Below are 265,602 nucleotides of genomic sequence, written 5' to 3'. Positions count from 1 at the left end.
TTAAAGGTTTCTTTTTTTTACCATAATCCATTCTCTGTATTAAGGTAAAACCCTTTTATTTGCAGACCCCCCCCCCCACATACTTTACAAAAATGTGGCAACCACCCTAACCTATAACTGGCCTTTGCAGCAAGGTGCACTTAGAAGTACAATGCACATCACAAACAAACAAAAGTTTTCCCAGCACACTTACCTGCCAGCCCGCAAAGCAACCAAATTGGCCCTGTCTAACAGTTTTCGTTAAAAATAGAGGGTTTGCTTTGCACACGTTTGCAAATATATGTGTAAGCTGCAGTTTCCACACCAGGGAATCTCTGTATACACTGCAGTCCAAACTCTAAATTTCCAGAGCCTTCATAACAGGAGCACATATAAAAATGGATAGATTAAGGGCAGGTATGCCTGGAGGGAGCCCACCCCTCCTTAAAGGCACAGGGACGCACGTGAAACCCAGTGCCCATGTACAGTTGGATGAATTGGGTACACACTGGATGCCTTCTCCTCCATTGTGCTCTTGCTGGGTGTTATGTGTGTGTAAGGAGCAGGGGCAGACTGGCAACTTTCGGCCCAGGGGGGAAGTACAAACCAGAGACCCAGGGTGCAGCGACTCAGGCCCCCTCCCACTTTCCCACTCCTCCTCCTGACCCCCATTGCAAGCTAAAGCTCTGCTCCAGATACTCTCGACATACCGGCTGAATCTGGATTCCTGACCAGGCCAGCAGGGGGAAGTGGGGGGGGGGCGCTGGGACAGACCAGTTAGGGCTGGCCGGGGCAGAAGAGTCTTGAATGGAGCATGGAACTGGCCTCTGCTCAGACACAGTTTACAGGGGGGGGGAGTCTTGCGCTTTGCCCTTGTCTTCCACCCCCACTCAGTAGGTCAGCGGCAGGGGCTTTTTACTTCTATTCACCAGGAATCCTTTAGACATGTCTGTGGCAGAAGCGGTGCAGCCTTTTTACAGGGCATCAGAGCGGCCCAGGGGGCAATTTCCCCCCTGCCCCCTGGCCCAGTCCTCCCCTGGTAAGAAGGGAGGAGGGGTGGGCCCCTTAAATACTTACCTGAACCTGATTTGGACCCAGTGCTGTGTCTGAGAGCAGCGGTGTTTCTCTCACTCTCTACCTCCTCACTGGACTCAGTTAGAGCAGTGGGAGCCATTGGCTCCTGTTAATGTCAATCAAATCTAGTTACGAGGGAGCAGGGGGCAGGGCCAAGCCACAGTGCGTTTATTAATAGATGCACACAGCCCGGCTCAAGAGCGAACCTGCACATGTGCCACCATAGGAAGGTGCTTCCTATGGTTGTACATGGAAAAAAGAAGGAGTGCTGGCAATCGGGGTTGCTCTGTGCAAAAAACATTGCACAATGCAGGTAAGTATAAAATGTTTGCTATTTAAACAAACAAAAAAAAGAATGTTTACAATCACTTTAAAGTAACACAAAATCTGGAGTTAAGCTTTTAAGGCTAACTAATTATAAGTTACTGCCTGAAACAATTATGCTATTATTGAAGTATGAAGTGTCAGTTCCTCCGCCCTCCACAGATCCTGGACTTACTAGGCAGTGATACAACCTGCACCTATAACAACCACGTCCGCAATGACAGTTCCCATATTTCAGGTCTCACAGGTGACTTTTAAGAGTTGGTCTCATAGTAACTGTGAATACTTTTTACTAACAGATTTATTTATATTTTTAAAAAAATATGTATAATAGTAGCATGTGTTGTAAGATAATATTTAGTTTGTTATAACTGGTAAAAAAATGTATGTCTTGTTGTCATGTTAAAAATCATATAAATATTTTTGCTTTGAGTTTCAAGTTATTTTATAGTTACAAAACTTTTTTTTTTTTTTTTTTTTCAATCAAAGGGTTGATTTAAAGGGTATGTAAAACTTAACATCAATTCTCCCTTATTTTCTCCCTTTAGGACTGCCAAATATACAACTGAAAGTTTTTATTGTTAGAGCTCAGTGGTTCTCAACCAGGGTTCATCCAGAGGTTGCTAGGGGTTCCTTGAGCAATGAGCAATTTCTGCCTCTCAGATAAGTTCCCCCCTGACACCATTGATCTTTTTATCTATCTGGAAGAAGGTAATTCTTCCCAATGTCCACAAGTGTAAGGAGCATTCATCCAACTGACCATCACACTAATGTATCATGAGTTGTATATATAGTCATTTCTAGCAGAGGTTCCCTGAGACCTGAAAATTATTTCAAGGGTTCCTCAGTGTTGAAAAGGTTGAGAAAGGCTGTTCACTTGCCGACCGCGGCACAACTATTTACTGCGGCAGTCAGCCCCATACAGGCAAAGTGACGTAGTACTACGTCGCTAGCCTGAGAGCCTCTAGGGGGCGAGCGCGCACCGCCAGAGGCGCGCTCCCGCCCCCACTCGTTTCCTAACGATGTCCGCCGGCCACTCGCGATCTCCCGGTGGAGAGGGAGAAAGGCAGGCGGCTAATGTAAACAAAGCCGCCTGTCATTCTCCCTGATGTAACTGCAGAGATCATACGATCCTGCTATGTAGGATCGTATGTCTCTGTGGTTACATCACTAGCCACACCCCTTTAGAGTTAGAAGCACGCCCCTAGGGACACATTTAACCCCTGCATCTCTAATAAGGTTAACCCCTTCCCTACCAGTGTAATTTTTACAGTAACAGTGCATATTTATAGCACTGATTACTGTAGTAATGTCACTGGTACCCCCAAAAGTGTCAAAAATGTCAGTCAAGGGTCCGATCTGTCCGCCGCAATGTCGAAGTCCCGCAAAAAAATTGCAGATCGCCGCCATTACTCGTTAAAAAATAAAACAATAAACATGACAAAAATCTTTCCCTTAGTTAGTAAACGCAATAACTTTTGCGCAAACCAATCAAAATACGCTTATTGCGATTTTTTTCACCAAACATATGTAGCAGAAAACAAATTGGTCTAAAATGTTAAAAAATTTTGATTTTTACATATTTTTTGGGGGGGAATTTCATATAAAAAAAATGTGAAAAATACTGTTATTTTTTCAAAATTGTCGCTCTTTTTTTGTTTATAGCGCAAAAAGTAAAAATCGCACAGGTGATCAAATACCACCAAAAAAAAAGCTCTATTTGTGGGAAAAAAGGACGTCAATTTCATTTCGGTACAGCGTCGCACGACCGCGCAATTGTCCGTTAAAGTCACGCAGTGCCGAATCGCAAGATAGGGCCTGGTCAGGAAGGGGGTAAAATCTTCCGGGGCTTAAGTGGTTATAGCTGTTCAATAAATGCAAAAATCCCTTGTTGATCTTATCAGAAATCTTGAACGGTGATAACTTTCTGTGTTCTGCCTGTTCAGAAGGAGGATTTATGGGGATGAGGAGAGGCAGAGATGATAACAGGTCCATGTTCTTTGTAATGTATTAGAAGTTAAGTAGGCAGGGCTGACACCAGGTGCTTTGGAGTTTACAGCCAAATATACATGTTAAAGCTTCCTCTGTAACTTGTACTTATAGGTGAGCCTATGATAAGGCTTAACTAGAGGTACTGTAAATATCTCCTAAATATGCACCGTTTAGGAGATATTTATAATGCATGCAGCCAGTGACAACACTGGCGCCTGCACTCTGAAGGAAGGGCCGCCTGTGCCATTCCTTCAGAGCCCTGTGCCATGAATGGCGCTCCCGTCCGCATGCACGGGAGTGACATCATCGCAGCTCCGGCCAATCAGATGGCCGGAGGAAGGCAACCCGGAAGGAAGACGGGTTAACACATCGGCCGTGTAAGTGCACTGCGGGAACTTCGTTGTAAGGTAAGTATTTCATAATGAGTTACTATGAGATGCATACTAGCTCAATATGCCTTTGCCTGTCAGGTTTTTATTTATTTATTTTTTTTTGGGGGAGGTTACAACCAATTTAAAAGGTAGCTCCACTTTCGTATGGAAAAAAAATCATCAAATAAAGAAAAAACAATTTAGCATATACAATTGCAACATAAATCATATTGTAATTGAATGTTATTAAAAATTACTTTTCAATCTGTAGCTGTGTTATAATTTTCTGAAAATGCAATATGGCTACCTGGAGGTGTTCTATACACAGAATGTGTACTGACCACACCCCAGAAACATCATTTCCTGCTTGTGTGATTGGCTCACCAATTTTCCCAGAAGTCTGCCTAAGATACAAGTCAGATTCTAGCATCCCCTGCACCATAAATGTCATTTTTGGTGAGATACTCCCAATAGGAATATGTCTAAAGGGATGCAGGCCCTGCAGCTTTCCTCATTAGATCTCTGCAGCTGCCACAGCTGATTGATAATTATGAAACCACTCCCATTTGAGGCACAGAGGAAAAAACAATGATTTTTGCAGAATAACAAAAGGTAGAAATCTGCAACAAAGTTTGTTAAAATCCTTGTAATGTACAGAGATCACCCAGAGAGGAATGTTTTTTTCTCAACAAAAGTGGAGTTACGCTTTAAGGAGGAAGTTAGGAGCACACTATATTCCTGGAACATCAACAATTAGTTTTCTGCACATGCAGCATGTTTAAAGGGATAAAACTGGAGGAAATGTGCATGAATTACAGCGATATTCAATATATATATATATATATATATATATATATATATATATATATATATATATATATATATATATATATATATATATGTGTGTATATGTATATATATATATTATGTTGACATAAGCTGTAAATACACTGGACCAAAAATAGTATTGTTGCTCACAATAAAACAATAGAATTTCATCTGTCAAAAAAAGTCAGGGATTTGACTAGTTGCTGTGAGCAGCCACTTTCATTCCAGATTTTATGCCATGGTTCTGTTTCCTGAGCAGTCATCAGCCAATCAGGTTATGGTAATGTGGGCCAAGAAAAACCAAACAGCCCTCCATTAAAGAACTGTCAACAGAAGGACAGGTTCCTTAACCACTTGCCCTCTGGAAAGTTTACCCCCTTCATGACCAGAGCATTTTTTGCTATGCAGCACTGTTCTACTTTAACTGGTGATTGCTTAGTCATACAACATTGTATACAAATGAAATGTATACTGTATAACTTTTTTTATTCATAAATATAGCTTTCTTTTGGTGGTATTTAATCACTTTTATTATTTTCTATATATACTAAAAAAAAAAAACTAAAAGTTTGAAAGAAAACATGTTTTTCTTATTTTCTGTAAAATTTTGCAGACAATTTATCTTCATAAACTCAGGCCAAAATTTATTCTACTACATTTCTTTGGTAAAAATAACTCAAATCAGTGTATATTATTTAGTCTGTGTGAAAGTTATAGAGCCCACAAACTATTGTATATACAGTATCTCACAAAAGTGAGTACACCCTCACATTTTTGTAAATATTTTATTATATCATTTTATGTGACAACACTGAAGAAATGACACTTTGCTACAATGTAAAGTAGTGAGTGTACAGCTTGTATAACAGTGTACATTTGCTGTCCCCTCAAAATAACTCAACATACAACCATTAATGTCTAAACCGCTGGCAAAAAAAAGTGAGTACACCCTTAAGTGAAAATGTCCAAATTGGGTCTAAAGTGTCAATATTTTGTGTGGCCACCATTATTTTCCAGCACTGCCTTAACTCTCTTGGGCTTGGAGTTTACCAGAGCTTCACAGGTTGCCACTGGAGTCCTCTTCCACTCCTCCATGACGACATCACAGAGCTGGTGGATGTTAGAGACCTCGCGCTCCTCCACCTTCCGTTTGAGGATGCCCCACAGATGCTCAATAGGGTTTAGGTCTGGAGACATGCTTGGCCAGTCCATCATCTCTACCTTCAGCTACTTTGTGTGTTTGGGGTCACTATCATGTTGGAATACTGCCCTGTGACCCAGTCTCTGAAGGGAGGGGATCATGCTCTGCTTCAGTATGTCACAGTACAAACTGGCATTCATGGTTCCCTCAAAGAACTGTAGCTCCCCAGTGCCGGCAGCACTTAATCAGCCCCAGACCATGACACTCCTACCACCATGCTTGACTGTAGGCAAGACACACTTGTCTTTGTACTCCTCACCTGGTTGCCCCCACATACGCTTGACACAATCTGAACCAAATAGCTTTATCTTGGTCTCATCAGACCACAGGACATGGCTCCAGTAATCCATGTTCTTAGCTTGCTTGTCTTCAGCAAACTGTTTGTGGGCTTTCTTGTGCATCAACTTTAGAAGAGGCTTCCTTCTGTGTGTAGCGCATGGTCTGAGCACTGACAGGCTGACCCCCCCCCCCCCCCTGCCACTTCAACCTCTGCAGCAATGCTGGCAGCACTCATATGTCTATTTCCCAAAGATAATGAATATGACGCTGAGCACGTGCACTCAGTTTCTTTGGTTGACCATGGCGAGGCCTGTTCTGAGTTGAACCTGTCCTGTTAAACAGCTGCATGGTCTTGCCCACTGTGCTGCAGCTCAGTTTCAGGGTCTTGGCAATCTTCTTATAGCCTAGGCCATCTTTATGTAGAGCAACAATTCTTTTTTTCAGATCCTCAGAGAGTTCTTTGCCATGAGGTGCCATGTTGAACTTCCAGTGACCAGTATGAGAGTGAGAGCGATAACACCAAATTTAACACACCTGCTTCCCATTCACACCTGAAATCTTCTAACACTAACAAGTCACATGACATCGGGGAGGGAAAATGGCTAATTGTGCCCAATTTGGACATTGTTACTTGGGAGTGTACTCACTTTTGTTGCCAGCGGTTTAGACATTAATGGCTTTGGGTTGAGTTATTTTGAGGGGACAGCAAATTTACACTGTTATACAAGTTCTACACTCACTACTTTACATTGTAGCAATGTGTAATTTCTTTAGTGTTGTCATATGAAAAGATATAATAAAATATTTACAAAAATGGGAGGGGTGCACTCACTTTTGTGAGATGCTGTAAATGTGAAAATTGATCAATCCTGATGTACTAACCGCCAATCTCATTTCTTGAGACCCTAAAATGCCAGAACAGCACAAATATCCCCCAAATGACCCCTTTTTGGAAAGTAGACAGTCCAAGGTATTTAGTAAGAGGCATGGCAGTTTTTTTGAAGTTGTAAATTTGTCACAATTTTTTGGAAAATAAAGAAATTACATTTTTTTTCACAATTGTTTGTACATACTGTCAAGCATCATTGTATGACTTGTGGGGTGGTGATCAGAGATACCGAATGACAGTATGTAAAGAAAAAATAAAAATAAAATAAAAAAAAAAATTGTATTCAATTTTTTTCCTTTTTTACAAAAAGTCACCGCTGTGATTGCTTGTTATAGTGACGATCACTGTAACAGCAATCGTTTGAACTGTCATGAATTGTTTACCATTGTGATGCTGTGATTGGCCCACAGCTATCACATGGTACAGGGTGCTGTGATTTGCCCAGGTACATTCCATTCATGACTATTGTTTACAATATGACATGTGATCCCACAGCGATCATGTGGTATCTGGGCTACATATGGGTAGCATGTTGTGGTGCCTGGGGGAGCAAGTGGTTTAAGCAGAAGTTGTTTACATGTCATCCCATCCTTCTTTGAGCCCAACTGAACTCTGTTTAAAGTAGCTACATACAATCCAGGTGCATCAAAACAAAATGTGTGCAACTTCCTATTTATTTATGACAGGTATTTATACAGTGACAACAACTTACACAGCGCTTTACATATATATTATACATTCACATCAACATCAATCCCTGTCCTCAAAGAATTCACATTCATACATACACATATTAGGGCCAATTTAGACAGGAGCCCATTAACCTACCAGCATGTCTTTGGAGTGTGGGAGGAAACCCATGCAGAGCAAAAGAATGTCACCAGTACACCAAGGATTTCCTAGAGTGGGCCGCCCGGCCAAACTGAGTGATCGGGGGGAGAAGGGTCTTAGTTAGGAAGTTGACCAAGAACCCCATGGTCACTTTGACAGAGCTCCAGCATTTCTCTGTGGAGAGAGGAAAACCTTCCTGAAGAACAACCATCTCTGTAGCACTCCACCATTTAGGCCTGTGTGGTAAAGTGGCCAGATGGAAGACACTCATCAGTAAAATGCATACGACAGCCCGCCTGGAGTTTACCAAAAGGCACCTGAAGGACTCTTAGACCATGAGAAACAAAATTCTCAGGTCTGATGAAACAAAGATTGAACTCTTTGGCCTGAATGGCAAGTGTTATGTCTGCAGGAAACCAAGCACCGCTCATCACCTGGCCAATATCATCCCTTCAGTGAAGCATGATAGTGGCAATCATGCTGTGGGGATGTTTTTCAGGGGCAGGAACTGGGAGACTAGTCAGGATCGAGGGAAAGATGAATGCAGCAATTTACAGAGACATCCCTAACCTTCTTAGCGGAATTCCCGAGTGTGGCTTGGGGTTAAATTTCAGAGCCAAAAGCGGTAACCCCGAACCACACTCGGGGTACCGCCAGAAGCATCGCTGGATCCTGTAAAAGAGGTTACTTACCTTGTCACCGGGATCCAGCGATGTATGCGGCGGCGGATCTTCCTCCCGATCCTCTCCGTGCCGCGGCTTCCGTCTCCTGCGACGTGACGTTCGCAGGGGGGTGGAACCAGCGGCAAATTCAAATGTAAAACACACCAAACACACTGATACCATTCAAAATAAAATAAATTCACATTACATTGCCCACCCAGAGCCCTTTCCTGCAGTTTTACTGTACTTTTTATGTATATATATATATATATATATATATATATATACGTGTATATATATATATATATATATATATATATATATATATATATATGTATACACGTATATGTGTATATATATATATATATATATATATATATATATATATATGTATAATATATATATATGTATACATATATAATATATATATATAATATATATGTATATATATATATACATAGTATATATATATATATATATATATATATATATATATATATATGTATACATACATACATACATACTTTAACTTATTTATAGTTTTTTATTATATTATAATTTATGATTTTGTGTTTCAAACTTTATCATACCCAAGATGTTATAAAGAAGAACGCACAGTAAAGAAAAAAAAATGTAAATAGTTGGTTTGGGCTGCTCATTCTCAAGAATTACATGCAAAATAATGGTACCGCTTTCAGCACCTAAAATCCGAAAGAATCATACCGCCAGGGAGGTTAATGAAAACCTGCTCCAGAGTACTCTGGATCTCAGACTGGGGCAAAGTTTCATCTTCCAACAGAACAAGGACCCTAAGCACACAGCCAAGATAACAAAGGAGTGGATACAGAACAATTCTCTAAATGTCTTTGAGTGGCCCAGCCAGAGCCCAGACTTGAACCCGATTGAACATCTCTGGAGAGATCTGAAAATGGATGTGCACCGACGCTCCCCATCCAAGCTGATGAAGAATGAGAGAAACTGCCCAAAAATAGGTGTGCCAAGCTTGTAGCATCATACTCAAAGGCTGTGAATACTTATGTACATGGGATTTTTTTTTGTTTTTTCTTTTTTTAATAAATTTGCAAAGATTTCAAACAAATTTCTTTCACCTTGTCATTATGGGGTATTGTTTTGTAGAATTTGGAGAAAAATAATGATTTGAATCCATTTAAGAATAAGGCTGTAACATAAAATGTGGAAAAAGTGCTGTGAATTCTTTCTGGATGCACTGTATATGCACAGCCATTTCTACAGGACCGTTCACGTTGGAATTAGTACAAACGAAACCCAAGCTGGTCCAAACAAACAATTTATTTATTTTTTTCGTTTTAAGCACTGTATTAACTGTATGTATCATCAACTACATACAGTATATAATACTGTTTTCTGGAAGTAGTACAAGGACCATCCCACTCCCAGGATCAAATGGAGTCGGGCTGAGGGCTGCTAAGGCATTCACTAGAATCTGTTTGTAAAGGTAATCGTTCTTTTAGACCATCTTGGTTCAAACTAACTAATTAAAGTAAAGTTGGAGTTAGGCGTAAAGGTAAATTGAGAACATTTCTTGAAAGATGTTTGCTGGTTAGCAATAACAGCTCACAGATTGCTTTTACGTGTTGCCTGAAATTGCTCTTTAAGGTCCATATACGAATCCCTCAAGTCTTTTTTGTTTGTTAGGGGCATGACCCCGTTGTTGACAGAACAGTAGCCAGCTAGTGATGGACAGATCAACACACAGTAGGAGAGGGATCAGTGTGCTTGTTCTAAGGCAGCTGGAGATACCAGGATAATCATTAAATTAGTGATCCCGGTGCTTTTCTTCATTTATACTGTTTGTATAACAGATTTTAGCTCAATCCTGAAAGTTCGAGATTGTTTAAATAATGTGAAGATTAAATTGAATATTTATTCTGTATTTATTCACAAGGTGGGAGGCTTCCTCAGGAGGTTGATTTACTAAAGGGCAAAAATACTGCGTAATTTTACGACCTTCACTAAGCTATGGGGAAAATTCACTTGGAAAGTGAAACTTCCCTTGCAAAGTGAACTATTTAGTAAATGAACCCCAATGTGTCAAACATGTGAGCACATCTATAAAATGTCCAAGCATCAGGATTTACATAATTGTGTCAATGAGTAAATATGGACACATAACACCATGCCAATTATGGGAATTTTTTCATTGCTCATTAAGCAGTGAGGAAGAGCGGACCTCCCTCATCTAAGACTGAACTATGAATGCTGCATGTATGCTGTTGGACACCTTCAGACATTGCTGTACCCTGAAAGCTAAATAGTAGTTCAAAGTAGACTTTAAAAAATATTTTTTAATTTGGTATGGGTGTTAATTATCTAACTTACCACCATATGTTGTGAACTGGTCAGGGGTTCCAGGTAGTAAGCTAAAATAAGCTGTCCGCTTGCAGGCAACCCCTTGTGAGCCCTGGGCTTGCCAAAGTGACCAATGCTTTTCGAAATCAGTCATCAGTGGTTTGAAAGGGGGACCATGTGCCAAAGGACATGTGGGCTGGCAGCAACATAGCAAGTGATGGGCACTCCCTTGCACTAGGGATACCAGCCCACACACTTGGTATACCAGGCTGGTTAGTTCTGGAGAGGGCACACATTTTATTATTAAAATAAATATACAGTATGTGCCAGGTGAAATGCTGAATCTGCACTAAAAACAATGTTCTCCATAGACAATAACCATTTTCAGTAAAAAATAAAATTATTGGCAGCTCAAACCAGACAAGTTTTATAACAAATTGGTTAAAAGAATATCCAGGGAATCCGTAGCATGTTACAGTAAATATATGTTTTTTTTTAAATAACTCATGCTCAGGGAGTGTCATTTTCACTGTATGAATCTTTGGGGAATCTTGGGCAACTTTGCACTAATTTGGCTTAACATAGGATGATGAACATAAGATGTTCAGCAAAGGATTTAGTGGGGAAATTGCCCACTTATGATAAATATACCCCTATTTTAACACGTTAAAAGCTCAGCAAAATTCAGGCAATACCACAGTACTGTTACAACCCTGTAGAGCAGTGGTTCTCAACTCCGGTCCCCAGGACCCACTAATAGGCCAGGTTTGCAAGATAACTGAAATACATCACAGGTAATATAATTTGCTGCTCAGTGATTGCAGTACTTTAGTCTGCATCTCCCCAAGGTAATACTTAAACTCTGGTCTGTTAGTGGGCCCTGAGGACTTGAGTTGGGAACCACTGCTGTAAAGTAAATTCAATATAAGGAAATGCCTCCCTATATCTAAAAGGGTTTTGTAGCCCTCGATTGGGGGGGGTTATAGGAAATTGCCTTTCCCAAACAGGATAATGCTCTAAACCTTTGGGTAAATAAGGGAATCAGAAACTTTGCTAAGTGCAAGAGCAGATTTGATAGTAAAGTTGGTAGTGCTTCAACCCTGGACAGAGCCTCTGTGTACAGAGTGGATTCCCTTCCTGGGAAATTTATCAGTAATGTAAACAAAGTAATTGAGAGCAGAGGAACTACTGCAACCAGTATATAACATTAACCATGAGCATATAGATGCATACCAGTATAGAAACAATACAAGTTTTATATATGTAGCACCCTACAGGTAGGTGCTAGGTAAATGCATAGTGGGCCTTGTTTGCCTAACAGCAGGGCAATGATTTCTTTTTGGTCCGGCTGTCATGGCTCTCAGGTGTGTCTGCTGAGAGGGGAGTCTCCCCACTGGCTCTGTGAGAGGTTTCTCATAGGGCAGTGGAGGAAACCCAATCAGGGACATATTCAGGCTTGTAACTACCCCAGAAGGCAGATTCTGCCACAGAGGATTCTGGGAGTGGGTATAAGTTTGAGGGGAGTGCATGACTCAGCGTCTTTGGCTGGAATCAGAGTCCCAGGAGGGAGAGTACGGCTGTCTCTCCTCCTGTCAGAGGAAGTGGATGTCTGAGTGCTGCCTGAGAATCCAGAGGGTGCTGAGTTGAGCTGAAGGGGATCCAGTGTGCTGCATCCAGTGAGAGAGGGGTCCAGTCCCAGGAAAGCCTACAAAGTCGTGAGTACTGTGGATTGCCCCTGGGGTCTAGCTAGTGTCAGAGGGGACCACTCCGGAGAAGGTTCTGGGATCCAAGAGTCAGCTAGCAGTAAAGGGGGTGCCTGGTCGGAGGACCCTGAAGTAGTAGAGGGAGTACCTAGGTTGAGGTCCCTGAAGTAGAGAGGGGGTACCTGCAGTTTTCGGCCCTGAAGAGTCATTGTACAGTGTGGAGTGTACCAGTTGAGAGTTTAGAGTTGCAGCAGCACAGGAATTTACAAAGAGCTACCTCAAGCCAGTGCAGAGGGGGCTATTCAGTGACTTTTGAGCAAAGCAGTGTCAGGAGTCAAGTGTTCTACAGTCCTGGATCTTCTGGATTAAGGTCGAGGTTCCAGCACATTTTTCAGTGTTACAGAGAATATCCAAGCATCAGGAAGCATTGGCTAGCGTTGGCTGGTGTCAAGACAGCGCTGACAGGCATTTTCTTCTAGAAAAGTCCAGAAATTGTACCTAGTTGAGCCAGAGGAGCATCCCACTCATTCCCTTCTCCTATCCCCAAAACATAATAAAACACACAAACCAAAAATGCCGGAATTGTCATTGTTCTCACACCTGGAGTTACAGCTTAAATGTGCTGGGAGTGTTACCGGTAACAATGCAGACCCACTTAAGGCCCTATGCCTGGAAAACCTGCTACATATAGGAAGAAATTAATAACAGTACATTCATCCAATGTACAAACAGGTATTATCAGAAAAGGACCTGATAGGAGTCCTGGTGGAATTGTGCACATATACCCAAAGTTCAATTGCAAGGACTGAAAAATAAATGTAAAGCATGCACTGTTAGGTAGTGACTAATTCAAGTGTAAAATAAAATAAATATCATCCAAATCTGCCAATCAAGTGAACACAAATGAAACAATCAACTATTGCTGCATGACCAACATCAAAAATATTAATAATAAATATGAAAAGTAACAGTCCACATACAGAAGAAAAAATAGGTTAGATGAAATGGTGCTCTATAGATACTGCCACCCACACTGTGCCTTCTTATTTTCATTCAAGTGCTCCACCTCGTGATATAGCTCATAGATCTGCTCACCAAAAGCCCCAGGTCCAAGGGCCCCTGAGGATAATGAGATATTAGTCTTTGTGTCAGAGACCTGAAGACTAGATCAGCAGTCATGGGGGTATCCTCCAACTGTGTCCGACCAGCCTGGAATAGGACTTCCCATAGGCAGAAACTGTGGTGTGGCACTGGAAAACAGAGTCAGCCTATCTATATGCTTTAGTTCATCCCTAGTAGTGTCTAAAATAACAAGAGCAGTATATAAACTCTATTGAAAAAAAAAACAGGTTCACCTACTAATATACAGCAAGACCACTAGATACATACAGTAGCCCAGATCTAGCTATATGAACAGGACACATGGCTGAGACTTTCTCTCTCTCCCCACTTCTTCTTTCCAGTGTTTCAAAGCCAACAACTCAGGGGCAAAAAGTGCAAACAAAATATATTTACAAGCATTTACAAATTCAGACTTTAGAGAGCAGTAGAACCCTGTAGTTTAATATATAAAAAAAACATCCAGAAAACTGTTTGTCAAGGGGTTGACAAATCATATTCAGCAGAGATATATATTTTACCAGGTATATGTGCAATGCTTTTTGAAATCATTTACAAACATGAACTGCATAATACAAAGCAAAAAGCGAGTGATATAATAGATGCAAATACTAATAGTGATGAGTATAGGTATGTTTCTGCAGTTGTGCTGACTGAAATTACTCCAAAAACCTTTGCTCTGATTGGTAATGACAGGTTCTGTCACTAGTAAATGAGCATCTTTCATTTCAGGACAGATTGCCTACTGATCTACTTGTTGATCTATGGTGTCCCTTGCAAGCAGGTTCATGCTGACCACCCATAAGCATTGACTTGGCTCATATTATCTCAGCTGTCACTTAGACTTAATTTGAGTTTGCTGTATATCTAATTCATCAAATGTTTGTCTTTCATTTCAAATATATTTACTTGCATTACTTTTACTGACTGACAAAGCAGATTGAAACAACTGATTTCTAAGCTGACCTAGCCCTGTTTGTGTGGCATGGAATGCTAGAAAACAGCTCAGATGAAAAAATGGCTAGCACAGATGATCCATGTCGGATAAGAAAAGACCACAGGATAACCTGCTGGGGTGGTACATATGTTGATACAGTTACCACATTTATTCCTATGTGCAATCACTGTAAAATTACTTCTTTTGCCTCCAATGCTGCACTTTCATTAGGTTTGAACAAATGGCCTAATTGAATGGTCTCTGAACATGTTTTGGGGGTAGTAAAGTAGCGTTGACCTTTCAAATCCTACCAGAGGTACTGTGTTGCTTCCAGGAATTATGTGGGCAATGCAATTGTATTTGGGTATACTTCCAATGCCTTCTACTATGTTATTTATTTGTTGTTTTGCTGCCACCTTATGGTCACTGTTCTAACTGCATTTCTTTTTCTTTTTGTCATTTCCTTTGTATGAACAACTTCCTCTTTCTCCATTGTAAGTACCTGTTCTCTTTCCTACAAGATTTACACTGAGGCTAGGAAAGTAATATTTATTTTAACTTTCAAATACCAACATCTACTGCATCATATTGTTTGCCTGAACCTTCTGCATGCAATAAACATATTTTATCAATGCAATTTGTTTGGTAAGTTCAGCTATCTGATGAAGATTGTCTACTATTACACTTATTGTCTCTGCTCCATTCAGGCCAGGCATAGAGGTCTCAGAAAGGGATAAGTCACTATAACACCAACTGGAGTCAGAATAGGCACTTTCGGCATGACGTTTATATAGTCTCCTACTATGGGGTTCCTCCAGGTGCTCTAATTTCATTCCACAAGCCTGCTGTCACAGTTTGGACTACAAACACATCTTCCTCCCTTTATTGTGAATACATTAGGGACAGGGTAATTATCTTTTACAGAAAACTTGGAAGAAAGATACAATTTTTTGGGCTTTCAGTTCAATATACAGAAACTTTCAAAAACATTGCATTTCTGACAAGATGGTTCTGTACTTCAAGATGGTTCTGTGTTCAACAGTTTCTCTCCTTAAAAAAACTGAAAATGTTTTTTATCCTGAGACTGGGTTCACACTGATGAGAATTGGATGTGGGTTTTCCCCGCATCCAATTCGCATTACAGTAGAGTGTGCCGGGCTCTCAATGGAGCCGGTTCACACATCTCCGGGGTGGCTGCGGAGCGCACTGAAAAAGGGTCCTGTGCGTCTTTGGCTCTGTTTCAGGAGCAAATTCAGGCAGAAATTCAGACTTGATTTGCACCTAAAACGGTGAACAGACACGCACTGCACCCCAGGCATGAACCCACGGCCGCATCAGTGTGAACCTGGCTTTAAAAATAAAACCTAATGCGGCCATTGTTTGCAAACAACTGAATAGCCATAGCTTCTCTTCCCATCGATTTAGATTCAGCTTGGATCACATTTCAAACTACGATTGTCCACTACGGAATAAAACTAATTATTTTGCAGCAATCAGCAGCACTTAGATACTTTGTTCATAAATACAATTATATTTTGATTGATCAGATTATGAATTTATAGGATGGGGGAAACAGTGACGCAATCAATAACTTCCGATTGTAAGTGAATATTGTTTTTTTAACTATTGATTGAAATTCAGTTCCCAATATGTGGCATATTGATCAAATGGGGTTTTGAGTATAGATCGATTGTTTCTTCAGAGAAGATTAATTGAAAATAAATGTATTCTTATATTAAAGCATGTATGTCCACCAGAAGACTGCATTCTTATCTCTAATCTCTTGGAGATTTTGAAGCATTTCTTTCAGGTGGTAGACCTGTGTTTTACAAGCTTTTTACATTCATTTTTGCACATGTATCAAGCTTTGGGCGTTTGTTTTCTGGGCTGGGTAAGGGGAGGAGAGCAGTTCTAGAGTAGGACAGGAGTTGCTCAGATGCAAAAATAGACCTATCTCATGTATACAGATGTACCCACCAATATGGAAGAAAAATATATTTCCAATATATTTAGGGAAAGAAAATTTTGAAATATATTGAATATGGCCAAAATTGTAGAATTTCAAATATATTTCCAATATATTTTGGAAAAATAAATTAAGAATGTGTTTTTAAAATATATTTAAAATATATTTTTCTTCCATGTGGGCATATCTGTAACAAGCCTTTAGGCCAAAAAACACCTAAACCTGCACATAAAAAAACCCATGTACTTTTTTTTGAGTGTGGTTTGCAGGACAACAGAACATACAGTACAAGCAAGAACAAGGACAATTAGAAAGAATGGCATTCTGCATGTTAAGTGAAGTTAGGTGTACGGAAACAAGCTGAAAATAATAACTGGTGGCACTTTCTGTTATGGAGTGACAATGCTTGGTCTGCTAAATTCTACTTGGTTACTTCATTTCATTAAGATATTACTTTATTCCAGCAACTCTTATTTTAACTTAAATAGTTGTAGCGGGGTCTTCCATTATACAAGTTCTAAAAGATTGCTGCTTGACATTTGAGAGGAACTCGGCTCCATCTAGTGGCCAAAAGGACACATTGCAGCGGCTATGGAATGTCTTTTGATGTTATTTTCCTTTCAGGAAGTTGAGCAGTCTTCATCGCCCATAGTGCTTTGAGAATACCAGGGTGCACTGCTGCACCGCACAGCCTTCTGGGGGAAGCTTTATAAAGGAAGGGAGGAGCCAGGCTCACTCTCTTGGGAAAGACACAGTGAGACAAGCAGGATGCGAGTGCTGTGGGCTGATGCTGTATGCTAGGCCGAAACTCCTGGGCCTTAAGTGACTAAGTTGCAGTGTTTCATCTCCAGTAGAGGATCCCTCCTGGAGGTCCCATCGATGTTCTACAGAGACCAGACTCATCCACCCCAAATACCTAGCGCGGCTGGTGACAGAGGCCAGAGACTGAGACAGCAGCGGAGGCTTCCTGGGAGACAGTCCTGTTGGTGAGAGGGCACCTGCCCAAAAACTGACTCTATCTATCAAAGAAGTAACTTTAGTCAGGATTAGCCTTAGAGTAGTAGAAGGCAATATACCAGGTGGCCCAGTACATCTCTCACAGAAGTTTTACCGGCAATCCTGCACAGACACCCCGCGGTGATTACTAACTGTTTGCTGCCATTCTCTCTATTGATCACCCATCCTCAATGTGGATTACAAATTGCGAGTGCACCAACGTTGCTAGCGAAGATATAGAGAAGAAACAGCGGACTCAGATAGGTCTGACATTCTGATACTGTGTCTAACTGAATGCTGAGCCTTATCTCCAAAAGTATAATAGTGATTAAGATGGCGGTCCTATAGGCTCTGAGACATTTCCTGAAACAATTAATGTGCCCTTGAGGAGTGATATCACAGTATTTATCTTATCTTTGATTAATTAATTAGTATACCCTTTTACAAAGTCATATTTTACTGTATCGAAACTGTTTATTTGATTCACAGTAAATAACTTTCCTGTTTAAAAGCAAGCTTGTGTGTGGTCACCTTGTATTACCCAGAAGGACTGCAGCTGGAGAGAGGTAACAGGTCATTATTATTTATTGAAGTGTTATATTCCAATCTGTGTAGCCATTTGGTATTCCAGTCCTATTCTGGGTCAGTTGTGCCTAGGGAGGGTTCGAGCCAATTCTGTGGGTTGTTAGGCAGGACGTAGACCCAATAATCTAATCAGCAGCTCCTGCGGGGGTGGTGCTACATAGTATTAGAAGTGTGTCCTGAGCACTCTATCTGTGTCAGATTCTTCATGTCCTGAAGGCCCATTACAGGGTAAGAAAGGTTAACCCTGGGGTCATCTGATCACGGCTTCTGTTATAATCAGGACTTGAAGGAAAGCTGTCATCATGAAGGTCCTGTGATCAGTTCCCAAATGGCATCCAGAATCTTTGAAATACGATCATCGGGTCTGTCACCAAGATACACAAATGCTCACATCCGATTTGAAGCTCTTTTATTGGGAGTCAAAAACATTTTATCTAATTTTGGATTAGAGCGAGGAAGGATTAGAACTGCTTGTTTTTCTTTTTTGCATAGCCTATCCGAGGCTATACAAAAGAGACAGACTTCAGTGGACTTCTCTTAATTTTCCCAGTATAGAATGTGCATCAACAGGAAAAACAGGAATTATAATTGTACATATTCTTAAAAATAGACTATGACTAAATAAAAAAAAAAACTATCAACCCCTACTAAGCATTTTATACTGCTGCTGTAAAGCGAGATGCGATCATGTATAGTGTGGTGTGATAAAATGCAGAATGTCTGCATTTTAGCACAGCCCCAGGCTACATTGCAGTGTAAACAGGACACAAAACTATTTCTTTCTGTTTTCTTGTGGTGACCAGCATTTTTTCAATGCAATAAAACGCCGATCACCGCACATAGGGTGAATTCAGCCCTAAACTGCATTCCCATGATCTTCCGCTTGCCCACTCTGGTTCACCAAAGCAACTTCATGTGTGTCCAGTGCCATCTTAAGAGCAATTAAAGGGCCCCGGGCAATGCAGTGCACTGGGGCCCCGCCTACACAATCACCCACGGGAATAAAAATGCAAATTATCAATAAGGCGATATTTATTGGTACAGCAGTTACATAGTAGCTGAGGTTGAATAAAGACAATAGTCCATCCAGTTCAACCTGTGTAGGTGTGTGTGGCTGTAATCATCTCTCATACCCCTGAATGTTCTGATCCTTGAGATGTACGTCTAAGAGTCTTTTGAAAGTAGCCATACTTCCCGCAGAAACCACCTCTTGTGGTAGAGAATTGCACAATCTTGTAGCCCTAACAGTAAAGAATCCCCTGCGTTGCCTGAGGTTAAAACGCTTCTCCTCTATTCGCATTGTATGGCCTCGTTTCCTCATGCAATCCTTGCGACTGAATAGCTTTTTTTCTATGCTGAGATCACCATTGAGGTATTTGTAAATTGCTATCATGTCCCCTCTCAGGTGTCTCTTCTCCAGGGAGAATAAATCAAGCGATTGTAAACGCTCTTTATAATTAAGGTCCTCCAATCCCCTAATAAGTTTAGTTGCCCTTCTCTGGACTCTCTCCAGCTCCAACACATCCCTTCTGAGGACTGGCGACCAGAACTGGACAGAATACTCCAGATGCGGTCGGACCAGTGTTTTATAAAGTGGTAGGATTATAGTTTTATCTCTGGAATACATCCCCTTCCTTATGCATGCCAATATCCTGCCGGCCTCCGCAGCTGCAGCTTGACATTGCATGCTATTGCCAAGTCTATCCTCTACTAAGACTCCCAGATCTTTCTCCATTTTTGATTCCCCTAAAGTTTCCCCCCTAAAGTGTATTGTGCTTTTATGTTTTTTAGTCCTCAAGTGCAAAACCTTACACTTCTCCACATTAAACTTAATTTTCCATGTAGTTGCCCACTTTGTTATTTTGTTCAGGTCATTCTGTGAGATATCTGCCTCATGTTGTGAAGTTATTGCCCTGCCCAATTTTGTGTCATCTGCAAAAACTGAAATCGAGCTACTGATCCCGTCCTCAATCCTATTTATGAATAAATTGAACAAGGTTGGTCCCAGGACTGAGCCTTGTGGAGCCCCACTTACCACCCCAGACCAGTCTGGATAAGCGTTATTTATTACCACCCTTTGGACATGCCCTTTTAACCAGTTCCATATCCAAGAGCAAACATTGTGGTCGATGCCTGCAGACCTAATGACAATGCCAGGCTAATGACAGTTTCCAAGTTAGGCGGCTGGGTCCGGTGTACACACACACACGGGCGGGAGTCAGACTCGACTGTTCTGTGTGTGCCTGTTCCTGTGGAGATGGACAGGCATTCCTGCAGTTGTGGGCTCCCCCTCCATGGCCCAAGTGGCCTGACAGCTGCGCAGGGCCAACAGGCACTTGTCACTTGCTAAGTTCAGGGGCGGGATGCACACCAGAATCGGGAATGATTAGGGGTTTTAACCCTTCCCTACTGTATCCAAAATTAAAAAAAATAGGTTTTGGCTATGCATTCAGTTTAAGTGGCTGTTACAACCTTTTATAAGAAAACAAAGAGGTATAGGTTATTTGGGATTGGGTAAGGGAGACCAATATTGATTTATTTACATTAAAAGCTTTAAAAGCTTAACTTCAGCCCAAATGTTTGATTAAAGGGTTATAGTCAGTGGTGGAACTACCAGAGTCACAAAGGTCGCACTTGCAACCAGGCCCTGGTGTTTAACCACTGTGGGGGTGCCTGAAGGTTTTTCTGTAGTTGCACTTAGGTTGGGACTCAGGAGATAGTACACTTACTGCCATAGTAACCGCACAGTGAACCGCCCACCCAGCCAAGGGGGAAGAACTGGAAGAGGTCTCCACTGTGTAAGGAGGCCCCATCTTGGGATAGCTGTTACTGGAGACACGTGCAGGGGACACTGAGCCTGCAGGGGGAAATGAAATGAGCGGACACTGATGGCATGTGCGTGTCACTGATCCCATCCCCACCCAGCACTGCCACTGATCACTTCTGCCCAGCAATGCCCCTCTTCTCATCCCCCCAGCACTGTCACTGATCCCATTCCCCTCCCCCCACCACCACTGATCCCATTACCCTCCACCATCACTGATTCCATCAACCCCCTTAGCATTGCCACTGATCACACCCTTCTCCCACCTCCACCATCACCACTGATCAAGCTGTTTTGAAGGGGGGTTCCCTTTATGGTTTCTTGCACTGGGGGCCATGAAGGATCTAGTTACACCTCTTTTTATAGTCATTTTCAGATTCATATTGAGTCTATTGACATCTGTGTCCCCATTAGGGAGTTTCCCCTTAATTTTCTGTCAGGGCAAGACTTGATGTAATTTCTCTGCAATGGCAACACGGACCAAAGCAAAATCACAGCATAAAGAAGGAGAGTTACAGATGCATCTCATAAAATTAGAATATCATCAAAAAGTTCATTTATTTCAGTAACTAATTTCAAAAAGTGAAACTCAAATATTTTATATAGATGCATTACACAGAGTGGTATATTTCAATCATTTCTTTCTTTTAATTTTGAGGATTATGGCTTACAGCCAGTGAAAATCCCAAAATTCAGTATCTCAGAAAATCAGAATATTACATAAGACCAATAAAAAAAAAAAGGATTTTTAATACAGAAATGTTCGGTTACTGAAAAGTATGTCCATATACAGTATAGTATGCACTGAATACTTGGTCGGGGCTCCTTTTGCATGAATTACTGCTCAATGCAGCTTGGTATGGAGGGGATCAGCCTTTTGCACTGCTGAGGTGGTATGAAAGCCCGGATTGCTTTGATAGCGGCCTTCAGCTCATCTGCATTGTTGGGTTTGGTGTCTTTCATCTTCCTCTTGACAACACCCGCACATTCTATATGGGGTTTAAGTCGAGTTTGCTGGCCAATCAAGCATAGTGATAACCATGATCAATAAACCAGGTATTGGTACTTTTGGCAGTGTGGGCAAGTGCCAAGTCCTGCTTGAAAATGAAATCAGCATCTCCATAAAGCTGGTCAGCAAAGGGAAGCCTGAAGTGCTCTAGAATTTCTTGGTAGAAGGCTGCGCTGACTTTGGACTTGATAAAACACAGTGGACCAACACCAGCAGGTGACATGGTTCCCAAATAATCACTGACTGCTGAAAATTCACACTGGACCTCATGAAACTTGGATTCTGTGTCTTTCTACTCTTCCTCCAGACTATGGGACCTTGATCTCCAACTGAAATGCAACATTTCCCACAGTCCGTGATGATTTGGGGAGCCCTGTCATCTGGTGTTGGTCCATTGTGTTTTATCAAGTCCAAAGTCAGTGCAGCCCATTGCCAGGAAGTTCTAGACAGAGGCGGCTCTTTAATTAGGCAAATTAGGCGGTCGCCTAAGGCCTCGCACTCACACGGGCCTCGCCGCCGCCTAATTTGCCGAGGTAAAGAGCCACCTCTGAGGCTGGCAGCAGGGATCTCCCTGCAATCAGCATAGTCCCGAGTCCCAGCCGGTCTGTAAGCGGTAAAATCCGCTATGATTCGGGGCTGAGATCAGGAGCAGCTCACCGAGGATAGGAGCTCACTGACACTCCGGATCACAGCCAGATACTAGAGCCGTGGTGCTGACATCTCCGCCTCCACCACAGACCACAGACGGGGAGGAGAGAGAGCTGTTTCTGCTCCTCCTCCCGCCCTCTCCACCTGTGCTGTCCCCACCCACACTCCCCAACATTTTTCTCATCAGAGAAGATGAGGTGTGGGCGGGAAGATTGCAGACCAGGAACAAGAAGAGGAAAAATGGCACCTGATCCCTCCATCCTATCCATCCACTCCCTTCTCCTTCTAGTGAGTACTCTGTTGTAAGGGGCACCCTTCCTCCATCCCTCTCATTCCTTTCTTTCTCCCTCCCCTCTTTCTTTTTTCATTCTCCCCCTCCCTCTTTCTTTCTTTCTCCCCCCCCTCTTTCTTTCTTTCTTTCTTTCTTTCTTTCTTTCTTTCTTTCTTCCTTGTTCCCTCCCCCTTCTTTCTCTCATGAGAGCACAAATCCTTCTCCTTTTTGTATTGCTATACAGACCAGGATCCCCCAGTTTCACCCCAGTTCTTCTCTACCCATCCCTCATCATCTACCCACTCCCCCCTTTTTACCTCCTCCTCCTTCTCCCCTATCCCATGGTTCCCAGTCCCATCCCTCTCCTATTTATCCCATGTGATTGCCACAGTACACATCCCACCCACACAAGCAGCAGTAATTCGATGCTCGGCCTCTGGGTTCTTCCTTAACCCCTACAAAGGAGGTGAGTGGGGCCTCACGTCTAAATTCTGCCTAAGGCCTCACAAAACCTAGAGCCGCCTCTGGTTCTAGAGCTCTTCATGCTTCCCTCTGCTGACCAGCTTTATGGAGAGGCTGATTTAATTTTCCAGCAGGATTTGGGAAATTTGGTTTAATCATGGTATCACTGTTAGTTGGCCACCAAACTTACCTGACCTAAACCAAATAGAGAATCTCTGGGGTATTGCCAAGAGGAAGGTGATAGACACCAGACCCAACAATGCAGAGGAGCTGAAAGCCACTATCAAAGCAACCTGGGCTTCTATAACACCTCAGCCGTGCCACAGGCTGATCACCTCCATGCCACGCCGTATTGATGCAGTAATACATGCAAAAGGACCAAGTATTGAGTGCATACTATACTGCACATGGACATACTTTTCAGAAAGCCAACATTTCTGTATTAAAAATTCTTTTTTTTATTGGTCTTATGTAATCTAATTTTCTGAGATACTGAATTTGGGGTTTTCATTAGCTGTAAGCCATAATCATCAAAATTAAAAGAAAGAAATGTTTGAAATATATCACCCACTCTGTGTAACGCATCTATATAAAATATTTGAGTTTCACTTTTTGAAATGAGTTACTGAAATAAATTAACTTTTTGATGATATTCTAATTTTATGAGATGCACCTGTAACTCTCCTTCTTTATGCTGTGAGTTTCACTTTTTTCACTTTTTGAATTTAGTTACTGAAATAAATTAAAGTGGTTGTAAACCCACTTTTATGACTTTTACCTATAGGTAAGCCTTTAATAAGTCTTAACCTATAGGTACTGTAAATATCTCCTAAACCTGCACCATTTAGGAGATATTTATATTGCATGCAGCCGATGACGTCATCGGAGCATACGATCTGAAGAAACGGCCACCTGTGCAGTTTCTTCAGAGCCCTGTGCCGTGACCGGCGGCTCCCACGCGCATGCGCGTGAGTGACATCATGAGCCTTTGGCCAGTAATACAGCCAGAGTCCGCAGACCCAGAAGGAAGATGGGTGAAGATGGATGCGGCTGGAAGTGGGGACAACGAGGGCTTCATTGCAGGTAAGTGTCACATAATGTGCTAGTATATGATGCATACTAGCATATTGTGCATTTACTTTGCAGGGAAAAAAAAGAAAAAAAAAGGAAGAGTTTACTTCCTCTTTAACCCACCTGTATATCTTCTGACAGGGATTTTATTGCTTTCGTGCATTATTGGTTTTGAAGTAGATTTATACTGAATGATTATGAAAGAGTTGATGTAAATGCAAGGAATTAAAAATCCTTTGTTTTCGGTATCTTGTTAACATCTCCTATATTGGAAGGAAACAGCTTCATATATACAGTAGATGGCTTACTGACGTCTGTGGAAATTATGTTTACTGTTGTTATCCTATACCCCCAGCAAAGAAACATCCTCAGAACATGTCTGACATGACTCATATCCTCATGAGTAAGCATTAGTTGATCTAAACGGCATATTGTTAGAAATGGTAACACAGTAGTTTGTAATACAAATGTGTGAGGGACACAAGAATGTTCTACAGTACACTGAAGTCACAACAAAAAAATAATGTTTCAGTATATTAGTGTTGAAATCAAATCAGGCTTTCTCATTTAAGCAAGGTCGATTTATTTTTTTTTACAGTACAAAACGGATCTATGGAATCTTTTATACAGGCATTATATGCATTTTTTTTACAGTACAAAACGGATCTATGGAATCTTTTATACAGGCATTATATGCATTTTTTTTACAGTACAAAACGGATCTATGGAATCTTTTATACAGGCATTATATGCATTTTTTTTACAGTACAAAACGGATCTATGGAATCTTTTATACAGGCATTATATGCATTTTGTGTCCCTTGTTATTTTGTCAGTTTATTATAAATATACTATATTACATGAGGCAATATATACAAGGTGTGGAATGTTTGTTGCCACTAGCTTGCCATCCACAGAGCGAATGTGATGAAGAGACTGGGGAGGGTGGTGGAAGGCTCCATTCCCAGACACAGTATTAGCACAAGGCCTAAGGCAGCGGAAAGAAACACGCTTCTCTGGTCTCTGATTATCCTCTTGACAGTCTCACAAAACTAGAAAACAATGCAAATATTTGTTAGAGTGATTATATATATATATATATATATATATATATATATATATACACAAGTAGTATCAAAGAAGTAACAATTTTAATGATTTTCCCACAGTTATCAAATCTATACATGAACCAGAATTTGGGACATTTTAAATATCACGTTTCATAAATGAAAATCCTTTTTACCAAGGAATATAAAACCTACAAAGGAGCACATCTTTATAGGCTTACTCCACCATACCATTGCTGGCCCAATACACATGGATAATAAGGGTCTTAAAATCTTTCTTCCTATTGTTGCAGAAATATCATAGCAAAGGAATAAAGGAAACTAGGCTTTTAGGACATGGCTCCCGGAGATCTGGCAACAAGGAGACATCAGCCCATCTGTGCTTAAAGCTGTATCAAACCCAAAACCAAAAATGTACTATAAGGCAGCTTACCAATCATTAGATGTGGTGGCTGTGACAAACTCACTCAGGATAGTGGCTTTTAGAGGGGACTGCAGGCTAGCCTCTTGCCTACTGACTTGTGAGGGAACACTGCTCTTTGTGGGGTGTATGCTAGGGGGACCCTTGGAGTAATGTTACTTTGCATTAAAGTCCACATCTCCCCAAGACACACAGACTCTGAGACTACAGGCTTTGGATCCACTGAGCTCTGCCCAACACCAACAGCAGCTCCAGCCTCCCTGAGAGAAGAGGCAGTTGGCCTTTCTGCTACACCACTGACAGGGACATGGGATTTCCTGCCAGCAGCATCTGTGGAGTTACAAGAAAACTTCTCCAGCTGAAGCTCTGATAACTGGACAGAGGGTCCAAGACCTCTGCCCTACACCTGCGGCAGTTCCCTAGGCGCAGGGTGAGAAGGTAACGGTCACTCCCCAGCAGCAGATCAGGATCCAGGGGGAGAATGGGGAGGAGGTTGGCGTCCTCTCTCCCTAACAGTCAGTCAGAGCAGAGGAAACTGCCTCTCCTCCCCAGCCAGGATCTGTGCACCTGGGAGACGGTACCAGAGAAAGGTTGTCCCAACAGCCAGATGAGGGTAAGGAAGATGGAGCAGTCAACTCCCCTTTCCAGCAGCAGAAGGCACCCCAGAATGATAACACCAACAAAGCAGAAGAGCTGGCAACAGAGCAGAGTGCATCTGGCCTCTGCCCTCAACTAACAAAAAATGGCTTCCTGAGAAAGTTGATGGGACTACAGTCTCCACTGTATACCCTATGGATGCTGTCGGCCAAAATCCCCAACAGCATGACGAAGTGAGCCCAGCCACCCTGTCTTCTCTCCAGCGTCTGGAAGAACTCCAGGGAGAAGGCCCAGTCCACGCTTCTCCCCAGCGGTGGGTATTTTCTACGAGAGAGGCAGAGGTTGACTGGGTAAGTAATGCTATGTTTGGGACAATTTTTTGGGATACTGTGTGGGTACGGGCATTGGGGGACTGGAACTACAGACTAACTTTGAAGTCAACCCATCTGGGGTCTCTTCCTGTGTTAGTCTCCTTCCGAAAGGGGAGAAATGTGACAAACTCACTCAGGACAGGGGCTTCTGGAGGGGACTGCAGGCAAGCCTATTGCCTATGGGCCCGGGCTTGTGAGGGAACACTGTTCTTTGTGTGGTGTATGCTGGGGGGACCCTTGGAGTAATGTTACTTTGGATTCAAGTTCACATTTCCCCAAGACACACAGACTCTGGGACTCTAGGCCTAGGATCCATGTTAAAGGCCTAGCTGCCTATTGCCAATAGGGGACTTCTCCACACAGTCAGATTCATGACAGATGCTAATGTCATCAGCTCAACCACTAGTTTTGTATGGGGGGTGGCTGTAATACCTGATACCTATGTTCAAAACTGAAGGAAGCGGTATTCTGATGGAAGCACACAAGCACATTGTGGGGTCGCATTTCCGTTACAGTGGCTACATTCATTTTCTTTTTTTTATGCTTTTTTCTCTCTATTTTCACCTGGTGATCTGGCCAGTAACAAACCTCCAGTATTAGAGTGCCCCAAGGGAGCACAAGGGGCACATTTGGACACCAGCATTGTCAGTCTGGGGGGGAAGGGGGTGTTAGATGTACCAGTGGATTTAGATACACTAATAAATTGAAGCCAAACTTCAGCTCACAGTTTATAAGCAGTTATAGCAGCTTTTCCCCTTTTGGGAAACAAATACAAATTGATCATTGTAAACACCCTGTCAGTGGTAAATAGTTTTTCCCAACCCTCAAACTGCTACAATTGCAGAACAGCTTGTTCTGTTGAAAAACAACAGACTTAATGGCTGGATTACCAGGAGAAAATATAAGAAAGAAAGTAAAAAATACTCATAAAAGAAACTAAAGTCTGTCAATCAAATCCTGTGAGCGGGGGCCGGGCTGAGGGAGCCTACAGGTGCAGCACCATAGGAACTGGCTTCTCATGTGAATGTACAGAAAACAGGAGCCTAGAGTGCTAGTGGGGGACCCCAAAAGAGGAGGCTCAGGGCCGCTTTTTGCAATACTATTACACAGAGCAGGTATTACTTGTTGTTTTTTTAATTTTAAGCTTTACAATCACTTTTAAGTATAAGTAGAAACATTTTTTATCTTTGGATATAGTGAATACGGATTAGAACAACTGTCGGGTTTTTGTTGCTCTCCGTGTTCCTGTTAGGGAGATTCATCCTCTCCATCTCTCTTGTTTACTATTATTACTGAGAGTGAATGTGAAAGAAAATCCAACATTTTGGGTTGTTCCAATAACAGTAATAGAGGGAAACCCTTCATAATGGGACACTAGTTCTGTTGACCCCGGTGACAGCCAGGGATCTCCCTAAGAGAAATTTCTTCTCACTTTCTGTTTTGGAAACAGATGGCAAAAAACCTGACAGGGGTTATAACCCTTCCTTACTCTATCCAAAATGGAAAAGAAAAGTTTATTTAAGTGATACAAAAGGCACAGCTTTTTTAAATAAAAAAAAGATGTTATACTTACCTGTTCTGTGCAACGATATTGCATTGTAAGGTCACATCCCACCTTTTCTGGCAGCCCCTGCTAGTGCTGTCAACTCTTCCCTCCTTTGGGTGCCTCCTGTAGCCAGGGCCGGATTAACATAGGGGCTATTGGAACTGCAGCACCAGGCCCCCTCCCTTGAGATAGGCCCACCCAGCCAGCAGCATGAGCCTGATTTCTCCTGTCCATAAGCATCTATGGGACAGGAGAAGCGATTGGTAAATGTAGGGGTGGCTGGCTGCACCTGTGTTGGTTCAGTGTGAATATTACAGTGTCACAGAGCACAGTTCCCCCTGCACAAATGGAAGAGGAGAGAGGCTGGATTGGCTCTGCCTTCTCCCGTCCCTCTCCCTCTGTGCCCGCACACACCAGTCGGTACAGTGAAGTGAAGGAGCCGTGTGGGGGCGGGAATTTATACACAGAGCAGCCGACAGATACAACATGAACATGATATGTGAGAGTGATAAGCCTCCAGGAATCATCCATATGTAAGCTCAGTGACTGGACTCTTCCTCCAGCCTCATTTCTTCTCTCCCTCCCCCTCTTTTTAAACTTTTTCTCCAGTTTTAGCTGTTAAAACTGCAGCCAAAGTATTTAGAATTGTGTCATCAGCCTATGGTAGTACTTAGTCCTTTGTGCTTTTAAGTGGGTTCACACTGGTTTGCTATGGTTTGTCCCATTGCATGTGTATCTGCAGTTTTCCTGCGTTTAAGCCACAGACTTATTAAAGCTGAGTTCCACCCTGGAATTTTTTTTTTTTTTTTTTAAAAATACCCCCGGGACAGTCAGGGCTAGTACATTCCACAATGGCTAGCCTCTGATCTGTCCCGGGTTGCACTTACCTGTTAGGACAAATACTTACCTTGAAAAAGTCTTGTCCAGCGCTGCCATCTCAGATGTGGGCAAGCTTGAAGCCAGTGCGATCCTCTTCTGTGTCCTCTTCCGCCTTCTTCGGTCCCACGATGCCCTGCGCCGGCCCCGCCGTCACTTCCGAGCGCGCGCGTCATCCCTCCACAGCTTCTGGGCATGCCCAGAAGCTGTTTAGAAGGGGATGACGCGCGCGCCCCGGAACTGACGTCGGGGCCGGTGCAGGCGCAATGATTCCTGGGAGCGATGACGTTCAGCTCCCAGGAATCATTGCAGAGCCAGGAAGTGATGACGGGCCGCGGCCGAGGAAGGAGGAAGTAAGGTAAGTATATTTTCTTCGCTACGAGGTAAGTAAAAAAAAATGCGATTAGCCATTTGTTTTTCAGGTGACCCGGAGCGAGAAGATGGAGGTAAGTATAAAATTAGGGTGGAACTCCACTTTAATTCCTATTAGGTTGCATGTTTTTTCTGTATTTTCTGAAAGCACAACAAAATGCCTGCATGCTGCATCTTTGGTACACTTTCAGAAAATTCAGCAAAAACTTGCAACCTAATAGAAATCAATAGGATTGCAGCTAAAACTGCAGGTAAAACACAGGAAACTGCGGATACACAAACAATGCGGCCAAACTGCAGCACACTAGTGTGGACCCAAAGGCTTGTACACACTTGCAGCAGGCACTGTCACTAAACTGAAAAGTGACAGGCAGTGAGAAGGTGATATCATACCTCTTCACTGCATGTTTTTACCCCCCAAATGCCAATTCATGCAGGTAATAGTATGGTTCACTTTGAACCCCACCTTATTTCTGTCGCTCTCTTTAGGTATTCGATCTGCTCTCATCTTATTTTCAATACTTGCAATACCTTTAAAAAAAGGAATTGAAATAAGGTGCAAAGTGAATTTCTACACTTAAGCGGAGCACTTCACATAACATTTTAAGACATTGTTAAAGTATAACTAAATGCATTTTTTTTCTAGTTTGTTGATAGAGTGGAGAGGGATTAGATCCTCTGTCAGGTTTCCATCACTGCCTATGTCCCTGTTAGGGAGATTTACCCTCTCTGTTTGTCTCTATTAGTCCTGTTTACTGTTATCATCAAATGTGGAAGTAAATGAAAACCCTACATTTTGGGTGTCCCCAGAACAGGAATAGAGAAGAAATAATCCAATGGTGACATTAGTTCTGGTGACAACCAGGGATTCCCTTACTTTGAAGGGATTTTCTCTCACTTCCTGTTTGGCTATGGGACAGGAAGTGAAGAGAAATCTCCTCAATGGGGCACAGATTGGAAAAAAAAAAAAGCTGACAGAGGTATGAGCCTTGTTTCAGACTATTGCAAACACAGACATCGCATGCGATTTTTTATCATATTGCTATGCAGATCACATGGGATGTCTGTGCAATGCGAATTCAGCCATACATTTTGTATGTCTAAACTCCCAATGCATTCCCAAGAAAATGCTGCAGGAACCTTTTTTTTCCCCACACTGTAATCGGATCCCATGCGATGCAATTCCTGTCCAAATTCCCAGTTTGCACTGCGATCTGCAAACCAATCTGGGGGTGTCATTACCTTTGTTTTGACACCGGCAGCTGTTTGCAGAGTGGAGTGTGAACTGCCTGCAGGGAGATGCGACGCGGGAACCCGCACAGGAATGGCGGTGGCTCCCGTATCGCAGTAGTGTGAACCCAGGCTAACCCCTCCTTACTCTATCCAAAATAAATAAAAGCTTTCTCTTTGGTTACACTTTAAACCCAGAGACTGGTGGCCTTTTAATATTAGTAGGAATAGTATTGCACATAATATCAGAGATATACAGAACGTCAGTTTTGGGTGGAGTAATATTTTCTTTTTGGTGCCACACTATATTGCATTATTGTTTGATACACAGGATTTAAAATGTCCTTTTGTTAGGGTTTACATCTCCCCCACCCCCCTCCCTTCCTCCTCCCTGTCTCTCCCATCTTCTCCCTTATGGCACAATAATAATGAGTATTATGTGGGTACAATGACGTTGGCATGAGTGTGCAGTGTATATAGTGACTAAGATTCTGTTTAAAGTGGAGTTCCACCCAAAAGTGGAACTTCTGCTTTAAGGCCTCCTGACCCCCTGATATCCCACATTTGGCATGTCCTTTTTTTGGAGGAAGCGGGTACCTAGATTTGACAGGTACCCACTCTCACTTCCTTAGCAAAAAATTGTTTGCTTTTTTATTTTATTTATTTCCATAAAAAGGCCCACCAAAATCTTCAGTACCAGGCCCATGATGCTCTTAATCCGACCCTGCCTGTAGCAAGCCAGGTGCTAAGGTGGCACCCGTAGTGGAGTCAGAGACAACACTGGAGTGGTTACATGAAGCCAGGTAAGTTTTTATTAACAGAGGGGGGTAAGACTGTTAGCAGGGCCTTTTGTGAATGTATTAGGGTAAAAAACATTAGGGGAGAATGTATTAGGGTAAAAAACATGCTATACAGTGCAAGTAACTACCTGCTTGGATATGAACTGAATGAATTATTTAAGCAATCCCCACACTAAATAGATTGTGCAATCGGACAGTAACATTTGTGATAGCTTTAGAGGTAGGTGTATATGAGATTTTAAAAGCCCATCTACATTTGGGTGTGCTTGGCACAGTCTGAACTGGAGTCAGTGTGACCATACTACCTGCAACGTTTAGCTGAATGCTTAAAGCTTCTCTTCATGATGTGCTAAGCATAGCCAGGTGCAGGTGTAGTTAGACCAGCCTTTCTCAACCTTTTATACACAGAGGAACCCTTGAAATATCTTTCAGGTCTCAGGAAAACCCTACTAAAAATTACTTTATCTGCAACTCATGATATATTAAGGGTGATGGTCAGTGAGAAGAATGCTCCTTACAGATAGCTAAAAAGATCAATGGTGTCAATAGGAACTTATCTGAGAGGCAAATAATGCTTAAGGAACCCCTAGCAATCTCTGGAGGAACCCTAGTTGAGAACCCCTTAGTTAGACAGTCACTGACAGCCCACATAAAGCTAGCCTTAGTAGGAGAGCTGTCCACGTCTGAAACCAACTTGTATTTAAGAAAAATGCAAACCAAAGTTTCTACGGGGACAATACCCCATCTACGGACTCACATTGCTATCAACTTTAATCTTGTACTGTGCTTTTGTGCTCTCTCTCAAATGACATGGACTATACATACATACAGACCTTTGAGTCAGTCTTTAATAAGCATTCGGGTCTCTCTAAAATGCCCTTAGGGCAGCCTTGGAGGTTAAATCCAGTCTTGTGGTTCAAGCATGCTTTATCTATTGTCTGTACACAAGGCATGTCCTTAACATAGATGCTGAGCCCTACCATGTGCCCTCTGCGATGCAGATGTGTTTTGCCAATAGTACGGGTCTCACATTTTGACAAACATTGATATAAAAAATACATACTGTATACAGATTTCCATTTTTACACCCAACTAGCTGTCACTCTGGGTTGCAAAATCTGGTGCAGGTCTGCATAGTAACCAATCAGCTTCCAGGTTCTTTTGTCAAAGCTTAATTGAACAAGCTGAAGTTAGAAGATGATTAGCTACTATGCAGAGCTGCACCAAATTTTGTACTCTACAGTTTTAGTAAATCAACCCCAATATCCTCTCGTATTCTAAAGGCTTAGGGTACATTTATTAATTTTAAACATTTATTTATTGGATAGCTAATAGGAAGTTTGTCATTGTGCTTAGCTTACAGCCAAACCCAGCAGTCCTGCATTGTACAAGAGAATGGTAAGGGTTCGCTAACATTAGTGTTAGACAGTAGAGAAGAGTGCCAGCTTCCAGAGGAGCAAGGTAAAAGGTATATCACTGTATTCATCATTTCCTAGGAAAACTGAGGAGTTCACCCTTGCAGTGGGGAGGGAAACCTACTGCAAGAGTAAATGATTTTTCTCTGGAGTTCAGCTATAAAAACAGTACTACAATGTATTGCTTTATCTGCAGAACTTCAATACAGGTTATAAAATAAAATTACATTTTGGCTGTTATGACAACATATATATATATATATTCCTTTGCTCCAGATTTTATAAATGATCCCCTCTGTTTAGATCATAGTTACTTTCATCACTATACTACTCTTCGCTGGAAAATGTTGGCTTCAGTTTCTGAAATAAAGCTGGTGAGCTGGGAAAGTGCCTATTAAAAGGCAATGCTTTATGAGCAAAACAGAGTGAGAGAAGGAAGAAAGCTTATAATGTGGTGTGTGTATTGAAACCCAGTGAGAATAAGAATCCTGCTTTACAATTTTGGAAGCAAAACAAATCCTGCCTCAGGAACAGGTTTGTCTGCCAACTTTAGAGCGGTCCACTCTTTACTTGGCACCTGTGATTTCTACCTAAGAACATAAAGATGGAGAGACGTGCCATAACACAAGGGAGGAGACAGGAGACAGAAAAATGGAGAGGTGTGCCATAATACAAGGGTGGTGACAGGAGACAGAAAAATGGAGACGTGTCATGACTCAAGAGAGGTGTCTACAGACAGAAATATGGAGAAAATGATCATAACACAAGAGAATAACAGGAGAAAGAAAGATTAAGATATGTATTAACACAAAGAAGGTTACAGGAGATGAAAAAATGGAGTTGGGGAGAAGTGTCTTCTGTTACAAGGGGGCAGACATCAGATATAAAAATGGAAAGGCATGTCATAACACAAGAGTGAAGGGGGTCTCCATTTTTCTTTCTTCTATTATTAGGGGGCAGAAATCAGATAGAAAAATGGAGAGACAGGTCATAACGCTTAGAGGTATCAGGAGACAAAAAGATGGAGAGACAAGTCATACCACAAGGGGGTATCAGGAGACAAGGATGCAGAGACATGTCATAAAACAAGGGGGTATCAGGAGACAAAAAATGGAGAGACGTGTCATCATAACACATGGGCGTATGAGGGGAGAAAAAGATGGAGAGACAAGTCATACCACAAGGGGGTATCAGGAGACAAGGATGCAGAGACATGTCATAACACAAGGGGGTATCAGGAGACAAAAAAATGTAGATACATGTCATAACACAAGGGGGTATCAGGAGACCAAAAAAATGTAGATATATGTCATAACACAAGGGGGTATGAGGAGACAAGAAAATGGAGAGACATGTCATAACACAAGGGGGTATCAGGAGACAAAGATGGAGAGACATGTCATGACTCATAACAATAGGGGATATGTAGGAGACAAAGATGGAGAGACAGTACATAACACAAGGGGGTATCAGGAGACAAAGATGGAGAGACATGTCATAACACAAGAGGGTATCAGGAGACAAAAACAATGGAGAAATATGTCATAACACAAGGAGGTGACAGGAGACAATGATGGATAGACATGTCATAACTCAAGGGGGTAAGGAGAAGACAAAAATATGAAGAGACAGGTCATAACACAAGGTGGTATCAAAAGACAAAGATGGAGAGACAGGTCATAACACTAGGGCATATTAGGAGACAAAAAGATGGAGAGACATGTCATAACTCAAGAGGGTATCGGGAGACAAACAAAATGGAGAGACATGTCATAACACAAGGGGATATGGAGAAGACAAAAAATGGAGAGATGTCATAACACTAGGGGATATGAGGAGACAAAAATGATGGAGAGACAGGTCATAACACAAGGGGGTACCAGGAGACAAGGATGGAGAGAAAGGTCATAACGAAAGAGGGTATCAGAAGACAAAGATGGAGAGACATGTCATAACACAAGGTGGTATGGAGGAGACGAAAATGGAGAGACATGTCATAACACAAGGGGGTATCAGGAGACAAAAAATAAAAAAATAAAGAGACATGTCATCACACAAGGGCGTATGAAGAGACAAAAAATGTAGAGACATGTCATTACACGAGGAGGTGAGAGGAGACAAAGATGGAGAGACATTTCATAACACAAAGGGGGTATGGAGGAGACAAAAAGATCGAGAGACATGTCATAACACAAGGGAATATCAGAAGACAAAAAATTCAGAGACATATCATAACACAAGGAGATGACAGGAGACAAAGATGGAGAGACATGTCATAACACAAGGGGGTGACAGCAGACAAAGATGGAGAGATGTATCATAACACAAGGGGGTGACAGGAGACAAAGATGGAGAGGCATGTCATTACACAAAGGGGTATCAGGGGACGAGAAGATGAAGAGACATTTCATGATACATTTAGGCAACAGGAGACAAAGCTGGAGAGACATTTCATAATACAAGGTAGGTGAAAGGAGACAAAGATGGAGAGACATGTCATAACACAAGGAGTTGACAGGAGACAAAGATGGAGAGATATGTCATAACGCAAGGATGAGACAAAGATAGCGAGACAAGGCATTAGACAAAGGGGGTATCAGGAGACAAAAAGATGGAGAAAGGTGTCATAGCAGAAGGAGGTAACAGCAGACAAAGATGGAGAGACATGTCATTACACAAGGGGGTTTCAGGAGTCAAAAAGATGAGGAGACATTTCATAATACAAGGTAGGTGGCAGGTGACAAAGATGTAGAGACATTTTGTAATACAAGGGGTAGGTGACAGGAGACAAAGATGGAGAGGTGTCATAACACAAGGAGGTGACAGGAGACAAATATGGAGAGACATGTCATAACACAAGCAGGTGACAGGAGACAGAGATGGAGAGACATTTTCTGATACAAGGTAGGTGACAGAAGACAGAAAATTGGGAAATGTGCCATAACATAAAGGGGTATCAGGAGACAAAGATGGAGAAACGCGTCTCAACACAAGGGAATAACCGAAGACAGAATGATGGGACAGATGTGTCATAACATAATGAGTATCAGCCGACAGGAATGCAAAGTACTCCAATACTGTTATATACTGAATTTGCTTTAATTTGGAGATTCTGTGAAAAAATACCAAAATGTGATAGTAATCAATTTGATTTATAGTGAAAACGTAGAATTTGTGTTTCTTATTCCATTGTTAGACAAATAACTAAAACCCTGAGAATTATAGTAGGTATTAATGGTGTGGTATTATTCAGGATCTTTAAGTACAGACAGTTAACAGTTTGTACCTGGCATAAATGAGAGTTCTGTTCTCATTGCTATTTAATACATTTTACTGCTACTGAGTGAAACAGCTTTTTTTCAAGCAAGAACAGACTATGATTTCATAGCATGATTTCCTGTATGAATAACTGTTTTTGCTGGGTAAAATATTAAGGTTGTTTTCAAGAAAGCACTACTCAACTTAAGTATCCCACCCGACTGTGTACTGTACAGACAACATACAGGGAATTCAGAATGACGCTAATGCCACTTTTCTGGTGGAACCTTCCTTAAGAAGTTCCTGCACCTAAGGCTGCTTTCAGACTGATACAATGTAGTTTGACCACACTGCGGGAGCAGCGCAGTGTACCCCCAGGTTTGTTGTAAGTCAGTTGCTCCTTCTTATAGAGTTCTATTGGGTCCTGCAGTTTTGGTGCACTTATTGAAAAAATTGCACCAAAACTCCCGCATGTTGCATCTTTGGTGTGCTTTCAGAAAGTGTACCAAATCACAGGACCTAACAGAACTCTATGGGAAAGCGCAGCTAACTCGCATCAAACCCGTGGGCACACTGCACTGCTCCCGTAGTGTGGTCAAACCGCACCACATCAGTCTGAAAGCGGCCATAGGCGCAGGAACTTCTTAAGGAAGCTACCACCAGAAAAGTGGCATTAAAGCCATTTTGAATTCCCTGTATGTCATCTGTACAGTACACAGTCGGGAGGGATACTTGAGTTGAGTAGTACTTTCTTGAAAACAACCTAAATATTTTACTAAGCAAAAACAGTTATTCGTACAGGAAGTACTACAGCCCAATTCAGGCAAGCATTTTTGCCAGTGTCAATAACATTACGGACACCTGGGGTAAATTCAGCAAACTGCCACTTTAGGAGTCTATGTTTATGGCAGGGACTAATTCTTAAAAAAAAATTACCACCAGTTCTCCATTTAGGAACCTGTCAGCAATTAGGCCCAACTCTGATCTGGCATAGAGAAGTATGTCAATACTCAGAGCATAGGGCTGTCACTGTCCCCTGGCCCCATTTAGCTGTCACAGAGAGACTCTCCTGCCGAAAGCTAAATGCAAACAGGGGTACAGGTGATGTCATTACCCAAATTTGGGTAAATGGGAGCAAACATCAATACTTCTGGTGCTGTGCCCAAAATAAAATTCTAAAGGATGTCTAGAAAACCCTTAATGAACTCCCCTTATAGTGTGCTGTTGATCATACAATTGAAGGTTGGTTCCACTGGCACTTTTCTTAGCTGCAGGTGGATGACTCAACTTGGAACAGATCTAGCAATGCACATTGATGGGCCCTTCAGAATCTTACAGATAATCAGCATGGGATCCAAAAGGCTAATATTTTGGGAGAAAAGGTGTGGTATAACCACATTAGCCATCCTGGCTGTTTAAAGCTGAAGTTTAAATATGGCTTTTTTTGCACAGTTACATTGGTACATATTGGACCAATACAAGTATGCATGTTCCTTTCCTGTGTAATATGAATATCACTGTAGCAGGCACAACTACTACAGCGATCACTGCTAGCTTCTGCCGTGCTGCAGAGTGGGCGCTTGCTCAGCAAGGGCCCCATTCAGAGAACACTTTTCATTTTTTCAATGAATACAAGCATTTTCTGATTGGACAAGGTGAAAATTGCCTGCCTCCCCAACTCATCTAATCAGAGAAGGCTTTGCATTCATTGAGAAAAATGCAAAGTGCTCTCCGAATGGCATTCGTGCTGAGCAAGTGACCCCCTGTATTTACTATGCAGCAGGGAAAACACTTGGCATGGGACCCGGAAGCTATTAGCGATCGTTGTAGTAGCGGTACCTACCACAGGTATTTTTATCTTTCATGGGGAGCAGCTAGGTATGGCACATTCATCATTAGAATGGTCAAAACTGCCATTAGCAAAAAATGATACATAAACTTCAGCATTAAATCCCAATTCCATTAAAATCTTATTTTAGTTTTGTTGGGACTTGGGAAGAGTTCAAATGTTTAGCTTGTGACCCTGTTGAAAAGTTTTCACCTCACTTGCTGACAGCAGGACAAGAAAAAAAGGGAGCAGTTGTCACTGGGACAATAAGACACAGACAAAAATAATAATAACTTGACGGAGAGTCTAACCTGTCCCTATTTTTGGAGTTCTACTGGAGTGTTTATTCGACTAGAGAGAATTCACATTACCTCCTGTGCCAGACCAGAATAAAAACCTGCCAAGAGTTCTATCCCTTTCTTACTCTGTCCAAAAGAAAAAAGAAGACATTAACCAAAAAGTTATAGCTGGAATTACACATTAACCCCTTGCCACCAGCAAGAGCCAGCCCTTTATGTGGTCCTGTGATTGGCTGCAAAGTTTTGACATAACCGTAATCCCATCCTTCCAGATGATGATTGTTGGTAGTTGACCGTAAGCTGTTGGGGAAGGCTCTATCACAGTTTGGGGGGTGCCAATTGAGTGCACCCCTGAACAAACAGCTACGCATAAATGCAGCAGCTGGGCGTTAAGACCAACCCACTGTGCTGTTGCATATATGCTTAATGCTTTCATAAATGGGTTAATATCCAGCAGCCATAAACATCAAAGGCAGCCCATACATGGATCAATTATCAACAGGTATGTCTTAAAGGGTTAGCTCACCTTTACCAAAAAAACTACCTATGCAGGTAAGGGGCGCCTGTACATAAAAACAAACTGTGCAGCTTTGACAAAAGTTGAATATTGCTCTTGCAAGATGGCAAAACAGGATGATACCATCTCTGGTAGTTTTTCAAATAGGCTTCGGGAGGTACACAAATGGCCTACACCTATAGCAAAGTTATTTCCAACTTTAGTCAAAGACTGAACAGTTTCTTTTTATTTACAGACGCCCCTTATCTGCATATGCAGTTTTTTGGTAAAGGTGAATTAACCCTTTAATCACTTGCCAACTGTGCTATAGCCGAATGATGGCTACAGTGCGGCTGGCTAGTTCTTGGAGGCCGTCATATGGCCTCCCATAATCGCACCGGCTGCTGGGCTTGGGCAGCACGCTCTGTGATTGCAGTGTCACTGCTGATCACAGATTGAGGTACAGAGCCAATCAGGAATGAGGAATGAGAGACCCGGGAGAAGCTCAGCTCTCACGAACATCGCTGGATCGCTCAGGTGAGTATTAGGGGTCCTGCTGCTCATAGAAGGTTTTTTATCTGCATGCATTGAATGCGCGAAGGTAAAAAAAAACCTTGAGCCTTTAAAACCACTTTAAGAATTATTGGGTTGATTTACTAAAACTGTAGAGTGCAAAATCTGGTGCATCTGTACATGGTAGTCAATCAGCTTCTAACTTCAACTTGTTCAATTAGGCTTTGACAAAAGAAAAACCTGGAAGATGATTGGTTTCCATGCAGAGCTGCACCACATTTTGCACTCTTCAGTTTTAGTAAATCAACCCCTGAGTATAATATCTGCACTTTCTCTCTTCTTTATCCAGAGTGTTACAAACAATAACAGAGATGTTAACCACAATATGATCATAACTGATGAAATGGACGTTTGGATAGTTTTCATATTTTCCTACTATTTTAGTAAACAGCTACTATGGCATTTCACATTGGTGTCTTTAATAGGCAGATATACTGTAGCTTTTCTTTGTTGAGCTGGTCAGGGATGTTTATTATTACACCACTGTGAGCAGATTACATTTTCACCAAGGTGGAATAGCTTGGCTGTTATCTTCATAGTAAAAGTTAGCTGTTTGTTTTTGTGCAGAGTGGATGAGAAGGGGAGTGATTTTATAATCACACAAGCAGGACATAACATTTCTTGGAGGCATTTTGTACACAGAACGCCTCTGGGTTGCCATATTGCATTGCATTTTTTACGGAAAATAAGAGCACTGCAAATTGAAAAGGCAATTTTAAATAACATTTAATTAGAATGTGGCTTGTGTTGCAATTGTATGTGCTATATTATTTTTTTTTAATTTGTTATTTTTTTTTCCCCCATGAAAGTGGAGTTACCAGTTAAAGATAGATGCGTGCAATGAACAGTATGTATGCAGCTATGCATAAAACTGCATTAGGCCAATAAGTTCAATATGTATGCCATATCTCCAAATAATACTATCCTACAAAAGCGGAGTAGAATCTTTTGAATGTGTAGTAAAATTCAAAAACAATGTATTTAGTAAATAAATGTGCTAGAAGAAGAGACATATTGTCGATGTTTTCTGTATGACATAAAGATTCAGAACAGATTTGTTCCTATTTTATGTTCATGCCATAAGTTGAATTGTATTTATTTCCTTTTTTTTCTTGCAAACTTGAATAAAAAAAAAAAAAAAAAATGTTCATGCCATTAGTCAATGCAAGAAGAACATCTTATAAATCCAAAAAGAGTGATGCACACTAACGTAATTTACCTTATCGGTCTGAAAGCTCACAGGCAATCCATATCTGCAATAGGTCACAAAGTGCTCGCAGTTATCCCACAGTAGGCTGTATGGCGTGGCCCCCAGTAACTTTTCAGCCCTTTGGGCCACTTCCTCATTACAGAGGGGTTTTGTCTTGAAGCTGCTGTCCATGTGATTAACTATTATGGTTCCACCATAGGCAAAGTCCTGCACCGTGTCCACCCTGATACTGGCCACCTTAGCCAGGACACCCAGGATCAGCCTTTTGTTAGTCACCACCTTGTCAATCAGACACTTGTCATCTGTCAGGGTAGGAAGGATATCTGGCATCAGATGGGCAACCTTGTTATTCCCCAAATAAATCCCAAAGTGTACAAACAGCGTCCTGGGAACTTCTAATAAGTCTCCCCGCTTAAAATAGGAAATGTCCTGATAATGGTGATCCTCCTCACTTTCATCTGACATGCTAAAGAGTTTGAAGCTGGCCACCACTGATATCTTATCCAGGAAAAAGATCAACCAATCTGCCAGGGAGTTCTTCATCTTTGTTTTCTGTCTGCTGAGACCAGAATTAGTGCTGAGTGAGGGATGCTGCCTGGTTCTTGGTTTGGAGAAAATTTATAAGGTTTGGGTGTTATAGAATGACATCACTGGTTACGATTGGCTAGAGGGAATTTGGCAGTGGCTGGAGTGATTTGTTTATGTATCACTGGAATAAAGCCTGCAGACATAAACACTGAGCCCGCAGTAGCACTTCTCCCCGAAGCTTTAAATTGCAATGTGTGCATAGAACAGGCACTCCCTATTACAGACCAGAGATTTTCCACACTACATAACTGAGTGATTCATGAATGAGGCTTCTCAGAGCTTCACAGAAACAAACCTGGAGGGCCTACTACTTATTTCCACTTGCTTTTTACATTTCGTCTTCTGTTAACTCATAGGCACTGCAGATGAGTAAATTGCAATCCATCTTATATTTTACTTTTTCAGACAATTCTCATGTTGCAGAAGATGCAGCTGACTGTCAGGTACGTTTCACATAATACAATTTAAGGAGAATAAACTACTTGAAGACCAGGCATTTTCTGGCACATTTCACACACAGTATCTCACAAAAGTGATTACATCCCTCACATTTTTATAAATATTTTATTATATCTTTTCATGTGACAATACTGAAGAAATGACACTTTGCTACAATGTAAAGTAGTGAGTGTACAGCTTGTATAACAGTGTAAATTTGCTGTCCCCTCAAAATAACTCAAAACACAGCCCTTAATGTCTAAACCGCTGGCAAAAAAAGTGAGTACACCACTAAGTTAAAATGTCCAAATTGGGTCCAAAGTGTCAATATTTTGTGTGGCCACCATTATTTTCCAGCACTGCCTTAACCCTCTTGGGCATGGAGTTTACCAGAACTTCACAGGTTGCCGCTGGAGTCCTCTTCCACTCCTGCATGATGACATCACAGAGCTGGTGGATGTTAGAGACATAGAGCTTCTCCATCTTCTGTTTGAGGATACCCCACAGATGCTCAATAGGGTCTAGGTCTGGAGACATGCTTGGCCAGTCCATCACCTTTACCCTCAGCTTCTTTAACAAGGCAGTGGTTGTCCCCTAAGTGAAAATGTCCAAACTGGGCCCAATTAGCCATTTTACCTCCCCGGTGTCATGTAATTTGTTAGTGTTGCAAGGTCTCAGGTGTGAATGGGGAGCAGGTGTGTTAAATTTGTTGTTATCGCTCTCACTTTCTCATACTGGTCACTGGAAGGTCAACATGGCACCTCGTGGCAAAGAACTCTCTGAGGATTTGAAAAAAAGAATTGTTGCTCTACATAAAGATGGCCTAGGCTATAAGAAGATTGCCAAGACCCTGACACTGAGCTGCAGCACAGTGGCCAAGACCATAAAGTGGTTTAACAGGACAGGGTCCACTCAGAATATGCCTCGCCATGGCCGACCAAAGAAGTTGAGTGCACGTGCTCAGCATCATATCCAGAGGTTGTCTTTTGGAAATAGACGTAAGAGTGCTGCCAGCATTGCTGCAGAGGTTGAAGGGGGGGCAGCCTGTCAGTGCTCAGACCATATGCAGCACACTGCATCCAATTGGTCTGCATGGCTGTGGTCCCAGAAGGAAGACTCTTCTAAAGATGATGCACAAGAAAGCCCACAAACAGTTTAGACAAGCAGACTAAGCACATGGATTACTGGAACCATGTCCTGTGGTCTCATGAGACTAAGATCAACTTATTTGGTTCAGATGGTGTCAAGCGTGTGTGGCGGCAACCAGGTGAGGAGTACAAAGACAAGTGTGTCTTGCCTGCAGTCAAGCATGGTGGTGGGAGTGTCATGGTCTGGGGCTGCCGGCACTGGGGAGCTACAGTTCATTGAGGGAACCATGAATGGCAACATGTACTGTGACATACTAAAGCAAAGCATGATCCCCCTCCCTTCGGAGACTGGGCTGCAGGGCAGTATTAAAACATGATAATGACCCCAAACACACCTCCAAGATGATCACTGCTTTGCTAAAGAAGCTGAGGGTAAAGGTGATGGACTGGCCAAGCATGTCTCCAGACCTAAACCCTGAGCATCTGTGGGGCATCCTCAAACTGAAGGTGGAGGAGCGCAAGGTCTCTAACATCCACCAGCTCTGTGATGTCATCATGGAGGAGTGGAAGAGGACTCCAGTGGCAACCTGTGAAGCTCTGGGGAACTCCATGCCCAAGAAGGTTAAGGAAGTGCCGGAAAATAATGGTGACCACAAAAAATATTTACACTTTGGGCCCATTTTTGACATTTTCACTTAGGCGTGTACTCACTTTTGTTGCAGCAGTTTAGACATTAATGGCTATGTGTTGAGTTATTTTGAGGGGACAGCAAATTTACACTGTTATACAAGCTGCACGCTCACTACTTTACATTGTAGCAAAGTGTCATTCCTTCAGTGTTGTCACATGAAAAGATACAATAAAATATTTACAAAAATGTTAGGGGTGTACTCACTTTTGTGAGATACTGTATGTTAATTTTGTTTTGCTAGAAAATTACTTAGAACCCCCAAACATTATATATATATTTTTTTTATAGCAAAGGTACTAGAGAAAAAATTAGTGGGTTTTGCAATTTTTTCAGTCACAAGGTATTTGCGCAGTGGTTTTTGAAACAAAATTTTGGGGAAAAAATACACTTTTTAAAATTTTAATGCAAAAAACACAATACATAACCCAATTTTATGTAAAATACAAAAGATGATGTCACGCCGAGTAAATAGACACCAAACATATCATACAAAAATTGCGTATGCACACGCAGCGGCAACAAACGATGTACATTTTACTATCCGTAGGCGACATTTTAAAAGCCTTTACAGTTTACCACTTTAAATCTACATAAAGAGGAGGTCTAGTGCTAGAATTACTGCCCATTAACTGATGTTTGTGGCGATACCTCACATGTGTGGGACAATCACTCTTTGCATGCCTGCAGGACCAACGCACGCATTCGCCTTTGAGCGCTTGCACGGAGGGACGGGGGCACTTTAAATTTTTTTCTTTTTTCTTTAAATTATTTATTTATTTAATTTTGTTTATTATTACACTGTTGCTTCAAATGTTTTTCTTATTGCTGTCACAAGGAATGTAAACATCCTTGTAACAGCAATAGGCAGATGACAGGTACTCTTTATGGAGGGATCTTGGGTCAATAAGACCCACAATACCTCCTTTGCACTTGAAAGCATTCAAAACACCAAGATTGACATTTTGGAATACGTTTGATTTTCCAAAAATGGCACAGTTGACAGCCAGGTAAACCGGAAGTGAAGTCACATCATTGCTTCCGGGTTGCCATAGTGGAAACCCGATCAAAGCCAGCTTTGTATGGGTCTCTGGTGGACATGCCGGCTGGTAGCTTGGTTCTCCCGGTGGGACGGGAAAGCCAGAGAGAGCCACGGAAGGCAACAGGCATCATCCCGCTACAACCACTTGAAGTCAAAAGATGTACCACGTATGTGATTTGGTGGCAAGTGGTTAAAGTAGTTGCAAACCCAAACTGGCTTACCTATTTTTCACACTTTCCTTATCATCATGTTTTGCATCTTGGTGCTGCTGATCTCCTCCAGCCTTATTTACCCATTTTCTGTCTACATGCACATAATTGCTCTGGATCAGTTTACTGATGGCGACAATAGTCGATCATGCCCATGCAATGTGTGTCAGCATAGCCACTTGTTGACCTTTATGGCAAGATCACCAGGCTTTTTAAAGATTGAAAATAACTCTTAAGAATTAGGCCTCATGCATACAGGGCATTTTTACAGCTACTTTTAGAAGCGTTTGGCGTTTTTTTTTTTGCAGCTTAAAAATGCCTCTCTATGTTATTCTATGACCTCATTAACACACAGGCGTTTTGAAGCTGTAAATGGCATAGGCGTTTTCAAGCTGCAAAAAAACCCCAGGACCAGCGCAATCTGAGGACTGGCGTTACAGTTGTAAAAACATCTGACGCTGCTAAACGTGGCTTAATATCGCATACAGCATTAAGCCACGTCAAGTGTTTTTTTTTTTTTTACATGTCAAAATCAATGGTTCCCTATGAGAGCCCATTTATTTGAACTGAAGTTGCATCCAAGTTGGATCATGATGATCTGACTTGTGGTGCGACTTGTGCTCTGAGGATCTTAAAGGTAAACTCCACGCCAAAATGACAAAAAAAAAAAACGGCGTGGAGTTACATAGTTAGTCAGGTTGAAAAAAGACACAAGTCCATCTGGCTCAACCAATAAAAAACAAAAAACAGCAAAGAAAACCCAACCATACAATCCCATATACACAATCCTATACCCGCAGTTGATCCAGAGGAAGGCGAAAAAAACCCCAGCAAAGCATGATCCAATTTGCTACAGCAGGGGGAAAAAATTACTTCCTGATAACTTTACCTATAAATATTAGTACCCATTTATATTATGTACACCCAGGAAAGAATCCAGGCCTTTTTTAAAGCAATCTAGTGAGCTAGCCAGAACCACCTCTGGAGGGAGTCTATTTCACATTTTCACAGCTCTTACGGTGAAGAAACCTTTCTGTATTTGGAGACGAAATCTGTTTTCCTCTAGACGTAAAGAGTGCCCCCTTGTCCTCTGTGTTGACCTTAAAGTGAATAACTCAACACTAAGTTCTCTATATGCACCCCTTATGTATTTATACATGTTGATCATATCCCCCCTTAATCTCCTCTTCTTAAGAGAGAATAAATTCAGTCCCTCTAATCTTTCCTCATAGCTGAGCTCCTCCATGCCTCTTATCAGTTTGGTTGCCCTTCTCTGCACTTTCTCCATTTCCCTGATATCCTTTTTAAGAACTGGTGCCCAAAGCTGAACTGCATATTCCAGATGAGGTCTTACTAATGATTTGTACAGGGGCAAAATTATATATCTCTCTCTGGAGTCCATGCCTGTTAATACAAGAACGTTGCTTGCTTTGGAAACCGCAGCTTGGCATTGCATGCTATTATTAAGCTTAGGATCTACCAGAACACCCATATGCTTCTCCACTATTGATTTTCCCAGTTATACTCCCCCTAGTATGTATAATGCATGCATATTTTCAGCCCCCAAGAGCATAACTTTACATTTATCATCATTAAACCTAATTTGCCACATATTTGCCCAATGAAACGGTACATTGAGGTCGGATTGTAAGTTAGAGACATCCTGTAAGGAAGTTTTTCCACTGCAAAGCTTGGTGTCATCTGCAAAGACTGAAATGGTACCTTAGAATCATTAACCACTACTCTCTGAATTCTATCTTTTAGCCAATTTTCTATCCATTTACAAACTGATTTTTCCAAGCCTGTAGGATTTCCCTTACACATTAGTCATGTGTGGGGAACTGTGTCAAACGCTTTTGCAAAATCCAAGTATACTATGTCCACAGCCACCCCTCTGTCCAAGGTTTTCCTTACCTCATAAAAAGAAATCAGGTTTGTTTGACAAATTCTGTCTTTCATGAATACATGCTGTCTGTTACTTAAAATATTTTTTTCCAGCAAGAACTCATTTATGTGGTCTTTTATTAAACTCTCCAGTACCTAACCGACTATAGAAGATAAACTAACAGGTCTATAGTTACTTGGCAAAGACCTTGATCCCTTTTTAAATATAGGCACCACATTGGCCCTACGCCAATCCAGTGGTACTATTCCAGTTCTTAACAAGTCCCTAAAAACGAGAAACAAAGGCTTTGAAATAACAGCCGTCAATTCTTTTAGGATGCATGGGTGGATGCCATCTGGTCCAGGCGCTTTATCCACCCTTATTCTGTCTTAATATTTCTGTACCATATCACTTTTAAGCCATTGTGGGTCATTTGGGGTTGTGTCAATACCGTCCTCATTGTGGTCATGAGCTCATTTGCATACACAGAGCTGAAGAAAGTATTTATTAAATCTGCCTTTCTTTGTCCCCAGTCACCCACTTCAGATTATTTTGTAAAGGGCCTACATGCTCAGACCTAACCTTTCTACTATTAATATATTTGAAGAATTTTTTGGGTTTTGTCCTATCTTTGGCAATCTGTCGTTAATTTTGAATTTTTGCGTCCTTGAATTCCTTTTTTCATATTCTGTTATATTCTTTATAACAATTAAACAATGATAGTTTTCCTTCATTTTTATATTTTTTAAAAGCTCTTTTCTTATTAGTTATAGCTTTTTTTTTTAACTTTGGCCGTGAGCCACATAGGTTTTATTTTTATTGCCCATGGGAATATACAGTGGGTACGGAAAGTATTCAGACCCCCTTAAATTTTTCACTCTTTGTTATATTGCAGCCATTTGCTAAAATCATTTAAGTTCATTCTTCTTCCTCATGAATGTACACATAGCACCCCATACTGACAGAAAAACACAGAATTGTTGACATTGTTGCAGATTTATTAAAAAAGAAAAACTAAAATATCACATGGTCCTAAGTATTCAGACCCTTTGCTCAGTATTTAGTAGAAGCCCCCTTTTGATCTAATACAGCCAGGAGTCTTTTTGGGAAAGATGCAACAAGTCTTTCACACCTGGATTTGGGGATCCTCTGCCATTCCTCCTTGCAGATCCTCTCCAGTTCTGTCAGGTTGGATGGTAAACGTTGGTGGACAGCCATTTTTAGGTCTCTCCAGAGATGCTCAATTGGGTTTAAGTCAGGGCTCTGGCTGGGCCATTCAAGAACAGTCACGGAGTTGTTGTGAAGCCACTCCTTTGTTATTTTAGCTGTGTGCTTAGGGTCATTGTCTTGTTGGAAGGTAAACCTTCGGCCCAGTCTGAGGTCCAGAGCACTCTGGAGAAGGTTTTTGTCCAGGATATCCCTGTACTTGGCCGCATTCATCTTTTCCTCGATTGCAACCAGTCGTCCTGTCCCTGCAGCTGAAAAACACCCCCACAGCATGATGCTGCCACCACAATGCTTCACTGTTGGGACTGTATTGGACAGGTGATGAGCAGTGCCTGGTTTTCTCCATACATACCGCTTAGAATTAAGGCCAAAAAGTTCTATTTTGGTCTCATCAGACCAGAGAATCTTATTTCTCACCATCTTGGAGTCCTTCAGGTGTTTTTTAGCAAACTCCTGCGGGCTTTCATGTGTCTTACACTGAGGAGAGGCTTCCGTCGGGCCACTCTGCCATAAAGCCCCGACTGGTGGAGGGCTGCAGTGATGGTTGACTTTCTGCAACTTTCTCCCATCTCCTGACTGCATCTCTGGAGCTCAGCCACAGTGATCTTTGGGTTCTTCTTTACCTCTCTCACCAAGGCTCTTCTCCCCCGATAGCTCAGTTTGGCCGGAGGGCCAGCTCTAGGAAGGGTTCTGGTCATCCCAAACGTCTTCCATTTGAGGATTATGGAGGCCACTGTGCTCTTAGGAACCTTAAGTGCAGCAGAAATCTTTTTGTAACCTTGGCCAGATCTGTGCCATGCCACAATTCTGTCTCTGAGCTCTTCAGGCAGTTCCTTTGACCTCATGATTCTCATTTGCTCTGACATGCATTGTGATCTGGAAGGTCTTATATAGACAGGTGTGTGGCTTTCCTAATCAAGTCCAATCAGTATAATCAAACACAGCTGGACTCAAATGAAGGTGTAGAACCATCTCAAGGATGATCAGAAGAAGTGGAAAGCACCTGAGTTAAATATATGAGTGTCACAGCAAAGGGTCTGAATACTTAGGACCATGTGATATTTCAGTTTTTCTTTTTTAATAAATCTGCAACAATGTCAACAATTCTGTGTTTTTCTGTCAGTATGGGGTGCTATGTGTACATTCATGAGGAAGAAGAATGAACTTAAATGATTTTAGCAAATGGCTGCAATATAACAAAGAGTGAAAAATTTAAGGGGGTCTGAATACTTTCCGTACCCACTGTACCTTGCAGTGAGTTTGCATAGAGTCTTTTTGAAAACTTCCCATTTTTATTCTGTGCTCATCAATGCCAATATTCCCTCCCAGTCTAAATCCTGGAGAGCAGCCCTCATCCTTGAAAAATTTGCTCTCTTAACCACTTGCCGACCAGTCACGTTGACTGTACTGCGGCAAAGCGGCTCGTTATCGTCTGGCAACGTAGACCTACGTCACCAGACATTCCCCTCTCTCGGCGGCGCGCGTGCGCCGCCGGAGGCTCGCTCCGGCTGTATTCCGTTACAGCGGGAGACGGGCCAGGGGAGGAGCGGCGGTGATCACCGCCGCTCTTCCCCGATCGTCGGGGATCTAGTGTGGAAATTCGCCCGCTTGTGTAAACAAAGCGGGCGGATCTCCTAAGTGACAGGCAGGGTCAGATTGCAGGGTTCAGCATAGCTGAACCTGCGATCTGTCCCTGTGTCACTCAGTCACCTCCCCCCACACACGTCAGTAAGCACCAGGCAAACATTAACCCCTCCCTCTCCAATAAAAATTAACCCCTTCCCTACCAGTGTCATTTTTACAGTAACAGTGCATATGTATAGCACTGATTACTGTAGTAATGTCACTGGCACCCCCAAAAGTGTCAAAAATGTCAGTCAAGGGTCCGATCTGTCCGCCGCAATGTCGCAGTCCCGCAAAAAAAAAAAACGCAGATCGCCGCCATTACTAAATGACAGAAATCTTTCCCGTAGTTAGTAAACGCAATAACTTTTGCGCAAACCAATCAAAATACGCTTATTGCGATTTTTTTTACCAAAAATATGTAGCAGCAAACATATTTTGATTTTTACATTTTTTGGGGGGGGGGGGGGATTTCATATAAAAAAATTTGATAAATATTGTTATTTTTTCAAAATTCTCGCATTTTTTTGTTTATAGCGCGAAAAGTAAAAATCGCACAGGTGATCAAATACCACCAAAAGAAAGCTCTATTTGTGGGGAAAAAAATGACATAAACTTAATTTGGGTACAGCATTGCACGACCGCGCAATTGTCCGTTAAAGTAACGCAGTGCCGAATGGCAAAATATGGCCTGGTCAGGAATGGAGTAAAACCTTTCCGGTCATAAAGCGGTTAAAAAAATGCTCATTGAGAATTTTTTTGTCAAAGACATGTAGCTAAATACATTTTGGCCTAAATATATGACAAAAAATGAATATATTGGATATTTTCTAACTGTCAAAGTAGAAAAATATTGTTATTTTTTCAAAATTGTCGCATTTTTTAATTAATATCGCAAAAAATGAAAATCGCACAGGTGATCAAATACCACCAAAAGAAAGCTCTATTTGTGGGAAAAAAGGACTTAAATTTTGTTTGGTTATGGCGTTGCATGACCGCGCAATTGTCAGTTAAAGTTGCACAGTGCCGAATCGCAAAAAGTGGCCTGGACATAAGACAGCAAAATTCTCCGTTGGTAAAGTGGTTAAAGTTAAGTGTTTTTGTATTTCCTGTATGATATTTTGCTTATAGCTAACATTAAATGAAATTATATTATGGTCACTGCTTCCCAGATGTACGTATAGATGTACATTATTAATAAGCTCTGCATGGTTTGAGATTACCAGGTCCAAAAGAGCATCATTTCTAGTGGGGGCCTCAATAAATTGTATCATAAAACTGTCTTGTAATAGGTTTAAAAATCGTGTCCTTTAACTGTTCCAGCAGTGCCATTACTCCAGTCAATGTCTGGGTAGTTAAAATCCCCCATTATTAACACTGTTCCAGCCCTTGCAGCCCTTTCTATCTGTGCCAGGAGTGGAGTCTCCACCTCCTCAATAATACTGGGAGGTCTATAACAAACTCCAATGATAATCTTTGTATTACGCACATCCATGTACATTTCACACACAGATGTGTGTGTTCAGATCCTAAAAAGCTTCCATATATAAAACACATAAGATACACTTATCAATCCCTTTCATAGTAAACTCTTCCAACTGGCCATTTGCATCCAAGTGATGCCTCTTATTTACTAATATAGCATACTCTTAGGCTGGCCATACATTTTGCAATTTTCTTACTTTCAGTGTTGATAGGGGAATCCCTCCCACTGTGCTACTGTATTCTGACAACGGGAGTTTTCTCCACAGTCAGAATAGAAGGATTTCTGCTGCTGGAGGCAATAACCATATAAGAAAAAAACATGTTGTACTAAAGATGAGCAATAGATCAACTACAGTACAACCAGCCTGTCCATAAATGGATAAACATTTGGCCAGTCTATGGCTAGCTTTAAGGGAATGGATATTTAATGCCGACATGGAGAAAACAGACACACCTGGAGATGAAATGAGCTACTGACCAAAATCCAGTGAAGCATGTCCACAATGAGACAATACACAAAATCTAGAAGGGTGGAGAGCACCAGTAACCAGGTGTGTTCCCAAATAAAACACACGGAAAAAAAAAAATATAAGGGGGTGCCTTCAATGATTCCTAATCTGCACTATGCAGTGGAAATGGAGATGTGTGTTCAGGTCCTAAATAGCTTTCATATATACAACACATGAGATACTAAAGAGGTGTAACCACTTAATAATCCATTCATAGCAATTGCATAGGTTGACATTCTGCAAGGGGTAGAGTATTGACTGTCTAGGGAGGGATAATTTTGATGCAGTTGACCAGCTGGAATATTTATTGCAATATATGCAAATATTTACTCGGTTCGCGGGTGGTGCCATTTCTTAAAAGGGAAATCGGCAGTGAAGTCTTGCGGCTTAACAGCCGGTTCCCTATTGCGCATGCGTGAAGCGTGCTGCACTTTGTAAAATGGCCTGGCAGCAGGAGATGGAGGAGGGGGGCCAAACTTCTGAGTGACTTTGCCACTGCAAAGTCACCCAGAAATGGGAGCGGGTACCCCCATGAAAGGTGCCAAATGTGGCAGCAGAGGGGGGGGGGGGGAAGCAAACAAGTAGAGCTTCCTCTTTGGGTGGGGCTCTGCTTTAATAATGCCTTCCCCTCTTTAATATCTCATGCATTTTATATATGGAAGCTATTTTTAGGATCTGAACACACATTTACATTTCCGCTAAATAGTGCAGGTTAGTAATCAAAAAGGGTAGGGAGTTCTGAAGTAATTGTATTCTTCGATTTAAAATATGCTGACTGTGCTGTAACTCCCTTGAATTTTATTTATTTGGGTGTTTTGTTTGGGAACACGCCTGCTTGCACACATAGATGGTTGCTGGTGCTGTCCACCCTCTTAGGCTTTGTGTGTGTGTGTGTATATACAGTGCCTTGCGAAAGTATTCGGCCCCCTTGAACTTTGCGAACTTTTGCCACATTTCAGGCTTCAAACATAAAGATATAAAACTGTAATTTTTTGTGAAGAATCAACAAGTGGGACACAATCATGAAGTGGAACGAAATTTATTGTATATTTCAAACTTTGTTAACAAATAAAAAACTGAAAAATTGGGCGTGCAAAATTATTTAGCCCCTTTACTTTCAGTGCAGCAAACTCTCTCCAGAAGTTCAGTGAGGATCTCTGAATGATCCACTGTTGACCTAAATGACTAATGATGATAAATAGAATCCACCTGTGTGTAATCAAGTCTCCGTATAAATGCACCTGCACTGTGATAGTCTCAGAGGTCCCTTTAAAGCGCAGAGAGCATCATGAAGAACAAGGAACACACCAGGCAGGTCCGAGATACTGTTGTGGAGAAGTTTAAAGCCAGATTCACAGATCTACAGCTGAGGTGGGAGACTCTGTCCATAGGACAACAATCAGTCGTATACTGCACAAATCTGGCCTTTATGGAAGAGTGGCAAGAAGAAAGCCATTTCTTAAAGATATCCATAAAAAGTGTCGTTTAAAGTTTGCCACAAGCCAACTGGGAGACACACCAAACATGTGGAAGAAGGTGCTCTGGTCAGATGAAATCAAAATCAAACTTTTTGGCAACAATGCAAAACGTTATGTTTGGTGTAAAAGCACCACAGCTCATCACCCTGAACACACCATCCCCACTGTCAAACATGGTGGTGGCAGCATCATGGTTTGGGCCTGCTTTTCTTCAGCAGGGACAGGGAAGATGGTTAAAATTGATGGGAAGATGGATGGAGCCAAATACAGGACCATTCTGGAAGAAAACCTGATGGAGTCTGCAAAAGACCTGAGACTGGGACGGAGATTTGTCTTCCAACAAGACAATGATCCAAAACATAAAGCAAAATCTACAATGGAATGGTTCACAAATAAACATATCCAGGTGTTAGAATGGCCAAGTCAAAGTCCAGACCTGAATCCATTCGAGAATCTGTGGAAAGAACTGAAAACTGCGGTTCACAAACGCTCTCCATCCAACCTCACTGAGCTTGAGCGGTTTTGCAATGAGGAATGGGCAAAAATCTCAGTCTCTCGATGTGCAAAACTGATAGAGACATACCCCAAGCTACTAACAGCTGTAATCGCAGCAAAAGGTGGCGCAACAAAGTATTAACTTAAGGGGGCTAAATCATTTTGCACGCCCAATTTTTCCATTTTTTATTTGTTAAAAAAGTTTGAAATATTCAATAAATTTCGTTCCACTTCATGATTGTGTCCCACTTGTTGATTCTTCACAAAAAATTACAGTTTTATACTTTATGTTTGAAGCCTGAAATGTGGCAAAAGGTCGCAAACTTCAAGGAGGCCGAATACTTTCGAAAGGCACTGTATATATATATATATATATATATATACAGTATATATATATTTATTACCAAAAGTATTGTGATGCCTGTCTTTACACACACATGAACTTTAATGACATCCCAGTCTTAGTCTGTAGGGTTTAATATTGAGTTGGCCCACCCTTTGCACCTATAACAGCTTCAACTCTTCGGGGGAAGGCTGTACACAAGATTTAGGAGTATGTCAATTGAAATATTTTACTATTCTTCAAGAAGTGCATTCGTGAGGTCAGGCACTGATGTTTGAGAGAAGGCCTGGCTCACAGTCTCTGCTCTAATTCACCCCAAAGGTGTTCTATAAGGGTTGAGGTCAGGCCAGTCAAGTTCCTCCACCCCAAACTCACTCACCCATGTCTTTATGGACCTTGCTGTGGGATTGTTTTCAGGGGTTGGGCTTGGCCCCTTAGCTCCAGTGAAGGGAACTCTTAAGGCATCAGCATACCAAAACATTTTGGACAATTTAATGCTCCCAACTTTGTGAAACAGTTTGGAGATGGCCCCTTCCTGTTCCTACATGACTGCACACCAGTGCACAAAGCAAGGTCCATAAATACATGGATATATAACCAGTTGTGCTCATAAATATGTAATACACTCACAACTAGGTTCCAAATGGAGCTATATTACAACCATCAATGATAAATTGTTTAAAGGTTTGGGCCCGTTTGCTGAACTGTCACCTTGGTTCTTTCATAGCAATATTTATTGTGTATGTATACCCAATCAATAAAATCCCATATAAGTTTTAACATAATAAAATGCTTGTTTTTTCTTTTTTTAATCTGCAAGTTGAATAAAAAAAATACCTGTGATTCTGCAATGAAGGTCCTTGTCCAGGCACTTCCTGCTATAGAGTGCCAATCCTGTCTCCCAATTGTGCATCTGCATTGTCACCCTGTCATATTCTCCCAATGTGGACTACAAATAGCCATGCACATTACACAGGCACAGTTACACTGTTGTCACCATCAGGAAACACATCCTGAGAAATGCCACGCAGTCATCACTAAAATGCATACAGTATATCTAGACAGGATGGGGCTGCAAAAAAGTCTGCAGAAGTCAGAAATGCTGATATACAACAAAAAATGACAACAAGGAGAAAACATAGAAATTGTTTAGGGTTTACTTTATTCAGTGCACATAGGGCACTGTAGCTCTCTTGTTGATAATTGTTTCTAGTAATTGTTAGATTTGAGTAAAACCTTTAAATAAAAAAAAAAAAAAAAAAAACAAACAAAACAATGCAGCGATGAATATGCTGAAAATGTTTAAAGTGATATTAAAGCTGATTTATTGTTTTTTAATAACAAACATGTTATACTTACCTGCTCTGTGCAGTAGTTTTGCACAGAGCAGCTCTGATCCTCTTCTTTTCGGGTCCTGCACCGCTCCTGGCTCCTCCCCCTCGTGCAGTGCACCCAGAGAAAGCCACTTGCCCCGGTGGCACCACTGTGTGCTCACTCCTAAGCCGCTGCTCTATGTGTCCATAAGACACATAGAGCCACAGCTTGCCCTCCCTCCTTTTTGGCTCAATGGCTGTGATCGTCTCAGCCAAGGTTATCGTGAACATCGTTCTGGATCGGAGGGGACACAGGTAAGGATTGGGGGGCACTGCACACAGAAGGTGTTTTACCTTCATGCATAGAATGCATGAAGTTAAGAAACCTTCAGCCTTTAGAACCACTTTATCCTCTTGCTGACCAGCCGCCCTACTTATACTGCGGCAGGTTGGCTCTGATCCGTGGAATGGTGTACCTGTACCGCTACAGGGAGAGCCAGTCAGCAGGTCCGTTTGCCATGATGTATGCTGGGCACTTGCGATCGATCCCCGTGAAGACAGAACGGCGGTCCTGTCAGCAATGAACAGAGGGATCCTGTGTTCCTCCTATTTAAGAACATAGGTCTCTGTGTTCATTCAAGAGGGAAGACAGCGCAGCGCCTTCTAAGTGCAGCAAGACATTTATTGAAGTATGTGCAGCAGTATTACACTCACATTTAGTCGGTGAATAAGATGCAGTTAGTCAAGTAACTACTTGACTAACTGCATCTTATTCACCGACTAAATGTGAGTGTAATACTGCTGCACATACTTCAATAAATGTCTTGCTGCACTTAGAAGGCGCTGCGCTGTCTTCCCTCTTGTCTCCCCCCAGAAATCTCTTCTGTCTCTTCCGCTGGCAGCCGCTACAGTGGACAGCTACCCCCTGAACTGTTTGGGGGTCCCCCCACCCCTGGTGTTTCCCTTCTCCCCCTCCCCCGGGTCCCCAGGACCAGACTTTTTTTTTTTTTGAGACCTCTTCTTGCGCCAATTCACCAACAAACCATTGTCTCTGTGTTCATTCAGCAGACCCATCCCCCCACACAGTTAGAAATCACCCCCTGGGGTCACATTTAACCCTTTGATCGCCCCTGGTGTTAACACCATCCCTGTCAGTGTCATTAGTACAGTAACAGTGCATATTTTTAGCACTGATTACTGTAGTAATGTCACTGGTCTCCCAAAAGTGTCAAAAATGTCAGTTAGGTGTCCCATCTGTCCGCCGTATTGTTGCAGTCCCGCTAAAAATTGCTGATCGCTGCCATTATTAGTAAAATAAATAAATAAAAATGACATAAATCTTTCCCCTAGTTTGTAGACGCGATAACTTTTGCACAAACCAATCAGTATACACTTATTGGGATTTTTTTTTAATCAAAAATATGTAGCAGAATAGTTATTGGCCTAAAATGATGAAAACATTAGATTTTTTTTTTCATTTTTTTTTGAGGAATGTTTTATAGCAGAAAGTAAAAAATATTGTTTTTTTTTTTCAGAATTGTCGCTCTTTTTTTGTTTATAAAAATTGCTCAGGTGATCGAATACCACCAAAAAAAAGTTCTATTTGCGAGGAAAAAAAGAACATCAACTTTTTTTTGGGTACAGCGTCGCACGACCGCGCAATTGTCAGTTAAAGTAACGCAGTGGCGTATCGCAAAAAATGGCCTGGACATTAAGGGGGTAAAACCTTCCAGGCCACAAGTGGTTAAGGTAAATAAAATGAATTTAGAATTGCGTTTGTTACAGTTAAATTCACCTTCCACTAAACACTGTCTTATTGAGGGTAGCCTGGAGACACAACACAACAACTCTCTTCATTAACTGGCCAGCAAATAAAGAATATTCAGAGCAAGAAGCACAAACTTGAATAGCATTCTGTCTTAAGTTATGCAACTGCATTGCTAGCCTTTTCAAGCAGATTCAAATAGAGATGTTCAGCCTTATCCTTTCTTTCAAGAATATGTGAAGAAGGCATTGTTAATGAGGGTACGTCAGTGATTACACATGCCTGATATGCTGTTACCTAAAGGAAGCTACCAAAAAAAAAGCTATTGTATCATAGTGCAGTATTATATACATTAGCAGGGAATGTTTCATTTATCTGTGGTTAGCAAATAGACTATAGATTTGTGTGGACATGCTCTATAATGCAAACACCAATGCCATTCAGTAACCAATGCAACTGGTCAAAATGTGACCCTTTGCTGTTAAGCTGGAAAAAGTAAATTTTCAATGGTCAACTGCACTGTTTTTAAATGAGCTATTTTTAGAATTTTTCACATTAATATAGGTTGTTATTAAAGGCAGTTTTCTAAAAATAATAAATGTTACACTCACCTGCTCTGTGCAACAGTACTGCACAGAGCGTCCCCAAACCTCCTCTTCTGGGGTCCCCCACTGGCGCTCTTGGCTTTTTCTCTTCTGTGTCTGCCCCCAAGGCAAGCACTTGCAATGGTGGCAGACGTGCAGGATCGAAACGCGGGCTGGGCTAGGTGTGTTCATAGATACACACAGGGTAGCTCAGCCCCACCCTGTACCCTCCTCCCAGGATTAGACTGACAGCAGCAGGAGCAAGAATGCAGTTATGCTGATCCTGGGCAATGCACTGGATTGAAAGAAGAGCTGGGGGTAGCTAATACTGGAAGGTTTTTACCTTAATGCATTAGAATGCATTAAGGTGAAAAACCTTAAGCCTTTAAAAACACTTTAAGCTCTTTATTGCACATTAATACCTATAGCAAATTTTCTTTGCTTTACTTATCTCTTAGTTAACATTTAATTGCTTTACTTTGCCCAGGTGTTTTACTTGTCCCTCTGCCCCCTGCCCATTTTTTCTTCCCCCCCGCCCCCTTTAGTCTGCCCTTATTTGAATGTATAGATCCCATCTATGACAGTTTGCCGGCTTCAGCCCAATGATTAGGCAATTGCACTTGCTATACAGAGTGAAGGAGCAAAAATAAAATCATAATTTAAATCAGTAATCCCCTTTTTTATTAGCTGCACTAACCAGAGCAACTTTAGAGCCCAAATCCATCCTATATTTTTTAAAGGGTCCCCCAACACTTGGGAAAAACAAAAAAAGCATCAACTCTGTATGTTATACTCACTTCCTTGCTGGTGCAGTTCCATGCAGTACCTCTTCTCCACCACAAGATGTCCATAGGCGAAGGATGCCCAACTAAAACTGCCCGCCATTCATAGAACACTTTGTATTTTTTTCAAAGACTTCAGAGCATTTTCTGATTGGACAAGATGGAGATCTTGACGTCACCACTGTTGTTGGCTTAAGAGTGACTGCATCTTATCAAATACTGAGATTGATTTACTAAAGCTGGAGAGTGCAAAATCTGGTGCAGCTGTGCATAGAAACCAATCAGCTTCTAACTTCAGCTTGTTCAGTTAAGCTTTGACAATAAAACTTGGAAGAGGATTGGCTATCATGCACAACTACACCAGATTTTGAACTCCCATTTTAGTAAATCAACCCCACTGTTTGAGTATTCAAGCAGCAGTGGGTGCTTTGGCTGACTAAATACATACACTAGATGGCAACGCAGGTTCCTCCATCCACACGTTTTAGCTTGGATGGAGGAATTATTGATTTATGAACCTAAGAAATCGAGCCGTGCATTGCTAGCTTTAGACTACTGTATATAAGTGTAACTTGATAACTTATGAACATATATCAAATACAATGTAAGCAGTAAAGATTTGCGCACAGTAATTATTTGCAGACCAGAAGAAATTGAGCCTTTATACAAGTCTTTTGAAGAACAACATAAAAAAATCGCTTTTAGATTTACAATTTTATTATAACAATTAAAAGTGTTTTTTAAAAGTGCTAATGAAAGGTAGTAATAAAACATGCAAATATTGTAAAAAAAAAAAAAAAAGATTTATGAATTTGAATTAAATGATTACAATTTCAACATGATAAACTGTTCACGACAAAATATAAAAGGTAAAGGCAATACAGAAACACAGTTACATATGTATATGCTAAAAGCATGCTTACCACATTGTCCGAACCCAGTAAAATAGTAAATATCTGCTTAGTAAACGCCAAAAAGGAAGAACACAGGATATATAAATTTAATACATATGGAATTTGAAGGGTCTAGTCATAATGTATTACTTTCACCCAAGAAACACATATTTTCTTAATAAATGCAATTGTTAAATTATGAAATACTGTGTGTCAACTTGTGTGAATCAGGTTTGAAAACATTAAGAAACAGAATCTTTAGGGCCCATTCAAAATACGCTGCGTGTTTCTGTGCGATTCACATGCAGTTCTGTGCAGTGCAACTTCAGCCTATTCATTTTGAATGGGCTTAAATCGCACTTCACCACACCAAAAGTATTGCATGCATTACTTTTGAAAATGCACTGCAACCAGATTGTATGGTACATCTGTACTGTGCAATCTGCTGCGGGCAAGTGCTCTGTGTTTGTGACCTGCATTTGGGATGTCGTTAATTTTGCACTGACACCCGCTGCACATCGCAAGGGCAGTGATATTTAAATGCGATACGCGAAACAGAATGCGGGTTTCCCGCACAGCAGTCTAGTGTAAACAGGCTTTAGAGTGTACCTCTACAATTCAAGTGTAGATATTTTATTCAGAAATAAAAGGAGCTATCCAGGTGAAAGTTTGACAATTGCTAATAGTTCTATACAATCAGTTCCCTTTATTGCAATCTTCCTGTGTTCGCTTGCAACCAGGAGCAATATATTCATTTTTTTTCTCTGTAGTGCCACTGGTAGGAGAAGTGGTATTTCATCTGAAATACAGTGATATCTTATAAGGGTAGTTGGAATTAAAGAGGTTGTAAAGGCATATATTTGTTTTAACAAACATGTAATGCTTAACTGCTCTGTGCATTGGTATTGCACAGAGCGGCCCCAAATCTTTTTTTTGTTGGGGTCCCCGGCCAGCACTCTCTACTGTGCCCCCACAGAAAGCCGTTTCCTAGGGGGTCACACCTGCGGGCTTGCCCCCAAACTGGGCTACTGACACACACAGGGCGGCTTAGCCTCATCTCTGCTCCCTCCTCACAGCATTTGATTGGCAGCAGCACGAGCCTGTGAGAGGGGAGAGAGCGACCAAATGCTGTTGCAAACAGGCACAATGCTGGATTGATACAGAACTCAGGTAAGTTCTAGAGAGGAGGCTGGGGGACAACCAGTGGAAGGTTTTTTACCCTAGTGCAGACAACACATCAAGGTAAAAAAAAATGTATACATTTATAAACTAGTATTTTATATGTGTTTTATTATATATTAAATCTTTGTTTTACAAATAATTATCAAACCCATGGGTTTCTCAAAGCATTATGGATTTTCTAAAGAGAGAACACAGCAAAAAATATTCAAAATCTCTTCTTTGGATGTAAGCTTGGTGTGGAGAATTCTGAAAAGCCAGCAGGATGAGTGGGGGGGTGGGTTATTTGTTCTCTTTGTAAACTTCAGTTTGAGCTATTAAGCCCTGTTAAACAGGCATTTTTTTTAACAGAGGAACTGAGTCTGCAAAACATACGAAAAGGAGCTAAGACCTCCACCTGCTGGCTGTATATGAAAATATAAACGTCACATGTAATCTTTCATATTTGCCTGAATGAAAAAAAAAAAAGTAGATCTATTAAAATATTATTTATTAGTTTTGACTGTATTAAATCACGGAAGAAAATTAATACAAAGCCACTGCATTCCCTTTAAACAAAAAACATAGGTCCGTTAACTCATGTTAATCGGGGGTGAGGGGAAGTTGTGGGAAGGGTCAGCAGTAGTGGTCAAGTTTCAATATAGACTGGAAAGCCAGCATATATTTTAGGTTTGGTGAGCTGACTTTACCTTTTAAGTACTATTATTTTTGTATAATGACTTTTTTATTATACAGTGAATTTTTACTTTAAAGTTTTTTTTCTAAACAATGGCATGGCACACAAAAAACATTAAAAGTTGGTACATCTCAAAAGTATACCACGGCCATTCTCATTTTATTGTGCAATATTATGTACAAAGTAAATTTCATCTTCAATTAAAAAAACATCTGCCTTTTTGCTTTCTTGTGTCTTATTTTTTGGTATCTATTATGAATGAGTTTCCAAGAAAAATGGAAATCCATTATACGCATGGAACTCTTTCATATAGTAGGGTCAGGGCATATTTTTGCCAGTAAGACCCTTTCTGAAATACTCAGTGAGCTGACGTTCAGCAATTGACCTAAAGGAGGCGTCCACCAACAATGGTATTTTATGGTTACATGGGAATAAAAACAGGTGGTGATGCAGGTGAAATATGGAAGTTATACCTTAGAGTTTAAAGGGAAACTCAGTTTTGTTATACACATATGCACAACTACTACACAAGATATTTCAGAATTTAGACTTGAACCCCAGACTGATATAAAGTACACAAATTAATTGAACTAAGTATTGCATAATACATAATTAAATGTACCTGAATTTGTGAATTTGACCTGGTATTAGCCTATTACAGTCCCCGTACAGCAGAGATCAGACTGGGAGAGACAGCACAATGCATCGCACTGTGGCAGCTGAAGCATTTCATACACTGTTCAGCTTATGTGGATAGCTGTTTTTCCTAGAAGCCTGTGCAGAGACTGAAATTGATTGACATGCATCCCTTGAAACAAGATTTTCATTTATTATGACACATTTTGTAACATTCCAATCATAAATATCCCAGTCAGAACCAAGAAAGGCAAGTAAAAAAGGATGTGTACAGTGGGGAAAATATTTGATCCCCTGCAGATTTTGTAAGTTTGCCCACTTACAAAGAAAAGAAGGGTCTATAATTTTTTATCATAGTTGTATTTTAAATAAGGACAGAATATCAACCAAAAATCCAGGAAAAACACATAGTACAAATATTATAAATTGAGTTGCAGTTCAGTGAGTAAAATAAGTATTTGAGCCCCAATCAAACAACAATAATTCTGGCTCCCACAGACTGGCTACAGTATGTGCTCATGTGGTACACAGATTGGTCCTGTCAGTTTAGGAAAGTACTCATTATGTGTATAAAAGACACCTGTCCACAGAATCTCTTTCTTCCATTCAAACCTCACTATTATGGACAAGAGCTGTCAAAGGATGTCAGGGACAAGATTGGAGACCTGCAAAAGGCTGGAATGGGCTACAAGACCATCAGCAAGAAGCTTGGCGAGAAGGGATAAGGACGGTCATGAGCAAAGTGAGGACTTAGCCCAGAACTACATGGGAGGGGCTTGAGAATGATCTCAAGGCAGTTGGGACCACAGTCACCAAAAAAACGATTGGTAACACAATACGCCACCATTGATTAACATCCTGCAGCACCTGCAAGGTCCCCCTCATCAAGAAGGCATATGTATAGGCCCTTGTAAAGTTTGCCAATGTACATCTATACGGTTCAGAGAAGGATTGAGAGAAAGTGCTGTGGTCAGATAAGACCAAAATTGAGCTCTTTGGCTTTAACTTGACCATGTTTGGAGGAAGACAAATGCTGACTATGACCCAAAGAACACCATCTCTACAGTCAAGCACAGGAGTGGAAACATTATGCTTTGGGGCTGTTTCTCTGCTAAAGAAAGCGGCAGACTTTGCCGCATTGAGAGGCCAATGGACGGGCCCATGTATTGCGAAATCTTGGATAAGAACCTTCTACCCTGGGTGAGAACACTGAAGATGGGTCGTGGATAGGTCTTCCAGCATGACAATGACCCAAAACATACTGTGAAGGCAACAAAGGAGTGGTTCAAGAAGATGCACGTTAAGGTCATGGAGTGGCCTAGCCAGTCTCCAGACCTTAATCCTACAGACAATTTATGGAGGAAGCTGAAACTTCGAGTTGCCAAGTGACAGCCAAGAAACCTTAAGGAATGAGAGAAGATTTGTTCAGAAGAGTGGACCAAAATCCCTCCTGAGATGTGTGCAAACCTGGTAACCAACTACAAGAAGCCTCTTACCTCTGTGCTTGTTTTTGGTTTTTATTTCATTTACATTTTTGGTTGATATTCTGTCTCTATAATTTAAAATACACCTATGAAAACAATTTTAGGCCCTTAATTTCTATATAAGTGGGCAAACCTACAAAATCTGCAGGGGATCAAAAATGTTTTTTCCCCACTGTATGTGAGGGTGAATTAATAATTATCTGCACTCTTGAACAGGAGTAAATGTACAGACACATCATTTCTTTCAACATAGTCTCCTTGTTTTTTTTATCAATGCACTTGTTCCAGCATCCACATGCCTGTATTCACCCTCGGAAAAATAGTTCTTGGATTGTCGCAGCCATGTATGCACTGCTTCTTGCACAAGTTTTTCTGTGGGAAATTGACGACATCTTAAGGCATCTTTAAGTGGACCAAACAGATGGTAATCTGAGGAAGCGAGATCTGGACTATATGCATTATGCTCCAATACCTCGAAACCCAGTTTCCAAAGTGTTTGAACAGTGTGGACGGCAGTACGTGGGCGTACATTGTCATGCAAGTACAAAACGCCTTTCCATAATAAGCCTAAACGTTTGGATGGAATTGTCGGCTTTAGCTTGTTGCATGACATCCCACTGTAACATGCACTGTTTACTGTTGTGCTCTTCTCCAAGTTCCAAAAAACTGTGCGCATCAGTTTTTCTGGGGAGGGCTGAGTTTTATATTTCTTCTTGACTGTTGATTCCAGGTATTTCCATTCCATATTCTGGCATTTGCTTTCCAGTTCAAAGTCCATGTTTTATCTCCACTCCAGTGACTATTCTTTATAAAATAGCTTCACCTTTTTTTTAGGAAGCAGTTCAGAGTTGACAGTTGACCAGACGATTGCATTTGTGCACTTCAGTGAGCTGTTTCAGGGACCCATCTAACACAAACTTTTTGAAAGCCAAGTTTCTTATGGATATTCTCATATGCAGAACCATGACTATTTTGCGAATGATTTGCCACTTCGATAGTCACTTGTCTGTTTGTCAGAACCATAGCACAGACTTGCTCAATGTTGTCGTCAGTAGTGGATGTGAATAGGCGCCACACTCTTTTTTGCATGTTTAACACTTGTCTGACAATTTTTGAACTTCTCAATCCATTCATATACACTTTGCCATGGTAAAACACTATCCACATATTGGCATGAAAGCCTTTGATGGATTTCTGCTTCTGGTATACCTTCAACCAAAAAAAAAAACAACTGATCACTCTTTTCTGTTGTTCGATGCAAACAGAGAGTGGCACAGCAATGGGTGATAAAGGTCGAAGACTCGATAAAGAAACGACAAAGGCGCCATCTTTCAACATGGATGTGCAGAAATCAGTAAAGCCAACCTAAAGATTATTATAGCAAAAGTGCAGATAATTAATGACCCACCCTCATAGTTTAGCAGGAGGATACTGTTTCTTTTGTTATTAAGGAGAAGCATGACATTAAAGGATCATAAGATGGGGGATTTCCAGTTTTACAGGAATGCTACTATGACCTTATCTCCAGCTATTTTAAGAGCACAAAAGTGATACATGTCCCTTTACAAAATCAGTCACAATTACAAAGGTACAAGGGTAGTTCTTAAGAGAGTAGGTTCACACCAGGATTGCACAGGAACATACTGGTTCCCACATGCATCTTCATACAATTCGCACATGGTGCGTTTTGACAGCCCATTTATTGGCAAAACACACCACACAAAAAGTACTGCACCAAACCACATTGTACTGTGGAACTATGCAATATAATGTCCACAAATAATTATAACAATTGTACAGCGCAACATATAAAAATTAAAAAATTGTCCACAAACATGTCCATTTTTCTATGCTCCAATAACCAAAATAAGAGTGTGCACCGGGATATTCAGGAAGAGGGTCACATTGATTTAGCACACTGGTTATTGGAGCACAGAGAAACGGACAGGTTTATGGACAATTTTTGAGTTGTGATATGTTGTGCTACACCATTTATAATATTGTTTGTTTATTGACACGAGGTGAAATCACTGTTTAGGTGCCACAGCAAGCAACGGTTTTTGGATCATCATTTCTATTATTGTTAGTATTTTCATTGGTTATTTCACTTTATATGTATAGTGATTGCGAAGATTGCACTCACTAATATATACTGCCCACAAACGCACTGCATATGCTATCTGCCTTTGGGGATAATAATATATTGGTACCTGCATGCATATCGTATGGACAGTGCTTTTGAACATGGTGTAGGAAAGGAGCGGGGAATGTGTCTTTCCCCCCACCGCGTTCTGGTGTGATCTGGTCCTGAAACTAACCTTTTTCATGAAATCTCTCCATCCTATTTGGAAAAAAAATGTGCATTATCTGTAAATACGTGTCCCCTTTGCTTTTTTCTCCAGTAAAAAAATCTGCTTTGAGGATGCTGGAGGACTCCGTTAACTCTATGACCGATGACTTGAGCTGCACTTGCTGGAAATCGACTTTTCCTTACTGATTCCTGAGTGTGTCAGAGTCTTCTTACATGTTAAAAAGGAGCAGTATAGTCTGCTCCACAGCTTTTCCTGTTCCTGATGGCACTTTCTATACACATGCATAAGGGGCATCTGTCTGTGGCTGCCCTGCCTATACAGCTGTAGGATGAACATGATCAGAGTTCATAAACTTTATTTCAGCCCAGTGCTGTAAATGAAAGGCATGTATACCATTGTGGTGGACAGAAACCGCTTTACACCAATGCTATATATAAATCAGAACACTATATAGAAACACTCGTTGTATGCCTTTTCTGCAATTTCCAATGTTAGCTTTTCATTCTATGCAGGTAATAAAATTAAAGGCAAACCTCTATCCACAATAATTATTTAGTAATTTCCTTGACAAAATATACACCCATAGCACCTCCACACCCATGTACTCTAGATATACTGCCTGTATTTTTGATGTAAGTCTGCAGAGATATATTAAAAAAAAAAAAAAAAAAAATACATCAAATATATAAAATTGGCATCCTTTTTGAAATTCAGCTAGTTAAATTTCCTACAAAAAGCTGTCAGTATACTGTACAGTTGTTCCTGCAGTGGGAGTGGCTGGTCTAAAGACTTAGGGTACAGAAAGTTGAGGCACTTTGGTGGCTTTTAGGAGGGATAGGGATAAGGATGGCCATCACAAGTCATGTCTTTGAGTATCACAAAAACTGACAGCTCAGGAGGAGCCGCTGTACTGACAATCTGATGTTGGTACAATGATCTACCCTGCTGTTCTTTTGTGTTCTGACAGGGGGGAAGCCTTCCCTCGCTAGAACACTCCAGGAGATGGTTGGCAGACCTTTTTCGGTCATGACCCTACGACTGCACGCCCAGATTCTGTCGGACCGACTGCCTCATACACTGGCCAAATGTCAAAAAGTTTCTTTTGAACCAGATAATGCTGCCCATCATTCAGCCTGTGTGTACTATACTTTAATCTTTAAAGTCATATTATGTAGTAGAGCTGTTCTGTTATTGACACTGCCCTCTGTATTTAGTTGGCTGCCCCTTGCATTTACTGGCAGAAAATCCTAATATCGATGCTCTCATTCTATCAACTCTATCAATTTTGGTGAACCTAAGTTTTTTTTTTTTTTTTTCAATTAAATAGGGCACCAGTACCATCTAGAAATGGAGGCCTAGTGTATAAAACATGCCTGAAAGGGACATGGTTATTTTACTCATAACACCTCCCAGATTATTTGTTTTAGATCCTAGCTTGCACTAAATACAATGACTGCTGGGTATTATACAAGGAAATTCATTTTGGAATGTTGGTACCAGTATTCCTAACGTCGTTCAAAGCTCTCTAATGAATCAATGACTGCTGGGTATCTGGGCACCCTCCCTGCTCAGCACTTTAATTTGTCATCTAGTCATAAATGTGGTGCACTAGCCTATACTACTCATTAAAGTGAGCCTGTCAACCATTTTAAAATTAGACATTTTAAACACTCATCATCTGCTAATATTTTTATTAGCTAAAAACCCTACTCCAACTGAGGCACTCTCATTGTGATGACAAGTGGGCAGGGCCTAGTCTCAATATCAGGGAAGTTGATCCTAAAGTAATAAAATAGAACTAAAGTAAAAGACCCACAGAAGCAGCTTTTCTGGAAAACAAGGTAAGAGCAGGCACCTTGTAGAAATTGATCTTGGGCAGGGCTTTCATTTTTAAAATCACTGACATCAATCCTCCCATAAGATTATATATGTGTTAAATGTAAAAGCCTCTCTTGTGCAGACATCCAAAAGGACTGACACTGCTCTTTGGAAGCACACATATGGTAGTATACCTGCCCCAACTACAAACAGGACCAGTATTAGCTATATAAGTGTAAGTCGGGTAAACTGAAGTTATCGGTGGACTTCATGGGCAAAGCAGCCATTGGCATGACACAGGATTTGGTAAGAGCAATGTTTCACACTGTCAAAGCCAAATGGGCACTATAGCTGAAACCCTGGGTGGCTAATCTCATGTCCAAACGGTCATGATGTAAGATACCATTCAAAGGCAAATCCTTGTTTGGTCCCAAAATGCAATCAGTGATTTTCAGGGTAACTGGTGGAGATTGGGGACTGTTTCCTAAAGATGATGAGATACCAGAAGTTTCCCTAGCAGTTTCTAGCAACCACATTCACACCAGGAGCTGCATATCATCCAGGTAGAGAATTCAATAGGAATTAGTGAAGCACGCAAGCTATGTTCTTGACTTTATCGACTCTGCAAACTCATTTGGACTTCTTGCCCATTCAGACAGGTGCATCGGATGCCAGATTACAACGTTATGCACAGGTCTGGATAGACAAGTGTCAGGACCCACTAAATCAGGTCAACCAACCAACAAGGCCATTTCTGGATGTACAGGAGAACTCCAACAAAACTCTCAATGCCAATTTATTTTCCAAGTTCCCCCACAAACTCTACAGGATCTTTTCTCCCAAAGAAAAAAAAGGAAGATGTAGACCTATTATCGATATGAATAGGCTCAACTGGTAAATGTTTTTAGAAATTGCAATATGAAATCCCCCAAACAATAATTATGTCTATCCAACTAGGAAATTTGATGTTGTTTGTGGATTTGAAGGATGAAAACTTTCACATTCCAAATCCATCTGTCCTTCCAAAAGTTCTTGTGATTTGTGGTAGCAGATACCCATTTATAATTTACATGTCTATCTTTCAAACTGTCAATGTCACCCTGATTTCTGTCTTAGACCTCCTCAGAGAGCAGGTCCTTCATGTTTACTATTACCTGAATGATGTCTTCTAACTAACTGGCTACAAAGGGGTCCTTCAGGCCCAGACAGATATTCTGCTGTGGACTGTCCACTAATACCCACTTCGGACCTGATTCACTTCTAAGCCTCGTTCAGTGTGGCCATGGGCACCATCCCTCTCCCAAATAACAAGATCATTTCTATTTGGTCCAGTAGAAATGGTGATCATTGTCTCAACTGATTCTTCTGTATCCAGAGATGAAACAGAGCCTTAGGTGGTGGACCAGACTTTCATGGTGTCATCATCTAGAAGCCATCTTCTGGATTCCAATGACATTGGAAATGAGTGGAGAAGGAATGGGGAGCTTACCCAGGAGGTAAAATGCTCCAGTGAAGATTGGCCTATCTGACACAGAATTTGGTATTGCACATCCTGGAGATGTTGGCAGTTCTGAATACAATCAAGCCCTTTTCATAGAAGATTCAGAATCCAACTTGTGCTTCTACAGTTAGACGACAGAGCAGTAGGGGCCTACATGTGCAGGCATGTTAATACAAATAGCCAGTCCCTTTTCAAGGATTTGGCTCTGATCTTTTATTGTACAGTAGAGAAATAACCTGATCAGACTATGGTTTATATTCCAGTGTTCCAGAACCACCAGGCCAAAAATTTTTTCAGATTGTTCCACGGCAACAGTGACTGAAGCCTCCAGATGGAGGCACTCGATTAGAACTATGCCCAGTGGGATGTCCCAAAATTCAGGAGATTGTGTTTGCCAGAAGTACAGGAGATTCCAACCAAGTTATCTGGCTCAGGGGTGGGTGTTATTTTGTTTCCCTGGAAATTCCAAGTCAGTTATGCCTTTCCCTGTTCCCATGAATATTCAAAATTCCCAAGGAGACAACCTGCAGAGGAAGTAACAGTAATTGCAGTGTTGCTATACACCCTCAGAAGGCTGCGATTCCTGCAGCTTCTTTAGTTAGGCTTTTCCTTATACCATAAACACTCCTGTAGCAGGGGATATTATTTCACCACCATCCAAATCCCCTATTTGGGCTTGACAGATCAGAGAGGGATGCTCTCCCAAAATTGTCAGCATTTGCTTAAAGCCAGGAAAAAATCCACCAACTGAACAAATCATCAGATCTGGCTCAAGCTTATGGAACAGCAATCATTTGATCCTCTACAGCAGCACATCTTGCAAGTTCTCCACCAGACAGATCTGGATATCAGCCTTGGTGTCAATTCCACCTCAAGATGCAAGTTTTTATGATCTCAGGCTTAAAAGACTAAAGGTTGGGATCAGAGCCATTAATCATACACGTCCTGAAAGCAGTATTGAAGATTCAACATTGAAGACAAAATATATTTCTCTAAAGGGATCTGTCCTCAGTAGGGATAGACCGATATGGTTTTTCCATGGCTAATACCGATATTTTGGTCACCACGTATCGGTATCGGCTGATAAGGGCCGATATTCTGCACATTCAATCTGATGTCAGACAATCCTGCAGCCTCCACCTGCCAACAGCAAGCACAGCGAGAACAGGGTTGAATCCTTGCCTGAATCCTGCTTACCCCTGAGTCTCCATTGGTTGGCGCCCGAGGTCCGGTCCTCTGCAATGATCCATCACATTACCAATCCATGCATGAATTCATTGCCATCTGGTAAGGAGATTTAATATAGATGGTGGTGTCACAGGTTTATCATCTATCAGAAATTCTTTTGGATTATTTATCACAAGTCCTCTTGTCATTATTATCTGGTAAGGAGTATTTATATCGGTGGAGGTGTTTTCTTCTTCCTGCATGTTCACAGATCAACCTTTTACTATTTATATTCGGTAAGGAGTATTTAATCAATTCTGTTTGATGGTGGAAGTTTCAGTTATACTAGTGACTGTGGAATTTGGGAAGACAGCAGTACCATCCCGTTACGGCTAGTTATTTACTATATATATATATTTATGCTGCCATGGAAGCACAAGGAAAATAGAAAGCGGATTGCCATACTTTCCATAATTTTTCCTTCTGGTGCTGGTATATATTAGCATGCATGCCCATCCATGTCATTCTAATCTATTTAAGGAAATGTTTGGAACTTGGATTAAAAACAGATATCATTGGTCCCGTTGTTAGTTAAGGGTGGGGCTCGTAACATATGTATGCTTCCTTGGGTAGGCACTAAGAAAAGAAAAATGATTTTAAGTATGGTGAAAATTTTCTGTTAAGTAGAGAGGTGAGGGGCAGAGGAGCTGGGTCACCAAAGACAGTTTTTACATACTTTCAGAAGAGGAGAGGGGAATAGCATGGGAATGGGGAACTGTAGTTGTACTAGAGAATTCACGCTTCCTGGAGTGGTCTAATTCCCTAGCAAGTTCAAAGGCACATTGTAAATAAATAATAACAATGTTTATAAAAAGGAAAGATGCTGCAAGTAAGCATTTAATATACTTAATTTTTTGTGCTTTTACCTGCATGTTTTTTATGCATATCACCTCTCAGGAGCCTGTGAACCGCTCTCTCAAAGCGATCCACGGCTAAAGGCTTTTCAAAAGGAAGGCAAGGGCTACCCTCTGTGTGAATGAGGCCTAAAACAGTGCAAAATCTAACATGAAAGAACTTAAACATATGTGGCCTGTACATTTGCTGGCTCAAAACTGGTGTTGCCAGCGACAGAGTGATTGGCTTGCATTAAATTGATGCCTATGGCATGCACAGTGAAGCATACATACCACTGCAATCTTACAAACAGATTTAACTATAAAAGGACAGCAATCTATTAAAACATACAAGTACAGGAATTGAATAAAACCGTTACCAAATGATTACCAAATATTTTAGTTATAGCTGCATAATTGTAGTTTAGGTAGCTTTTTATATTTACCCGTTAATGATTACTAAAAAATGTTTCTCTGAAAATAAATTCTACTAATACTGTTTACTGTTTTTGCCACAGGCATGTATAAAATATATGAATATTTATTCAATCAATGATTTTAGATCAGGGACATTTTTGATCTCGAGGTCTAGTAGCATTTGTCCAAATGCCTTCCCCTGAAATAAAGAAATATGAAAAAAGGATTAACTACAGAAACAGGGAATTAAATCACACATTGAAGTGTTTCTAAAGGCAAAATTTGATTTAATTAACATAAGAAACATGTTATACTATCCTGCTTAATGCAATGGTATTATACAGAGCGGCCCCAAGCCTGTCAGCTCCTCTTCTTCTCTGTCTGCCCCCATAGCACGCCACTTGCTATGGGAGCAGGCGTACAGGTTCGATCACAAGCAGGGGTATGCGATTCTATTGACACACACAGTGGAATTGATTTACTAAAACTGCAGAGTGCAAAATCTGTGTGCATGGTAGCCAATCAGCTTCTAACTTCAGCTTGTTCAATTAAGCTTTGACAAAAAAAAAAAAAAATGGAAGCTGGTTTCTGTGCAGGGCTGCACCAGATTTAGCACTCTTCAGTTTTAGTAAATAAACCCCAGTGTCTTCGACTTCACCTAAATGCACATATTTTTGCAGGTACATTTATTAGTATTATTATTTTTTACTGGAGCCTGCAGAGCACGATCAGCAGATAGTCTTGGAAAAAAGAACAGGTTCTCACCGGTGACCTGTCACATGACCACCCCAACCAAAGACCAGGAGCCCTTGCAAAGAATATGCTTCCACACAGCTTCCAGGGCTGTGTATGGATGTTTCAAGTGTACGGAGAAGCACACCGGTTACCGTGGGCAGTGCAGCAGATAATGTTACACAAGACAGATACGTGCACAGGGGGTGGAAGCCCAGGCGCTAGGACGCAATTTCTAGTCGCCATGGCAACCTGGCACCTAGGATTTGTCGACCCCCGGTTTAGACACACTGTTTACATTTACTAAAACTATCACTATCTCTCTTTTTGTTTGAAGATAACATTCTGTCTAATTTCATCTCATTTATTGAAGAGGACAGAGTTATCTTTCCTATTTGTATCAGGTTAATGTATACTGTTACTATGGCATTATATGTTAAGTTTTTTCATGCACACAAACGTTTATATGATCTTGATTCTTGTAGCATAACGATTCTGGTGCTTTCCTGTTCACGGGGAGTCGGGGTGCCACATACAGACACCCACACAAGCAAATGGCTGTACGCAGCCAGCTTTTTGTACACACCAACTTTTGCATTGATGTTCTCCTGTGTAAACATCCATGTGCATGAGGCCTAGTAGTTACTCTTGCGACATTTACTGTACACTGCAACAGAAGATTATTCAAATTAATGGTAACAATAATGATATGCAAAAATGCATGACTGGCTGTAGAACAATAGGTAACTATACTCTATTTCTAATTAGCTCTTTTTCCATAGATTTTTGAATGACTATAATAGAATTTTAACACCAGTTCATAGTGGGGTAGGTGTATGAGAATGCTAGGCTAACAGTCAGTACTTTCACTACAGTAATCTCCCTTTGGTATACAGGTACTCAAGTGATACTAAAATCTGATTTAAAAAAACAATCTTTTCAAGCATGTATTCTTAACTCAAAAAGTACCTTCTATTGCTCCCAGTCTCCTCCAAATTCCTTATTTTTGTGATCCAACTTCCTGCCAGAAGGTCGCTACATTCTTTCTCCATAGCTACACTTTCTTGTTTGGTTCCAAGATGAACTATGGGATTTGTAGTGTGTATACAGCAATGCATATGACCACAACTAACATGCACTGCTAAACACATTTTACAAAAAAACAATAAAGCCCAATTAAACTCTCTGTTTAAATCAACTAAATACTTTCCAGGCCATTCATTGCAGAACGTTTACATTTGGAATTCACAGAAGACAAGTTGTTAAAGAAGGATTTAATGCCTAACCTAACTCTCCGATTGATCAGCTAAAAAAAATTATAGGTGCATCAAAACAAAAGGAGTTCAATGTCTTACAGTACATTTTTATTCTAAAACAGCCACAGTCAGAGAAGGAATTCCTGCCTCCTGCCAGCAGCTGCAGAGTGGGGCCCTTGTTCTCTGTGTGGAAACAGTGGTCTCTCTACAGAGGTTCGATGCACCCCCTACTGAGTCAAACCTATAGGTCTACATACAGTAAAATTCAAATAAGTCTGCACAGAGTAAAATTTAAACTATTAGGTGTAGCATGCTGACAGGGAACAGCCTTTTTGTTTCAGGTTTTAGCTGCTTTAGAAGCTAAATAAACTGTAAGATCTCAAATATTTTTTTTTTTGATAAACCTAAAATGAATTTAGCTGATTTGATAGGATTTAATTAAATCTTTCTTTTTAGCAACCGGTTTTCTATAAAATCCAAATTCTACTTGTATAATAATGACCAGTATTCATAAATCACTTGCAACAACATTTGACCAAATTGGTGTCCACATGACTTTGCACTAATCACATACGTATAATTTTCCTTACAGACCACTAGAACGGAGTTTCACAGTTATGTAGCTTCATCCTATATCCCTAGAGGTCAGAGGATGGTGGACTGCAGAACTCAGCTAAGTAAGGTTAAAATAGAGTTTCCATCAAGCCAAAAATGGCCACTAACATAGTAATGGGTTGCACTGCAAAGTTACACAATTGTGATTTATTTTTTTATTTTTTAATTTTTAATGGGTGTTTCTAGATATTTGTAAACCCTTTGACTTGCTTTTCATATGATGTAACTTGTTTACGTTAGGTTTAATGGGCACACTGTGACTATACAATCACTACTCATTACATTTAATAAGCAGTCATTAGGCTCCACATTTAATTCATACAACAATGCATCCTTCACCTTATAGCTAGGAATAGAATACATTGGAGTGAGTGGTTCAACCTAACAGCAGCCATCAAATGTCACTATTAGGTAGTTATATGTCAGAAGATTATAGATGCCATTTACCTGAGGGTCGCTTCTCAATGATGCAATACCTCCACCTCCCAGGGAATTCTTCAGGACAAAGTTTAAGGCGTTTGTACCTGGTAACTCATACCTGTTAGACAAGGAAATTATAGGATTTTTATTTTTTTTTACTCACAGTAAAAATCATTGTCTCTAAATTTTTAGGAGGACACAGTTCTGATTTTCAATTATCATCTACTGGGAAAAGCTGGGGCTGATCTTACCAACCAGGCCAAGGTGTTCATCCAGGCAGAAAAACTAATGAAAACTACAAATTCAAGTTCACTTACTGCATGCTTGCAGGTGGTTGTCTATTTACCACTACATGAAAGTTTTAAGTCTTTCTGGTAGCAGCTTTCAAAACAATTTTTTATGTGCAACACCCTACCAGGAAGTTGCAACATGAGAACCTGTCCCAGTGGAACAAGTTTCCTATGTCTCTGGAAGGGAAGATTAAGGTAAGTTGGCAGACAAAGTTATCTTTAGTTTGGAAGCTTTGTTCCCCTCTGGTGCTAGCCAGAAAGTTGTTTCTTTTTTATCTGGAAAATAGTAAGGAAAGACTTGCATCAGCTTGTGTGGCTGGGGAGGAGTACTGGAAACTATCCACTCAGGGTTCTTGGAGCTCTGAGCAGTCCCTACTTCCCATCAATGTGCTGGACCTTTAGGTGATTAGATGGGGTCTGCTTCATTGGATGCACATCTTGGAGAGCATGCAGTAAACAAACCTAAAGTTGCAGTTTCCATAGTGTTTCTGAGAGAAGGAACACCTTGGCCTGGTTGGTATCCAAGACCAGCCCCATGTATTCTCAGTAGGTGATGATCTAAAGCAGGGCTGCATCCTCCAGTGAATAAAAGAGGAAAAAAAAAAACAACTACAAAGTGTTTCAAGTAAGCCTCAGGCACATTGCTTGAGAAGTTAAAGCGGAGTTCCGGCCGCAAAATCGTTACATTCGATTTTGTGCCATCCGCTTCCTTATTGTCACCTGAAAAAGAATTGGATATTCCCAAATTTATTATTTTTTTACTTACCTTGTTTCAGAAGAAAATATACTCACCTTTCCTTCCACTTCCTCCCTCTGTGGCCACGGCCCGCGCCATCACTTCTTGTCCTGCAATGCATCCTGGGAGCTCTTACTCATCACTCCCAGGAGGCAATGGGCAGTGATGTAGGCGGCCGGGCTCCTCTCACAGCTTGCACAATGAGCTAGAATCAGGAAGCAGGGCATACATTTGCATACTGCGGCTTCGGGTGACCAGGACAAAGATGGCGGCACTCAGCAAACTTTTTATAAAGTAAGATTTTATGATTGCCAATCAATTATTAAACTGTCTAAAACCGGATTAGCGGATGTATGAAGAGCGAGGATCACTGTTTGGGCAGTATTTATAAAAAAAAAAACGATTCTGTGGCCAGAACTCCGCTTTAAAGCAGAACTAAACCTACAGAAATACTCACCTCCTCATTCCAACAATGCGGCAGTTAAATCCCTCCCTGGCTGCTGACATCTTCTCAATATCTACTTCTGGGTGCACGGTTTTTGGCCTCTTGATTGGCAGATGTTTGTTATTGCAAAAAAGACATTGTATGTCTCTTCTTCAATAAAGAGCTACCAAATCGTAGTTTTTAGTAGTACAGTTAAGTTCCACTTTAATTTCATAAAACCCTAACGCTGCTCAATTTTCAGACATCTGCAATTAAATAGTAAATATACATAGCTGAGTTATATTATCAACTGTGCTTCTTTTTTTACTTGTGCTTTTTTTTTTTTTTTTTAACTTATACCACACTAATACCATCCACTAAACACTTCTGTGGTCTCTGATAAATAGCTGGAAAACATTAATTTATCATTTGAAATCACCCTAAACACCAAGACACCAGAAGATGGGTATAAAATATAATCAAGTCAACGTGTAGTCTGAGGTGAATAGGACAAATGACTGTGCTATTCGTTAAGAAACAATGGAGGATGACCTAAAAATTCACTGATTAGATGTTTTTACTACAATCGTGTCCTAGGGATGCCATCTATGTGTCAAAAACATTTCACATCCCAACCTTTTAAATTGCAGGTTTTCCACCATACCACTAATGTATAGTACATATGCACCTTAAAGGGCAATCTGTATTTTTTGTCCATACTAAGCAAAGTAACAGGTTTATTTTACAAGAAAGGCTTTAAGCAATTTTTGTACCAGTATTTCCCTTCCCTGTGTTACCCCGGCCTCCCTAATCTGTTTCTAAACCACCCAAGATTCCTGTAAATTTCAACTTACAAGTCAATACAAAGATAGCGCTATGCACGTTACGTTCCCCCTGTCCCTTATAAAACAGTGCAGATGCTTAGGCACTCAAGCTCTGAAAGCTTAACTGTAAGGAGTGCCACACATTTTTTTTAGGCAGCATGCTTATGGATCAGAGCAGCTAAGGAATGCAAGAACTAGCTGTTTAAAGCAAACAAGTATTTTGGCCATGCAGGGTAAACCAACAGGTTTACTTTATTGCCCCCCTTCCCCAGCACCACACATTCATCTTTCCTGCAAGTGGTTCTAATGGCTGAGCGTTTTTTTTTACCTTAAAGCGGGGCTCCACCAAAAAGGGGAAGTTTCACTTTAAAGTCTCCTACCCCGTTCCTGTTTGTAAAATATAGCTTTTTGTGGAGGGGGGGAGCAGTTACCTGATTTTGACAGGTACCCATTCCCACTTCCACTCCAGCCGCCTAGGCCATCGGAAGCAAAAGTTTTCCTTCCCCCCTCCCTCCCAAAGTCTTCTGGGACACATGACTGGCCCCAAAAGACTGCGGAACCATTCACATGGCACAACTCTGCTCGCCCATGCACAGTGGGCACCCGGCTGTGAAGTTGCAAGCTGTCACAGCTGGGTGCCCATAGTAAAGATGCCGGTTCCGGCAAGAGAGAAAACAGGGAGAAAACAGCTGTGGTGAGCACACCGCTGGATAGAGGGATAGGTGAGTGGCTGTTTATTAATTAATTGACTTTTAATTTTCACTTACGAGACTGGAGCTCCTCTTTAATGCACTCTCTGCATTAGGGGAAAAAAACTTCTAAATGCAGCTCCCCCACCTCCAGCCTCCCCTTATACTTACCCGAGCCTGATCTCTATCCAGCGTTGTGCACAAGAGCAGCGGTTCTCTCCCTCCTCATTGGCTCTTAGACAGCAAGAGAAGCTATTGGCTCCCACTACTGTCAGCCATAGCCGGTGAGGTAGGAGCGGGGGGTGGGGCTGAGACATGCTCTGTGTGTCAATGGACACACAGAGCCAGCTCAGGAGCAAGCCTACACAAGTGCCCAATAACAAGCGGCCTGCTATGGTGGGCACTCGGTGGGGGGAAGGAGCTAGGAGCACCAGCGGGGGACCTGAAAAAAAGGAGGATTGAGGCTGCTCTGTGCAAAACCATAGCAGGTAAGTATAACATGTTTGTTATTTAAAAGAAAACAAGGGTTTACAATCAATTTCACTCTCTTACTGCTGTGTCAATAACTGGATCGAAGGAAAGGCAGCCTTGAATAAGCTTACTCTTCACTTTAGCTGAACAGAACAGAGAGGACGGGAAACATGAGGTAATGAGTACATGCTTCTGGGGAAAGGGGCATTAAAAAAACATGTTGCTATGGTCTGTATGTTCAAAGCACAGATTTGCTTTTAAAGTGTTACTAAACCCACAACAATAAAATCAGTCTGCATATGCAGTAAAGCATGCTTGTTATATTCACTGTGGAGTGAGTAATCCTGGCATTGTGGCATTGTGTATAAAGGTTGGTTGATCATGATCCTCCTCTTCTTTCACTGTCTCCAAAAAATAACCTGATATTTACAGAGCCAGGGGACATGCTGCACATACTCAGTTTGGTGTGTATTGCTAGAGAGCTTTTTTTTTTTTTTTTTTTGGGAGAGTGCATGTGATCAGCACAGGGTTCAATCAGCACTGTCCAGACATGTTCAGACAGAGGATCAGGGGAGAATGAAAACTCCTCCCAAAAGTTTTACTAGGAACTGATAGTTGTTACAAGGCTGCTGCTATATACTGCTGATGAGAAAAGGTATTTATCCATTTATATGTATTAAAATAATAGTATTTCCATGTTCTGTGTACTGTGGGAGACCAGATATAGTGAATGCAGGTTCTGGGTTTAGTAACACTTTAAGTCTCTCCTATAAAGTGTACCTGTTACTTTGCCCAGTATGCCTTATATTTTATCCAACATGTGCACAGTAGAAGTTCACTTTAAGATCTAAACATAGCAGGGAGTGAGTACTGCCGGCAAAACTAATGTCTTTCAAAGGCTAAATATCTAGAGTTTAACCTCCTCCCGCCCGCGCTATAGCCGAAAGACGGCTACAGCGCGGGCTCTAATTTCCGGGAGGCCGTCTTTAAACGGCCTCCCAGTAACAGGCTCCCCGCGCGCTCGCATCAGGGAAAGTCTGTGTTGGCCGTGTCCCTTGGACACAGCCATTCACAGATCATGGTGAATGGCCAATCACAGCGGCCATTTGCCACTCGATCGGAGCATCCAATGAGAGATGATCTCAAATGTAAACATATGAGATCATCTCTCATTGCCAGCTCTCCTTCCTCACACAGAGACTGCAGTTTGAGGAAGGAGAGATCTGTGAGTTTTTTGAGAGTTTACAGTGTGTGATCTGAGTGCCAGTGTGCCCACAGTGTCAATCAGTGTGCCCACAGTGCCAATCAGTGTGCCCACAGTGCCAGTGTGCCCATCAGAGAGCCAATCAGTGTGCCCATCACTGTCACAGTTCCCATCAGTGTCACAGTGCCCATCAGTGTGCCAATCAGTGTCACCGTGTCCATCAGTGTCACCGTGCCCATCAGTCATCAGTGCCACCAGTGTCACGTCTCAGTTTCACCGTGTCAAAAGGGCCTACAGTTCAATCAGTGTCATCGGTGCTATCAGTGTCATCAGTGCCATTAGTGTCACCGTGCCAGTGCCTACAGTGCCATTGTCAGTGTCATAAGTGCCATCAGCATCACCGCTACAGTGTCATCAGTGCCTACAGTGTCACCGTTCCTTGCTGTGCCATCAGTGTCACCGTGCCTCATTGTCAGTGCCCATAGTGTCAACGTGCCATTAGTGTCACACAGTGCTGCATATCAGTGCCACCTACCAGTGGAACCTCATTAGCATCCATCAGTGTAGGATCAACATCACCAACGATGGCAAAGAGATTTTTTTCAGCTGAGGAGGACTACAATATCCTTTGTGTTGCCGACGAGATCAACAGGGAGCTCTCTGCTTCGGATTCTTCTTCGGATTCAGAGTCTGACTCCGAAGTAAATTACGAGCCGGTCATAAGCAGTGGGACGCAGACAGACTCCGACGAAGAAGAATATCGCGTGCCTACCAAACGAAGGCATTCTGGTGAGGAGGAGGCAGTGGCATCCACCAGCTCTGCAGTGCCATCCACCAGCACCACCGTGCCATCCACCAGTACCACAGTGCCTCGGCAAGAAAGGCCAAGTACAAGTGGGGTGTCACCTCACCCCCAAAGGGTTAGGACCCATGCCAGCCTTCCCTATGCCCTTCAGAACCCCTTGTGGCTTCCTCCTAACTCAGGAGAAGCCATCATCCACCCTTTCACTGCCCAGCCAGGAGTCCAGGTTAACACTGAGAACTTTGCCCCGATAGACTTCTTCAATTTAATTTTTACAGAGGACCTGCTGATGTCAATTGTGGCCCAGTGCAACCTGTACGCACAGCAACTTATTCAGAGTAACCCCACGTCTTATTATTCACGTCCCTATGAGTGGAGAGACCTAATGGTGGAGGAGTTTAAGATTTTTTTAGGCCTCACCTTCAATATGGGACTAATAGCAAAAATGACCAACCAAACCCATCTACCATATGCCAATCTACTCCGCAGTAATGCCCAGGACCAGATATTTAATGATAATGAGGTTCCTACATTATAATGACAATACCCAGTGCCCTCCCCGAAATTCCCCAACATTTGACAAGCTTTATAAAATTCGGCCACTTCTAAATTATTTTTCAGAAATATTCCCTCAATTATTTACCCCAGACCAACATATATGTGTGGATGAGTCCCTTGTTAAATTTACCGGCAGGCTGGGCATCAAACAATTTAACCCCAGCAAACGGGCCTGCTATGGGGTGAAGGTGTATAAATTATGTGACCGAGCCACAGGGTACACATATGCCTTAATGGTGTACGAAGGGAAGGACACCCAGCTGCATTCCCCTGAATGTCCAGACTACTTGGGATCAAGCAGGAAAGTTGTTTGGGACCTCATATACCTCTCCTAGAAAAAGGCTACCACCTTTACGTAGATAACTTCTACACAAGTTTGCCCCTGTTCCGCAACCTTCACAGGAAGAAGACTCTGGCATGTGGCACGGTCAGAAAAAACAGGAAAGGCTTTCCTCAAAAGCTCGTAAACACGAAGCTAAGAAGAGGGGAGGTGGCTAGTCTGCGAAATCTGGCTGGGAAGTGGAGGGACAGAAGAGATGTGTACATGCTGTCTTCAATCCACAACGACAACTATGTGGAAGCCCGAAGAAGGAATGGCCCAATCCGAAAGCCAATATGTGTCCATGAGTACAACTTGTTCATGGGGGGAGTGGACTTCAATGACCAAATGATGGAACCCTATCTACCCACAATACGAACATACCATTGGTACAAAAAAGTCTCAATTTATCTTTTTCATTTGGCCACATACAATTCCTACATAATGTACCGCAAGTCCACCAAAAGCCCCCAACCTTTCCTTTATCACCTGGAGGAAATCTTCGCTGCCCTTATATTCCCAAACAGCCCACCAGAAAACATTTGATACAATGTTATAAGTAGACTTTCTGAACGCCATTTTCCCGGTAAAATCCCTCCCACACAAACAGACAAAAGACGGCAGAAAAAATGTAGGGTGTGTACCAGTGCAGGAGTTAGAAGAGACACCCGTTTTTATTGTCCCCAGTGTCCTTCCAAACCAGGCCTCTGTATAGAAGACTGTTTCCGCCGTTACCATACTTGTCTAAATTATTAGTGAAGTATGGTAAACGTAGTCCTCAATTCCTGCCATTTACCTTCACCCCTTATGCCACTGTATGCTCCTGAACTGACCCTGGCCTGTTATTCAACTACGCCTTTGCCTGCTGCTTTTGTACATATGTCTGCCTGCTCCAGAACTGACCCTGGCCTGTTATTTGACCACGCCTTTGCCTGCTGATTTTTTACATACCTCTGCCTGCTATGGAACTGACCCTGGCCTGTTATTCGACCATGCTTCTGCCTGCTGCTTCTGTTCATACCTCTGCCTGATCTGGAACTGACTCTGGACTGTTTGACCACAATTTTTGCCTGCCTCTTGGAGTAGTGGGATTCATACCACAGGGGTCTCGCATATGTGAGGGGACCAGAATTGTTTTTCTGGATGAAGAAAACAATTTTTTTTGTTTTTCTTCATCCCAGATTAGGGTCTGGATCCTGGAGGCTTCAAATAGATTTGGGTGGGAGAAGCCTCTACCCCTGTCCCCATTCTATCCCAACAGAGGCCCTACTTCTGCCTGCAGGACTTACTGCCATCATGCCTCTGCCTGCCGCATGAACTGACCACACCTCTGCCTGCTACTTGAACTGCGGACTATGTTCTTGCCTACTACCAGGACCAATATTTTGGCACTGCTCACAATATCTCGGCCTGCACTGACACTGGACTGGTATCCTTACCTGTTGCCTGGACAATTGCATTCGCTGTTCCTGACCAAGTCCCTGCCTGCTGCCTGGACTACCAGTGCTCAACTCCTGTGGACAACTGCGCTTCTAAAACTACAGGTAAGCTTTTGTTTACCCTTTGCTCGGCAGAATGTATTTTGGGGTGTAACTCATGGTATGTGCATGCTATGTGTCCCTAGAACACCTGATGGTGTTCTTTGCATGTTGGGCCTCTATATGTGACCAGACTGCGTAAAAGTCTCACACATGTGGTATCGCCATACTCAGAAGGAGTAGCAGAATGTATTTTGGGGTGTCATTTTTGTTATGTACATGCTATGTGTTGGAAATATCTTATAAATGCGTTTTCATTTTTTTTCCACATTTTCCAAAAACTTCTGGAAAATATGACATGTTCAAAAGACTCATTATGCCTCATAGATTATACGTTGGGGTGTTTGCTTTCCAAAATGGGGTCATTTAGTGGGCTTTTCCATTGTGCTGGTGCTCCAGGGCCTTCAAAAGTGTAAAAGGTGGTTGAAAAATGAAAAGTGTATTTTATGCTCCTAGAACGCCTGGAGGTGCTACATCAATGTTGGACCTCTGATTGTGGCCTGGCTGTAAAAAAGTCTCACACATGTGGTATTGCCATACTCAGGAGGAGTAGCAGAATGTATTTTGGGGTGTCATTTTTGCTATGTACATGCTATGTGTTGGAAATATCTTATAAATGGACAACTTTGTGTAAAAAAAAATGCGTTTTCATTTTTTTTCCACATTTTCCAAAAACTTCTGGAAAAAAATGACATGTTCAAAAGACTCATTATGCCTCATAGATTATACGTTGGGGTGTTTGCTTTCCAAAATGAGGTCATTTAGTGGGTTTTTCCATTGTGCTGGTGCTCCAGGGCCTTCAAAAGTGTAATAGGTGGTTGAGAAATAAAAAGTGTATTTTATGGGAGGAACCAAGCTTTGAGATACCCTCTAAAATTTTCCAAATGTTTGACCCATTGGGAATCAGTCCTTAAGGTTCTTCACTTCTGGTACTACACTCCGGATAAACTATTGCGCATCTTCTCAACACATTCGAATAATTGCTGGAGAGAATGTGGACAAATTGGCTCAGCACCACACATCTGGTGGCACTGCCCCGAGCTTACCTTATTTTGGAAGGAAATCGATTCGCTCATCACTCAACTTACAGGGCGACAGATCTCCCTAGAGCCACAAACTGCCCTGCTGGGGGTGGGGCTCTCTACTTGGCACAATGAATTCCACGCTGTCATCACTCACATCTTGATAGCGGCACGCTTAACCATAGCCAGGAGTTGGAAAAAGAGATGTGCACCTACCTTCCGGCAGTGCATAACCATTCTAAACCACAATATGCACATGGAATACATGTGTGCCAAAGCCCATTACGGCCTGACAAAATTCTTTTCACTGTGGGAACCCTGGCTTAGAAATCCTAATAGTAACTTGGATGCTACCTGACTCTTTATCTCCTTGCCTCCCTCTACCTTTATAAGGGATTCATCTAAACCTCACTGATCAATTCCGATTACCTGCTTCTTACACACAACGCCTTCTGTTCTCAGCCTATCTCTACTTACATGAAGCAGCTTCTCCCTAACCCTGGAACACAGCACACACTGGATAACTACATCTGGAACTTTACTACGTATATGATTACAGTCTATCCATGACTCCTTGCTTATGTCCCCCACTGAGATCATCTATGTATGTCTCGATGTTTTTGTTTTGTTCTTTTTGTTCTTTCTGTTTTATGCTCTCTAGTAGCTGCCTGACTGTTGTTATTCATACTCTTAATTGGTTGTACTATATGAAGGTGGTATGTAGTCTTGCAGACTGTATATTATGCTTATTTGTACTCTATGGATTTAACGTTGAACAAAATAAAAAGTTTCAAGTTTAAAAAAAAAAAAGTGTATTTTATGCTCCTAGAACGCCTGCCGGTGCTGCTTCAATGTTGGACCTCTGTATGTGGCCTGGCTGTAAAAAAGTCTCACACATGTGGTATCGCCATACTCAGGAGGAGTAGCAGAATGTATTTTGGGGTGTCATTTTTGCTATGTACATGCTATGTGTTGGAAATATCCTATAAATGGACAACTTTGTGTAAAAAAAAAATGCTTTTCATTTTTTTTCCACATTTTCCAAAAACTTCTGGAAAAAAAGAACATGTTCAAGAGACTCATTATGCCTCATAGATTATACGTTGGGGTGTTTGCTTTCCAAAATGGGGTCATTTAGTGAGCGTTCCATTATCCTGGTGCTCCAGGGCCTTCAAAAGTGTAACAGGTGGTCAACAAGTTAGATGTGTAGTTTATGCTCCTAGAACAACTGATGGTGCTCCTTGCATGTTGGGCCTCTCTATATGAGTAGACTGTGAAAAAGTCCTACACATGTGGTATCGCCATACTCAGGAGGAGTAGCAGAATGTGTTTTGGGGTGTAGTTGCAAGTATGCCTATGCCATGTGAGAGAAATAACCTGTTGGAAATTAAAATTTTGTAAAAAAAAAAAAAATAATTTAATTTTGAAAAGAATTGTGGGAAAAATGACAACTTCAAAAAACTCACCATGCCTCTTATTAAATACCTTGGAATGTCTACTTTCCAAAAAGGGGTCATTTGTACTTTCCTGGCTAGTTAGGGTCTCAAGAAATGAGATAGGCTGTCAGTACATTAGGTGTGATCAATTTTCAATGATTAGCATAATAGCTTGTAGACTCTCTAACTTTCACGCAGACCAAATAATATACACTTATTTGAGTTATTTTTACCAAAGATATGTAGAAGTATACATTTTGGCCAAAATTTATGAAGAAAAATTACTAATTTGAAAAATTTTATAACAGAAACTGAAAAAAAAAATGGATTTTTGTAAGAACTTACCGTAAAATCCTTTTCTCTTAAGCTCATTGACAGACGTAGTCTTCTTGATTCTCAAGAGCTGGGTTATGTTGTCTCCGCAGGAGTAGGACTAGGCAGAATGACAAAAACGTTCTGGCTCCACCCTAGGGGGCAGTCCCTGAGGGTATATCCTCCCTCTCTCTGCTACAGGGAATCAGTTCTGTTTAAAGCAGTACAGAGAAATTAACCCAACCCAACTCAATGATAGAGGGGCGGGTACTACGTCTGTCAATGAGCTTAAGAGAAAAGGATTTTACGGTAAGTTCTTACAAAAATCCATTTTTCTCTATCGCTCATTGACAGACGTAGTCTTCTTGATTCTCAAGAGCTGGGACATCCAGAAGCAGTGCCACAAATGAGGGGTGGGATTGACAAAATCAAATCCAATCTAGTAGGCCCAACCGGTGCCAAACTAGAAGTTTTAAAGGCTCATTATAAACAAAGAATGAGACTAAAAGAAAAATTTTCCAACGGAAAAAACCCTCGAGGTAGACCACTGGTCTCCTCAAATTGCGGCCTGCAAAACCTTGCGGCCAAATGAGGCATCAGACGATGCCATTACATCAACTTTATAATGTTTAGAGAAGGTATGCACCGACGACCAGGTAGCCGCCTTGCACACCTGGACCACTAACGCCTGATGGCGAAAGGCCCATGACGCACTAAGTGCCCGAGTGGAGTGCGCCTTAACAGGGAACGGGGGCTCCCGACCCTTAATAGAATAAGCCTGCACTACCGTCTGTCTGATCCATCTGGAAATGGTCGCGGCAGATGCAGGCAACCCCTTTTTGGGTCCATCTGGGATCACAAAAAGTGAATCCGTCTTGCGAAACGAGTCTGTCGTTTTTAAGTATACCCTGATCGCCCGGACCACATCCAAGGAGTGCAAAGCAAATTCCCGAGGATGACTGGGCTTAGGACACAGGGAAGGTAATACAATTTCTTCATTCAGATGAAATTCTGAAACTACTTTTGGTAGGAAGGATGGATTCGGACGAAGAACCACCTTATCTCTATGAACCACCAGATATGGTGAACGACAAGATAATGCGGCCAGTTCTGACACCCTGCGTGCAGAAGTAATAGCCACCAAGAAGGCCACCTTCTGGGACAACGTGGGTAGAGGAATCTCCCTAATATCTTCAAAGGGAGGTTTCTGAAGAACCGACAACACTAAATTAAGATCCCAGGGGGGTAACGGCGCGTGCACTGGCGGAGCCAGATGTCGCACCCCCTGGATGAAATTCCGCACCAAGGAATGAGTAGCCAAAGGCTTCTGAAAGAAGATGGCTAATGCTGAGACCTGACCCTTGATAGTACTCAAGGCCAGTTTCTGCTCAACCCCTTGTTGCAGAAAAGCCAATATTCGACTAATCGAATAAGACCGAGGACGGAACCCCAAAGGTTCACACCATGCAATGTAGGACTTCCATGTGCGATGATAAATCTTTCTGGAAGTCGCTTTCCTTGCTTCAACTAGAGTAGGAATAACTGAAGCTGACAAACCTTTGTCCTTCAGCACCTGGGTCTCAATAGCCAGGCCGTTAAAGCCAGCGATCGTAAAGCAGGATGGAAGATCGGTCCCTGAGACAGTAGATCCTCTCTGAGAGGAAGTCTCCACGGGACGTCCGCCACCAGTCTGACCATGTCGGCGTACCAAGCTCGACGAGGCCAGTCCGGAGCTACCAGGATTACTGGGATTCCTTCCTCCTCTACCCTGCGAAGAAGTCTTGGCAGTAACGCGAGAGGAGGGAAGGCATACATTAGCTGGTATTGCCCCCACGGGGCGATCAGTGCGTCTGCGGTTTCTGCTAGAGGATCGCGGGAGCGAGCCACGAATCTCTGAACTTTCCTGTTGAATCGTGATGCCAACAGATCCACATCCGGGGTGCCCCACCGTAGGCACAACTGGTGGAAAACGTCTGGATGGAGGGACCATTCCCCCTGATCCAGGGTCTGACGGCTGAGATAATCTGCCTGCCAATTCTCCACCCCCGGAATGAACACCGCAGAGATTGCTGGAACAAATCGTTCCGCCCAGCGAAGAATGCAAGCCACTTCTTTGGCCGCTCGGACACTCTTGGTGCCCCCCTGGTGATTGACATAAGCCACGGCCGTGGCATTGTCCGACTGGATCCGAACCGGGCTGCCCTGGAGCTGCTCGGTCCAGTGAATCAGACAAAGTCTGATCGCTCTCAGTTCCAATACATTTATCGGTAATCTGGATTCTTCCGGGGACCAAAGTCCCTGGGCAGATAATTGACCGAGAATTCCTCCCCATCCGGATAGACTGGCATCCGTGGTCACTATCGTCCAATATATTGGCAGAAATGACTTTCCCTGGCTGAGCATTGGAGACCGAAGCCACCAAACCAGAGACTCTCTGGTCTGTTTGCTCAATCGTATCTGATTGTCCAGGGATTCCGGATTCCGATTCCATCTGAGGAGAATCTCTTGCTGAAGAATTCGGGTATGGGACTGGGCAAATGGGACTGCTTCGAATGAAGCCACCATCAACCCCAGAACCCTCATGCAAGTCCGAAGGGAAGACCAGCTGTTGGACAGTAACAACTGGACTGCTGATTGAATCTTTCGAAGTTTCCCTACCGGAAGAAACACTCTTGTCCTGACTGTGTCTAGAATTAGACCCAGATATTCGAGCCTCTGGGTGGGAACCAGAAAAGACTTTTGCTGGTTCACCAGCCACCCGAATTCCTGTAAAGAAATCATAGTAATTTCTATGTTTTGTAGCAAGGTCTGAGGAGACTCTGCATGAAGCAGAAGATCGTCTAGGTAACCTAGAATCGATATACCTCTTTGGCGCAGAAGTGCCAACATTGGGGCCAACACTTTTGTGAAGACCCGCGGAGCCGTGGCGAGACCGAAAGGTAACGCCACAAACTGATAGTGGTTCTCCTCTACGGAAAAGCGTAGAAAACGCTGATGTCCTGCGAAAATGGGAATGTGAAGATAGGCGTCCTTGATGTCTATGGACGCTAGGACATCCCCTGGATGCAGGAAGGCTGCTACCGTGCGAATGGACTCCATTCTGAATCTTCTTATGTTGACGAAAGAATTGAGTGCTCTTAAGTCCAGAATTGGACGCACTTTGCCCTCTTTCCTGGGTATTGTAAACAGGTTTGAATAAAACCCTTGAAACCGTTCTGTCCAAGGAACGTGGACTACCACTCCTTGTTGTAGTAGATCTGTGACTGCTCTCCGCAGATCTTCTAGACGATCCGGAGATAGTCGGATATTGGAAGGGAAGAATCGCGCCGGTGGGAGAGATCGAAACTCGATCTTGTACCCTGACTTTATGACTTCGCAAACCCATTTGTCCGGGATTCTGGAAAGCCATGGATCCGGGAACCGGCGAAGACGTCCCCCCACCCCAGTTATGGGTGGGGGCGCACCTTCAGGCTTTGGATGGTTTATCTTCAGGTCTGGAAGGGGCGGGCTTTTGCTTGCCCGACCAACGACCCCTGATGCCTCCTGTAGGAACCTTGGAGGACTTGGTTTTTTCACCCGCTGGACGAAAAAACCTCTTGTGAGCAGAAAAAGAAGGCCCTCGTCTTTGACGAGTTCCTCTACCTTTAAAATTTTGCGGTAAAAAGGTGCTTTTTCCACCGGTGAGATCCTTAATGATCTCATCTAAGTTGGCTCCAAATAGACGTTCTCCTGAAAAGGGGATATTAGCCAATGCTTTTTTGGAACCTTGGTCGGCTATCCAACCTTTTAGCCACAGTGTACGCCTGAGAACCACTGCTGAGACTGATGCTCGCGCCATTAATGGAGTGGCGTCTAACGCTGCATCACATACAAACTGTAACCCCTGTATCATTTGTTCCAACAAATCTGATACCGCCTGAGGGACTTCTTCTAAGTCCCGGCGTAACCACTTGGTCCATTCAGTTACAGCCTGCGAAACCAGACCAATAGCAATTATTGGCCTGAAAGCTGATCCAATCAAGGAAAACATGGTGCGAGACATAGCTTCTATCTTGCGATCCACTGGATCTTTAAAAGACGGAGCGTCTTCCAAAGGAATAACCGTGGCTTTATTCAATCTAGCAATTGGTGAATCCACCACAGGTGGTTCTGTCCATTTCTTAATAAGGGTTTCCTCAAACGGATAACGCCTGTCAATGCGTTTGGAAATATTAAAAGTGCGTTTTGGCAGACGCCATTCTTCATCGATTGGATTGCCAAAACATTTGGGCAATGGAAAAACCTTTGCCACTTTGATGCGCTTTTTAGTCCCAAAAGGGATCTCAGTTTCAGCTATTTCTGATGGAATACCCTGTAACCTTAAAGTCTCTTGAACAGATACAATGAGTGCGTTTACCAACGCTTCCTCTCGGGCTATGGCAGATGCCGAAACATCCTCCTCACTGTCTGAAGAGACAGGACCCGAGACACCAATACCAGATGAAGTACCTGCAACTGCAGAAATAGGCTCAGAGTCTGAATCCGAGGTTTCAGATAATAAGGGGTTAGGCGGGGGTCGCTTTCTTGCGCCCTGTCCCTGACAAGCCACTTCCACCCGGGACACAAAAGTTTCCATAATGGCTGACAAAGATTCAATTGTCAATGGGGTGCTGGAGGATCCCGCAGACCCCTCGAGGGGATCCGGAGGAGATACATGAGTGGCAGGGTCCATGTTAATACAGGACACTTTTTGCCAGCAATAAACAAAAAAACTCTTTTTTTTTTTTTTTTTTTTGTGTGTCTCCCCCTAGCGCAATAGCGCCCCTCAGAGTACCTGCTTCTCGATCCCAAAGAGAGAGAGAGGGACCCCCAAGGCTCACCAACCGATGCAGTGCAGTTTCCAACAAACTGCAGCCAGCGTCTGTCTTACACAGACTGGAAGGAGCTGTTTGCTTTTTCCCGGGCAGAAGGCGTGGCTCCGCCCCCTGTGTACGCCTTCCGGCGTTCCCAGCCCTCCACGAGGAAGCTGGGCTCACAAAACATGGCCGCCCCCATAGAAGAGACATAAGACTCCAAAAACATGGCGGCCGGCGTGACCTGAGGACATACATGCATTCGGTCTACGGCAAAATGGCGGCGGACCGCCGATATCGTCTTCCCAGCACATCCACCTGCACTCTGCTGAGAGGTGACATATGGATCTACAGGGATACACTGCACATAAGGTAGGATTATACCTCCTATGTTTGCTGCAATGTTACAGTCTGCTGGGTAGAGTGTTAGCTCTTGAACCAAGTCCACTTCCCACAAACACATGCTGTATTACAAGGGGGACTTGTAAATGTCAGATATATACTGACCATATATGGAGGGGCCCATAATATATACTGCCTCATAAATGAGGAAAAAAAGGGAACGTTTTACTCACCATACCGAACCGACAGGCACCCTCTCTTCATAATACCCTCTCCACCGAGGTGGGGGTTTGTGGACGCCTCGACTCTCTGGTCCTGGCGTCCAAGTGAGCTTTTAACTCGCAAAGTCAGTCCCTTTACTGGGACTCCGTCGCGGCCGACTCAGCGCACTGGTCTGCACGCGTTTTTAGGCAGAAACCGGGGTGACCACTGGATCTCACATCCAGCCCGTCGCCCGGCCCCGCATACTTACTTGAATATGTCGCGGCCGACCAAGCGCAATGCCTGGTCTGCACGCGCTCGTAGGCCGGCTGGGGTGACCACAAGTGTCGCCCAGTCCGGCATTTTTGCTTGAAGATCTCACAGGAAAAAAACACTGGAGAAAACTACCTAAAAAATGTCTTTTTCTTAAAGAAAAAAAGTCTTGCCAGGACCAAAAGATCCCAGCAAGGAACTTAGGTCCTTACTCCTGACTAGACAGAAAAAAACTGATTCCCTGTAGCAGAGAGAGGGAGGATATACCCTCAGGGACTGCCCCCTAGGGTGGAGCCAGAACGTTTTTGTCATTCTGCCTAGTCCTACTCCTGCGGAGACAACATAACCCAGCTCTTGAGAATCAAGAAGACTACGTCTGTCAATGAGCGATAGAGAAAAATAGTTTTTTTTTTAAATTTTCGGTCTTTTTTCATTTATAGCGCACAAAATAAAAAGCCCAGTGGTGATTAAATACCACCAAAAGAAAGCTGTATTTCTATGAAAAAAAGGTAATTGTCATTTAAAGTGTGAGAGCACTGAAAGCTAAAAATTGGTCGGGGGCAGGAGGGGGGTTTAAGTGCCCAGTAGGCAAGTGGTTAAATAATGCATATGCTCCGCCTCCAAAATCATTTCTTACATTTTACCACTTGTGCAGTTTTATAAGATTTTATATAAAAAAAATATATATATATATAGAATAAACAAAACCTAAACGATCTAATTCTGTATACTTAAATGATGAGTTGGATGAAGACTGGACATTGCTGATTTTGTGCAATTAGATAATAATGAATGTCATAATAGGCAAATAAAAGTTTAAGAAAGAAAATTCAAAATGATATATATATATATATATATATATATATATATATATATATATATATATATATATATATATATATATATATATGCACATTGTTCTTTTACCTTGTTCCACATCTCATGTTTTACTTGTTGGCACTGTATTGGTAACAGTAAAAAAGCCAAAACATTTTTTTTTTTTTAGCACTCTTTAACAGTTGGTGCTAACACAGGTTGCAAGAACGGCATTAAAAGAGCTTACATAAATCTGATTTGTAACATGAAGGCTAAACTATGTGACCTGAAGTGCACTATGAAAGGAACAATTCACCCTACTGTGCCTATTCACTAAGACTGATTATCTGGTTATAGTGTGTGGCGACAAGAAATAATCAACTTCCAATACACAATTTACAACTCCCTCTTGTATTCCAAGAATTTGGGTTTATCAACCTGTCTTACAAGACTTACAAGAACTGTCAGTATTATCCGACATCAACCAGTTAGTTACACTTTCATGCTGGGGCTGTAATTTTTCAGTGCAGCTTTGAATCTGATTAAGGATAATGGGGAAACTGGCAACTGTCACAAAAAGAACAATAATGAATAAGACCCCTTGCTTTGATAATGAAACCAGGACATATAAATGCCCAATAAGTATCTAAACAATCAGTTTTAAAGCTGTACTAACCGGTTGCTGACTGCGCACAGTATATTTACTGCGGCAGTCAGCCTCGGCCAGGCAGAGTGACGTAGATCTACGTCGCTCGCCTGTCACTCCTTTTAGAGCCAATAGCGGGCGAGCGCGCGCCCGCTGAGGCGCACGCCCGCCTCGGCTCGTTCACAGAGGAGTGCGGGCGTGTGACCGGCAGACCCGATGTCCGCCGGTCACACTACGATCGCCGGTACAGCGGGAGAAAGACAGAGCGGCTTATGTAAACAAGCCGCCTGTCATTCTCCCCTGTGTAAAAATGAAGATCAGATGGTTCTACTATGTAGAACCGTTGATCTTTGTTTTTACACTAGGAGACCTGTCCCACTACAGTAAGAATCACGCCCCTAGGACACACTTAACCCCTCCCTGTCCAATACAGTTAACCCCTTTCCTGCCAGTGTCATTTTTGCAGTAACAGTGCATATATATAGCACTGATTACTGCAGTAATGTCAATGGTACCCCCAAAAGTATAAAAAATGTCAGTCAAGGGTCCGATCTGTCCGCCGCAATGTCGCAGTACCGCAAAAAAATCGCAGATCGCCGCCATTACAAAAACACCAAAAATGACAAAAATCTTTCCTTTTGTTAGTAAACGCGATAACTTTTGCACAAACCAATCAAAATACGCTTTTTGCGATTTTTTTTTTTTTTTACCAAACATATGTAGCGTAAAACAATTTGGCCAAAAATGTTAAAAAATTTTGATTTTTACATTTTTTTTGGGGAGAATTTCATATAAAAAAAAGTGAAAAATATTATTTTTGCAAAAATTACGCAATTTTTTGTTTATAGCGCATGATCAAAAAATCGCACAGGTGATCAAATACCACCAAAAGAAAGCTCTGTTTGTGGGAAAAAAAGGACGTGAAATTCGTTTAGGTACAGCGTCGCACGACCGCGCAATTGTCCGTTAAAATCACGCAGTAAAAAATCGCAAAAAACAACCTGGTCAGGAAGGGGGTAAAATCTTCCGGGGCTTAAGTGGTTAAACCCACTAACAAAAATGTATTAAATTGCACCTTACCAGCTCTTAGATGTGGTGGCAGCATTCGTATCATTTTTTAGGCCTTTTTTCTTTTATTTTTGCCTGGTGATCCAACTATAGTAGTAAGTCTGTTATTTTTCAATTTCTAATAGACCAAGCTGTCTAGCAAAAGTGACAGTGTTGCTTACAATGGTCAGCTTTTATTCACTTATGTAAAATCTTTATCCCAAAAGGAAAATACAGTTGCTGTGGCTGCCTGTAAAGTGTTAGCAGTTGTTCAGCTTTAACCACTTGTCTACCTACCCCATATATAAACAGTGGCTGGTAGACTGGGATTTTAACCACTTAAGGACCAGGCCTATTTCTGACACTTGTTGTTTAAAATCAGTATTTTCTGCTAGAAAATTACTTAGAACCACCGAACATGATATACTCTATATATATATATATATATATATATATATATATTTTAGCAAGACCCTATAGAATAAAACAGAAATTGTTGCAATACTGTATGTCACACCGTATTTGTGCAGTGGTCTTACAAACTCAATTCTTTTGGGAAAAAATATCATTTTTGAATTGAAAAATAAGAAAACAGTAAAGGTATCCCAGCCGTTTCTCTATAATGTGAACGATAATGCATAAGTGCTGCTGGCACTGGGGAGCTACAGTATATTGAGGGAACCATGAATGCCAACATGTACTGTGACATACTGAAGCAGAGCATGATCACCTCCCTTCGGAGACTGGGCCGCAGGGCAGTAATCCAACATGATAACAAGCCCAAACACACCTCCAAGACGACCACTGCCTTGCTAAAGAAGCTGAGGGTAAAGGTGATGGACCGGCCAAGCATGTGTCCAGACCTAAACCCTATTGAGCATCTGTGGGGCATCCTCAAATGGAAGGTGGAGGAGCGCAAGGTCTCTAACATCCACCAACTCCCTGATGTCATCATGGAGGAATGGAAGAGGACACCAGTGGCAACCTGTGAAGCTCTGGTAAACGCCATGCCCAAGAGGGTTAAGGCAGTGCTGGAAAATAATGATAGCCACACAAAATATTGACACTTTGGGCCCAATTTGGACATTTTAACGTAGGGGTTTTGTTGCCAGCGGTTTAGACATTAATGGCTGTGTGTTGAGTTATTTTGAGGGGACAGCAAATTTACACTGTTATACAAGCTGTACACTCACTACTTTACATTGTAGCAAAGTGTCATTTCTTCAGTGTTGTCACATGAAAAGATATAATAAAATGTTTAACAAAATGTGAGGGGTGTACTCACTTTTGTGAGATACTGTATGTTTGATCAAATTCATGATAAAAATATATACAGGGCATACCTAGTGACTAGTTGCTCACTGTCAACTTCTCTATGCAGTAGATGTTGGAAATATTCTTCTACGACTTGGGCACTAAGTGCTCTCTTCAGATATGGGTAGTATAAAGGATGACGAGCCACAACACCTAAAACACAAGAGAACACCAATAATACCAATATATAATCATCTCAAAGTCCATATGCATTCTAAAATAACAGCTTGAAAATAAGATTTTCCTTTTATTGACTCTCCTTTTATCTAACTCTTTGAAGCTTAGAAAGTGATTTTATCACTTAGATTGTAAGCTCTTACGAGCAGGGCCCTCTGATCCCTACTGTATTAAAGTGTATTGTATTTGTACTGTCTACCCTCAAGTTGTAAAGCGCTGCGTAAACTGTCGGCGCTATATAAATACTATATAATAATAATAATAATTTTAGATAAAAGCATTAAAAACACAAGGAAATATATAAAACAGCTATGTTTGTACTTCATCAATAAAGCAAAATGCTGGCCAAAACATTTTGGGGTGCACCTGGGATGGAAGCCTCTCCTTTTTAGTGCTCACAAACTGAGCTATGAAACTGCTCAGTGTTGCAGATCACACTGGGAAAATGGTGGCTCCACTGTCACTGTGACAGATGCCCGCTGTGACAGCAGCTCCTGATAAACAGAATGCAGCACACAGCTGTAGAAGTCACAGCCATGCTTTGTTTACAACAGTCACTCTCCCCATGTGAAAGTTCAGTCCTGCTCTTAACGTATTTATAATTTAAAGCGAAAGATGTAGCCTTCATTCTTAAAGTAGTGCTGTGTGAAGTGCTTATAAAAAAAATAGGATTTTAGCCCCTAACTAAACCTAATTATTTTGATTAAAGTATAACTAAAGGCAAATGTTTTTTTTTGGATAGAGTGGAGATGGATTAGAACACCTGTGTGCTCCCGTTATGGAGATTCGTCCTGTTTACCATGATCATTGAAAGTCAAAGAAAATCCCAAATTTTGGCTTGTCCCCAGAAAAGCAAGGGTCCTTTCACACGGGCTTTCCGCCCGGCGGACTCCGTTTTGCTCGGTGGGGATCGGTCTGCCGATCCCTGCTGAGCAGGCGGATGACAGGTCCATCTCTGCTCACTGTGCAGAGATGGACCTGTCAGATCCCTGCTCGCCTCTTTGGGAGATCGGATGAAAACGGACCACCTGTCTGTTTTCATCCGATCCTATAAGATGTCAGCGGACATGTCACCACTGACATCCGCTGCTTCATAGGGGCATCCGATCAGGTCCTCCTGAAAAACAGGCGGACCTGATCCGAAAACCCGTGTGAAAGGGACCTTATAGAAGGGGAATCTTCCAATAGGAACACTAGTTCAGGTGACCTGGGGGTCTCCAAGGAATTCCCTTAATAATATCTTACATATAGAAAAAGTTCCTTTGCACACTTTCATGCTAGCCAGACAAAAAAAAACCAAATACATTTTTAATTAAAACATTTCAGAGTTCCAAATAATGGGACATACATAACAATTGTGACAGTGGGAAAGGTGAGGGTATTCACTTTTGTTGCCAGCGGTTTAGACAATAATGGCTGTGTGTTGATGTATTTTGAGGGAACAGCAAATTTATACTGTTATACAAGCTGTACACTCACTACTTTACATTGTAGCAAAGCGTAATTTCTTCAGTGTTGTCACATGAAAAGATATAATTAAATATTTACAGAAATGTGAGGGGTGTACTCACTTTTGTGAGATACTGTATATTCCACATTAAAATGTATGCTACCAAAATTACTGTGTGCGTTAGATTGTCTGCAGCATTTTTCCTGCTTCTTCTTGCCAGAGGCTGCAATTTTTTTGGAAGCCCAGAGCCCCTGAACAGCAATAAATCTTTAGGCTGTCAGCTGATCTTTGGCACAGTGGCAAGAATAGAGTACAACTGAGGCTGTGCAGGGCAGGATAAGACTGTGCAATACTGGATTTAAACAGTATAAGTCCTTTTTTTTAGTGTTTTACATACTGTATATATGCTATACCTGCAAAAGGGGCCAGCATGAAGTAATCTATCAGAACCCAAATTTTCTGACTAAAGCCCCGCTTTAACAAACATGTAAACATAAGACCAAGAGGCCACCTTGCAAATCTAGGAAACTGATGACAGACTTTGAAAACCACATTAAGTACTAACAGATCTTGTAGAGTACGCTTTAACAGGGAAGTGAGCAGCCCCTATGCTGTAGACTATAGGTTTGAATGACATGTCAAATCCTCCTAGCAATAGTAGCATCAGTTTAGTGGGAAGCAGGTAGTCCCCTGCGGGAACCCTCAGGAAGTACACAGAGGGACTTTGATGGCTTTAAAGAGGCAGTAGTAAAGAAAGGTAGACTCTCACATCATGCACTGTGTCAAGACAATACAGAGAAACTTCTTTGGGAATGTTTTGGAGCAGGATACAGTATAGGGAAGGAAGGACAATGTCCTAGTTGAGGCAAAAGGAAAATACCACCTTAGGGAGGAATATCCCTAACAGGTTCAAATGGCATCCTCTGAAGGGCTAAAAGAGAAACAGTAAGGTATTATGTGGACACAGGCGCTCATACAGGGGAAGAAATGTGTGCTCAGTTCCCATAACTAGGGAACCAAAGGCCAAGCATATCTAAAACAAAATGGCCAAGGCTGATATTTGTTCGGGCCAGATGCTCATACAGGCTACATTGGAGGAAGGACAAGACACGTTGCATGAGTCATGGGAGCATTTCCTAGAGTTAAATTTCCTTGACTCTCACCAAGCAAAAAAGGCCTTCCAGGTACAATGGTAGACTATGGATAAAGATGATTTCCTAGCCTTCAGTACAGTAGGGATGACCGAGTCTGATAGGCTCTGTCCCTTAGGACTGTGGCTTCAATAAGCCAAGCCATTAAGGCCAGCAACTGAGAAGCAGGGTGAGGTAGCGAAGGGGCAGTGGGCATCAGGGTCGCACATTAACAGTGGGCACTGTAGTAGAAGCTTTACATAGTGTGTAAATTGGCGCTGGGTATAAAGTTAAATTCACAGCTCTAAACAGTGAAAACTGGAGAGGTGGTTGCCAGTAAAATGAAAGGTTCTTTTCACCCTGGACATCAATGTTTTAAAGACTTCCACTCTGTACTCACCATTGTAACTTTTCATGTTGGCAGGATTAGAAGGGTCAAACCCCATCCTGGCTTCATCTTTCATTACGGACATTGTGTATACCTGCAGGGGTCTTCAGGAACAGGGCTCTGCTTTTTGCTTTTTAAATACCCTGTGGCTCATTGCAGGCATGACGCCACATGCCAAAAGGAGCATTTATAGCAGGATCCAGTGCATTCCAGCCCTGTTTCTTCAAGGGTCAAGGTATGGTTCCCCAAGGCACAGCCAACAAGTCAACCATTCCAGGAGCTGCAGAAAGAGCCACGGTGGCTATAATGCAGCCAATAAACTTGATAGAAGACTTGCCAGAGAGTGAAAAAACCCCATAGGAAAGAGGTAAAGGTCTCTCAGTAAAAAAAAGAACTCCATTACCTAAGGATACTATCAAAAACTAAAGCTACCTAGAAATGGGACAGGTTATATAGGGGGATGTCCCTGCCAGTTTCTGCCAGTGTCCAATCACCTGAAGATAGATGCCTATAACCCATAGTAATTATTAAAAATTCTGTTTCCTGTACTGTACGACTAAGAAATTTGGATTTGTTGTAAACTACTTTAGTTCCCAGGTGTTAGAATTTTTTTTTTGTTTATGATAATAATTATTACAACATGCTGATTAAGAACAAATTACACCAGTGTAATTATGTTGCCACTTCTTACCCCATCCTAATTAGTTGTTCCTCTGATAACCCTAGGGCTGGTGGATAGCAGTTATCATTTGCCCTGCACTGACCACTAAATGAGCAGATGTGCAACCTTTATCCTTCTCAGCTTGGGATCTTGTACTTTGGCTCTGGTTAGAAGGTCTGAGGTACATATATGGATCATGGAAATAGTAAAAGAGGGCAACCAGGTAAGTGTCTTAGCATTCCACGATGCTACAAAAATTGTTTTTTTTTTTTAATTCCCTGCTCATATTTTTCTAGTAATAACATTTATTACTGATTGGTTGAGATTGTTAGAGTGGACCTTGCACAACAAATGCATGTTTAGCTTATTAACCTGGACCAACCAATGTCAAAAAGCTACAATAAATAAAAAAAAAAAAAAGTAGGAAAAAAGTTATTCACCTTTCTCTTGGCTTCTGCCCTCAGAGCCTAGGTGAGGGTGACATCAAGCTCCTATTTTAGCAAGATTCAGGAGAAAGCTACCTAAATCTCATAAAAAACACAATCCTGCACTGTGCTGTAGCATCATTCTACAAGGTTTGGGCTGCTCAGCACTCACTGTATAGAAATGCATATATAAAGAAAACATAAATAAACCTATGTTTGCAGTGTTTCCTTTGTCTCCACTTCTTGTATAAGCCAGCTCCTCTAAGCGATATGAATAAGGTCCACTTGGTAGATCTAAAAAGAAAAGCAACAACATTAAACTGATAATTTATAGAGATAACCAGTAATTTCCTGTAAAGGGCAACAGTTATTACAGTAAATTTCATTATGTCTCAAACCACATAATATACAACATTTGGCAAGTCTGCACTGGCTGAGTTCCATGGATGCCAGAAGAAAGGAATTCTACTGTATATTTAATCACACTGATGTTCCCAAAATTGTTTAAATGGAAACTAAAAAGTATTTTTAGTAGGCATGTGTTTATAGCTATTATTCTAATGTTTACCTTTAAGTTATTCCTAATGTGATTTTAACATTTGCGGTACCACATTTCTCCTGTTCTACTACATACATGACTTGTTGACTACCCACTAGGAGCAGATGTGTAATACGTTGAAACTACTTCTTGCTTAAGAAATCAGCCACATGAAAAATGTGTGGCTGCAACTGAGTCATACCTGGCAAAGAGTGGCTATGGGGATGTTCATATATTTTAACATCACTTGTAATTATTGCTCAGTTTCTGAATAACTGCCCAAGAGGCAATAATTATTGCACAGGGAGATTTAGTGACTTGTTGAAAAAAAAACTTCCCTTGCAAACTGGCCCAATCCTCTTCTCTATTATGGAGCAGAGAAAAAGATCAAACAATGTTTTTGCACTGCAGTCACCATTGGGTAGGTCTTGGCCCTCCTTCTCAGGAAGACACTTTCCTGTCTATGACCACCAAGAGGTTTGATTCTAGAGATGGAACAGTGAGGAACAAGTAACAGCTAGTGCGCAGTCACAAATTTAATACTACAATATTGCTGGCCGCATTCGTTTTATGATTTTTTTTATTCTTTATCCACGTGGAATTTTATGTAAAATTTAAACATCAAATAAATACTACACCATATACTGCATTTTATGCCTATGGGTGGTGAGCATTTTCCCACAAGGATGGATATCTGGCAGCTCTGTGTACTAGGAGGACAGGTTGTTTAAAAACCTCCAGAGAGGGTGGATTACCCTCATAGGCTAATTACCATTAGTCTTCTGCTGAGTGCAATGTGGTGGAGGATTTGCACCATTGGAGGCATGGATTGAATGACACTTTTTTCTGGTTTACATTGCAATAAGCACTTTGTAATTGAGAAGTGTCAACACGCACCAGATTTTTGGAAAAGTGGACTATTTATATGGACTGACACTCTTGGATGATTTAATTGAGCACTTTCATTAGAGCACTTTTACATGTATTTATCTGTGTTGTTATAAGTTATTTACATACGTGGTCACTGTTTATGCTCTTTTGCATTATCATTTGAAATATGCACAGCAATATATCATTTTTTTGGTGCTGCACTGTTTGTATACTACACAAATGTAATATGTAAAAAGCAACCATGAATGCTCCATGTTAAGAGGTCCACCCAAAAGTTATTTTTCAGTTTATGGTAGCTTCTCTAGTTTCTGCTGTAGAGATAAAGAGCCAGTGTCCTATATCTCTCAGGGATTCTGTTGGTGAGATTTCTTAAATTCCTAAGGCTGCATGCCTGCTGTAACCATTTAAAATGGTTCTGGTCTTTTTTTTTTGTCTACTGTGGGCTGCTTGGATATAATGTGTAATAGAGATCGACCGATTATCGGCAACACCGATATATCGGGGGCCGATATACACTTTCCCCGATACATCGGAATCGGCCTTTTGATTTACTGATATTGCCGATATTCTCGTGACGTGATTCCGTATGTTGCACGCACATGTTCTGCCTTCTAACACCGCCTCCCAGGCCTGCGCGGCCCGTGCGTGACGCCATTTCACCGTGCACTGCACTTAAGACCGCCTCCCACAGCCTCGTGTTACAGCCAGCTGCAGTTCGGTCCGGTCACGCTGCCAGCCATCCATCCACCCACAGGCCCTGGCCTCAGCCACCCACCACAACAGGGTGCCAGCTAAAGCAAGCAAGCAACCAGCCACCCAGATGACACCAAGCCAGCCACCCGCCACCGTGACCAGTGTTCCAGCAAGCCAGCAGCTACCCTCCACAACAGGCCAGGGTGAGTGAGTGACACCAAGCCAGCCACCCACACAACAGGGTGACCCCAAGCCAGCCCCCCACCAAAGTGTTCCTGCAAGCCAGCCACCCACCACAGTGTTCCTACAAACCAGCCACCCACCACAGTGTTCCTGCAAGCCAGCCACCCATAACAGGGTGACACCAAGCAAGCCACCCACCACAGTGTTCCTGCAAGCCAGCCACGCATAACAGTGTGACACCAAGCAAGCCACCCAGGCACCACAGAGACTGTTCCTGCAAGCCAGCCACCCATAACAGGGTGACACCAGGCCAGCCACCCACCACAGTTTTCCTTCAAGCCTGTAAGAATATATAATAATAAATATCTTGCGCTCGTACTTATGTCAGAATATTTATACTGCTCTGAATATAGCAGTGTATTTATTTATGGTTAATAAGCAAAGATCTGTGCTGTAGGAGAGTCTCCACTTATTCCATAAATCAATGTCGAGAATTCTTTTTAATTGATTAATTTCTTTTTAAAAGCATATACCAATCTTAGTGAGTACAGTCTACAGCGTGGAATATATATAAAAATATTTATTCTCAAGACATGCAAACACGATATATGATCAAACAAGAAGTGACACAAAAAGATAACTCTGCATAAAATATACTAACTTCAAATAATCAATGCAATGTGATGTTTAGCTCAATAATGAAAGTGAAAGTAAAACAAAGTGAAACAAAGTGAAAGCAAAACTAAAGCAAGATTACCATTTCTTTCCAGGTATAGTATAAGCCATAAATTAATGTTCTATATAAACAGACTACAACGGTCTGCGAATCACAGGGCCCAAAGTCATTCCACTGCAGAAGGAATGAGAATAAGCCCTGCAAAACGGAAGACTTAAAATTGCAGATAATGCACTGAATCTGATATTAATAAAAATGTATAAAAACAAAAATCAGCTTTTTAGAGAAAAATCTACTATGGCTTATACGGCTGGGATTGTAATCTCATTACCCTTAAATATGCAATATAAAACATATAAGGAAGGAATAAACAATTGTTGAATAAAATCAAATAATACAGCAAGGCATAATTACCACACTTAAGATGGTGTTACCAGAGTCCTAAGATGGATGCCAGTGAGGGAGGAGTTTCCTCCAAGTTTCAGATGAATGATGGACCAGGGAGTATGTCTGCATGAGTCTATTGAAAAATGTAATAGCGTGTGTGGTGTAAGTGTGAGGTGTGTTGTCAGTAGTGTAAAGTGTCTCTCTCTCTCATCTGGGTTGGTCTTTTATATGGTAAGAACAAAGAGCTATAAAAATTACCATAAGTAAAACCCAGAGGGATGAAACATTATCCCAATTGGTCGGGATATTCTATACCTCAACTGGTGAGGTCAGAGACACGCCTCTTCTGATAATTAACCCCATACTTGGATAATAAAGTTAAATGATGATTTCTCTATATGTAAGATTAATCATAAAACACAACATAAAACTTTATCCAGACTCCCAGTACATACATAAATGTTCACCTGTATTTCCATCATTCATCTTGGCAAGTAATGCCATTTCAATAATTATATTATTTAACACAATATAATATTTTTATATTGGAATATCTCAAATTATCTCAAGACTGCACCTGGTATTTCGTCTCCAGAGGGCAGTATTGTACCGTTCATTAGATTTTGTATTTAATATAATTAAAACAATTTGTTATCTGATGACCTATTGACCTGTCGGCTAGTGAAAAGCAATTACTTATTTGACTTGTGACACAACTGTCAGACATCCAGACTAGGATAGGAAGATCTATAGTGTCATAAAAACTTACACCAGACCTACACAGAAACTTCTCTGAAATGAGGTAACTAGTGACGAGATACATATGTCCTTACACTTATTAGAAAAAGAATTCTAAGTAAGATTATTACTGAGAATATAAACCCAAAATGTGATATAACATTCCTAAATATATATGTATATGCCTTACATAATATAATGACATAATTATGGCTAATATCTTCTCACATATGATAATGTATCTATAAAAACTTATATGGTTCATCTTTAAATGTATGCTGAAAAACACTGAGCCATTGTCTATTGTTATATACTTATAGACAGACTGAGATATCCCCCCTTAACATAGCGTCAGACTGACTAAGTTTTATCTGATCGAGATGTCAAAAGAAATCTTATTTACGATTACATAGAAATACAAATATCTCTGTTGAGACCATAGACCCTTTGTAAGCCTGTGAGAGACATTTTGTTTAACAAGTATATATGAACTTTGTTTCACCTTAAAAACAAGATGGACGCCATCCTGTTCAGAATCTCTTATATGCATAATATGAAATATACATGGCTTTTAAAATCATTTTTCTTTTTACCTATTATTCTTTTAATCAACCCCCAATAACCCCGACATATCCCCCCCCTTTCTTCCCAGTAGACAAGTGAGCAACTTAGGCCTATCTGGAAAGAAAGCTTTTTAAGGAGTAGTAAAAGGAAAAAAAATGTCTTGTTCTCTTTTTGTAAGAGAATAGTTCATATTGGGAATGGTTCATAACTTTTAAGTAAAGCGATAAAAAAAAAAAATTGAGAAAAAAAAAAATCAGTTAAAAATGTCAGTTCGTAGCGACTTTGCTTAGCGTTAGCTATGTCACAAACTGTTCCTTGTTAGTCTCTTTGAATTCTGATCTCCTAGTAAAGAAACTCAAATGTTCCTTGAAATCTGCAACATCAGCTTGTAAAGTCTTGATGTAGACAGAAATTAACTGCTGCAATGGCATTGGCAATTACCATTCAAAGCGCAGTAAAACAATGTTTGCAATCAGGAATCAGAGAAATCGGTTTGGACATTCAACCTAGGATGTTGGTTGGATAATGAATGGTTTCAGCATGGTCTAGAGTGTCATACACCTAGACTGAGGTTTTGCTCACATGTGCAATGCACCATTCTCACATCTCCTTCAACTGAAAACAGGAGGTAATGCGATTCCTCTTAAGGGATTTCCTCGGATCAAATGCACAAAGATCTGTTGAAACAAATCTTCCTCTCCTTCAACAAGAATCTGTGGCGTCTCGCAGCGTGATTCCTGAAGAGGGACCTGATGCAATGAGGGGTTCCGTCTTGAGCGGAGCTCTAAGGAGAGATGACCCATCCGATCGCTGTGTCTTTGGCAAACATCATCGTCTGTACCAATCAGTGACCTGGCATGGAAGGTTAATCTCTTCCTATTGGATGAAACATATAGTATGAATATACATTCTTATCAATTGACATTTCAATGCGATGTTGGTACCCTAAGCTTTCTCAGAGTTCTCCTTTAATCCACCGTGTGATCAGTCCTTTATATGACCACCAGGGAAGGTGAGACTATATATGTGACCTTTCCTAGGACGACTGACTTCTGGGGCTTATTAACATGGGGATGTATTTATCACCATGGATACTATGCATTGGACAATAATAAAATGATACAATATTTTGTTAAAATTTTACCTACTACTTGGGAGAAAAAAAAATATATATATATATATATCTCCCCCTATGGGGCATCAATGCAATTTATTGTAGGCAATAAAACTACCTGGCATTGAGGATTCCTTCTTGGTTACCGTATACAACCTTTAACCTCTTGACTGCATTACGTCATAAGGGTTTGATCCTCCTTGGTATCACCGTCATTGGCGATTTTTCAAAATGTGTCCGCTTTAAGCGACCTGTTTGAGTCAGAGGGATGAAGTGACCACTGAAAAATAGGAGGGTAGTTAGTATCTCACAACCAAGATCCCCCCCTGACAGGGATTTCAGGATCCTCAATGCTGTGACCTAGGATAAAAGGGTGTTAGAACCTCTGCATCCTATACCTCTATTCAGTGTATCCCTTCTGATTCCTTACCACTTGGGCATTTAAGGATTTTGTGGCCCTTGGCTGGCCACAGGATTTGTTCTTGAAGAGGAATTATTTTAATTCTGGGCTGCAGTGCCCAAAGTGAACCAAGTGATCAGCCGATCCAACTTGGCTTCTACTCTGCTGAAAACTTTACAGAGTTGAATTATTGGCTCCGCCTCCTGCGGTGCCTATATCTCTCGGGTTCAGACATATGGGACAGATCCCCATCAGAACCAGTTACGCGGTTCTGGCGTGAGGTCTGGGCCTTAATGTCACTTGATTTTCCCAAGGATTTTGGGGAACCCTAGGATGGGGCAAATCCCTATTTATTTGCGGTTGTCCCCCCCCCCTTGTTAATGGGATGTCCGGTGTCCTCCTTAAGGTATCCGGTGTTCCCCTTGGGGCCTAGGTGGCAGATCTTGCTCCTTTGCCAAACATATTATTTTTATGTGCATGGGCAATGCCTCAAAGCACAGGGATATAAATTCCTGATGGTTGTACTCAGCTCCTTCATTGAAGGGTGTTAAGCACTTTTGAGTACAGCAAAAAAAAAAATAATTCAATGGGGCTTTGGTGCTGTGTACATTTTAAATTGTAGATCACAGCTCTAGCAGCAGTGAAGTTTTATATGGGCTGCATTTTAAATGACATCCTGCAGGCACAACACAGAAAGTTGTTTTCATAGGCCTCAAGATGATCAATAAAGTTTAAGGACCTTTTATTAACAAAAAAAAAAATATACAGGACAGTACTCTTTTTAAAACTTTTAAATTCTGGAGGTGCATGGTGTCTTTTTAGGGGTGCTAGTCTTTTTGCAGTGACCTGATATGACTCATACCTATTTATGCATGGCTGCCCAATTCCTGCCCTCCTATTTTAGGAATATGGCTGGGGTAGGATATGGACTCTTTGCCTGATTCCCCCCCTTGTCTGGGTCATGATCAACAGACTGGGAATCATACCTGGGTCTATGAATAATTATTTCATATTTTTATAATGCAAGACTAATTAAGCATTACCCTTATGCATGTACACCATGACCTTTTGGAACTCTGCTATGTATTTACTTATGAGTTCCTGTCATAACTTGAACAGTTACATTTTTATTATTTTTCAAAATTTTCCACTGCTGGTTACTCGGCAACCTTTGCTAGAAAACATTTTTCCTTGCTCAAAACTTCCTAATTATTGCATTAATCATTTACATTTCACTTTCAAATGGTTACTTTCATTACAGCTTACTTGATCAAACTTCTTGCCACAGTTCTACTTCATTTTGCAGTTTCACGCTACATTCTCTTAACTTATGTGTCCCAATAGAGGTTACTTTCACCTGTTCAAGGAGGTTCCTAATCTCATACTCTCATTTATTTGGAGTGGAGATTGAAACTTTACTAAACTCCTTTTTGCTGAGCCTTCTGGTGCAGTTCCTCATAAAGATACAGTAAGATTGGCCATGACTCAAAAAGTATGTGATCACACTTCCTGACGTTTTTTGGTGTTAGATAAGCTTATTGGTGAGTTCATACATACAGGTTTTCCTCTACCCATGTCAGATGCCCTTTATTGGCCCGACGTTCTGAGGATTTTGATATATGACTCTAACCAGCATTTACATATTCCACCATTTCAGACTCAGAGAGGTGTTTCCACACATGTATGATCTGTGCCAAATCTACTGGGGTTGTGGCATTACCACTAGGGACTCACACCTTGCCAGAGTTGGCAGCATGAACATTATCTGCTGTAGACATTTTTAATGCATTTCTATCAACATTCATAATTATTAAAAAAAAAATCCAAAAAAAATTTTTTTTTTTTTTTTTTTAAGTTATTGATTATGTCACCTGATCAATATTATGATTGGCATATGTAAGAAATCAATAATTATCTCGCTGGGGCCTCCATTATATGTAAGAATATATAATAATAAATATCTTGCGCTCGTACTTATGTCAGAATATTTATACTGCTCTGAATATAGCAGTGTATTTATTTATGGTTAATAAGCAAAGATCTGTGCTGTAGGAGAGTCTCCACTTATTCCATAAATCAATGTCGAGAATTCTTTTTAATTGATTAATTTCTTTTTAAAAGCATATACCAATCTTAGTGAGTACAGTCTACAGCGTGGAATATATATAAAAATATTTATTCTCAAGACATGCAAACACGATATATGATCAAACAAGAAGTGACACAAAAAGATAACTCTGCATAAAATATACTAACTTCAAATAATCAATGCAATGTGATGTTTAGCTCAATAATGAAAGTGAAAGTAAAACAAAGTGAAACAAAGTGAAAGCAAAACTAAAGCAAGATTACCATTTCTTTCCAGGTATAGTATAAGCCATAAATTAATGTTCTATATAAACAGACTACAACGGTCTGCGAATCACAGGGCCCAAAGTCATTCCACTGCAGAAGGAATGAGAATAAGCCCTGCAAAACGGAAGACTTAAAATTGCAGATAATGCACTGAATCTGATATTAATAAAAATGTATAAAAACAAAAATCAGCTTTTTAGAGAAAAATCTACTATGGCTTATACGGCTGGGATTGTAATCTCATTACCCTTAAATATGCAATATAAAACATATAAGGAAGGAATAAACAATTGTTGAATAAAATCAAATAATACAGCAAGGCATAATTACCACACTTAAGATGGTGTTACCAGAGTCCTAAGATGGATGCCAGTGAGGGAGGAGTTTCCTCCAAGTTTCAGATGAATGATGGACCAGGGAGTATGTCTGCATGAGTCTATTGAAAAATGTAATAGCGTGTGTGGTGTAAGTGTGAGGTGTGTTGTCAGTAGTGTAAAGTGTCTCTCTCTCTCATCTGGGTTGGTCTTTTATATGGTAAGAACAAAGAGCTATAAAAATTACCATAAGTAAAACCCAGAGGGATGAAACATTATCCCAATTGGTCGGGATATTCTATACCTCAACTGGTGAGGTCAGAGACACGCCTCTTCTGATAATTAACCCCATACTTGGATAATAAAGTTAAATGATGATTTCTCTATATGTAAGATTAATCATAAAACACAACATAAAACTTTATCCAGACTCCCAGTACATACATAAATGTTCACCTGTATTTCCATCATTCATCTTGGCAAGTAATGCCATTTCAATAATTATATTATTTAACACAATATAATATTTTTATATTGGAATATCTCAAATTATCTCAAGACTGCACCTGGTATTTCGTCTCCAGAGGGCAGTATTGTACCGTTCATTAGATTTTGTATTTAATATAATTAAAACAATTTGTTATCTGATGACCTATTGACCTGTCGGCTAGTGAAAAGCAATTACTTATTTGACTTGTGACACAACTGTCAGACATCCAGACTAGGATAGGAAGATCTATAGTGTCATAAAAACTTACACCAGACCTACACAGAAACTTCTCTGAAATGAGGTAACTAGTGACGAGATACATATGTCCTTACACTTATTAGAAAAAGAATTCTAAGTAAGATTATTACTGAGAATATAAACCCAAAATGTGATATAACATTCCTAAATATATATGTATATGCCTTACATAATATAATGACATAATTATGGCTAATATCTTCTCACATATGATAATGTATCTATAAAAACTTATATGGTTCATCTTTAAATGTATGCTGAAAAACACTGAGCCATTGTCTATTGTTATATACTTATAGACAGACTGAGATATCCCCCCTTAACATAGCGTCAGACTGACTAAGTTTTATCTGATCGAGATGTCAAAAGAAATCTTATTTACGATTACATAGAAATACAAATATCTCTGTTGAGACCATAGACCCTTTGTAAGCCTGTGAGAGACATTTTGTTTAACAAGTATATATGAACTTTGTTTCACCTTAAAAACAAGATGGACGCCATCCTGTTCAGAATCTCTTATATGCATAATATGAAATATACATGGCTTTTAAAATCATTTTTCTTTTTACCTATTATTCTTTTAATCAACCCCCAATAACCCCGACAAGCCAGCCACCCATAACAGGGTGACACCAATCCAGCCAGCCATCACAGTGTTCCTGCAAGCCAGCCACCCATAACAGGGTGACATCAAACAAGCCAGCCCCCACAGTGTTCCTGCAAGCCAGCCACCCATAACAGGGTGACACCAAGCCAGCCAACCACCACAGTTTTTTTTTGCAAGCCAGCCACCCATAACAGGGTGACACCAATCCAGCCAGCCACCACAGTGTTCCAGCAAGCCAGCCACTCATAACAGGGTGACACCAAGCAAACCAACCAGGCCCCACAGAGACTGTTCCTGCAAGCCAGCCACCCATAACAGGGTGACACCAAGCCAGCCACCCACCACAGTGTTCCTGCAAGCCAGCCACCAATAACAGGATGACACCAATCCAGCCAGCCACCACAGTGTTCCTGCAAGCCAGCCACCCTTAACAGGGTGACACCAAGCAAACCAACCAGGCACCACAGAGACTGTTCCTGAAAGCCAGCCACCCATAACAGGGTGACACCAAGAAAGCCAACCAAGCACCACAGAGACTGTTCATGCAAACCAGCCACCCATAACAGGGTGACACCAAGCAAGCCACCCACCACAGTGTCCCTGCAAGCCAGCCACCCATAACAGGGTGACAACAAGCCAGCCACCCACCACAGTTTTCCTGCAAGCCAACCACCCATAACAGGGTGACACCAATCCAGCCATTCACCACAGTGTTCCTGCAAGCCAGCCACCCATAACAGGGTGACACCAAGCAAGCCAACCAGGCACCACAAAGACTGTTCCTGAAAACCAGCCACCCATAACAGGGTGACACCAATCCAGCCAGCCACCACAGTGTTCCTGCAAGGCAGCCACCCATAACAGGGTGACACCAAGCAAGCCTACCAGGCACCACAGAGACTGTTCCTGAAAGCAAGCCACCCATAACAGGGTGACACCAAGCCAGCCACCCACCACAGTTTTCCTACAAGCCAGCCACCCATAACAGGGTGATACCAATCCAGCCAGCCACCACAGTGTTCCTGCAAGCCAGCCACCCAGAACAGGGTGACACCAAGCCAGCCAGCCAGTGCCACCACAGTGTTCCTGCAAGCCAGCCACCCAGAACAGGGTGACACCAAGCCAGCCACAGTGCCAGGTGTCTGCCACCAACCGAAAACAGGGTGCCAGTGCCAGCATCAGCAGCAACTTCAGCTTCAGCAAGCCATTTCTTTAAACTTTTTTGTGTCTTTCAAGTTGAAATGGAGATGGATGAGGAGAGAAAGAGTAAAAGTGTGGTCTGGGAATATTTCTCGTCTCAACCGTCTCCAGGAAAAGCAGCAGTGTGCAACACATGTACAAACAACATAAGCATGGGATCAGTAACTGCAAAAAACAAAAATACCTCAAATCTTTGAGCTCATCTAAGAGTTCATCATATGGAATTGTATCATGCAGCACAGAAAAAACAAAACGAATATCAATGGGATTTTGATTCAATACCTCCTCCACTATCCCAGGCAACAATAACAGATATGTTTGTGAAAAAAAAACAGATGTCACTGTCTAGATTCAGATGGAAGATCCCAACTGCTGGACAGAGTAATCACAGAGATGATTGTCACTGATAACCAGCCATTTACAATGGTGTCTGACTCAGGATTTAAGCGGATGATGTCCATGCTTGAGCCAAGCTACACACTGAAGAGTGAGAAGTATTATCAAACCAAAATGCTGGCAAAGCTACACCAAAAGGTAGTTGACAAAGTAAAGGCTATGCTACAACCAGAGAATGCTGGCAACTGGCTCGCATTCACGACGGACTGCTGGTCACAAACAGAGTCCGAGTCACTACTCATTCTTACATGCCACTTCATTGACAGCGGATGAACAAAAAGGCAATTGGTGTTGAATACAAAAGTTATGCAACGATCCCACACAGCTGAGTACAGTAGAGAAATGTTTCTAGGCATGCTTGAAGAATGGGGAATCAACAAAGACAGAGAGTGATGTTTGCGCAACTTAGAGACATTGGAGCAAACATGCCTAAAGGAGCGAGGCATGCTGATACGTCAGACCTCTGTGTCATCATGGCACACAACACCCTCCAACTTTCAAATGATGGTCTGTCAAGCCAAAGAGCTTTGATTGATATATGTTTTGAGAAGCATGAAGAGATTAAACATGTTGTGCTTGCAAGTCTTTTGAATCCTCGATACAAGAACCATGCTTTCTCTCCTAATGATGTATTGGCTAAGGCGAAACAATGGCTGACAGAAGATATGGAGGTGCAGGAGGTTCCTGCCGAAAAGAGAAGTCCAGAACACTACTTTTATGAAGAGCAGCATGATGAAAAAACAGACAAATGTCCAAAAATACGTCAATGAACAGAAGAGAATCTGCTTCATCGTCGTCGAATTGATCAGGACATTTTCTGTGTTTTATTGGGGCCTCATACAGAGGATTCAATTTCTTCTGAATCTGCAACGATGAGCCTTGATGATGAACTTCATCTCTATTTGAAAGAAGCCGTAATTGACAGAAGAAGTCATCCTCTTCAGTGGTGGAGAAAAAATGAGGCACGCTACAAAAGACTTGCTTTCCATGCTAGAAGATACCTCTCTCTCTCTGCTCCTCTGTCTTCCACTCCTGAACATGTTTATGAAGTGGCAGCATTGTTTGAACAAAACAGAAGACCTTTAACTGGTGACCATGGACATGCTGAAATGTTCTGCTTTCTGCATTATAATATTGTTCTACTTAACTGGGAGTATTAAAAAGAGTAGTGTCCACTCCACTCCAATCCACTGTCTAGCTGTTGCCTACCTTTTTTTCTAGCAGTTTTGCACTGATTGTTGTAGTTGCAGTGAGTGCCCTACTGCAAAGAGTCTAATCCAATGTGTAGCTGTTGCCTAGCTTTTTTCTAGCAGTTTTGCACTGACTGCTGTAGTTGCAGTGAGTGCCCTACTGCAGAGGTAGTCAATTGACTCTAATTCAATCCACTGTCTAGCTGTTGCCTAGCTTTTTTCTAGCAGTTTTGCACTGACTGCACTGCATTAGTTGCAGTCAGTGCCTTACTGCAGAGGGTAGTCCTCGGCTGACTCCAATCCAGTCCAATCCACTGTGACATGTGTAGCTGTTGCCTTGCTCTTTTTTCTAGCAGTTTTGCACTGACTGCCCTGCATTAGTTGCAGTCAGTGCCTTACTGCAGAGGGTAGTCCTCCACTGACTCCAATCCAGTTCAATCCACTGTGACATGTGTAGCTGTTGCCTTGCTCTTTTTCTAGCAGTTTTGCACTGACTGCACTGCATTAGTTGCAGTCAGTGCCTTACTGCAGAGGGTAGTCCTCCATGGACTCCAGTCCAGTCCAATCCACTGTGACATGTGTAGCTGTTGCCTTGCTCTTTTTCTAGCAGTTTTGCACTAACTGCACTGCATTCGTTGCAGGCAGTGCCTTACTGCAGTGGTAGTCCTCTTCCACTTACTCCAGTCCATCCAATCCACTGTGTATGTGTATTTTGTGTAGCTGTTGTTGTTGACTGGCTTTTTTTTCTAGCTGTTTTGCACTGACTGCACTGCAGTAACATATTGCAGTGTGTGAGTCCACTACTGCAGCACTTTTATCATAAAAGTTCTGCAGTAGTGGACTAACACACTGCAATATGTTACTGCAGTGCAATCAGTTTTATGCATTTATGCACAATCAGGATGTGAAATTCACAGCAAATGTCCCTGGAATTGAAGTTTTCATATCAGTTTTTATGCAGTTAAGGTGTGAAGAATGAGCACTTAATGTTAAAAATATTAATAAATAAAGATCAAGCTGTTTATTAAGAGATTTCTGTCGATTTTTGTGTTTTTTTGGGTAATTTTTACATGTGTGAAAATATCGGCCAATATCGGTATCGGTAACGAAAAAACGATATCGGTCGATCACTAATGTGTAATGCTTCACAAAAGCAGGCTAGGTTTAAAGGGGGTCTTTTTCTAAAATATAAAGAAAGCAACAGGAGTTCCTGAAACACAGAAAGGTAGTAGGAAGGGGGCACCCAAAACTCCAAAGAGGACAAAGGCAAATAAGTCAATTATGACAGGGAGACTTCATTGTACAAAAATCCAAGACCAGGCTCCACTTATAACTAAAATATTTTTTTTGGGGGGCCTCATAACTGAACACATATACATTTACTGCATCAAAAGAAATCATGTTACCACATTTTCCCTTTTCACCAAACACTTTCTTGCATTCTGTACTTACTGTGACATTTTCTTCTGCAATTTAAAATCAGCAGTGCTAATGTGGCAGAAATCCATCTGTAATGTCAATCCTTAAACTTCTGGGCCACCTGCAGCTGCTCCCCATATTTTGTGAGATCAGTCCTGCTAAATAACCTGTCAATGTGCACTCACAGCAGTTTTCACAGAAAACCCAGTAAAAACATAAAGAGCAGTGATGACGAAGGGGTCAAGGAAGCAAAGAATCTGACACTCCAGGAAGTGTTGATTTTCTGCCAGGTTGGCAGCGCTGTATCTTTGCTTAGACAGCTTGAACTGCAGAAGAGTGCTACTTAAAATACATCCTGTAAGCATGTGTTTATTGAATAGGGCAAAATGTGGTGACAGGGTCTCTTTAAGCTGATCACTTGAACATGTGTTACGGTTTCTGAAGCAAATAAAAAGACACAATTTCTTCAGTAGATATATCAAAAGTTTGATATTGCTCCTTAATGGTTTATTTAGATAGCTGCCTGCTGTGAATATTTAAAACACTACATTGAAGCTGGTGAAAACAATAAAAACATTAAATGAATTGAACGTTAATCTTTATTTCATTATTTTGTAATAACATTATGATGTGTCTGATAATTAGCTTTTTCGGTATCAGACAAAGATAATACTTTCTTATGGATTATGAGATGATCAAAAGGTCATGAGATGACTAAAAGGTCATCCTTTCATCCAACCCAACTGTAAACTTAGTTTACCCTGGATTACCTCATTTCAGATTCCACCCTTCAGAGTGACCTGGATACTGCAGTTAATGGCTCAGGGAATGATCTGACCGTCCAGCAGGTCATCTTTTCTTTCCCTGAAGGTCAACCCCACCCTAAAGCCAGGGACTAAAACAAAGTCCTAGAATATTAAGAAAAATGTGCTTTAGCATTTCTAGGTTCACTGATGCAGTAACCATGAAGTGATATGGTGACCGGTATATCACCCTTTGACTTTTAAAAAGGTGAAGAGGTTTTATCATCCCTATAATAGCTGGTCTGCCTGAAAAGTGAGACTATTACGCTCCCTGTAACTTCTATCTGTGGCTACCTGAAAGTAGAAGGGTATGAACAAATTATGGGAGAAATGTAAACAAAGTTCATTATCTTAACTTTCTTTTACCAATTTCTACAAAACCTCCAAGGTGCAAGAAATGTTGAGGCACGATTACACAAATTACCCCTGAAGTTGCAACAGTTTTAATCAGAATATAACAGATACCATTAAATTCTAAACATGTGAAAGGATTAATTCCACCTATATAGCATACCTTTGGGCACTTCTGGTGGTATAGGCTCAACAGAAGAAATATATTCATCCACAGTGAATGAGTGGTCATCTACAAACTGTTCTATATGTTTTCCATCCATGAAAACATCAATCTAAAAGGAAAACAATTGCAATGTTTTAACATTGTCAATATATGATCATGGAATAATACAAAGGGTTTGATTTACTAAAGCAAGAGAGTGCAAAATCAGGTGCAGCTCTGCATAGAAAAGAATCAGCTTACAGCTTAACTAAACAAGCTGAAGTTAGACGCTGATTGGCTACCATGGACAGCTGCACCAGATTTTCAAAGGTTAGTTCAGTAATGGCAGCCAATGTATTTTCTTATTATGACTACTACTATTTGACACATTTTACTGCCAAAATGGGAACACTCTTTAAATAGGACCTTGCAGTCCTTTGCAAACTAAATAAATAGATAAATGTAAAACTCAGACCCTGACTTTTGCATAGGTGCTTGTGACATTACTTAGCACTCTGGGGTACTGGGAGAATCCCAAATCTTGTGAGATGTACTTTCTACACAGTGCAGAAGATCTTTCTGATGAGATCTGTAATCTTTAGTTTCCCAGGATACTGAAGTGAGGCTGAATAAAATTACTGGAACCTAGGCAAGAAAGCTGGAAGTCAGGGTTTAAGATAAGTATTTTTCCTTGTATTTTGGTCATATTATTTGTAGGTCTAGTGATTTAGAATGGGTGGAAAGGGCTCCCATATACAGTATCTCACAAAAGTGAATACACCCCTCACATTTTTGTAAATATTTTATTATATCTTTTCATGTGACAACACTGAAGAAATGACACTTTGCTACAATGTAAGGTAGTGAGTGTACAGCTTGTATAACAGTGTAAATTTGCAGTCCCCTCAAAATAACTCAACACACAACCATTAATATCTACAGTGGGTACGGAAAGTATTCAGACCCCCTTAAATTTTTCACTCTTTGTTATATTGCAGCCATTTGCTAAAATCATTTAAGTTCATTCTTCTTCCTCATGAATGTACACATAGCACCCCATACTGACAGAAAAACACAGAATTGTTGACATTGTTGCAGATTTATTAAAAAAGAAAAACTGAAATATCACATGGTCCTAAGTATTCAGACCCTTTGCTCAGTATTTAGTAGAAGCCCCCTTTTGATCTAATACAGCCAGGAGTCTTTTTAGGAAAGATGCAACAAGTCTTTCACACCTGGATTTGGGGATCCTCTGCCATTCTTCCTTGCAGATCCTCTCCAGTTCTGTCAGGTTGGATGGTAAACGTTGGTGGACAGCCATTTTTAGGTCTCTCCAGAGATGCTCCATTGGGTTTAAGTCAGGGCTCTGGCTGGGCCATTCAAGAACAGTCACGGAGTTGTTGTGAAGCCACTCCTTCGTTATTTTAGCTGTGTGCTTAGGTTCATTGTCTTGTTGGAAGGTAAACCTTCGGCCCAGTCTGAGGTCCAGAGCACTCTGGAGAAGGTTTTTGTCCAGGCTATCCCTGTACTTGGCCGCATTCATCTTTCCCTTGATTGCAACCAGTCGTCCTGTCCCTGCAGCTGAAAAACACCCCCACAGCATGATGCTGCCACCACCATGCTTCACTGTTGGGACTGTATTGGACAGGTGATGAGCAGTGCCTGGTTTTCTCCACACATACCGCTTAGAATTAAGGCCAAAAAGTTCTATTTTGGTCTCATCAGACCAGAGAATCTTATTTCTCACCATCTTGGAGTCCTTCAGGTGTTTTTTAGCAAACTCCATGCGGGCTTTCATGTGTCTTACACTGAGGAGAGGCTTCCGTCGGGCCACTCTGCCATAAAGCCCCGACTGGTGGAGGGCTGCAGTGATGGTTGACTTTCTACAACTTTCTCCCATCTCCTGACTGCATCTCTGGAGCTCAGCCACAGTGATCTTTGGGTTCTTCTTTACCTCTCTCACCAAGGCTCTTCTCCCCCGATAGCTCAGTTTGGCCGGACGGCCAGCTCTAGGAAGGGTTCTGGTCGTCCCAAACGTCTTCCATTTGAGGATTATGGAGGCCACTGTGCTCTTAGGAACCTTAAGTGCAGCAGAAATCTTTTTGTAACCTTGGCCAGATCTGTGCCTTGCCACAATTCTGTCTCTGAGCTCTTCAGGCAGTTCCTTTGACCTCATGATTCTCATTTGCTCTGACATGCATTGTGATCTGGAAGGTCTTATATAGACAGGTGTGTGGCTTTCCTAATCAAGTCCAATCAGTATAATCAAACACAGCTGGACTCAAATGAAGGTGTAGAACTATCTCAAGGATGATCAGAAGAAATGGAAAGCACCTGAGTTAAATATATGAGTGTCACAGCAAAGGGTCTGAATACTTAGGACCATGTGATATTTCAGTTTTTCTTTTTTAATAAATCTGCAACAATGTCAACAATTCTGTGTTTTTCTGTCAGTATGGGGTGCTATGTGTACATTCATGAGGAAGAAGAATGAACCTAAATGATTTTAGCAAATGGCTGCAATATAACAAAGAGTGAAAAATTTAAGGGGGTCTGAATACTTTCCGTACCCACTGTAAACTGCTGGCAACAAAAGTGAGTACACCCCTAAGTTAAAATGTCCAAATTGGGTCCAAAGTGTCAATATTTTTTGTGGCCACCATTATTTTCCAGCACTGCCTTAACCCTCTTGGGCATGGAGTTCACCAGAGCTTCACAGGTTGCCACTGGAGTCCTCTTCCACTCCTGCATGACGACATCACAGAGCTGGTGGATGTTAGAGACCTTGAGCTTCTCCACCTTCCACTTGAGGATGCCCCACAGATGCTCAATAGGGTTTAGGTCTGGAGACATGCTTGGCCAGTCCATCACCTTTACCCTCAGATTCTTTAACAAGGCAATGGTCGTCTTGGAGGTGTGTTTGGGCTTGTTATGTTGGAATACTGCCCTGTGGCCCAGTCTCAGAAGGGAGGGGACCATGCTCTGCTTCAGTATGTCACAGTACATGTTGGCATTCATGGTTCCCTCAATGAACTGTAGCTCCCCAGTGCTGGCAGCACTTATGCAGCCCCAGACCATGACACTCCCTCCACCACGCTTGACTGTAGGCAAGACACACTTGTCTTTGTACTCCTCACCTGGTTGCCGCCACACATGCTTGACACCATCTGAAACAAATAGTTGATCTTGGTCTCATCAGACCACAGGACATGGTTCCAGTGATCCATGTCCTTAGTCTGCTTGTCTTCAGCAAACTGTTTGCAGGCTTTCTTGTGCATCATCTTTGAAAGAGGCTTCCTTCTGGGACGACAGTCACGCAGACCAATTTGATGCAGTATGCGGCGTATTGTCTGAGCACTGACAGGCTGACCTCCCACCCCTTCAACCTCTGTAGCAATGCTGGCAGCACTCATACGTCTATTTCCAAAAGACAACCTCTGGATATGACGCTGAGCACGTGCACTCAACTTCTTTGGTCGACAATGGCAAGGGCTGTTCGGAGTGGAACCTGTCCTGTTAAACTGCTGTATTGTCTTGGCCACCATACTGCAGCTCAGTTTCAGGGTCTTGGCAATCTTCTTATAGCCTAGGCTATCTTTATATAGAGCAACAATTCTTTTTTGTCAGATCCTCAGAGAGTTCTTTGCCATGAGGGGCCATGTTGAATTTCCAGTTGCCAGTATGAGAGAGTGAGAGTGATAACACCAAATTTAACACACCTGCTCCCCATTCACAGCTGAGACCTTGTAACATTAACGAGTCACATGACACTGGGGAGGGAAAATGGCTAATTGGGCCCAATTTGGACATTTTAACTTAGGGGTGTACTCACTTTTGTTGCCAGCGATTTAGACATTAATGGGTGTGTGTTGAGTTATTTTGAAGGGACAGCAAATTTACACTGTTATACAAGCTGTACACTCACTACTTAACATTGTAGCAAATTGTGTAATTTCTTCAGTGTTGTCACATGAAAAGATATAATAAAATATTTATAAAAATGTGAGGGCCTTAGTTTCTGTGGACTGCAAAGTTTGCTTTTCTATAGTACTGTAGAAAATGTGAAATGTGCTTCTTTATACAAAATGGAAAAAAGAAAGAAATCCTACCTTGACATCTTTCCTGGGATACAGGAAGAAAAATGGCTTCAAGACAGGGGATCTATTCATATAAATGAGACAGTTTAATAGAAGGCAATTCATTTAGTTATTCAGTATCATAATGTATGTCATAATAAAGAATTTTAATCAGCAGAAAGCAAAGCCAAATTTTATTTTAGTTCTTTGTAATGGATTATAAGGATATATTTACACTACAAGGTTACCTTCATCAACCGTGCTGTCTAGTTGTCCAAAGGTAACGGTTTGGATAGAAATAGTTTGCTATTTGTACCACAAGTGTTTACCAGAACTTTATTTAAAAAGGGAAATACATTTTAAGATCTATCAAGGAAGTAATTCCATGGAAAAGGTGGCTCTAAGCCCCGGTTCACACTTATGCGAGTGCGGGGTTCGCATGTAATGTCGGAGCGCACTGCTCCTTCATTACATGCGATCGGCTGTGCGGTGCGAGTTTAGCCATACACTTTGTATGGCTAAATTCGCACCCGCACCAAACTCGCACAGGACCCTTTTTGGCAGCCGCATCAGGATCGGATCGCACAGCGGTTCACACTTGTGCGATTCGATCCTGTGCGAACTGCAAGATCGCACTGCGATATGCGATCAAACTGGGGGTGTCGTTAAGATTACATTGACACCCCCAGCGTATCGCATATGGCAGTGTGAACTGCCGGGGGTGCGTTTGCGATGCGGGAACAGGCTGCGGATTCGCAGCCTTCCCGCATCGCATAAGTGTGAACCGGACCTGACAGTCCAATCAACAAAATATTAAGCCCAAAGGATAGATACTTACACTTTTGGCCTTCCTCCAACAATTGCAGTTAGACCAGGAGCTAAAAAATATAGAAATAAAAATGTTATCAGGAACTGGTCTAAATATAACACTCTTTGTAATAAACAAAAATGTTTCTTAGCATAAAATATAGTAAAAAAATGTTAAATGTCATCTAGCAGTGATTATTTTTTTTTTTTTCAAACAAATCACAGACAGGCTGAAACAACCGTTTGAGTAATAAATACTTTAGAAATAAAGTATGCTAAATACACACAAGTACATCCAGCCACTGTTTTGTTTTTAACCTACCGGTAATTATTAGTAATAAAATCAGTGTTAATATTATGTGCCCAACATGATCTGCCTCATACAATAAACATTTCTAATTCTACCTTTTGCAAAAAAAATAATAAATGCTGCTTGCATATTGAATAATAAAAAATGTTCATGTATTATTTTTTGTGTTTGAGCCTGCAAAGCATTGCAACTGCGATCAAAGGTTTTATGGATAAGTTCCAGATAAAGTAAAACATGTTAGGGCTCATGGGACAGGTGGATCACCTTGTGCATGCTATATTTCAATAAATATACACAAGGCTTTTAATGGAGAGCGGGATCCTTCCTCGTTATTGAAAAGTGGACTTTATGGGGTGTCCAGTGTCGGAGATGTGAAGGAGATGTATGCCTGTAGCTTGACTGAATACCTGTCACTGCACAGATTCTGAGGGTGACATAGCATTAAAACCTGAGAAAGATCCAAATGTTTCGCTGATTTATTTTTCAAAATTGGTGTTAGATAAACTTTAATTCCTAAAAAGTAATGTTTCTAGCCAATATCAAAAAATAGCAATGTATCTTGTATTAATTAGTCTGACCAGCAAAGCAAAGTCTAATTGTTTTTTTTAGGAATTAATAAGAATAATTTAATGACCAAAGCTATCTTAACCTAGAAACCCATTAAAGGTAATTCAATAGTTAACTTTTAATAAAAAATTTGTTATTAAGTTCGCTGATAATGTTAAAGAAGGCCCAATAGTCCACAGGAGATTGCATCAGTTTACAAATACTCGAAGACCCCCATGTGAATTAGAAAATTGCAGAGTGTGATCATTAAAAACAAATAATAATTATTATTTCTAAAAACAATTTATGTATTTTTAAACTGTTGAAAACCAAGAAGTAAAGAAATATACCACATACAAATGCAAAATAAAAATACTTCCTAATAACACAGTAGTGTTACTGATATCCTCATAAGAAGAATCCTTTCTAATGCCTTTAGTACATATTGTAAAGGTTTTATTGTGGGAAAGTGAGATTCTTGAGCTTGCCTCTAGCTTAGTCACTGTTGATGTTTTGAAGACATGAGCAGGGAAATACACTGTCACCAAGCCATTGACCTTATTGGCTAGAAAAGGTCTTGACATTGTCAGCTATTATCTTTAAGAATGAGGTCAAACAGGGAGTGGGTCAAACACTTAAACTTATGACTTCTTTTGCAAAGTGTCTTCAGCTTGCTATGTACTTCTTATCAGTCATAATATTTATAAATACAGAAGCACTTTGAAATCTCAAGCTACACTAACCAGCTGCCATTGTGGTGTCAAACGGCGGTCAGCTAAATGTGAATCGCAGGTCAGCAGCTTATACCATGCTATACAGACATAGGTGGATTTCTTTCAGAATGCAAGATGCAAAAATTAGTCATTCTTATCAGTAATAATCTCATTTCGGCATCTCATAGCTACCATTTTCTGACCATGAAATCATTTAACCTAATATAGTCCATATGTTCCTGATGTGACTGCTAAACCACCCTGTTGGTAGCTGCAATCCTACTGGTTTTTAAAAGGTCTTCCATCTAAACTTATTAAAAAGTCACAAGACCTACAAGCAGGTAACACACCTATACCAAACATCAAAAAGCTAATAATAATAAATAACTACAAGTTTTTACATGTAAAAGAGCTCCCACATAGATTTGACATATTTAACTTTTTGTAAAAGTGATTGTAAAGGAAAACATTTTATAAAAAAAAAAAAAAAACAACATACATGTCATACTTACCTGCTCTGTGCAGTAGTTTTGTCAGAACAGCACTGATCCTCCTCTTCTCAGGTCCCTCGCTGTCATTCTGGGCTCCTCCCCCTTGCCGAATGCAGCCATAGCAAGCCTTTTGCTGTGGGGGCACTCGTATGTGCTCGCTCCTGAATCAGTTCTCTGTGTCCATAAGACAAAGAGAGCTCGGCTCAGCCCCCCCCCCCTTCGCTTCTTCCTCACTGGCTGTGATTGACAGCGGCAGGAGGCAATGGCTCCTGTTGCTGCATCTCAGGCAATCAGGAGGGAGAGACTCAGGAGAGACTCAGATCTCATGCACATCGTTGGATCGAGCTTAGCAAGTATTAGGGGGGCTGAGGGGGCAGCCGCACCCTGAAGGTTTTTTACCTTCATGTATAGAATGCATGGAGGTAAAAAACCTTGAGCCTTTACAACCACTTTAACCCATACATCGCGCGTGCATAAAATAACAAAAAGTAGTAGCTGCATAGGCCCCAAGTACAGCTTATGGAAGGAGGTTGCATGCTTTCTAGTACCTCCTACTGGAGAAAGGAGCAGAAATGATGCGCTGCCAAAGTGAGTATAACTTGGGGGGGTGGCTAGAAAGAGATCAGTTTGCCCTGTATAGGGCAAGTTGTTAGAGTGTGCAAAACGGGTAAGTGCAACATTATTCGCCAAGTAAACATACATGACCAAACTATTCAACTACAACATAAAAAAGTCTGTGCTGGTTGAGTGACAAATGCGTTCCTCATACAAGAAGAAAAAACACTGTGAGCTGACAATCATAGTTTTTCATGATTCAATAGTGCAGCGTGATCTCATATAGCACCTTGTGTCCTCCACCAAATATCCAGAGGGTATGTGACTCTCATGTGAAAAGTCAGGGAGTGCTTGGTTAGAATTGTGGTAAGATGACACTCCACGGCTCACATCACTATCTCTCCTCCCAATGTGAGACACCATAGTGGGTAGTATAAAAAAAAGAGCAAACATGCTCAACATAGTGTAAAATCTAGATGTGACAGCTTTAATAAAACAATTTAAAACACCTACAAATGCCAGCTGTATACAGTGTCCTACATATAAACCACAACTCCCAGAAATCTGAGCATTCAAACGCACATGCACGGTGACATCACAAGTTCCGGCTCTTTCCTATGCGTTTCATCAAAAATAACGTCATCAGGGGCACAGAGGCTGAATGGAGCCACTCATCTTATATAGTGTACATGTAACAGGAAGCAAGAGAAGCCCCAAAACAAGAAATGTATCACTGCCCATTCAAAAACTGAAAAAAGATGCTGCTAAAAGACACAGAGTGGACAATCAGAAAGATTGTATTGTACGTCCAACTACAATAAAGTAGACATGTATTTAGCGCCCCCTATAGTGACAAAAAAGTGTACTCGGATGCAGGATGCAGTAAAATACCAAACAGGTTAAAAGTGCAAAGTGGGTAGGCGTCTGAAATCTTAATGTTTTGGATATGGGGAAAACATGCACACCCCCTCATTGAACAAATAATGGTTGTCACTTGTCATGGGATGTTGAACTGAAGTAAACACATCAGCACTCAACCTCAAGCAGAAGCAAAGCACAAGTAGGGAGGGAAAGATTTCAAAAGAACTTAAGTATACAGAGACTTTACATTAGAGCCTTACAATTAGGAAAACCACAAGCCACCTTCCAATAAAAATAATTATACCCTTGTGGAATTTAAGGGCCAGTTTACAACTTCATACCAGAATTTCTACGTTCTGTATGCATTTCTGCATGTGCATGTTTGCTGTGTTTCTATGCATTTCAGGGCATTTTTTCCTCTCTTTTTTATTTCTTCTGAGAACAATTGAGGCCATGTGCATTCCGATGTGTTTTTGATGTGTTTTGCCAGGTTCCAAACAGAAAAAGTGCAACATGTTCTACTTCTGTTGACTGCAATGAAACATATTGCACTAGTGTGATCTAAGGCCATTGGAAAATGTGCAAAACATTGTGCATGCGTTTTTTGGTGTAGAAAAAAAATGAACTAGACTTCATCTGGTGTGAACCAGCCTTAAATAAGGTGGTGTACCACACCCTAGGAAACTAGGACCATAATTGTACCTTTGAAATACAGTACAGCCCTACCTCCGGTGTTTACAACCTTGCACCAATGAAGAATGAATTTAACAATTCCAGACTGTATTAAAACCAAACTGTCTGCCATTTGAAAATCCTGCCTAACAACACACTAAATAAAGTAAACCTCTCATCATATCAGGCACTAAAATTAAGCACATGGTAGAAAATACATAAGCAGGTTAAATCAATAAAAAACACATGCAAAAAAATAAATTAAAAAAAATCAGCAGATCCAGAGATATAGACCTTGGCTTTGCAACCCCACCTTACGAGTTTCCCCATTGGTCCATTAAAGCCCAACTGAACCATTATTATTTATTACAGTAATACAATCTAGTTGCATATACAGTAGTACATATTTTTATTACATGGCTAAGTGTTTTAGCAATAGTTAAAATACACTGTTCTTGTTCTGCACATAGGAGAGTCAGACTGCAACTTTTACACACAAACCAGCAGACCGGGTCTCCTGAGGTCTGGCATGGCCCCTGTACACTGCTCCAATCAGCAGTGCTCTTACTCTGTTAGCAGCACTGTTGATTAAAGCAGTGTTTGAGAGGGGAGTTTCAGAGCACTGAAGAGTTAGACCACTGTTTTGTGCTCCAATGTGCTGGTAGAACAAAACAAAATGAGCCCTATATTTATTTTTATTTATCCAGGCTGACTACATCATAGTTATAAATTAGAGTTCAGTTAGGCCTTCATGTAGGGGCAGACTGACCATTCAAGCACTGACCAGGGGCCCAGGATGAGTAGAGTGCCAAAAGAGAGCCTCCTGGTACCTTTTTAAGTCTCCTGCTATTCTACATGTCACAGAGCCCGGTGCTCCTCTGCATGGACCTGCCACATTAATGTTGCATCATAAAGATGGCTGCCATCTTTAACACTGCTCATTTTGTCCACCCACTGTGCCCTAGGCTCTAGTGGGCATGGCGATTCTTGTTTTTGAGCTTTTCCCATTGGCTGAGACGTTTTTCTCTTTCCCCACTCCGCAATATGCCGGCATGAGCAGTTAGCGGGGTGGGTAAAGCGCGAGCTGCTTAGCTGCCATTGGCAAGGACAAATGTAAAGGCGAGAGGAGGGCTCCAGTCAGAGCAATGAGGGATAACGTAGGCGTAACCAGAGCAGCAAACAACCAGAGCACTGCCCAGGGAGGGGGACACCATAAACAGCACAGAGAGCCTGAGCAACAGCGGGGACTACATGATCTACAGCAACTGTCACAAAGAGCTCAGAAAGGTGAGAAGACCCTTTAATATCTGACAACTATTACTGCAACTTGCTGCAACTGTCCAACTAATGAAAGGCCGCTACAAGTACCAGCATGCCCAGGCAAGTCAGATCTGTCCCTGGAAATGTCTGCAAATTCTGTCTTCTATTATCCCTAAATAGAGCCCCAATGCCTGTAAGATACAGGAGTTTTATGATTGCATTAAATAGTGCAATATGTCGATGGGGCTTTGTGTGGGTGCAGCTTGAGTGTGGGCAGGGACACAGGGGGCCCCATGATCTCCTATTGCTTGGGGGCCCCATAAGTTGTCAGTCTGCCCCTGCCTTCATGTTATTGGTGTCTTCAATGAGAAGCAGAGGGCAAAGTCAAGCTTGACTTCTAAAGAAAGAGTTGAGATTTGCATATGACTGCCTATAAATTTTTAGATCTGCTTTTCATTCTGTTACTTGCGATTTTTACTGATGATTTTACTTATGTATAAATCCTACTTATGTATTTCTGTTGTGTGCTCAGTTTACTTTCCACAGTTTTGTGGCAGGTTTAGCTTAGGCTTGTTCACGCCAGACCACGTACTAAAATTCATGCACTGGTGTGCAATGTGTACAGTAGGGGTGGTGTTATCTGTTACAACCCATCGCAGTGCTTCTTTTTTTTTACTTTATGGGTGTGTCACAAATTTGAGACATGATGCAGTTGTGTAGAAAAAAAAGCAAGTCTGCATTTTTACACAATACACCACAACCTACCTAAGCACGGCATTGTGGTACAAACAATTGTTTTCTATGTTCACCTGCACTGAGCCTGCGTTAACCCATGCAGCTCAACGGGGATAGTATGACTGAGCCCTAAAGTACTGCACATAGCACTAAACTAGTAGTCAAACTAAACAAACTATTTTAATCATTCCCCATACTGTAAATGGGAAATAACATGAACATGTTTCTAGGTTACAAATGCCAAAATCCCTTCCATTCAGATTGCATGACCACGGATTGAACTTTCTTGTGTAAATATAGCTTTTAACAAACAAGACACAGCCAACATCATATCTTTACAGTGCCGAACAAACATCCTTCAGAGGTCAGATTTAAAATTATATTGTGACTATTAATTATGTAGAAGGATAATCATTTATTATGTAAGGATAGTGGGAAAAATATGCACAAACATTCAATTAGAACTAGATGTATAGAACATGTTGTACAAAGCTACAGGATATGAAGAACTTCAGTTTTCCATCTATGTACAAAAAAAAAAAAAAAAAACAGCAGTAATATCTAGGGTGGATGGTAAAATGTGCACAAACATTTAACCATAACTAAATACATAGAACGTGTTGTAAAATATACACAATATAGCATACTTGAGTTTTTCATTTGTGTCTATTACAATGGAATCTACACTGTCCAAAGTTTAACTGTTTTTCAGAAAAAAAAAATGGATTCCCCCATCCACACAAATGAAGTGGCTGAAGGAATCCTCCCAAGTGGGACTCCTCCGCTGTCAGAATACACTCAATGACTGCAGCTGTTAATCAACAAACATTTTCCAACATTTTTGTTTAACGAAAGTCGATTGTTAGATCAACTTCTGTGGAGCGGGAATAGCCATAGATGGATCAAAATGTGGCTGTTCCCTGCTGAACTGGAAACATTTCAATCCATCTATGGCTAGCTTAAAGTGGAACTTTAGTCAGAAACTTGAGTCCTAGTAGATCAGGCTGGCCCCATTTGCAGGTATAGCTATGTAAAAAATTAAATATAAGTGTCTACACTGTTTAAAATCCAGTAATACACTGTCTCACTCTCCTGTGCACATGCGCAAGTGCTCTCCATATTTGGCATTGTGCCGAAAATTAGAGCCACTAGGGGCCAATCTGTTGACAGTCTAAAGATTTACTGCTGTTCAGGGGCTCTGGGCTTTAGCAAAATGGCAGCCTCCAGCAAGAGGAAAAAACAGGAGCAACGCTGGAGGCAATTTACAGCACACACTCATTTTGGTAGCATAATTAATAAAGTGATTGTAAAGGAAACATTTTTATTAAAAAAAAAAAAAAATTACAAACATGTCATACTTACCTGCTCTGTCCAGTGGTTTTGCAAAGTGCAGCCCGATCCTCCTATTCTCAGGTTCCCCACCAGCGCTCTGGGCCCCTCCCCCCTGCCAAATGCCTCCATAGAAAGCCGCTTGTTGTGGGCTCACTCATGGGTAGTCACTCCAGAGCTGGTCTCTGAGTTTATAAGACACAGAGAGTGTTGCTCAGCCCAACCCCCTGCCCCCCCCCTCACTGGCTATGATTGACAGCAGTGAGAGCCAATGGCATCTCCTGCATCTCAGCCAAACAGGAGGGAGAGACCTAGGAGAGTCTCGGGTCTCGTGTACATCGCTGGATCGATATCAGGCTCAGGTAAGTATTAGGGGGACTGAGGGGGCTGCTGCACGCTGAAGGTTTTTTACCTTCATGCATAGAAAGCATGAAGGTAAAAAACCTCAAGCCTTTACAACGACTTAAATGTGGAATTCAGATTGTTCTATGTGTTTGAGCCTTCCATGCAGCTTTCCATGCACATATGCTTAGTCTGGTTTCACACTGCTAGGAGTACAGGGGATGGAGATGACATCAGTGGCAGTGGTGACAGGGGGATAGGGATGACCAGGGCTGGGACAAGGGGTGGGCAGGAGGGGAAGCTGCCCTGCGTGCAGTGGGGATTTGGGGGAGTTGTGCTAGAAGGGGTCATTTGCAGGTGAGGGATTTGTATTAGGAGGGTGGATTTCTGTTAGGAAGGGGGATTTGTGCTGGGAGTAGGGGATTTGGAGGGGGGGGGGGGTTATGCTCAGAGGACAAATGTGAGCGGTAGAGGATTTGTGCTAGGATGTGGAATTTGGGGAGAGAGGGGATTTAAACTGGGAGGGGGGATTTGTACTGGAAGAGGGACATTTTAGTTTGGGGAAAATGTTGGCTTGCAAAGGGAATTTATGGGGTAAGTGTGAGGATTAGAGCTCAAATTTGGGGGGAGGGGTGTGGATTTTTGCTAACACATAATGCTCATACATTTTGTGGGTAGGGTGCCATTTGGCATCTCTGCCCTGGGCGCTAGATGACCATGTCTCTGCACTGGGGATCCTCATCAGTTGTGGTGGTGATGGGGAGATAGGGATGACATCAGTGGCAGTGGTGGTGGAGGGATAGGGATGACATTAATGAAGGTGGTGATGGGGGATAGGGATGACATCAGTGGCAGTGGTGGAAGGATAGGGATGACATCAGTGGCAGTGGTGGTGGAAGGATAGGGATGACATCAGTGGCAGTGGCGATGGGGGGATAGGGATGACATCAGTGGCAGTGGAGGGATAGGGATGACATCAGTGGCAGTGGTGATGGGGGGATAGGGATGACAACAGTGGCGGTGGTAATGGAGGGATAGGGATGACAACAGTGGTGGTGGTGGTGGAAGGATAGGGATGACATCAGTGGCAGTGGTGGTGGAAGGATAGGGATGACATCAGTGGCAGGGGTGGTGGAAGGATAGGGATGACATCAGTGGCAGTGGTGGTGGAAGGATAGGGATGACATCAGTGGCAGTGGTGGTGGAAGGATAGGGATGACATCAGTGGCAGTGGCGTTGGGGGGATAGGGATGACATCAGTGGCAGTTGTGGTGGAGGGATAGGGATGACATCAGTGGCAGTGGTGATGGGGGGGGATAGGGATGACAACAGTGGTGGTGGTGGTGGTGGAAGGATAGGGATGACATCAGTGGCAGTGGAAGGATAGGGATGACATCAGTGGCAGGGGTGGTGGAGGGATAGGGATGACATTAGTGGCAGTGGTGGTGGAGGGATAGGGATGACATCAGTGGCAGTGGTGCAAGTGCACAAAGCAAGGTCCATAAAGACATAAATAAGCGGGTTAGGGGTAGAGGAACTTGACTGGCCTGCACAGAGTCCTGACCTTAACCTGATAGAACACCTTTGGGATGAAGTAGAGCGGAGACTGCGAGCCAGGCCTTCTTGTCCAACATCAGTGCCTGACCTCACAAATGCGCTTCTGGAAGAATGGTCAAACATTCCCATAGACACACTCCTAAACCTTTTGGACAGCCTTCCCAGAAGAGTTGAAGCTGTTATAGCTGCAAAGGGTTGACCAACTCAATATTGAACCCTATGGACTAATTTCGGCCATTTGCAGTCTGAACAATTATTCGTTGTTCGAAAGAGAATTGTCCACTAACTGATATAATAAACTCGTTTATATGATCATTTCTATGTTCGTAGTGATCGTTCGATAGCAATAAAAACATATAAGACAGAATATTCTTTTTTTTTTTTATTATAACATACAAGTATACACTTTCGTTTAAACTGTAAAAGTTTTTGCTTCAGATCCATCTACATTAGCCGGGCCCATGGTCGAAATCATCGGTAAAGTTGGGTTCATTAACGGCACGAATGTCAAATGATCTTTTCTGAAAACTACCAGTTTCGGCCGAAATTCTGTGCGTGTAAGATTGGGATGCCACTCATGTGCATGTAAAAGCAGGCTTCCCAATACTGTTGGTAATATAGTGTATGCTGACCGGAGTACAGGACGTAGAATGACTGAGTACTACAAGAGCGAAAGGCTACCTGAAAAAGGGTAGTTTAACTAAAGGAATTTTGCTTTGAAATACACTAGCATGCTTATCCTGGGAGTTATCTTACTGCCTTTGAGGATCAAGAAGGATTTTTTTTTCTGTGAGAGCAAGCTGGACCACATCTTACAAGGGTTAATTGGCTTCTGGATAAACTGCAGGTTTGAGATTTTGTGAATGCAAGTGTATTTTTTAAGCTTGATACATCCTATGTACCTATGAATAATTCCAGACTAAGTCATCAGCTATATACAATAATTGTTCTCCAAGGAATGTAAGAAAAAACTTTACCCATTCCTGTGCCAGCAGGTGCAATTTCCCTTGCAAAGATTTCCAGTGCTTTTTTCTGCTTGTGGTGAACACCGAGCCAAATGACAGCTTCTCGAGAAAGCTGAAACAAATAAATAGGTATCACAGAATCGTAATAAACACAATCGTCTACTGTACTACATATATTTTATCACTTCAATACCAGGCACATTCACCCCCTTCCTGCCCTGACAATATTCAGCTTTCACTGCTGTCTCATTTTGAATGATAATTGCGTGGTCCAGCAACACTGTACCCACATGAAATGTTTATCATTATTTTCACACAAATAGAGCTTTCTTTTGGAGATATTTAAAGTGTTGCTAAACCCACAACAGTAAAATCAGTCTGAATATGCAGTAAAGCATGCTTGTTAAACTCACTGTGGAACCTAGGGGGTAAATCATCCTTAATTGTGTAAAAGGCTGCTTAATCCTATTTTCTCTTATCCTCCCCATCTTCCACTGTCCCCAACCCATCTCCTGATACGACCAAGCCTTTGGTGTCAGTCTGCTCATGCTCAGTTTGGTGTCTATTCCTAGAGGGTTTCTTTCTTTCTTGGGAGGGTGCATGCGATCAGAGCAGGGCCAATCAGCACTGTCCAGACAGAGGGTCATGGGGCCTCATAAGACAGTCAGAGTAGAATGAAAACTCTTTCTCCAAGCTTTAACCCAACACTGTACAATATGTTTATTATTTGAGTGCCCTCCATGGAAAATTTAGAAGCAGCCCCCCCTCCCCCTTAGTTCCTGGACAAATGGTATCTTAGTAGCAGGTCTGTTCCAGTGGCCGCTGTGAGATATGTGTTTTTGCTAAAATTGCCAATCCATTAATCCATTTTAAAGTGGTAGTAAAGTCAATTAGTCAAAAAAAGCCCCCTTCAAGTTTAAAGCTGATCTTCAAGTTTCCTCCAAGCTGGTCCAAACAAACTATTTGCTTCACAAAGTGCTACATTGCCTTTAAGTACTGTATGAAGTACATAGGTTCCTGCTGTGAGACAGAAACTTCTCAGAGTCGGTCTGAGTGGTGCTCAGTTATTTAAAGGCAGCTTTGTAATATGTGAATGAATACAAAGCTTTCTCTGATTTGCCGAGGTGGAGAGGTGGGGTAATGACATCAGGATCTCCGACTCATCTAATCAGAGGATGCTTTGTATTCATTCATAGAATACAAAGCTGTCTCTGAATGCCTGAGCGCCACTCGTCACTGCACATCACTTCTGCGCATGGGAGTCACATCATTGCGGCACAGATCGGGTGCTGTTAATGCACACTGAGCTAAACATGAACAGCTGACAGGCAGCATGTCATATATGCATACAGGCAGTATATTAGTATGTCAAAAAAGCCCTGCCTGACAGCAATTTTTTTTAAAAAGTGGGTTTACCACAAATTTAAGGGTTTATTTAAAACCAGAAGTATGCAGAGACTGCCTTTAACACGTACATCTTTTCCTCTAGCATGTGGTCCATATGAATCTTCAGCACCAAGAATCTGCAGATGTACTGCACTGTAATCTTCCAAGCCAAGATGATCGAACATATCTCGAGTCCTAGAAAAAAGCAATACAAAATAAACCATTTAACATGACAATCAATACCATCCAATTATTAAAAGGTCTATTGAACATGCATAATCATCATCCAAAAACTGTCCATAATCAGATAAAACCCACTTCTAAAAAGACCTGATTACATTTGGCCTATTACTTGGAGCAATCAAACTAAAATCTGACTTGAAGCTACAGGACGTTCTGTAGTGTAGTCTAAAACTAAATATAACTGAAATTGACTTCTAGTGATATTACCTTCTCAAAATGCTTTCAGCTGTCCGCCTTCCTTTTTCTGCTGCTCGTGGCCCACCTACAGCACATACGGCTGTGGCTCTGAATCCATCCAGATATGTGGCACACACCTAATTACAGACACTTTAGTTACACATAATAAAACTTGCTCTACCATCATAGACTTTTAGAACCATGCTCCTGTGCATGGTATAATTTGCCAAATGCTACTTTGCTGAACTTTTTCATGTTAAAAGAACTGAAATTTACAAACATGTCCGATTTATTTTTTGGGTGGCACTATATTCATTTGTTTCCTGTCCTTGTTAGACTCTTGAATGTTCATTAGTCATACAAAAAATGGTGTAGGGATATCTTGCAGTTTAACTTCCTTCTATTGATTATGATGCTGGTGATCTGGCACTTCCTCCATGCGCCTGCATTCAGTTTCCAGTTTCTTCTAAAATAACCAACAGTTCCAAAATCCTACTCTGTTCTGAAAAAATATGATTCGTGTGCTTTACAGAGGGATACAGGAAGTCATATAATATCAAGTTATTCTACCGCCTACAGTAGGATTGGACACAAAAAATTCTGTAGGCCAGCTAGGATAATCCCCCCTATTCCCAGCTTGTCTCAGTTTGTAGCAAGCAGTACCAGAACATGGTCATAAACACAGAGGGGTGAGACCGGTGTCCCATTATAGACTCCAAGAAAAGAACTGTATGATTTTTACTGTTTTGACATCCATAATCAGTTCAACTGAGAAGTTGGCAACAGCAAACAATCACTAAGAGGCCCAGCATACACAAAACAAAAAACTACCTGCAGCTCAAGAGCTGCCTGAAGGACCAACACCTTGAAACTAGTCCCAGAAAGGCCGAACTCCCGTCCTTAACATGGAATACAGCTTGATGTCAGAGGACCCAGGAAACCAGAATACTTACATCTAGTGAATAATAACACAATATCAGAGAGAGCCCCGTATCATAGACCATAACATAGAAACTGATTTCTTGATCTGACAGAAGCGTGGATAATTTTCCAACAGGGAAGGACTCAATGTTTTAGCATGGTCAAAAAGGAGAAGAAATCCTTCTTCAAGAACTGAGAATGATGTCTCAAACCTCAATTCCCCATAGGGGCCCAGTAAGAAAGAGTTGTGCTTGCTAGGAAGAACTGCCAGGGCAGACATCAATCTCACCAATGTAAGGAATATCCAGAAAGACCCCTGAGGATGACCTGGTCAGCAGAATCTCCAAAGAGAGAAACAGTGGTCCCTGAACACTGTTAGAGAACCAAGGTTTGATCTCAAGAATCCAGCATTACCAGTCGGCTAAGGAACATGGGAGCTTCCTACATAAAGATTAGACAGGTGATAGAAGGTAGAGCTCCCCTCCAAAATATCCAAGGAGGAATATACCGTAGATCGGATAAAACAGAGGATCAAGCTCAACTCTTACATATATGTAAGAAGATCATGTGTCCCTGAAGTAATCCCCAAAATCTTGCATGAAAAAAACCTGCCCATCCTGGAGCTTTACAGAGTCCCAGTATTAGAGGTGCTCATGATTCCCCAGATCCAAAGATGCAGCAGAACCTGTAGAGCAACCATTAGGAGCCCTATCAGGAACACAAACGTATATTCACCTGGGTAAAGGCAAAACAAATAAGATTAACAGGATAATCTTCTTCCCCAGCCTGCGACATCACCAGCAAAGGAAGGTTTACACCCTGGTGAAAAAAAATACCCCAGAATCATTAAAGCATTCCCTGCTACTAACAAATGATGCCTGCATCAGTAAAATAGCTTGGTTAGCATGTTCATCACCCAGGGTATCATGTCTCCAGCAGAAACCAGTTAGGAACAACTGGTCTCCCAACAATTGCATTTGAAGGGAACAGAGCAAACAGGAATAAAGACAAGATTACATTCTATACCACAAAACCACAAATGTACACGCTAATATAAATACTAAAGGCTGCTTGCAAGAAGATAATATTATATATAGATCCCAACAAATTGTATATAAAGGTTATTGCAACACACAAATGATAACCTTCCATGTAAATATTTTAAATAAATGTGAATCCCATGTTCTAAGATACCAAAAATTCTATAGTAGATAAATATAAAAACAATCAATTCCAAATTCATGAAATATCACTTGTGATCAAAATCAAATACAGTGATTCATACATATTGATTATTCCAAAATATTGTGAGCATACAGTATATTGAACAACTGGTGTAAATAAATTGGGTGCTTTGCTAAAAAAAAAAAAAAGACCCATTCACCAATCCTGCATAAATGAATTATAATGAGCTTTCATCCTTTTATATATATATATATATATATATATATATATACACAGCTGGGCAAAAAAGTATTTAGTCAGCTACCAGTTGTGCAAGTTCTCCCATGTAAAAAGATGAGAGAGAGGCCTGTAATTTGCATCATAGGTACACTTCAACTATGAGAAACAGAATGGAGGGAAAGAATCCAGGAAATCACATTGTAGGATTTCTAATGAATTGGTAAATTCCTCGGTAAAATAAGTATTTGGTCACCTACAAACAAGCAAGATTTCTGGCTCTCATAGACCTGTAACTTCTTCTTTAAGAGGCTCCTCTGTCCTCCACTCACCTGTATTAATGGCACCTGTTTGAACTTGTTATCAGTATAAAAGACACCTGTCCACAACCTCAAACAGTCACACTCCAAACTCCACTATGGCCAAGACCAAAGAGCTGTTGAAGGACACCAGAAACAAAATTGTAGACCTGCACCAGGCTGGGAAGACTGAATGTGCAATAGGCAAGCAGCTAGGTGTGAAGAAATCAACTGTGGGAGCAATTATTAGAAAATGGAAGACATACAAGACCACTGATAATCTCCCTCGATCTGGGGCTCCACGCAAGATCTCACCCCATGGGGTCAAAATTAGGGATGCACCGAAATGAAAATTTTGGGCCGAAACCGAAAATGCAGGATGCCCTTGGCCGAAAACCGAAACCGAAAATTACTTTTTTCCCCCCAAAAATTTAAAATAGATAAAAGAGGGGCATACACCAAAAACAGGTAGCGACGTACACCTGTCGCTGCCACCCTGTCACAGTATATGTACTGTGATGGGTTGGCAAGAGGTTAATTTAATTACCAATGGTATTTGTATTATGCAGCATGAGGGGGTTAATGTATTGTCACTGCTTGTCACTCATCTATTAGTGACCGACCAGTGGCAGGTAAATAACCCCTTTGTGCTGCATTAGTGCAACCAGTATCAGTGCAACCAGTGTTAATTAACACTGATACTGGTTGCACTAATGCAGCACAAAGGGATTAATTACCTGCCACTGGTCGGTCACTAATGCAGCAGTGACCAGCAGTGACAATACATTAACCCCTCATGCTTCATAATACAAATATCATTGGTAAGCTGAAATAAGGTGCAACAAATGCAGCTTGCATAAACCAATTTGTGACACTAGAGCGGCCGCTATAGATATAACTATGTGATCCTTCCTGTCAGCTCAGCCGGACTATATATGAATGAGAAGTGACCTGACATCGGGCGGGGGGAGCGGCCGCTATTAGCTGTAACTATGTGAGCCTTCACTTCCCTGACAGCGGAGATACATGCCTGTCAGTGAAGTGAAGCTCTCACATAGTTACAGCTAATAGCGGCCGCTCCCCCCGCCCGATGTCAGGTCACTTCTCATTCATATATAGTCGCGCTGAGCTGACAGGAAGGATCACATAGTTCAATAGCGGCCGCTCGCCCCGCCCCCCCCTGGTGTGTCCCTCCATTACACAGATCGTAGTAGGGACGTCATTGAGAGGCGGACGGCCGGCCAGAGGCGGGACTTTTAAAACCTGCCCTCGCTGCGCTGCGCCCTCCTCCTTCCCCACGGCGGCCATTATTTTCGACAATGTTAACCCATTATCGGCCGAAATTAGATAGGCTCATTTTCGGCCGATAATTTCGGTGGCCGAAAATTTCGGTGCATCCCTAGTCAAAATGATCACAAGAACAGTGAGCAAAATTCCAGAACCACACAGGGGGGACATAGTGAATGACCTGCAGAGAGCTAGGACCAAAGTAACAAAGGCCACCATCAGTAACACACTAGGCCGCCAGGGACTGAAATCCTGCAGTGCCAGATGTGTCCCCCTGCTTAAGCCAGTACATGTCTGGGCCCATCTGAGGTTTGCTAGAGAGCATTTGGATGAGCCAGAAGAGGATTGGGAGAATGTCATATGGTCAGATGAAACCAAAGTAGAACTTTTTAGTAAAAACTCAACTCGTCGTGTTTGGAGGAGAAAGAATGCTGAGTTGCATCCAAAGAACACCATACCTACTGTGAAGCATGGGAGTGGAAACATCATGTTTTGCCCAGCGACAGCCCCAAAACATCACTGCTCTAGAGGAGATCTGCATGAAGGAATGGGCCAAAATACCAGTAACAGTGTGTGAAAACCTTGTGAAGACTTACAGAAAATGTTTGACCTCTGTCATTGACAACAAAGGGTATATAACAAAGTATTGAAATTAACTTTTGTTATTGACCAAATACTTATTTTCCACCATAATTTGCAAATAAATTCATTACAAATCAGACAATGTGATTTTCTGGATTTTTTTTTCTCATTTTGTCTCTCGTAGTTGAAGTATACCTATGATGAAAACGACAGGCCTCTCTCTTTTTAAGTGAGAGAACTTGCACAATTGGTGGCTGACCAAATACTTTTCTGCCCAACAGTATATATATATATATATATATATATATATCCTTCTTGTATGATTATATCTAGTGCAAATCCTGTCACCTGAAAAGGTTCCACACTCATCAGACCTAATACCTCACACACAGAGGTATATAATGCTTAGTGGGTTCAGCTCTCTGCTGATGACAGGTGGGTCCGGTACACAACTGTGTCTGCAGATCCAGTACTCCAACAGAACATGGTCACTCCGGGATGTAAGCAAACCACCTAATTCCACATATCACATGTGGATTATAGAAATAACTCTTAGTGCCAGTTCACATATGTGCGGCTTGCGAGATCGCATGTAATTCGGAGCGCACTGCTCCTTCATTACATGCGATCTCCTGTGCGGATGCAAATTCAGCCATACACTTTGTATGGCTAAATTCGCACTGTATCTGCAGCAAACACGCACAGGACCCTTTTTTTCAGCCGCATCAGAATCGGATCGCACAGTGGTTCACACTTGTGCGATCCGATCCTGTGTGAACTGTCAGATCGCACTGCGATATGCGATCATTAACATTTAATTGACACCCCCTGCGTATCGCATATGGCAGTGTGAACTGCCAGATGTGCGTTTGCGATGCGGGAACAGGCTGCGAATTCGCAGCCTTCCCGCATCGCACAAGTGTGAACCGGCACTTAAAGTGTAGTATTTTTAATGTTGTTTACATACAATCAAAACATGAGCAGATCACAAAATAGCCAGTGTTGGAGAACTTACTTAAATGCTGCTGCTATCCATGAGACAGCAGCATGTGATGTCAGTGTATTCAACTCTTCCCTACGCATTACGTCCAACTGGACATCATTAGATCCCATTGAGCGTAATAGACCTCTGTGTAGGGTATTAGGTCTGGCGAGTGTGCTACCTTCTCAGGTGATGGGATTTGCGCTGGATGTACTCATATAAAAAGGATATACACAAGGGTGTTCATTATAATTCATTTATGCAGGATTGGTGAGCTTTTTTTTTTAAAGCACAGCATCTGACTTATTTACACTAAATGTGATTCATTTTATTATATGCTCATATTATTTTTGATTGATCATTAAGTATGAAGCACTGTATTGAGATCACATGATATTTCATTAATTTAGAATTGTTTCTTTTTTATGTTTATCTGCAACAATGGCACTATATTTGATTACATGGGATTGACATTTATTTAAATCATTTACAGGGAAGGTAATCATTTGTGTGGTGCAGCAAAAACCTTTTTATATAAGGTTTCATTCAAGTCAGGATCCAAACTACCTCTCTTGTCACAGCAAAAACTCCTGTTCTAGAACCTTAGAAGGTAGCCAAAGAGACAAGTATTCTCTGATTACAGGATCCCCTTGTGAAATCCTCACCAACCTTAGAACTGTATGACTTGTTAATCAGGCCAATGACTACCTGATTCTCAGAGGCAGACAATCACCTCTGGTCAGAAATTTGATTCACAACAGAAGAGGGAAGGTCTGAGGTAGTCTGAATAATAAACTAGAGAAAATGGGTTGTCAGAGAGGATGACCCATGAATACACAGCTCCCCTACAACAGTAGAGAGGCGAGTAACTTGCTGGTAAAAAGAAGGGGACTTAGGGGTAAACTTGTTGTAGACACATCTCCTGAGGAACCCTACTGGTTAAAACTGTCTGACGATGATGAAAAATGTCTAGCGGCTATTACTGAAACAAGATCCAGTTGAATCTTGGAGGCGTCTGAACTATCTAGAAAACAATATCTAATGGGGGGGGGGGGGGGGGTCCATAATGACTGTTTTCTTCATCATAGGTTGTCAGATTTTTCCACAATGAGTATGCTGTGAGAAGGCACTACGGTAAACACTGGAGTCTACACCCTAAAGACCACTTGTGATGCAGGGGTGAGACTGGAAAGTAAAAGCCTTCATAGGAGGTGACCAGCAATTCCCCATCCAGGCTGACAGGCGTGGTTCTGGGGAGGTACTGGGATGGTGAAACTGATGAATACCAGTCACAATTGAAGGCTGTACATGTCCCAAAGGGAATTAACAATTGTTCTGGGAGGACAGCAGTGACACCAGAAAATAGAGGGTGAGGAGCTGAATACAGTGCTGAACGTGAGAGATCAGCCTGTAAAAAATCCACCCACTTGGGAAATAGGGAGTGCATCTTAATGCTGAAGGTTTTACAGAGCAGGTTTCTTACTACCAAAATTCCAGTTGGACGAGAAACCAGGCTTACAGGGCCTAGCCTTACCTAGGAAGAAGACTTAGTCACTTCTTAGACTTACTGGGGAAGGTGAGTGCTCTGTCCTGCGGTAATATCCAGTATGATAATGTCAAGGGTAGGTCCAAAGAGACATCTTTCTTTGAAGACCAAGTAGATTAGGCCCTCCTTGGACACAGTGTCTGCATCCCAGCACTTCAACCAGACAGCTCTGCACATTTGTATAGACCAATAATAGTTGAGATATACATCACAGCTGAAGGCTTTCAACGTGGCCTTCTCTTTTGAGGGATTTAGACCCTTCTGCCTAGTTGGGAAAATTATGGTCACTGTCAGAATAGAGCAAAGGGCTGGGTCTTCCAGTGTGAACTGAGTATTTAAGAGGGATTCTAGCTGTTGGTCAGTAAAATCCTTGAATGTGAGAACTGGTCTTATGGTTTTCCTGGTGGGTCACTGGCAGATCCACAGCCAGTAAATTCCTTGCCAAACGGGAACAAATCCAGTAAATGCTTAGGAGGTGTCCAGGACCCACTGGGGTTCTTCCTATTCCCATAGAGGAATACCACTAAGAGTGGGTGTAGTGGGAAGGTCTTAGCAGCTGTGGAAGCTCTGACCCAAGAGTGGAGAGAGCAGGCTGATCCTCAAGATGCAGAGTAGTGTGTGCTGCATTATTAAAAGGTCTCTTATAAATCTGATGTAATGGCAGAAGACTTATACCATCATAAATAATCTCATTGGGTACCAAGAGGACCGCATATCAGAATCAGCCGAAGGCCTTGCCACCTCTAAGGCTGTGGGAGTGTCAGCAATAGACTCTGCAGGTGAAGACTCAGGAAAGTGAATGGAGCCTGTGTAGTTGATGCCAGTGAGGAACTGGGTGAATACGGTCACAAAGTCTTGCATGACTGTAGTAGAGACCCCATATGGGGCAGAGAATTCAGCCCAATCTGCGAGATGTGAAGAGAACTCAGATGAGAAGGTAGACCTTATACTCACAAGATTGCAGACTGTATAAGGCAGTACCTTTAGGAGGTAGGTAACAAATGCTAGCAGAAATGCTAACGGAGTGTCAGACATCTGGTAGCTGATGAGGATCGAATTGCCTGAGGTAGGAAAGGACCACATATCAGAGTTCTATGAGGCCCTTGCAAAGCAAGAGCAACAGTGGGGAGATGCTACCTTGACACAGAATAATGAAAAATCAAACACAGAGTATGCACATGACACTGCACCAGCAGATGACATGAGCGTTCATTCCATCAGCGTTAACCCCTTCCGCAGTAGAACTGCTATAAAGCGAGAAATTTAAAGGTGCTCAGTGGTCCCAACAATGACTTAGCTCCTGGTGCTCAGTCTGATCTGGCTACTCACAAAATGAGTCTTCAGAGACAGGGCAGGCGCTAACGGCTTTAGACTGGAAAGCACTGTACAGCTAGTTTGTTACTATAACAGGTTTTGGAAAGTACCTTACCTGGAGCCAACTAAGGTAATTTCCAGTTTAGCTCCCAACGTCCAGTATTGTGGGGTCCAACACCCCAAAGCTAGGCTGAGGAAAGGCTGCTAAACATAGCTGCCATGTAAGGACCAGCTCAAACAGCAAGAGAAAAAGAATCTTGATTGAACAAACAATAGAGAAGAATTGAAGGAAAAATGCTAGCAAATTAATTAGGTTAGACGTTTTTCAGCAGACCTGAGAAGAAATCCATCTTTCTATGAAACTAGCAAAAACGAAGGCATGCTGGGAATATAAAGGTTTATCCTGGGAAGGCCTACCTTTTTTTTTGTTAGCCAGTATTCAAAGCTTTTGTAGGCGGTAGTATAACAGTGTATGATTTCATGTTTCCCTCAATGGATGAGAAAGACTTACTCATTTCATCTAGGATGTTAAATCTTTGCCTGCCTCCTCCTGCAACTCACTTTGTCCATCACTATAATGAGCATCCTGAGCATCCTAATAGTGAGGAGCAGGAGGCCAGTCAATGCCTTGAACTCATTTCCTTTTGGAGTTCCAAAGGCACTGTAGTAGAAATCAAAATATATGTTCAAGTAGCTGGATATTCTCTCTTGCATAGAAATCATCAATGTTTTTTTTTTTTTTTCAGAAAGGCACAGTTATCTGAAGCCTTTGTTCTTCAATAAGTATGCAGATAAGCATCATCAGTAATTTTTCCTGACCTTTTTGATCCCTACAAGCAGTACAGTCTTTAACTCTAAAATGCCACCAAGTACTTGTCTTCAAAGCATGTTCTACTACTAACATATCCTGGAAGAAAAGGGACCATGCAATACCTTATATAATGAAGATGGTGGAATTCCTCTTGCTCCATTTACAGTGACAGCCTCCTCATCTGGGAGAGAAAATTATGTCGTCAGATGCAGAAAACAAACCCTTTAAATATGTTGACAGCATTCAGATAGCAATGATAAATACTGCATATGCCCTATGTATAGACAAGAACATATCATATGGTACATCTGGTGTTCTAAGTGGAACAGCTCTCTAATAACCCGGTCAATAAATTTTCCTGTTTCTCATTTTAAAAGATTAAAGTATAGTCTATATTAGTTACTCTTAATTCTATCACACGAATGTAAAAAAAAGAAAAAAAAGAACACATTGTTTTGATGGTTTACTTGTCAGGGCCAGCAAAATGCATAGTGTCTAAACAATATTTTGCAACAGAATATTGTTTTTTTCTTCTTATGCTATCTAACACAGGAGAATCTAGGTTTCTATAGATAGATACCGGTGCATCTCCTAAAATTAGAATATCATCAAAAAGTTAATTTAGCTCAGTAATTCAATTAAAAAATTGAAAGTCATATATTTTATATAGATGCGTTACGCACAGTGATAGTGAGTGATATATTTCAAGCATTTTTTTTCTTTTAATTTTGAGGATTATGGTTTATAGCTAGTGGAAACCCAAAAATTAGAATCTAGGAAAATTGGAATATTACATAAGACCAATAAAAAAAAAATACTTGGTCGGGGCTCCTTTTGCATGAATTTCTGGCAAGGAGGCGATCAGCCTCCAGCGATCAGCCTGTGGTATCTCTGTGCTTTATTACCCAGCAAATTCGCCTGACCAAAACCCCATAGAGAATCTGTGGGGTATTGTCAAGAGGAAGATGCAACACGAGACCCAACAATGCAGATGAGCTGAAGGCCGCTATCAAAGAAACCTGGGCTTCCATAACGCCTCAGCATTGCCACAGGCTGATCGCCTTCATGTCACGCTGCATTGATGCAGTAATTAATGCAAAAGGTATCCCGACCAAGTATTGAGTGCATACTATAGTGTACATGGACATACTTTTTAGTAAGCCAACATTTTTCCTTTTTTAAAGTCTTTTTTTTTTTTTTTTTATTGGGCTTATGTAATATTCTAATTTTCTAAGATATTGAATTTGGAATTTACACTAACTGTAAGCCATAATCATCAAAATAAAAAGAAAGAAATGCTTGAAATATATTACTCTTTGTGTAACGCATCTATATAAAATATAAATTTTACTTTTTGAACTGAATTACTGAAAAAAATGTACTTTTTGATGATATTCTTATTTTTTTCAAACACTCCCCATCCTGACACATAACCCTGTGCACTCACGTCAGTCGATGGAACAGAACCGAATGGAAGCCAGCAGAGCTGTGGGAGGGGAGCCCGGGCACACAGAAGGTAATAAGAAGTCAGCAGAACAGGGAGGAGGATTGGTGTGAAGGGGGAAAATTACAGAATGATGTGTCTCTCCCCCTGGTGCAGCTAAAAGCCAGCGGGAGGGGGAGGAACCGGCTTTCAGCTGCTGCAGAGAGCCGCATAGGGCTTCGCCCTGATGGTGAGCTGAATCAGAAGCTGGCCATATGGCTTGGTCACATTTAATTGGTCCAGCACAGTTGTGCACAGCATGCTAACAGCAAATGAGGACCAAATTATTTCCTTCAAAGTTGCAGTTCAAATTTGTGAGGTTACATGTGATGCACTTTGACAGTGTACTTTAAAGCTCATGAGGTATAGAAATAAAAGAATACCACATATAGACCCAATGCTTTCAGATAATCTACCCTTTTGTGAGACATTTTACAAACTCTAAACTTGTGAAAAATAGCACTATAGATTTGGTTACCAGTGGTGCAAAAAGAGACAGGGAGCCTGGCAACTGAAAGGGTTAAAATAAAATAATCTAGACTAGAGGCTACAGACGTTGCAATTGCTAACCACCATTTGAAAATGCTGTCTGTGATTTAAATACTCTGAGTCACTAACCCACAACAAAAATAAAGAACAGAAGTTCTGAGTTGATTCATATTTTTTAATGGACATTCATATTTCATGTCCATACTCCATGTGACATAAAGGACACTAGGACTTTCTATATGCAAAGGTCAGCAATGTAAAGCCTAGTACACACAGGCCGAATGTCTGGCGAAATCGACAACATACTTGTTCCGGGTCAGTGATTCATAATGTGTTGACTACATATTTTTATTCATTTACAGTCAGGTCCATAAATATTGGGACATCGACACAATTCTAATATTTTTGGCTCTATACACCACCACAATGGATTTGAAATGAATCAAATAAGATGTGCTTTAACCGCAGGGGGTATTTACATCCAAATCAGGTGAAAGGTGTAGGAATTACAACAGTTTGTATATGTGCCTCCACTTTTTAAGGGACCAAAAGAAATGGGACAATTGGCTGCTCAGCTGTTCCATGGCCAGGTGTGTGTTATTCCCTCATTATCCCATTTACAAGGAGCAGATAAAAGGTCCAGAGTTCATTTCAAGTGTGCTATTTGCATTTGGAATCTGTTGCTGTCAACTCCCAATATGAGATCCGAAGAGCTGTCACTATCAGTGAAGCAAGCCATCATTAGGCTGACAAAAATAAACAAACCCATCAGAGAGATAGCAAGAACATTAGGTGTGGCCAAATCAACTGTTTGGAACATCTTTAAAAAGAAAGAACGCGCCGGTGAGCTCAGCAACACCAAAAGACCCGGAAGACCACGGAAAACAACTGTGGTGGATGACCGAAGAATTCTTTCCCTGGTGAAGAAAACACCCTTCACAACAGTTGGCCAGATCAAGAACACTCTGCAGGAGGTAGGTGTATGTGTGTCAAAGTCAACAATCAAGAGAAGACTTCACCAGAGTGAATACAGAGGGTTCACCACAAGATGTAAACCATTGGTGAGCCTCAAAAAACAGGAAGGCCAGATTAGAGTTTGCCAAACAACATCTAAAAAAGCCTTCACAGTTCTGGAACAACATCCTATGGACAGATGAGACCAAGATCAACTTGTACCAGAGTGATGGGAAGAGAAGAGTATGGAGAAGGAAAGGAGCTCATGATCCAAAGCATACCACCTCATCAGTGAAGCATAGTGGTGGTAGTGTCATGGCTTGGGCATGTATGGCTGCCAATGGAACTGGTTCTCTTGTATTTATTGATGATGTGACTGCTGACAAAAGCAGCAGGATGAATTCTGAAGTGTTTCGGGCAATATTATCTGCTCATATTCAGCCAAATGCTTCAGAACTCATTGGACGGCGCTTCACAGTGCAGATGGACAATGACCCGAAGCATACTGCGAAAGCAACCAAAAGGTTTTTTAAGGGAAAGAAGTGTAATGTTATGCATTGGCCAAGTCAATCACCTGGCCTGAATCCGATTGAGCATGCATTTCACTTGCTGAAGACAAAACTGAAGGGAAAATGCCCAAAGAACAAGCAGGAACTGAAGACAGTTGCAGTAGAGGCCTGGCAGAGCATCACCAGGGATGAAACCCAGCGTCTGGTGATGTCTATGCATTCCAGACTTCAGGCTGTAATTGACTGCAAAGGATTTTCAACCAAGTATTAAAAAGTGAAAGATTGATTTATGATTGTTAATCTGTCCCATTACTTTTGGTCCCTTAAAAAGTGGGAGGCACATATACAAACTGTTGTAATTCCTACACCATTCACCGGATTTGGATGTAAATACCCTCAAATTAAATCTGAAAGTCTGCAGTTAAAGCACATCTTGTTTGATTCATTTCAAATCCATTGTGGTGGTGTATAGAGCCAAAAAGATTAGAATTGTGTAGATGTCCCAATATTTATGGACCGGACTGTATATATGTGCATGGGGGTAGCCCTCTTTGTCCATTGCATAATCAGAATCTGCTTGCTGTATAGTGATGGAGCCTCACTGTTCTTCCTCAATGTAAGTCTTTAGGACTGGCCTTTTTTAAAAAATATACATAACTATATGGTTAACTGTACTTATCGCTTAGCGCTTGGTAGAAACAGAATGTGACCGCATTTTCTAATATAAAATAAAATAATCAAAATATTGAACAGCAGCATACTGAAATGCTATTTGAAACATGTTTCAGAGGAAAATAACTATAATTATGTACTTACTGAAAATACACTACAGTTACTTTTAAAAGCCCTTAATCTATTTTTCATAATTGCAAGGCAGTGGCTTAGCAACACTCTGCAACACACACAAAAAACTGTATGAAGAGAGGATTAAAGCCAGGCATACTGAAAAATTGATGTAAAGTTTATATACACCTCAAAGCAGACCTTCACCTTGAACAGCCATAAAAAAACAACAAAAAAAAAAAAAAAAACAAAGGCACCAGTTTAACCTTTGTGAAATGGCGTTTCAAAAAGGACATATTTTCTGAGGCCAATGCAGGCTGTTGTTCAATAGATCACATTTTCATTCTCTAATCCTATCCTATTTGCAATTTTAACTAAGGGAAGGTCGCTCAGTCGCTCTTCACTTCCTAGAATAGTTTGGCATCTCCCCTGCGCCCCTTCACGATTGAAGAACCCGCACTGCCCACCCAGCGCTCACATACATCTACTGGAAAGAAAACGTTTTCCCCACTGTATAGACAAGATCTCCAGGGAAGGCACTGGTGACATAGAGGGGCATCTGTGAGGTCCTGGCTATGTCACCAGTGCCTCAATTAATCAGGAAGTTGCAGACTGACCACTCACCAAATAGTTGTAAATGAGGACCAAGCGGTTAGAATACCTTTACCGAGATACAAAAATTCCACAACAAATCAGCCGAAAGGCCTCAAACCCCCCAATCACAAAGTTAAACAATGATGGACATTGTTATCACCCTAAAAAACAATTATAATTAGCCCAATAAACACTTGAGTTAAAAGTTAACTTACAGATGTTTTAGGATGTGCATGCAGAGGCACATGCGCCAAAGATTGTTGAGCGAGGGAGAAAGGGGCGCTTTCAGTAACCAAAAAAAACTTACTATCATGGTAACTTAGGTGGAGTAGTTTATGATTTGAATCCCTTAGCTAAAATGTTTGTCTAGCAAGGGGCTAGATCTAGATTGCAAAGGAGCCTTGGATAGCTAGCTATAGATATCCATACCTCCTTCAATATCTTTGCTGCAAATAGTCAATATCTGTATTGGCTGGTCAGAGCGCTGGGTCGTTATTCCAGCTCCTCTAGTTCTTCGCAGCAGGCCGTAAAAGGTGATAAATAGTAACTGTCTTTTAGTTATGTGAAGAACATCTTTAAAAGTCTGGGTGGTATAGCTAATAGTTCACGTCCCATCTTTTTGTTGGGAAAAGAAATACATTGCAATCTGCTGAAAAAGTTCAGTTTTAGTGTAAACAGTGTCCGAGCATGTACATTATAGAGATAACTTCAATTAAAAAAAATAATGAATGAGAAATGAGAAGATATTAACATCCCATCTCCTGCTGTACGTGTCAAGGCACTAGAGTCTAAAATCTGCAAGGAATCCAAGACTTCACCATCTGCACAACTTCTTATCCAGAGAACTTAAAAAAGTTCACCGGAAAGTTCATTTAGAGTTCATACATGTTATATTAGGACTTTGTCAAGGTAAAAGTTCATTGGAAGGTTAAAAACTAATTTCAGTCGAGCGGGCTGCCAAATAATATGTGGTTGTTTGTCCATATGATATACTTTATCAGTTCTGTATAGGTAAATATTATGCTGAACATCTGCCGAAAAGGCTCCATGTTCTTTCATCTTGTTAAAGGTAATACACAGTACAGTTCTTCTGACATACAGTACATGCCACCATTACTCACTATATATTTTAAATAGATGTAATAAAACCATAGGCGCCTATTCACACTAGAATGCAGTGTGGGAAAGCCACGTTCTTGTATGGATTCATAGTTACATAGTTAATCAGGTTGAAAAAAGACCATCTGGTTCAACCAACATTACTGCACCGCATTCCAATTGCACAATCTGCTGTGGGGTTCAGTGCAAAGTTAAAGACACCCCAAAACGCAGGTTACAAACGCAGTGCATTCGCACGCACCGGATTGCATGGTACAAAAGGATCATGCAATGCTGTTGCCGTGCGTTTCAAAAACTGGTGCATGCACTACTTTTTGTGCAGTGCGTGTGAAAGACGGTTATACCACGGCATCACCAATTCCAAAATCATCCCCTCCCAAAAAAATAACAGCAGATGGTTGAAGTTGCACACATGCATCAGCAAAAATGCATCAGCAAAAATACTGCGTTGGGTAGCAGTACTAGTAAATGGGGCCACAACCATGAGGCAAATGCTAGGCCTGTGTGTGGTATGGAAAGGTAAACCTCAGGATGAAATTATAGAAATCAAAAGCCGGCACACAATCGCTGCTTCTTATGAAATTTAATTTTGCACTGAAGCAGTTACAACATCTTGGAAAATGCTAACGCGTTTCAGCCTAACCCTTCCTCATTACTATGAGGAAGGCTTAGGCCGAAATGCGTTAGCATTTCCAAGATGTTGTAACTGCTTCAGTACATAAGAAGGGACAATCGTGTGCCAGCTTTTGATTTCTATGGATTCATGTTAGTCAGGATAGCCAGAGCACCGACACACAGCCCATTATCCTTTTATTACAGTAGTGTTAGGTGAGTTCTTATACCTCAGGATGAAATTATGGTCTAGTGCAGTCTTTTTCAACTTTAGTAACTTGGAGGAATCCAAAATATATGAACTAATAAAAAAATATATAAAATGTAGCCTCCCTAAAGCGGAGATCCACCCAAAAGGGGAAGCTCTGCTTGTTCGCACTCTCCCCCACTACACTGCCACATCTAGCACTTTTTGGGGGGAGCGGGTACCTGGTTTTGGCAGCTAATTTCTTTTTTTTTTCAGACAGAGCTCCACTTTAAGTATTTGACACCCAGAACTGCTATTTATAATACAACTATTTTAATTAAATACAAAACAAATAATAATAATGGCAAAGAGTGATACCTTCCCTACTGCCTTGTGGGAAGGAAGAGAGATGCAAACTACTGTGGGAAAATTTGGCTATCAATGTATCACATATTCAACCAATCAGTGCCAACCAAAAACAGATTGGCAGTAGAAAGGTATCCTTCAAAGTACATGGCAATGCCAACACGGCTCAACCATGCATTTTTACCACCCCCCAACCGGTAAAGGAGACTTGCAGTGGGGGATGGGGGAATTAAAAATGCACAATCGAGTAAGAGTACCTGGCTTAAGCTGCAAACATAGCGGATACAGGTGTTTATTACATGCTACAGTCGTGATACTTTGTTTCTCATCCAATATTACCCCTCCTGTCACACTTGGACCCACTCAAGGAATGCATATTTTTTTCATGACATTTTAGGAATTGGATTACATATACTTTAAAACGGTTCTTCAGTCTCCTGTGAAAAAAAACAGCCACTCACCTGTCCAGGGATCCGACACCACACTCTCCCGATCAGGTTTCTTCACCGCTCTTTGCTGCTGGCACCAGCATCATAACTGTGGGCAGCCGACTGACTGCTTGCAGCTACACAGCAGGCTGCCCACTACGCATGCGCAAGCTGGGCTGCACCTTGTGAATGGTCCCGCAGTCTCTCAGGCCCTTTGATGTGTCCCAAGAGGCTGAAGGGAGAGGAGGGCAGTGGTTAACTTACGATCAAATCACCTAGGCTGTCGGAGCGGAAGTGGGATTAAGTACCTGTAAATCAGGTAACTGCTCCTTCCCCCTAAAAATATGGCAATTTTGACTGGGGGGGGGGGGGGATTTATGAGGAGGAACAGCCAAACTCCCTCTTTTGGGTGAAGTTCTGCTTTAAGCTGTGTAATATGATATACAAGGTGTCATGTGTTGCCTGTTGTAAGCATTATTTTATTTTATTCAATGTCAGGCCTAATGAATAGAACTATATACTTATTTTATTGTTTTTAAACATAAATCTGCAGACACAGGCAGCAATAGTTTGTTCTACACCTGAAAGCCATTTTTTTTTAGGTACAATAAAGAATAAAAATAAGCTAGCAATTTGAAAATAGAAGGTATATACTGGAATTTATTTTTTATACTAGTAATGGCAGCGATCAGCGACTTATAGTTGGATCGCGATATTGCGGCGGACAATCGGACACTAAGGGGTTTATTTACTAAAGCTAGTCACAAAATTAGTCACAATTCGGCAGAAAACCAATCAGCTTCTAACCTCAGCTTGTTTAATTAAGCTTTAGCAATAAAACCTGGAAGCTGATTGGTTTCTCTGCAGAATTGTGACTAATTTTGCCCTCCTTAGCTTTAGTAAATAAACCCCTATCTGACAATTTTGACACTTTGTGGGAACCAGTAACACGAATACAATGATCAGTGATAAAAATATGCACTGTCACTGTACTGACACAGGCCTGGAAGGGGTTAAACATCTAGGGCGATCAAAGTGTTAAAGAGGAAGTAAACCCTCCTCGGCAAGTTGTACCTATAGGTAAGCCTATGATAAGGCTTACCTATAGGTACTGTAAATATCTCCTAAACATGTACCGTTTAGGAGATATTTACCTTCGATGCATCCAGTGACGTCACTGGCGCATGCGCTATGAAGCAACAGCCGCTCGTGCCGTTCCTTCAGAGCCCCGTGCCGTGACTGTCGGCTCCAGCGCGCGTGCGCGGGAGTGACGTCACCGCGGCTCCGGCCAATCAGATGGCCGGATGCCGCGATCCCGGAAGACGGGCGACTAGACATGTCACCAGTCATAGAGGTGAGCGGACGGCACGGCGGGGGCTCGTTCTAAGGTAAGTATTTCATAATGAGCTAGTATGCGATGCATACTAGCTCATTATGTATTTCTCTTTCAGGTTGTAAAAAAAAAACGAGTTTACAACCTCTTTAACCGTGTGCCTAGCCAGTGTTTTTGTGTACTGTATGTGCTGCTTTTACTAAGCTGTGAGCAAATCACAGCAGAAGTGGCCCGCCAGCAGCACGTGCACGCCCCCTAGGCGGAACTGCAGAATCACACACACACGTGATTCTGCACAAGAGGACCACCCTGTAGCAGTATATCTACTATGGGGCAGTCCAGAAGTAGTTAATGGAATTAGATGTGGTTAAACTAGTGTATTATTATTATACAGAATTTATAAAGTGCCAACAGTTTGCACACTGCTTTACAACGTGAGGGCAGGCAGTCCTGCTAGTGCCCATCGAAAGATATTTTGAAGTCAGGTTTTATAGGATTTTTCCACACTTATTTTATATCCACATTGTTTCTTTCTACCCAAATCATAAATTCTGTAAAGAAACTAAAAACACATTTGAGTTGTTTTCATGCATACCTTGAACTTCAGAAATAGTAACATGGGAAAAATCACAAGAAACATCTGGCAGAATGTAGTGTCGAGGATCGCCGATTTCGTAAACTAATTGTTCTGCAACAGTGCCAAATGAGATAAGACCTCCGCTTTCCCGTGGCTTTGATATTGTGAAATTCCCATCCGAGGTGCATTCAGCTATTGGAAATCCTATATTGTGCCTGTTAATTAAAGTGCAACAAGTCTGTCAATGTACAGTACACACATTTAAGTGAAACACTAGGCTAAATTGCAACAGAACAATATTACCCTGCAAAACAATACTACCCTTAAAGTAACAGCAGCACCTGCCATGCTGTGTTGTCCCCTCCTGCTGTTGGTGATCCTTCCACAAAATCAGCAAGCACTAATCTTTACCATCAGGACATGGGTGCTAAATTAATTGATGCCTATTCCTCAGCATAGCCAAAACAAAACTATAGAGTGATATCCTGCCTCGCATGCCAGTGGTATGTCAGGGTTGTTGCGCAGGAAAAGCAGAGCATCCCTGCCCATTCTTTTAAAACTGGCAGATAGTGTTGGGTTACAGTAAGGTATGTGATAGGGCAGGGATCTTCAAACTACGGCCCTCCAGCTGTTGCGGAACTACACATCCCATGATGCACTGTAAAACTCTGACATTCACAGACATGACTAGGCATGATGGGAATTGTAGTTCCTGAACAACTGGAGGGCCAAAGTTTGAGGACCCCTGTGATAGGGTCTGCATCAATCCAGTGTACTTCCCACTGTAGAAGCAATTGCCACTTACATGTCGCTGCTATTCTGATAGTAAACCAGAATTTGGAGGGTGTAAAAGTAATGAAGGGCAGTCATGTGACCCCTGGAAAACACTAGGGATGTGTAAATTGATTTAGCCTTCTCTGAAATTTTTTGGAAATTGGCCTAAATGTGCTGACCTAGTGATTAATTCATTTGCTGATAGACAAAAATATGTCACTCTTTTTCTTACTAAGTAAACTCCATGTGCACCTAGAAAGATTTTCGTTCCCTAAAGAATGCCCAGTAAAAGGTTAAAAATATATATGTTAAAAAATGTATTTTTTTTTCTATTAAAAACATTTGACCTTTTGAATGAAAGGTCGCCCTACACGCTTTGTCAATGGACTTCATCAGTTGCACTTGAAGATATGGAGACTGAATATGCACTGAAGAAGCACATAGGAAAAGTCCTTGGTGACGTCATCACGTTTTCTTCACACTGTCTGCGTTTACCATTCTCTGTCTCACCGATCTGCTCTGCTCTATTTCGGGAGATACTCTATTATGAAATTTTGATAGAGCCATATTACACTATGGAAAGTTGATTTTTATGGTTTTATATTTCCTAATAAATGTCTGAAAACAGTATTTCACCAATGGAAGTTTGTCTTCATCTTTTTGAGAACATTCTACCAGTGATTTCTTGCTGAAGGAGGGATATATCTAGAAACTTTTATTTATCTACTGTGGGTGGAGTTACATATCCTGGATCATATTGGAATTGGCCTTCTCATATACAATATCTCACAAATGGTCCCCCCCTTTACATTTTTGTAAATATTTTATTAGATTTTTTTTTTTTTTTTTATGTGACAACACTGAAGAAATGACAGTGTACAGCTTGTATAACAGTGTAAATTTGCTGTCCCCTCAAAATAACTCAACTCACAGCCATTAATATCTAAACCGCTAAACAAAAGTGAGTACACCCCTAAGTAAAAAAGTCCAAACTGAGCCCATTAAGCCATTTTACCCTCCCTGGTGTCATGTGACTCGTTAGTGTTACAAGGTCTCAGGTGTGAATGGGGAGCAGGTGTGTTAAATTTGTTGTCATCGGTCTCACTCTCTCATACTGGTCACTGGAAGTTCAACATGGCACCTCATGGCAAAAAAACTCTTTGAGGAAAAAAAAGAATTGTTGCTCTAAATAAAGATGGCCTAGGCTATAAGAAGATTGCCAAGACCCTGACCATCCTAGACCATCACTGACCCACAACCAAGCCGGTCATGCTGAACGATGTTACAGGCAGCATAAAGTTCTCTACGGCATCTCCAGACCCTTTCATGTCTGTCACATGTGCTCTCTCATCCTTGAAAAGCACAGGATGCCAGTGGAGGATCTGCCAATGCTGGAGTTCATTGGCAAATGCCAATCTAGCTCAATTGTCCAGGGCAGTGAGCACAGGGCCCACCCCAGAGGACGTCAGACCCTCAGGCCACCCTCATGAAGTCTGTTTCTGATTCTTTCGTCAGAGACATTCACAGCAGTGGCCTGCTGGATGTCATTTTGTAGGGCTCGGGCAGTGCTCATCCTGTCCCTCCTTGCACAAAGGAGCAGATACCGGTCCTGCTGATGGGTTAGAGACCTTCTATGGCCCTGTTCAGCTCTCCTAGAGTAACTGCCTGTCTCCTGGAATCTCCTCCATGCTCTTGAGACAGTGCTGGGAAACACAGCAAACCTTCTGGCAATGGCACATATTGATGTGCCATCCTGGAGGACTTGGGCTGCCTGTGCAACCTCTATAGGGTCCAGGTATCACCTCATGCTTCCACTAGTGACACTGACCCTAGCCAAATGCAAAACTAGTAAAAAAAACAGTAAGAAAAGATGGGTGGGGAAAAAATGTCGGTGGCCCCCACCTATAAAACCATTCCTATTTTGAAGGTTGTCTCATTGTTGCTTATCTAGTGCACCTGTTGTTAATTTCATTAACACCAAAGCATCTGAAACTAATTAACAACCCCCTGTGCTACTTAACTGAGAATATCAATATCCCAGGAGTTTAATTGACTTGATGCTATACTCTGATTAAAAAGTGTTCCTTTAATTTTTTTGAGCAGTGTATAAGAAATAGGCCTGAACTAAGCCATAGTTACCTTTTGAGTCATGACCCCTGTATGGCTTCTTGTGGTAAATTACTGAGGAATGTGTAACTGTTCTATTGCCATTTACATCTGATGACATGTCATAGATTATTTTGGACATGTCAAAGGTTATCTTATTTATCTTGCACCTGACCTAATTATTTTTCATAGTTTGGCTACTTTAGAAACTTGTTCTGCATATTTTTAAACTGTATGTTGACTAAGGGTCCTTTCACACGGCCGCTCCGTGTGTCCGCAAATCATCCCATCCGTTTGCGGATGATTTGCGGACATAATGTAAGTGAATGGCATTGCAGATGTCAGCGGAATACCATCCGCTGACATCCGATTTTCCTCCTTTCAGTTCTGTTCCGTTTTTTCGAATGGAACAGAACCCTATTTTTTCATCCGTGTAAAAAACGGAAAGGAAGGAAAATCGGATGTCAGCGGTGTCATCCGCTGACATCTGCAATGCCATATACTTACATTATGTCCGCATATCATCCGCAAACGGATAGGATGATATGCGGGCACACGGAGCGGATGACACAAATGTCATCCGCTCCGTGAAAAAAAAAAGTCCCGCAGCGGACTTAAGCTGCGGAGCGGCCATGTGAAAGGACCCTAATGAGGTATGTGCATTCTACATTGTATCAACACCCTTGTCACAGAACATCCCTGGAGGATGTTCCATACACATGTATATTTGAATAAACATCTTTTCGTTTACCGTAAGATAATTGGTCTTGACTAAAAATCCACAACAATGATGACTCCATATCCCACTGCTTATCCAAATGATCTTAGATTATTAAAGCAGTATTAAACCCAAAAGTAAAAATTTATAAAGTATTAGCTGGAGTTCAGCATCAATTTATTAGTGTATTTCACTTTGATAGACCATTTAACACTTCCCCCGCCCTAGACTGACAATGTTGAGGTCCAAATCTGTCCCCTGTGCATCTTCATCCAGAGTGGTGTCTATATAATACAGGAGTCTAAGGGGAAAACGTTTTCAAGTTTTTATTTTGCCATCTGTGTCCCATCTAGGAGACTTTCCTTGATATCCTGTCCCATAGCCAAAACAGGAAGTAAGAGGAAATCCCTCCAAAGTGAGGGAGTCCTTGGCTGTTACCAAGCTCACCAGAACTAGTAGAGTCCCTACTGGAAGATTTCCCATCTGTTCCTGTTCTAGTGAAAACCCAAAACTGGGGATATTCTTTCACTTTCACTGCCATGATCGTGACTCCCTTTTGCATGCACCGGGGTGAAGTCATCGTGGCTCTGCCGCAACATGCAAAACTGGAAGGAGGACCAGTTGAAGATGGAAGCTGTTGGCGCTGACAGAGTGCGGCTGGAGGGCTTTGTTTGAAAGGTTAGTCTGGAAGGTCAAATTTTTTTCTCCTGTATAGCAAAATTGGCAACATTTTCACTTGTGGTACAGCAGTCTTGCTTTCAGCTTTATTGGCTATGTATATAAACATAATAAGATATCTTACCAGTCTGGTACCAGATGCCAGTCTGTGTATATTCCTCCAGTGCTCTGGGCACCACATTCTATCAGATGACCAGCTAAGCTGCAAAGAGATGCACACTAGATCAGAATGCAAGCAATGTTGTTATTTCAGGATTACTGTACATTTCAGATACTTTTTTTTAGCTTTGTTTGTTATAGTAACGTCCAACTCCAAGCTTGAACCAAAACCAAATAATGGCTCCCTCCACCCATACAATTTATTGCTTATTTAGTCTTAGCTTATTTTAAATACTTACCTTATATCAGTCCTGTGGCAGCTGGTGCTCTTGTTCTCCCCTCTCCTGTCCCTCAACATCATCACATACAATGAAGAATGGCTGATCCTAAATTGTACATGAAGACATCAGCAAGGGAGCAGCTGAACAAATGGCTAAGAGGGGTGGCTTTGATGCAGTGGTCATTATATAGGAATAAAGTCTATGGGACCGTGGAGTAAGATAAGTAATGCACTCAATTATAGACCACCTAGCCTAAACTAGACACAAAAAGATGTACAAAATTACAACACAGGTGCAGGTAGATGTATGACAATTCATCTTTGTTACAGTCAATTCATTGCTGTCAGGGCTAGGTATTATGCCTTTTTTCCTACCAGAGAGGGTGACTGTAACTTGTTTCTGTCCATGGGGACCTATGTAATTAGTTGTTCCTTGGGGAATTTTGAAAAGCTGGCCATACGCTTATATTTTTTTTTTGTTCAGTCTGCAAGCTGAAAAATAAAAAGAGCTGAAGAGCTGAAGAAGAGGAGGAGTCCTTGAAACGCGTCCTGCGATCCCAATTTTTACGGAAGACCATCGTCCACTGAGCAACCTGAATAGGAGCATCAGAGATTTCTGGCTTCCAGCCCAGCTCTTCACTTGTCAGCTGGCCACACAGTGATCCAGACACTCTGGCTACTTTTCAAAGGGCCCTCTGATTCCTCCTGTATTGAATTGTAATGTAACTATACTGTCTGCCCTCACGTTGAAAAGCAGTGCGCAAACTGTTGGTAAAAATCACAATAACTTTTAAATATGTAGCAAAATAAATTTGATTTTGTATGTTTTTTTTATTGGATATGTTTTATTGCAGAAAAACTGTTTTTTTTTTTTTGTTTTCAAAAAAGAAAAAAAATGCAGTGGTAATCATATATCACCAAAAGAATGCTCTATTTGTGGGAATAGATGACATAAATTTTATTTGGGTACAGTGTTGCATGACCGCACAATTGTCAGTTAAAATTATTATCGCTAAAAAAAAAAAGGCCTGGTAATAAAGGGGGGGGGGGTAAATCTTCCGGAGTTCAATTAGGTAAGCCATACTCATAGTGATCTGTCCCTTCATCCTCATTTAGGAAGATGGAAGGCATGGAGTAGGTGAAAGTAGTTGGATCTTTATATGTTTAACCAAAAACTTTGGTTTTAACCAAAAAAATACAACATTTTGCCAACTGTAAAAGATTTTATATAATATATATATATTATATATAGAGTTAGGTCCATATATATTTGGACACAGGCACAAACTTTCAAACTTTTGGCTCTGCATGCCACCAGGATAAAATTTAAATGAAACAATCTAAATGAATTTGAAGTGCAGACTTTCAGCTTTAATTCAAAGGGTTGAAAATAAATATCAAGTACACATTTTAGGAACTGCAACCATTTTTATACACGGTTCCCCCATTTTCAGGGGCTCAAATGTAATTGGACAAATGAATATAATCAAAAATGAAATGTTCATTTTTAATATATTGTTGAGAATCCTTTACTGGCAATGACTGAATCAAGTCTGGAACCCATGGACATTATCCTTTCTGATGCTTTGCCAGGCTCTAACTGCAGGTGTCTTCAGTTATTCTTTGTTTGTGGGTCTTTCTGCCTTTAGTTTTGCCTTCAGCAAGTGAAATTGAGCTCAATTGGGTTGAGATGGGGTGATTGATTCGCCATTGCAGAATATTTCACTTATTTTCCTTCAAAAGCTCCTGGGTTGCTTTTGCAGTGTGTTTTGGATCATTGTCCATCTGTACTGTGAAACGCTGTCCAAACAACTTTGCTGCATTTGGCTGAATCTGGGCTCACAGTATATCTCTAAACACTGCAGAATTCATCTGGCTGTTTCTGTCACATCATCAATAAACACCAATGACCCAGTGCCACTGGAAGCCATGCATGCCCATTGCATCACACTGTCTCCACCTTGTTTTACAGGTCACGTTGTGTGCTTTGGATCATGAGCTGTTCCAAGCCTTGTCCACATTTTCTTTCTTCCCGTCATTCTGGTACAGAATAATCTTAGTTTCATCCCTCCAAACAATGCTTTTCCAGAACTGGTCTGGCTTTTTTAGATGTTTTTTTGACAAAGTCTAATCTGGCTTTTCTATTCTTTAGGCTTATGAATGGTTTGCACCTTGTGGTGAACCCTCTGTATTTGCTCTTGTGAAGTCTCCTCTTGATTGTAGACTTTGACATTGATACGCCCACCTCCTGTTGCTGAACTCACCAGTGCGTTCTTCTTTCCTCAGAATGTACCAAACTGTTGATTTGGCCTCTCCTAATGTTGCTGCTATGTCTCTAATTGATTCGTTTCATTTTTGAAGCCTTCCAGTGGCCTGTTTCACTTGCATGAACAGCTCCTTTGAATGCACAATGTAGGTTCACAGCAATAGATTCCAAATGCAAATACCACACTTAGAATCAACTCCAGACCTTTTACCAGCCTAACTGATGAAGGAGTAGCCCACACCTAGCCATGAAACAGCCTTTGATTCAATTGTCCAATTACTTTTGGTCCCTTGATAAAGGGGGATGGCTATTCTTAAGAGCTGTAATTCATAAACCCTTCCTCCAATTTGGATGTACATACCCTCAAATTAAACCTGAAACTGTGCATATTCAGCTCACATCCATTATATAACTATAGCTTGAATATGTCTTGATAAATACCTGAAAAAATATCTAAAATTGTGTCTGTGTCTAAATATATATATATATATATATATATATATATATATATATATATATATATATACACACACACAGTATCTCACAAAAGTGAGTACACCCCTCACATTTTTGTAAATATTTTATTATATCTTTTTCATGTGACAACACTGAAGAAGTAGCACTTTGCTACAATGTAAAGTAGTGAGTGTACAGCTTGTATAACAGCATAAATGTGCTGTCCCCTCAAAATAACTCAACACACAGCCATTAATGTCTAAATCGCTAAACAAAAGTGAGTACACCCCTAAGTAAAAATTTCCAAACTGGGCCCAATTAGCCATTTTCCCTTCCCGCTGTCATGTGATTTGTTAAGGTTACAAGGTCTCAGGTGTGAATGGGGAGCAGGTGTGTTAAATTTGGTGTTATCGCTCTCACTCTCTCATACTGGTCACTGGAAGTTCAACATGGCACCTCATGGCAAAGAACTCTGACAATCTGAAAAAAAGAATTATTGATCTACATACGGTGCCTTGGGAAAGTATTCGGCCCCCTTGAACTTTTCAACCTTTTGCCACATTTCAGGCTTCAAACATAAAATATATAAAACTGTAATTTTTTGTGAAGAATTAACAACAAGTGGGACACAATCATGAAGTGGAACGAAATTTATTGGATATTTCAAACTTTTTTAACAAATAAAAAACTGAAAAATTGGGCGTGCAAAATTATTCAGCCCCTTTACTTTCAGTGCAGCAAACTCTCTCCAGAAGTTCAGTGAGGATCTCTGAATGATCCAATGTTGACCTAAATGACTAATGATGATAAATAGAATCCACCTGTGTGTAATCAAGTCTCCGTATAAATGCACCTGCACTGTGATAGTCTCAGATGTCCGTTTAAAGCGCAGAGAGCATCATGAAGAACAAGGAACACACCAGGCAGGTCCAAGATACTGTTGTGGAGAAGTTTAAAGCCGGATTTGGATACAAAAAGATTTCCCAAGCTTTAAACATCCCAAGGAGCACTGTGAAAGCGATAATATTGAAATGGAAGGAGTATCAGACCACTGCAAATCTACAAAGACCTGGCTGTCCCTCTAAACTTTCAGCTCATACAAGGAGAAGACTGATCAGAGATGCAGCCAAGAGGCCCATGATCACTCTGGATGAACTGCAGAGATCTACAGCTGAGGTGGGAGACTCTGTCCATAGGACAACAATCAGTCCTAAACTGCACAAATCTGGCCTTTATGGAAGAGTGGCAAGAAGAAAGCCATTTCTTAAAGATATCCATAAAAAGTGTCATTTAATATTTGCCACAAGCCACCTGGGAGACACACAAAACATGTGGAAGAAGGTGCTCTGGTCAGATGAAACCAAAATTGAACTTTTTGGCAACAATGCAAAACGTTATGTTTGGCGTAAAAGCAACACAGCTAATCACCCTGAACACACCATCCCCACTGTCAATTATGGTGGTGGCAGCATCATGGTTTGGGCCTGCTTTTCTTCAGCAGGGACAGGGAAGATGGTTAAAATTGATGGGAAGATGAATGGAGCCAAATACAGGACCATTCTGGAAGAAAACCTGATGGAGTCTGCAAAAGACCTGAGACTGCGACAGAGATTTGTCTTCCAACAAGACAATGATCCAAAACATAAAGCAAAATCTACAATGGAATGGTTCACAAATAAACATATCCAGAGGTGTTAGAATGGCCAAGTCAAAGTCCAGACCTGAATCCAATTGAGAATCTGTGGAAAGAACTGAAAACTGCTGTTCACAAACGCTCTCCATTCAACCTCACTGAGCTCGAGCTGTTTTGCAAGGAGGAATGGGCAAAAATTTCAGTCTCTCGATGTGCAAAACTGATAGAGACATACCCCAAGCAACTTACAGCTGTAATCGCAGCAAAAGGTGGCACTACAAAGTATTAACTTAAGGGGGCAGAATAATTTTGCACACCCAATTTTTCAGTTTTATATTTGTTAAAAAGTTTGAAATATCCAATAAATTTCGTTCCACTTCATGATTGTGTCCCACTTGTTGTTGATTCTTCACAAAAAATTACAGTTTTATATCTTGATGTTTGAAGCCTGAAATGTGGCAAAAGGTCGAAAAGTTCAAGGGGGCCGAATACTTTCGCAAGGCACTGTACAGGTGGCCTAGACTATAAGAAGATTGCCAATTAACTTTTTGCCTGAAACTGAGCTGCAGCAGGGTGGCCAAGACCATACATCGGTTTAACAGGTTCCACTCAGAACAGGCCTCGTCATGGTCGACGAAGTTGAGTGCATGTGCTCAGCGTCATATCCAGAGGTTGTCTTTGGGAAATAGACATGAGTGCTGCCAACATTGCTGCAGAGGTTGAAGGGGTGGGGGGTCAGCCTGACAGAGCTCAAACCACACGCCACACACTGCATCAAATTGGTCTGCATGGCTGTCGTCCCAGAAGGAAGCCTCTTCTAAAGATGATGCACAAGAAAGCCAGATAACAGTTTGCTGAAAACAAGCAGACTAAGGACATGAATTACTGGAACCATGTTCTGTGGTCTGATGAGACCAAGATAAACTTATTTGGTTCAAATGGTGTCAAGCCTGTGTGGTGGCAACCAGGACAGGAGTACAAATATATATATATATATATATATATATATATATATTATATCTTTTCATGTGACAACACTGAAGAAATGGCACTTTGCTACAATGTAACGTAGTGAGTGTACAGCTTGTATAACAGTGTAAACTTGCTGTCCCCTCAAAATAACTCAACACACAGTTATTAATGTCTAAACCGGTGGCAACAAAAGTGAGTTACACCCCTAAGTTAAAATGTCCAAATTGGGTCCAATTAGCCATTTTCCCTCCCCGGTGTCATGTGATTCGTTAGTGTTACAAGGTCTCAGGTGTGAATGGGGAGAAGGTGTGTTAAATTTGGTGTTATCGCTCTCACTCTCTCATATTGGTCACTAGAAGTTCAACATGGCACCTCATGGCAAAGAACTCTGAGGATCTGAAAAAAAATAAATTATTGCTCTACATAAAAAAGGCCTAGACTATAAGCAGATTGCCAAGACCGTGAAACTGAGCTGCAGCACGGGCCAAGACCATACAGCAGTTTAACAGGACCGGATCCACTCAGAACAGGCCTCGCCATTAATGACCAAAGAAGTTGAGTGCACGTGCTCAGCGTCAAACCCAGAGGTTTTCTTTGGGAAATAGATGTATGAGTGTTGCCAGCAATGCTGCAGAGGTTAAAGGGATGGGGGGGGGTCAGCCTGTCAGTGCTCAGACCAAACGCTGCACACTGCATTAAATTGGTTTGCATGGCTGTCATCCCAGAAGGAAGCCTCTTCTAAAGATGATGCACAAGAAAGCCCGCAAACAGTTTGCCGAAGACAAGAAGACTACGGACATGGATTACTGGAACCATGTCCTGTGGTCTGATGAGACCAAGATAAACATATTTGGTTCAGATGGTGTCAAGCGTGTGTAGCAGCAACTAGGTGAGGAGTGCAAAGATAAGTGTGTCTTGCCTACAATCAAACATGGTGGTGGGAATGTCATGGTCTGGGGCTGCATTAATGCTGCTGGCACTGGGGAGCTACAGTTCATTGAAGGAACCATGAATGCCAACATGTACTGGAACATTCTAAAGCAGAGCATGATCATCTCTCTTCAGAGACACACACACACATTATCTCACAAAAGTGAGTACACCCCTCACATTTTTGTAAATATTTTATTATATCTTTTCATGTGACAACACTGAAGAAATGACACTTTGCTACAATGCAAAGTAGTGAGTGTACAGCTTGTATAACAGTGTAAATTTGCTGTCTCCTCAAAATAACTCAACACACATTCATTAATGTCTAAACCGCTGGCAACAAAAGTGAGTACACCCCTAAGTGAAAATGTCCAAATTGGGCCCAATTAGCCGTTTTCCCTCCCCGGTGTCATGTGACTTGTTAATGTTACAATGTCTCAGGTGTGAAAAGGGAGCAGGTGTGTTAAATTTGGCCCAATTAGCCGTTTTCCCTCCTCGGTGCCATGTGACTTGTTAATGTTACAATGTCTCAGGTGTGTTAAATTTGGTGTTATCGCTCAAACTCTCTCATACTGGTCACTGGAAGTTCAACATAGCACCTCATGGCAAAGAACTCTCTGATGATCTGAAAAAAAGAATTGTTGCTCTACATAAAGATGGCCTAGGCTATAAGAAGATTGCTAAGACCCTAAAACTGAGCTGCACTGCGGTGGCCAAGGCCAAACAGCGGTTTAACAGGACAGGTTCCACTCAGAACAGGCCTCGCTATGGTCGACCAAAGAGGTTGAGTGCATGTGCTCAGCGTCATATCCAGAGGTTGTCTTAGGAAATAAATGCTGCGTGCTGAGTGCTGCCAGCATTGTTGTAGGTTGAAGGGGTGGGGGGTCAGCCTGTCAGTGCTCAGACCATACGCCACACACTGCATCAAATTGGTCTGCATGGCTGTCGTCCCAGAAGGAAGCCCTCCCTCAGGAGACTGGGCCGCAGGGCAGTATTCCAACATTATAACAACCCCAAACTCATCTCCAAGATGACCATTGCCTTGCTAAAGAAGCTGAGGGAAAAGGTGATGGACTGGCCAAGCATGTCTCCAGACCTAAACCCTATTGAGCATCTGTGGGGCATCCTCAAATGGAAGGTGGAGGAGCGCAAGGTCTCTAACATCCACCAGCTCCGTGATGTCGTCATGGAGGATTTGAAAAGGACTCTAGTGGCAACCTGTGAAGCTCAGGAGAACTTCATGCCCAATAGGGTAGGGCAGTGCCAGAAAATAATGGTGGCCACTCAAAATATTGACACTATTGACATTGTAACAATAACAAGTCACATGACACCGGGGAGGGAAAACGGCTAATTGGGCACAATTTGGACATTTCCACTTAGGGGTGTACTCGCTTTTGTTGCCAGCAGTTTAGACATTAATGGCTGTGTGTTGAGTAACTTTAAGGGGACAGCAAATTTACACTGTTATACAAGCTGTACACTCACTACTTTACTTTGTAGCAAAGTGTAATTTCTTCAGTGTTGTCACATGAAAAGGTATAATAAAATATTTACAAAAATGTGAGTGGTGTACTCACTTTTGTGAGATACTGTATATATATATATATATATATATATATATATATATATACACACACACAAAATTATAAATGCAACACTTCTGTTTTTGCCCCCATTATTCATGAGGTGAACTCAAAGATCTAAGACTTTTTCTATGTACACAAAAGGCCTATTTCTTTCAAATATTGTTCACAAATCTTCATTAGTGAGCACTTCTCCTTTGCCGAGATAGTCCATCCACCTCACAGATGTGGCATATCAAGATGCTGATTAGACAGCATGGTTATTGCACAGGTGTGCCTTAGGCTGGCCACCATAAAAGGCCACTCTAAAATGTGCAGTTTTATCACACAGCACAATGCCACAGATGTCCCAAGTTTTGAGGAAGCATGCAATTGGCATCCTGACTGCAGGAATGTCCACCAGAGCTGTTGCCCATGAATTGAATGTTCATTTCTCTACCATAAGCCGTCTCCAAAGGTATTTCAGAGAATTTGGCAGTACATGCTACCGGCCTCACAACCACGCCAGCCCAGGACCTCCACATCCAGCATCTTCACCTCCAAGATCGTCTGAGACCAGCCACCCGGACAGCTGCTCCAACAATGGGTTTGCATAACCAAAGAATTTCTGCACAAACTGTTAGAAACTGTCTCAGGGAAGCTCATCTGCATCCTCGTCATCCCCATTGGGTTCTCCCTGACTGCAGTTCATCATCGTAACCAACTTGAGTGGGCAAATGCTCACATTCTATGGAGTCTGGCACTTTGGAGAGGTGTTCTCTTCAGGGATAAATCCGAGGTTTTCACTGAACAGGGCAGATGGCAGACAGCTTGTATGGCGTCCTGTGGGTGAGCGGTTTGCTGATGTCAACGTTGTGGATTGAGTGGCCCATGGTGGCGGGGGGTTATGGTATGGGCAGGTGTATGTTATGGACAACAAACACAGGTGCATTTTATTGATGGCAATTTGAATGCACAGAGATACCTTGATGAGATCCTATGCCCCATTGTTGTGCCATTCATCCACGACCAGCACCTCATGTTGCAGCATGATAATGCATGACCCCATGTTGCAAGAATCTGTACACAAATCCTGGAAGCTGAAAACATCCCAGTTCTTGCATGGCCAGCATACTCACCAGACATGACATCCATTGAGCATGTTTGGGATGCTCTGGATCGGCGTATACGACAGCGTGTTCCAGGTCCTGCCAATATCCAGCAAATTCACACAGTCATTGAAGAGGAGTGGACCAACATTCCACCGGCCACAATCAACAACCTGATCAACTCTATGCGAATGTGTTGTACTGCGTGAGGCAAATGGTGGTCACACCAGATACTGACTGGTTTTCAAACCACCCCGGAGCCTCCCAATACAGTAAAAATGTATGGGGTGTGTTCCCGCTGAGGACCTCTAATGGGTGTGCCACATCCCGGTAAGTGTAGGAAGAACAAGAAATTCCCCTGGGGGTGGGACTTTTTAGGCACGAATTGGTGAAAAATAACAAATAATGAATATTAGAATAAATTTTAATTAATAAATGACATCAAAATGAACAATTACAAAGATATTAATGTATGCATTAAAAACAGACAAATGCAAGCGCAGATATATGTGCGGTATGAACCAGAAACAACTCAACCAGAGGGCCAGATGATCCGTCGCGTTTCGGGGCTCTTATGACCCCTTCGTCAGGGATAGAGCTGGTATCCTATATGGTTGGTTTGCACATGAGCACAGAGCCTGCAAATTAAAAACAGGTGAAGAGCTACGATCCACGTGCCGCCGTGTGTTTTATTGGTAGGCTTTTCTTTGGCTATATAAAGCATTCATAGGATGGACTAATGACCATATAATCTCCTAATTCAGGGCAGCTGGAGTCCAATTGTAGCGCTTGCATTTGTCTGTTTTTAATGCATACATTAATATCTTTGCAATTGTTCATTTTGATGTTATTTATTAATTAAAATTTATTCTAATATTCATTATTTGTTACTTTTCACCAATTCGTGCCTAAAAAGTCCCACCCCCAGGGGAATTTCTTGTTCTTTCAATACAGTAAAAATGCGTTTTTTAGAGTGGCCTTTAATGTGGCCAGCCTAAGATACACCTGTGCAATAATCATGCTGTCTAATCAGCATCTTGATATGCCACACCTTTGAGATGGAGGGGTTATCTCGGCAAAGGAGAAGATTTGACAGATTTGTGAACAATATTTGAGAAAAATAGGCCTTTTGTGTACATAGAAAAAAGTATTGGATCTTTGAGTTCATTTTTTGAAAATTCGGGGCAAAATCAAAAGTGATGCCTTTATAATTTTGTTCAGTGTAGATATTTTTTTTTTTATATTAATTTGTTTTTACCACTTACCTTCCAGATGCGAGTAAGTTAAAATCATTTCTCTTCCATCCAAACTGCAAGGGAAAAAGTAGAGAAGTTTTTATTCATAAATGTAATTAAATGTATTCAGAGTATACAGTATATTCTCAAAGGTAATAATGGCACATACTGTATGTTAAAATAATACTGAACGGAAACAATTTAGAAACATGGTGTATAGGCATGTAGCAGTGCTGAACCAAAGTGCTTGGTAAAATTACAACTTGAGAACTCAGGACAGGCTTATTACATTCCCCATGTCTCTGTTAGCTTTCCCTTTCGTATTAAAATGCCCCCACCAAAAAAAAAAAAAAAAAAACATAATGGTAACAACATTTTTAAAAGGAGATAGTCCTAGTAAAAAATGATAATCCCAGTAGTTTAAGGCTCCATGCACACAGGGAGTCATAAAAACGAGCTCCAAAGCTGTTTCTTGAAGCCGAGAAAAAGCAGCTGTAAAAACGTGCTTTCAGTAGCTTTTTCCATTATTATTGCACGTTTGGCCACGTAGCTTTTAGCAGCGTTTTTTCTGCCTCCATTCAAATTCAATGGTTCCCTATGGGAGCCTATTGATTTGAATGGAAGTCGCACCGCAAGTCAGATCAGGATGATCCGACTTGCGGCGCGACTTGCGCTGTGAGAATCTTGAGGGGGAACTCCATGCCAAAATGGGGAAAAAACGGCGTGGGGTTCCCCCCCCAGGTTCCAAACCAGGCCCTTCGGGGTCCCCCCCACAATCCATACCAGACCCTTATCCGAGCATGCAGCCCGGCAGGCCAGGAAAGGGGAGGGGACGAGCGAGCGGCCCCATCCCCCCCCCCCGGACCATACCAGTCCACACGCCCTCAACATGGGGGGGTGTGGGTGCTTTGGGGCAGGGGGGGGCTCTCCACCACCTCAAAGCACCTTGCCCCCATGTTGATGAGGCATAATCATGGGGGCAAGGGGGGGCATGGGGGCAAGGTGCTTTGAGGTGGTGGGTGCAGAGCCCCCCCCTGCCCCAAAGCACCCACACCCCCCCATGTTGAGGGCGTGTGGACTGGTATGGTCCGGGGGGGGGGGATGGGGCCGCTCGCTCGTCCCCTCCCCTTTCCTGGCCTGCCGGGCTGCATGCTCGGATAAGGGTCTGGTATGGATTTTGGGGGGACCCCACGCCGTTTTTTCGGCGTGGGGCTACCCTCAAATTTTATACCAGACCCGAAGGGCCTGGTTTGGAACCTGGGGGGGAACCCCACGCCGTTTTTTTCCCCATTTTGGCGTGGAGTTCCCCTCAAGATTCTCACAGCGCAAGTCGCGCCGCAAGTCGGATCATCCTGATCCGACTTGCGGTGCGACTTCAATTCAAATCAATAGGCTCCCATAGGGAACCACTGATTTTGAATGGAAGAAAAAAAACGTATAACGTGGCTTCACGCACGTTAAGCTACGTTATTCAGCCTTTAGCAGCTTCAGATGTTTTTACAGCTTGACGCTGCAGCTCCAGAACGCACAGTTCCTGGGTTTTTTTTGGAGCTGTAAAACGCCTATGCCACTTGGAGCTCCTAAAAGCTCTGTGTGCATGAGGCCATAGAATAACATGGATGGGCGTTCTGCAGCTGCAAAAAAAAACGTCTGACGCTGCTAACAGCAGCTCCAAAAACGTCCAGTGTGCATGAGGCCTTAAGTTTTCTGTTAAAAATGGTGGAATATTTTTCAACTACATACATTCTATACATTAAGGTATATTTAAACTTGAGAACAGAAATGTAATATATTGCAGCTTACCAGTCCCTTAGATACGGTGGCTGTATTTGTTTTCATTTTTCCTGTTAAGTACATTTTCTACAAGTACAGAACCTTACCTGTTGATCATGCCAGAAATCCTAAGCCTTTACCCTAGAACGGGAAATATGCTACCAGCAGGATTACTAGGTGAAAAATAGAAGAAAAATGCCTGAAAAGGAAACAAATGCAACCCATCGAATCTAAACACTGATATGCTGCAATATATAATTTTTTTGCTCTTGCTATTATATACACTTTAGGTGTTGGGGTCTGTTGTGTTCTTTGGCATAGGTTCTTTTAACTTATTTTTGGCACCAAGAAGTTATTAATGGTCCATTATAGTCTTACGACTCATTAGTATGTACCCTGTGCTGTAAAAAAAATGTAGGCAATGCATGTAATGCCATACCACCACCTTGTGGTTGTATTTGGTATAGTTGTTTCTTTTTTTTTTTTTCCTTTTCTTTTACTTGGATTTATGTTCTTATTTTGCAATAGATATCTTAAAACAAACTTTATATTAGGGAAACCACAAAAAACACTTATGATTACCAGCTCACTGCCAAAAATATAATTTAAAGATTGCCTTTTTCCACACGAAACTATATTACTAGATCCAAACAGCAAGTGGGTATAAAGACTTTTGCATTTTACTAAGGATACATATTTATTTTATTATTTCTTGAATAGAAACTATACAATCTAACACCACTTAAATGCAGTTACTTATTGTTTAAAATTATGAAGCATTTGTGACTTTGGTACTGTTCTTATGATGGGGAAATTGCATAAATGGATTTTTGTAAGAACTTACCGTAAAATCTTTTTCTCTTAAGCTCATTGACAGACGTAGTCTTCTTGATTCTCAAGAGCTGGGTTATGTTGTCTCCGCAGGAGTAGGACTAGGCAGAATGACAAAACGTTCTGGCTCCACCCTAGGGGGCAGTCCCTGAGGGTATATCCTCCCTCTCTCTGCTACAGGGAATCAGTTCTGTTTAAAGCAGTACAGAGAAATTAACCCAACCCAACTCAATGATAGAGGGGCGGGTACTACGTCTGTCAATGAGCTTAAGAGAAAAAGATTTTACGGTAAGTTCTTACAAAAATCCATTTTTCTCTATCGCTCATTGACAGACGTAGTCTTCTTGATTCTCAAGAGCTGGGACATCCAGAAGCAGTGCCACAAATGAGGGGTGGGATTGACAAAATCAAATCCAATCTAGTAGGCCTAACCGGTGCCAAACTAGAAGTTTTAAAGGCTCATTATAAACAAAGAATGAGACTAAAGAAAAATTTTCCAACGGAAAAAACCCTCGAGGTAGACCACTGGTCTCCTCAAATTGCGGCCTGCAAAACCTTGCGGCCAAATGAGGCATCAGACGATGCCATTACATCAACTTTATAATGTTTAGAGAAGGTATGCACCGACGACCAGGTAGCCGCCTTGCACACCTGGACCACTGACGCCTGATGGCGAAAGGCCCATGACGCACTAAGTGCCCGAGTGGAGTGCGCCTTAACAGGGAACGGGGGCTCCCGACCCTTAATAGAATAAGCCTGTACTACCGTCTGTCTGATCCATCTGGAAATGGTCGCGGCAGATGCAGGCAACCCCTTTTTGGGTCCATCTGGGATCACAAAAAGTGAATCCGTCTTGCGAAACGAGTCTGTCGTTTACAAGTATACCCTGATCGCCCGGACCACATCCAAGGAGTGCAAAGCAAATTCCCGAGGATGACTGGGCTTAGGACACAGGGAAGGTAATACAATTTCTTCATTCAGATGAAATTCTGAAACTACTTTTGGTAGGAAGGATGGATTCGGACGAAGAACCACCTTATCTCTATGAACCACCAGATATGGTGAACGACAAGATAATGCGGCCAGTTCTGACACCCTGCGTGCAGAAGTAATAGCCACCAAGAAGGCCACCTTCTGGGACAACGTGGGTAGAGGAATCTCCCTAATATCTTCAAAGGGAGGTTTCTGAAGAACCGACAACACTAAATTAAGATCCCAGGGGGGTAACGGCGCGTGCACTGGCGGAGCCAGATGTCGCACCCCCTGGATGAAATTCCGCACCAAGGAATGAGTAGCCAAAGGCTTCTGAAAGAAGATGGCTAATGCTGAGACCTGACCCTTGATAGTACTCAAGGCCAGTTTCTGCTCAACCCCTTGTTGCAGAAAAGCCAATATTCGACTAATCGAATAAGACCGAGGACGGAACCCCAAAAGGTTCACACCATGCAATGTAGGACTTCCATGTGCGATGATAAATCTTTCTGGAAGTCGCTTTCCTTGCTTCAACTAACGTAGGAATAACTGAAGCTGACAAACCTTTGTCCTTCAGCACCTGGGTCTCAATAGCCAGGCCGTTAAAGCCAGCGATCGTAAAGCAGGATGGAAGATCGGTCCCTGAGACAGTAGATCCTCTCTGAGAGGAAGTCTCCATGGGACGTCCGCCACCAGTCTGACCATGTCGGCGTACCAAGCTCGACGAGGCCAGTCCGGAGCTACCAGGATTACTGGGATTCCTTCCTCCTCTACCCTGCGAAGAAGTCTTGGCAGTAACGCGAGAGGAGGGAAGGCATATATTAGCTGGTATTGCCCCCACGGGGCGATCAGTGCATCTGCGGTTTCTGCTAGAGGATCGCGGGAGCGAGCCACGAATCTCTGAACTTTCCTGTTGAATCGTGATGCCAACAGATCCACATCCGGGGTGCCCCACCGTAGGCACAACTGGTGGAAAACGTCTGGATGGAGGGACCATTCCCCCTGATCCAGGGTCTGACGGCTGAGATAATCTGCCTGCCAATTCTCCACCCCCGGAATGAACACCGCAGAGATTGCTGGAACAAATCGTTCCGCCCAGCGAAGAATGCAAGCCACTTCTTTGGCCGCTCGGACACTCTTGGTGCCCCCCTGATGATTGACATAAGCCACAGCCGTGGCATTGTCCGACTGGATCCGAACCGGGCTGCCCTGGAGCTGCTCGGTCCAGTGAATCAGACAAAGTCTGATCGCTCTCAGTTCCAATACATTTATCGGTAATCTGGATTCTTCCGGGGACCAAAGTCCCTGGACAGATAACTGACCAAGAATTCCTCCCCATCCGGATAGACTGGCATCCGTGGTCACTATCGTCCAATATATTGGCAGAAATGACTTTCCCTGGCTGAGCATTGGAGACCGAAGCCACCAAACCAGAGACTCTCTGGTCTGTTTGCTCAATCGTATCTGATTGTCCAGGGATTCCGGATTCCGATTCCATCTGAGAAGAATCTCTTGCTGAAGAATTCGGGTATGGGACTGGGCAAATGGGACTGCTTCGAATGAAGCCACCATCAACCCCAGAACCCTCATGCAAGTCCGAAGGGAAGACCAGCTGTTGGACAGTAACAACTGGACTGCTGATTGAATCTTTCGGAGTTTCCCTACCGGAAGGAAAACTCTTGTCCTGACTGTGTCTAGAATTAGACCCAGATATTCGAGCCTCTGGGTGGGAACCAGAAATGACTTTTGCTGGTTCACCAGCCACCCGAATTCCTGTAAAGAAATCATAGTAATTTCTATGTTTTGTAGCAAGGTCTGAGGAGACTCTGCATGAAGCAGAAGATCGTCTAGGTAACCTAGAATCGATATACCTCTTTGGCGCAGAAGTGCCAACATTGGGGCCAACACCTTTGTGAAGACCCGCGGAGCCGTGGCGAGACCGAAAGGTAACGCCACAAACTGATAGTGGTTCTCCTCTATGGAAAAGCGTAGAAAACGCTGATGTCCTGCGAAAATGGGAATGTGAAGATAGGCGTCCTTGATGTCTATGGACGCTAGGACATCCCCTGGATGCAGGAAGGCTGCTACCGTGCGAATGGACTCCATTCTGAATCTTCTTATGTTGACGAAAGAATTGAGTGCTCTTAAGTCCAGAATTGGACGCACTTTGCCCTCTTTCCTGGGTATTGTAAACAGGTTTGAATAAAACCCTTGAAACCGTTCTGTCCAAGGAACGTGGACTACCACTCCTTGTTGTAGTAGATCTGTGACTGCTCTCCGCAGATCTTCTAGACGATCCGGAGATAGTCGGATATTGGAAGGGAAGAATCGCGCCGGTGGGAGAGATCGAAACTCGATCTTGTACCCTGACTTTATGACTTCGCAAACCCATTTGTCCGGGATTCTGGAAAGCCATGGATCCGGGAACCGGCGAAGACGTCCCCCCACCCCAGTTATGGGTGGGGGCGCACCTTCAGGCTTTGGATGGTTTATCTTCAGGTCTGGAGGGGGCGGGCTTTTGCTTGCCCGACCAACGACCCCTGACGCCTCCTGTAGGAACCTTGGAGGACTTAGTTTTTTCACCCGCTGGACGAAAAAACCTCTTGTGAGCAGAAAAAGAAGGCCCTCGTCTTTGACGAGTTCCTCTACCTTTAAAATTTTGCGGTAAAAAGGTGCTTTTTCCACCGGTGAGATCCTTAATGATCTCATCTAAGTTGGCTCCAAATAGACGTTCTCCTGAAAAGGGGATATTAGCCAATGCTTTTTTGGAACCTTGGTCGGCTATCCAACCTTTTAGCCACAGTGTACGCCTGAGAACCACTGCTGAGACTGATGCTCGCGCCATTAATGGAGTGGCGTCTAACGCCGCATCACATACAAACTGTAACCCCTGTATCATTTGTTCCAACAAATCTGATACCGCCTGAGGGACTTCTTCTAAGTCCCGGCGTAACCACTTGGTCCATTCAGTTACAGCCTGCGAAACCAGACCAATAGCAATTATTGGCCTGAAAGCTGATCCAATCAAGGAAAACATGGTGCGAGACATAGCTTCTATCTTGCGATCCACTGGATCTTTAAAAGACGGAGCGTCTTCTAAAGGAATAACCGTGGCTTTATTCAATCTAGCAATTGGTGAATCCACCACAGGTGGTTCTGTCCATTTCTTAATAAGGGTTTCCTCAAACGGATAACGCCTGTCAATGCGTTTGGAAATATTAAAAGTGCGTTTTGGCAGACGCCATTCTTCATCGATTGGATTGCCAAAACATTTGGGCAATGGAAAAACCTTTGCCACTTTGATGCGCTTTTTAGTCCCAAAAGGGATCTCAGTTTCAGCTATTTCTGATGGAATACCCTGTAACCTTAAAGTCTCTTGAACAGATACAATGAGTGCGTTTACCAACGCTTCCTCTCGGGCTATGGCAGATGCCGAAACATCCTCCTCACTGTCTGAAGAGACAGGACCCGAGACACCAATACCAGATGAAGTACCTGCAACTGCAGAAATAGGCTCAGAGTCTGAATCCGAGGTTTCAGATAATAAGGGGTTAGGCGGGGGTCGCTTTCTTGCGCCCTGTCCCTGACAAGCCACTTCCACCCGGGACACAAAAGTTTCCATAATGGCTGACAAAGATTCAATTGTCAATGGGGTGCTGGAGGATCCCGCAGACCCCTCGAGGGGATCCGGAGGAGATACATGAGTGGCAGGGTCCATGTTAATACAGGACACTTTTGCCAGCAATAAACAAAAAAACTTTTTTTTTTTTTTTTTTTGTGTCTCCCCCTAGCGCAATAGCGCCCCTCAGAGTACCTGCTTCTCGATCCCAGAGAGAGAGAGAGAGGGACCCCCAAGGCTCACCAACCGATGCAGTGCAGTTTCCAACAAACTGCAGCCAGCGTCTGTCTTACACAGACTGGAAGGAGCTGTTTGCTTTTTCCCGGGCAGAAGGCGTGGCTCCGCCCCCTGTGTACGCCTTCCGGCGTTCCCAGCCCTCCACGAGGAAGCTGGGCTCACAAAACATGGCCGCCCCCATAGAAGAGACATAAGACTCCAAAAACATGGCGGCCGGCGTGACCTGAGGACATACATGCATTCGGTCTACGGCAAAATGGCGGCGGACCGCCGATATCGTCTTCCCAGCACATCCACCTGCACTCTGCTGAGAGGTGACATATGGATCTACAGAGATACACTGCACATAAGGTAGGATTATACCTCCTATGTTTGCTGTAATCTTACAGTCTGCTGGGTAGAGTGTTAGCTCTTGAACCAAGTCCACTTCCCACAAACACATGCTGTATTACAAGGGGGACTTGTAAGTGTCAGATATATACTGACCATATATGGAGGGGCCCATAATATATACTGCCTCATAAATGAGGAAAAAAGGGAACGTTTTACTCACCATACCGAACCGACAGGCACCCTCTCTTCATAATACCCTCTCCACCGAGGTGGGGGTTTGTGGACGCCTCGACTCTCTGGTCCTGGCGTCCAAGCGAGCTTTTAACTCGCAAAGTCAGTCCCTTTACTGGGACTCCGTCGCGGCCGACTCAGCGCACTGGTCTGCACGCGCTTTTAGGCAGAAACCGGGGTGACCACTGGATCTCACATCCAGCCCGTCGCCCGGCCCCGCATACTTACTTGAATATGTCGCGGCCGACCAAGGGTGACCACAAGGGTGACCACAAGTGTCGCCCAGTCCGGCATTTTTGCTTGAAGATCTCACAGGAAAAAAACACTGGAGAAAACTACCTAAAAAAAATGTCTTTTTCTTAAAGAAAAAAAGTCTTGCCAGGACCAAAAGATCCCAGCAAGGAACTTAGGTCCTTACTCCTGACTAGACAGAAAAAAACTGATTCCCTGTAGCAGAGAGAGGGAGGATATACCCTCAGGGACTGCCCCCTAGGGTGGAGCCAGAACGTTTTGTCATTCTGCCTAGTCCTACTCCTGCGGAGACAACATAACCCAGCTCTTGAGAATCAAGAAGACTACGTCTGTCAATGAGCGATAGAGAAATTTCATATTTCCCTACCAAAGTTGTCTAACAACATCTAGGAAAGCAAGTTTCCAAAGTCTAGTTACCTTAGATGACTTCATGCTATAGGTAGAAGGACATTTTGTTTACAATTGGTTAAATCCTACCAACTGGACATGTATATACTACAGTTAGAACTTGTAATATTCAGTCTCATCTCCAGAGCTGCAGCATGCATGCGTCTGGTCTGAATATTTGTGCCACGTCGCATAAGCCGGCGGGACTCTGTGGCGAAAAGGCTTCTTTAGTTAAGAATTCTTGTTATATTTTCTAATATTATTGCATTTTTTATCTTGAACTTAACCTACATAAACAAATGTTATACTTAAATATATTGGTTAAATCCTACCAACTCGACATGTATATACTACAGTTAGAACTTGTAATATTCAGTCTCATCTCCAGAGCTGCATCATGCATGCGTCTGGTCTGAATATCTGTGCCACGCCGCATAGGCCGGTGGGACTCAGTGGCGAAAAGGCTTCTTTAGTTAAGAATTCTTGTTATATTTTCTAATATTATTGCATTTGTTATCTTGAACTTAACCTACATAAATAAATGTTATACTTAAGTATTTGTGTGATCTCTCTTTGAACATCTTGAATACAACCCCAAAAATGTAAACTATCACGTAACTGTGATAACATATCTTAACACTGAATGCTGTTGGTGCTGTTAATACACTGAAAAAATTACTCATGCATTACTAACTGTAACAGAGCAATGCAACAGTAAGGGCTCGTTCATGCGTGGAGTTGGGGGTTATGGTGTAAAGACCACAGTTGAACCGTGCCTATAGTACCCCCCAGAAGCAAAGGCCGGGGGTTTACACATCCAGTGGCAAGAATTAAATCCCCTGTCACTTTCGAGGGGTGCAGTGCCTGCAGAACGTGGCCCATTCAAATAAATGGGGCCACTCTGCAAGTGCCCTGCAATGCACTAGGCTGTCAATTGCTCTCTGAAGAGCATGTGGATCACCCTTCAGAGAGCACGGCACATATGAATGAGCCCTAAAAGTTATTTGTTGCAAAGTTATCCTACTTTTTAAAATGTTAATCATATAATAGAAGAACAAAGTACACATACAGTGTGTATTAGTGGTCCCAAGACGAGGCTGCTGTCCACACATCTTCCAGTAATAACAATGTCTGCTCCAAGATCCAGAGCCCTGCTTATTGGTTTTGCCCTACAAAGATGGAAAATGTTCTGTCGATAAGCTTATACCATATAAAACAGAGTAACCAAGAAATACAGAGAAGATCAAGAGGTATACACACATGGATCTGCACCACTGGAGATGATTTTACTACATTGCCTGCCATTTTATTCACACTTTCACATAATGTCCTTAATATAATCATGAAAAACACATAGTTAGCATGACCCTGTCAAAAATGTCATATATAAATAGATTAAACCACCTATACAAGTGTAAAAGATGTTATAATTATATGTGTGTGTTTCACTGCACAGTGATCCATTTTCACCCCCAAAGCACATGAAATTTCAGCAAATTAATGATAACCCATTAAGACAGAAAGAGCTGCAATTAATGACTTGGTATTTAAAACTTGTTGGATCCAGAGTTGTCATCTTGACTCTTGCTCAGACTTTTTGACTTCATGCTAATTCCAGTCCAATGACTGCAGGCAGTGAAGCCAGGATCAGGATGACAGCCTAAGAGCCTAAAAATAATTTAGAAGTGACAGCTCTCATTTTTCTATATTCATAGATTCATTTTAATTGCTACTGCAAACAGGAATTATCAAGCGCTCCTCTTGTAAAAGAGGATGACTATGTGCAACTACAGCACATACTTTGGATTCAGCACATCTTGCTGGATTGTCATCACTTATGTGTGCCGGGATCAATGTAAATCACATTAAGGCCCCTTTCACACTTGTGCGACTTGTCCTGAGATTTAGGACTGCAAAGTCGCATGACAAGTCGTACTCCATGATTTCCAATGAGTACCATTCATATCTGTACGACTTCAAGTCACAACGAATTCAAAGTAGTCCTTATACTACTTTGTGATGATTTTAATGGGTTTTAAGGTCCATAAACATAGGCATTGCTTCAAGTCCAGTCAAAATTGCAGCAAAATCACGGTAAAATTGCACGACTTTTGGGTCGCATAAGTGTGACAGGGGCCTAAATAGAACAATCAAATAGGAAAATATTTTACTTATTTTTATATATAACATTCCTTTTCACAAAAACATCATCTTTACTTTGTTATCTTAGAGCTCTTTCACACTGGCAGGCTCCACCAGCAGATCCACCTGCTCAGCAGGGTATCTCTTTGCTGAGCAGATAGATGACAGGTTTGTGATAAAGAGAGGACATGGACACAGCCCACTCTCCTCTATGGGCTGTCAGATGGAAACAGACTGCCTGTCCATTTACATCTGATTCTGATCCAATCTGCTAGACGGTTTGGGAATGGATTCCCTATCTGTCTGTTATTAGTGGATAGGATCGGATGCCGGCGGGTGTCACTGGGCACATGTCCGTTGAAATCCACAGCTCCATAGATAGCAATGGATGATCCAATCGTGTCCGCCTAATAAACTGACAGGCGGACCAGATCAGTCCAACCGTGTGAAAGGAGCCTTATTTTCTTAGGCGCCATGCATACTGGGCTTACAAAAACGGCAGTTCTTTTGGCAAAAAAAAAAAAAAACGCTCTCAAAAACGCTAAACAGAAGGTTTTTTTTTTCCTGCCTCTAAACGCAGAGCTTAAAATATGCCTCTAAACATCCTAATGTGCATGAACACATAAGATAACATTAAGAAGCTTCTACAAGCAAAACGCTAAACTCCAGCTAGAAGCAGTGTTTTTTTAAGCCAATGCGTCTGGTCCCTGAGGCTGCTTTCACACTGCTCTATTGTAAAATGCTGTAAAATGTATATGCATTTTTGCCACGTTTCCATTGCGTTTTATGGGTGCCCATTATCCAACATGCACCTGTGAAACTTTTTTTGACATGTTTTACAATCATTTCAATGGGGACTTGTGTTTTTGATGCATTTTGAAAACCGCACCAAAGATGCAGCATGCAGGACTTTTCAAAACGCACTTCACTTCGCGCAGTGGTGTGAAGAGTCAGATAGGATTACATAAGGGATCACATTTTTGATGCTTTTTAGCACAACAAAAACGCACCAGTATAAAAACAGCCTTATACAAGTATGGGAATCAAAATATAAACAACACATAACATAGGTAAAGTGTATGCACACCTAAAATCAGTTTTCAGTGTGTGGCATCACTGTGTACAGTTATCCTAAAGTGTATCTAAACTCAAATACAAAAAATGTATATTATGCAGCATACCAACTCTTTTTCACACAGGCGTAATAAAATATACACCCGAGTTAGGGCAGTGTTGTCCACGTGGAATAAACAGGTGTTCCATCCATCCCCATATAGGCAGTTCTATTCAGTTCACTTGGGAAACACCAGCCGCACAAACACAGCTGCTGCTTCCAATCTGAAATCCGTGTGGGTGCGTGTCCCCAGATGCAGACAGTGTGACAGCACCCACACCCACAAAGATGCCAATTTGGGAGTAGCAACTGTGTCTAAGCAGCCGCTGCATCCCAACTGACAGGTTGGACAAAAGAAAATTACTCGATTTCCCCATCCACACATTCAATGTGGATGGGGGAATCCTCCTGCTAAGCTATTGTGTTAGATTTCACTGTAATAGCTTGCATTGCTGATCAAGAGAACATATTCCAACAGGTTGGTCGCACACAATACAATTGATAGATCGACTTGTGAACAACCAGCCTGCCCATACATGGACTGAAATTCAGCTGATCCCCGCAGAACCGGTCAAATTTCGATCCATGTATGGCTGTTTAAAGCACATACCCACTCTGCATACACACCATCAATGTGCAGCCTCTTTTTGGACTATCTTTTCCATGGAGATACAGCAAAATGCTATTAATGGTATATTTCTTAGGAGAAACTGGACCAAGTAAGAGAAATTCATTTTTATGGTTATAATATGCTTTAAAAAAAATCTCTCTTTTCAATCTATTACAAAGATTCATACCTGGTCTTGCCTGTAACAGCAGGCTCATAACCACTAAACCACTCTCTCATGATTAAAATGAGTGAGAATCTTTGCAACAGATTCAAAAAACAATTTGATTAAAGTTGAACTCTGGGCAAAACAGTTTTGAGATATGTGGTGTGTACAACAGCATTACCTGTAATGATGTATTTCATATGTCTGAATAACTGCTGTGTAGGTTAAAATAAATGTTATTCATCATGGCAAGTACAGTTAGCGATGTGCATCCTACGGGTACAGGTATTAGAGATGCAACTCTCAAACTGTGAAAGAATTCTTTTGCTTACTCTCCCTTTCCTCTCCCCTTGTCTATTCACAAAATACCTCATAATCTGTTAACAGAATACAAAGTATTCTCTGAGTGATCAAGGGGAGATGAGTGTTGTGTAAACAACAAGATCTCCCCTTGTCCATTCACAGAATGTTTTGTACTCCAAACAGAATACAAGGTGGGGAGATCCTGTTGTTTATCCTTCCCCCTTGTCCATTCATTTAAACAGAATACAAACCAAATGGACATAGGGAGATCCTGTTTACCTATCCATCCTCCCCCCCTTGCTCAAGTGAACAGAATTTAAGGAGTTTTGTGGCTTTATTGTGTGAGAGTCCAAGCTCTGGAAATAATGCGCTAACTGTACATGCCAGCAATAATGAAACATGGCTGTGATGCAGACACAGAATATACATTTTACATGTAACTTTGTTATACACACCACATATCACAAAGCTGTTTCACTTTAGGAAAACTGTATGTAGTGAAACATTATGCCGAGCATACTGAAAAATGTATTTTGGGGCTACATACACTTTAACAACCCCTCTGTAGAAGTTATAGGAACCAGTAATGGTCTCCTCCTTTATAATGGCTGATCGCTAAACTCTCCTCGCACAGGTCTCTGAACTACAGAATGATGGAATGACCCACCATTAGTTTATTTTATTATGGCAACAGTATAGTTTATGAAACACAAATGTTACTGTGGCCATATTATTAGTACTAATAAAAGGCTGTTAGTAAGAGCAGCAGTACTAAAAAGGACATTTGAACTATAGTATAGGCAGTTATGGGAAAACTTTACTATGGCACCGAAAGAAGCAGAATTACTGTGGCATCAATAGGGGCATGCTTACGGCTCATTTACACTTGCTTCAACTTCAACACACATTAAAGTGCCTACCATTTCAACAAGCTTTATTGATGTGTTTTTGATGCTTCGGTGATGCATCGATGATCCTTTTTTGAAGCCTTCTGAAGCTTGGCAAATGTCCTGTGGGTGTTGATTTCCTCTGTACTACCCCCACTCAGCAGATGCCTAGCTCATTAGCACCCCTGTTCAGCAGATCCCCAGATCATTGGTACACTCCTTCAGCAGATCCCCAGCTTATTAGTACCCTTGTTCAGCAGATCCCCTGCTCATTAGTACTCCCAGCTCTGCTGATGCCCTACTCAGTATCCCCAGCTTTGCTGATTCTCCACTCAGTAGAAACCCCCAGCTCTTTTAATCCATTGCTCAGTAGTAACCTCCAGCTCTGCTGATCTTCCACTCAGTAGTAACCCCTTGCTCTGATGATCTTCTGATTTGCTGATTCTTCTCCATTCCTGGTCCCTGATCACCTCCCACTATATTGCACCAAGGCTGTGCACCACATATGACCTTGCTAATTTCTCCTGCTCTAGTCCCCCAGCTCTGCTAATCCTCTATCGCTCAGTCCTCTCTCTCCAGTCCCCACTCACCTTTCGCTATAGCATTCCCATTTTGCACACCATGTGTGCTGTCCATTCTGGACCTTGCTCACCTTCCTGCTGCTCCACCCTGCACACCAGATGTGATGTCTGCACCAGACACTTCCAGAATATATACACATAAATTGGAAGTGACTGCTGATGACATCCTTCCGTTTCGCTTGTTGGTTTTCCAGTTCATCCTGGGATGTCTCAAACCTACAATACTTCCAAAACAAAGCGAAGCGAAAGCTGAATAAAAGCTTCTGAAAAGCTGCAGGTGCTGTAAGTGAACATTGTCAAAGACTTCTATGGAGGCTTTGGAGATGTTTTAAAGCACCAAGAAAGCGACATGGGGTATAATTTTTAAAAAGCATTTCCACTATCACATTTTGAAGCAAGTGTAAACAAACCCTTACTGTGGTAGCAGCAATCACGCTGACACTCCAAGAATGATTACAATGACACTGATCTAATCACATTAGACCCAGTTCACTCTTGTGTGGTCTGCATTCTGTGGGTAGGGCAGTCCATTCATTTCAATTGGCTGCCCTATCCTCAGAAAAGCAGGTAAAGAAGTCCAGGATCCTTTTTAAAAAAGTTTGTAAACTTACTTTGTGAATATTCCCACACATTTACTTGAATTCCGTGACCTGTATTCAGTATGCCCTGTGAGTAGCCTGTATCACACATTTTACCGAGCCTGCCCGCCTTCTACATTATAGAGGTGCTGAGAGGAGGAGTTTCAGGAGACAGATTCAGTGCAGGAATCAGCAGGCAGCAAGGTATTATGGGAGGCAGGCAGGACTCAAAGCATGAAAGGAGATTTTTCAGGTAAGCTTATACTGGATTGTCAATAATTATTGTTTGTATTGTTATTACAATGGTATAATTACTTATGTTATAAAATTAATTTTCTTTAAAGCTAACTCCAGGCAAAGAGCTAGGTTTACAGATGAAATACACAAATGAGAACTATTTTACTATTTTTGTTTTTCTGTCCTTCCAGTCCTACTATGTACACAGCTCTGCTACATAGCACAGCCCTGACTGACAGAAAAGGGGACCTGATCTTTCTCTGCTGCAGTTCCACTTTTAATTACTAGTTCCCTACCCAGCCCTACCCCATGACTGAACAGCAGCAGACTAATGGGTCCATTAATCTTTATCTCTACCTTCCTCTCCTATCAGATGCTCCTTTTCACTCCACCACACCTGATAGGCCCTTTGTGCTGCTCCCTCCTCCTCTGCTGTACAGGGGCTACAAGAGCCTGATTACAGGTCAAATTCAGATACTCCACTGCTTGCATTGAAAAACATATACACTAAATATTGTATTTATGGTTATAGTGCTTCTCCTCTGCCACGAGTTCAGCTCTAAAGTGGTTCTAAAGTCTAGGTTTTTTTTTTTTTTTTTACTTTAATGCAGAGAATGCAATAAAAGAGAGGTATGGAGTTGTGGATAAAAAATTATACTCACCTAGGTAGATGCTGCATCTGTGCCCCGCCGCTTCTAAGTGACTGACAGTCACCTGTTCTCTGCTCTGCCCCTTCAGTGCTCACTGTAGCACCGGGCTGTGCTGGGGGCAGGAGCAGCTGGCTCAGTCACCCAGCAGCTCGCTGAGAAGCTAAGCCAGCTGCCAGTCCAGGCATCTGGGTGAATCCCGACTGAAATTGGAATCTTTCTAGAGCTAGGACCAGCTGAGAGGTGTCAGCTGACAGCAGCTCACAGAACAAACTGCACTTCTGTGATCTATAAGAGAATAAGGGTCAAAATAACTTTGGCCATACTTCTCCTTTAAGGTAAAAAACACCCCACTACTTGTTCCCCCCATCCCTAAACACTTACCTAACACATCTCACGATTCAGCTGGCAGCCCCTCTCTCCTCTCTTCTTGGATTCACTAGCTACACTGAAAGCAGCGGTAGCCATAGGCTCAGGCTACTGTCAGTCCAATCCCGTGAGGAGGGAATAAGAGGCATTGCTGCTAGCACCGGTGCCCCAAAGCACACAGTTTGCTATGGTGGCAATCAAAAGAGAGGAAGAGCAGAGAGCACCGGTGGGGAACCACCAAAGAAGAGGTAAGGGACCGCTCTATACAATATCATTGCACAGAGCAGGTATGTGTAAAATGTTTTTCATTAAAAAAACAAAAAAACTTTGAGTTTAATATCCCTTTTAACTTTAGTAAACCGAATTCTGTTTGCTAGGGATTGTTGCATGTTTTCATTGATCTTAGCACTGATTCATCAAGTTCAGACATGCAATGCTAATTCATGTTGCACATATAAAACCTTGAGGCTTGTAACCTTCATGGCACTACTAGCTTATACCCCATCTGGCAACACTATTCCATAACTATGCCTGCAAGGTGTGCTCTGACAATCCTAAAACACACATGTATGATAAATGGAATCAGTGTGTTATTAGACTGTAAGACCTATGTGGGGGCAAGGCTTGATATGGCTGATTCTCTACAAAGCACAGCACAGCAGAATATGTCAAAGAATATAAAACTGACTACAATATATGCAATATATACATTTCTCTAGGAAAAGACAGAAAGTTCAGAGAAACTTTAGTTACCCCAGGTAAGCATTCACACTCTGAATATGTTCTGGGAACGGCTTCCCACTATCCATGTCAGTGACTCCTCCTGTCTTGAAGGCATCTTTCTGTGAACACACAAAGCGTAAAATATAAAACCATGCTTGTATTACACAAAATACCCAGGATTTTTAGATAATAACTCCTATACCATACATAACTTATAACTGTGGACAAAAACTGTACAGGTCAGTCACGTATCAGGAAACATGAAAATATACTACCCTGAGGCCTATCTAAGTAAGAAGCATAAAACAAGTAACGATGCTCCGTTGTTACTAAACACTCCCAGAAGTTTATTCGTCAGCAACTAATTAAAGCAGAAGAACTAAAGGCAAAACTTTTTTTTTCATTTTGGATATAACCCCTGTTGGTTTATTTTTTACCATCGGTGCCCCACTGGGGCGAGTTCCCTTCACTTTCTGTCCCATAGCCAAAACAGGAAATGAAGGGAAGTCCCTGCAAATTAAGGGAATCACTTGGGGACCCCCAGGTCACCAAAACTATTGTCCCCATTAGAAAATTTCCCCTCTATTACTTTTCTAGGGACAACCCAAAATTTGGGATTTTCTTTTACTTTCCCTTTCAATGATAATAGTAAACAGGACAAATAGAGAGGGTGAATCTCCCTTACAGGGGGCACAGACAGAAATAAAAACTGACAGGGATTCTAATCCCTCTCTACTCTTTCCAAAACTAAAATAAACGTTTTGCCTTAGTTACACTCTAATGGAGGACAGTGAAATTTGTGCAGTAAAATATTGTTCATAGTGAATTGCAGCAACTGTTTTTTCTAGAAATGTAACTTCTCACCTGCTTTATTAAATCATCACCAGTAACAACTGCAACTTTCATATCCAGACCTGACTTCTTTATTATTTCTTGTAAAGCAGCAGCACAGCCCAGGGGGTTGGTTCCTCCCGCATTACTGATCACACGAATACCTATTACAAAAATAGGAACATTATATATATGGATCTGCAATCTGGCAGTGCTGATATTGTAAAAAAGCATTACTGGGCTGCTCAGCCTCACTCATCCCTTTAAAACACAACTAAACATACTAAATGTGCTCTGAATTTATAAACCACTTTAGAACCATAGCAGTGACCGTACCAAAAAACTGTCTTATCTCCATGATCTGTTCACCTGACAAATTATGCATCTGTTATAGAAAATTTGAGAGTTAAGAACATATAAATCATCATACACCTCTGCAGTAACAGATACGTTATAATAGTGATCCACTTTGGTTTTTACACAGCAATATATCACTACTGCTGTGACCTGCATGAGGAGGCAACTTTCATGAGTTTCTGCATGAAAAGGCAACTTTCACAATGAAAGTGCAATTTGCCTAATAGTCGATGATCTTAAAGTGGTTGTAAAGTCTAAATGTTTTGTAACTTAATGTGTTCCTTGAATTAAGGTAACAAATGTTTCAGTATGTGTATTGCGCCCTCAACCCCCCTAAACTTACCTGAGCCTGATCTCAATCCAGTGCTCTGCCTGTCTGCAGCCACTCTCTTCTCCCCACTCCCACAGGCTTTGCTGACAGCAGTGGGAGCCATTGGCTTTTGTTGCTGTTAGTTAAATCCAGTAATGAGGGTCGAGCCTCATTGTCTGTGTCTATAGACACAGGCAGCGCAGCTCAGGTGCAAGCCTGTGGGTGTGCCACACTAGAAAGTTGATTCCAATGGTGGCACACTGAGAAGAGGAGGAGCCAGGAGCACTGCCAGGGGACCCGAGAACAGGAGGATTGGAGTTGCTCTGTGCAATACCATTGTACAGAGCTGGTAAGAATAATATGTTTGCTATTTTAAAAGAAAAAGATGACTTCACAAATGCATTAAAGCAATGTTTGGCTACAAGGAGAAAAAAAATTCCCAGCAATTCCATGTATAGAGGAGTTTGTGACTCACTCCATGTGACAACAAAGGTGTTTGGTCATTGGGCCAATACTGTCACAAAAAGGTGGAGAGAGTCCTTAGTCCTGTTCAAGATCCGACTGAAGTGAGTCAAAACTTATACAGGTTTTCCTTTGCCTTTCTGCCTGGCATCTGTACTGAATAGTGTTTGGGGGTGAAAAAATTAATAAATAAAGCTAGAGTGGGGGGTGTTAAAAGGAACTTGTCACTTTTCCTGGATGGGCAAAGCACAGGTTCACTTTGAAGTTTCATTCATCCGCCAACAACCAGGTATCAGGAAAATATGAAGGGGAGGCAGTAGGATTCCCACCCCCTCCAAGAAGGCAGTTACTTTAAGGGACTAATGTGGCATAAAGGAGCTCGCAGTAGAACTTAATTTTAAAACATTGCCTGTTACCATGCGATTCTTGTAAGTGCGATTCCTTTTATTTCATTAAAAGTTTTTAGCAATATTACGCTATATGCACTCCTTTTTTCTGGTTTTCATGTCATCTGGTCTTGAGAGACTCCCACCCCTCTGCCTACCACCTTATGAGCTGAAAACTACTTCCATGGTAATGATCGTAGGAGGAATCAGGATCATCTTGTAAAGCTTGAACAGGTCTGTTTGCTATATGGCAATTCAGACCCATTTGATCTGGTGAGAGCCCATTTTACTGTTCACTTGGTGTTGGGATTCTTTTCATCACGTTTGGATTTGTATATGTATACCAACAAGATGGATCACTTTTTTGGGACTTTTAATTGAGCCCTAATTCATTACTGTACTTTATTTCATATATATCCTATATATTTCACATATATTTTTTATATGTTTATTTGTACTTTTGTATATTATGTACATTCATTAGCGCTGCACTTTTTTTCTTCCACTTGTTATTTTATAATTTGTTTATCAATTATGTTGTGCTGGCAGCTTGATTTGTTTTGGTACTAGCGCTTACTAGACACTTTTTACTACTAATGTGGCATAAACCAGAGCCAGTATAAAAAAAAAATGTAAATTTTTCAAATATCAATTTTAAAAGAATGACCATAAAGAATAGTGTCATAAGAAGTACAACAACAATCATCACCAACACCTTAGACAACATTGTCTCCCCACTAGCAGAAATCAGACTTCACAAGTGGCCACTTGAAGAGATGGGTAAACTGGAGTGCGGTAAACTGCTAAACTGTCAGCCCACCTAAGGTATAACCCTGCAGAAGAATTGAAGTATTGGGTCAGTGGTTAGGATATAGGACCTAGCTTGTAGTTAACAGACAAGTCCTCATTGTAGAGTTAGTAAATTCTACAGCATAAGTATAAGCCACAGTTTATCAAGGGTAGGGCTCTAGATCTAAGCAGCGATGATGTTTCAGAAATCAGTGTATGGATATCTAACATGAGAATTCCCATTCATCCATGCTTGATAAGTAGTGCTGCAGACACTTAAGGCAGATCATATTTAGCATAAACACCCTCACCCGTCCACTTCTTCAAGTATCTCAATACCCTATCAGGAAAAGATCACTGCAGACCCCAGTGAGGTACAAATTTTTAGAAAATAAGTAGATATATCTCCACAAGTTAATCTCGGGCAGACATCTGCCTAATGTTTTCCAGCCCAAAATGTATTTTGGTTTTAGATACAGCAGGGAAGGGTTAAAGCCATGCAAAGGTTTTTGTTGGATTCTTGTTGGCAACATTTTTGCTCATCTCTCCTTCATAGATGAAGGAAATCTCGGATGCAAACAAAACAGATCTTCAGTTAAGCGAGGAAGCGTTAAAACCTCAGACAATGTTTTTATTGCTGTCTATGCCTTCCTATTCTATTGACAACTGCGTCCTGGTTTCTTGTACAGGCATCACTGGCAGAGAAGTGAGGGGAAATCCCCTCAGTGGTCTCATAGACACAAATTAAAAAAAAAAAAATACAAGACTTGTAACACCACCCCAAAAATGCCCAGAGTTAGGATTTAAAGGTCGTCTTCTAAAAAGCACCAGTTACTGTAGATTAATTATTTATTAAAAAAAAAAAAAAAACATTGACTATCATTTAAATGCAATTTGCCTTTAAATCAACCTCAGATTATCCCCTGCACAGCAACTCAAAGGGCCAATACTACGAGCCAATAAAGTTCCATTGCAGTGCACATGTGCTTACAGTTTCTGTTCTCACAGTTGGTGAGAGCAGCAAGAGCAGACAATTACATCATCAGTCTTCAGTTATCCCATAATTGTCTAATTACCCAGCTCGAGTAATATTCTGTCCTTGTGTTTTTGACCAAATTCCATTTGGCAGATACAACTGCTCATATACAATGCCTTGAAAAAGTATTCACACCCCTTAAAATTTTCCACATTTTGTCCTGTTACAACCAAAAACGTAAATGTATTTTATTGGAATTTTATGTGATAGACCAACACAAAGTGGTACATAATGGTGAAGTTGAAGGAAAATGATAAATGGTTTTCAACATTTTTTACAAATAAATCTGTGAAAAGTGTGGCGTGCATTTCTATTCACCCCCCTGAGTAAATACTTTGTAGAACCGCATTTCTCTGCAACTACACCTGCAAGTCTTTTTTTTGGGATGTCTCTACCAGCTTTGCACATCTAGAGAGTGACATTTTGCCCATTCTTCTTTGCAAAATAGCTCAAGCTCTGTCAGATTGGATGGAGAGTGTCTGTAAACAGCAATTTTCTAGTCTTGCCACAGATTCTCAATTGGATTTAAGTCTGGACTTTGACTGGGCCATTCTGATCTAAACCATTCAATTGTAGCTCTAGCTGTATGTTTACGGTGGTTGTCTTGCTGGAAGGTGAACCTCTGCCCCAGTCTCAAGTCTTTTGCAGACTCTAACAGGTTTTCTACTAAGATCCATCCATCTTCCCAGCAACTCTGACTAGCCTCCCTGTCCCTGCTGAAGAAAAGCATCCCCACAACATGATGCTGCCACCACCATGTTTCACGGTGGGGATGGTGTGTTCAGGGTGATGTGCAGTGTTAGTTTTCCGCCACATAAAGCATTTTGCTTTTAGTCCAAAAAGTTCAATTTTGGTCTCATCTGACTAGAGCACCTTCTTCAACATGTTTGCTGTGTCCCCCACATGGCTTCTTGCAAACTGCAAACAGGGCTTCTTATGGCTTTCTTTCACCAATGGCTTTCTTCTTGTCACTCTTCCATAGGGCAGATCAGTGGACTGCACGACTAATAGTTTTCCTGTGGACAGATTTTCCTACCTGAGCTGTGGATTGCTGCAGCTCTCCAGAGTTTCCATGGGCCTCTTGGCTGCTACTCTGATGAATGCTCTCCTTGCTCAGCCTGTCAGTTTAGGTGGATGGCCATATCTTGGTAGGGTTGCAGTTGTGCCATACTTTTTCCATTTTTGGATGATGGATTGAACAGTTCTCTGTGAGATGTTTAAAGCTTGGGATATTTTTTTATAACCTAACCCTGCTTTACCACCTCCACAACTTTATCCCTGACCTGTTTTGTGTGTTCCTTGGCCTTCATGATGCTGTTTGTTCACTAAGGTTCTCTAACAAACCTCTGAGGGCTTCACAGAACAGCTGTATTTATACTGAGATTACATTACACACAGGTGGACTCTATTTACTAATTAGGTGACTCTTGAAGGCAATTAGTTCCACTAGATTTTAGTTAGGGGTATCAGAGAAAAGGGGGGTGAATACAAATGCACGCCACACTTTTCACTGATTTATTTGTAAAAAATGTTGAAAACCATTTATAATTTTCCTTCCACTTCACAATTATGTGCCACTTTGTGTTGATCTATCACATAAAATCCCTATAAAATACATTTACGTTTTCCGTTGTACCATAACAAAATGTGGAAAATCTCAAGGCACTATACTGTATATGTAATTGAACTGTGTATTTTGCCTTTTGCCTGGAGTTCAGCCCAGGGGGTAGTCAGATCTGCCCACATAACGGCAAACATGTCTTTTTTTTTTTTATAAAAAAAGATCAGGCATACATGTTGATAGAAAAAGAAATTGTAGGGAGAACTGGCAGGTGCCACAATCCGTGATGAAATTGTAGATGAAAGAACATTGATTGGTCAGTCAGAGGTATCTGCAGTGGTCTGCTGATAAAAACACACTTCAGGGTTGCAACGTGGAATTTTCCAGATGGAATGACAATCGGATAAAGATCTAAAGAACAGGAAGCTAGATGTGTGGGGAATGTTTACTAAAGATAGATAGTAAGGTATGTTGCTGGAATGTTTTCTTTGTACACTTCATCATGTAATTATACAGCATTTATGTTCTTTGGACCAATGCTGAAAAAAATATCAAACAAAAGGAAGCCAAAAAAGTACCTGATTTATTAATATCTTTTAGATATGGTGCCATAGCCGTATGCACAAAGTCTGGTGTGAATCCTAAATTCTGAAAATGTATAAGAAAACAAGATTTTAAATTAGATAGCAATACAATAGGGAAAACATATAAGGATGATCACATATTTGCTAGTTTTTACAGTGCGAGAAGTGAAACTGATCGTTAAAGCAGTCACCTGAAAATTACTCTAAGCTGCATTCCATTCCTGTCACCCAGCCTTGTCAGAGATGGCAGATATCTTTTTTTGGGGGAGCTGCTGGTACCGGATGCCACAAAAAAATTCTGCTGGTACCGGATCCCACAAAAAAAGCTGCTGGAACCTGATCCTACAAAAAATCTGCCGGTATCTGATCCCACAAAAAAAGCTGCGGGTATCTGATCCCACAAAAAAAGCTGCTGGTACCTGATCCCACAAAAAAGCTGCTGGAACCTGATCCCACAAAAAAAGCTGCTGGTACCTGATCCCACAAAAAAAGCTGCAGGTACCTGATCCCACAAAAAAAGCTGCAGGTACCTGATCCCACAAAAAAAGCTGCTGGAACCTGATCCCTCAAAAAAAGCTGCTGGTACCTGATCCCAATGAAAAAAGCTGCTGGTACCTGATCCCACAAAAAAAGCTGCTGGTACCTGATCCCACAAAAAAAGCTGCTGGTACCTGATCCCTCAAAAAAAGCTGCTGGTACCTGATCCCACAAAAAAAGCTGCTGGTACCTGATCCCACAAAAAAAGCTGCTGGTACCTGATCCCACAAAAAAAGCTGCTGGTACCTGGTCCCACAAAAAAAGCTGCAGGTACAGATCCCACAAAAAAAGCTGCTGGAACCTGATCCCTCAAAAAAAGCTGCTGGTACCTGATCCCACAAAAAAAGCTGCTGGAACCTGATCCCACAAAAAAAGCTGCTGGAACCTGATCCCACAAAAAAAGCTGCTGGTACCTGACCCCACAAAAAAAGCTGCTGGTATCTGATCCCACAAAAAAAAGCTGCTGGTATCTGATCCCACAAAAAAAAGCTGCTGGTATCTGATCCCACAAAAAAAGCTGCTGGTACCTGATCCCACAAAAAAAGCTGCTGGTACCTGATCCCACAAAAAAAGCTGCTGGAACCTGATCCCACAAAAAAAAGCTGCTGGTACCTGATCCCAATAAAAAAAGCTGCTGGTACCTGATCTCACAAAAAAGCTGCTGGTACCTGCTCCCATAAAAAAGCTGCTGAAACCTGATCCCTCAAAAAAAGCTGCTGGAACCTGATCCCAATAAAAAAAGCTGCTGGTACCTGACCCCACAAAAAAGCTGCTGGTACCTGACCCCACAAAAAAAGCTGCTGGTACCTGATCCCTCAAAAAAAGCTGCTGGTACCTGATCCCACAAAAAAAGCTGCTGGAACCTGATCCCTCAAAAAAAGCTGCTGGTACCTGATCCCTCAAAAAAAGCTGCTGGTACCTGATCCCACAAAAAAGCTGCTGGTACCTGATCCCACAAAAAAAGCTGCTGGTACCTGATCCCACAAAAAAAGCTGCTTGTACCTGATCCCACAAAAAAAGCTGCTTGTACCTGATCCCACAAAAAAGCTGCTGGAACCTGATCCCACAAAAAAAGGTGCTGGTACCTGATCCCATAAAAAAAAGGTGCTGGTACCTGATCCCATAAAAAAGCTGCTGGAACCTGATCCCACAAAAAAGGTGCTGGTACCTGATCCCATAAAAAAGCTGCTGGAACCTGATCCCACAAAAAAAGGTGCTGGTACCTGATCCCATAAAAAAGCTGCTGGAACCTGATCCCACAAAAAAAGGTGCTGGTACCTGATCCCATAAAAAAGCTGCTGGTACCTGATCCCACAAAAAAAGCTGCTTGTACCTGATCCCACAAAAAAGCTGCTGGAACCTGATCCCACAAAAAAGCTGCTGGAACCTGATCCCACAAAAAAAGCTGCTGGTACCTGATCCCACAAAAAAGCTGCTGGTACCTGATCCCACAAAAAAGCTGCTGGTACCTGATCCCACAAAAAAAGCTGCTGGTACCTGATCCCACAAGAAAAACTGCACGGTAATGGATGCATACATTATATGCTACAATAAGTCATATAATAGATAAGTGGTATGGTGCAAAAAGATGAAAAAGAAGAGTCCTTTCTGTGGATGATGAAAGCAGAGACCAAGGGCTGGCATTCACTCCAGAGAGATGTAAATTTTATGGGTGCTCAAAACTTCCCACCACCAGGCATTCTCTGCCTCTCACCTTAATACACAGACCCCAAAGGGTCAATCAGCATTAGATATCCAGACCAGTCTTCACCATCAGAATACACGGGGCCAGTCAGCATTAGCCAGATACCAGAATGACATCAGGCTCTTCACCTACTGAGGATAACTGTCCCGGAAATTCCTCCACAAAGTATGTGAAGAATGAGGAAAGTATCTAATGCTCTCCGTATATGTCATACCATTTATTAAGTAAAAAGAATGCACTCACATAAAGTAGATAATAAGCAAGCCAAATGCAGAGCATGCAAGCATGTTCCTATTTACTTCCTGGTGTCTTCCAAAATGGCCACGGGTCACGTGACTTCCCCCGTACGCGTTACGTCCTTCAATGGGCGGGACTTCATCAGCGGGGATCCTTGCACTTATCTATTATATGACTTATTGTAGCATATCATGTATGCAGCCACTTCCTAAATAACTTATGTCACTAAACCCACATCATAAAAAAACTATCAATAAATGGTGTAGAACATGCTGTTCATACTCACTCAGTCACTATGAGATTTGTTTTCTGTATTCTGCAAAAAACTTGGTTGATCTGGCTGTTCTCTATCTACAGCTTCTGTTCCATGTCCCCAATTCAGCTAGGGATTTTGCAGCTGTGGTGGCAACTATGCACATGCTCAGTTTTCAGGGAGTTTCTATGCTGAGCATTTCCTCCCTATCACATCTGAGCAGCCCATATGACTATAGAGTCACCCATGTGGGCATATACTGTACATAGTGGTAAATGACAGCCCACCCCCTCCCTCCTTCTCCATGCCCACCAACCTTGCTAAACACAATGGGGGCGGGATATTACATATAGATTAATGGAGGAATCACCTCCCTCTTATTCTAAGACACAGGCTGGAAGGGGGTGACACAGCCTGTGAATGGCAGAAATCTGCCCCCACTATGTTATTTCCACAAAATAATAAAAATTTGATTTCAAATATATATATTTGTATACCAATTTAAAACAGGTTATTGATAACATTTATTTTTACTCTGTATTCCAAAGGCTGTTTTTTTTTATTTATTTTTTTTAAACGTGACCAGCAGCAGAGGACTGCTCCTCCTCCTTGCTCCTGCAGACAGGCTGGGAAAAATCTGAGTCAGGTGACAGCTGTATATCAATAAGGAAAAAGGTAATTAGATGATTTTTAATTAAAATAATTACAGTGCCATGATCCCCATACAGAAATAGAAGGGACAATGTAAATTAAACAGTGTGTGTTTAGTATCACTTTAAATATTATAGTCACCAGAAATTATACAGCAGTTTATACTAAATCAGACCAATGTTTTAAAAGAAATAATTAAACCTATTTTCTAACTCAGAATATTTGTAGCAATCCTACTTATTGTACCTACATATTGTAAATGCTGCATAGACTCAGAACCCCTGTAGCAATCATACATAGATACTGCATAGGCTCAGAACCCCTGTAGCAATCATACATAGATACTGCATAGGCTCAGAACCTCTGTAGCAATCATACATAGATACTGCATAGACTCAGAACCCCTGTAGCAATCATACATAGATACTGCATAGGCTCAGAACCCCTGTAGCAATCATACATAGATACTGCATAGGCTCAGAACCCCTGTAGCAATCATACATAGATACTGCATAGGCTCAGAACCCCTGTAGCAATCATACATAGATACTGCATAGACTCAGAACCCCTGTAGCAATCATACATAGATACTGCATAGACTCAGAACCCCTGTAGCAATCATACATAGATACTGCATAGACTCAGAACCCCTGTAGCAATCATGCATAGATACTGCATAGGCTCAGAACCCCTGTAGCAATCATACATAGATACTGCATAGGCTCAGAACCCCTGTAGCAATCATACATAGATACTGCATAGACTCAGAACCTCTGTAGCAATCATACATAGATACTGCATAGACTCAGAACCTCTGTAGCAATCATACATAGATACTGCATAGACTCAGAACCTCTGTAGCAATCATACATAGATACTGCATAGACTCAAAACCCCTGTAGCAATCATACATAGATACTGCATAGACTCAGAACCTCTGTAGCAATCATACATGGATACTGCATAGACTCAGAACCCCTGTAGCAATCATACATAGATACTGCATAGGCTCAGAACCCCTGTAGCAATCATACATAGATACTGCATAGACTCAGAACCCCTGTAGCAATCATACATAGATACTGCATAGACTCAGAGCCTCTGTAGCAATCATACATAGATACTGCATAGACTCAGAATCTCTGTAGCAATCATATATAGATACTGCATAGACTCAGAACCTCTGTAGCAATCATACATAGATACTGCATAGGCTCAGAACCTCTGTAGCAATCATACATAGATACTGCATAGGCTCAGAACCCCTGTAGCAATCATACATAGATACTGCATAGACTCAGAACCCCTGTAGCAATCATGCATAGATACTGCATAGGCTCAGAACCCCTGTAGCAATCATACATAGATACTGCATAGACTCAGAACCCCTGTAGCAATCATACATAGATACTGCATAGACTCAGAACCTCTGTAGCAATCATACATAGATACTGCATAGACTCAGAACCTCTGTAGCAATCATACATAGATACTGCATAGACTCAGAACCCCTGTAGCAATCATACATAGATACTGCATAGGCTCAGAACCTCTGTAGCAATCATACATAGATACTGCATAGACTCAGAACTTCTGTAGCAATCATACATAGATACTGCATAGGCTCAGAACCCCTGTAGCAATCATACATAGATACTGCATAGACTCAGAACCCCTGTAGCAATCATACATGGATACTGCATAGACTTAGAACCTCTGTAGCAATCATACATGGATACTGCATAGACTCAGAACCCCTGTAGCAATCATACATAGATAATGCATAGGCTCAGAACCCCTGTAGCAATCATACATAGATAATGCATAGACTCAGAACCCCTGTAGCAATCATACATAGATACTGCATAGGTTCAGAACCTCTGTAGCAATCATACATAGATACTGCATAGACTCAGAACCCCTGTAGCAATCATACATAGATACTGCATAGACTCAGAACTTCTGTAGCAATCATACATGGATACTGCATAGACTCAGAGCCTCTGTAGCAATCATGCATGGATACTGCATAGACTCAGAACCTCTGTAGCAATCATACATAGATACTGCATAGGCTCAGAACCCCTGTAGCAATCATACATAGATACTGCATAGACTCAGAAACTCTGTAGCAATCATACATAGATACTGCATAGACTCAGAACCCCTGTAGCAATCATACATAGATACTGCATAGGCTCAGAACCTCTGTAGCAATCATACATGGATACTGCATAGACTCAGAGCCTCTGTAGCAATCATACATGGATACTGCATAGGCTCAGAACCTCTGTAGCAATCATACATAGATACTGCATAGACTCAGAGCCTCTGTAGCAATCATACATAGATACTGCATAGACTCAGAACCCCTGTAGCAATCATACATAGATACTGCATAGACACAGAAACTCTGTAGCAATCATACATAGATACTGCATAGACTCAGAACCTCTGTAGCAATCATACATAGATACTGCATAGGCTCAGAACCTCTGTAGCAATCATACATAGATACTGCATAGACTCAGAACCCCTGTAGCAATCATACATAGATACTGCATAGGCTCAGAACCCCTGTAGCAATCATACATAGATACTGCATAGGCTCAGAACCCCTGTAGCAATCATGCATAGATACTGCATAGGCTCAGAACCTCTGTAGCAATCATACATAGATACTGCATAGACTCAGAACCCCTGTAGCAATCATACATAGATACTGCATAGACTCAGAACCCCTGTAGCAATCATACATAGATACTGCATAGGCTCAGAACCCCTGTAGCAATCATACATAGATACTGCATAGGCTCAGAACCCCTGTAGCAATCATACATAGATACTGCATAGGCTCAGAACCCCTGTAGCAATCATACATAGATACTGCATAGACTCAGAACCCCTGTAGCAATCATACATAGATACTGCATAGACTCAGAACCCCTGTAGCAATCATACATAGATACTGCATAGACTCAGAACCTCTGTAGCAATCATACATAGATACTGCATAGACTCAAAACCCCTGTAGCAATCATACATAGATACTGCATAGACTCAGAACCTCTGTAGCAATCATACATGGATACTGCATAGACTCAGAACCCCTGTAGCAATCATACATAGATACTGCATAGGCTCAGAACCCCTGTAGCAATCATACATAGATACTGCATAGACTCAGAACCCCTGTAGCAATCATACATAGATACTGCATAGGCTCAGAACCCCTGTAGCAATCATACATAGATACTGCATAGGCTCAGAACCCCTGTAGCAATCATACATAGATACTGCATAGGCTCAGAACCCCTGTAGCAATCATACATAGATACTGCATAGACTCAGAACCCCTGTAGCAATCATACATAGATACTGCATAGACTCAGAACCCCTGTAGCAATCATACATAGATACTGCATAGACTCAGAACCCCTGTAGCAATCATGCATAGATACTGCATAGGCTCAGAACCCCTGTAGCAATCATACATAGATACTGCATAGGCTCAGAACCCCTGTAGCAATCATACATAGATACTGCATAGACTCAGAACCTCTGTAGCAATCATACATAGATACTGCATAGACTCAGAACCTCTGTAGCAATCATACATAGATACTGCATAGACTCAAAACCCCTGTAGCAATCATACATAGATACTGCATAGACTCAGAACCTCTGTAGCAATCATACATGGATACTGCAAAGACTCAGAACCCCTGTAGCAATCATACATAGATACTGCATAGGCTCAGAGCCTCTGTAGCAATCATACATGGATACTGCATAGGCTCAGAACCTCTGTAGCAATCATACATAGATACTGCATAGGCTCAGAACCTCTGTAGCAATCATACATAGATACTGCATAGACTCAGAGCCTCTGTAGCAATCATACATAGATACTGCATAGGCTCAGAACCTCTGTAGCAATCATACATAGATACTGCATAGACTCAGAACCTCTGTAGCAATCATACATAGATACTGCATAGACTCAAAACCCCTGTAGCAATCATACATAGATACTGCATAGGCTCAGAACCCCTGTAGCAATCATACATAGATACTGCATAGGCTCAGAACCTCTGTAGCAATCATACATAGATACTGCATAGGCTCAGAACCCCTGTAGCAATCATACATAGATACTGCATAGACTCAGAACCCCTGTAGCAATCATACATAGATACTGCATAGACTCAGAGCCTCTGTAGCAATCATACATAGATACTGCATAGACTCAGAATCTCTGTAGCAATCATATATAGATACTGCATAGACTCAGAACCTCTGTAGCAATCATACATAGATACTGCATAGGCTCAGAACCTCTGTAGCAATCATATATAGATACTGCATAGGCTCAGAACCCCTGTAGCAATCATACATAGATACTGCATAGGCTCAGAACTTCTGTAGCAATCATACATAGATACTGCATAGACTCAGAACCCCTGTAGCAATCATGCATAGATACTGCATAGGCTCAGAACCCCTGTAGCAATCATACATAGATACTGCATAGACTCAGAACCCCTGTAGCAATCATACATAGATACTGCATAGACTCAGAACTTCTGTAGCAATCATGCATAGATACTGCATAGGCTCAGAACCCCTGTAGCAATCATACATAGATACTGCATAGACTCAGAACCTCTGTAGCAATCATACATAGATACTGCATAGACTCAGAACTTCTGTAGCAATCATACATAGATACTGCATAGGCTCAGAACCTCTGTAGCAATCATACATAGATACTGCATAGACTCAGAACTTCTGTAGCAATCATACATAGATACTGCATAGGCTCAGAACCCCTGTAGCAATCATACATAGATACTGCATAGACTCAGAACCCCTGTAGCAATCATACATGGATACTGCATAGACTCAGAGCCTCTGTAGCAATCATACATAGATACTGCATAGGCTCAGAACCCCTGTAGCAATCATACATGGATACTGCATAGACTCAGAACCCCTGTAGCAATCATACATAGATACTGCATAGGCTCAGAACCTCTGTAGCAATCATACATAGATACTGCATAGACTCAGAACTTCTGTAGCAATCATACATAGATACTGCATAGACTCAGAACTTCTGTAGCAATCATACATAGATACTGCATAGACTCAGAACCCCTGTAGCAATCATACATAGATACTGCATAGACTCAGAACCCCTGTAGCAATCATACATAGATACTGCATAGACTCAAAACCCCTGTAGCAATCATACATAGATACTGCATAGACTCAGAACCTCTGTAGCAATCATACATGGATACTGCATAGACTCAGAACCCCTGTAGCAATCATACATAGATACTGCATAGGCTCAGAACCCCTGTAGCAATCATACATAGATACTGCATAGACTCAGAACCCCTGTAGCAATCATACATAGATACTGCATAGACTCAGAGCCTCTGTAGCAATCATACATAGATACTGCATAGACTCAGAACCTCTGTAGCAATCATATATAGATACTGCATAGACTCAGAACCTCTGTAGCAATCATACATAGATACTGCATAGGCTCAGAACCCCTGTAGCAATCATACATAGATACTGCATAGACTCAGAACCCCTGTAGCAATCATGCATAGATACTGCATAGGCTCAGAACCCCTGTAGCAATCATACATAGATACTGCATAGACTCAGAACCCCTGTAGCAATCATACATAGATACTGCATAGACTCAGAACCTCTGTAGCAATCATACATAGATACTGCATAGACTCAGAACTTCTGTAGCAATCATACATAGATACTGCATAGACTCAGAGCCTCTGTAGCTATCATACATGGATACTGCATAGACTCAGAACCCCTGTAGCAATCATACATAGATACTGCATAGACTCAGAACCTCTGTAGCAATCATACATAGATACTGCATAGGCTCAGAGCCTCTGTAGCAATCATACATGGATACTGCATAGGCTCAGAACCCCTGTAGCAATCATACATAGATACTGCATAGGCTCAGAACCTCTGTAGCAATCATACATAGATACTGCATAGGCTCAGAACCTCTGTAGCAATCATACATAGATACTGCATAGACTCAGAACCCCTGTAGCAATCATACATAGATACTGCATAGGTTCAGAACCTCTGTAGCAATCATACATAGATACTGCATAGACTCAGAACCCCTGTAGCAATCATACATAGATACTGCATAGACTCAGAACTTCTGTAGCAATCATACATGGATACTGCATAGACTCAGAGCCTCTGTAGCAATCATACATGGATACTGCATAGGCTCAGAACCCCTGTAGCAATCATACATAGATACTGCATAGACTCAGAACCCCTGTAGCAATCATACATGGATACTGCATAGACTCAGAAACTCTGTAGCAATCATACATAGATACTGCATAGACTCAGAACCCCTGTAGCAATCATACATAGATACTGCATAGGCTCAGAACCTCTGTAGCAATCATACATGGATACTGCATAGACTCAGAGCCTCTGTAGCAATCATACATGGATACTGCATAGACTCAGAACCTCTGTAGCAATCATACATAGATACTGCATAGGCTCAGAACCTCTGTAGCAATCATACATAGATACTGCATAGACTCAGAGCCTCTGTAGCAATCATACATAGATACTGCATAGACTCAGAACCCCTGTAGCAATCATACATAGATACTGCATAGACTCAGAAACTCTGTAGCAATCATACATAGATACTGCATAGACTCAGAACCCCTGTAGCAATCATACATAGATACTGCATAGGCTCAGAACCTCTGTAGCAATCATACATAGATACTGCATAGGCTCAGAACCTCTGTAGCAATCATACATAGATACTGCATAGGCTCAGAACTTCTGTAGCAATCATACATAGATACTGCATAGACTCAGAACCCCTGTAGCAATCATACATAGATACTGCATAGGCTCAGAACCCCTGTAGCAATCATACATAGATACTGCATAGACTCAGAACCCCTGTAGCAATCATGCATAGATACTGCATAGGCTCAGAACCCCTGTAGCAATCATACATAGATACTGCATAGACTCAGAACCCCTGTAGCAATCATACATAGATACTGCATAGGCTCAGAACCCCTGTAGCAATCATGCATAGATACTGCATAGGCTCAGAACCCCTGTAGCAATCATACATAGATACTGCATAGACTCAGAACCTCTGTAGCAATCATACATAGATACTGCATAGGCTCAGAACCTCTGTAGCAATCATACATAGATACTGCATAGACTCAGAACCTCTGTAGCAATCATACATAGATACTGCATAGGCTCAGAACTTCTGTAGCAATCATACATAGAAACTGCATAGACTCAGAACCTCTGCAGCAATTCTGCATTGATACTGCATAAATTTAGTACTTTTTTCAGGAACCCTTTACAGATACTGAGTAGACTCAAAACCTTAGCAGAAATCCAGTATACATACTACATAGATTAGGAACCTTTTCAGCAACATTATATAGATACCGCATAGATTCTGAGCAGTTACAGCAATCCTATATCAATAGTATATATTTTCAGCACCTTTACAGCATTCCTGTATACATACTGCCTAGATTCCGAACCATTACAGCAAAAATTCTGAATATTTGAAGCAGTCCTCTATAGATACTACACAGATTTAAGAATACTCCAGAAAAATCATAAAGCTACTACATAGATGCAAAGACTTTAGCAATCTTATATGGATATTCTATAGACTCAGAAGCTTTGCAGCAATTCCTACAAGATACTGTATAAACTTTGAACTTTTGCACAGATACTGCAACCTTTGCAGAAAAAAAAAAAAAAAAAATTATATATATATATATATATATATATATATATATACACTGCATAGACTAAGAAACTTTTGTAGGAAATCTTATATTGCTACTGTAAAGAATTAGAACCTTTGCATCAATCCTGCATACAAACTATATAGGTTTAGAAACGTATCAGCAAATCTGCATAGACACTACATGGACTCAGAGCCCTTGACCTGTAACTGGACACAGCAGGATATTATTAAACATGTACTTTATCCCAAATAGTGGTGCGCTGGCCGTTGGCACGTGTTTATATCTTGTTTGCTTGCGTGTGCAAGCTGCTGTTTCCTGAAAACCAATTAGTAAACGTTCTTTGTGATGTGATGGGATGTGATGAGATCTACCAATCCACTAAAGCTTACTAACCCTTGCCACATATGGGAATATGTCTCACTAAGAGCAAGGGGAGATGTGACAGCTACTCTTCTTCACTTCAAAGCTGGGAACCTTACTTTACATAGGATGGCTAATGGTTGGGAAGGGAATTTTATACATACCTAGGGAAATGATCTGAACCTGGTATAAGAGATTTTTCCTTAAACCTTCCTCACACCAATAATGACTAGAATGTATAGTAATGACATCACTTACAAAAGAACTAGAACATTATTTAAACTAAAGATTGTTTGTCTGGACAAAATACTAGTATGACAGAAGTTCAGAAGATGAAAAATGCATGGTGAGAATACAGAATCAGAACCATAGGTTTACTTACAGGTGACTTGACTTTTGCAGCAGTCAGTAAAGACATAGTGATTTCAGAGAGGTAGTCAAATACCAAGAAATCTAATTTTCCTCCATAAAGAAGTTGTGGAACTGAAAGAAAATAAAAACACATATTTTCACTAATCTCATGGAAAAGAAACAGAACTTAATTAAAAACCCTGGTGACCCTTACTTTGCTCTTTGAGTTGGAGTGCCATCTAAAGCCCCGTACACACGCGTCGAAATTCGGCCGGGAATTTTCGGCCAACGTCCGATCTGCCGATTTTCGGCTTGTTAGTATGATGCTTCCGACAGCCAACTCCGACTGGTGCGCAGACTATAAAATTTTTGTTGGCCGTCAACACAACGGCCGATTTTTGTGCAGTCAGTACAGATTTCGACAGGGAAAAATCTGATGAGCAAGTCTGGGCATGCTCAGTGAAGAAAGAACACAAAGAAAACAAACCAACACATGACATCACTTCTGAAGTAGAATTTTGTTGGCCGAGAAAATTCGTCTGCAGTCTAGGCACATTCCAAACAACAAAACACAACTTGGACAAAAGTCGGACGATCGGTCGGCCAATAATTGTTGCGTGTGTACGAGGCTTAAGGCTGCGTTCACATATAAGCGATCTGGATGTGTTTTTAACCACATCCAATTCTCATAACATGCTTTAAAAAGAGCCAGTTCACACATGTCCGGTGCGGCTGCAGTTTGGAAAAGGGTCCTGTGTGTTTTTGGGTCCGGTTCAGGTGTAAATTTAGGGAAAAATTTGCACCTGAACCAGTAAACAGAAATGCAATGGACCCCGGACTGCAAACCACAACTGCAAATATGTGAACCCAACCTTAGACCCTAAAACAACCCCAACATGTTCAGATGTTCAGTATATGCCATGTGTTATTGCCACAATCCCTTTGAATGAACAGCAGTCAATAAAGTTTGGCATGTAAAACAGTCAGCAATCACTGTGTTAGATGAATATGAAAAAGAGAAGAAGGTTGACGGCAAGATTTACAGGTCCTGTACACTAATGTTATTAAAAAATATCAGATATTGTGTACATGTAAAGGAATCTTAGGGATACTCTTCTTTAATCTTTCTGATTGTATACCATTAGGGCTGTCCTGCTAACCAATCAAAATGGAATTACATAATTTTCTTCTTATTGCCCAGTTTTTTTTGGCTTCCTGGTCTACATTGAAATGTACAGTGCCTTGTGAAAGTATTCGGCCCCCTTGAACTTTTCAACCTTTTGCCACATTTCAGGCTTCAAACATAAAGATATAAAACTGTAATTTTTTGTGAAGAATCAACAACAAGTGGGACACAATCATGAAGTGGAACGAAATTTATTGGATATTTCAAACTTTGTTAAAAAATAAAAAACTGAAAAATTGGGCGTGCAAAATTATTCAGCCCCTTTACTTTCAGTGCAGCAAACTCTCTCCAGAAGTTCAGTGAGGATCTCTGAATGATCCAATGTTGACCTAAATGACTAATGATGATAAATAGAATCCACCTGTGTGTAATCAAGTCTCCGTATAAATGCACCTGCACTGTGATAGTCTCAGAGGTCCGTTTAAAGCGCAGAGAGCATCATAAAGAACAAGGAACACACCAGGCAGGTCCGAGATACTGTTGTGGAGAAGTTTAAAGCCGGATTTGGATACAAAAAGATTTCCCAAGCTTTAAACATCCCAAGGAGCACTGTGCAAGCGATAATATTGAAATGGAAGGAGTATCAGACCACTGCAAATCTACGAAGACCTGGCCGTCCCTCTAAACTTTCAGCTCATACAAGGAGAAGACTGATCAGAGATGCAGCCAAGAGGCCCATGATCGCTCTGGATGAACTGCAGAGATCTACAGCTGAGGTGGGAAACTCTGTCCATAGGACAACAATCAGTCATATACTGCACAAATCTGGCCTTTATGGAAGAGTGGCAAGAAGAAAGCCATTTCTTAAAGACATCGATAAAAAGTGTCGTTTAAAGTTTTCCACAAGCCACCTGGGAGACACACCAAACATGTGGAAGAAGGTGCTCTGGTCAGATGAAACCAAAATCGAACTTTTTGGCAACAATGCAAAACGTTATGTTTGGCGTAAAAGAAACACAGCTCATTACCCTGAACACACCATTCCCACTGTCAAACATGGTGGTGGCAGCATCATGGTTTGGGCCTGCTTTTCTTCAGCAGGGACAGGGAAGATGGTTAAAATTGATGGGAAGATGGATGGAGCCAAATAAAGGACCATTCTGGAAGAAAACCTGATGGAGTCTGCAAAAGACCTGAGACTGGGACGGAGATTTGTCTTCGGACAAGACAATGATCCAAAACATAAAGCAAAATCTACAATGGAATGGTTCACAAATAAACATATCCAGGTGTTAAAATGGCCAAGTCAAAGTCCAGACCTGAATCCAATCGAGAATCTGTGAAAAGAACTGAAAACTGCTGTTCACAAACGCTCTCCATCCAACCTCACTGAGCTTGAGCTGTTTTGCAAGGAGGAATGGGCAAAAATTTCAGTCTCTCGATGTGCAAAACTGATAGAGACATACCCCAAGCGACTTACAGCTGTAATCGCAGTATTAACTTAAGGGGGCTGAATAATTTTGCACGCCCAATTTTTCAGTTTTTTATTTGTTAAAAAAGTTTAAAATATCCAATAAATTTCGTTCTACTTCATGATTGTGTCCCACTTGTTGTTGATTCTTCACAAAAAAATTACAGTTTTATATCTTTATGTTTGAAGCCTGAAATTTGGCAAAAGGTCGCAAAGTTCAAGGGGGCTGAATACTTTCGCAAGGCACTGTATATGCAGTAAAAAAAAAAAAAAAAAAAGACATAGAACACATTGGCTGCAATGGTAATATCCAGTAATATCCAGCCTGTCCTGTACACAGTAGTACAGAAGGAGATCAAGGGGCCAGAGGTTACAGCTGCATGTGAAATGGGAGAATTTGTAACATTTAAAACAAGAGGTATGTACAAAAAATTTAAAAAATCTTGCTGAAAGTGAACCTACACTAAGACCAAACTCCAAAGTTCTTTTTTTTGTTTTAGATTTGTGGTTCACTTTCTATCCTCATGACATCTGTACAGGAAATGGGGGGTGCTGATGCCATCAGGACACTGACAGAGCTAAAAACATTGTTAAAAATTCTAAAATTCTAATACTTTCTTGTTCTATTGAGATGTGGGTTTGTTTGTTTTTTCTGGGTCTCCATTTGAGATATTTTGCCTTGTTTTTTTTTTTTTACGTGAAGGTAAAAATACACCCCAGCAGTGAAAAAGGCAGTAATAAAACCTCATTGGATTTGAGCTTTAATTATATTATTATTATTAAATTCAAATCGTTAAAGCGGAGTTCCACCCTAGTTATACATTTTTTTATAAAAATACCCCCGGGACAGTCAGGGCTAGCACATTCCACAATGGCTAGCCTCTGATCTGTCCCGGGTTGCACTTACCTTTCAGGAGAAATACTTACCTTGAAATTGTCTTCTCCAGCGCTGCCATCTCGGGTGTGGGCAGCTTGAAGCCAGCGCGATCCTCTTCCGCGTCCTCTTCGGTCCTCTTCCTCCTTCTTCGGTCCCACGATGCACTGCACCGGCCCCGACGTCAGTTCCGGGTCGCGCGCGTCATCCCTCCACAGCTTCTGGGCATGCCCAGAAGCTGTTTAGAAGGGAATGACGCGCGCGCCCCGGAACTGACGTCGGGGCCGGTGCAGGCGCAATGATTCCTGGGAGCGATGACGTTCAGCTCCCAGGAATCATTGCAAAAGCCAGGAAGTGACGACGGGCCGTGGCCGCCGAGGGGAGGAAGAAGGAAGTAAGGTGAGTATATTTTCTCTAAAGGTAAGTGAAAAAAAAAAAAAATTGCGATTATCCATTTGTTTTTCAGGTGACCGGGAGCGAGAAGATGGAGGTAAGTATAAATTTCGGGTGGAACTCCGCTTTAACAGTTTTTTTTTATTACTTTCCTAACAAAGTAGTTTTCAGGTTTTAGAGAATTAGCTTTCTGTATGACAACTAGTCTACACTGAATAGAATTCAGTACATTTTTTAATATTTTTTTTTCCAGTGTGGCTAATTTTCCTAGTGATTACATGCCTGTTAATAAGGCTCCATGTACGCGGGACGCTGGAAATGGTCGTTTAGGAGCAGTTGGGCGTTTTTTTCAGAAGCCCCTGAACCCATCTACATTTTATCTTATCTGTCCATGTACACCAGGTCGTTTACAGTCATTTGCAGGCAGTTGCGTTCAGGGACTGTTTTTAGAACGCAATTATTTGCGTTCGAACGTGTGTTTCCCGGCGTTTCAAACGCACAAACGCGTCCGAACGCGTCTGAACGCGATGACCCGCGTTTAGCGTTTGCATTTTTCCATTTTAAAGGGGAATAATTTTTTTGACCTCTAGGAACGCTTGTAAACGCAAATGCCCCTAACCGCCGCTAAACGCGGGTACAAACGCGACCGAACGGACGTTTCAAACGTCCTAAAAATTCCAGCATTCAAAGGGACTTTTAACAACGTCCCGTGTACATGGAGCCTAACAAAGACTGGTACCCAGAACTTTAGGACCAACATTGTCCAGTGACATCAATAGACTTTAAATGCCAAATGGGGAACACGTGTCCCTAAATCAGTGCCCTATACAGACATACAACAGGCTTTAGCAACATAGTTTAGTATTATGACTCTTTGTGTGTTTAAATTACTTGTAAATGTGACTTAAGAGCCCGACTAGCACGACACGACTTTGGGGGGCGACCTGTGAAGTCGTGTGCACCGTGACTTCGGCGCGACTTGCAGAGACTTCACATAATGGAAGTCTATGCAAGTCGCCTCCAGGTCGCCCCAAAGTAGTACAGGACCCTTTTTCTAAGTCGGAGCGACTTGTGTCGCTCCTATTAGAACTGGTCCTGTGCTAATCAATGGACCGCGACCGAGCACAACTTGTCAGGCTGATAAGTCGCCTGACAAGTCGCGCTAATGTGAATGGGCTCTAAAACTGCAAAATTGCAAAAAAAACAAAAACAAAACAAAATAAACTCAAGTAGGGCTTCAGCTCAAACATTTTATACTAACTTTTGACAAAGAGAGAAAAGCTGCTCTGACGACAACATCAACTAAAAAAAAACCTGACAGAGATCCTATGCCATTCCTACTCTCTAAAATAAAATGTGAAATAAACATATAGAGCATACAGAGTTTGGTTAAATTACAGAAATCATCCCTCACTCCTCTGGTTACAACATACATCAACCAGAATCAAGTCTGACACAATGGCAATGATCAAGCACAAGATGTATGTGTGAAACGCGTCTACGAGACTTTATGCTGGTGTCTTTGGTGTCATCACTTGCAACTTTTTGGAAATAAAGGTATTTGAAACCTATTGGAATCCCTGGATGTGCGGCTAATTCTTTTCCTACAAGTCGGACACAGCTGAGGAACCATTACCTGAAGCTGCAGTATCCCCCCAGAATCCGGAAGCACATCCAATCCTCACGGAGGACCGTTTCTGAGAAGGCGGGCAGTCTTGTACCAAAGAACTTGATGAAATTTGCCTCATACAAGTGCAACATATTGTACGTCTAAGAAGCCTTGCTTCAGGTCGCTGGGTTTGTATACATCTTCTTCCTAGAAGAAAAACTGTCCACCCCATGTCTGAGGCTTGGCACTTGGAAAGTCAGTATCAGTTCTCCCTCAGGTATCTTGGGCTGCCTCTATGATCCCTGAAAAATGCAAAATGGATTGTTAAAATAGAATATTATTCTCATCACAAATGAACTATTTAAACCTTTCTGAACTCAACCTGCTCATTAACTGAATCACAAATCCACGTACAAATGTGAATTTTCCTGTTCTGCATTCTCACCTCCATCCATATAAAGTCCTTAATTTGTGTCTTTGCGCACCTGTACTCTAGCTGGGGCTGCACTGTTGAAATCAGACACGTGACTGCAGTTTAAAACTACAATTCCCACTGACCCCTGCACAGTTTCACATTTGCGCATGCCAGAATTGTGGACAATTTTTTGTGAAGGAGAAGCCTGCTGTCCCCTCTCACAATCTTCACACTGTGGAGGATACAATGGAAAAGTGGTTCTCGCCCTTATCGAGACCAAGGACTGAGAGTTCCTTCTAAAAGCTTGCATGCCCCTACAGTAAAAAGTTTATACTTGCACAATAAATGTATAGGAATTAAAAATATGTATTGCAATACATATTTCTGGAGGGGGCTGGGGGCAGCTGTAGTGGAATTATTCTCTAAAGGGGGCTGGGGTTTAACCTAGAGGCTGTAGGCTTTGCAGGGGCACGGTGGGAGACCGGAGGGCATTTCAGGGACTAGGGGGCACTGTGGGAGGCTGAAAGGCACTTTGGAACACTGTTAGATTGGGGCATTATGAGGGGCTGCAAGTTCTGTAACAGGCTAGGGATGCTTGTTGGTACTTTGGAAGGCTAGGTGGAACTGTGGGGTCTAAGAGCTCTCAAGGAGCCTGGGGTTACTGGGGGGGAAGAAGGGACACTGTGGGTAATTATGGGAGGCTAGGGGCACCATGGTAAGCTATAACATTTTTTGCCACTAGCTGGAGCTCCGCGAGGAGAGAGGCCACTGCACAAGACATCCCAGAATATATACAATATGTAGAGTGGGGGGTATGATGCAGATAAACAACAAGACATACTCAATTGTAAGCTGTAGTGGTGATGAGGACCCAATGGTGACAACCAGGCTACTGTTAAAGGGTTTGTGTCACTGAAGCGAAGCCTATACAGAAAAATGTTTTGTGCCTAAATCTGAAGGGAGCAGAGAACATCCACTGAGGTAAGAGGACAGCACACAGGCAAGGCAAGCAACACAAGAAAAGGGGAACCATTAAGCTGGCCATACATTAATTATTTTAGTTTATGTTCCACACACTTGAATGTGGATGGGGGAATCAATCCCGCTAGGTTATTGTATTCTTACTGAGAGGAGACTTCCCCTCAGTACTACTTTGTTATCTAGCAAATATTTTGCTAGGTAACAAAGTAGTAGGCTAGAGCCGCCAGCACGGATCATTTGGGAAAGACCTGGCTTTACAGAAGTCCCCACTGAACCAGACAAAATTTAGATCCATGTAAGGCCAGCGTTAGATAAACTTAAATTCTTCCATTATGATTCTAGGGAATCCTCCTGGAGATTAGTAGTAGGACACATGCGCACATTTGGCCCTAGAGATGTCAGTGGAGCTCAGTGAAAGTGGCTTGCTTACTTCCTCCAGAAGCCACCATTATATAAAGCACTGCAGCACCTTGCAGAACAATTTTCCTGCCCTCACATAGTAAACTGTGCCATACAGTAAACAGAACCTGTCAACTTCATCATTTTCCTGCAAAAAAAAATGAGTACATTTTTTCACGTCTTTACTAATACAATCCATCAGTAAATAGTTCTACTTGCAGAGCTGCAATAAGCCATATCACTATGCAGTACAAAATATTCAGACAACCCTCAGTGAAGATCTGGGATCAATGTGCTAGAAAAGGTAGTTTTCTCTTCAATCAACCCTCATTCTCACCGCTTAGTCTTTGCTACTAAATATTTAGGCTGATTTGCTAAAAAAAAAAAAAGTTGAGAATGCTCAAACAATAGCTATTTAGGGTTGCAGCTCACCTAACGCTTGTTCCTGCTAGTTTACCAAAATTGATGACAGAATTTTGGAAACGTTTAGGGCTGCCAGGCCGAAAAGGATATATCTTTGGCTAACAAAATGGAGAACAGTGAACGGAACGTTTTTTAACCACTTGCTTACTGGGCACTTATACCCCCTTCCTGACCAGGCCAATTGTCAGCTTTCAGCGCTCTCACACTTTGAATGACAATTGTGCGGTCATGCAACACTGTACCCAAATTACATTTTTAGAATTGTTTTCACACAAATATAGCTTTCTTTTGGTGGTATTTAATCACCACTGGGTTTTTTTATTTTTTGCTAAACAAACAAAAAAAGACAACATTTTAAAAAACAAAACGTTTTTTCATATTTTGTTATAAAATTGTTTTTAAAAAAACAGGTAATTTTTCTCCTTCACTGATGGGCACTGATCAGGGACACTGATGAGGCTGCACTGATGGGTGGCACTGATAGACACTGATAGGTGGAACTGATGGGCACTGATAGGCAGCATGGAGAGGTGGCACTGATGGGCACTAATTGGCAGCACTGATGGGCACTGTTAGGTGGCACTGGTGGGCACTGATTAGCAGTAGTGATGGGCAGTGCTAGATGGCAATGGTGGGCACTGAATATCAGCACTGGAGGGCACTGATTAGCAGCACTGGTTGGCACTTAGGGAACCGAAGTCCCGCTAACAGAAGTCGGTTAATGGCTTTCTTCTTTTGACAGCGTGAAGAAAAAAAAAAAATTCTGGCTTCCGTTTACTTTATGATCAGCTGTCGTCATTGGCTGACAGCTGATCATGTGGTAAAGTGCCCACTGTGATTGACCCTTTACCCTGCTCTATGATCACCTGAGTCCCAACAGGAGGATGTTCATTTGAAGCCTGTGCTGTAGCCGTCTTTTGGCTATAGCGCAGTCCTCAATTGGTTAATCTTCTGCAAACTATTATAATGTGCAAACTATAAACTTTTGTTTTTTTTTTTTTATATTTTTATTAGACTTTTTCTGACATAAGAAACAGTAAGAACAAGGTAAAAAATCTCACCAGGTTAGTGAGCCTAACGAACAAATTAACTAGCTAGGTAAAAAAGAGTACCAGCTCAAATCCACCCCCATTCTCATTAGTGCAATATTCCATAAAGTGCATAAGAAAACGGAAAAGGAAAATTAGCCCTCTCAGCTGAACACAACGCTATAAGAGTATTATCCGACATGAAATCAGTAAGGATCCCATGGCCAGGGCTAGTAGTTCCAGTTCACATAGGAGAAAAAGACATCAGGACCCTTAAAATAACATCAAAGAGAAGATTCAACCAAGGGTATCATCGGCTGAAAGCCAACACTGCCATACCTTTTCAAACTTTTGGGGGCAACCCCTGCTTAAGTAAGTGGCTTTATATAGAGACAGAACTTTGTTAACAATGCCCTTTCAGTAAGATAATGAAGGGGCCTCTGGCTTTTTTTAGCACAACAAAATGACCTTAAGTGCATGAAAGTGATATGAGGATCCTTTGGGCCCTGGGTGGTGCCACCTCCTCCACTAGGCCTAGCATACAAACCGCAATGTTCAGGAGGACTGGGGGGGAAATCAGGTCTTGAAGAGTACAAGTGACCCTCGTCCAAAACTTCCATATTGTATGTGATCAAAATTAGCAGGAGAGTTGGTACAGCGCCAGCATCCAGCCAAGCCAGTGCCATATATGGTGGCTATTGTTGCTGGAGTATAAAAAGCTCTATGGAGCAGTTTAAATGTAGCGGTCCCGAGCCCACATCAGAGTTTAAAACGGGTTGTACCACATATCATCCCCCTGAAAATTGGGTATTAATGGCATCCAACTGCGAAACACTGCACTCTAATCACCTGTTTGAATAAGACCTAAATCTTGCAAGGGCAAATGTAGCCCTCCTTATACAGTATCTCACAAAAGTGAGTACAACCCTCACATTTTTGTAAATATTTTATTACATCTTTTCATGTGTCAACACTGAAGAAATGACACTTTGCTACAATGTAAAGTAGTGAGTGTACAGCTTGTATAACTGTAAATTTGCTGCCCCCTCAAAATAACTCAACACACAGCCAATAATGTCTAAACGGCTGGCAACAAAAGTAAGTACACCACTAAGTGAAAATGTTAATTAGTCATTTTCCCTCTCAGTATCATATGACTCTTAATGCCCCATACACACGTGCAGATTATCTGCAGACTTTTGTCTGCAGACTTACCTTTTCTATGTAGTGCAAGGGCCAGCCGGATTGCATACAAATTGAAAGTGTTTAGGTTTGACCTCATATTATATGGTTTTGGTAAGTCTGCAGATAATCTGCACGTGTGTATGGGGCATTAAGTGTTACAAGGTCTCAGGTGTGAATGGGGAGCAGGTGTGTTCAATTTGGCGTTATCTCTCTCAGTCTCTCATACTGGTCACTGGAAGTTCAACATGGCACCTCATGGCAAAGAACTCTCTGAGGATCTGAAAAAAAGAATTGTTGCTCTACATAAAGATGGCCTAGGCTATAAGAAGATTGCCAACACCCTGAAACTGAGCTGCAGCACGGTGGCCAAGACTATATAGGTCTAACAGATTTAACAGGACAGGTTCCACTCAGAATAGGCCTCGCCATGGTCAACCAAAGACGTTGAGTGCACGTGCTCAGTGTCATATCCAGAGGTTGTCTTTGGGAAATAGACGTATGCGGCCTGCCAGCATTGCTGCAGAGGTTGAAGGGGTGGGGGGTCAGCCTGTCAGTGCTCAGACAATACGCCGCACACTGCATCAAATTGGTCTGCATGGTTGTCGTCCCAGAAGGACGCCTCTTCTAAAGATGATGCATAAGAAAGCCCACAAACAGTTTGCTGAAGACAAGCAGACTAAGGAAATGGATTACTGGAACCATGTTCTGTAGTCTGATGAGACCAAGATAAACTTATTTGGTTCAGATGGTGAAGCTGAGGGTAAAGGTGATGGACTGGCCAAGCATGTCTCCAGAGCTAAATCCTATTGAGCATCTGTGGGGCATCCTTAAAAGGAAGGTGGAGGAGCGCAAGGTCTCTAACATCCACCAGTCGTCATGGAGGAGTGGAAGAGGACTCCAGTGGCAACCTATGAAGCTCTGGTGAACTCCATGCCCAAGAGGGTTAAGGCAGTGCTGGAAAATAATGGTGGTCACACAAAATATTCACACTTTTGTCCCAATTTGGACATTTTTACTTATGAGAGAGTGAGAGCGATAACACCAAATTTAAAGCGGTTGTAAACCTAGGGAAAAAAAAACCCTGCAAGGCAAAGGCATAATGAGCTAGCATGCATCGCATACTAGCTCATTATGAATTACTTACCTTAGAACAAAGCCCCGACACGGACCCCTGGACACCGCTGTGGGAGCTGACATGATCCCTCGGCGTCTCTTCCGGGTTTGGCGGCTCCGACGCTGTGATTGGCCGGAGCCGCGATGACATCACTCCCGGGCATGCGTGCAGGAGTCATTTTCCGGCAAGCTCCCGGCAAGGAAAGCTGAAGGTCCGCCGGACCTTCAGAGCGCATGCGCCGCTCGCGTGAAGTTTAGGAGATATTAATTGTACCTACAGGTAAGCCTTATTATAGGCTTACCTGTAGTTAAAAGTGGAAAAAAGCGGTATACCACCGCTTTAACACACCTGCTCCACATTCAAACCTGAGACCTTGTAACACTAAAGAGTCACATGATATCGGGAGCGAAAATGGCTAATTGGGCCAAATTTGGACATTTTCACTTAGAGGTGTACTCACTTCTGTTGCCAGCAGTTTAGACATTAATGGCTGTGAGTTGATTTTTTTTAAGGGGACAGCAAATTGATATTGTTATACAAGCTGTACACTCACTACTTTACATTGCAGCAAAGAGTAATTTCTTCAGTGTTGTCACATGAAAAGATATAATAAAATATTTACATAATATTTCTGCAATCTGCTGAGAGCCTGAGCCAGCCACTCACACCTCCTCCACAGCTCAGGGCTCCAGTGAGCGCTGGAGGGGCACAGCAAAGAGCCAGTGACTGACAGTCACTAGCTCTCTGCAGGCTGAAGACCGAGACTGACCAGCGCTTAGTTCTCTGTCTGGAGCCGGCGGGGGACAGATGCTGCATCCATCTAGGTAGGTATCTTTTTTTTTTAAATTAATCCCATACTTCTCTTTTAAGGATTGCCAAAAAAAAAAAAACATTGGAATGTGAATGTGATGTAAGTCAGTCAGAAACAATAAAGACAGGACAGAAACCTTAACTAACAAAAGTGTAACTGTATTCACTCTGAATACCCAATCATGTGCGAGGAAAATAACAGGAAAAAGAAAAAGATTTTTGTTTACACATGGATGGCTGAAGCCAGCACAGCTTTAACTCACTTGCTATAGGTCCCTTAACACCAAGTATGTTGGGACTATCCCAAAGCAAGACAAGGCAACAAGCCTTTTTTTCCTATCATGCCAGTTTATGCCAGCATGCTGCATTGGTGTGAGGTGAACAGCATTACGACATGCAGTATTCATTTTTCATCGCAGCATGGTGCAACATAATTTTCCTCATTGCACCAAGCTGCAGCAAATAAACTTAAATAGAGGTCACTGTAGAGTAAACACTACAATGTGCTGTTTACAGGACATCAGCACCACTGTCTTGACACTGAACACCAGCGACTGTGTTCTAGCACAGCTGCTGGTGTGAATGCGCTCTAAGATAAGTGAAAGTTCCCTTTGCAAAGCAAACATGCTCTACTCTTAGTAAATCAATGTCATTCTGGCTCTGATGGGTAAAGAAGAAAGGAAAAAGAACCCCACATACTTACTACACTTATGCACATAATTGCCATATCTTCTTTAAGACTGCTGCTAAACCCTGTAATGTGAAGTCTGTCAATTTTAAAGTTCCTGATAAGGAATGGGCAAAAGTTCACGTCCTCTAGCAGGTTTGCTGAACAAACTGCTTTACTTGTGCGATAGCTTATGCATGCTCAGCAGGATATTGTACTATATGACCTCAATGATGAACGTTTATATATGTACATACATGTACCCTATCCTCCTTCTTGGCATGGGTGTGACCTGACCACAGAATATATGCATAAAAATGAGCTAATACTGTTGTATACAGAACCCCTCAATGGCAGCTTATCTCATGTGACCCTCATAAGTCTACTATTTCTAATTATCCTTGCAAGCACCCTTGTTATAGAACAGATTTTTGAGTTCTATGAGCACTAAGCTCAGGCAGGTGATAGGGCAGCTTTACAGCCAAACCCATCTGCTCCAACAAGGAGAGAATACAGGGAAACATTTTTTTTCAATAAATTTCTAAAAGGTAGCATTGTGCTAATATAACAGTTCAAGAGTTATATTATTACACATTTCTATTGTGTGACAAGTTTTCTAGGTTTTACCATCCATAAAAGAAGCACCTTCTTCTGATCACTATTTTCCCCAACATAAACCACATCAGGAAGCTTATACCCATCCTGTCTTCCAATATACAGTAAGTTGGCTATTAGTGATCGACCAATATCGTTTTTTTGGTCATCGGATGTCGGCCGATTTTTTCAGTTTTTTTTTTTCTTAAAGGTACTCCTTTTGGAGGGATCTGGGGGTTTAAAATACCTCAAACCCCTCCTCTGCACTGAAAAGCATTCAAAACACCAAGTTTGGCTGTTTTGAATGCTGTCAGTTTTTTGAATTCGGCGCTGGGTTTTTTTTTTTTTTGTATAATCAATTTTTATTGAAAATAAAAGTGCAATAACAATCGACAAAAATACAAGAACAAAAGTATACAGGATGGATGGGCAGAGCACTGGCACAAGCATATAGAAAAAAAAAGGACACAACATAACATCGAGGCGACTCGCCTCAAACCCCAGCTCACATCAGAGGAGCTGCTGAGTGGGATCGAAGACCCTCGGCCGGGGTCCGGCCGCTAAGTAACCAAAAACTGACGGGGCCGGGGCTCTCCCAGGCCTGGGCATTCGGCCCCAGTTGGCCCAACCCCAAACCCCGGAGGGGGCAGGGGAAGAGAGAGCCCGGACCACCAAACCAATCTACACACTATGGCCCACCACTCCAGCATCGAGGATCCCCATCCAGAGCATCAGAGAAGGGGGGGGAGGAAGCTTCGCCAGCCAGAAACAAAGAAAAAAGAAAGAGAGAGAAGAAAAAAGGAAGGAGAGAAAAGAAAGGGAAAAAAAAAAAGGGGGGGGGGAGAGGGAGGGGAGAAAGGGAACAGGGAGGTCCGCGCCTGGTGCCCACAACTCACACCACCGACAGGGTGAGAAATGTAGCTAGGTAGTAGGAACCTCCGAGGTCTGTTGGACTCGTCGGCGGAACTCAGGATCGGCCAGCGCCAAGAGGGCCACGTCCAGACTGGAGGACACAGGAAGCGCTGGGTTTTTTACATGGAGACCTGGATCTTCTCTTTGGCGGCAGCGGCGGTGGAGGTAGGATGCCCGGGCAAGCCGCGGAAGGCGAGGGACGTCCCCTCCTGCTCCTTGTAATGACAGCTGAGCTGCTTCTCAGCCGCATCTGTTGTCATTACAAGTCAACCGACAGTCGGCTATGGTCGCCAGTACCGGGGTGATGCCTCTAGCTGCAGGCATCACTCCGGTACATGCACTTTCCCTAAATATTGACAATATCGGTTACATCAGGGGCCGATTCCGATATATCGGGGAAAGTGCATATCGGCCCCCAATATATCGGTGTTGCCGATAATTGGTCAATCCCTACTGGCCACTCACTGAATGAATTTCAGCTGGTGCCTAATAAAGCAGCCACTAGTTGCTTAGTGGGTAACTGGTCTTTTTAACAAAAGTTAACCCTTCAACTTTTGTTGAGGAGATGGTTGTAAAGTTTTGACCTAAAAATGGCTGCATCCAATTAGATCAGGTATTCTGGCAACTGCCACTATCAGGCCTGCTCAGTGTGGATGAAGGAATTTGCTAGATTTCTTTTGGTAAGGCAGGCTGGACGAAAGAGATCTTACATTGTATGGCCAGATTTAGGCAAATTAAACATGCAAGCATATGCTGAAACTGGCAAAGGGTATCTTGTGATAGTCTTATGCTGCACAGTCTATGACCACCTCTGGCCTGCCCATTGCCTTGTACCTATTCCTAGGCTACCTGGATTGTTTTTAAAATACATACTACACAGTACTGTGTTAAGATGCCTGTACGTATAAAACCCATGGCACTAAAACCTCACAGTTTTGAAAAAAAAAAAAAACTATTATTTTACTTTCTGCTCTAAAACATCTCCAATGAAAAAAATCTAAAAAATCTAATTTGTACATCAATTTAGGCCAATTTGTATTCTGCTACATATTTTTGGGTAAAAAAAATCCCAATAAGCGTATATTGATTGGTTTGTACAAGAGTTATATGATTTTCAAATTATGGAATATATTTATGCAATTTTTATTAATTTATTTATTTTTACTAGTAATGGCTGCGATCCGTGACTTTCAGCGGGACTGCAATATTGTGGCACACAAATTGGATACCAAATTGACACTTTTTTAGGAACCAGTGACACTAATACCGAGATCAGTGCTAAAAAGCTCCACTGTCACTGTACTAATGATACTGGCAGGGAAGGGGTTAACATCAGGGGCAATCAAAGGGTTGATTGTGTGCCTAGCTAATGTTTTAGTGTAATGGGGGAGGTGCTTTTACTAGTGGAAGGCATAATTCGGTGTTCCAGCTTTACAGGAACGCAGGATCCATGATTTCTGGGACGCGCATACGCACCGCTGCCGACCAGCTCCTGCTGTGATTGGACACAGCAGGAGCCAACCAGTGGGTCCAGCCCGGACCTGCCAATTATTCTCAAAGCAGACAGAACAGTGGTTTGCCTTTGTAAACAAGGCAGATCGCTGTTCTGTGACAGGAGAAGACAGAGATTTTGTGTTTCTGCTAAGCTGGAACACAGATATCTGTCTTCTTAAAGTACAATGGACACATTTAACCCTTTAATTGCCACTGATGTTACTTCCCTGCCAGTATCATTAGTACAGTGACAGTGCATATTTTTTAGCACTGATCACTGTATTGGTGTCACTGGTCCCCAAAAAAGTGTCAAAATTGTCACTTAGTGTCCGATTTGTCGCAGTCCCGCTATAAGTCACTGATCGCGGCCATTACCAGTAAAAAAATAAATAAAAAAAATAAAAATTCTATAAAAATATCCCCTAGTTTGTAGACACTACAACTTTTGCGCAAACCAATCAATATATGCTTATTGGGGTTTTTTTTTTTTTACCAAAAACATGTAGCAGAATACATATTGGCCTAAATTGATGAAAAGGTTTCATTTTTTTGATTGGATATGTTTTATGGCAGAAAATAAAAAAGTTTTTTTTTTTGTCTGTCTTTCTTGTCTATAGCACACAAAACAAAAACTGCAGAGGTGATCAAATACCACCAAAAGAAAGCTCGCTTTGTGGGGAAAAAAGGGCATCAATTCTATTTGTGTACAGCGTCGCACGACTGCGCAATTGTCAGTTAATTTAATGCAGTGCCGAATCTCAAAAAAAATGGCCTGGTCATGAAGGAGGGTAAACCTGGGGTTGAAGTGGTTGATTAAACAAGCTGAAGTTAGAAGCTGATTGGCTACCATGCACAGCTGCACCAGATTTTGCACTCTCCAGTTTTAAGCCTTGTACACACGTACCGATTGTCGGCCGTAAATATTCGGCCGACGACCGATCGGCCGATTGTAGGCTTGTTAGTATGATGCTTCCGACAGCCGACAGCCCATTTTCGGCCGAACAGAATCTGTCGTGCAAGCATTAAAATGTTTGTTGGCCAACACCAGAACGGCCGATTGTTCGCCAGTCAGTACAGAATTCGGCCGACAGACAGCCGATTAGAAAGACTGGGCATGCTCAGAAAAGAAAAAAGACAAGGAAAGTTAACCATCACATGACATCACTTCTGCAGTCGGCTGTTGTTGGCCGACAAAATGCGTGTGCAGTCTTTTGCAGTTTTCAACAGACACGACAGCCCTGGACAAAAGACGGCCGATCGTTCGGCCGACGATCGGTACGTGTGTACGAGGCTTTGGTAAATCAACCCCTTGCAAGTCAGAAAGAATGTAACAGTTTGTACCTAAGTAGCCACCAACACTCTGCAAATGTGCCAAAAGTATCATTGCATCAACTTGAAAACAGAGTGTAAACAAAGACACTAATGATTATAATATCAAAGCAAAATCCTGGAGGTGTAGCATTTTCTATACACAGAACACTAGTGTTGGATGAAGGCTTCTCAAACCCGGCTTGGGAAACAACACTCTGCAAAAACACAAAAGAAGGAAGAGGGGCGCCAAGCAGCCATATAGGGTAGTAAATCAAATGTATTATTTGCACATAGTGTATGCACTCACAAGTATGGGAGAGTTCCAAGCATATCACTGTAGAGCAGCGTCTGAGCCGTGGGTGGATGAATCAGCACAGCTGCTATGCAAGGGGGGAAGCTCCACCGCTACAGGGAACTGCCAAAGCTGGCAGGAAGCAGAGACTACTGGAGACGACGGTGGAAGGCTGGAGCTCTGTGCAGAGTCCCGGCCGGACACTCTTTCTTCTAGCAAAAGATGCTTGGATATGCGTATCGGGAGTCAGATCCCCACTTTATCAGTTGCTACCCTTCAGGGATTATATAGCACTTAAAGTGGAAGTAAAGGCAAAACCTACCTAACTCTAAACCTACTCCTACCCCATTCTAAGCCTAATCTATCTAACCCCACAAAGAAAAGATTGCTATACTCACCTATTCTGAAGTCACTCCAGTCCGGTATCCAGTGGTGCCCTCTGTGTGCAGCTGGGAAATGCCTGGAAGGGGCATCACCCATAGACTTGCTATGGAGCTTCCTTTGTCGGCTGCCCCTCCTACACACTGAAGCCCCCCCTGACAGCTCAGCTGGAGCGGCTTCAGAATAGGTAAGTGTATAGTAATCTTTTCTTTGCAGGACTAGATAGGCTAGACTTACTTAAAGTTAGTTAGGTTTTGACTTTACTTCCACTTTAATAAGGATTGACACCTAAAACACCAGGGACTGTGCCTCTGCTCTAACGGTTGATTGGTTGATTATGTCTAGGGGAACAATGAAAGGAGATATAATTACGGGATCTTCCACTCCTACCCACAGCGTCTGCTCCCCTACACTCCAGGGCCCTTATGTCATCAAGACACAAGCATGGTCCTTGACCCTGCTCCAGACTTGGGGAAGCCAAAGAACAGTTCAATACTGGATTGTGGGGGAGCACCTCCTGTAGGGGGAGCAGAAAATTTAGGTAAGTAAGGTTGCTTATACTATGCTTAATGAAAAAAATGTATTAAAAACACATGCGTTTTTTCATAGGCATGTACCTGTGAACCATGGTGTGAGACTTAAAGCGGTTGTATCCTAAACAAAAAAAAACCCTGCAGGACAAATGCATAATGTGCTAGTATGCATCGCATACTAGCACATTATGAAATACTTACCTTAGAACGAAGCCCCAACACGGTCGCCCGGACACCGCTGAGGCAGCTGACATCTTCCCTCGGTGCCTCTTTCGGGTTCGGCAGCCCTGGCACTACGAGTGGTCGTAGCCGTGATGACGATGCGCTGGAGTTCACTTTCCAGCAAGGAGTGGTGGTGTCAGCGCCTGCATGCAGGGCGAATGTCTCCTAACCGTGCAGGTTTAGGAGATATTCATTTTACCTACAGGTAAGCATTATTATAGTCTTACTTGTACGTAAAAGTTAAAAAGCTGAGTATACTACCGCTTTAAAGGGCAACATGGGGGAAAAAAAATCAGCAAATAAAGAAAAAACAATATAGCATATACAATTGCGACACAAATCATATTGTAATTGAATGTTATTAAAAATGGCCTTTCCTTTTTCATCTGCAGCTGTTGTAATTCTCTGAAAATGCAATGCAATATGGCTACCTGGAGATGTTCTGTATACAGAATGTGTACTGATCACACTGATTGGCTCGCCAATTTTCCCAGAAGTCTGCTTAATGCCCCATACACACGTGCAGATTATCTGCAGACTTTTGTCTGCAGACTTACCAAAACCATATAATATGAGGTCAAACCTAAACACTTTCAATTTGTATGCAATCCGGCAGGCCCTTGCACTACATAGAAAAGGTAAATCTGCAGACAAAAGTCTGCAGATAATCTGCACGTGTGTAAGGGGCATAAGATACAAGTCAGATTTCTGGCATCCCCTGCAACAAAAATTTTTGGTGAGATACTCCCAATAGGAACACGTCCAAGTCCTGGGTTAACACTGGGGCAAATTGTCAGGCGACTTAGCCGCCTGACAAGTCGCACTCCATTCAGTGCAATGGAAGCATTCTAATCGGAGCAACTCAAGTCGCTCCGACTTAGAAAAAGGTTCCTGCACTACTTTGGGGGCAACTTGCATTGACTTCTATTAGAGAAATAGTTTGCAAGCCACGCTGAGGCCGCGCTGCTGTATGAACCGAGCCCAAAGGAATGCATGCCCAGCAGCTTTCCTCATTAGAGCCCTGCAGCTGCCACAGCTGATAGGTAATTATGAAACCACTCCCACTCTCATTTGACCCACTCAGCACAGAGGAACAAACAGTGATTTCTTCAGAATAACAAAAATTAGAAATCTGCAACAAAGTTTGTTAAAATCCTTACCATGTGCAGAGATCACCCAGAGGGGAATGTTTTTTTCTCAACAAAAGTGAAGTTACACTTTAAACAACGCAATCAAGATGCGTTTTTGATGCATTTTCTATTTATTTCAATAGGGAGCTGCGTTTCTGGTGTGGTTTTAAAAAGCGCACCAAAGATGCAACATATATTTTTCAAAACGCACTGCACCAGCACCGTCCTATAGGAATAAAGGGAAATATTTTTATTGAATTTTTAGAGAACGTAAAAACCAATCAGTGTAAGAGGACCCCAAAATTTCTTCTCCTCTCCCCTGAGCAAAATGCACTATTAACCCCTTCAGAGCAGGCACAGCTCCCATGTTCCAGGAGGGCGTCCATGGACATCCTCCCAGAACCCCACCTCCTGAGGCATGCATCACGTTTACTCTGTGACCTTTGGACAAAGCTGATCACAGATCAGGGTAAAAGGCCAATAAGAGGGGCCCTTTACCGCGTGATCTTGCCGGTTATCGGCAGTCTTTTCTTCACACCCTGTGTCTGTGTGAGGAAAGGAGAGCTGATAACCGGCAAGGCTGTCAGTACTTTGATTACACTGATAATGGGGTGCAGCCCCAGCAGTGCAGTCTATCGGTGCCCAAAAGTGCCACCTCATCCGTACCCATCAGTGCAGCCTCATCAGGGCACATCAGCGAAGAAGAAGAAAAATTACTTATTTGCAAAATGTTATAACAGAAACTAAGAAAAACTTTTTTTCCCCCCAAAGCAATAGCAATAGCAAAAAAAACAAAAGAAAACAAAAACCTAGTGGTGATTAAATACCACCAAATAAAGCTCTACCTACCTCAAACAATTTACTAAAATTGAGTTTGGGTACAGTGTTGCATGAACGCACAATTGTCATTCAAATTATGACGGCACTGAAAGCCGAAATAGGTCTGGGCAGGAAGGGGGTGAAAGTGCCCAGTATTGAACTTTTCTTTTCCGTTTTGGATAAAGATGGATTAGAACCCCTGTCAGTTTTTATTGCTGTCTGTGCCTCCATTAGGGAGATTCACCCTCTCTATTTGTCCTGTTTACCATTATCATTGAAAGTCCAAGTAAAAGAAAATCCCAAATTTTGGGTTTCCCCCAGAAAAATAATGTTGATGGAGACAAGGGCCTCTTCCCGACAACCCTGGGTAATGTGACATCAGAATGGGGCGATGCCACTGGGTGACATAGCCAGGTGGCCCTGCCCTTTGCCTATATAGGAAATGTCAAAGCACAAAGTGGGCATAAAGCGGGAGGCCTGAGTGTTTTTAGTTTTTTCTGTTTTTCAGGTTGGTGGGCTGCGTGATTGACGATGGATTTACATCGAGGGACACGTTTTTTTTTATTTTTTAATAAAGGATTTGTCAAAAGCTGTATCGTCTGGTAGATACTTTTCTACATTTTTTTGGTGAACGGGTAGGAGTACTAAGTACCCGATACCCATTCACATAGGGGGGGAGCCCAGGATCTGGGGACTTCCAGATTCTGATAAGTCCCCCACCCGCAGCCTCCGACAACCACAGCCCAGGGTTGCCAGGAAGAGGCCCTTGGGGACAATGTACTTTGGGGTGGGCAGAACCCCCCCATTTAGAGGGCATGTGGCCTAGTATGGCTCAGAAGGGGGGGAGCCAGGGTGCTTTCCTGACCTGCCAGGCTGTATGCCTGGATGAGTTGTGGGGGGGACCCCATGCCACTTTTTTTTTTCTTAACATTTTGAAGTGGGGTTTTCCTCCAAATCCAGCTTGGGGGGGGGGACCCCCATGCCGTTTTTTTTTAACATTTTGAAGTGGGGTTTTCCTCCAAATCCAGCTTGGGGGGGACCCCCATGCCGTTTTTTTTTTAACATTTTGAAGTGGGGTTTTCCTCCAAATCCAGCTTGGGGGGGACCCCCATGCTGTTTTTTTTATAACATTTTGAAGTGGGGTTTTCCTCCAAATCCAGCTTGGGGGGGGACCCCCATGCTGTTTTTTTTTTTTAACATTTTGAAGTGGGGTTTTCCTCCAAATCCAGCTTGGGGGGGGGGACCCCCATGCCGTTTTTTTTAACATTTTGAAGTGGGGTTTTCCTCCAAATCCAGCTTGGGGGGGGACCCCATGCCGTTTTTTTTTAACATTTTGAAGTGGGGTTTTCCTCCAAATCCAGCTTGGGGGGGACCCCATGCCGTTTTTTTTTAACATTTTGAAGTGGGGTTTTCCTCCAAATCCAGCTTGGGGGGGACCCCCATGCCTTTTTTTTTTAACATTTTGAAGTGGGGTTTTCCTCCAAATCCAGCTTGGGGGTGACCCCCATGCCGTTTTTTTTTAACATTTTGAAGTGGGGTTTTCCTCCAAATCCAGCTTGGGGGGACCCCCATGCCGTTTTTTTTTTAACATTTTGAAGTGGGGTTTTCCTCCAAATCCAGCTTGGGGGTGACCCCCATGCCGTTTTTTTTTAACATTTTGAAGTGGGGTTTTCCTCCAAATCCAGCTTGGGGGGGGACCCCCATGCCGTTTTTTTTAACATTTTGAAGTGGGGTTTTCCTCCAAATCCAGCTTGGGGGGGACCCCCATGCCGTTTTTTTTTTTTACCGGAACTTTTTTTTTTTTTTTTTTTTATTTAGCTGCCCGCAGGGAAATCCATTGACAGCTGATCGCTCATCGACACGCAACCGGCTTCCCAGCCCCGCTCCCGAATGAGCCATACACACTATACAATAGTCTTTAGATTTACCAAAACCATATCATATGAGGTCAAATCTAAACATTTTCAATTTGTATGCAATCAGGCAGGCCCTACATAGCTGAAGGTAAATCTAAAGGAAATCTACCAACAAAAGTTGTATAGTGTGTATCCAGCTTTACAACCAGCTTACACTGTGCCCTGAATGCACTGTCCAATGTATCAGGGTGCACACCCTACATTTTCGGGTGTTCCCAAATGGCCAAACAGGCAAATTTTCAGGGATTTCCTCTCACTTCCTGTTTGGCTATGGGACAGGAAATGAAGGAAAATCTCTCCAATGGGACACAGGCGGCAAAAAATAATAATAATCTGACAGGGGTTCAAACTTCTAACTTCCCTTAGTCTATCCAAAAAAAAAAAAAAGTTTTTGATCGTCCTTGTTACTATTGGCTGTGTAGAAAGCTTAGAGCAGAGATCAGACAGGATCCCCACCATCTCCAATGTATGGACAGCAGGCAGCAGCAGCAGAGTGGAGGATGGGACTCCTGTGTGTTGGGCATAGGACTGTAGTTACATAACACAGAGCCTCTATTACACAACACACAGCTCCTTACCATTCCCTACAATGACAGGGTACAGGCAGGGACACACTATGTATGGAGCCCACCACAGCACAGCGCAGCCGGGGGAAGGGGCTCAGTGTGGTGACAACGGAACAGAGAGGTGTACACAAGGTGACACCCCGACATACAAACAATATCCAGGCGGCTCTCCAGCAACCTGAGCGGGCTAAGGAGTGGGGACACCGACACCACCCACCCCTCCTCCCTATCACCGACCACCAGCACAGAGCCGGACACACACCACCGCACAAACTTTACTTACTTACTCTGCAGATGCTGCAGCTTGTGCGGAAGAACATAACAGTCTCCTCCATCCCGCACATTCACATGGGGGGGGGGACTGAAACAGCTTCGGCAGGAAAACAAATCAAAGAATGCAAATCCAGGCACCTAGTTTTAAACAGTCGTGTCTTTTAAATGTCTAATATACCATCCATTGTGTTATTGTATCTCGAAACACATTACAGATTATTTCTGCATGCTGCAGTGGTTTTCATATCCCCCCACTGAAACAATGGAATCGTCCAAAGGGAAATATACAACCAGGGCGGCTCTGGTGCTATGAACACGTTTGACCAGTAGATGTCAGTGGAGCGCCATGTAAACACAATAGTTCTATAGCCAAAACTTTTTTTTTCCATTTAGGACAGAGTAATGGGCCATACACACTATACAATTGTCTTTAGATTTCTTCCTTTAGATTTACCAGAACCATATAATATGAGGTCAGACCTAAACACTTTCCATTTGTATGCAATCAGGCAAGCCCCTGCACTACATAGTTGAAGGTAAATCTAAAGGAAATCTAACAACAAAAGTTGCATAGTGTGTATCCAGCTTTAAGCTGGATACATACTATCCAACTTTTGTGGTTAGATTTCCTTCAGATTTACCTTTTCTATCTAGTGCAAGGGCCTGCCAGATTGCATACAAATGGAAAGTGTTTAGGTTTGACCTCATATTATATGGTTCTGGTAAATCTAAAGGAAAAAGTCTTCAGAAAATCTTATAGTGTGTATGGCCCATTAAGCTGGCCATACATATTCAACTTTTGTTGTACAATTTTCTGCTAGATCTACCACAAACCATATAATGTGAGGTCAAAGCTAAACAACACATTCACTTGTATCTAATTAGGCAGGCCTTTGTACTACATACTCGAAGGTAAATTTCAAGAAAATTGGACAGAAAATTGTAAGAAACTTGTATCATGTATGACCAGCATAAGGGAGGGTTATAACCCCGTCATGTTTGTTTTTTTTTTTTTTCTCCCTATACGTCCTATTGGGGAGATTTGCCTTCACTTCCTGTTTCTTCCTTCAGCAGCATTGTTGGGTCCCCTAAGGTCACCAGAACTAATGCATTGCAAGATTTTCTCTGTATTACAGAAGTAGGAGTGGGTTTAGGGTTAGTTAGAGCGATCCTGGACTTTCACCTTAACATCTATAGGTAACAACACCAAGTATAGTTGATCCAGGGAATATCTGATTGCCTCCTGGAGATCAAGAAGGAATTTTTTTTTTTTCAACAATTCTGGACTTCCACTTAAACATTTTATATATACAGTATATTTCATTTAGAAGTGTATCCAGTTCTTTTTAAAACAATCTACTGAGCTGGCAGATATAAAGAGTGCCCCTTGTCCTCTGTGATGACCATAAAGTGAATTACTCAACACCAAGTTCACTATATGGACCACTTATGTATTTATACACAGTGATTGTATCCCCCCATATCTCTTTAAGGGTCCTTTCACACGGCCGCTCCGTGTGTCCGCAAATCATCCCATCCGTTTGCGGATGATTTGCGGACATAATGTAAGTGAATGGCACTGCGGATGTCAGAGGAATACCATCCGCTGACATCCGATTTTCCTCCTTTCAGTTCTGTTCCGTTTTTTCGAATGGAACAGAACCCTATTTTTTCATCCGTGTAAAAAACGGAAAGGAAGGAAAATCGGATGTCAGCGGTGTCATCCGCTGACATCCGCAGTGCCATATACTTACATTATGTCCGCATATCATCCGCAAACGGATGGGATGATATGCAGGCACACTGAGCGGATGACACAAATGTCATCCGCTCCGTGAAAAAGAAAAAAAGTCCTGCAGCGGACTTAAGCAGCGGAGCGGCCGTGTGAAAGGACCCTATATCTGTAGCTTTCATTAAAGTAACACCTGATGATCCTGCCATGCACTTCCTTATTCTGTCTCACCCTGTTATAGGGTGACAACGCTCTGGTCCTGTCTCTCAATTGTGCTCCTTTATTGTCACTCCTGTCACCAGTGGCGGCCCGTGCATAGCGGGCGCCAGGGCGCCGCCCCCCTACCCCTAAAAAAAAGAGAAAAAAAAAATGACAGCGAACAAATAAAGTTTTTAAAAAAAAAAAAAAAAATTGGGTTCGCCGGCCTTTGTAATGGAAGTGGTGGCTAGGGGGGGGGTGGGGTTACATCCCAGAAGAGGCGCCGATCGGCAGCCTTCTGGGGGCGTAACCCGATCGCAAGTCCTTGCGATTGGACACCCCCACTTTCGGATATCCTGGCTGTGATTGGTCCAGTCTCCAGCCTGGACCAATCATCATCCAGGACATCCGATCCCTGACGTCACAATGGGGGTGGTGCCGGTGCGTGAGTCAGTCACTCACCGTCACCGCCGCTCGGAGGACGAGGGAGAAGCCGCTCTCCTTCCCGCCGCTGCCGCCGCAGAGAGGACGGACTGGATCGAGGAGGGAAGAACCCGCCGCCGCCAGGTAAGTGCATTAAATTGAAGGGAGCACGCACGCTGCACTCTGCATTGATTGGGGGACAATGCTGTGGGCACTCTGCATTTATTGGGGTACATTGCTGTGGAACTCTGCATTTATTGGGGTACATTGCTGTGGCACTCTGCATTTATTGGGGTACAATGCTGTGGGCACTCTGCATTGATTGGGGGACAATGCTGTGGGCACTCTGCATTTATTGGGGTACAATGCTGTGGCACTCTGCAATCATTGGGGTACAATGCTGTGGGCACTCTGCATTTATTGGGGTACAATGCTGTGGCGCTCTGCAATCATTGGGGTACAATGCTGTGGCACTCTGCAATAATTGGGGTACACTTCTGTGGCACTCTGCAATAATTGGGGTACAATTCTGTGGCACTCTGCAATCATTGGGGTACAATTCTGTGGCGCTCTGCATTTATTGGGGTACAATGCTGAGGCGCTCTGTATTTATTGGGGTACAATGCTGTGGCGCTCTGCATTTATTGGGGTACAATGCTGTGGGCACTCTGCATTTATTGGGGTACAATGCTGTGGCGCTCTGCATTTATTGGGATACAATGCTGTGGCACTCTGCAATCATTGGGGTACAATGCTGTGGGCACTCTGCATTTATTGGGGTACAATGCTGTGGCGCTCTGCAATCATTGGGGTACAATGCTGTGGCACTCTGCAATCATTGGGGTACAATTCTGTGGCACTCTGCAATCATTGGGGTACAATTCTGTGATACTCTGCAATCATTGGGGTACAATTCTGTGGCGCTCTGCATTTATTGGGGTACAATGCTGAGGCGCTCTGTATTTATTGGGGTACAATGCTGTGGCGCTCTGCATTTATTGGGGTACAATGCTGTGGGCACTCTGCATTTATTGGGGTACAATGCTGTGGGCACTCTGCAATCATTGGGGTACAATGCTGTGGGCACTCTGCATTTATTGGGGTACAATGCTGTGGGCACTCTGCAATCATTGGGGTACAATGCTGGGGACTCTGCAATCATTGGGGTACAATTCTGTGGCACTCTGCAATCATTGGGGTACAATGCTGTGGCACTCTGTAATCATTGGGGTACAATTCTGTGGCACTCTGCAATCATTGGGGTACAATGCTGTGGGCACTCTGCAATCATTGGGGTACAATGCTGTGGGCACTTTGCATTTATTGGGGTACAATGCTGTGGGCACTCTGCAATCATTGGGGTACAATGCTGTGGCACTCTGCAATCATTGGGGGACAATGCTGTGGGCACTCTGCAATCATTGGGGACAATGCTGTGGCGCTCTGCAGTGATTGGGGACAATGCTGTGGCGCTCTGAATTGAAAGGGGCATGCACGTTGAACTCTGCATTGTGGGGGCACAGCACAGTGTTTATTGCATTGAAGGGGGCACAGCACATTGTTCATTGCATTGAAGGGGGCACAGCACAGTGTTCATTGCATTGAAGGGGGCACAGCTTCAAAGTCACGCAATTTTTTTACTGCGTTTTTTGGCGCGAAGCAATACCTATTACATTTTTCTTTTTGCGCCCCCCCAAAAATTTTGAGCACCAGCCGCCACTGCCTGTCACACAGACTTCTGATGAAGGTTGCTGTTTTCACACATAATATGGTCCACTGTTGTCACCATCAGTAAACCAATCCTGGGTAATTTAATGCAAACATTGCTAAAGTGTGTGCATGAAGTTCCTGCAAAGAGAGACAGGAGATGGCAGTGCTGAGATGCAGCAAATGATGGAAAATGTGAAAACAGAGACAAATGCCGATATGAATTCTATTAAAAGAATGGGGGGGGGGGGGGGCGGTTGTCCACTTTAAGTGGTTTATATTTACTCTAAAAATGTCCGCCTATGCTTACAGAGTTGCCTTGCACAGGTTCATGTTTTGTCTGTATGTATGATGAGATAGCTGATGAATTAACTTTTATTTTAATGCTTTGCTGCATATCCTCATATCTCTAACATATGCATAGAGATTAGCTAACTTTTGTCTAATAGGGTTGGACATACCGTTTATGCAGACTGTGCAGCTGCATAAGGGCTCCCTGAGCCTCCCAACCAGCGTACACGGTTCAAATCTTGGTCAGTTCACCAGGAACCGGCCGAGATTCGAACCGTTATTGGGCAGGCTGAATGTACCAAGATGATCGATTAATCAGCTTGGGCGCAATTAGCCTGCCTGATTCTCTTGTGATTATCGCTAACTGCTGCTATAGCCGCTAGCGATACTCACTGTCTTTTCTCGGCAGGGATGGCTTCCCCCCGCTGGGAGAAGATAATGGCCCATAAGGAGGAATTCCTGCATTAACACTGTCGGGGTCGATGGAGCAAATTTGCTCTGTTTATGGCCAGCATTAGGGATGTGGGTCTGTTGGGTGCTTGGACCCACTATCACCTAGACCAAGGGTCTCCAAACTTTCTGAAAAATAACAACAGCAAGAGAAGGTCGCACCGACCTTATGCATTACCACTAAAAAGGTTTAAGAAAATCTGAAAAAGCAACATACATTATACTCACAAACATATGATAGTTACACACATGTAAAGATATTGGACCCAATGGCCTCCAAGACAACCAAGATGTTCCTACAGTGCTGGATGACGTGATGGTATCCGCATATAGCTGGCTCCAAACTTTCTAACCAAAGGGACAGTTTTTTGTCCTTCAGACTTTAGAGGGGCCAGACTGTGACCAGCGGGAGTGGAAATTTACCTGGCATCAGTGAGAGTAAAGAACCCCACATTTGGTATTAGGGGGAGGAATAGTGCCCATCATTATTATCATTGGAAGGAACGGTGCCCCATTGTTGCTGTCAGTAGGAGAAATGGATTGTTGATGTCAGTCGGCAGAGTAGTGTATTGTAACAGTGGGAGGAAAAGTGCCCCAAGGGCCAGGTAAAGGCAAGCAAAGGGCCGCAGTTTGGAGACCACTGACGGAGACTTCAACATTGCTCATTTCTATCTAGATGGCCCAGTAATTAAAGTGGTATTTTACCCAAAACCAAAAATGTAATATATTTCAGCTTATCAATCATTAAATGTGCTGGCTGCATTGGTTTTCTTTATTTAGGCTCACCCCTTATTTTCACCTGGTGATCTGGCCAGTAACACACCTCCTGTATTAGAATGCCCCCAGGAGGAGCACAGGGGGCACATTTGGACAGGTGCAATGTCACTCTGGGGGGGGGGGGGGTCGTTTGATATACTAGCAGATCTAAATACACTAACAAATTGAGGTCAAACTCCAGCTACCACTTTATAAGCAGTTACAGAAAATTGTTTTATTCCTTTTGGGATAAAGCTTTTACATAAATGAATAAAAGCTGACCATTGTAAGCAATCTTCCCTGTCAATGTTAAATGGTTGGTCTCAACCCCCTAACTCCTACATCTGCAGAATAGCTTGTTCAGTTTGAAAAACAACAGACTTAGTGGCCGGATCACCAAGTGAAAATAAAGGAAAGAAAGCCTAAGAAAGAAAACAAATGCAGCCACCACATCTAAGAATTGGTGAGCTGCAATATAATAAATGTTTGTTTCTCCATTTAATACTGCTTTAAATGTTTTTACTTTGCCAGTAGTTGAATGTAGGGCCCAAAATTTGTACTTGCACACGTGGAAGCCCTCCAACCTTGAGGGGGTCTTTAGGGCTGCACCCCATGTACCAGTGCTGGCAGAATAAACAGAATAAGTGTATATGGGCAATGGGGGAAAAATGAACAGCAGCTGGATTGTTTTGAAATATGCTTTTATCCTGTCTGAAACAAATACACGTTTATAGCAAGTCAACAAAAGTTCACAGATCCAAACTGCTATTCACTGTTCTGAGACATTCACCATTCAGTTATGATCTAGGATTGCCTAAAGGCACAAATCTTCTTTCTGTGCGCCCTGTAAATGCAGATATATACCAAATGTCCATTTACTGTACATATTTACAATGAACATGTTTTTCTGGTCATTTGTTAAGCAGAGGTGATCAGGCTGGGTTGCTTACATCTGCTAAGAGCATACCTCCCAAGTTTGGAACTTCAGAATGAGGGACACTTGAGGGGGAGGAAGTGACCTGCGGCATGTGTAGTGCGACGCGGCAAGATATGGGTGTGACCAAACTCTTAACAGTGGGAGGGGCTTAAGGAGTGTGGTTTAACAAAACCTGGGCTTCCTTGTACCTATAAAATATGCTTTGATTGCTGTGTCTGAGCCTGCCTTAAATAACTTAATTAAAATAGGGACTGCATAGCAACCAGCAACTGTTGAGATAATGAACACTTTGGTGAGAAGCAGGGCTGGATCTAGTCTGTCTGATGTGGGGATGCAGTAAAAAATATCAGGGAGGCAGAGCATGCAAGGTCAGCAGGGCAGTGTATTGGAGTTAGTAGGGCAGTGTACAGGAGGTCAGTAGGGCAGAGAATAGGGTTGACAGTTTGTAAGACAGTGTACAGAGTCCATTTGTTTGTAGGACAGTGTACAGTGAGTCAGTAGGGCAGTGTACAGGGGGTCAGTAGGGCAGAGGATGAGAGGTCAGCATGGGAGTGTACAAGAGTCAGTAGGGCAGTGTACAGGGGGTCAGTAGGGCAGAGGATGAGAGGTCAGCATGGGAGTGTACAAGAGTCAGTAGGGCAGTGTACAGGGGGTCAGTAGGGCAGAGAATAGGGTTGACAGTTTGTAAGACAGTGTACAGAGTCCATTTGTTTGTAGGACAGTGTACAAGAGTCAGTAGGGCAGTGTACAGGGGGTCAGTAGGGCAGAGGATGAGAGGTCAGCATGGGAGTGTACAAGAGTCAGTAGGGCAGTGTACAGGGGGTCAGTAGGGCAGAGGATGAGAGGTCAGCGTGGGAGTGTACAAGAGTCAGTAGGGCAGTGTACAGGGGGTCAGTAGGCAGAGGATGAGAGGTCAGCATGGGAGTGTACAAGAGTCAGTAGGGCAGTGTACAGGGGGTCAGTAGGGCAGAGGATGAGAGGTCAGCATGGGAGTGTACAAGAGTCAGTAGGGCAGTGTACAGGGGGTCAGTAGGGCAGAGAATAGGGTTGACAGTTTGTAAGACAGTGTACAGAGTCCATTTGTTTGTAGGACAGTGTACAAGAGTCAGTAGGGCAGTGTACAGGGGGTCAGTAGGGCAGAGGATGAGAGGTCAGCATGGGAGTGTACAAGAGTCAGTAGGGCAGTGTACAGGGGGTCAGTAGGGCAGAGGATGAGAGGTCAGCGTGGGAGTGTACAAGAGTCAGTAGGGCAGTGTACAGGGGGTCAGTAGGCAGAGGATGAGAGGTCAGCATGGGAGTGTACAAGAGTCAGTAGGGCAGTGTACAGGGGGTCAGTAGGGCAGAGGATGAGAGGTCAGCATGGGAGTGTACAAGAGTCAGTAGGGCAGTGTACAGGGGGTCAGTAGGGCAGAGGATGAGAGGTCAGCATGGGAGTGTACAAGAGTCAGTAGGGCAGTGTACAGGGGGTCAGTAGGCAGAGGATGAGAGGTCAGCATGGGAGTGTACAAGAGTCAGTAGGGCAGTGTACAGGGGGTCAGTAGGGCAGAGGACAGGGGTCAGCTGGGTGGAGAGCAGGGGTTATCAAGGTAGAAGACAGGGGTTGGCAGGACTGAGCACAGGGATCAACACGACAGAGGCGAAGGATCTGCAGGTTTGCAGACTGTGCTCTCCCCATCTTGTCATACCAGCGCTCCTCCATAGAGCACATGACACCAGATCCATGGATCAGACTTTACGTGGTATGATTACCGCTTCCCCATCCGCATGGCATACTGCCACTGCCAGGAGATGAACTGTCCTTGGAGGACATAGGAGGGGCTAATCATTCCATGTACAGTCTGAACTTTGGAGCTGGTGTCACCTACCCAATGGAGGATTGCTGGAATGATAGGAGGGGGAGAGCACAGCACAGCCACTGTCCCTTCTCTCCAGACTCTTCACTTCCCTGCTCCAGGCTTCCTTTCCTTTGTCCTGAGTGAGGAGATGGGTAAGGGAGCAGAGCGACCGGGCACAATATCCATGGAGAGCTGGCCTGGAGGGGCACAAGTGACAGATCCATCCATGGCTCCTCTCTGCCTCCCCCTCCTTGTCTGTGTGCAGAAAAGCATCACAGCCAAGGAGAAGGAAGAGGTGGGTTCAGCTGCAAGCCTCTCTGCAGTGCACTGTGTATGTGTGAGGCAGCCGGCATCTCTCACCGATGGCTGCCTTTCACATATACACAGCTATGCTTTACCCCAGACCCTGCACAAGCTGCAGGGCAGGTGTAACTGGTGCCCGCGCTAGTGCATGCTGCCAGGCAAGCCACTTGGGCAAAGTGCTGGAGCTTGTTTTGGCACTGGGCTCCACCCTCGGGACAAAGCCTTGATTCACAGGGACTTACATCAAATCCCAGGACAGTCCCGGAGAATCTGGGACAGTTGGAATGTATGAGTGACTGCTGAACACTGCAAATCTGAATCAGACAGTTGTCACTTGTTCATAATTTCCAGCAGTAGTCTAACTGTCAATGGAATTTACCCTGGTTTCCAATAGTGGTGAAAGCATACCTCCCAACATTTGAACTTCGGAATGAGGAACACTGAAAGATGGAAAAGACCTGTGGCGCACGTAGTGCGTCGTGGTAAAATGTGGGCGTGACCAATCGCTTAGCAGTGGAAGGGGCTTAAGGGATGCTGTTAATAAAAATCCAGGCTACCTTGTGCCCATAAAATATGCTTTGATTGCTTTGTCTGAGCCTACCATAAAGAAGAACTTCATTAAAATAGTGAAGGACTGCATAGCAAGCAGCAACTGCTGAGACAATGAAGACTTTGGTGAGAAGTATATAATGTACAATATAGTGTATATAGTGCAGGAGTATGTAATGTATAGAATGCAGGGGGTAGGAGTATGTGGCCCAGGCTTCCTTGTACCTATACAATATGCTTTGATTGCTTTGTCTGAGCCTACCTTAAAGAAGAGTTCCAGCCTTTTCACTCATCTGTCCCACGGTCCAGCGATAAGGCCGCCCAAAACCTCGATCCTCTTCCCTCTGCGGCGCTGGCATCACTGGTGTGGGCACCCGGCTGTGACAGTTTGCGGCTTCACAGCCGGGTACACACTGCGCATGCGTGAGTTGCGCTGCGCGTCTTGATTGGCCGGCATTCTTCTGGGACCTCTGACATGTCCCAGAAGATTGCAGGGAGGAAGGGGGAGAGGAGAATTTCCGTTCAGGGCGCAGCGGCGCTCTGAGCGGAAGTGAGAGCAGGTACCTGTCAAAACTAGGTACCCGCTCCCCCCCAAAAAAAATGACATGCCAAATGTGGCATGTCAGGGGGTTATTACTACCTAAAACGGAAGTTCCACTTTTAGGTGGAACTCCGCTTTAAAGAAGAATTTAATTTAAATAGTCAGAGACAGCATGGCAACCAGCAACTGTTGAGACACCGATGACTTTGGTGAGAAATATATAATGTACAGTATTGTATATATAGTGCAGGAGTGTGTAAAGCAGAGTACAGGGGTTGGGGAGTGCTGCAGTCAGTGACGGGTTTAGGATACATAACACAAAGACTGCAGGGGTCCAGGGTGTGTAATGCAATGTGTTCAAGTATCAGGAGTATGAGGGCTGTAGTCAGTGCTGGGTTTAGGGCTACATGATTCACACAGAGAGCATAGCCTAGGAGTACATAATGCACAGAGTGCATGGGACAGGAGTGCGTGATGTACAGAATGCAGGGGGCAGGAGTATGTAATGTACAGAATGCAGAGGATAGGAGTGTGTAATATACAGAATGAGGGGGACAGAAGTATGTAATGTACAGAATGAAGGGGAAAGGAGTGTGTAATGCACAGACTGCAGGGGACAGGAGTATGTAATGTACAGAATGCAGGGTCAGGAGTGTATAATGTACAGAACGCAGGGGCAGGAGTATGTAATGTACAGAATGCAGGGCACAGGGGTATGTAATGTACAGAATGCAGGGGACAGGAGTATGTCATGTACAGAATGCAGGGTGCAGAAGTATGTAATGTACAGAATGCAGGGTGCAGAAGTATGTAATTCACTGAATGCAGGAGACAGGAGTATGTAATGTACAGAAGGCAGGGGGCAGAAGTATGTAATGTAAATAATGCAGGGAACAGGAGTATGTAATGTACATAATGTGGGGGACAGGAGCGTGTAATGCATAGAAGGCAGGGGACAGGAGCGTGTAATGCACAGAATGTAGGGGACAGGAGTATGTAATGTTTATAATGCAGGAGACAGAAGTATGTAATGTACAGAATGCAGGGTGCAGAAGTATGTAATGTACATAATGCAGGGGACAGGAGTGTGTAAAGCACAGACTGCAGGGGACAGGAGTATGTAATGTACAGAATTCAGGAGTCAGGAGTGTGTAATGTACAGAATGCAGGGGGTCACGAGTGTGTAATGTACAGAATGCAGGGGTCAGGAGTGTGTAATGCACATAATGCAGGGGACAGGAGTAGGTAATGTACAGAGTACAGGGGACAGGAGTATGTGATGTACAGAATGCAGGGAACAAAAGCATGTAATGTACAGAATGCAGGGAGCAGAAGTATGTAATTCACAGAATGCAGGGGACAGGAGTATGTAAAGTACAGAATGCCGGGACAGAAGTATGTAATGTGCAGAATGCATGGGACAGGAGCGTGTAATGTAGAGAATGCAGAGTGTACGAGTATGTAATGTTTAGAATGCAGGGGACAGGAGTATGTAATGTAGAGAATGCAAGGGACAGGAGTATGTAATGTACAGAATGCAGGGGACAGGAGTATGTAATGTACAGAATGCAAGGGACAGGAGTATGTAATGTACAGAATTTAGGGGACAGGAGCATGTAAAGAATGCAGGGGCGGCTCTATCTATTCCCTCAATCCAATCTCTGCTCCATCCACCACCCTGATCCAATCCTGGCTCCCTCCACCACCTTGATCCAATCCCGGCTCCATCCATCCCCTGATCCCATCCCAACTCTATCCATTCCCCAATCTCATAACGGCTCCATCCATTCCCTGATTTGATCCCGGCTCCATCCATCCACGGATCCCATCCTGGCTCTATCCATCCCCCGATCCCATCCCAGCTCCATCTTTCCCCCTGATCCTATCCCAGCTTAATCCATCCCCCTGAACCCATCCCGGCTCCATCCATGCCCCTGATCCCATCCCAGCTCCATCCATCCCCCAATCCCATCCTGACTCCATCCAACCCCAATTCCATCCAAGCTGCATCCTTCCCCCTGATTCCCATCCCTGCTTCATCCATCCCCTTTACCCCATCCCGGCTCCATTCATCCCCTGATCCAATCCCAGCTCCATCCTTCCCCCTGATCCCATCCCACCTTCATCCATCCCCCTGATCCTATCCTGGCTCTATTCATCCCCTAATCCCATCCCAGGTCCATCCTTCCCTCTGAGGCCATACTAGCTCCATCCATCCTCCGATCCCATCCCAGCTCCATCCTTCCCCCCTCATCATTTTCCCCATGCCTCCCGTCTCTGCAAGTCTGGAGTACATAGAAATCACAGACCTGACGGCTTTACAACCCCTTAACATAAAACCTTCAATGACCAACTTGCGACCCATTTTACCGCTGCTTTTAACACATTTTAGATGGCCACACTATGCCCCCAGCCCTCATAGGTGCAAGCATTTCTGTCATCCCAAAGCCAGGCAAGGATCCCCTCCTTTGTGCCAACTTTAGACCAATTTCCCTTCTTAACTGCGATTTAAAATTGTTCACAAAAATCCTGGCTGAGAGACTGAATTCCATTCTTAAGTGCATTGTTCCCCTGGATCAAGTTGGCTTTATTCAAAATAGTAAAGCCAGAGACAACACGATTAGAACTATTAGATCAATGTTATCGCAAGAACAAAGCATCATAACCTACCACTCATCCTGCTGTCAACTGATGCTGAAAAAGCATTTGACAGAGTGAACTGGTCCTTTCTTAATGCAACGCTACGGCATATAGGGATGCCAAGCTCTGTCCTCTCATGGATTTTGGCTCTATACTCAATCTCCTCAGCAACGGTCAGAGTAACTGGTGTTTCCTCCAATTCTCTTGAGATTGGGAATGGAACAAGACAGGGTTTCCCCCTCTCCACGCTCCTTTTTGTTCTATCATTAGAACCTATATTGCAGCATATTCGGAACAACCCAGATATTACTGGACTGGAAACTAGTACTACAATCACAAAGTGGCTGCTTATGCGGACGACTTGTTCTATTTATCAAATCCTCTTACCTCCTTACCAGTCCCTTTGTCTGAAATTCAGACATATGGGAACTTGGCAGACTTAAAAGTTATTTCCAAAAGTCGGAAGCTCTCAAAGTTAACCTTCCCCCTCCATGTGACTCCTTAGTGTTACAAGGTCTCAGGTGTGAATAGGAAGCAGGTGTGTTAAATTTGGTAGTAACGCTATCATACTGGTACCTCATGGCAAAGAACTAAGAACTTGCCAAGATTGCCGAGCTGCAGCACAGTGGCCGAGAACAAACAGGACCATAATAGGACAGGTTCCACTGAGAACAGGCCTCGTCATGGTCGACCAAAGAATTTGAGTGCACGTGCTCAGCGTTATATTCATAGGTTGTCTTTGGGAAATAGATGTATGCATTGCTGCAGAGGTTGAAGGGGTGGGTGGTCAGCCTGTCAGTGCTCAGACCATACGCCGCACACTGCATCAAATTGGTCTGCATACCTATTGTCCCAGAAGGAAACCTCTTCTAAAGATGATGCACAAGAAAGCCCGCAAACAGTTTGCTAAAGACAAGCAGACTAAGGACATGGATTACTGGAACCATGTCCTGTGGTCTGATGAGACCAAGATTAACTTATTTGATTCCGATGGTGTCAAGCGTGTGTGGCGGCAACCAGGTGAGGAGTACAAAGACAAGTGTGTCCTTCCTATAGTCAAGTATGGTGGTGGGAGTGTCATGGTCTGGGGCTGCATGAGTACTGCCGGCACTAGGGAGCTACAGTCCACTAAGGGAACCATGAATGCCGATATGTACTGTGATATACTGAAGCAGAGCATGATCCCCTCCCTTCAGAGACTGTGCCACAGGGCAGTATTCCAACATGATAACAACCCCAAACACACCTCCTAGACAACCACTGCCTTGCTAAAGAAGCTGAGGGTAAAGGTGATGGACTGGCCAAGCATGTCTCCACACCTAAACCCTATTGAGCATCTGTGGGGCATCCTCAAATGGAAGGTGGAGGAGCACAAGGTCTCTAACATCCACCAGCTCTGTGATGTCGTTATGGAGGAGTGGAAGAAGACTCCAGTGGCAACCTGTGAAGCTCTGGTGAACTCCATGACCAAAAGGGTTAAGACAGTGCTGGAAAATAATGATGGCCTCACAAAATATTGACACTTTGGGCCCAATTTGGACTTTTTCACTTATGGGTGTACTCACATTTGTTGCCAGCAGTTTAGCCATTAAATGGCTGTGTGTTGAGTTATTTTGAGGGAACAGCAAATTTACACTGTTATACAAGCTGTACACTCACTACTTTACATTGTAGCAAAGTGTAATTTCTTCAGTGTTGTCACATGAAAAGATATAATAAAATATTTACAAAAATGTGAGGGGTGTACTCACTTTTGTGAGATACTGTATTTAGAGAATTTTTATTTTTTTGTTTTTTTTTCCTAGTAGTGGCGGCAATCAGCAACTTATAGCGGGACTGCGATATTGCGACGGACAAACCGAACACCTAACTGACACTTTTTCGGGAACCAGTGACACCAATACAGTGAACAATGCTAAAAATATGCACTGTCACTGTACTAATGACACTGGCAGGGAAGGGGTTACCATCTAGGGCCATGAAAGGGTTAATTGTGTGGCCAACATGTTTTACTGTGTACTGTGTGAGGTGTTTTTTTAACTAAGCAATGAGATCCCTGTGTTTGTTTACCTGCACAGGGCTCTCTTCGGTAATCTCTGGAGCCGATCGTCGGGTTCCAGCGACCAATCAGCTGGCACCCGCTGATTGGTTCGTGCTGCAGTCAATCGCAAGTGGTTAAGTGAATGTACTGCATATATAATAACAATTATGCAAATACTATACCATACAATGATGGTTAAATGGGACACTGTATTCAATTCTAATGGACTTTTTGCCTAAAGTGCAGAAAGGAAAAGGATTGGCCGAGGGTCATGTGATCTACATTTCCTTCACACATATATTATCCAGTTTCATAACATAAAGTAAATATTTAAATATGACTTATCTTACTTAGCACATCAGGATATCAGATCTCTGTTTGAAGAATGGAGTTCAGTAAACTCAAAAACTCTTTGATTAAAGACGTTTATTGAAAAGTTTTCAAAGCTCAAGGTAATAGTCAGTGTGCTTTAAACAAGGAGACCTAGAAAAACAATTGTTTCTGTCTGGTTAGAGGTGAAAATACCTTAAAGTGGTTGTAAAGGCAGAAGGTTTTTTTTTATCTTAATGCATTCTAAACATTAAGATAAAAGGTCTTCTGCGTGCAGCAGCTCCACTAATACATACCTGAGCCCCCACTCTATCCAGCGATCTCCATGAGTGCCCCAGCCCTCTGGGACTCTCTCACCTGATTGGCTGAGACACAGCAGTGGCGCCATTGGTTGCTGCTTTCAATCAAACTCAGTTAACCTCTCAGAGGAGAGAGAGGGGGTGGGGCCCAATAGCAGCCCTGTATTTGAATGGATACATGAGCTGCAGCTTGGCTCGGGTGCCCCTATTGCAAGCTGCTTGCTGTGGGGGCACTCAACTGGAGGGAGGGGCCAGGAGCTCCAGCCAGGGACCTGAGAAGTGGAGGATCTGGGCTGCCTTGTGAAAAACTATTACAGAGCATGTTTGTTATTTTAATAGAAAAAAAAAAACAAGACTTTACAATCACTTTAATTTCCTCTGACTATAGCTATATGTGACAATGCTACTATTAGAATAAATACAATATTTTAAAAGCACCAGAAGTGGCTTCACACGGATAGAAATGACAATAGAAGCATTGTTTGTGAAATGTTTTCAGTAGTCATTTTTTATTACCAGGCCTTGTGAAGGTTAACATCTCAGCAAGCCTCAGAAATAATGTAATTAAGCACTCATCAGTAGAGATTATTTAAATTAAGAAAATGAAACTATAGCCATGCAAGGAATCATTACTGGCAGGTAGGTTTTTAATGCAGAAGATCCTCAATGTACAGAGCCAATCATGTGCAGCATAGTTCTGCTTGCCTGGGTGCCAGGATGAATTAAAGTAGTTGTTAAGTCAACTAACGACAGTTACAAAATTCCAAGGATAAATGCTACAGTATCCTAAATGCAGGGTTTTTTTTCCTGACCTCCAAGGCTTTAGTGTTATTCTTTGCTAAATTGCAGGTCACGTGATCGCTCTAGCTCAGAGGTCTTCAAACTATGGCCCTCCAGTTGTTCAGGAACTACAATTCCCATCATGCCTAGTCATGTCTGTAAATGTCAGAGTTTTACAATGCCTCATGGGATGTGTAGTTCCGCAACGGCTGGAGGGCCGTAGTTTGAGAATCCCTGCTCTAGCTTACTGAGCGAACCACAGACCTGTGGGCATGCCAAGAGAGCGGGGCGTACAGTCATTGCAGGAGATGCCTTTGCTGCTGAGCGTCTGCGTTTCAGTAGCAATGAAACGCAGGCAAACCCGGCAAGGTCACTTCCCCCTTTCCCCAGCCGATTGCCGATTGAGAAGAAGGTGGTAACGGCTGGAGTGGTGTGGCTTTCCACAGACAATGGAAGATACAGGCACGATGTGCCTGTATTAACAGCGGCATGACACAGGATGTAAACTGACCACGCAAGCATGGATCGGCAGCCATGCTAGCGTAGTCAGCTTAGGCTGAGGAGGAGGTGCACAAGCAGGATCAACCAGGTATTGCACAACACAGGCAGGGCTCAATAAAATGGAAATATTCATAAACATATAAAATTGCTTTAAAGTGGCAGTTGCATCATTTTTTTTTTTTTTAGCATTACAAACACTTTAACTCACATGTGCATGTGGGGAGATAAGTCATCTCAGACTCAGGCTGGCTAATAAAGATGGCTAAAAATGCTAAATCTGGAAGAAGACTGGGTATTTATGTCAATGACAATGAGGGGGCTTGTTGATTTTGCATTGCTGGAGCGAAGATAAGTAAAGTTCACTTTAGTCTTACCTTAACTGTTGCCTTCCACCAGTGGTGGTCATCTTGAAATATTAGAGGGTCTCAAGGCCTCCGACACTTCCAGAAGGCCACCAAACAGCAGCACTTTTTCATGAGTTGAGGTGCATTGTGTTGGGTTAGGCAGCCCATTAAAAATAAATAGGCTATAATGCACCCAACTGCCAAATAAATTTAGGCCTGCTGCATTTTTTGCAATGTAAAGCATTAGGCAATGAGGAGAAAGTTGGAGTGATTCTTGTTGTCAGCTATAAAAAACCCTTAGCATTGGTGTCAGTGAATGCAAAAATAAGCCCAAACATTGGTGTCAGTGACTGCAATTATAATCCCCAGCAATGGTGCTCAGTAGTGATCAGTGGCGGCTGGTGCTCCATGAGCCCGAGGGAGGGGGGGGGGGGGGTACGGCAAACTGACCGCACCAGGCCGCACACCATACCACCCGCCCCCCCAGGACCCCAGGACTACAGAAGGCCACGCACCATACCCCCCAAACGCAATAATGAAATAAGGATTTTTTTTTAACTGTATTATCAGCCAAGCATTCTGACCTGTTTATTTTCTATTAATATACATTTCTTGAAACAGGAAACACAACTGCTGCTGCTGGGAGCCCTGTGCACTTTTACCTGGTCTCATTTAGAGTTAAGACACAAACCGTTCCTTGATCTTTGCAGCCCATGAGCCAACGCTTCATTCCTGATAGTAACAAACTGCTAGAAATCAGCAGCTCACTGAATACACAAGCATCAGTCACAGGGAATTAGCATGGATACAAGCAAGTGTCATAGTACACAGCAATACCCAGACAACACAGGGCATGATTCATGAGTTACATGAGACAGATATCCAGGCAGAGCAGACCTTGGAGCTACCTTCAGCAGGAGTAGTTCTGCTTGTCTTAGTTACATGTAGTTCTGGTACAGCCTAGGCAGGTGAGGGTACTAGTACTAAATAAATGTATCAATGAATGCAACCTCTGATCCACAGCATGAGTCTGCTAGCACTAGAATGTCTGTACCCAGCATCGACGGATAATGGCTATGGAACCTAGGGCATACCTGTACATCAGTCTGCGCCGGTTAAGAGTGAGGCTTGGAAGTTGGCAGTCAGCATGAACTGGACATGTTAAGCTCCAGCAACAATGACAGAATCAGACCCTCAGTTCCCCTGGATATTGGGAAGTTCTTTGTGCTATGAGCCATGCAACCAAATATTCAATTATGGAGAAAGACAGAGATATCCTAATGTGTTTCAGCGGCTGCTTCTCCTCAGTCCTCAGTCCCCCTCGTCTCCTCGAGTCCTCCCTCTTCCTCCTCCTCTTCCTTGGCCAATGGCATGGCTTCGCCTTTCAGTCAATCGGGAAACGGGTCTCGGACCCGCTTCCTGATTGGCCAGGAGGAGGATCCGTGTGACAATAGCGAATATATTTATTCGCTATTGTCACACAAATAGGTGGGCTCGGGGGGGGGGGGGGAGAGCCCACCCTTTTCTGAAGCCTATTACAGCCTCTGGTTCTAATCACGTGTTTCAGAAAAAAAAAAACCATTGAACTCCATGCGTCCGGCGCCCCGCATGTAGATTAGGGGGCTGGACGAATGGATAGGGGGGGCGGCGCCCCTGCACCCCCAATGCACCAGCCGCCACTTGTAGTGATGCTATTTAAACCACTCAAAAATAGTGGTCAGTGGCAGCGTTTTTTAATATGACTCCCACGCTGGTGGTTAGTGCAGTGGCTTTAAAATGTAACACCCCCCACCTGATCACACACTCCCATGCTACTCCCCATGTTCTAAAGTGTGGTGATCGTTTCAGCATCCAGTACTTTGCTGTCGCTATGCAAAGTGCACAGCAGTGGTTATTTCACTGACGAAAATATTTGCGTCACAATTTTCGTCAGCGGCATTTTCTCAGTGATGAAAACTAAACTAAAATTCGTTTGAATTTTCCTAAATTTACGAAAACTATGGGGAAAATCAATTAAAACTTTTGTAATCAATCAAAAACGGAATGAAAATGTGAGGCAGGGACGTTTATGCATGTGAACCTCCGCTTTCCTCTAAGCTCTGCTTCTAGTGTTTCCCCTCCCAGCAAGCAAGGTAGGGACCATAGCATGCTTAGTCATTTGGCGTGCTTAGCACTATGCAGCTGTAGCACGACCCCCACAGGGGCTGCTGAAGATGTTCGTTTCCTCCACACTTCCTTGACTCTGAGGCACCTCCAACCCGCTTGACACTATAGGTTCTGACATGGTAGTTCAGAGAAACAACAAGGACACTTGAATATAGGTATATAAGTTTTACTGACTTTAAGAAGAAAAGAACAAATACAGTTTCAACTCAACAGGAATTATGAAGATAAAGTACCAGAGTGAGATTTTGAGTCTTAAAGTCCCAAAAGCACTGAACAACTCAAGACTCAGAATCCTATATTTCAATAATGTAAGGGATAATGAAAATGGGAGACGGGTCAGAATGTACCTGTCTAACATGTATGGGGCCATGGCATGACATTATAGATATGATATCTAATGTGATTGGTCATTAAATGCTAATAGCTATTGGTCAGTTGGTTATTTCATATGATTGGTCTAAAAAAAGAGAGAATAACAACCTTGGAGTATGGAAGTTGCCTATAAAAGGAGGTAAATAACCGTTATTAAAACAGTCAGCGGGAGCAGAGGGAGAAGAGCTGTCCCTTTTGAGAGCTGTCTGGTTTTGGAGCTGTCTGGGTCTTTCTTGGTGCCATCTGTCGCTGTGCTATCGCTATACTATCGTACCTGTTATGGAGTCGCTTCTTCGGAAGTTGATGGAGCGGGCCGGTGGTGTCGGTGGCGAAGCCTGGATGTTACAATGTTTGTCTTTGTAACGCTCCTGCGTTTTCTGAAACAAGATGGATTTGCAGCTGCAGAAAAACTCCACTCAGCAGTCATGTAGAGATACGTTGAAATACCAATTCCAACTCCCAAGACTCATCACTGTGGTCTGTCTGATTCAGCATACAAATATACACACTCAATAAGATGTTCCTGGAGTGATAGATGTATATAGCAGTATAGTGGTGATGAGCTAAAGAGACAGGTATGAACAGTGACAATAGGTGAACAGCACTTGAGAGAAATGTTCATGAGAGTATAGATGGTAACAGGTAGGATGCAGATAGGTTAGCAATCATGTATGGTAGTAGGTGGTAGGATAGCAGATGACATACAGGAGAGCTTAACCCAGTGCAAGGATAGATGTGAGTAGGCTCAAGAGCTAGCAATCTAAACAACAGTGCAGATGATAGTAACAGTCCTTAATATGCAGAGCTAGATAGTGTAAGCTTAGTAGGAAGGTTTATGGAGGATTCCCCTGCGGGGTACTTATCACTAATAGCAAGCAGTAGTAGAGAGGTTCGGTATGAGCGAGTGATCCGGTAGCGGGATACAGGGATCAGTAGCGAGGTTCCGACAGCGAGGTACGCTTGTGAGCATATGAGCTTCAAGGCAGGTTGAACGAACATCAGTGAGAACGCCGGCAGTTGAAATAGTCGCTCTGCGGTGCTCAGTGATGACAGCATCGGTCTTAAAGGTGTATGCGCACCTACCAAAAGAGAATGGTGGGACGCATACATGAATGGGAAGTGAAATAAGGGGTACCAGAGGTACCAGAACATTACAGTACCCCCCCCCTTAAGGCCGGCTCCTGAAGGCCTCTAGAGCTGTTTTTTCCGGGTATTTCGCATGAAAATTGCGAATCAGTCTAGGGGCATGTATATCAGAGGTATCCAGCCAGGTGTCGTCTTGGGGCCCATAGTTCTTCCATCGTACTAGATATTGGAGTCTTCTTCTGTGGATACGAGAATCCAGAATCTCCTTTATCTCATTCCTTCAACTTGTACAGGAGGTAGAGGTGGGATGGTAGGCCTTATTCCTTGGTCAGGAACATGGGGCTTCAATAGCGACACATGGAAGATGGGATGTATCTTGAGGTCTGTTGGTAATGTGAGCTGTACTGCAGCTTTTCCAATAAGTTTCCTGATTGGGAAGGGTCCCAAGAATAGAGGCCCAAGCTTTTTGCTAGGGATCTTCAAACAAGGTCCCCAATAGCATACTGAGGAGAAGGTCTTCTACGAAGGTCATAGTACCTTTTTTGTTGACTATGAGCGTGTGAGATGGTAGTATTAAGTAAACCCAGAGAGTCTTTTATTTGGGTAAGATAGTCTGAGGCTACTGGGTTACTTGATGGAAGGATGCGTGGTGGAAGAATAGTGGGATGAAACCCATAGTTCAAGTAGAACGGACTCTGTTTGGTCGTACTGTGGGTTGCGTTGTTGTAGGCAAATTCTGCCAGAGGGAGGAGATCCACCCAATCATCCTGTAGGTATGATGTGTAGCAACGTAAATATTGCTCGATGCACTGGTTGACTCTTTCAGTCTGTCCGTTGGTCTGAGGATGGTAGGGAGAAGTGAGCTTTCGCTCAATTCGTAGTATGTGACATAGTTCTTGCCAAAACTTGGAAATGAATTGTGATCCACGGTCAGACAAAAGAGTTTTTGGAATTCCATGTAACTTAAAGACATGTTTCATCAGGAGTTCTGCCGTTTGTTTGGACGAAGGTAGTCTGCGAATAGCAATGAAATGTGCCATTTTTGTCAGATGGTCCACTGACACTAAGATGGTATTAAATCCTTTGGAAGGTGGTAGTTCTACTATAAAGTCCAAGGACACAACTTCCCATGGAGTCTGGGGTATTGGTAGACTGCATAGTAGACCGGATGGTTTTGTAGTGTCAATTTTGGACCTGGTACAGACGTTGCATGAAGAGACAAATTTTTGTATAGATGTCTTCATATCAGGCCACCAAAACTGCCTGGTAAGCAAATTAAGGGTCTTTGTCATACCCATATGTCCTGCCATAGGCACATCATGTGACAATTCCAAGATCTTGGTGCGCATAGTAGGGGGTATGTAGAGTTTGTCGTTGTAGTAGAGGAAGCCTTCTGCATCAGCACTTAGTTGTGGTGGAGGTGAATCCAAACCTATACTGTGCAGAATCTCTTCCTTCAAGGAACGGACAACCCCAATAATACGCTTGTAGGGTATTATAGGAACGGAAGGGATTTCGGAGCAATTATCTTCAGTTAATCGTGATAGCGCATCCGCTTTTTTATTCTTGTCTGCAGGTGTGTAGGTCACTAGGAAGTTAAATCTTAGGAAGAATAGTGACCATCGTACCTGCCGGTGGGAGAGGGTTTTGTTAGTCTGAAGATATTGAAGATTTTTATGATCTGTATATATGAGTATTGGTAATCGGGTGCCTTCAAGTAGATGTCGCCAATTCTCCAGAGCCAGTTTTATAGCAAGCAGTTCCTTTTCACCCACTGGGTAATTCACCTCTGGGCTGCTTAGAGATTTAGAGAAGAAGGCGACTGGATGGAGTGGTGAAGTATTAGTTGGTCGTTGGGAGAGTATTGCTCCTACTGCCATATTTGACGCATCTACTTCCAGAATGTATTGGAGGGATGGGTCTGGATGGCGTAGTATGGGAGCAGAGGTAAAGTTTGTTTTTAACAAGCGAAAAGCTTCATTTGCTTCATCTGACCATTTAAATGGTTTCTTAATACTTGTGAGTTGTGTGAGAGGTCTCACAATGGCAGAGAAGTTCTTGATGAACTTCCTATAGAAGTTTGAAAATCCAAGGAATCGCTGTAGTGCTTTGCGGGTGGTTGGTATAGGCCAATCCTGAATACAGGATATCTTACTCATATCCATCTTGATTCCTGTTTTGGATATGATGTATCCTAGGAATAATACTTCTTCTTTATGAAATAAGCATTTTTTTAGTTTCACGTATAGATTGTGTGTGAGTAATCTGGATAACACAAGTCTTACATGTTTTATATGTTCAGACAAGGATCGTGAATAAATAAGTATATCGTCCAGATATACCACAACACAGACATCAAGTAAGTCTCTAAAGATATCGTTTATGAATCGTTGGAAAGCTGCGGGAGCGTTACATAGCCCAAATGGCATTACAAGATATTCGAATAATCCGTATCTGGTTCTGAATGCTGTCTTCCACTCATCTCCATCACGGATTCGGATTAGATTGTATGCCCCTTTCAGGTCCAATTTTGAAAAGTAGGTAGCTCCACGCACTTGTTCAATGAGTTCAGGGATAAGCGGCAAAGGATAGCGATCTTTTACTGTAATGGCGTTCAATTGCCTATAGTCGATAATAGGCCTGAGACTTAAGTCTTTATTGCGGACAAAAAAAAGTCCTGCAGCTGTGGAAGAAGTGGAAGGTCTAATAAAACCTTTTGTCAAATTCTCATCCAAGTATTCCTTGAGATGGGAAAGTTCATCCTGCGAAAGAGGATAAACATGACCAAAAGGCAGTTTACTATTTGGGAGTAGATCAATAGTGCAATCATAATCCCTATGGGGAGGCAGTACTTGAGCATTTTTCTCAAGAAAAACTTCGGACAGATCCTGATAGCATAGTGGTGCAATCTCATCTGACACCACAGACAGGAGCTTTCCATAAGACGGGAGGTTACACGTACTCTCGCAATAGTAAGAGAGGAAGGTTAGGGTCCATTTCTTCCAATCTATGGTTGGTTGATGTGTGTGTAACCAGGGAAGTCCCAAAACAATGGGAAAGTGGGGCGAAGATAATAGGTCGAAGGTAGTGGTCTCCGTATGAGACTCGTTAGTGGTGACTAGGAGTGCTTGTGTCTGATTAGTGATTGGGCCAGAAGATAACAGAATACCGTTAATAAGACTCACAGAGACAGGCTTAGGTTTTGAAATAATAGGTACTTTATTTAAGGTAGCAAAACGTATATCGATATAATTTCCGCAAGATCCTGTGTCGATCATGGCCTTAGTGGTAATCCTAGTCTGGTCCCACTGCAATGTCATACGAACAAAAAGATAAGGGTTAGTAAATGAAGTTCTCAATCCCCCTAGGAGGACATGTGAACACTCACCCTCTTTTTTGCGGACAAGGGGTCAGACGCTTATCATGTGATCCAGGGATGCGCAGTACAAGCAAAGATTACTGGATCGTCTCCTGGCTCTTTCAGTAGTTGATAAAGGTGGGCGTATGGTTCCTACCTCCATAGGAGTAGGGTCAACGGCCGAAATCCGAGAAGGACTGGACAATGCCATTCCCATTTTTTCAGCCTTTCTTTCTCGCAGCCTCCTGTCTATGTTGATACTGAGTTGTATCAAAGCATCCAGGGTGTCCGGTAAATCCGCTCGGGCGAGCTCGTCTTTAACGGCTTCTGATAGGCCGAGTCTAAATTGAGTTCTCAGAGATGTATCATTCCACCCTGAATCAAGGGTCCATCTTTTGAACTCTGCTACAAAGTCTTCTACAGGTCTCCTACCTTGTTTCAAGGACCTCAATTGAATATCGGCAGTACTCTGCCTATTGGGGTCATCATATAGACTAGCGAGTTCCGCTAGGAATAAGGCATAAGAGTTGAGAAGCTGATCATTTTTCTCAAAGAGAGAGTCTGCCCAGGCCCGTGGATCACCCGTTAGGTATGAAATAATAGTACAGACTTTGATATGATCAGTAAGGTAGGTACGAGGTTTTAGCAAGAAAAGTAACTGACAGGCGTTTTTGAATTCACAAAATTTTTTGCGATCACCTGTAAACACTAGAGGAGGATTTATTTTGGGTTCAGGGGGCTGAGCAGCGGCAAGTTGTGATAGACGGGTTACCTGCTGCTTCAGAGCCTGATTGTCTTCTTTTAATTCAGTAAGAGCGTGTATTAACGCAGTCACTTGTTGTTTTAATTGTGTCACTTGAGTGGGTAAATCTGCTGAATCCATTTTGGGTTCGTTCAATCTGTAACGCTCCTGCGTTTTCTGAAACAAGATGGATTTGCAGCTGCAGAAAAACTCCACTCAGCAGTCATGTAGAGATATGTTGAAATACCAATTCCAACTCCCAAGACTCATCACTGTGGTCTGTCTGATTCAGCATACAAATATACACACTCAATAAGATGTTCCTGGAGTGATAGATGTATATAGCAGTATAGTGGTGATGAGCTAAAGAGACAGGTATGAACAGTGACAATAGGTGAACAGCACTTGAGAGAAATGTTCATGAGAGTATAGATGGTAACAGGTAGGATGCAGATAGGTTAGCAATCATGTATGGTAGTAGGTGGTAGGATAGCAGATGACATACAGGAGAGCTTAACCCAGTGCAAGGATAGATGTTAGTAGGCTCAAGAGCTAGCAATCTAAACAACAGTGCAGATGATAGTAACAGTCCTTAATATGCAGAGCTAGATAGTGTAAGCTTAGTAGGAAGGTTTATGGAGGATTCCCCTGCGGGGTACTTATCACTAATAGAAAGCAGTAGTAGAGAGGTTCGGTATGAGCGAGTGATCCGGTAGCGGGATACAGGGATCAGTAGCGAGGTTCTGACAGCGAGGTACGCTTGTGAGCATATGAGCTTCAAGGCAGGTTGAACGAACATGTGAGTGAGAACGCCGGCGGTTGAAATAGCCGCTCTGCGGCGCTCAGTGATGACAGCATCGGTCTTAAAGGTGTATGCGCACCTACCAAAAGAGAATGGTGGGACGCATACATGAATGGGAAGTGAAATAAGGGGTACCAGAGGTACCAGAACATTACAGTCTTTGCCTGACCCTGCGTTTCCGAATTGTCCCCAGCCTCCATCTTCGTCTGGTGTTGATGACCCTGTTCCGTTTCCGGTTGAACCTTCCGCTGACGTTGATCCCGATCGCCGCGGTCGAGGAATGGAATCGTCTGTTTCACTTGACCCCAGTGATGTTGCCGGTATTCGTCATTTCCGTGCGACAGCTGGATCAGGTGGGGAAGATGGCAGACCATGGAGGATGGCGGAGCGTCCCAGTCGTTTCGGTCTGGTACAGACGGCGGAATCAAGTGGAGCAGCAAAGAAGGGAAAGCATATTAAAGGTGCTTTAGGTGCCCGATCTTCTGTTGCTGTTCCCGGTAACGCTTTTTCCTTCCTTCAGGGTGAACGATCGTTGGCTTCCCCTCAGGCTCCGGTGGTCGCTGAAGAGGTTCGGCCTTTAACGGTTTCTACGGTACAACCTGCTCGTGACAGTGCTCCTGCGGTCGGTACTGAGGCAGTTTCTGGAGGTGAGCAACTGTCTCCAACTGTCATTCGTGACATGTTATCTGTATTGTCTGTTTTTGTTCTAGGTTGTTCCCTATGGATACCGATAGGCCTATTGCTAATGTACTTAGTACTTCTAATGTTGGGCAGTCTGCTGTTATTGCTGTGCCTAGTGTATCAAATGTTAGGCAGTCTGCTATTATTACTGTACCTGGTACATCTAATGCTGGGCAGTCTATTCCTGATGTAAATAGTAATCCTGATGTGAGTAGTGATTTACATGCTGTCTGGTCTGATTCTTTGCCTACCATGCCTATTGTCCCTACTTCTGATCATACTTTATTGTCTAATAATTTAAGTCCTGGGGCATATGTAAAAGAATCGATGCCTTGTGAACTTTCCCCACTAGGATTTTATCTGAGTAATGCTATTAAGGTTAAAATCTGGAACGGTGAATATATAGACATTTTGTCTTTGTTACCTAACAGTAGGCAATTTCGTCCTGATAGTGATGATGCTTCTAAAGAAAAGGTTAAGCCTCTGCCACGCAATTTTAATAATTGTTTGCAAGGCTTTTGCATTTTTGCTAGTGTTTTGGGGGAAAAGCAGCCTCAGTTGTGTTCTGGTTTGTTTCAACATGTTGATGTTATTCTTGAGGCGTATAAAAATTTCCCTAATTTAGGTTGGTTTGTGTATGACGAAGCATTTCGTCAGAAGCTGTCAGTCCATAAAAATTTAAAATGGGGTGTAAAAGATGTAGGGCTTTGGCTTAATCCCACTTTTCTTATCCCACATTTCTTATCCCACAGAGACCTGTACCTTCTTCTAAAGTTGGATCCTTTGGTCAGCTTAGGAAAGGGGTTTGTTTTTCCTTCAATGAAGGACAATGTATCAGACCTCTTAATTGTAGATTTAGGCATGAGTGCTCACATTGCGGTGGCACTCACACAATATCGAAATGTTTTAAAAAACTGAATCCTGTTAATGCTCCCCAACATAGAGACCAGCTTTTTCGGAAGAGCGATAACTCCAGTGAAATGGGAAAGACTATACCCCTGGCTTCTGGAGTACCCAGACCTTAACGCTGCTATGATACTGCTTAATGGTTTTAAATATGGATTTATCTTGTCTTCCTATTCTGGTCCTGGTTGTTGTCTTGTTGACAATCTACCTTCTGTTCATTCTCTCCCTCATATTGTCCATTTGAAGATTTTTAAGGAAGTGGTTAATGGTAGAGTAGCTGGCCCCTTTTTATCTCCTCCGTTTGAGAATTTTAGAATTTCCCCACCGGGTATTGTTCCTAAAAAAGAGATGGGACAATTTAGACTTATTCATCATCTATCATTCCCGGACGGGTTGTCCTTAAATGATGAGATAGATCCGTCTACTTGTTCTGTGTCTTATTCGACATTCGAAGATGCCTTGTCTAAAATTAGGAATGTTTGCAGGGCAGCATTACTTGCTAAAGCAGATGTCAAATCCGCTTTTCGCCTGCTGCCAATCCATCCATCTGCTTTTAACTCGTTGGGTTTTTTCTTCAATGGGGAATATTTTTATGATATGTGTTTACCTATGGGGTGCTCACTTTCCTGTAGCTATTTTGAACTTTTTTCTACTTTTCTAGAATGGGTTGTTTGTGTTAAGGCTAAGTCAGATAATGTTCTCCATTATCTGGACGACTTTTTGTTTGTTGGTAAGGCAGACTCACTTGAGTGTTTGAAGGTTTTTACTGAATTTCGTATTGTTTGTAGGGATTTCGGTGTTCCCTTGGCTGAAGAGAAGATGGTGTTGCTAACTACTTCTCTTGAGTTTTTAGGTATCTTGATTGATACTAAAAAAATGGAATTTGGGTTGCCGCCTGCTAAAATTTCAAAAATGAAATTTTTGCTGCAATTTGTTCTTAGTAAAAAGAAGGTCCAATTGAGGACTATTCAATCATTGGATTATCTGAATCTTCTTAATGAGTGTACTGTTTTACGGTTCCTTAATACGTTAATGGATCAAAAAAGGTCCTATTCATATATTGCTCAGACCTTAGCTGGGGTAACATTTTTTGCTCAGCTGAAAGGCCATCCGTCTTGTTTGAGTTTCTGAAAGGATATCGAAGGGCTTACATTTGTCCTGATAGGAGATTGGCTGTCACTATTTCTCTCTTACATAGGTTGTGTGAAGCTACTGGATCTATTTGTTATTCCAGTTATGAATCTGTTTTGTTGCAAACTGCTTTTTTGATTTGCTATTTTGGCGCGTTTCGCGTATCTGAGTTGTTATCCAGAAATTCCTTCACTTTTTCTGGTTTGCAATTTTCTGATGTTTCCGTTACTGCAGAATTTTTGCGTATTTATTTACGGCATAGCAAAACTGACCAGTTAGGTCATGGTTCTTTGGTTTCACTAAAACGTGATCCAATGGGTAAGCTGTGTGTGGTTTCCATTACCGAGAGATATTTAAATCTTCGGGTGGTACAGCATAACCAGTTTTTTGTTCATTTATCAGGTTCTCTACTAACTTGTTTTCAGTTTGGCGCACTTTTAAAAAAATGTTTACAGTTTTTAAAATTGGATCATTTACCAATAGCTTCACACTCCTTTAGGATTGGGGCAGCTACTTCGGGTGCTGCTATGGGTTTTTCGGAAGAATCCATTAAGGCTGTAGATGGAAATCTGCTGCTTTTAAATCTTATGTCAGGCCTAATAGTTTCCTTTAATTTCAGGTCATAAGAAAATTATTTGGATACTTGGACACTCCTATATTTATTGGGCACACGTCAGGGCTTCAAGGCGGACGTACGGAGTGAACTTAGCATTCTCCAGCTCTGTTGTAACAGTTTTTTGGTTGGGTTATCGGGTATTTTTTTTTTTTTTTAGAGCTACCTGAACTTCACTGAGAGGGATGTTGTTTATGAAGGTAATGGCAAGTTACTGTTTGTGTTCTGAACTATTTTACTGAAGTAGTAATTCTCAGCTAGACTTTCTCTTGCTATAAAGTCTTATACAGACAATGCTATGTGATCACTTTACTCTGATTGAGTAACTGAGACATTGCTGTGCAGAGTTTATGTTTGTGCAGCTTTCATCATCTGTTTTGTATTATTCTTCACTGTATGCATGCTCTTTGCTAATCTGGCTCATTTTACATTATTGATTCTCACTTTGCACCTTTTAGTAAACTACAAGTGTGAATTGGCTGTAGAAGAATGAATAGCATCACAGTGCACCAACACCCATTTTAACATTTTCTGGCCACATTTCAAAATTTCAAAATTCAAAATTTAGTACTTTTAAGGCCCGTACACATGATAGGAAAATCGGAAATAAAATTTCATCCGATGAACGATGTGCTGATTTTCGGATCGTTAGTATAGTGCTTTCGACAGCCGATTACCAATTTTCGGACAACAAAAACTGGATGTGCAGGCTATAAAAATTTTATCGTACATTAACACAACATCCGATTTTCATTTAATTAGTACAGTTTTCGTCAGAAAAAAATCATAAGACTAGTATGCTCAGAAACTAAAGAATACATACAAAACAATTCAACACGACATCACTTCTGAAGTTGAATTCTGTCGTACGAGAATTTTCGTATGAAAGTAACCTCTTCACTTTCCATATGAGACTAGCATGCAACAAAAAACTAAAGAAAATTTGTCCGATAATCTGATCGTGTGTACGAGGCTTTACTTTCTGTCTGATCATTTGACCAACTACCCATTCTTTTACAAGCCCACTGCTCAGGGCTGGCCCAAGACGTTGTGCTACCTGGGTCCAAGAATGAAATGCCTCTGAAAGTGCTGCCTGGGTCCAATGGACCCAGTGGGACCCATGATAGGACCGGCCCTGCCACTGCTTCTTTTACAAGTGGTGCTGCTCTTTCTCTCCCTCCTCACTGGACTCAGTGAGTGCAGCGGAAGCCATTGTTTCTGGCTGCGGTCCATCAAATTTAGTGACGAGGGAGCTGGGATTGGGGTTGTACCACACTCTCTGTGCCAACGGACACACAGAGTCCAGCTCGGGATCGAGCCTGCATGAATGCCATTGTAGAAAGTGGCTTCCTAGGGTGACACATGGAGAAGAGGAGCCCTAGAGAGCGAGTGGGGAACCCCAGAAGAGGAGGATTGGGGCTGCTCTGTATAAAACTATTGCACAGAGCAGCTGTATTATATGTTTGTTATTTAACCACTTCAATACCAGACACTTTCACTCCCTTCCTGCCTGGCCAATTTTCAGCTTTCAGTGCTCCCACACTTTGAATGACAATTACTCATGCAGCACTGTACCCAAATTAAACTTTCATCATCTTTTGAGACAGATACTGTAGAGCTTTCGTTTTGGTGGTATATAATCACCACTGTTTTTTTATTTTTTGGCATATAGGTGAATAAATACCAAAAAATTGAGAAAAGAAATAAAATTTTCTTAGTTTCTGTTATGCAATTTTGCAAATAAATTATTTTTCTTTATAAATGTAGGCCAAATTGTATTCTGCTACATTTTTTGGGTAAAAATAACCCAAATCAGTGTATATTATTATTTTCTTTTTAACCAAACAGGATTGCTTTATTGAAAATATAGAAGCAATATAGGGCTTTGTCAGAAAACAATTTGACATGGTAAAATACCAAGTTCAATAGATACAGAAAGGAAATACTGTCTAATACATCTAATGCTGGTCATAGGCAGTTCGAATCCCAGCCGGTTCAGTGAACCGTCCCAGATTCAAATAGTCTTTGGGCAGGCTGAATGTACCAAGTTGATCAATGCAACCAGCCTGCTGGATTTTACTTTAGATTATACTATAGCTAGCGACTGCTAAAGCTGCTAGCAGTATTCACTGTCCTCTCCCAGTGGCCATAGCAACCTGTTAGCAACGTGGTTGCTATGGCCACCCTAATTCAGCGAATAAAAGTGTACATCCTCAGCTTCACCTGAAAAGTGTATATTAGTTACTCAGTGTAAAAGGTATAGAGTATACAAACTATGGTATATCTATCTGAAAATTGTTCAGTCCTGATGTACTGACTGTCTTTCATTTCATGAGGCCCTAAAATGCCAGGACAGTACAAATATCCCCCAAATTACCCTTTTTTTGGAAATAAGACAGTCCAAGGTATTTAGTAAGAGACATGGTGAGTTTTTTTGAAGTTGTAATTGTTTTGTCACAATTTTTTGGAAAATGAAGACATTATTTTCACAAAGTTGTCATTTTAACAAGTTATTTATCACATACAGCATATGCATACTTTCACCCCAAACACATTCTGCTATGTCTCCTGAGTTTGGATATACTACATGGGTGAAACTTTTTCACAGCCTAGATGCATAGAGGGGCCCAAAATCTAAGGAGCACCTTTGGGCTTCAAAGGAACATAATTTACACATCTAATTTCCTGACTAACTAATACATTTTTGAGGCCTTGGAGCAAGGTATTTTTTGAAAGGCATAGTGAGTCTTTTGAAAATGTCATTTTTTGCCACAGTTTTTTGGAAAATTCAGGAAATAAAAGCAAAATGTTTTTTTTTTTTTTTTTTACACAAAAAAAGATATTTCTAACACACATCTTAGGCATACTTAGAATTAAATCCAAAAACACATTTTTCTACTCCTCGCATGTATAGCAATACCAGATATGTGAGACTTTTTCGCCTAGCCACATAGAAGGAGCAAAAATCCAAGGGGCACCTTTTGATGTTCTAGGGGGATAAATTACCCATCTAATTTCCTGACTACGTATCACATTTTTGGAGGCTCTGGAGCACCAAGACAGGAGAAACCCACAAAATGACCACAAAAAGTATTTTTAACAGGGTATGGTGAGTCTTTTGAAGACATTTTTTGCCACAAGTTTCCAGAAACTGCAGAAAGAAAATGAAAATTATTTTTTTACACAAAGTTTTCAATGTTATAAGATTTTTCTCACACACAGCATATACATACTTAGAATTACACCCCAAAAACATTCTTCTACTCTTTCTGAGTATGATAATACTACATCCATGGGATATTTTCACTTTTTGGACTGATCATATACCAGACATTGTACCTTACCATTGTATTGTGTATCATACAAATCAACCAATTGTATCAAAACCAATGTATTGTAATAGTCACCTCTATATGAGTAATCAGGGAATATAGTGTCACATTTAGCAGTCCCAGTTTCTATAAGCCGAGCAAGCCTAGCCTACTGGTACATGGCTAACCCCAGGATTGTTTTTATTCACTGGCCAGAAAGTGACACTGTAACTCATGTGGCAGTGATTAGAATAATATGACTGGTGTGGTGATAATCAGGGACACTGTAACTTGTGTGCCAGTGATTAGGGACAATATGATTGGTGTGGAGGTGATCAGAGATACTGTAACTGGTGTGGCATGATAAGGGACAAAATGACACGTGTGGCATTGATCAGGGACACTGGGGCTGGTGTGCCGATGATCAGGGATAATAAAAATGTGATGGGGCGCAGCATGCAGGACGTCACACAGCATTGAACATTTTAGCTGTACTGAACTGCCACTAAACAGCAGTGTGTAAAGGGGGGCAGGGTTATGCATTCCCTGCTTCCCCTCACTGGCTATTGGCAGCTGGTGAGGCAAACTAAAACTGAGCCCGGTAGGAGAGAGGACTCAGTATTAGGAAAAGAAAGCAGTGCTGGAATAAAGTCATCTGGTGCCCAGGGCGAAGATGCCAGACTGAACCCCCCCCCCCATGTCAAAGTGAAGGGGGGACGGGTAGTGTTGGGGTTCAAGGGGATTATAGGAAAAGGGGGTGTATGAAAGGGAAGGTATGTGCTATGATCTAAGGGGTGAGAGGCACATGGCACAGAGGGATGGTAGTGAAATTGAGTGTGGAGATGGGTAGGAGGGAAATTGTGGAGGGGTAAAAGGTGGGCAGAATGGAGGTGGAATAAGGAGGAGAGGTTTGAGTTCAGGTGCTGTGATCTTTAAGGTAATGTAGTTGGCAGAGGGGCACTGCAAACAAAATGAGAGGAGGCTGGGAGATGCTTTTAATGGTGGTGAGAAAGTGAGGTGGTCCTAGCAATTAGAGCCAATTTACACCAGTGAGCACACATTATGGTCCATTTGATGCATGCCTGCTGGTGTGTATTGTAGAGGGGCAATGCAATATGTTGTTAAAATGCATTGTACAGTTTACTTTTTTCTTTTTCTTTTTAAGATTTATTTAACATTATTGAAAGACAATTCATTCAACTACATGTGCTATGGAGACATGTGATGGACTGTGATAAATATGGAGACATGCTGCATTTTCACATGACACACACCAACACTTATGTATGTTGTGAATAGGGAACATAGAGAACAATTGTTTGCTCTGTGTTTTTGTGTTCAGCCTGTGTTTATCTGCATTGATCAGCACAACACATCTGGTGTGAATGAGCACTCAAAGTGAAAAGGAGAAAATTCACCTAATACTAATGATACTAATAATAAACATGTTATGCTTATGTAGCAAGTTTTCCAGGCCTATGGCCTGATGTGGGTCTGCCATCAGTACCGGTAACCTCTCCAGCCCATGTGAGCTGTGACCCTGGGAACTGAAGCAGCGACAACTCCAGCATCTTTGTTTGTGGTTTTTATTGAATTTAAGGGGATGGGAGAAGGGAATGAGTGGGATACTCCTTTAGGCTCCAACTAATTACACTTGGGACTTTGATTCTGAAAAATGCCCGTTGGCGCTTCCTTGATGCCAGCGGGTGCCAGCCAACGCTCACTAACACTGAGAACACTCTGTAGAACAATGGAAGTGCTGAATCCTCGACTTGTAGTCCAGAAGATCCAGGGTGCCTTGCCGTGGCCTGCAGCTTACGCATGTATTTGCAAATGTGTGCAACTAAACCCCTGCTTTTAATGCATACTGTTAAACAGGTTAATTGGGTTGGTCGCTGGCTGGTTGATGGTAAAGCTGGCATACAGTATAGCAACTGAAGTAAAGCAAGTGGCTGTAAACCCTCACGGGGAAGCTTCCCGGCTACTACACTGATCTTGACCAGCCTACACAGTGAGTCTATACTACTTCTATTTGATCGCCTTGTATACTATCTCACGGGGGTTTCCATCTGTTTTGAGCATACAGATCGATTGAGCATCACCAGCCAATATATCTGCTCACTAGGAAAGGAGGAGACCCCTGGATTCATCAGCCTGTCCAATCCCGCATACCAACAGGTTGTATTGGAAGTGCGACACCTAGTGGACCACACAGGTGTAACCACTTCCTTCCATATTCTTTTATTTACTGAATTAGTGTTGGTTTATTACGGAAACTGCACATAGCACCTTTAGGAAAAACTTCTCCCTTTCCCATAATTATTTATTTGGGTTGTTCACCATTTATTATTTATTTTTATCTATTTAAAGGAATATACACACAATATTTATTTAAACAATTTTTCATTTATTGCACTCTAATTTTATCACCCGCACCATATAGTATATATCATTTTTTGCAATAAAGTTTTATCACTTGTGCACTTTTGTTTCAATTTATTGCTTACTGCACACCCCTTAGCCCACGGTATACCATTCTTATTTACTGAGCACTTTATTGGGGGATTGTGAGATCCAACCCCCTTGTTTCTTTGATTTAATGGCACTGTTGCACTTTTTACCACTTTTCATTTCTGCTATCTGTTTTATGCATATTAAGTGATTTTATACACACAGTACCATTTAGTATTATATTCATAGGTAGTGCCCTTTACCAACTTTTCTTCTCTTTTATCTCACTTAGGAAGTAGCTACAAAGCGGAGTATGTCACTTGCTAGACATACATCCGCCCACCTTAAATGCACTAGGGTCTCCACTGCGCTTTTCCTGCCTAAAGCCAGCTGTCCCTTCTTGCTTGGCAAGAGTAGCATCCCGCCACCGACTGCATGGTCGATACTCCCCTTCCTTGCCACACACGTGCAATCCATATCTTCCATACTGGCTCCGGGACTAGCTCCACGGCCCTCCTCGGCGTGGCCAGCTACAATCCCCACAGTATGTGTGCAGCAGCCATAAAGAATAAATGTCTCGCTGCCAAATGCACGGTCAACATTCTTCCACATAGCGTGTACCACCACCCAACCCCTGGCACCTCTCTTCCCGTGCCCCTGGCCTCCATTTTCACTGTCCACACTAGGACCTCTTGCTATCAGGTAGTTGCTGCATTCACACATCCTATGTGGACTTCCAACCTCAACCCACTCTCCCTACCTCCCGCAGTTGCAGTCTCACACCCAGCCTGCTGCTGGTATAGCAGTACAAAAATTGAAAAAACATTTTTGGACTTTTTCTTGTGTCATTGCCAAGGGAAACTGGCCCAGTAACCAATGGCAAAATCCCGGACGAGCCCCCAAATGTAGTAAGTTTTCCAGGCCTATGGCCTGATGTGGGTCTGCCATCAGTACCGGTAACCTCTCCAGCCCATGTGAGCTGTGACCCTGGGTGTGAGAACTGAAGCAGCGACAACTCCGGCATCTTTGTTTGTGTTTTTTATTGAATTTAAGGGGATGGGAGAAGGGAATGAGTGGGATACTCCTTTAGGCTCCAATTAATTACACTTGGGACTTTGCTTCTGAAAAATGCCCGTTGGTGCTTCCTTGGCGCCAGTTGGCACCAGCCAACGCTCACTAACACTGAGAACACTCTGTAGAACAATGGAAGTGCTGAATCCTCGACTTGTAGTCCAGAAGATCCAGGACTGAGAACTGTAGAACTTCTGACACTGTTGTACTGCAAAAGTCACTGAATACTTTCCCCCGCCTTGCCTGGCTTGAGGTAGTATGTTTTAAAATTCTGTATGGCTGTAACTTTTAGGCTACATGTACACGGGACGTTTTCAAAAGTCCTTTGAACGCTGGAATTTTACAGCTATGTAAAGGACGTTTAAAATGTCCGTTGTGTCGCGTTTGCAGCTGCGTTTAGCGGCATTTAGCGGGCGTTTGCGTTCAGATTCGTTTTTAGAGGTGAAAAAATCATTCCCCTTTAAACATTAAAAACGCAAGCGCTAAACGCGGGTGACCGCGTTCGGTCACGTTTTGCGTTTGAAACGTCGGTAAACACACGTTCTGAACATCCTGAACGCAAATAATTGCTTTCTAAAAAAACGACACTGAACTCAACTGCCTCTAAATGACTGTAAACGACTCAGTGTACATGGACAGATAAGATAACATAGAGGAGGGTTCAGGGGCTTCTGAAAAAAAACGCCCAACTGCTCCCAAACGTCCGTTTACAAGTAGCAGTGTACATGAGGCCTAACTGACACATTCTGTACGATTCAGGGCCCAACTGCAGGTGCCCCCTTTAACCTTGAACTCTTCAGGGTCCACTGACTATGTACCCCCTCTGTAGCTTCAGGGTCCTCAACCTAGGTACCCCCTTGACAGCTAGCTGACACTGGATCCCAGAACCTCTTCCGGAGCGGTCCTCTCTTACTTCAGGCAGACCCCCAGGGGCAATCCGCAGTACTCACGACCTGTGTAGACTTTCCTGGGACTGGACCCCTCTCGCTCTCCACAGGCTCTCGGCACACCGGATCCCCTCAGCTCAACTCAGCATTCTCTGGATACTCAGACGACACCCAAAGACATCCACTTTCCTCAGACAGGAGGAGAGACAGCCGCACTCTCCTTCCTTGGATTCTGCTCCCGCCAAAGACACCGTGACACGCACTTCCCCCCAAACTTATACCCACTCCCAGAATCCTTTGCAGCATAATCTGCCTTCTGGGGTAGTTACAAGCTGGGATGTGTCCCCTGATTGGGCTTTCCACACTGCCCTATGAGAAGCCTCTCACAGGAGCCAGTGAGGATACTTCTCCCCACAGCAGGCACATCTGGAAGCCCTGACAACCTAGCTAAATAATGTGGGATGTGGGAGGTATCAATTTTAAATATTTTTATGGTGCAAAGGATGGGGATTCTATGTATGGATAAAAACATGGTCTCAAAGAATTCTGCCTATTTTGCCCAACCTTACAAATGATAGTTGTTAATGTAACTACAGATCCTTGTTTGACAATGGTGGTGAAAATACTGTAACAAGCCTGAACAATCAGAACCACTGAGACCTGGAAGACAAGGTCCTGCAATGGTTGACCCGCTGTACTAAGAAAGAAGCCCCACAATAGATGTTTAAAGATGCAATGATCAGCAGGTTGATGGCAGTATAATAGGAACAAGGTATCCTTCCTGGAGCATGTGGCAGGACCTGTTCTTATTATACTGCCATCAACCTACTGATCCGTGCATCTTTAAACATCTATTGTGAGGCTTCTTTCTTGGTACAGCAGGTCCACCATTGCAGGACCTTGTCTGCCAGGTTTCAGTGGTTCCGATTGTTCATGCTTGGAATAGTATTTTCACCACCATTGTCAAACAAGGATCTTTAGTTACATTAACAACTATCATTTGTAAGGTTGGGAAAAATAGGCAGAATTTTTTGAGACCGTGTTTTAATCTATACATGAAATCCTGATGCTTTGCACCATATAAATATTTAAAATTGATACCTCCCACACCCCTGATGAAGGAGTTGTATAACCGCTGATATGCATCGCGTGGAGGACATCAGTTCCAACTATCTTTACATATCGGTGTAATCCATGTTGTTTATTTCATGTATATTTTGTAAAATGTTTTTATTGATAAAATATGAATAAAATAGATTTTATAAGATACATTTGTGATATATGCTAAGTGCATAAAAGTCCAACTATAGGGGAATTTCCAATTCATCATGCAGAATGTCCTTGCTGAACATGTGTGGATCAATCTGTTGATAGCATGTGAATATAGATGAGACTAGTAGCCCTCCCCTATCACTTGTTCGGTACAGCAGGGCCTGTGAAATTGATGGATGGCACCCTTGGCTAATCAGAGAGTGTGCCTCCCTCCTCACACTCCCTCCACACTAAAAGGACAAGCTTGAGTGGCCAGCAAGTGAGGCTGTCACTGAAAGGGTGGGAGATAAGATATGAAGGGTCCTGTAAAAGCCATGGGGAAGGAAGCTGAGTGTGTGAGTACACTATGCATTCATTACACTGTGCAGGACTCACCCAAACTGGCACTCCCTCCTGAACTGTTTCCATGCCTCTCCCACCCACACCTTGTCCCAGCCCTGAACATAAGACAAGTTTTTATAAAATCCAAACCCCCCGGGGATTTACCCCCCTATCCTGGCGCCCTAAAGCAGCTTCCGGAACTGCATATTGCTGGTGCTGGCCCTGGGGCTAATGACAGTGATGATTGAAAGTCCAGAGCCCAGTAACATAAGTAGCCAGAAGTCAGATAAATCACAGTATATTCCAAAAATAAAGCAGCAATAAAACCAGCAAGAATCCAGAGCTGAATGTGGAATGGCATTATCAGTGTTGGATCCTATCCCAACCTGCAACAGCAGAGGTTTACCAGGGGGCCTTGATGACAAGGGGAAACCTGTGTATACTGGGGGATCTGGATGGAGGGCAGATCCTGTGTAAGAAAGCCACCTGCCATGGCCGAACAGGGGTGAAGCACAGGTCACCGGAAACAGCGTGACTGGAACACAGGAATCAGCTGATCCACAAACAGGAAGCTGAACAAACAGGAAGTAAAGTTGGTTGCCAGGACTACAATTTTGGGGCACACCCCTTTGTCCTGTGTAACCATAGTGACACTGCACTGCTGATTGGGTTTTTTTTTTTTTTTTAAATGATTGCTGTAAATGCAATTATTTTTGACAGTTCTTGACTGTACAGGGCGGTGCTTGGCCCTGTACCATGTGATCACTGTAACCAACAGTGGCAGCTGGTGCATATGGGGCGCAGGGGTGCCGCCCCTCTATCCATGCGCCCGGCTACCTAATCTACATGCGGGGCGCCGGACGCATGGCCTTTAATGGGGCTTTTTTTTAGCCATGTGATTAGAGCCAGAGGCTCTCATAGGCTAAAAAAAAGGCAGTGCGCCCCGAGCCCACCCAGTTGTGTGACAATAGCGAATGAAAATTCGCTATTGTCAGACGGATCCTCCTCCTGGCCAATCAGGAAGTGGGTTCTGAGACCCGTTTTCTAAATGGCCGAAAGGAGAAGCCATGCCATTGGGCATGGAGGAGGAGGGAGGAGGAGACGCAGAAGACGGGGAAGAAGCCGCCACCGCTGTCGCCGTTTGTCTGCTGCGGTTGAGTGAGTGAGCTGGGGGGGGGGGTCCTGTACTGTACTGTCATGTCATGCTATGCTGTGGGTCCTGTACTGTAATGCTGTGTGTACTGTGTGCGGCCTGGTGTGGTCCGGGGGGGGGGGGTGTATGGTGCGGTCCATCTGCCGCCCCCCTGGCTCATGGAGCACCAGCCGGCACTGGTAACCAATCAGAGATCACAGTAGTTCTCAATGGCTGTAATGGCAGCCATTGTTTACTACTAGACATGGGATTGCTATAACTTGTCACAGCGATCACATGGTATCAGGGCGGAGCACAAACGTTAGGTATTTGGAACGGTAATCCACTGTGTCCGGTAGAACAACAGTCACAGAATTGCGCCACTGCATGCCCCCAGGGGCACATGATACCCATACCCAGAACAATGCCTGTCCCACCCAGCCATAAATGTACAGTGGCCAGGAGGAATGTGGTTAAAAAAAAAAGATATACTTTACACCAATTTAAAATGACTTATAATGTCGTGGAAACATTTCTCTCCCAATTTTCATGAACTTAATGCAAAGTTGAAAAACTTACCTGTGCTGATTTGCTGGGCAGCAATAAACACATGTAACCTTCAAGATAAACTGTGTTTACAGACGCCTCTCAAAAACAAATAGTACAAGCTGGACAACTGCAGCCCACGTATAAAATAAACACAGTTTAAGAAAGCCTAGGCTATACAAAATGTTCTCTTTGGAGCTGTCATTTCCCGTACCTAAGGAAATGAAATGTCACTTTCATAATCTTATGTGAATTCTGGCAATAGGTTTGTCAGTTTTTCAAAGGATTTCTGTAAATTTAAAATGTGTTCACAACTGCTATGATACTGTCATTGGCAATATGTGGGTCTTTTTTAGTAAAGTTTCAGTCCACTTTCACATAAAACTAATAAAATATACATTAACCCTAACAATGAACTTCTTATATTTGGGGTATACTGTATATACTATTAAATATATTTCTTCTATCTGATTCCTTATCATTGACATCTGAGGACTGGTAAACTGTTATATATTAAATGTTTGTTCTTGGGTTTAGATACACTTTTGTTTTTATTTCAGTGGAGAAGATATAATGATGGTGCATTTACTATAAAATTATACATAGAAACATAGAAACATAGAATGTGTCGGCAGATAAGAACCATTTGGCCCATCTAGTCTGCCCAATATATCTGAATCCTATGAATAGTCCCTGGCCCTATCTTATATGAAGGATAGCCTTATGCCTATCCCATGCATGCTTAAACTCCTTCACTGTATTTGCAGCTACCACTTCTGCAGGAAGGTTATTCCATGCATCCACTACTCTCTCAGTAAAGTAATACTTCCTCATATTACTTTTAAACCTTTGCCCCTCTAATTTAAAACTGTGTCCTCTTGTGGTAGTTTTTCTTCTTTTAAATATGCTCTCCTCCTTTACCGAGTTGATTCCCTTTATGTATTTAAAAGTTTCTATCATATCCCCTCTGTCTCTTCTTACTTTTCAATTTTTCAATACTTTTTCAATTTGCTTGGATCTAATGGAATAAAGTTGCTCAGTGATCTACTTTTCTCTCATTGCAGAAATTGTTGAGCACTCCAGATTCAAACGATGATACCAGTACAAAAGCTCCAATGCAGACTCATTTAGTGAAAGCAGGTCTACCATGCCATTCAGTGTTATGCAAAATAAAAATCCACATAGTAATACTAAGGGATATGTCAACCAAATAGAAGCAAAACAGAATAACATTCACAAAATCACGCAGCTTAAAAAAGAATTGTAGGTATGGATATTTTTAGTAGTTACCATGGTTACCATGGTCCAGCTTGGACCAAAAAAACTATGCATATACCATACCTGCCCAATGCCCCTGAAATATGTAAGTCAAGCCCGCAAATGTAAACAGTGTTCAAACCACATATGAGAGATATCCCCATGATCACTGGAGAGAGAGCAATAATTCTAGCACTAGACCTCCTCTCTAACTCTAAACAGGTAATCTGTCAATAAAATTTAAAGCATCACCTATGGAGATTTTTAAGTGGCGTAATTTTTCGCCATTCCACGAGTGTGTACAATTTTAAAGCATGACATGTTAGGTATCTATTTACTCGGTGTAACATCATCTTTCACGTTATACAAAAATAAATGGCCTACAATTACTGTTTTTTTTTTTCGTTTAATTTATTACATTTTTTTTTTTCCCCAAACAAATTGAGTTTGCAAGACTGCTACGCAAAGACAGTGTGACATAAAATAGTGCAATGACTTTTATTTTCTAGGGTCTCTGGTATAAAAAAATATATGTATATATATATATTGTTTGGGTGTTCTAAGTATTTTTCTTGCAAAAAAAATTTTTTTTTTCTTGTTAGCAACAAATGTCAGAAAAAGGCCTGGTCTTCAAGTGGTTAAATACTAAAAATTTGTCAGCTGAGCAACAAATGTCCCCAGGTATTATTAACTGATATTTTATACGGTTTCACAAACAAACTTTCTGTATGTTCAAGTGGTCCTCCAGATTTTGGCAAAATCATAAATAAATATTGTAAATAAAATCCGATAATCAAGCTAATAAATAAATGCAATTTAAGTAGCCTGAGTCTATATTCCTTGCATAATTGTGTAAATTATTTTTAATGATAATCATAATGATGATATGAACTAATATTTGCAAGGACATCCACCTAATCCAGGAATAAACAAAATATCTGTGTCATCAAATTTTAAACCTGTCTGTTAAGAGTTAATACTCTTAGTACGGTGCAAATGTTCAAATGTTGGCTGCAATGTGAGTGACTAATGTCCCTAAGGGTCATCGCCTGTGATCTCCTCCTCCCCTGCCCCTTCATTTGACCTTTGGACAATCCTTTGTCCCTGTCTGCAATGTTACCTGTGGTCAGAGGGTACACATATAACAGCAGCAACTTACAAGCTTGACTTCATTTGTGAACTACCAACCAAGCAGGTGCAAGGCATATTGGACCTGCAACATGTCACGAATATACCAGCAGGGGGCTCTCTTCATCCAGATTGTACTGCTCTTCTCCAGCACTTATTGCGTGAGTATGAACATTTTTCTATAAGAGGAACACATTTAGTAAATTAATATGATTGGGAAATTAGGAAATACGTTATTATTTTTTATTTATTTTTTTACCTTTCATAGGAAATACGTTATTATAAATTAGGTTAAGCCAAACATAAATATATAATTTTAGTACAATTTATTGCAAATATACGATATATATGAAAACAAGGACTGACTACATATAATATATTTAATGTATTTAAATGTAATTATTATTATTACTATTATTAATATTAAGATTCTTTTATCACTATTTCTGTTTCTTTTTTTTTACAGCAATACAATTTACAGCCAAACAGGGACAACTGTTGCATTTTAGATGAACGATTTGTAAGTATTCTTTATTTTGTCTTCCCTAAGAACTCTGTAGCTTGGAACAGTATTATCTTACAGATCTTTTTATTTGTAGGGGGAATACTGTCCAACTACATGCGGAGTCTCAGACTTCTTAAGCAGATATCAGTCAGAGGTTGATACAGAACTACAATACCTCGAAGGACTGTTAGGAAGAATTACTAATGACACCTCAGACACGACTGTAATTGTAGAGGACATCCGGATAATTGGGAGGAGGCCCCCAACGTCCCCACAAAGTAAGCATTAGTAAATATACAGTATGTTTGTACGCAT

General features: G+C 42.2%; 3 protein-coding genes across 5 annotated transcripts in view; 1 reads left to right on the top strand and 2 right to left on the bottom strand.

Annotated features, from left to right (window-relative positions):
- Window positions 1-25,113: 25,113 nt before the first annotated feature.
- On the bottom strand, window positions 25,114-41,316 carry LRAT (lecithin retinol acyltransferase). The gene is made up of 2 exons (XM_082256322.1): window positions 40,721-41,316; window positions 25,114-25,404 (listed from the first exon to the last, which is right to left on the bottom strand). Exons 1-2 carry the CDS (start codon window positions 41,252-41,254, stop codon window positions 25,252-25,254), a joined length of 687 nt encoding a protein of 228 aa, XP_082112448.1. The 5' UTR covers window positions 41,255-41,316; the 3' UTR covers window positions 25,114-25,251.
- A 29,796-nt stretch (window positions 41,317-71,112) lies between these two features.
- On the bottom strand, window positions 71,113-222,957 carry LOC309554568 (uncharacterized protein). 2 transcript variants are annotated; one of them, XM_082256304.1, is made up of 21 exons: window positions 222,903-222,957; window positions 205,455-205,729; window positions 199,986-200,086; window positions 188,020-188,089; window positions 182,574-182,704; window positions 181,740-181,828; window positions 174,425-174,524; window positions 164,751-164,794; window positions 154,297-154,374; window positions 149,915-150,111; window positions 140,585-140,643; window positions 131,350-131,456; window positions 130,989-131,094; window positions 129,526-129,625; window positions 119,209-119,248; window positions 118,404-118,455; window positions 114,313-114,424; window positions 98,790-98,873; window positions 94,378-94,501; window positions 74,280-74,370; window positions 71,113-71,428 (listed from the first exon to the last, which is right to left on the bottom strand). In XM_082256304.1, exons 2-21 carry the CDS (start codon window positions 205,657-205,659, stop codon window positions 71,354-71,356), a joined length of 1,965 nt encoding a protein of 654 aa, XP_082112430.1. In that variant the 5' UTR covers window positions 205,660-205,729; window positions 222,903-222,957; the 3' UTR covers window positions 71,113-71,353. The 2 variants fall into 2 exon arrangements, with proteins under 2 accessions (XP_082112430.1, XP_082112431.1); XM_082256305.1 differs by having other exon boundaries at window positions 222,907-222,949.
- Window positions 222,958-264,786: 41,829 nt separating this feature from the next.
- The window catches only part of FGG (fibrinogen gamma chain), a 13,940-nt gene continuing 13,124 nt past the window's right edge, over window positions 264,787-265,602 (top strand). For both annotated transcript variants that reach the window (XM_082244172.1, XM_082244171.1), the window contains exons 1-3: window positions 264,787-264,943; window positions 265,249-265,302; window positions 265,382-265,565. In XM_082244172.1, coding sequence (XP_082100298.1) covers window positions 264,875-264,943; window positions 265,249-265,302; window positions 265,382-265,565 — 307 coding nt within the window. In that variant the 5' untranslated portion in view covers window positions 264,787-264,874. The remainder of the gene's footprint in view (window positions 264,944-265,248; window positions 265,303-265,381; window positions 265,566-265,602) is intronic.

The sequence above is a fragment of the Pelophylax lessonae genome (assembly GCF_965119305.1).
Source record: "Pelophylax lessonae genome assembly, chromosome: 1".
Taxonomy (NCBI): domain Eukaryota; kingdom Metazoa; phylum Chordata; class Amphibia; order Anura; family Ranidae; genus Pelophylax; species Pelophylax lessonae.
The sequence above is the reverse complement of the archived record's forward strand: the minus strand, read 5'-3'. Positions and strand labels throughout refer to the sequence as shown.

What these genes read in the sequence shown, in the direction of transcription:
- LRAT (XM_082256322.1), bottom strand. Translation starts at nt 41,254, where the DNA reads ATGAAGAACTCCCTGGCAGATTGGTTGATCTTTTTCCTGGATAAGATA. An exon ending in TGAGCTTTCAGACCGATAAG is followed by an intron (nt 25,405 to 40,720) that starts GTAAATTACGTT and finishes ATTGTTTTCTAG; the next exon opens with TTTTGTGAGACTGTCAAGAG.
- LOC309554568 (XM_082256304.1), bottom strand. Translation starts at nt 205,659, where the DNA reads ATGGGGTGGACAGTTTTTCTTCTAGGAAGAAGATGTATACAAACCCAG. An exon ending in TGGCATCTGGTACCAGACTG is followed by an intron (nt 150,112 to 154,296) that starts GTAAGATATCTT and finishes TTTAATTAACAG; the next exon opens with GCACAATATAGGATTTCCAA. An exon ending in CATTGAGAAGCGACCCTCAG is followed by an intron (nt 71,429 to 74,279) that starts GTAAATGGCATC and finishes TCTTTATTTCAG; the next exon opens with GGGAAGGCATTTGGACAAAT.